The sequence below is a fragment of the Lepisma saccharinum genome, chromosome 26 (assembly GCF_977018435.1).
Source record: "Lepisma saccharinum chromosome 26, izLepSacc3.1, whole genome shotgun sequence".
In the NCBI taxonomy this organism is placed as follows: Eukaryota; Metazoa; Arthropoda; class Insecta; order Zygentoma; family Lepismatidae; genus Lepisma; species Lepisma saccharinum.
Genome location: NC_139254.1, coordinates 23,696,759 through 23,985,116, shown reverse-complemented (window position 1 = coordinate 23,985,116; position 288,358 = coordinate 23,696,759). Strand labels below are relative to the sequence as shown.

The following is a 288,358-nucleotide window of genomic DNA, read 5'->3' as shown; positions in this document are numbered from 1 at the left end:
ATTTAGTTTATTATACTTCGCGTTTTGTGCCTCTTGGCTAATTTGCGAAGATGGGGATGAGTGATGAAATTGATGAATGGACATTCACAAACAACCAAGCCCGACCGGGATTCGAACCCGGGACCCTTGGCATCGCAGCGCGATGTGCTAACCACTCGGCCACAGGGTCGGGCACATTAGCCGGAGTCACCTGCCCCCAAATGAGCCCCAAAACTTTTAAATTTGAAGAAATCCGTTACATCACACAAAACACCTTCCAGATGTTAGACAATGCTACAGGAACCTATTATCGTAAGTAGTTTCTTGTGTAAAAATGAAGAAATCTGTCCGGGGAATATCAGATAAGTACCGTGGTTTTAGCTTCAGTTCATGCATGCGTGTGGGGAGCTTTGTTATTTAATTCTAAGTAAAAAAAAAAAATAAACATCAATGTTAGTAGTAGGGTTTGTGGTATTATAAACCCGAGAAATGAAGAGCCCCCCTCAAGCAGATTTGGCTATACTTAAAACTAGCTCAACATGCCCATATGAGCTTTTTGCTCAAGTGTGGAACCCTGCCTAATCCAAGATTTTTGTAAAAATGCCCTCGGGAATTTTCTGTGAAATGAAGAGCCCCCTCAGATTGATTTGCCTACACTTATAAAAGGCACTTCTGTGAGATTGTTGTCTATAATTCTGTCAAAAATATGCTTCTCTTGATATTTTTTTTGGCCACACCTAAAACAGCCAAAAAGCCACACTCATACCCACCCACATACACACATATTTACTTCCAGTTTAAGTTCAATTGGGCACCAGGCTCAATTTGTATATCTAGTATTAAGATAATGTAATTCTTCTAGAATTGCTCCGTGACTCTCTCATTTTTTACATCATAAACATATGATTTTTCACCTATGAGAATAACACTACATATGGTGTCATCAGGTAATGCCTCATGGAATTCACAGATAATTTTAATGTTTGTCCTGTCATTAACCACAACTTGTTTTCTTTTTGAAGTGTTAATGACAAACATGGGCCTCTGTGCTTTGAATTCATCTGGTGTGTAATACATGTCAGTATTGCCAGTAGTGACCCTTTTGAATGCCGAAAATGCCTCATATAATTTGAGGAAATCATCCTTGGACATGTCTAAATTGTAATTTTTTCTAGGAAATACCTCATTTTTGCCATTTTTAAGATAAATGTTCTTGATGTTGCAGTTATCAAATTTACTTGAATTTTTTTCCTGATTATTGTGTCTTCCAGTCTGAAACAATACCACCACAAAATCCGGCATGTCATATTGTATACTGGAGAATGAATTTGTAGCATCAAACTCATAATAAGAACCAGATGCGGGCTTCTGTACACATTGATATGTATAAAATTGTAGAGGAATCTGTGGATTTTTTATTATATCAGCTTTGTATTTAAGAGCATAACTGGCTTCATACTCAACAACAGGGATTCTTAGCTCCATAGTCTGAATAATGCACTTGCCTTCATCAGGTATGGTATTAGGCAGAGCTTCCCCTGTAGAGTTTATTGCACTGTACCTCATCAAAGCATTATTATCATTTGCAGCTCTTCTAAATGTAATTCTTAACCCACCCTTCCACATAATATCTTTGTAATCTGAGAAGAATCCTGGCAACAGGCGCATCGGGAACAGCACAGTGTGGCTTTTAGATATAATTTTATCACCAGCCTCAAATCCACCTATTTTGTAGTAAGAAGCCTCGGTTTTGGATAATTTTAATGTGGCCAAAGCTGTGGAGGTAATGCCGGGATAATCTATTCTGTTTATAACAACACCATGCTTTCTGATCTCAATTTCAGAGAACAGATGTGGCACAAAATTGTCTACAAGTCTTATATTTGAATTTGCCGGATAATCTGTACCATCGAGCTTTACAACATCAAATTTGATGTATAGATCTGCTCTGTGAGGGTGTATAAATCCATCCCCTACATCAAGATCAACCTCAATCTCTGTGTTGGGTTGATTTAAATTTGCAAATGTCCTCCTGTTTGGAGGGAATGATTGAAGCTCATAACTCTCAATATTTTCCATTTTCTTCTTGTATGTATTTTTATTTAAATATTAATCTCTATGATAGCAGTTGTTGTGGCTCCAGCAAAATCAACTAATTCTTCTTTTTCATTAGTGACCATCAATTCAATATAATCTATTCTATTATGGCACACAGGAAAATATAATGTTGGGGATGGATTGTAGATGATGGGCTCCATAAATTCAGAATTAGGTTTGAATGTTGCAATGATGCCAGTTTGTTTGTGAGTACCTATGCTATTTGATTTGGTGATCATACCCTCGGCCACATTACAGTGAATATTCAGAGTCTCTATAGCTAAGAATTTAGGTATATTCATAGCAGTGTGTTTGATGCCTGGTTCAAGTTTTGTGTTGTTCTCAAAGCCTAACAGCTCTCCTATAGTACCCAGATCCACTGTTTCTGTAGCAGATACAATCTCTACTCTGTGAGTGACAGAATTTTGACTTAACACTACACCTCTGGGTAATTGAGCATTTAGAGTGGACAGATTATACTGCCCTGGAGTGATGACAATTTTTTGATCCCCTACTGCAATTTTGTTGTTGTGGTGTGTAATATTAGGGATCAAGTACATGCCGTAAAATGCTCTGAGAGCTATTGTTTTGGGATATACTATGTCATCATGCAATTTGAGTTTCAATATTGAATTTTGGCTGGTGAGATGAAATACCCCCATGATGTTTCAGATACCACAAGGCTTTTTGAAAATCTTCAATTGATGGTTTATTTATTTGAGACATATATCTAAGAACAGATAAACACAGATGTCCGCAATTAACATCTTTGAAGTTTTGAACACGGGTATTATTGTAATAAAGATTAGCTGATTTTAGATATTTTATTAAATTTTCAGGTGGAACACCTCCAAATGAATCAAACACAAATGCCTCATCTTTTAAATATTTAAGATAACAGATCCAGTGAGTGCCCTGATTTTTGTACTTATCCAAATTAACAATGCCACACTCTTTGTTGAGTGGTTGTTCTGGTAAAGAATCAGACATGTACACACCTCTAAAATGTTTGATGCCCAGTGGCTTGATTAAAGCTTCAATATCTTGGTTTGTAAGCGGCTCTTGTTTTTTTTAAACTTATTCATGGCTCTCTTAACACCTTTGCCTTGTTTCTCAATGGCCAGGTTATGGCGCCTCTGCTCATCTAATTCTGCCCTATTTTTTTTGCATCTATTACTGTTTTTGCTATGGCGGCTGATCCCCCGGCCAAGCTCCCCACAGCCCCGAGAGCAGCTAAGATGGCAGGGATGGTAAATATAAATCCCCCCCACATGTGATTTTTTTCTTGATTGCTGTAATTTTTTTAATTGGGGGGTACTAAGTAACAATTTCATACCATGGCCCTTTGCAAGACAAGAATTTTTTTTCTTGCGCTGCTTTTTGGTCGAAAGACTGTCAATAGTTTTAAGAGATTTGAGACCTGCATAAGGTATTTGATACATAACACCCTTGGCCTTCATTGTAGGTTTATTATATACATATTCACAACCCCCACCCCAATTTTTGTTTGGTGTTCATAGCTATGGTGGTTCCCAATGCTGCTATTTTTTCACTTAAAGAAGCATCTTTGCTTACAAATCTACCAAATGCAGCCTCTTCTAATTTCTTGTCTGCAACATGTCTCTTGTCAAGATCAGAATGTGTGTTGTATGCTATGTCATGGTCTCTACAAGCATCATCTAGGGGATTAACACCAGGATCACCTCTGTTCAATCTATGATCCAATTTTGTACCTGGACCACAATACTGATAGCCTGGAATATGTAATTCAAATGGCAGCTTGTTTATAATGTCATTAACAAGGCCCCGACCCTCAGAAATATTCCAAAATTTAGGTGGTAGAGTATTAATAATTTTTATAAGATATCCAATCCCCTTAGTGTCATTCACTATAAAATTAGACAATTTGGTGCTTATCATGTCCATAACTCCAACCTTTTCATTGTAAAAATTGTGGTTGCCAACATTTTCCTCCCCAGCTATCACCAATAACCTATCTACAAGTTTCCTGACATCATCAACCCACACAAATTCTTTGGGCAGGGTGTTGTATTGTTTGATTCCACTGCCAGTCTTAATTTGTGACCATATGGGCTGGATTAAATTATTGTGTTTTGCCCCACTGCTAGACTTGACTCTTTTTTGTGTGGGATCATTGTTCTGGTATAGAGCATCTGATTTTATTAATATTTCTTTGTAATATTCATAATCTTGATCTGTATAGCTGCCAGGTCTTTTCCTAGTCATCAGTTCCCACAATCCAGGTGTTCCGGGATACTTAACAAAAGCACCTTTTTCTCCAAGACGAGATTCTGAATATACAATTAGATCATCTCCCATAAATGTTACTCTGAAATTGCCAATTCTATGTATAATGCTACCATCCCGCTCTGTGTCAGCATATAAGCCAAAAACCTCATCTTTGTTGTCTTTAGGTGTGGTTAAATATTTTTGAGCAAGAAGACCCAATTCAATAGGATCCTGAGTAGCTTCAATTCTTCTAGGAGCAATAGGACTAGGTGTATGAATACTGGAAAGTGGGGTGAATGGATAATCTAATATGTTTCTTGCAGCTACAGGTACAAGCTCTGTGATCAAATTTTGATTTTGCTCTGTAACAGTTTTGATATTTTTACCTAATTCACCAATAGCATCAATTATGGGCTGTTCTGTTTGTTTGTGTTTTTCATAAATTCCTCGGTTCTCTGATTTCCATCCCTTAAATCTTTTTACAAGATAATCTCTTAACTTAAGATCATCAATGATTGTCGTTTTCATGGTTATTTATTTATGTCTAGAAAATTGTTGATTTTATTTCTGTATTTGCCACTATTGGGTGTTCTTGTCATATCAATTGTGACAAACCCATAACTGTCCTGGTTCCAGCACCTGCTGCAAAACTTGGAAAAATCATTGTAGCTCAGGTCCCCACCTACATATTCATCATGTATGTGTTTGAGGTTGGTATGGTCTTGATGAAACACACATATAAAATTGCTGTTGTCTCGGATCAGCTGCTTGGGTATTTTTGAAAAAGTCTGTGCCAGGTAGAAGCAATCAATGTTTTTGTGCCGGCCCTGTGTAAAAAAATTCCGAACCTTGTTTTGATTATCCAGTATAATGTCATCAAACACAACAACAGAATTATCGAGACAGTCGTGAAGTGGCTTAACATCTGCTTCAAAAGTGGCAATATCCAATCCATCATATAGCTTCATCAGCTGCTGATATTTTAATTGTTCCAAGCTCTTAGAGAAGATATACAAGTGCCTGTTTTTCCAGTCTAACCAGTTGGGTGCCAATAAAAAATTATCAACCATTAGTGTAGTTTTACCACAAGCAGATGGCCCAACAATAAGACACCTAATATTATCAGGTAACAATTTTCTATTTCTCTTATTCTGCTGTTCAGGTTCTGGCAGCCTTTTTATAACATCCCAGGTGTTCATATTATTATTTTGTTTGCATCGATCCAGCTGTGTTCTGGAAGTCCTAGCCATTTGACAAATAACTTGTTGCCTTTTCTGCGGATGATTTTTTCTATGAGATATGTGTCAGACTGTTTAGTTTTGCTGAGCTCTTCTTCATAGAACCTGCCTTTGAGAATTTCTCCTCGGTGGTCTTTTATTATATATGTGTTAAGGGTCCCAGGTTTAACTTGAACCACTGTAAATAATTCAGTGCTCCAGTTTCTTGTAAAGCCTCTTTTGAATAAGTGCTTATATTTGCTGATTCTTACTTGATCACCAATCTTGTATTTGGCTTTTCTTGTTGTTGGTTGATATTTAGGATAATAAACAGTGCTGATCAATTTTTGCTCATCAGATGAAGTAACTTCAGAGGGTTTCATGTTGATTGTGGAATGGACCGAGTTGTTATATTTATGTAGAAGTTCTGGAAGAATATTAATCCATTTATAATTACCTTGGAGGGTAAATTGTTTATACATAAGATTTTTTAAGGTTCTGTTGAATCTCTCTACAATTGAGGCTTTGAGATCACTGTAACTCGAATAATGTTGTATTGACTGGCTTTTAATAAATTGTTGGAACACTGAATTATAAAATTCTTTGCCATTATCTGTTTGCAAATATCGCGGTGATCTTCCATTTTGATTGATGATTGTCCTGATGGCTTCTGTAACACATTTTCCAGTCTTGGATTTGAGTGGCATAGCCCAGGCAAATTTTGAAAATGTGTCTATTACAGTGAGTAGATACTTGTAGCCCTTGTTGATTTTGTCTAAGTTTTTCAACTGTCCACTTGCTATTTCAATCAAGTCGCTTTGCCATAAATCATCTATGCCCTTTGTGACTACTGGCAGTCTCTTATAATTATGTCTGGCCTGTCTGTGTAATTCATCAACAATAATTTTTCTAGACATAATATGTAAACAAGAATATTGCAACTATGGGGTGTTCAGCAGCTGAGACTGCGGGATTTTCTAAATATAATTTGTCCCCTATTTGTATTTTAAATTCCAGAGAGTCATCATCTTCAACATATGCTGTTTCTAATGTATTGGGATCTGTAAAATCCTCCAATTCTACACTGGTGATTTTCACTTTGTTATCAGCATTTGTTATTGATAAGGTAGGGTAGTGGTGTGCCTGTGGCTGATGCCAATATTTGATCTTGATTGGTCTCAATGTGCCCCCAACAAAAAATTGGTAATAAAATTGTGCAGGGGACAGCATATATATTTTGCCTCCTGGTGTAAATGGTGAATCATATTCTTTGTTGGGGATGCTGTACAATTCAAGAATTACTGAATGTTTAGGATTTTCAATTATGCCTGTTATTTCCTTTTCTGCTGTGAGCAATCTGCTTGTTACAGATTCAAGGTGCTCATTGATGGTCCTAACAACATCATCATGGCCTGGCTTGATTTTTATGTCCACAACAAGTTTCTTGTATTGTTGCACAATTTCTTGTAGCTGGGTGGCAAAAACAGACAGGGCATTTGCTTGATTGGATTCCATGGTCCCTAGCTGTTGCTTGATATTGGCTACAATTTGTTGCAAATTTTCAACAACTGCCAATTTTGAATTTTGAGCAGTAAGATCATGGACCTGTCTTCTGATATCCTCAAACAGGGCATGCAGTTCATTAATATGTTGATTGGTTGGTAGAGTGGCCACTGTCTGAGTGAGATGTTTGATCTCTGCCTGGATATTCTTGATATCTTCTGATTTCAATATGCGATTCACAGCTCTCTTAATATTTTTAAGTTCCTGTGATGTAGGCAGATTTGATACTGTATTTTGCAAAAATTCAAGTGCCAATTTTACATTGTTTAATTCAGAAGCATCAGCCACATTTTGCATAGCATTTTGGAGCAGGGCTATATCTGCCTGAGAGGGTGTTGATTGTTGTAAAATTTCAAGTTTTGTTTGGATATCATCGATCAAGTGATGAAAATGAGATAGCTCAGATTCAGTATTGAGGTTTTCAAGCTTTGTGATGTGTTGCTGGACACTAACAAGGGTATCTACAATCCCGGGCAATCGGGATTCTAGTACATTTGCCAAATCATTTTGCACTGCTGTGTGTGTATATTGTACCTTCAAGATGGGTTATGGTACTTTGAATTTTTCCAAAATCTTCATATGTTTCAAGTTGCAGCTTAATATTTGCTACACTCCGAGTTATTGCATTCAAAGCATCAGAAGATGGCAAGTTGTTCATAAAATTTTCAAGTGTCTCAATTTTTTCTTTAACCTCGGCTATGGCTTTGTGCAGAGGATCCAGATTAGGTATCTGGAGTGACTGAATCTGTTCTCTTAGAGTGGAAATCACTAGATCAAAATCTTCTTGTGATTTTATGCTTTTGACAATTGTTTGGAGCTGTGCTTGGATATTATTTATCTGCTCTTCCAATTGTTGTTTCAATTGCTCAGGGTTGTTAGCCTGGGTCTTAAATTTGGCTTGAAGAGCTGCTATAGCCTCTTCTAAACTTTGAAAATTATCCAATGTGGCCAAATCAGTATATTTCTGAAGCAACAATTTGAGTTCAGAATCAATTTTAAGAAGAGGGTCCATGCATTGTGATTGCAAATTTGTAATTTCCAATTGAAGACTGGCATTGAGTGTAGTTTGTAAAGCTTGTAAATCACTTCTTAATTTCTTGACTCTGACATCAAGCATCAAAATCTCATCACTGTGATCTTCATGCCTTGTATGGCCAAATATATCATTAGGCATTTTTGTTTTAGTGGTTATTTATTATTGAATATCTAATTCTTAATTCTATAAAAAAGGGTATAAGCTTGTCATAAGATCCAGGGACTTCAATAGATAAGCAGTCACCAGCAGAAACAGTATAAACAGTGCCAGAAATCATGTTTGAGTGCTTAATTCTGTAAATATTTCTTCCTACTGAAATTTTAACATCACCCTCAGGGGTTGTAATAAATTGCAATTGCCCACCTACAGGTAATTGGTAATAATTTAAATTATTGTTAAATATGTACAATATTTTACCTGTTTCATCATCAACATCTGTAAGTATGCTGTTCAGATGAATAATTAACAAGCCACTGAGTTTAGATATGATATTAGAAGAGGGTTGTGGTGTTGGCAGCTCCATAATAGTCTGTTTTTTGAACCCAAATAAGTTCATAGGCATGTTTATTTATTTCAAATCATTCTCTGGAATTGGGCATTGATTGCCATTTTTCAAATCACAATGACCCCATGGTAAAGTATGAATGCCACATGATAAAATGCATCTCTTATCATCATGTGGGTCCAGAGCCACTTTTCTTACAACATTTGTAGTCAATAAGTGATCCACACTCTGAATTCTGGATTCTGATGTTCTGATTAAACTCTGGGATTTGAGGCAATTTTTATAATCTTCAAATTCAAGCTCTTTTTCAACAGTTACTCTGCCAATGCCCTTGGCCTTTTTGGCAACAACACCACTACGTGTTTCAAAACTGTACATCTTGGCCCTTAACCCAGCAAATACCACAATAACATCACCAAGTGTCTCATCTTTTAACTTGCCAGGCACCTTTTTGTTGTGGTGTTGAATCTTTGTATGTTCACTGGTATCAAAATATTCAAGCAATTCAGGCTGGGACATATCTTTATAAACATCTTCTGTTTTAATATCAAGAACAAAAACTATCCGTGTCCATGTACATCAATTTTACACTATCACCATAAAAAGGTTTCAGCACATCATAATACAATTTTAACATATGTAATTTGGCCAATTCCAATATCACAGCCCCTACATAAATAGGTTTATCAAACTTAATCTTTGTTTTTTTCATATTGAAAAGTGCCATATTTTCATCATAAATTCTTCTATAATTGAAATTAGGCTTTGCAATCAATTTTTTGCTCTGGCTGGGGTCAGTAATTATTTTAACATCGGTATGTTTTCTGACATTTTCAATAGTTTTGCCATATACAGAATTGACCATCAATTTAAACAAGGCCTTATCAAATTGGCTTTTTGCAGATGTTCGAAGCTCTGTGTTTGTATTAATATATGGCTTCAACCATTCTAAGTGCCTGAACCTCAAAACTTTTCCAATTTTGGTCACTTGAACACCATGATGCATCAGGAACTGGAGGTTTTTGTAATATATGACATAACCCTGTTTTGGCTCCAGAGTCATCATCAATTTCTTCTGTTTAGAGCCAGGTGAGCACTTAACCTCAGGAATTGGAGGCAGATCAGAAAATTTGTTGTGTAAATTATCTGGAATTGTCAGATCAACCTCTAAGAAGAGGCCATAGTCACTGTCATCAAAATCCTTAAGATCTTCAATATTAAAATCTTCAACCCATTCAAGCCCTGCATATGGCAGTTTATCCATCATGGCATAACTATACAGGCTGTTTGCATCTACATACAATATATAATTTGATGGCCGTGCTGGATCATAATCACGAATATCTTTGTTATTTGCTCTGGCATATCTCTGAGAACATTGCACCATGCCTCCTCTTATACATTGCTCCATAAACAGATACATGTCTTGATCTTGGATAAGATCCAATTGTATGTTAGTGTTTAAAAACATTGCATCCCATGCTAGGCCCGGGGCACTGTAAAAATACACTGGATCCAGTTCATAATTTTGCATGGAAGATTTTCTGAATGCCTGCAGTATATCAGCCAAGAGGGTCACATCAAGTTTTAAATATGCCATGTGATAATCACCAAATGTCTGGCATTTTAATTTGCTCCACATCAATTGGGCATGGTGATAATCTTCATCAGTGATTCCAGATCCTCTGATTTTGCTGTAAAACTCTTCTTGTGGTGGCAAAGAACACTCATCAAATTTAGAAAAATCTGTAACATAATCATATGGATATACACCCTTCCGCCTAATTAATTTCAGGTCCTGATTTGGAAACAAGGCACATGTGATTTTGAATTGATCATCAGATAATTGAGTGGCCAGTGTGGCCAGGCTAGCAGATAAAATTCTGTAGGAATCAAGAAATCTTATGTGAATAGGAACACCATTAACTTTAATTATTTTGCTAATAGCAATATACTTTTCATCATTTTCTGCTAAAATATTTAAATTCTGCTTGTCGAACCCCTCATATCTGATCAAATGATGGAAATCATAATTGGATGCTCCATGGCAAAATATTGGGACAAATTTTGGTCTCTTGATCTTAATATTACAGCTATTACACAGGGCTATTTTGAATTTACCATCTGTATGAGAATGGTGTTTCACCTTGATTTTTGTATCTGAAAATTCACAATCACATACCGGGCATTTTTCTGCATTGTTGAAATCTTCAATCTGTTTCTCTGTTAAAGGCAACATAGGTTTTGATTTTAATAAGATGTTAGATGCTATGTTATGGCACTCATTTTCTATTCTATGTGCAAATATTTTGATGGCATCTGCTCCAATGTATGAATCTTTTTTAGTAACAACACCATCCTGTACAATCACATAATAAAAGCTGGAAGGTTCATGTAGCTGGTATGGTGTAATTGAAGATTCTTCAGGATCTGGGCTACAGAATGCAAGAGGTTTGAGATTTGATTCAAAATCACAGACTATATATGCTGGGTGTTCCAACAAGGCTTCAAACTTTTTGAATTTTGCATTTTCACTTGGATTGGGCATCACCATATGAACAGGTTTATAGTTGCCACAGTATTTCAGATGCTCAATTAATTTGTTTTTAGCAATTTTTACATTCTCTTCCCGAACCCTATTTACCATTTTCCTGCCATCAAATACACTTAAACATCTTCTGCACAACTTGAATATTGTATTGGATTTGTCTAGTTGTGTTCTCACTAAAGCTTCAAGATTATGTATCAGAGTGTAATGATATGTGCCATCCCCTTCAATTAAGAGCAGATCAATCGGAACAGCAGAATCATCATCAAATGTACTGATTCTGAGAGGTTCTATCAAGCAATTGCCACGGCCAGTGGAACAAATAAATATATTAATAGATAATTGTTTTCCATTGATATTCCTGGCCTTTTTTTCAAATTTATCAATATTCTGAACAGACTTTGGATATTCTAAACCCTTCATTGCCTCATCAAAATCGTGCTCATGTTGTTTGTAATAAGTTATTCTCTCAGGATGCCTTGAAACTGGAAACAAAGCAGCTAATATACACCACAAAAAGCATTTCTGGTCGGTATTTTCTGTATTAACCACGGCTGTTTTGTTTTTAATATTGGCAGGTAATGGCAGATATGTAGATCCTTGTAATGGGCTGAATTCAGAAATATTAACATATAACTTGTGTGGAGATCCGCATAGGCTCCATCCAGACTCTTTTGCCGCAAATTCAGAGTGTTTAATATTCAATTGATCTATCAAACTGCTTATTTTTTTGTCTGAATTTGCATTTGAATATACCGGTACAGTTTCTGTTATGTGGGGCTGTGTAAATTTTGTGCCATTTGGTTTCTTATATTGTGTAAACAATTTGAGGGACAGCTTATAAGAGCCATTTTGTGCATTAAGAATTGCCTGCACATCAGGATTTATACTGTTCAAAAAATTCTCAATGCCACATCTTGGCTCTGATACAAACCGGTAATCTCTTAATTGGCCATTAAAACTGCTATGGATGGGTTCATAGCGTGGCTGCTTTGCAGGTCCAGCATTAACAGGTGCTTCATGCTTTCTTTTCAGACCAGAACAGTACCTTTATGTTTATATGTGAAATATTCCATGCTATATTTTCTATTGCATTTAGGACATATTTTAATGGGAGTTCTGCATTTGTCTGGGTTACAATTCCTTTGGTGTCTGGCCCAATTAGAGCTAAATATATTTTTATTGCATTGGTCACAATATTTTTGTTTTGGCATTTTTCTTGTTGTTTATTATATAAGATTTTCTGGGCTTCAATTCAAAACTTTATACTGAATAAAAAATATAAGTTGGGTTCAGCAGTGTGCTTTGTACATTTAGTGTATATACTTAATATTAATATTATTAATATTAATATTATTATTAATTTTTATCCTCGGTTTATTATATAATTTTTTTGGGTTTTAAATCAAAACTCTATGCTTATCTTATGACAGGTTGTAAAGCTAATAGCCTACAAGTGGAAAAAAAGAATAAATATTGATCCACACTGACCTAGCTCAAATACCTGCACGGACATGCATGTCTAGAATAGCAATGACCTAGCACTGTGTTATGTGTTGATTTTTTGTATAACAGGCTGGGACAGATATAAGCCTGAATCTAAATATAAGTGGATTACAACAAACAAGCTGGATGTAACAAATATCAGATTTTATATTGTTCAATATATCAGAAATTGAATAATAAGAAATGTTTTATATTAAACCAAACAGGCCTGTAAGTATGAGAAGCACTGTAACAACACATCTGTTCTCCTCAGCCACTCTCACAATACTGGCTGATGCAATTTTGTTTGCACGCAAAGCTTCAATACTCGGGAATTTCTGTAAGCACTGACGCAGAGGAGAATCACTTGAAACATGCAAAGCAAAAAATCAATACTACTGTGTCGGGAATTGTGCATATTAATCACTTTGATCTAAACAAACACTAACACAGAGGAGAATCACTTGAAACATGCAAACATATGATGTAAGAAATAAGAGGGTCACAGAGCAATTCTTCTAGAATTGCATTGTTTTAATATTAGATAAGCAAATTGAACCTGGTGCCCAATTGAACTTAAACCAGAAGTAAATATGTATGGGTAGGTATGGGTTTTTGGCTTAATTTCAGGTATATCCAAAACAATATCAAGAAGTGCATATTTTTAACAAGCTTATGGACAGAAATCTGGTTGATGCAACTTTTATAAGTGTAGGCAAATCAATCTGAGGGGGCTCTTCATTTCACAGAAAATTCCCGAGGGCATTTTTACAAAAATCTTGGATTAGGCAGAATTCCACACTTGAGCAAAAAAGCTCATATGGGCATGTTGAGCTAGTTTTAAGTATAGCCAAACCTGCTTGAGGGGGGCTCTTCATTTCTCGGGTTTATAATACCACAAACCCTACTACTAATGTTGTGTTTTGATGTGAAAAAATTGTACATGGAAAGTTCTTCTGATACACAGTGTAGCACACTATGTAGAAGTGTAGAATGGCTAGCCATGTGTGTGTGTTTGTTTAATTTTTATGTAAGCTTGAAAATGTTCTGGGAAACCAGACGAAACATTGCAGGAAAAATGAAAACCAATAAAAAATGTTGTTATATTATTATGCATAGACAATGCCTATTCATGTTGTGTGCATGTCTACAATGTGAAACACCATGAAATGGTGCAAAATAAGAGTTTTAAGTTTAATGGTGCACTACCAAATCCCATTAGGAGAGTTGTTTCTTCCACTGTGGGCTGTGAAGCCAGGAATTCTTCCTTACAATTCTCAACAAATACAGTGTCCGAAAAGTCACGCAACCCGGTGTTTACGACCGTATAACGGAATAGCGAAACGGAATGAGAAGAAACGCTTTCTGCCAAGAGAATGCCCTGTATATTGGGAAAATTTAGAGAGACAAACATATGTAAGAACATGCATGTTTTAATAACAAATAAGCAAAGTGTTGCCAAAGGCGAAAAAAAATATTTGCAAATCGTGTGTATTGATGCACAGAACTCATTGAGGTAAATTATTGCAACATTTCACAATACCAACGAACAATTTGGATGGCCATCTATTGAATTTGACAGAAAAATAACTTTGACGAAGTTTCAAAAACATTGCAGAAGGGAATAAATGGGCTGTTCCAAAAATCGATGTTTTCACAATATTACGCAGGACACTGGAAACACTGTTGGTGTCACGTGTCACTAACAGACGTGTTTCACCTCAGGCTATCACACTAAGGCACTTTTAACGACAAAGGAGAAAGTTGGTTATTCTCGAACATATGCAATAAATTACATACACCTTGCAACCTTGAAATGTGGGTACAGAAGAACGTGTATCAATTGTTATGTTTTCTGTGCCTTAGGTGGTTGCTGTTTGCTGCGAAGGGCATTCCAGATTGTGTCTACTTATGCTGATGTCGTGTGTGTGTTTTTAAAATGACATATTCTACACAGGAAAGAGTGTTTATTGTTGAAGAATATATCCGAACATCGTCATATTCTTGCGTAAGAGAAGCATTTAGGGATACCCACATTTCAGGGTTGCAAAGTGTATGTAATTTATTGCATATGTTCAAGAATAACCAACTTTCTCCTTTGTCGTTAAAAGTGCCTTAGTGTGATAGCCTGAGGTGAAACAAGTCTGTTAGTGACACGTGACACCAACAGTGTTGCCAGTGTCCTGCGTAATATTGTGAAAACATCGATTTTTGGAACAGCCCATTTATTCCCTTCTGCAATGTTTTTGAAACTTCGTCAAAGTTCTTTTTCTGTCAAATTCATTAGACGGCCATCCAAATTGTTCGTTGGTATTGTGAAATGTTGCAATAATTTACCTCAATGAGTTCTGTGCATCAATACACACGATTTGCAAATATTTTTTTTCCGCCTTTGGCAACACTTTGCTTATTTGTTATTAAAACATGCATGTTCTTACATATGTTTGTCTCTCTAAATTTTCCCAATATACAGGGCATTCTCTTGGCAGAAAGCGTTTCTTCTCATTCCGTTTCGCTATTCCGTTATACGGTCGTAAACATCGGGTTGCGTGACTTTTCGGACACTCTGTATAAGACATGATTGTTTGTTAATGTGTGTTCATTGCGTATTTCCGTATTTAACATTTATTGGTCACAGTCACAATACAGATAGGGAACATAAATGCATTGTAGTTTTATTTTTCTCACTTGATAATGATTTTCTGTCGCTTTTGGCTAATAGTGGTGATGAAGATGAAATGGTGATCACATGAAATAGATTAAGGAATACAAAGTAACTTCCATCTGCAGGCTAGATCTCGAACAAGGGAAGTTTGGTAACGAGGCTGTGATTTGACTGCTCACCACGCATAGCTACCTAGGTGGTAGGAAATATAAAGTACAAAGTATAAAATAGGATGAAGGTTTAAACAGCATTCCATTCATTCCATTCACCATAGCCATTGCCAGATAAACTGCCGCAAAGGATATATTTATTACACACATACCAGTTCTATTCGTTATCTGTTTTAACAGTGTGATATTCAGGTATTCAAGTCTGGTTTCAATTTCTAAATTAGGCATGCTCTTAATTTTGAATATTATGGTTAAATATATCATACCAAACTAACATTAGAACAAGAATGGTATTTTGTTTACAAACAATGTCATAAATTGTGCAAATAAAAAAGCAGTCATACAATTTATTTTTAGCTAGTTAAAAGATTATTATAAGTGTTACCATTGGAAAAACTAATCTATTTCCAAATATATACATAAAAGAACTACATTTGACAGATCTTATTAAATCCAGTCAATATTTTTAAATTAACAAAGACAAAAACTTTGATTTTCAATAAACTTCTGATTTAAACAGCAGTGGTGAACACTCCATATACCCAGGGTTAGTGTATGATATCCTGGTGTAATGGTTTGGTGTTTAACACATTGAGTGTGAAAACAATGATAATGTGTCATGAGATGAATAGGCTTGCTCCCGGAACAGCTGGGAGTCTCTCCTGGTCTCCTTGACAAAATTTATTATCTCTTAAAATGAGGAGATGTAGTATTATATTTTTTATTATATATTCATTATCATCTTTTTAATTTCATTTGGTATGCATTTGTCGAGTGAAGAAATTTGCTATTGCAAACCAAACAATTACACTTCAGAATATGTGATAACAGGTATGTGTTTCCAGGAGTTTGTTTGTGTGTCATCCATATGTGTTTGTGATGATCCCTTTATCGCTTTATCTCCACCTTCGTGATTAGCCAAAGTTGCAGATGAAAGTGACGTAAAATAAACAAAGTGAAACCAAATCAAGAAATAAAGTAAACTACAGGGGGTCATGTATGCGAAGTCCAATAAACCAGTTAAAGGGTTCTGTCTCATGTTCTTTGGGTGTGTTAATTAGGATGGTCATTTGTCAAGGGTGGATAAAATGTTAACATTTCAGCTGCTTTGGTGATTGTGTCTGTGTGTGTTTGAATTTTAGCATAAGTGTATATCTAACTTAAAATGCTAATTTTTGTCACCTTGAAATGTCTTACGTTCGCACGTTGATAAATATAACCCAATAAAATAATTAATTCCCCATACCCCTATTACTGTAGACTGTGGCCACGGTGGCTCAGTCGGTAACGTGTCTGACTACCATGCTAAAGGTCCCGGGTTCCATCCTCGGTCGGTTCAAATCCGGGAACTTTTCTAACGATGGAAGCGGCCCCCGGTGCCCACCCAGCGTCGAATAACATGGGTACCTGGGGGAAACCCTGGGGGGTAAAGGCGGTCAGGGGCATGATGCTGATCACATCACCCCCACTCACGACCAGATCAAGAAAGTGTGAGGCGTTACCCCCTATACGCCTTCATGGCATGGTGCTATGCACAGGGGAGCACTTTACCTTTTTACCCATACCCCTATTCCAATTCACACTACTAACAAAAATAAAAAACAACCAAAAATAAGTGCAACCTGATCTTATGCATAAAATGTACATCCACATCCAGATGTCTGTCCTGATGCCTCCAATCACCCGTATGATTTCCACCTTCAGTTCCAAAAGGGTTTGTGGTTTGTTGGCGTACACCTGTGATTTCACAAACCCTCATAAGAAGAAATCACAGGGTGTAAGATCACATGACCTTGCCGGCCATTCCTGGTCACCGTACAAAGAGATCACTTGTTGCGGGAATTTTTCATGAAGTTCCATATCGTAACCACAACAAAGGAGTCAAAACAATTGAGGCTACATTAATCTCCATAACAACAGATACCAACATTGGTAAGAACTGGTCAGCCAACCTCAAAACAAAACAATAGCACTCGATTCAAATTTGGCATCCTATACGGAACACCCTTTGTTACCTTCAAATTATTGTTGTATTGTTATTTAATTTCTCTTCTTGTGTCATTTTGGCTAATCATGATGAGGATAAGTGATTATTGGATGAAATTGATGAAGACACACCCACGAAAAACATCTATGAACAGGTTGGGACTCAAACCTGGGAATTTCAGTGACACTTTTGAAATGTGTCACCTAATATATTCAGCAATCGAATCTACTATAAATTGCCGTTCATTCCCATTCATAATAATTGTAATCATAGAAACAAAGATTGATGGAAAATAAGATAGAAAATATCTTGCCACTAGTGGTCCTCCTGAGTCTCCCTATCATCAGTGCTTGAAGTGGAAATTAATAGCTGGGCTGGTGGAATGCTTGGGAATAGAAGGGTGCTTGTATGAACCAACATGGAAACAATGCAATAGATGGAAATTTTTCCATGTTACCCACCACTTTGAGCACTTGTAACAATTATAGACACAAGTGATCCTGGATTAAATACACCCATGCAACAGTCTTGTTAGGTTGTAAATGAAAGTAGTGCAAATGCTCCTCTTTTGTATTGAGTTACAGAAACATGTGTTTTTCTTACTTAAGCATAATGCTTCAAATTTGAAACCAATGATGGATGCATACAAATCTAGAAAGTCCTTTACAATGCCGTGTCATGAACAGGGCTTAAAGTGAGCTGGAACTCCGTTCTGGTAAATCACTTTTGTGCCAGAACTCAGTTCCTGCCGGTCATCCATTTTATTTATTTACTACACTACAAAAGTCTGTCTATTGTTACATTATATTTTGCGAACAATAGATGAAGAGAAAGTTCTTGTACTAAATTTGTCTCTCGTCAGTAAGCAGTGTGGAAATTTTGGAAAAAATATTATAAATAGCAAGTGCTGTCTTTTATAATCCAAATGACAACTTAAATTTTCTGAAATAACAGATGTGATAGTTTGTGTTTATATTTACTTTGTATGCAATAATAATAATACAAATCACCATTATTATTGTCATCATTAGTAGTAGTACTCATGTTGATTCATTTGTTGTTGACATTCTGGCTATTGACTGAAACCACTTAAAGCACTGGTCATGAAGGTATGTCTACAAGCAGCAGTAGAAATCAGTGCATTAAAAGAGCAAGCAATTAAACAATACATAGGTTTGTAATACCAGCAAATTGTATTTGGCATGCTGTTTCTTCTATTCTGCACTGTGAAACCAGGGATGCTGACTTTCAAACCTGGACAAGGCATGCATGTTTCTTCTGGTTTGCAGTAGATGTACAAAATAAATATAGATACCAACTTTCTGTGTGTGTGTGTGTGTGTGTCAACCTTGCAGGCGAGAATATTCACGACTGGGAGATAATGTGCTTTGAGATGGGCACTATTGGCTTTTAGGTTACTGCCCTGTGGAAAAGGGCATTCAGGATGGCAAGGCATTGTTCCTTGTGATCGAAGCTACGGACGGGTATGGGGAATTTATTTAAAAAAGGTTGTACATCACATATTAACACCATAAAAACAACCAAGAGAAAGTTGGTTGGGACTTTGCATTGCTTGTTTTTTTAGGGATATTTTTTACACTGAAGCAACATGTGTCAATTGAGGATGAGACAATTCAATGGTGGCTTGTGCAGTGGATCAGTGTGAATTGTTGCTATTCATTCCAAGTGAAACATCATTTTAGTGTGAAGTCTCTCTTTAGTTTCCATATGTAGCAATGTTTCAGAAACTGGTTCTGCTCCCGTTTTCTGGGTAGTGTACTGTATTTGCTTCCATCTTGTCCCATGTAAGAGTGAGACAGAACCAGTCTCTGAAACATAGGCACATACAAACACTAAAGTCAGTGGTTACATGTAGAAACAATTCAACATGCCACTCCTGACCACTTGACTGGAACGTTTGGTGGTGAGATCATGAGTCAACTTAACTTTGCTTCATGAAGAGGCTAAATTAAGTCATGCGTAAATATATGAAGAATGTATAATGAAGTTTATTGGTCTGTAGAGTTTGTTATCTTTTGTTATCTCTTTTAAACTTTAGGTGGGAGTTTTTCAGTTAATGAACAAGTGTAAAAAATAAAATATAGCGAAGACAGCAGAACCACTTAAAGTATCACATTAAAATCAATTATTTTTATCCAAGATAAGAATCATTTCTAAGTTCAAATCGATGAAGCGGGATATTTGAATATTAACATTCATTACCTTTAGCATGCTTCTTTCCATGGTATTATTTGTTCACCAAATAGATTCTGTATAAGACTCCAGATCAGTTTTTTTATTCACAAACAAAAATTTATGAAATGCGAAGGTAATAAACCTCCAGTACTTGTGGACATTCTGAAATTATGTAGTTGCAGTTGCAAAATAGAAATCAACAGTGGCATGTCAGACACTCTGGAGAAACCATTCTCAAATCGTGGTATGCAAGGTAATGGTCACTGGTATGTTGAACAAGTAATAAAAATAAATAATTAACAAGCTATAACATGGATACATTTACAGGGTGGCTACTCTAGGAACATGATAAAATTCAATTCTAATTGCCAGTTTTCAAGACGAACTTTCAAAAAATTCAGGGGTATACAAGAAGATGTTTTCTCTATTTCAACGTTACGTATTAACTCCTCTCACCATCCACACAAATATATTAACAATACAAAGAGTCCGTGTGATTCAAACTTATCCAAAAAGTCTAATTCAATTAAATGGTTTATATACATTTAAAATAATTTACATTTGCTATTTCACATACTCAGACTTGAAATACATCTACAAACACAAGTCACAAATGTTACAAGATATAGTAACCTACCAGAAATTGTTAGTTGTATGAGAATTTCAAACTCGAATTACCTAATAAACTTAAAGATATCTTGCAATAATCTTTCGTCTGTCACGTAGGTCATTCTGCAAAGGACACTAACAAAGTAAATGGATTGAGAGAATTCTGTTCTATTTGCCATGCATATTTTTCCCCCTTCCTCGATATAGATAAATGGTGAAACTTGCCTCAGGGCATTTATAAATTAGTATAAATTGAATGGGATTTGGATTAATACAAATTACAATTTTTCACGTCTGCGGTGAAAAATTCAAGCAGAATTCATGCATAATTCCCGGAATTCACGGAGAGTAGCCACCCTGATTTAATACATAAAGTGAGCTTATATATATATATCAAGTTCTGTCTGTAACCTCTGCCACTTCTTGAACTTGCAATTTTACATATGCATAAATATATAAAGAAAAATTGAACTGTACTTTTATACCGGGACATGGTCTACTTTTAAAGGAAAAGCAGACTGAGTTCTCACATAACAATATTCAACCTAAAGAGGCAGAGATAATATTCAAGTTGTTGAAATATGACTGTTCTGTTTTAATCTATGATTTTGTGTTTTAAGTCCATTTATGCACAGTACGGCTAATTTGTACTGGACCTACAGTTTAAAGTGAGATCCGAACCACTATGTGCCTCCATCAGGTATCAAACCAGGGATCCTTTGATTACAAGGCAACGACGCTACCACTGTGCCATTGTGGAGGCCCTGTTTTAATCTAGTTCAAATGTTAAATTTGTTTACAATTATGTGGGAAATGCTATTTAATACATATTTATTTATTTACTGAGAAAATTTTCGATACAGCATGGATAGCCATTTTACACTGAAATTGTCAACAATTTAAAGAGCAAAATTAAGAATATCACAAAAATAATTGAGAAATTATCAAAAAATAAGTGACACTACTTGATTATTAACAAGCATGTCATGTGATGGAAGACTGAAAGGTATACCTAGTGTAGGTTTTTCTGTGTAAAATATATTTGCGATACGTCCTATGTACATAGGCACTCGAAAGTGGAATTCCTGAAGGTGTGTGTTGCAAGGAATTTTGCCATTGACAATTTTGTATAGATATTTGATGTCATTCTGCAAATGGTGCTGATAGGGAGTCTCTAAGTTTAAATACAAGAAGAGATGCAGTGTTGAAAGATTGTGTAATGAGGGAACCCTGTAACGAACTATAGCTACATAAAAGTGAATCAATTCAAAAGCTTGCGATTACTTCCATAAGACTTTTCTTTCCACTACTACTCGGTAGCACATGATGCTGAGATGTTAACGTATCATCATTACATATTTGGAGGAAGATGCCTGACATGATCGTCATTGCACATGAAGCAAAGGTGTAACAAAAATTATTCATTCTAAGAGCACTGTTCAATGTGCTTGTCCATATATGAACAAATTAGTTTGCTTAAAAACCCTCTACAAGTAATTACAAAGTATTAATACAAAAATTCTTCCACATATGTTTGTTTTAAAACACATTTTCTTTTTTAAATTTTGTTTTCTGTGAAGTGTACAAGCCCTATCATGATTAATTATTATTGATATTCTGATTTGGCTATTGAACAATATCATCTCAGTGGATAGGGATTTCATTACTTGATATTTGGGCACGCTATGTTGGAAACCATAATTATTTTTGTTTACATCTTCAAACAACTGATAACATGAAATAAATAATGTTTGTGTTTGCAAATGTCATACTTAGGACAAATAATAGATATGTGTGGCCACCCCGATGGCGCAGTTGTAGCGTCGTCGCCTTGTAATTAAGGGGTCCCAGGTTCGATACCCGGTGGAGGCACAAGTGGTTCGGATCCCGATTAGCCTTACTGTGCATAAAGTGGAATTAAAACACCAAATCAATCAATCAATAGATACGTGTAGTAATCAAATGGTCTCAGGTAAGATTCCTGCTAGGTACAGGGCCTCCCTGATGGTGCAGTGGTAGCGTCGCCACCTAAAGGGGTCCTGATTTCGATACCCGGTGGAGGCACATAGTGGTTCGGATTCCACTTTAAACTGTAGGTCCAGTCCCGATCTGATTAGCCTTACTGTGCATAAAGTGGACTTAAAGATCCAAAAAGGAACAGCAATTTCAGTGCCGATTAGAAGGGCTGACGTTTGAAAAAGACACTCGAGAGCTCTTAGGGCTGCTGGAAGTTTTTAATTAATACAAAGTAGTGAAATAAACAAATGGAAAGTGAAATCTTGAAAACATTCACGCTGAATTTTCGTATTTAATTATTTATTAGCGTTCAGGTTATATGTCTAACAGGCTGATCTTTCTCATATATTACCAAGAAAAGATTTTTAATTTACTAGCATCTTTGACATGCTCATTTTTTATTCATTTTGAATTTGTTGTTTTACATATAGCTATCACTTTCAAGGAGAAATATAAGTTAACAGATGCATGTGTAAGATTTCTCCTACAAATGAAACATACAACTTATGAGCTATGCTCACATTTGCATTTGATAGTTTTTATCCATTGTGTACAAATTCTGAATAAGAATTCACTAAATAAACTTCATTAAATTTTATGAACATTTTTATACAAGGTTTCTATAAATATTTTGAAGTCGCTGATTTTTAAAAATGTACCATCTCACGATTTACATTGAAACTTGTAATCAATTGATTTCATTTACATTGCAGGTGTCTTGGCATGGGAATTGCAAAATATTCAAATTTGCCAGAAGCAGGCATTATTCCAGTAATTTACAGTACTACTCATTGATAAAATATTCCAAGTATATTTATGTTGCTTTCTCGCAGATAGAACAATGAAACGCAAATCTGTAGTTGTGCACCCCCGTTGAGGTCGATAAATCAATTGATTGGAAAAGATCGATCAAAGATCAATTGATGACCAAGCAGTGTGGGCAAGCAAGGATGGGGTTTTTGAGTGATGACGTCATGAAATGGGTGTTGTTTATTTTGTGAGGTTGGATTTGATTGGTGTGACGTCATAAAATGGGTTGTGTTTATTTTGTGAAGAGTGTTTTGATTGGTGGAGGAGGAAAAGCGGCGGTTGGGGAATTGATAAGGTGGTTTCCTGTTGTTAATGAGGAGATTGATAAGTGTTTCCGGTCGGGAGTTGATTGACGGGGGGCGTTTCCGGTTTGAGTGCTTTGATGAGTCTTAAATTCCAGGAAGTAGGTGTAACGGTTTTGTGTCTGAATGGAACATGCCCGAACATGTTTTGGGCGTAGCCTTGTAGTTTGAAGTTTGTTTAACGGAAATGGTGACGTAGGGGGGAAAAGGTATAAATAGAAAGGATAGAGGAAAATAGTATCATGTGAGGATGGATGTAAGCGGTACACGTTTGTCTGATAATGGTGTGAATTTCTACGAGATCAGCTACGAGGAGTTCTGGGAACTTGTTCAGTCTTGCGGCGATCTGGACAGCGATCGAACGGCCCTGGATCGGTTGCTGAGTTATTTCCCGTTTATGTATGTAGCGATACCTGAATCTCCCTGGTGTGGATGTCACGTGGTCAACGGATCAGGAAAAAGAATTCACCGTCGCTGCGAGACTTTGAAGGAGATAGAAGAGAGGAAAAGAAGAGGTGACGAGAGAACAGGATTTCCGAGTCACGGATGTATCTGCGAACTACGTCGCAGGAAGGAAGAGTTGGGCGAAGCTTTGAAGAAGAGAGTGAAAGAGTGGCTTTCTTTGTTGGCAGACAGAAATTCCGTGTGGTGTTCTGGCTGTGATCGTCCATTGTTACTTAACTTAGAAGGTCATCCTTGTTTCCCTGTGGTTCCTCCCGAAGGTTTCGATTTTCGCAGACGGCTGTTCCCGACGATCCTGAGGATATTCTGGCTGAACCTTTATCGCCGATACCGAGGACCCCGTCACCTACAGTATCTGATTTTGAGAATATTCTGGCTGAACCTTCATACCCGATGCCAAGGACCCTGTCACCTACAGAACCCGAGTTAATTCGTTTTTACCTCGTATGAGAGTGCTTACTCACCACGATTGCTGGACTCGCACCGAGCCGTATGTTATCGATTACCTATCAGTGAATTCGAGATACAGAACATACAGAAAGTGGCCTATAGGATTATGCCAGACTCCGGAAGAATTAGTGACTGCAGGATTTTACTATTCAGGCTTTAGCGACAGGGTATTATGTTTTCATTATTCGTACGGACTTTGCGATTGGGCATCCAAAGATTGTCCTATTCTAGGACATTACATGTTGATACCGCAGTGTCCTTTCATACAGAGTGTTGCGGCGTTACATCGTAACTCCAAGAGCTGCAAGTATTGTGACAGTATAGAGACTGTTGAGGAAACATCCGATAAACCTAGTGTGGATTCCGTGACAGTGTGCAAAATATGTTTTGAGAATCCATGCAGTGTTGTAATTCTTCCGTGTCGACATTTTGTTTCCTGCGGATTCTGTGCTTCCCAATTGGAGAAGTGTGCCGTATGCCGGGGCAGCATTGAAGATACCTTAACTGTTTTCACCTGTTGAACAAAATGGAAGCTTGTTTTTTGGACGTTCAAGGTCTTCGCGGAGCAGGAGGAGAATTTGTGTGGAAAGAAGTGGGGATTTTAAAATTTCCTTTCGACAGCGCATTTGACTGTTTAGTGAAATCTCCATATGGTTTTCATTTGTTGAGTGAAAAGTATCGCCGGGTGAATTACTGGCTCCGTACCAACAAACACGGTCTGAACTGGGGAGATGGCTGGCTACCGTATTAGAAATTAGGAGACGTTTTATATTTTATGCTTGTGAATCAGGAAGTGTACGTCAAAGGTATGGAGAAAATAAAATGGTTGGAAAAATTACTTGGAGAAAAACGTATGGGTAAAATATCTGTGCGCAACATCGAAGAACTTGAATGTCCAAAATTGGATAGTGTGAAAAAGACTACAGGAAAATGCAGAGGACATAGTAAATGTGAGAACGTGAAAAAAAAGTGTGCAGTTGAAAATGTCTGGAAGATGTAGTTTCTATTGTAATAAGTACGAAAAATAAAATATTTTTTGAACATTTACAAATGTTTTATTTATAATTGTAGATATAGGTTAACAAAATGATTCGATTACAATGTGAAATATATTTACATATGGATATCGATAATGGTAATTTTACACAATACATAAAATTAACAATGGTTTATTTACAATATGAAATAAAATGGATAGTTTACAACAGCAAATATATAACAGATTTTATTTACAATACCAATGTGTGTCCAAGATTGTTCTCAAGATATATTTCAATCATCAGTTCGTTGTACCAAAGTACATAAAAATAGTTCAGTACATCAGGTACTTCTTTTTTCTGAAACCATAATGTTTTTTATACAATATACAAAAGCCTCCATTTCGGGTTGTAATTTATGATAACGTTCGTTCGTTAATTTTTGAAGAGGTCTAAAAAGATTACACATAAATAAATGTAGTTCAGAGGGTGTGAAAATAAAAGCATCCGGTGAATGATGCTGATACATCGAGATGCAACGTTTTCCGAAAAAATTTACACCACTAACAGTAATATTTCCAGTAACCAAATAATTGAATCGTCGACCAGTGTCGACGTAATTCAGTAAGTCTGATTTTAAAGCACACAGTTCTCTAATCTGTTTAGAATCGATGCGTACGGGTGATCTCCCCTGTTGCGAAAACTCCCACACCAAATTGAAAGGGGATTGCTTTTCGAATCCTATGGCTACGTACTTGTTTTGTTCCTTGTTCAGAAAATATGTGTTTTTGGAAGATAGAGATCTAAACATGCATCTACGTCATGTAGTTTAGGACACTCGATTTTGTCTGTGGAAAAACCAATTTCCCTACGTCTCTTTATGAAATCACAGTCCGTAGTCACATCCATTCCCTCGTCAGCCGTCTCGTTCTTGATAGTAACGGTTTCTAATTTAATGGGTTGCACACGTTTGCGAGGTTTACGTTTGGAAACATCATCCTGATGGGTCATGCGTGTCACAAGTTTGTCGTGTTTCTCCATTATAGAAACAGCAGGAGGTTCCATGGTGTGTTCACTAGAACTGTCTCGATGGCACTGAGAGAAAGATACGCAGCACACATTTTAAATAGATTTCTTCATGACACGAGCCCGGATCGTGTGGATAGAACAACACGTTTGTTCCCCTCTGGGACACAAGGAATGTGACATTTGAAGATCTGACGAAAACGGTGCAGGATATATCCATCTTTACTGATACCTGGTGGAAATGTCTGGATGAAATCCTTGGTTGTAACGTGACATGCTTTGTAATAAGCATACACGCAACAGTAATGACCGCATGTTGTGGCCAATATCCCCTGTAAGGGAATGTTGTTGTAAGTCCAGACCGAGGAATGACTGTTCAGGAAAGTTACGAATTCTTGATAGAAAGGATGAAATCCGTATGAATCGAAATACTCGGCCACATTGTTTTTGTCGAAATAGAAGGCCACCCAGTGTGTACCCCGGGAGTCGGACTTGTCAGTGTTTGCGATGATCAAGGCCGGGGTAGGAAACGTCCGAGGTAAAAGATCTCTCGGGTAAACACCGTAAAAAAGGTTTCTGGTGGAACAATTACGAGATAGAATCTGTCTGATCTGCGACGTGTTCATGCTGCTTATGTTTTCAATAATGTATAATAATGTGTCTGTCTTTGGTCATTTCTATGCTTCCAGGCCTGTTGTCAAGTAGTTCGGGAAACAATTGTATGTTCACAGGTTTTGAAGTTGTCACTTTCGAAGAAACACTACTATGCTTAATAGTACGGGTTACCACTTTGGTAGGTTTTTCCATCACAAGCAGTATAATGTTTACATCGGAGCTGTTTCGGTAACACTGTGAGTCAGAAACACAGGCACACATATTTATGGAAAATTCGGTCTCACTGATGGAGGATGACACTTCTATCTTTAGGTATATCTACTGCAGATTCAAATTCAGCATACAAAAGGCATGTTATATTTTCCGTCAGCTGAGGAGAAAACTGCATCTCGGCTCCGATGATGCCTTGTTCCTGGAGACTGGTGTGCGTGTCGTTTCCTGAAGAGTCAGGCGTTATGTCGTAAATCAGGAAAAATAATCCGTTCTCGAACATTTTCCGTGTGATCTGGTGTCCGTAATTGGCGTGGTGAATGCCTGTACCGGAAAATAGAGTTTGATAGGCACGTGTTATCAATCCGCTGTTTCCTCCTGTAGTGATCCGTAAAGGTTCGGAAGGTACGAGTTCTCCATTTTTCACAAGATGGAAAGAAGATAGGTTATAACTTCTAAAGTCGAACGGATTTTTCTTACTGTCTCCGAGAAAGCTGGCGGTGGATACCATAGCAAAAAGAACAACATTCGGAAAAGGACCTTGAAAAGCATTATCGATTGAAATCTGCTGCGTTCCGGCGACGTAAGAATAAGCTTTGATGACGCTTCTGGTGAATGGATAATGGGCAGGAGCGTAAGTGAGTGCTCTGTCTATGGCCAAACTGGTGGTAGGAGTAGGAATGATGTGATTTATTTCGAGAACAGCCTTTAAAATTTTTTATTCTGACTGTAGGTGATGTCTGGTCTCCCCAGATGTAAAAAGCGTCACGTCTATGCGTACTTCAACACCGTTGAGCAGGTATTTAGACTGGTGGAAGAAATCTATGTGAAGTTTTCCCATAAGGTCGACCACGGCTGTAACTTCCGTAGGATTTCCGGTCGTCGGAACATACTGGAAACATTTTTTTCTTGTGGTGAAACCTGTGTTGTCGGCAGTGATTTCATCTTGATGTTCAGGTGTGTCCAAATACCACAGGGCATTCGTGAGATGCGTGTTTGCGGCATCGCTTCCGTAATTGATAGCTGCTTCGAAGATTGCTTTATATGCGTAATTGTTATCGGCGGTTGTTACAGCAATGCCGTTGAGAGTCACTGTACATTGGAAAAAGAGTGAATGGAGAAGATAATTCACGACCCCGCAGTTTTTTGTGAGGGCATTTTCGGTTTCGGAAGCACTCATGGGACTTCCATCCTGTTTAACCATTTGCGTTTGCAGACGGAGATAGGCAGATGAAAGATCGAGAAAATCAGTTCCTGCCCCCGGTATGACAAACTGAATTATATTCTGATTATCGATGGAAGCGATAGGTTTGTAGGTGGCTGTGTACGTTTTTCCCACATTTTGCTGAATAGGGTTTTTCCGGAAGAGGTCGAACTGCGAGATCATGCACATGTTATCCTCCATCATTATCCAAAAATATCTTTCCCTGAGACCTTCTGTTTGATTTTTCTTTTACGTGTTTTGGATGTTTTCCTTCGTTTTTTGGATGCTCGTTTTTTACGGATCGTAGATGTTCTAATACGGGTGGCTGAACGTTTTAACATCAACTGAGCAATTCTTGTTGCAGGTTTCGTTCTTATACCAGAACCTACCAGAGAGTCGATTTTCCGTTGTGCTTTACTTTGAAGATTTTGACCTGCTTCACGTACCCGTTGACGAATAATAGTTTTCGGAGTTTGTTGGCTTGTTGCAATGTCGGTGATAATGTTAGCGCCTGTTTTTAAAGCTTCTCTTCCGATCGTCTTTGCACCGCTCCAGAGTAGAGGTTTCACCATTCTAAACAGTCCTGCGAAAAGTGACCCCAATCCTCTCCCTTTTTGATTTCTAGTTGAACGGTAGATGGGGCCAATTCCTCCACGGATTTGGTTACTGTAATATTCGGTCTGCGAATTCATGGTGATTCATTCGCTTTTCGACAAAGACTGAGAGAAATAGCGGTCTACTGTTTTTTAAAAGGACTTTACTTTTCTACGAAAATGTAAAACAGCGATTGTGGGTACGGACCCAGTTCTCAAAGGTAAGAAATTTCCTTTTCTATCCATGAGTAATTCTGGTTGAAAACGTCTGTCTGATAACGTAAAGGATCCGGTGTTGACTGTGATATTGCACATCTCGAAGACTTTGCGGAATACTGTTCTCCTGATCGTAACACCATATGATTTTTTTGACGGATCCTTCTACAAGATGAACGATGGAATCTACCATATTTGTCACAAAAGTAGTTTTTCCGCTTCCTGATGCTCCGCAAACCATCATGGTGAAAGGATGAGAAAGTTTAGGAATCATGCTGAAGAAACGTCTTACAGATTCTGAAGAAAAATGAAGATCTGTCAGTCTGCAAACACATTTTATATCAGCCCCACCAAGGGTTCGAACTCTGGACCGTTAGTCTGCGCAGTATCCGAAAGGAAACGATAAATGTTCATGGTCGAATCGTCGTTTCAACAATACTGGCTGAAACAGCTTTTTTCATTTGTACTGATGACTTGGAACTGTTTTGTTCTTCTGATTCTGAAAATATTTTCAACCATAACTTCAGGTTTCTCATTGTTTATCATGTCGCGCATGGTATCGAAATTAACCAATTCCGATGTGGAGGTATTCAATGTAATCCCTTTCACTTTACAGATATACTGTGCTTCGGAGAACGGTTTTGTTATTTTCATGCTGTAACTTTTCGGTCCCGTTGAAACAAACTGTTCACAAAAAGCATCGGTGCCGAAATCTGCCAATTCATCGGTGAGTTCTCCTAGTGCGTCACCTGTGTGGGGGTGGTATTCCATTTCAGGACTCTCTATGTAAATTATTGAATCTGTATCACAATAACATATCTATCACCCAACTTTTCTAGAAGTTCATACAGTTTCAGACGATTCATCCTCACCGCATGAAGGAACCCAAAAAAGTATATATAGATGCTACCACGCAACCTTACAGTTATTTGTATATTGATCTCTCACAGTCAACACCGGATCCTTTACGTTATCAGACAGACGTTTTCAACCAGAATTACTCATGGATAGAAAAGGAAATTTCTTACCTTTGAGAACTGGGTCCGTACCCACAATCGTAGAAAAGTAAAGTCCTTTTAAAAAACAGTAGACCGCTATTTCTCTCAGTCTTTGTCGAAAAGCGAATGAATCACCATGAATTCGCAGACCGAATATTACAGTAACCAAATCCGTGGAGGAATTGGCCCCATCTACCGTTCAACTAGAAATCAAAAAGGGAGAGGATTGGGGTCACTTTTCGCAGGACTGTTTAGAATGGTGAAACCTCTACTCTGGAGCGGTGCAAAGACGATCGGAAGAGAAGCTTTAAAAACAGGCGCTAACATTATCACCGACATTGCAACAAGCCAACAAACTCCGAAAACTATTATTCGTCAACGGGTACGTGAAGCAGGTCAAAATCTTCAAAGTAAAGCACAACGGAAAATCGACTCTCTGGTAGGTTCTGGTATAAGAACGAAACCTGCAACAAGAATTGCTCAGTTGATGTTAAAACGTTCAGCCACCCGTATTAGAACATCTACGATCCGTAAAAAACGAGCATCCAAAAAACGAAGGAAAACATCCAAAACACGTAAAAGAAAAATCAAACAGAAGGTCTCAGGGAAAGATATTTTTGGATAATGATGGAGGATAACATGTGCATGATCTCGCAGTTCGACCTCTTCCGGAAAAACCCTATTCAGCAAAATGTGGGAAAAACGTACACAGCCACCTACAAACCTATCGCTTCCATCGATAATCAGAATATAATTCAGTTTGTCATACCGGGGGCAGGAACTGATTTTCTCGATCTTTCATCTGCCTATCTCCGTCTGCAAACGCAAATGGTTAAACAGGATGGAAGTCCCATGAGTGCTTCCGAAACCGAAAATGCCCTCACAAAAAACTGCGGGGTCGTGAATTATCTTCTCCATTCACTCTTTTTCCAATGTACAGTGACTCTCAACGGCATTGCTGTAACAACCGCCGATAACAATTACGCATATAAAGCAATCTTCGAAGCAGCTATCAATTACGGAAGCGATGCCGCAAACACGCATCTCACGAATGCCCTGTGGTATTTGGACACACCTGAACATCAAGATGAAATCACTGCCGACAACACAGGTTTCACCACAAGAAAAAAATGTTTCCAGTATGTTCCGACGACCGGAAATCCTACGGAAGTTACAGCCGTGGTCGACCTTATGGGAAAACTTCACATAGATTTCTTCCACCAGTCTAAATACCTGCTCAACGGTGTTGAAGTACGCATAGACGTGACGCTTTTTACATCTGGGGAGACCAGACATCACCTACAGTCAGAATAAAAAATTTTAAAGGCTGTTCTCGAAATAAATCACATCATTCCTACTCCTACCACCAGTTTGGCCATAGACAGAGCACTCACTTACGCTCCTGCCCATTATCCATTCACCAGAAGCGTCATCAAAGCTTATTCTTACGTCGCCGGAACGCAGCAGATTTCAATCGATAATGCTTTTCAAGGTCCTTTTCCGAATGTTGTTCTTTTTGCTATGGTATCCACCGCCAGCTTTCTCGGAGACAGTAAGAAAAATCCGTTCGACTTTAGAAGTTATAACCTATCTTCTTTCCATCTTGTGAAAAATGGAGAACTCGTACCTTCCGAACCTTTACGGATCACTACAGGAGGAAACAGCGGATTGATAACACGTGCCTATCAAACTCTATTTTCCGGTACAGGCATTCACCACGCCAATTACGGACACCAGATCACACGGAAAATGTTCGAGAACGGATTATTTTTCCTGATTTACGACATAACGCCTGACTCTTCAGGAAACGACACGCACACCAGTCTCCAGGAACAAGGCATCATCGGAGCCGAGATGCAGTTTTCTCCTCAGCTGACGGAAAATATAACATGCCTTTTGTATGCTGAATTTGAATCTGCAGTAGATATACCTAAAGATAGAAGTGTCATCCTCCATCAGTGAGACCGAATTTTCCATAAATATGTGTGCCTGTGTTTCTGACTCACAGTGTTACCGAAACAGCTCCGATGTAAACATTATACTGCTTGTGATGGAAAAACCTACCAAAGTGGTAACCCGTACTATTAAGCATAGTAGTGTTTCTTCGAAAGTGACAACTTCAAAACCTGTGAACATACAATTGTTTCCCGAACTACTTGACAACAGGCCTGGAAGCATAGAAATGACCAAAGACAGACACATTATTATACATTATTGAAAACATAAGCAGCATGAACACGTCGCAGATCAGACAGATTCTATCTCGTAATTGTTCCACCAGAAACCTTTTTTACGGTGTTTACCCGAGAGATCTTTTACCTCGGACGTTTCCTACCCCGGCCTTGATCATCGCAAACACTGACAAGTCCGACTCCCGGGGTACACACTGGGTGGCCTTCTATTTCGACAAAAACAATGTGGCCGAGTATTTCGATTCATACGGATTTCATCCTTTCTATCAAGAATTCGTAACTTTCCTGAACAGTCATTCCTCGGTCTGGACTTACAACAACATTCCCTTACAGGGGATATTGGCCACAACATGCGGTCATTACTGTTGCGTGTATGCTTATTACAAAGCATGTCACGTTACAACCAAGGATTTCATCCAGACATTTCCACCAGGTATCAGTAAAGATGGATATATCCTGCACCGTTTTCGTCAGATCTTCAAATGTCACATTCCTTGTGTCCCAGAGGGGAACAAACGTGTTGTTCTATCCACACGATCCGGGCTCGTGTCATGAAGAAATCTATTTAAAATGTGTGCTGCGTATCTTTCTCTCAGTGCCATCGAGACAGTTCTAGTGAACACACCATGGAACCTCCTGCTGTTTCTATAATGGAGAAACACGACAAACTTGTGACACGCATGACCCATCAGGATGATGTTTCCAAACGTAAACCTCGCAAACGTGTGCAACCCATTAAATTAGAAACCGTTACTATCAAGAACGAGACGGCTGACGAGGGAATGGATGTGACTACGGACTGTGATTTCATAAAGAGACGTAGGGAAATTGGTTTTTCCACAGACAAAATCGAGTGTCCTAAACTACATGACGTAGATGCATGTTTAGATCTCTATCTTCCAAAAACACATATTTTCTGAACAAGGAACAAAACAAGTACGTAGCCATAGGATTGGAAAAGCAATCCCCTTTCAATTTGTTGTGGGAGTTTTCGCAACAGGGGAGATCATCCGTACGCATCGATTCTAAACAGATTAGAGAACTGTGTGCTTTAAAATCAGAAATCAAAATATAATTGTTTAGCATTTGTTATATAATCGGTGGTTATTTCAGCTGAACTTATTGGAAGGCAAGGAATTTGGCTCCTAGGGCTTTGAAGGGTTCCAAAAGATTTATGCACACAACTAATGATAATATCCATAAAATATTAATCAGAAACTGTACTTTTCGTTAATTGGATCTAACTTCTTGTTTGTTATTCAATAAACATTCAATTATTTTTCTATTTGACATTAAATTCCTTGCAAATCTTGGCGATCTTAACTACACCTAAGCTAGATAATGAATATATGCTTTTATATCTCTATTCTTTTACTATATTTTACCTATTCATGTAATAACAACAATACAATATTAATTAACTTACATATTTAATTAATATTTTAATTTAACTAAATATAATTATTATAATTATAATAATTTATTGTTATTATTATAATAATTTATTGTTATTATTATTGTAACACTTGGTTGGACCCTCGAAATGTATTTCTAGGTGCAGTAGTATGTGTGTTTATATACCTGGGCAGATCAGAAAGTAACGCACAATATTTATTTCCTACCCAGGTATTGCAGCCGGAATGCTGAAATTGCACGACGAGAGAGTTTGAAGTTTGCACCACAGAGGGTATTTTTTTTCCTGTGCAGCTCTAGCGAGAGAAGCCTGAACTACGAAACAAACATGGCGCGCATGTTACTGTCGTCCACGTGTGAAGAGCAGCGAAGTGTGGTTCGATTTTTGTGGGCCAAAGAGCATATACCCGAGTGAAATTCACAGGGACATGCGTGGCGTGTATGGGGACGACTGTCTGGACCGTAGCAATGTCTCCAGAGGGCCGTGTGAACCTTAGTGATTCGCCACGCTCCGGGCGGCCGGTAACAGCTTCAACTCCGCAGAATATCCGCGCCATTGAGGCAGCAATTGTCAACGACCGGCGTGTGCACCTGCGAACCTTATCGCATACGTTCAACATTTCCTATGGTGTAGTGTACGACATTGTTCATGACACGTTGAAATTCCGTGAAGTTAGTGCTCGCTGGTTGCCTAAGAACCTGACAGACCACCACAAGGGCCAGCGAATGATGACAAGCATGGATCACTTAACGCGTTACGCCGCAGAAGGGCATGACTTTCTGAAAGGAATCGTCACTGGTGATGAGTCGTGGGCGTACCACTACACGCCCGCAACCAAGCAGGCCTGTATGGAGTGGAAACATGCTGGTTCCCCAGTACGAAAAAAATTCAAAGTGACTCAATCTGCTAGGAAAGTGCTTGTGACAGTGTTCTGGGACATGTTTGGTGTGCTATTGGTGGACTTTGCTGAACACGGGACCACCGTGAATGCTGCAGCCTACATTAAAACTTTGGTTAAGTTGCGTCGTGCCCTTCGTGACAAACGCCGCAACATTCATGCTGATGGTGTCAAACTTCTTCATGACAATGCCCGTCCCCATGTTGCTGCTCCTGTTCGTGAGAAACTCACCGAATTTGGGTGGGAGGTGCTCCAGCATCCACCATACAGTCCGGACCTGGCACCGTCGGACTTTCATCTGTTTGGTCCCATGAAGAAATCCCTGGCCGGCCAACACTTTGCGACAGACGCGGAAGTGAAATGAGCAGTCCGCAGATGGCTATACTCCAACCAAACGGACTTCTACGAACAGGGCATATTGAAACTGGTACCACGATGTGAGAAATGTGTTGAGAAACTTGGTGACTATGTAGAAAAGTAGGTCAAAGATGTCAGTTCATTTGTGATTTGTTTGGTTTTTGTTACATATTAAATTTTTTGCGAAAAAAATTATTGTGCGTTACTTTCCGATCTGCCACGTATATGGGAGGCTGAATTTTGTACCCCCCCCCAAATGAAAAACGTTCCTGTGCCACTGGTGCAAATGAACTTGTCATGTGGAGATTATGTGTTTGAAATTACAAATAATGTCATATATATTTTCCTTCAATAATTATGTGAGGGTCTGGTGTACGTGTACGTGATCGGGAGGCCATGGAAACCTAAACTAACATTTGCATCTTTACTCCAGAGCGTTTAGTGAATGTTGACAACTGAGAAGTGTGTTTTAAGTCCACTTCATGATCAGATAGGCTAATCGGGATTTTACGTACGGTTTAATGCGGGTTCCCAACATCTGGGCTTTGTACTTTCTCTGGGAATTAAACCCGAGGTCACGTGATTTCAAGGCGACAGTGTGCGCAGTAGCCGTCTCACTCTGACGTGCAGAGTATTTAGTATTCAATTATTGTAGCATTGACACGGATTACAGCCGAAGAATTGAGCAGATGTCACTTGTCAAAACACAGTGACGTTGCGGCGGCGGCGGGCAGGGAGGAGGGAGTCTCTGGTTCCCGCAATGTTCTCTATGAGCTCCTGTAATATTGTATAATCCCAGAAATTCAACAAATAGTGTCGCTTGTGTGGGAAAAAATGATTTACGAAATAGACGTGGAACAATGACAATTCGAAGTATAAATGCTTTGAGGCGAGCACTGAACCATTCTTGCTTGCTTTGGCTGCCCGTGAACTTGAATATGTGTCAACTAACGGAGTTAGATGTAGGAGTCACAACACAAATAACTTCACGACTGAGTGTTCACTTTTATTTCTAAATATGTGGGCAGGTGGTCGTGTCGATTCTAAATAGCCAGTGATCAGAACGCTACATTTTAAAAGTAGCTTCGCTACAGCTACAGCTACTCTTCCAAAATGTAGCTTCGCTACAGCTACAGCTACATTTATCAAGAAGTAGCTCGCTACGCTACTCCTGTTCGCTACTCGCTACTTCTGCGCTACTTCTGCGCTACTTCTGCATAAAAAAAAACTTAAAAACAACCATGTGCACATTTAAAAAATCCCCTACTACTGGTAAATAGATTCTGTTATTTATTATCATGATTCCAGTCATTCGATAATTTTGATAGCAGTGTTACTTCAGTTACTTATATTTACTACAGTTTTTGAGAATACCATACCTATGCAAGTGGAATATCATTTCAAATTAAAATATGAATATTGCAATTAGGGTGTTACCCAAATTAATTATTACAATTATACACAAATGAAATTTGGTAGAATTACGTATTTATGTTCACATCAACATATTTTTCTTCAGAATAAATATTTCATTTTTTAATAGACTGATATGAAGGCAGCATTTTTAATGAAAAGAACCTGGGGCCCTTTGTTTACAAAAGGGCTCCAGGTTCGATACCCAACAGAGGCACATAGTGGCTCGGATCTAGTCTCGATCAGCTTATCTATGCATAAAATGGACAAAAAACTAGGAAAGACGCCAAGTTGGGAGGATGGGATCCTCCTGCTCCTCTATTCCCCACATTGCTCATCATTAATCATTCTTCCTCGTTCTCACAAAAGTGGCAGAAAGCGACTATAGATAAGAGAATAATTAAATAAACCATTCATCCTGATTGTCATGGTTGAGAAAAGTTGAAGAATAGATGATGAGGTAAACAGAAGAGGACAAATGGGTGGTGGACTATATCAAAGCGTTCAAATATTAATATGGAACAGGGATGTACGTATGAAATGCAAGAAGGTAATATATAACACATACTATGTGCCAATAATTACGTGACATAGAGAGACAAAAAAAAAAGATGCAGGCAGTGAGTAGAGTAGGTGTGCCGGTTCAACGCCCGAAAATGAGGCTCGGTGAGGCTCGCAGTGTTGCCAACACCTTACTGGAAAAAATCACCAAGGTTTTTCTTTCTTGGTCTAACCTAACCTAAAGCAAGGAGCTGGCAATCTTGCTTGAGGCTTTTCTCGCAGTGTTGCCAGCTCCTTACTTGAAAAAATCACCAAGGGTTTTTTTTGGGTCTAACCTAACCTAAAGCAAGGAGCTGGCAGCCTTGCTTGAGGCTTTTTTTTGTAGTGTTGCCAGCTCCTTACTCGAAAAAATCACCAAGGTTTTTTTTGGTCTAACCTAACCTAAAGCAAGGAGCTGGCAACCTTGCTTGAGGCTTTTCTCGCAGTGTGGCCAACACCTTACTTGAAAAAATCACCAAGGTTTTTTTGGTCTAATTTAACCTAAAGCAAGGAGCTGGCACTTGTGTGCTCGCAGTGTTGCCAACACTTTACTCGAAAAAATCACCAAGGTTTTTTTGGTCTAATCTAACCTAAAGCAAGGAGCTGACAACACTGCTTGAGGCTTGCCTTACAGTGCATAAAGCAGTGTTGCCAACCTACTGGTATTTTTGCCATAATTTTTTTACAAAAAAAAGAGAGAGAGGGGGAAAAGTTAAACAACCGACAATGTTGCTAATATTTACCTACAGCTTTTTTTACTTGGCAAGGGCTTAGCCATTTATATACTGGCGTAACATACATACACTGGGCAATAGAGCCGGCAACAAACACACACTGCTGTAAAAGAGAAAGAGATGGATGGATGGATGGCAACACAGTATGTGTGTGCGTGTGTGTGTATAATATGTAGCATTATTAACTAGAGTGTGTTGGCAACCCACCTGCAACTAAAAAAGATAGAGATACCAAAATTGCTGTAAGATGAAGAGAGAGAGACCTAGAGCTGGCAACAGTGGTGAGCGAATATGCATTATTTCCAAGTCCCGGGCGCCAATGTATATTGAGATTTTTGTAAACCTCTCTTGCGGAAACGATGTGCTGCACATGCATACGCGCGCGCGTGCTTATTTTTATTTCCGTATTGTGAGGCAAACAAACAAATAAATAATTGTTGTTTTTAGGATGCCTGGGCCCTACAACCTTGCCAGGGTGCGTGGTGCCCAACCAAAAAAAAAGTAAAAGGTTTTCTAATGGCTGCGGTTGTAGATAACCACACCTCTGTAGAGTTTCGCGTGTTTTTTTTCCCCAAACTTCCATGAAACCCTACAGAGGACCTCCGTAATGCATGCAACGTGTACTAACGACTCTAGTGTTATTTTGATGTTGTAATATTTTTGGATATAGAGTTTTATTGTGAGATATAGATAAAAATAATTATGTTTATTATAATATTTTTTTGATGAAGATGGAGAATGTATGTGTGTGTGTTACAAATAAAGTTGCATGCTTTTTTTTCTAGTGTGTGTGTATGTGTTTTTGATGTTCGACAGCATCTGAAACGATAAAAAAGAAAAAAATTTATTGTTAATTTTCTCGTGTAAAAAACAACAACAAATTTTTTTGTGCAAATTTTCTGATTGTCTCTTGTGCTATAGTGCAAAAAAAAGATATTGTAACTGATAACTGTTGAAATTGATATTGTAACTGATCTGAACTAGTGAAATTCGTATTGTGCTATTGTAACTGATTGTGCTAGTACAAAGAATTTCTTATTTGTGCAAGAAAAAATGTTAAAAACTTGTTAAAACTGCTCTGTGACCCTCTCGTTCTTCACGTCGTGGACGAAGGACTTCTCTGCAATCAGGATGACGCTGCACACGGTGTCCTCGGGCAAGGCTTCGTGGAACTCGCAGACGACCTTGATGTTGGTTCGATCGTTGACCACCACCTGCTTTCTCTTAGATGTGTTGATGACGAACATGGGTCTGCGGGTTTTGAATTCGCTGGGCGTGTAGTACATGTCCATGCTTCCCTCGGTCACGCGTTTGAAAGAGGTGTAAGCTTCGTAAAGTTTGAGGTAATCGTCTTTGGTCATGTCGAGGTTGTAATTCTCGCGCGGGAAGACTTCGTTGCGTCCATTCTTCAGATAAACGTTCTTGATTTTGCAGTCGTCGAACTTGCTGGAATCTTTTTCCTGGTTGTTATCGCGCCTGGTTTGAAAGAGCACTACGACGAAATCTGGCATGTCGAACTGTATGTTGTTGAACTGTGTTGTCACGTCGAATTCCATGTGACTTCCCGACGCCATCTTCTGCACGCACTGGTAACCGTGAAAGCGAATCGATACCTGCGGACTCTTCAAGATCTCCGCTTTGTACTTGAGGGCGTAGTTTGTTTCGTATTCCACGATCGGCATTCTCAATTCCATGCTCCGGATGATGCACTTGGCCGCTTCAGGTAATGTGTTGGCTATCGGCGTGCCGTCAGCGTTTAAGTTGGTGTATCGCATCAGTACGTCGTTGTCGTTGGCCGCTCTTCGAAACGTGACGCGCAATCCTCCCTTCCACATGATCTCCTTGTAGTCCGAGAAGAATCCCGGCAGCAGACGCATGGGAAAAAGCACCGTGTGACTTTTAGTCGATATTTTGGTCCCCGCTTCGAATCCTCCCGCCTGGTAGTATGCTGCGTCCGTTTTGGACAATTTCAATGTTCCCACTGCCGTCGACGTGATGCCTGGATAGTCTATTCTGTCTATGACGGTGTTGTGTTTCCTCACCTCCACCTGCGAGAACAGGTGAGGCACGAAGTTGTCCACGAGTATCAAATTTGCATTGGGCGGAAACGCGTCTCCGCTTTCCTTCTTCACCACGTCGAATTGAAGGTAGAGGTCCGCTCTGTGAGGATGAACAAACCCATCGCCTATGTCCACGTCGTATTCAATCTCCCTGTTCGCTTCGTTGAGATTGGCGAACGTGCGACGGTTGGGAGGGAAAGATTGCAATTCGTAACTTTCGATTTGCTCCATTTTCACTATGCGTGTTATTTATTATACGTTGATCTCCACGATGGCAGTGGTAGTTGCACCTGCGAAATCCACCACGTCTCCTTTCTCGTTTGTCACCACCAACTCTATGTCGTCTATGCGGTTGCGGCATACTGGAAAATAGATCGGCGAAGAGGGTGTGTAGATGATCGGTTCCATGAATTCGGAACTGGGTTTGAACGTAGCTATGATTCCCGTCTGCTTGTGACTTCCTAACAATCCGTCCGAGGATTTCGTGATCATGCCTTCCGCCACGTTGCAGTGAACGTTTAGAGTTTCGATGGCTAGAAATTTAGGAATATTGGTTGCCGTATGTTTGATGCCAGCTTCGAGTTTGGTGTCGTTCTCGAAACCTAAAAGTTCTCCCATGGTGCCCAGGTCCACGGTCTCCGTCGCCGACACGATTTCCACTCTGTGCGTGACCGAATTTTGAGAAAGGTACGTGCCTTTGGGTAACTGAGCTTGCAAAGTGGAAAGATTGTATTGGCCTGGCGTGACGACGATGTGTTCGCTTCCGACACTAATTTTATTATTGTGCTGCGTGACGTTAGGTATGAGGTACATGCCGTAGAATGCACGCAGAGCTACGGATTTAGGATAGACGATGTCGTCGTGCAGCGTGAGTTTCAAGATCGAAGATTCGCTCGTGAGATGGAACACGCCCATCGTGTTTAAGATTCCACAATGCTTTCTGAAAATGTTCCACCGACGGGTTATTTATTTTAGACATGTATGCGAGAACGGAAAGGCATAGGTGGCCGCAGTTAACATCGGTGAAACCCTGGATGCGTTTGTCATTGTAGTAGAGGTTGGCAACACTGAGATACTTCACCAACCTGGCAGGTGGTGTGCCACCGAACGAATCGAAAACAAATGCATTGTTATCGTCAATTTTGAGGTAGCATATCCAATGTGTACCAGGATTTTTGTAACTGTCCAGGTTGACCACGCCATACTCCTTTTTCTTCACAGCAGAGGGTAGAGAATCGGACATGAAAACACCCCTGAAGTTTTTTATTCCCAACAGTTCGATCAGAGATTCAATATCGAAGTTGGACAGGGCTTCTTCTTTTTTTTATATTTCTTCAAAGCATCGAGGTTGCTTTTTTGTTTTTTGGTTATACCTTTCCCCTTCTTCTCCATAGCCAGGTTGTGACGTTTCTGTTCTTCCAACTCGGCCTTGTTCTTCTTCGAGTCGATGACGGTTTTCGCGATGGCGGCATCTCCGCCGGCCAAACTTCCAACGGCCCCCAATGCTGCCAGGATGGCTGGGATGCTGAATATGAAACCTCCGATCTTTTGCTGTTTTCGCGAACGCTGCAAGCGTCTCAATTGAGGTGTGCTGAGAAGTAATTTCATTCCGTGTCCTTTCGTCAAGCAAGAACGTTTCTTCTCGCGTTGTTTCTTGGTGAGTAAACCATCGAGGGCACCTAGATTTTTCAGATTGGAGTATGGTATCTGGTACACGACACCTTTGGGCTTCATGTTGATGCTCTATATGTTATCTTCACGGTATGTTATTTATATATATGTTCTGAGATTTTTTTTGTTTTGTGTAATATTTTTCGGTATGTTATTTATATATAAATATTCTGAGATTTTTTTTGTTCCGTATAATTTTTTTCAAGAATATACTCCGCGCAGAACCGTTACACAAATTCTATTACGTGCTTTGTTTTCTTACCAAGAAGTTCCTTTGTACCCTTGTACACGATTTGAGTTTTGTTTTCGATTAAAATAACTAGCTTCTCGTCGGATAACATGTTAGCGTATCGATCTGGTAAAAATAGACTGTATTGTGCGTTGAGCAACAGACGCGCCTTGGGACCATACTGGGTAGAAACAATTGAACCGGAAGTTATCGTGTAAGGTTTGTCCACTTCCAATTCCTGAATTTTTACATATTCAACTGATGAATTTAGCATTTGTTTTAATGCTTGGGCGTCTAGTGATTGTTTACTCATTTTTTATAAGATGACAAACACAACTGGAGTTTTTTTTTTTTACGTAGTGTTATTTGTATACCGAAGAAATTTTTTTCACGTTTCGAGAATTTTTTTTATTTCTACACACCCCATCCAAATTTTTGTTTCGTGTTCATGGCGATGGTGGTGCCCAGTGCTGCAACTCTTTCTCCCAGCGAAGCGTCTCTGCTAACGAATCTTTCGAAAGCTGCGTGCTCTAACTTTCTGTCTGCTTCGTGACGTGCATCCAGATCGGTGCGAGTGGTGTTGTAGGCGATGTCGTGATCTTTGCATGCGGCGTCCAACGGATTCACACCCTTGTCTCCTCTCTCCAATCTTTTCTCGAGTTTGGTACCCGGTCCGCAGTACTGGTAGCCAGGTAAATGCATCTCGAAAGGTAACTTGTTGATGATGTCGTTCACGAGTCCTTTTCCTTCGGCCACGTTCCAGAATCTCGGAGGCAGCGTGTTGATAATTTTGATGAGGTAACCTATGCCCTTGTCATCGTTCACGATGAAGTTGGAAAGTTTTGTGCTGATCATGTCCACGATGCCAACCTTCTCGTTGTAGAAATTACGATTGCCTGCATTCTCCTCTCCTGCAATAACCAACAACCTGTCTATGAGCTTGCGCACGTCGTCCACCCACACAAACTCTTTGGGCAGGGTGTTGTAGAGTTTGACGCCGCTGCCTGTTTTCACCTGGTTCCAAATCGGTTTGATGAGATTCCTGTACTTCTCGCCGCTGCTCGATTTCACCCTATTCTGCGAGGCGTCGTTGTTCTGGTACAAGGCATCCGTCATGATCAAAATTTCCTTGTAACTCTGGTAATCTTCGTCGGTGTAATCTTTCGGCTGCTTTTTGGCAACGAGTTCCCACAGTCCCACCGTACCCGGATACCTGTTCCAACTATCCTTCTCGCCTAAATTAACTTTAATGTCGTTACCTTCGAAGGTCACCTTCGATTTTCCAATCTTCCAAACCACACCACCACCTTCGTTACTCTCCATGCTCGGATACAATCCGAACACTTCATCCTTGTCGAATTTCCCCGTGCTCAGGTAGTCTCGTGCCAAAGGTCCCAACTCGATCTTATCCAAAGACGACGGCGTGCTACCTATGGCTCGACGTCGTGCCGGTACGTCCTTCAGTTCGAACGGCGTCGAAGGAATGCTCGAAATGGGCGTGGGTACGGTGTAACTTTTAGCTGCAAGTGGTACGAGTTCGTTGATCAAATTTTTATTTTGTTCCGTGACGCCTTTAATTTCTTTACCTAGATCGCTGATGGCGTCGATCACAGGTTGATCTTGACGTTTCTTCTCTTCGTAGAATCCGCGATTCTCGGATTTCCAACCTTTGAAGCGTTTCGCGAGGTAATCGCGAAGCTTGAGATTTTCGTCTTCGATTTTTCGTTTCGTCATAATGTTATTTATACACGTCGTTTCTCACAACGTTGCAACGTTTAGAAAGTCGTTGATTTTGTTTCTGTATTTTCCGTCGTTGGGTTTCCTCGTCATGTCGATCGTCGCGAATCCGAAATCGTCACTGTTCCAACAGTGGGAGCAGCAGCGTTCTGAAAATTGATTGTAGTTCATGTCTCCGCCTACGTAGTCATCGTATGCGTGCTTGAGGTTGGTGTGATCTTGACGAAACAAACATATGAAATTAGCGTTGTCGCGTACTAACTGTTTTGGAATTTTGGAAAACGTTTGAGCTAGGTTAAATCAATCCATTCCTTTGTGACGACCCTGCGTGAAAAAGTTGCGAATTTCATTTTGATTTTCCAGGATAACATCGTCGAACACAACAACTGAATTTTTACGACAATCGTCGAGTGGTTTTATTTCCGAAGCGAACGTTGCAATGTCCAGACCTTCGTACAGTTTTAACAGTTGCTGGTATTTTGTTTGCTCCAAACTTTTCGAAAATACGTAGAGGTGCCTGTTCTTCCAATCTAACCAATTCGGTGCGAGGAGAAAATTGTCCACGAGTAGTGTTGTTTTCCCACACCCCGAAGGACCTACGATTAGACAGCGGATGCTGTTGGGAAGCAACTCACCGTTCTTTTTTTTTGATTGACTTTCCGAATCAGGTAGACGTTTCACCACGTTCCACGCACTCACAAGATCACTTCGTTCGCGTCGATCCAACTCTTTTCCGGAAGTCCCAGCCATTTGACAAACAGTTTGTCGCCTTTCCTACGCAATATTTTCTCGATGAGGTACGTGTCGGGATGTTTTGTTTTAGAGAGTTCCTCTTCGTAAAATCTTCCTTTCAAAATCTCGCCGCTACTATCTTTTATTATATACGTGTGTCGGTTTCCGGGTAAAACTCGAACCACCGTAAAAAGTTCCATGCTCCAATTTTTTGTGAACCCCTTCTCGAAGGTGCGTTTGAATTTGCTGATCCTCACCTGGTCTCCAATTTTGAATTTTGATTTCTTGGTAGTCGTGGGAGTGTACTTTGGACAGTAAACTGTAGAAATTAAACGCTGCTCGTCAGATTTCGTAACGTCAGCTGGCTTCATGCCTATCGTTCTGTGTACCGTATCATTATAGGTGTCGACGAGTTCCGGCAGTATGTCGACCCATTTGTAATTTCCTCGAAGCGTGAATCGTTTCCACATGTGTGTTTTCAAGGTTCGATTAAATCTTTCCACGATGCTGGCTTTGATGTGACTGAAGGTTGAATAATGTCGAATGCCATGTTTTTGAATAAACTTTTGGAATACGGCATTGTAAAATTCTTTACCGTTGTCTGTTTGCAAAAACCGAGGTCGTCTGCTGCTTTCGCGAAAAATTGTCTTGAATGCTTCCGTGACGCATGTCCCCGTTTTGGCTTTCAAAGGTAGAGCCCATGCGAATTTCGAAAACGTGTCTATGACGGTGAGGAGGTACTTGTTACCCTTGTTCAATTTATGCACATTTTTTAGATTGCCGCTACTCATCTCAACGAGGTCACTTTGCCAAAGGTCATCGATGCCCTTGGTTACCACCGCCAAACGTTCGTAGTTGCGGCGTGCAGGTTTATACAATTCTTCGACGATGGCTTGCCTAGACATTTTTTAGAGATTACGTTTGAAGAGAAGCACCAGCGTGATGGGATTCAAAGAAGGTGGCACCTCACCTGTGTTTTGAACGATCAACTTATCGCCGGCACTCACGTCAAAAACGGTAAGATCTTCGCCTTCGTGTATTTCATATATGTTACGCGTTTCGTTCCAACGTGCCAGAGGAATGTTTCCTGCTTTCTGGACACCACGATTCGATATCAAGGTCATGGTGGGAACGCTAGCTTTTCTACCGTGAGACCAGTACGAAAATTCATTTATCTGAATCGTGCCATCGAGGAAAAACTTGTAGTACGGATGATAAGGATGTAACATGTACAGTTTGTTACCTTCGACGAACGTGGAGATTCTCTGTTGATTGGGTACGCTGTTGATTTCGATGGCTTGCAGAGAATGCAGTTTAGCGAATTTAGTATCGACGCTAACGAGGTTGCTGTGAAGCTGTCCCAGTGTATTTTGTACGGGCAACAAATGTTCGACGATGGTATCCGTTACTGTAGAAAATGACGGTTTGATTGTCACTTCCACGTTCAACTGCTTGAAGTTTTCGTTGAGTTCTTGCAACTTGGCACCGAAAGAGGCCAGCGTCGATTCTTGCGTGGATTCCAGCACTCCAACTTGATCTCTGATGTTGACGACGATACTCTGAAGGTTCTCGACTTGATTCAATTTCGAACTTTTCTCGGTAAGATCGTTCACGATGCTTCGCATCTCGGTAAACTGCGTGTGAAGGTCGGCGACGCTCTGCCAAGTGGGCAGCGTCGACACCAGCGAAGCAAGTTCGTCTCGAATCTGTTCCACGTTCGCCGTTTCCGTTTCTAGTCGTTTCAGCATACGTGATATGCTCCTTTTCAAAGCGTGTAATTCTTTTGAGGTGGGGAGATTGGCCACCTTACTCTCGAGATCGCTCAATGAACTTTTGACGTCGCTCGAATCGGATAGTGCCGTCACCGCCGTTTTCAATTTTTCCAAATCTTCGCTCGAAGGTACGCTCGTCCGTAACGATTCCAAGTCACCCTGTATGTTGTCCAGTACGTGATGAAAATGAGCAAGGTTCGATTCGACGTTCAAATTTTCTAAATATTCGATCTTCTGCTGAGCCGTGCTCAACGTGTCTTGTATGCTCGTCAACGCGTTCGCTTCAGCGTGAATATTTTTAATTTCTTCGTTGATCAACTCCAGAGACGCCTGAAGCGTAGCGATGGTGGTTTGAATGTGTTCGAAATCTTGATAAGCCTCTAATTGAATTTTTATGTTCGTGACGCTTTTGCCGATGACCTGCAGTTCGTCTGACGATGGTAGGTTCGTCATGGTATCTTCCAAAGTCTGTAACTTGGATTTAATTTCTTCCAACGTGCTGGCAAATTCTTCTTGTAATTTGGAAACAACAACATGCAAGCGTTCTACATCAATATCTTTCACGACGGTTTGAAGTTCAGAGAAATTCTTTTCGATTGCCGAAGTTCGTTCTTCGATTTCGAGTTTCAATTTTTCCAAATCTTCATTTTTCGATTGAAATTGCTGCAATTTGAGCAAATCATTTTGAAGCTTATCCACGCTCAACTGTATATTTTGAATGTTGTCGTAAGAAGGTACGTCGACATAATTTTTTATGAGCGTTTTCAGTTCGGAATCGATTTTCAGAATGGGGTCGAGACATTGCGTTTGGAGCGTAGCGATCTCCGACTCTAAACTTTTGTTTAAGGTCTCCTGCAAAGCGATCAAATCACTCCTCAACTTTTTAATTCGGACGTCCAACATGAGAATCTCTTCTGCGTGGTCTACACGTTTGGTGTGGCCGAAAATGTCGTTAGGCATTTTGGTTACGGGTTATTTATTAAAGGATAGACGATTCGTAATTCTACGAAGAGAGGAATGAGTTTGTCGTAATCTCCTAGGAGTTCCATGTATAAACAATCTCCTGCAGAAACATCGTACGTAATGTTAGAAAGCATCTTGTCGTGCTTGATTCGAAAAATGTTCTTGCCGGTAGATATTTTGATTTCGCCTACGTTTTCCGGATTCACGGTGATTTGAAGTTTTCCATCGATCGGAATTTTGTAAAAATGTAAATTGTTGTTGAAGACGTAAAACATCTTGCCTACATCGTCATCCAATTTCGTCCAAATGCTGTTAAGGTGAACAATCAGTAGACCGTTGAGTTTAGTTAACATGGAAGGTAGAAATTCATGATCTGTCATCGCGCGGTGTACAGTCTCCATGTTGGTTTGTTTTCGGAAACCAAAAAGATTCATAGGTATGCTGGTTATTTAAGAATACGGTCAAAGTTTTTTTTGTAATGACAGTCAGTGTTTTTTTTTGTAATGACTAACAAAATAATTTTTTTGTTTTTTTTTTGTTTTGTTTTATGAATCTTCTGTTGAAGATGGGCATATGTTGCAGGTTTTGCTTTCTGCTAAGCGATAGTGCCCCCACGGCAGTGTGTGGATTCCGCATTGGAGAACGCACCTCTTGTCGTCGTTGGGATCCAGGGCAATCTTCCTCACTTTGTTGGTGGTCAACACATGGTCGACGCTCTGGATGCGCTGTTCTGCTCTTAGAACCGACGACCTGGTCTTGAGGCAATCCACGAAGTCCTTGAATGTGAGATGCTGCCGAACCACCTGTCTGCCGACACCCTTGGCCTTCTTGGTAACGCTGCCCTCGGCTTTGATGGTATAGGCCTTGGCGCGAAGACCTGCAAACTCAAGAATCACGTCTCCGTCCTTCTCATCTTTGAGTTTGCCAGGCATCTTCTTGTTACGGGCCAGGATACCGTACTGGTTCGGCTGGGGATAGCCCGAGGTGTCGAAGAGGTTAACCAAAAATGGAACTGTGGCTATATCCCCGTATGCGTCGGCTGAGCGAACGTGGTACACCAAGCTGTCCGTGTCCGTGTAGAGAAGCGAGATGTTGTGGCCGTAGTGTGGACGTAATATGTCGTAGTACGTCTCGAACATGTGGAGCTTGCTCAGATCCAGAACCGTCGCTCCAACATAGATGGGCTTGGTGAGTTTCACCACACCTTGCTTCATGTGAATCAGAGCCAACTGCTCGTTATAGATTGTTCGAGACTTGAACAATGGACTCGCGACAAGCTGGCGACATCGCTCTTTCCTCGTCACCAATTTTATGTCCACGCGATTCCGTACATTCTCCATGGTCTTGCCAAACACCGCATTATTCATAAGCTTGAAGAAATCCTTATCAAGCTCGGACGTGGCTGCGGTGCGGTGTTCAGTGTTGACTTCAATATATGGACGCAACCACGGAGAATGCTCGAACTTGAGGATGCGGTGAACTGCGTGGACCGCGACCCCTCGCTGCATCAACCACCGGAGATTCTGGTAGTGTAGGACGTAATTTTTCTTGGGTTCGAAATCCATGACGAGCTTCGTCTGGTTGGAATCGGGTGGACACTTGAACTCGGGTGCAGGGGGAAGATCGCAGAACAAATCCTGCAGCTTCTCGGAGAACTCAAGGTCCACCTCGGCGAAAAATCCGCATTCCGAATCGTCGAAGCTTTCGATGTCGAATTTGGAAGGATCGGCCCACTCGAACCCTCTAAAGGGGAGTGGCTGCATCATGGAGTGCCCGTACAAGTTATTCACGTCCGTGTGCATGATGTAACTCGTCGGTTGGGTGGAGTCGTAGCCAGTAGCCATGTGATGGTTGTTGGCGCGTGCGTGCCGTTGCGACACCTGGACCATTCCACCCCGCACGGCGCGTTCCACAAACAGCACCATGTCTACGTCCGAAAGAAGCTCCAGCTTGATTTTCGTCACTAGAAACATGGCTGACCGCGCCAGTCCGGGGAGACTATAGAAGTAGGCGGGATCCAGGTGGTAGATGTTCATAGCGGTTGCCCGGAACGTCTGGAACACGTCGGCGAGGAGCGGCACATCAAGTCTGAGGTAGGCGTCGTGGTAGTCTCCGAGAGTTCGACAACCCAGCTCGCGCCACATGGACTGGGCGTGATGATATTCTTCGTCGGTGATGTTCGAGCCTCGTAGTTGACTGTAGAACTTTGCCTGGGGAGGTAGCGACGTCTCCGCAAACTTGGTAGAGTCGGTGACGTATTCGTAGGGGTAGATCCCCTTACGCCTGAAGAGACCGGCGTCCAAGTTTGGAAAATTTGCAGAGGTAATAAGCATTTGTTCGTTGCTCAGCTTCCCTGCAAGAGCATCGAGGCTGGCCGGGAGGAACCTCAGGGAGTCGAGGAAGCGAAGCTCGATGCTCCTGCTTTTTGAGTTGGGGATCGGCACCCACTTGCTCACACTGATGTAACGCTCCTCGTTTTGTGCCAGGACATTGATTCTTGCATTGTCGTATCCAAGATGCTTGATCAGGTGGTGAAAGTCGTACCCCGAGCCATTGTGAAAAAACACAGGGATGAAGCGCGGGTCCCGGGCCAAGCGGTTGCAGTCGTTGCACCAAGGACCAACGTACCTACCGTTAAAGTTAACGTGGTGATGGACTTTATAGTTGTTGGCGGTGTACTCCTCGACGCAGACAGGGCAAGCGATGGCCTCATCGTGTCTACGTTGATTGTCATGAAACAGTGGGAGCATAGACTTGGGGGCCAACAGCACCTTCCCTATCTCGTTGGCCTCGACAACCATCCTCTCGAGGAAGTGTTTGGCTGCGTCGGGACCACGGTACACGTAGGGCTCGGGGTCAACATGTCGGTCTCGCCACACCACAACGTATGCGAAACTGGATGCCTCGTGGAGTTGGTAAGGGGTGGTGGAAGAAACTTCAGGATCGGGATCGCAAGTGGACAGGGGTTTGAGGAAGGCCTCGAAATCCGCGATGATGATAGCGGGGTGCTCCACCATGGCACTGTGCATGTGGAAACGCTCCACGGTGCCAGGTTCGGGCAAGTTTGCCACCCCTGGTTTGTTGGCATTGCAGTAGAGCTTGTGGTTAGCGAGCTTGTCGGCAGCGATGTTGGGACCTCTGATGCGCTGATAATCCTGCTGTTTTTGATTATCAAAAATAGACAAGCACCTGCGACAAACTTCTTTGTGGTGTTCGTGTTTGCTTGTTTGGCTCGAAACAAGCCGAGAAAGCGAGCGAATAAGGGTGTAATGGTGATGGGTCTCGTCCTTGATGAGCAGAAGGTGAATTTCTCGAGCATCATTGTCGTCTACGTCACTCACCCGGATGGGGTACACCACATTTTCGTCAGTGAGGCCATAAACGTTGATGGCCAACCGAGGGTTGTGTGTACGGGCCTCGAACTTGCGAATGTCCGAGACCTCCATCGGGTAGTCGATCCCAGCTATCACATCTTCCAGCTCTGGCTCGTAGGGTAGGTAGTGGTTAACTCGGTGTGGATGGTTTTTCCAGTGAACAGGGTGCAACGCTGCAAGCACACACCATATGAAGCACTTGGCGTCACTGTTTTGAATATTCAGAACAGCCTTCTTTGCCGCGATGGCAGATGGTAAGGGGACGTAGCTGGAGGCGGAGAGAGGCACAAACTTGGAAAGTTTGACGCGCAGTTCGTGACGCTCACCACACAGCGAACCCCCCGAGCCCTTAGCTTCATGTTCTTCTTGCTTTGCCAGCAGCTCCTCGACAAACTTGTTGTAGATAACCTCGAGGTTGTCGACATCCGCCAGATGCAGCGTTTTCGCCTTGGTGTTGTGGCAAAACCTGTAAATTTCACCAGACGGCTTCTTGTACCAGCAACGTAGCGATGCGTAGAATTTAGTGGAGGAATGCGTAGCCAGTGCATTACTAAAAATAGAAACTATCTCTGCTCGCTTCTCCTCTAAAAAGCTACAAACATCGCAAGAACCATCCGACAATTGGACGTAATCTTCTAATATTTCTCCGAAAGCAGACCGGTCTGCTTTCGGAGGTTTGACGCGTTTAGCGGGTGGTGCATTGATGGAGGCTGCTTCTGCCTTCCTCTTGGTGGAGGTCGAAGGTTGGGTCCCAGATGTATTTTTGCTTAGACAAGTAAGCTTATGCTTCTTGGCATACATAATTGTAATGTATTTATTGCATCCGGAACACAGTTCGGTGGCAGCCAAATGCTTGTCTGGTACGCAGGTGCGACAATGTCTTGCAAAATTTTTGCTTGATATAGTTTTTTTGCAAACAGGGCAACTTTTCATGGAGCGCATTTTTTCGGGGTATGTTTATTTATATATGGGTGGTGTTGCCTTCCTCAAATATATGCTTTAATCAACTCTATAAAAAAATAAAAAATATATATAAGAAAAATATAATTGTAGATAGAAAAAAACGCAATAAATATTGTATGCATGTGTAATTCTATTTAGTTTATTTTTGTTAGACACAAATTTTCTTCAGATTTTATTGCCCATTAGTATATTTTTCCACCAATCTAGTAGAGGTATGAAACTATGAAAATGTACTTGTTTATATATATTCTATTATTTTGGCTGATATAATAGCAAATATATATATATAGCTATTTTGAAATTCTAAAACTTTCAGGTATACTTATTTTTACATGCAAACATACATCATAAAAAAATTACACAATCGTATTTTTTTTCCATACACACATTTTTATTTTCAGAAAACAAAATTATTTTCAATCTTTATTTTTTTAAATCAGACGACTGCAAAATCAAGAACGTTTATCTGAAGAATGGACGCAACGAAGTCTTCCCGCGCGAGAATTACAACCTCGACATGACCAAAGACGATTACCTCAAACTTTACGAAGCTTACACCTCTTTCAAACGCGTGACCGAGGGAAGCATGGACATGTACTACACGCCCAGCGAATTCAAAACCCGCAGACCCATGTTCGTCATCAACACATCTAAGAGAAAGCAGGTGGTGGTCAACGATCGAACCAACATCAAGGTCGTCTGCGAGTTCCACGAAGCCTTGCCCGAGGACACCGTGTGCAGCGTCATCCTGATTGCAGAGAAGTCCTTCGTCCACGACGTGAAGAACGAGAGGGTCACAGAGCAGTTTTAACAAGTTTTTAACATTTTTTCTTGCACAAATAAGAAATTCTTTGTACTAGCACAATCAGTTACAATAGCACAATACGAATTTCACTAGTTCAGATCAGTTACAATATCAATTTCAACAGTTATCAGTTACAATATCTTTTTTTTGCACTATAGCACAAGAGACAATCAGAAAATTTGCACAAAAAAATTTGTTGTTGTTTTTTACACGAGAAAATTAACAATAAATTTTTTTCTTTTTTATCGTTTCAGATGCTGTCGAACATCAAAAACACATACACACACACTAGAAAAAAAAGCATGCAACTTTATTTGTAACACACACACATACATTCTCCATCTTCATCAAAAAAATATTATAATAAACATAATTATTTTTATCTATATCTCACAATAAAACTCTATATCCAAAAATATTACAACATCAAAATAACACTAGAGTCGTTAGTACACGTTGCATGCATTACGGAGGTCCTCTGTAGGGTTTCATGGAAGTTTGGGGAAAAAAAAAACACGTGAAACTCTACAGAGGTGTGGTTATCTACAACCGCAGCCATTAGAAAACCTTTTACTTTTTTTTGGTTGGGCACCACGCACCCTGGCAAGGTTGTAGGGGCCAGGCATCCTAAAAACAACAATTATTTATTTGTTTGTTTGCCTCACAATACGGAAATAAAAATAAGCACGCGCGCGCGTATGCATGTGCAGCACATCGTTTCCGGAAGAGAGGTTTACAAAAGTCTCAATATACATTGGCGCCCGGGACTTGGAAATAATGCATATTCGCTCACCACTGTTGCCAGCTCTAGGTCTCTCTCTCTTCATCTTACAGCAATTTTGGTATCTCTATATTTTTTAGTTGCAGGTGAGTTGCCAACACACTCTAGTTAATAATGCTACATATTATACACACACACGCACACACATACTGTGTTGCCATCCATCCATCCATCTCTTTCTCTTTTACAGCAGTGTGTGTTTGTTGCCGGCTCTATTGCCCAGTGTATGTATGTTACGCCAGTATATAAATTGGCTAAGCCCTTGCCAAGTAAAAAAAGCTGTAGGTAAATATTAGCAACATTGTCGGTTGTTTAACTTTTCCCCCTCTCTCTCTCTTTTTTTGTAAAAAAATTATGGCAAAAATACCAGTAGGTTGGCAACACTGCTTTATGCACTGTAAGGCAAGCCTCAAGCAGTGTTGTCAGCTCCTTGCTTTAGGTTAGATTAGACCAAAAAAACCTTGGTGATTTTTTCGAGTAAAGTGTTGGCAACACTGCGAGCACACAAGTGCCAGCTCCTTGCTTTAGGTTAAATTAGACCAAAAAAAACCTTGGTGATTTTTTCAAGTAAGGTGTTGGCCACACTGCGAGAAAAGCCTCAAGCAAGGTTGCCAGCTCCTTGCTTTAGGTTAGGTTAGACCAAAAAAAACCTTGGTGATTTTTTCGAGTAAGGAGCTGGCAACACTACAAAAAAAGCCTCAAGCAAGGCTGCCAGCTCCTTGCTTTAGGTTAGGTTAGACCCAAAAAAAAACCTTGGTGATTTTTTCAAGTAAGGAGCTGGCAACACTGCGAGAAAAGCCTCAAGCAAGATTGCCAGCTCCTTGCTTTAGGTTAGGTTAGACCAAGAAAGAAAAACCTTGGTGATTTTTTCGAGTAAGGTGTTGGCAACACTGCGAGCCTCACCGAGCCTCATTTTCGGGCGTTGAGCCGGCACACCTACTCTACTGCAGTGGATATGAAAATCTTAAGGAGTCTATGGGAGAAGACTAGAAGGGATAGAATAAGGAATGAGGAGATCCGACAGACAGTGGTCGTGGTGAAGCTTCAGGATAGGATAGATCAGGCACAGATGAGATGGTTCGGACACATGAAGAGGGTGGATGCAGAAAGACTACCAGTAAGAGCTTATAATGCACAAGGAGTGGGAATAAGGCCAAGGGGGAGAGCAAGATGTCGGTGGAAAGAGCAGATAGTGGAGAGTGTTAGGAGAAGAGGACAAGATTGGAACACCGTGGAAAGAGAGGAGTGATGGCAGACCAGGAAATAATGAGAGGCTTGACTTCTATGCCGACCGAGTCAGAGGCAGGAAACTGCGAAGGATGATGATGTCATGATTAGCAAAAGTTACAGAAAAGTGACGCAAAAGTTGGAAAAATACATACATTTGAAAACTCTGCAGGAAAGTCAATAACTCGTACATACTTTTTACAATATGATACAATGTATTGCAGAAACTGTCGTGTAAATCCGAGTGTTCTAAACGTATTGTAATTTTAAAACTTGTGAACAAATATTATCGCAATTATCAATGCTGTTAACGTACTGAGACATTTATTGCTGGCGCTATTCCTTTGTCAGTGCATGGGAAAATCCATCGCTCGTTTTTGCACTGCAAGTTGTGTTTTACACAGCAATTAATGACATTTTGGTGTCTCTTACACCATGGATATCCACAGGATTTGTTCCGGGGGTGATGCAAACGAGGCACTTTTTTCCAGCGGTGGAGCAAACGAAGCATGTTTCTCCCCAAAATAGCGATGCAGCTCAAAAAAAAAGTAGCTGTTAGATGGAATATATTCATATATGTCAGTTAGTTATCTGGATATCTGAATTTTTCAGATATTAATCTACAATCTAGATAATCTGTATTTCCATGTAATAAACTTTGTCTTTATGAACCTCCTGCAAAATTAAAGGTTATTGTTGATTTTTTCTGACGCTGTTGCCACATTCAAAATTCACCTCAAAATGCAGAGAGAAAATTAGCTCTAGCGAAAATTTCGCTACAGCTACAGGAATTTTGTAGCTTCGCTACAGCTACAACTACAATTTTCAAAATGTAGCGTCGCTACAGCTACAGCTACAAATTTTGTAGTTAGCAACAGTAGCGACGCTACAAGTAGCGCGCTACTTCTGACCACTGTAAATAACATATAACAAGACGATGTCTACGATATAATCAACGGCGTACTTGGTCAGACAGATGCACCCGGGCAACTTGACATGTGGCCCTCCTCCCAAATGCCACACGGTGATCGCAGATGGCCATACATTTAAACACAGTTTGCAGTCAACTTGTAGAGTGTAAATTGTTTACAGTAATGAATCCAGTAGGAAGATTCAGTTGCTTAGCCAGTCTGTCTCTTATTGTATACAAAAAACAGTCAACATTGGCAATTCATGAACATTTACCACTAATATTCATTTTACGTGTGGTATATTAAATGTAACTGCTCCTTAAATGTTTTCAAGGTGTCCCCAAGCCTTTTCATGTTCAAATAAGAGTTAAGATAAGTTTTCCTCATTGTCTTTTATGTGCTATAGCTGATTTTAGATAGTTTGCTATACTGTAACAAAACAGTTCGTTTATATTTTAACTGTTAAACACTACACGCATAGAGAACGACACTTTTCAAAATGATATTTTGGCACTTCCCTGCCCAACCACTGGTACGTTACGGACACTACCGGCTTGTAATGAATACATTGACTGTCAATGAAATCGTTACAAGCCGGCAGTGTCCGTGACGTACACAGGACTTCCCTTGTTCATACATTGTTCAATTCCATAAAGTGTCCTCTTGAATTTGTATATTTCGAATTTTTGTGCCGGTCCTGCATTCTCGAGAGATAAAAATGTTGCCATGACTTAAACCCCGACCCTCTTATCAGAGGCGCATCCACGAATTTTGGTCTGGGGGGAGGCAAGTACCAGGATAATACGTACCAATAATAATAATAAATATAATAACGATAATATAATAGCAACAACAATAATGACTATTATTATTAGTAGTAGTAGTAGTAGCAGTATGAACAACGTCATTATCCTCGTAAATTACGCTAACAAGGGGTAGAAGCCGGCGCTAAGACATTTGTGTTGTAACAAAGGATTCTAATTTTTTTTCCAAACATTGATTTCACATTAACTAATAATGGAAAACAAGCACACAAACTGTATTTTTGAATGGCAGAAAATGCATGACAAATGCATTTCGAATATAATTCTTTTTGAACATATAACGTGTATAACTTTCATGTACGTACGCATGTGTGTGTGCATGTGTGTATGTATAAGGGGAATAATATGTGTGTGTGTATGTGTGCGCGCGCCCGTATCTATAGGTTAGATTTCCATTCTTATATAGGGGTCCCGGGTTCGAATCCTGGCCTGGGCATGGATGTTTGTGAGTGTCCATCAATTTCATCATACTCATCCCCATCTTCGCAAATTAGCCAAATTTTTTTATTCTCCTGTAATTTTTATATTTTTTCTTTCTCTTTTCAATATTTCAATATTCCACATTGAAAAAATATCTGTAAACATGGTCAAGTGGAAGAAAAGGCTCCACAGCCTTAACTTCGCCATGTAAAAGAAGAAATAAATATATAAAATTATCCTATTATACATTATATATTTCCATTGTTGACGTTAGTATAGAGAGGGCTTACCTTAGTGCCTTATTAAAGATGTATCAAAAATGTGTGCGCATCGAAGGCGACTAGCTTGAATACCTCCTTTTATAAATCTGGTAAGTAAACAACTTTTTTAAAGTAATTGCGGAAACTGTTGTGCGCTTTCTTCATCGACACTCTAATATGCCGAGAAACGGCCGCGAGTGACTCGCTTGCCGATAGCGGCGGTCTTCACTTCAATGGATTGCATTGTACAACGATCAGTGGCATACATAAACCAATCTAAGTTCTTTATAAAGTTTACTTAAAATTTGGTTAAAAGTTTTAGTAATATATAATTAGCAATTTTCCATGTATTGAAATCTAATTATATAAATAAAAATATGTGAGAAAAATTTGTGGACCTGCGGCAACATGGACAATACGTCACTGAAGAGGATGCAAGAAAGACAATTTCGATTACATTTGTTTTCAAAATATCAAATAGCACCTACAATTGTAGTGAACAATTGGCATAGAAATTGGCATCATTCTTACAACCCCAAGAGAAATAATGCTTACTAATGCTTACATGGAAAAAAATACATCAGAATCATGTCAATAAACCTCATCATTCTTCAGAAGTTTTCTTTATTCAACAACATATACTTCATAAATAACTATATTACAATTTTTGCAATTGACATGCTATCAGTTGTGCTTTTGTCAATCTCCAACAAACTAACAAATCTTCTATATAAAACAGAGACATCTAATGGTAGGTTTGAAACTTATTGACTGCACAACAGCTCACACGGCTGAATTTTTCAAGGTATCCTGGCAAGAGAATGAATTCAACTTAAAAATGTTTGCATTATATCAGTGGCGTAGCAAGGGGTGGGCGACTGCCCGGGGTCTTACATCTGAAGGGACCTCGCGTCCCATGGGGTTGATACGAAAAATGTAATAATAGATCTGAGAAAAAGAGATTGAAAAGGGTATTTTTTGTGGGCAATAAAATTAAGACTTTTTGTTTTTATCTGGCTTTAAATTCTAGTTAAACCACAGATAAACATATTATATGTGGTTAAACGTTATAATTTGATTCAATACGTCAAATCAGGGGAGTAACATACAGGTGGGCGGGCCCTATGCCTAAGGGTTTCAAAAAATGTAAAAAATATAATTTTTGTCGTATTTCTTATGTGAAACATTTACGAAAAAATTCACGATAACTTTCTTGGACATTTTTACCCATTTTTTCATATATTGAATGAAAAGGACGTTGTCTTGCCTTTTCCTCTATATCTTGACTTTACACTCTCGATTTTAATATGTTAACAATAAACTATAAACAATAAGTAACACTGCAGGGGTGCCCACAGGGGTGGATTATGGAGCAGGCTGCGCCATCGAGATTTTTTTCCCCTTAAAATAAATAGAAATGAACATTTATATATTTTTCCAAAATATTTGAAAAAAATCTTACACCTTAAATGCACCATATTTAATCCATTAGTTGAAGAAAAAAGTATTTAAGGCTATTATTGTGGGCTGAGGAGATATCCAACTCTTACATATTAGGCCTTAATTGACACGTGGGTTTTGGAGGGGCGATTCTGAATTAAACGTTGGGGGGACAGTATCCAACTCTAGTTCTTAGAATATGTCGGGTATTTTAGTTAGAGGGAGGATTGAGCATTAAATTGGGGGGAGGGGGTATCCAATTCTTGTGTATTACTGTTGTCTTAGACTGTTGTGGAAATTCTGGTGCGGAAACTGAGAATTAATTTTTTGCAGGAGGCAATATCCACTCTTCAATATCAAAATTGGCATGGAAATTTTGGTGGTAAGATTGAGTTTTAAATTTAAAGGGGGGCAGAGGAAGCTCTTGATAAAGTGTTAAATCTTAGCTTGTCAAGAGATTTCTGTAGTGGAGAGAGAGTTCGAACATTAAATTTTGGAGACTGTATTTAGCGATATGGTATCCACACGTTTTCGACCCCGAACGTGCCAAAAGAGAAGCTGGAAAAGACTAAATATCTCGGGATCCTAAGAAAGTATTGACACCCTATTAAATCAATATTCTTGAAACCTGCAAAGAAATGGATGTAAACATTTTCTTCTCGCTTCGCTTTCGAGAATGCGTATTTGGCGCTTTACTGAGGTGAATGTGAAGTTTTATATCCTATAGCTGCATTACAAGACATATGGGTTATTCTTGATATTCATTAATAGCATCACTTCTTAAATTAAAATATAATGTTTAGTGTTGGTATACTGCTTAATTTTAAGCAGGTGGATCATTTGGAACAAATATATCGTATCCGCATTTCTAACTTCTTGTCACAGGAAAATTTTACTTGAACAAGTTAAACTTGGATTGAAGATAAAATCCACGTAATTATTGTTTTGGGATACTAAAATAATTATATTTACCCCAAGAAAACGGGGAAAGGGGGGTGAGTTCTTTGAAAGAGGAACCATATTATATTATCGCCCCGAGCTTAAGAATTTCTAGCTAGGGTTCTGTAATGTCTCGTGAAACAATAATTAAATCGGTCATACGGCTGGAGCATGTTATTTGGTTTGCCAAGGTTGAATTTTCTATCTTTATCTTAAGTTGTGTAACAATTTGTGCTAAATACTCAAATTGTGAGTTTTATAAACCCAACCACAAACACTATTTACATGCATATTTACATAATTTAATTTACTACATTTAACCAATCAATATGCTAGATTTAAGTTTTTTCGAAAATCGAATTAAAAAATATGGACATTTTAACATGGTATTTCATTTAAATAGACATAAATTATTACGTATTCATCCAAACTATTTTGGGGGATTATGATGAACGATTTTAGGTGTGGTCTTAAGTAGTGGGCACCCCTGTTTAGGGAGGAGGGGCAGATCAAGTATAGTGTTCAGTAAAGCTAAGAAAAAGTTACTTTCGGTAGACACGCTGTCGTAATTAAATACTTTGTCGGGATGACGATATGGTGTGATGGCGCAAATGAAATGATTTGGTGAGACGCATGATATGACTTGGGGGGGACGCATGACATGATTTTGGAGGCATACGCCATTGGCTTTGGGGGGGGGATTGACACCCCTGAGTAACAGAACACCTGAAAAAGCCATAAAGCAAGTGTGATCCATTTGAATTCTTGCGTTGTTCTTAACCCGGCATGGATAATATTGGCAGTTCTTCTTTCAGCTTCAGATTTCAGCTCCCGGAAGACAGATAAAGACATTTTTGAGGTGAATGAAATTACGGTATTAAATATCATTTTCGTCAGTAATTTATTATTATTTAAATATGATAATTTGCGGACGTATCCCTGAGGATTTTTAACCGATTCATATTCACATTTCAAATTTAAAGAACGGTAGGGGCCTCGCATTTTAATCTCGCTCAAAGCCTCGCGATATGTTGCTAACGCCACGGTGTATTATATTATATTCGAGGCACACATTTTTGGTAAATAAAAAATGCAAAATTTCGGTATAAAAACAGTCAATTTCGGGTTCAAAAGCGGTAAATAAAATAACATTTCGGTGTTATAGAGGCGAAATAACAGATCAAAAGCAGTATATAAAATGACATTTTGGTTTTAAAATTGTAAATATAAAATTGTGGATATAATCCAAAATTTGATTTAAAAACTGCACTTATTACAATAATAAATATAACCCTTCTTATAGCAGAGTATTAAGTTTCTTCCTGTATAAAGGGGTACACTCTTGTTTCTCAAATACTTACAGCAGAATTAATCAATTTTCCGTGAATTGCATAACTCACGGGATAATTCAAACTTTAGAAAGTGTCGCGTAATGAAATGAACTCTAAATTTCGTGTTTTAGAGCCTATTTCGCATTTTGCAGTTCATTTCGCATCATTTCATGACAAAACAAGGTAGGAAAATGTACCTCCTACCTTTCGGAAACATTAAAAATTAACTTTAGAATGTGTTATTTCACTGTCGTGTTTTTGTCAAAAATGAAATATGCATGCCCCCATATATTATAGTAGCTAATTACCCGGCGTTGCCCGAGTATTTATTTATCCCAATCTTGTATTAGACAGGAAAATAATGAATTCAAATTATAGTGTAAAACGTAACTAATTTTAAATGTGATCGTGAATGTCGTGTTAGCTTAGCGACTCGGAAAACTATGGATTCGACACTAATCTAGGTCATTTGTGGCATTTTATTTTTCACCCCCTTTCATCCCCCATGCCGATAGGTGATGAACTTTGAGTTAAACCGCATTGGGAGCGTCACGAAAACTATGGATTCCATTCGCAACATAACCTGAATGTTAGACAACCCGAGAAACACTATCGTTGTGCTGGATTGCATATAGTCACGGATGTCTGTTTGTGCGGAATTTAATATCGGTGGTTTTCGATGATTTTTCCATGTCACCCCTTCCCACCCCACCCCTAGGGGTGCCAGGGGTGTCTTACCCCCACAGTATTTATTTCCAGGTTGCAAGTGATACGTGTATCAAGTTTGGTTGAAATCGCTCCAGGCGTTCGAGAGTTATGCTGGAACAAACAAATACACACCCACACACATACATCAATTTTTATATACTTATATAATAATTAATAAATAATATAAATATAAATATAGAGATTATCTGCATCTAAACATTTCACTAAAGGAAACATGATTTGCTCGCTCGCATCACTATTGACGGTTAGGAGCAGTGGCGGTGATTAGGGTGTGCGCAGGAGGCAGTTGCCCTCCCACTCTTTGCCACCGCACTATGTCCTTGTATAACAAGAGGAAGTGTACTCTGTGTCGGCTATCTCTGGAGCAAGAAAACTAAAACAAGTCTCTGCGCAAGTAGCGACGCGAGTCGGCTCCACGAATGAACACGTGAGATGGAACGGGATTGCGTGGAGGGAGGGAAACCGACTGCAGTTACCAGCCTCCGCAGCAGCGTGTACTGCTTCGCTCTGCCCATTCGATTTCCCCCTTCTCTGCCGCTATGCACGTCCTTGCTTCAGAGATAACCGAGATAGAGTATAATCTGTCTTTGCACCCTACCGGTTTTGGCACCTAATCGCTGCTACTGATTAGGAGGGAATCAGGACAAGTCTTGCTTTCTCAAGAGCGCACTGAGAGGGAGACAGAAGGGAGGGGTAGGTATAAATTAACCCATTTTGTGCAAAAATGTCGCCTATTTATTTATAGAATCAACACACTATTACGTATGATTAAGACAAGACATTTAATAATCTAAAAACTGCTGAAATGTGACAAATAAAAATGCATTTATGATCTAAAAATGGTGAAAGGTGACACCAAAATTCTAAAAAATGACCAATAATTTTTGAATTTTCCCCTTATATTACTAGTTCTTTAACATATAATGAGTTATTTTTAGAGAATAATTCAGACAGTACAAAATGTTTGAAATTACTATAACTTGTTCAGGAAGGGAACTTCTTGACACCACTTGTAAGGAACACTCAGATTATTGTAAAAGTAGTAAATATATATATTCAATTTGAAATAAATTTTATCCTGTATTATTATAAAAATACAAATTGCAGCGGATTTTTTACACTAGATCTGAATGATTCCTTTTTCTGTGTTTCAAGTCAACTTTATGCACAGTACGGCTAATCGGGACTGGACCTACAGTTTAAAGTGGGATCCGAAATACTATGTGCCTCCACCGGGTATCGAAACCGGGACCCCTTGATTACAAGGCGACGACGCTACCTCTGCGCCATCGGGAGTAGGAACTATTGCCATAGGTCTACTTTGTTTCCTGGAAACGTTGTTTGCTTACGTCACGTGTGGTCAAGCATTAACAAGTAGAAATGCTCAATAATAAACAAAATCTCAAAACTGTAACAACCATTCAGAAAACATGCTCAAAATGACCTAAAATTGCAAATAATAATAATAATAATAAAAAATAAAAATACACCACCCCTCTGAAAATGCAAAAAATGTGCAAACCTATTGTCTCTATTTAACCAATTATTTCATGATACATATTTTTACATATTCAAGCACTCTTTCAACCTTTTTCTTTCTTTTTTTTTAAAAAAAGATGAAAAATCTAATCCCTTGCCCTACTTACGATAATCATTAAAATATATAATTTTCAGTTAGTTATTATTCCAAAATGAAATGTGTATGATAGCAGCGACAGCTGAATAACTCCTAGGCTACAACAATTGGACTGGTTCGAATAGTGGAGTGCAAAATTCGGAAAACTGTTCATAAATTAGCGCTTTCGTTTTCATATTACTAAATTCTCTTACATGTTGAGAAAAAGTTTCAAAATTCATACCTGTGTTTAACACTAACTGCCAGGGGCGTAGCAAAGGTTGGGACCAACCTTCTATCGAGTGTGTTCGAATATTGATAGGGGAAAATACAGCGTGATTCAAAAGTCCGGTACTATAAGAGGACTCTGTTATCAGTGCAGATAGCGAATAAGAAAAGCGGGGAAATTTGGTTATTTTTTTTTTCCAGTCTAATGCTCTATTTTTAACGTGGACTCGCCGTCGAGTCTGTACACTGTTACGAGCTTCAGTTCGCCTGTGTCAGTCACGACCTCGGCGCAAGTGCGCAAGCGCCAGTTAGGACGAGTCCATTGCCAAAACAGTGGTGTCGGTTGAAAGTGGAACGCACACGTGGAAGCAGGGGAAAATCGTCTCTGTTCCACTTCAAAAGCGACTTGTAATATCACACACAGAAAATTCGAGCGCTAATGAACAATAGAACGTGTACATGCGAGATACTGATATGAAATACACAGCGCAGTTTCATTCATCTTTCTACCTACCTCCCCTTTTCATGTTTGGATTCGTCCACTCGATCAGTTTATTAGTCGATCAGTAACTCGTATTGTGAAGCAATTTTGATTTAAATTACATTTCCATGTAATATCTTACATTCTACTTTACCGAGATCTTCAACGAGACGAGTATCTCGGTTTCGCCTCGATAAGTCTCGAATGGCCTAGTCTCGTTCTCGTCTCGATACCATCCCTACTTCTCTATCTGTTGAAACACAACATGTAACAATGGTAAAAACTCACCTAGACCTGTCAGAAGTCTTTATTCTGGCATTACCATCAGTAGTGGATTGTTGCAGGTGATTGTTGCAAAGAAACTGAGATAGTCATATGGAATAGTTTCCTGATCCTTCGGCTTGATCATCATAGGATCTACGGAAGACGAATGCTATAGTAGAATGTACGTGAGTAAAAGTTATTTGATAAATGTACGAGGGAAAGTCATTAAATAAAAGGAATTATATTGTAAAGTGCATGGAATAGCATACAAAAACGAAAAAGAAACTGTCTCGGGACACAAAATGGTTCCTTAGCAAAACTCATATATGGGGGATCGTAACGAACGAGCAATACAACATGGCCGCTCCACTATCGACTTGTACCGTGAAAGAACAAAAAACATTATTCATTTTTTGTGGTCTGAACGTGTGAAAGCTTCTAAAATCTACAGAAGAATGAAAATTCTGCATGGAGACAGTTGTTTAAGTCTTGGGAAAGTGTACAAATGAGTGGAATTATTTAAAAATGGGAGTGAACAACATCGAAGTGAGAGACAGTTATTGTGGCAACTTAGACTGTGGAACAGCAGATCGAGCAGCGAATCCGTGACTGCAGGAGAGTCACTATTGATGAAATTGCCTTAGAATTTAACAAGACTGGCGGCTCTGCGTACAATATTGTCCATGATGGCCTTGGATACAGGAAGGTGTATCGCAGACGATCCAAAGGCAGTTGCCCGATGAACCCAAGCGTGCACGAGTTGTCAGAAGGATTTGGACTGTTCTGCTCGTGAAGGAGATGCTTTTCTCGATCGAATTGTGGCAGGAGACGAATCCTGAGTGCACCACTATGAACCACAGAATAAGAGCAATCGATGCAATGGAAGCACCTCTCGTCTCCGGCCACGACAAAATTCTAGACGAAGATCTCCCTTGAGAAAGTCATGCTGACTGTCTTTTTGGATGTCAATGGTCCTATGATTGTGCACTTCCAGGAAAAGCAACACTGTGACTAGTGTTCATTACAGTGACATGTCAATGAACTAATTGAAGCCCGATAGAATCCAATAACAGGGGACTTCTCTCGAACGGAGCATTGTTACTTCACGACAACGCCCGTCCACATTACAGTGTACACTACATGTTCTGAGGTGTTGAAACATCCATCGTACTGTCAAGACTTGGCACCAACGGACTCTCCCTTGTTTTGACCTTTGATCGAACATTTTCAGGGGCAGAATTTTGCAAATGACATCGAGGTAATGGAGGTGAAACAAAGTTGACAGGCTAAGAAAAAAAGCCTTCCTTCTTTTTAGAGGGTATGCGAAACCTTGTAATCAGGTGAACCAAATTGTGTTGCGAAGCAGGGCGAAAAATAAGACACAAACAATTTTTGTAAGTACTCTTGTAAAAAGTTATTAATAAAATTCCTGTTATTTAATTACTTTCACTCGTACATTTGTATCACCTAAGTCTAGTAATTTTCTTGAATACCCAGTAGAGATACTAAAACTTTTTTCCGAATACCTTTCTACTGATTTTTTTGGATCAAATATTAGTTCACAGCGCTACAAAAGCGCCAATTGGATATGGTGAAATTATACAAAAGTGATGTAACTATCATCACCTAATCAAGTTCTGAGCAATAAATTAGAATATATATAGAGAGAGATACAGGTTGATACGTCATCCCTTTGCATAGGAATGGTATTTGGACGAGACGGGATAAGACCGGCAGACTTAGGTTAATTTTGGACGAAAGCATTTCCTTTAGCATTTTTGCTAGTATAAATGCTATGTAAAAGCTTCCAAAAATCTTATAGCAGATAGTACTTTACACGCTAGCATCTTGTGTAACTTTTCGGCTAGCTTTTGCGATTACAATGTATAACATATGCAGCATGAAAGGCACGTCGAGTTACGCCATCTATGCTGAGTGAGTGCACTGTGTGTTTACATTTGAAACAACTAAAATATTCTTCCATACGTGTACAGTAAACGTTGTTAAGTATGTATTTAAGCAGTGCCATTGTTTTGTACCTAATAACGTTTTATACGAAACGTTATTCCTCTCGGTTGAATAGTTATCGGCTTTTAAAAATGTGAAGTGATACATTGTTTACATCTCACGCGGCCGCCATTACAACTGCACTCGTGACCTAGAGGTCGCTTCTGATTGGTTACGCTACGAAAAATGATACGGACCGAGCCTATCCTTGAGAAATGCCATGAAATATGCCATGGCATCTGAAATGAAATAAGATTTTTCGCTTTAAGCGAAAGCATTTTTCTTAGCATTTTTCTAACATTTATGTTACGACCACAATGCTACCGTGTAAAGAGAGAAATGTTATGGCATTTCATATGCCATGGCATATTTCATGGCATTTCTCAATGATAGGCTCGGTCCGTATCATTTCTCGTAGCGTAACCAATCAGAAGCGACCTCTAGGTCACGAGTGCAGTTATAATGGCGGCCGCGTGGGATGTAAACAACGTTACACTTCACACTTTTAAAATACGATAACTATTCAACCGAGAGGAATATCGCTTCGTATTAAATGGTTTTAGGTAGAGAAGAATGGCGCTGATTAAATACATACTTTACAACGTTTACTGTACACGTACGGAAGAATATTTCAGCTTTTTTAATTGTAAACACTGTGCACACAACATTGACGATGTAACTCGACGTGCCTTTCGTGCTGTATGTATTGTGCATTGTAATTGAAACAGGTAACCATAAAATGCTTTCGTGTAAAGTACTATTTGTTATAAGATTTTTGGAAGCAGTTACATAGCATTTATGCTGGCAAAAATGTTAAAGGAAATGCTTTCGTCTAAAGGCGGCTTTACACGGTAGCATTTAGGTCATGGCATAAATGTTAAGAAAAATGCCAAGGAAAATGCTTTCGTCTAAAGCGGGCGTTATGCTTTGTAGGTCTCATTTGATTTTTAAACATGTATCTCGTTCTAGGGATGGTATCGAAGACGAGACTTGTCTGTGTCTTGGTCTTCCATTCGAGATATGTGGAGAAACTTCTAATTTGAATGTTGAAATTGGTAGCGTGAAAACTACACACAGAAAACTAAATGAATCATATCGATTGATGCACCATAATGCATCGATTGATGCACTAAAGTGTGTCTTATGGCTTCTTCAAAGAATCAGATTCACATTTGATGCATCTGGGGGCATTTTTGTAAATCGTGAAAGAAACATCAAAGTGCATCATTTCATTCAAGTGAGGATTTCTTTCAGTCGAGATGCACTTCAATGCATCAGTTGATGTTCCGTGATGCACCAGAATGCATCTTTTTGGATGATGCACTTAAACGTTTGGTCTGAGCTACAGAGTTTATGTAGCTCAAACGAAACGTTTCAGTGCATCATCGAAAAAGATGCATTCTGGTGCATCAAAATGCATCAACTGATGCATTGAAGTGCATCTCGACTGTAATATTTCCTCACTTGAATCAAATTATGCACTTTGGTGTTCCTTTCACGACACAAAAAATGCATCCACTGCATCAAATGTGAATCTGATTCTTTGAAGAAGCCACAAAACACACTTTAATGCATCAATTGATGCATTTTGGTGCAACAATCGATATGATGCATTTAGTTCCCTGAGTGTAGGATGAGGGCGAGGGTTGCCATGAAAGACAGTAGATTAAGGAGTCTGTTAGATATCTGTGTACCGTGGAGAAGTACAAAAAGACAAAGAACAGTTCAACAGCAAAGTGATAAACGTTTGTAAACGCCAATGTGTTTCAATTTCAATTTCAATTTTATGATTTGTAAGATAAGATTTATTTCATCCATGAATTTGCATTTACATGCTGTGATATCGGACATGTCAGTTTGTGCTTACAATATCATAAACAATGCAATATAACAATACAATGAAATATGTACAATTTATGGTTACAGTGAAGATGGAGTTTAGTAAAATGTGATCAAGTACTGCAATGGAAATGTTGCCAATTTGTGTTTGCAATACCAAGAGCGTTACAATACAATAATACAATGTCAATACAATGCATAGTCACTGTGGAATATAATAAAATATCATTGAGAATAACATAATGTAATGAGACACTGAAATGGAAATGTCACCTTAAACCAGTTACTGCACCATGTTTGGAAAAACTGCTCTGGTGTAGTTTATATGAATACACTAATTTGATTAAAGTATTGCTTGTATGTATTTGTACTCTGCATGATGTGCACGGTTTTAGCAGTTTGTACATTTTAATAGTAGTACATAGAGATGTATAGATAATGTGGTTTATGTTATATAATACTTATTTTTATTTTTAAGATCTGAGTTAGCGAAGGTTGTGAAAAAAATAAAAAAATATTATTGCATGCTTAGATATTCATCAATTGAGTAAAAGCAATGTTCCAGTAAGTATTGTCGCGTGCCAGTTTCGATGACACAATGAAAGTTGCAAGTAAGAAGTTTCCCGAGAGCGACGACAGATGGCAGCACGCCATATAAAGAGGATCAGAGCTCATTGTACAAACTTAGAGCGGAGAAGAGGGATTATATATATTATAGTAAATTGAGAAATATATAAAGGAAGAGTCGAAATACTATGGAAGAAGTAAATAGAATGTTGTATATAGTAAATTTAAAAGAATTAAGAATATAGCCGCATATGAAACGTTTAGGAAATTTATTAAGGGAGCAAATGAATTCAGAAATGTATCTCAATCTCTTTTTGATTTCTCTGGCGAGGAGAACGTCGCCATGTTTTGGTTGGTCCCCGGTGGCGCTGTTGTCAAATTAAACGCCCCGAAGCACTTTACGGTTGCGCTTCTTTATTAGTCGCACTGTGTCATTGGCAGCGCTTGTTATTAGCGATCCTGGTTATTCCCCTTTGGTCGTCAAATAGGAGGTGGCGCTATTGTCAGATTAGACGCCCCTAAAAATCCTCTATAGCTTTGGTTCAATTCTCTACAAGGAAGGCAGCATAATGATTTGTCTATATTATTGAGAAGAGATACGGTAAAGAGAAATATTTGCGATAAATGAGAGAAATGAGACCTTTTCCAGCAATAAAGAAGAATAGAAGAAATAAGAATTTGCTGTGGAAAGAATAAATAGAAGAATTTATCGAGAATATAAGAATATCTCGGCGGAATATAGAAGATAATAAGAATTGCTGCTGAAAGAAGAAAAAAGAATTGATATGAATAGAGGAAATAACAGCGATGAATAAAAGGGAATGACTATTTTTTGTAAGTAGAAACAAGAAGAAGCCATGCATATATTTTGTTCATAGAAGAAATTGATAACAAAAGTAGAAGAAGCCTTACGATATCAAAAGAAGAAGAAGCTTTTCCATATTAAAAGAAGAAGAAGCCTTTTAGAAGAAGAAGAAGCCTTTGCATAATAAAAGAAGAAGCTTTTTCCATATTAAAAGAAGAAGAAGCCTTTTAGAAGAAGAAGAAGCCTTTGAAAAGAAGAAGAAGCCGTTTCCATAATAAAAGAAGAAGCCTTTTCCATATTAAAAGAAGAAGAAGCCTTTTTGATAAAAGAAGAAGAAGCCTTTGCGATTATACATATATATATATATATATATATATATTTTCTCTGTAGTTTGTCAAGTTCTCAGAATATAGATCCGCATTTTACTATATCCTCTTGGCTATAAGCCTCCTCCATGGCGCAGTGGTAGCGTCATTGCCTTGTAATCAAGGGGTCCCGGGTTCGATACCCGGTGGAGACACAAGTGGTTCGGATCCCACTTTAAACTGTAGGTCCAGTCCCGATTAGCCTTACTGTGCATAAAGTGGACTTAAAACACCAACTCAAACCAAACCAAACCTCTTGGCTATAAAACGCTTTCTTATTTGGAATTCTAAAACAAAGAACCTATTCCCCTGAGATTAAGATATCTGTAGCCGTGGTAAATAACATGTAAGTACGTACCCACACGGGCGTAGCAGTATTTGATTAGTACTTTCTTAACAGCTTTGCAGGTTTCAATTGTTTTTTATGTGGTTAGGAAGATTGTTATACAAGAGAGTCCCTGCGTACTTAGGTCCTTTTTTAATGTAAAATTGTGTCGTGTACAGGTATTAGTAAATTAGTTTTATTTCTTGTGTTGTAATTGTGTATGTCATGGTGGCACCTAAAAATAAATGAAAAGTTAAATATGAGTTTTAGTGACTGGAGAACAAGATATGAAATCTTAATCTGCCCCAGTGCTCCAAGTGGAAATTCGTATCTGGGGTACGCTTTGCTCAGTTTGGGGAAAGGTGGAGGATGCTTGTATGGATCAACAAGGGTGGAGGGGGTGCTTATACAAATTATCGTAGTGTAGAGATGCTTTATGAGACTTTTCTTAACAGTGGGATAGCATCCCCTAAGTTCGCCTCACTTCGAGCACCCCGAGAAATAAACCTTCGGCAGTCTCGTCTCACATTGTAAATTTCTATCTTGTTCTCGATTTGTAAACATCCGCTTCGCTTTCGTCTCGAAATGCAAAGTACTAATAAACATAATTTTCAGCGTATCACGGAACGAACTTTCACAGCGTACATACGTTATCAAGATAAACCGCTTTTCATGACTTTTTCTGTCTCGTTTCGCCGCTGCGAGCCTTAAAAAAAAATTATCCTGAATATATGCAATCGCACAGTACAGGCTTTGCTAGTAAAGGATCGACATTTTAGTTACTGTAAACAAAATATACAACTTAACTCTTCATAATCAGGTGGACATCTGTTTGGTGTAAGTCGATTAGTGCATTTATCAGCTTCTCTTACGTGCAATGAACTAAAATGCGTTAAGTGCACGGGCGCACCGAAGGGGTTATGAGGGTCAAACCATGACCTCCGAGATGCATATACTTCGTGTATACTCCGTGATATTAAAACGACTGATGACGTCAAAGGATTAGTCGTGTGTTTTGGGAAAATACATGCATTTGAATGAGCGAGTGTTCGAAAAAGAGTTCCTGTAAATGTAATCGTATTTATTTCAGAGTAAGAATAATAATAATTATAATCGCAAATTAAACATAGTTATGTCCTGATCAGTTTCAAGTAAATTTAATGCGTTTATATGTAATACAACATTAGTTATATGTTAGTCAGGGTGGTATTTGTAGGGGGGATGGGGGGATTCCCTCCTCTGGGTACTTGTGTCCCCCCGCTGCTTGATAAATTTTATCCATGGGGGGAATATTATATGGAAATTTCTTAAATACCACACTGATGTTAGTGAAAGAAAAGTGTGTTCAGCCAGTGCGAAGTACGACATTTAAGAATATGTGTATGGTAATATTAATTATACGAACTTGTAACTACTAATTATATTCCTTTATTTAACATGAAAAAATGTTGATAGTTATTCATATGTCCGTTTTATTGCTCATACGTTGTCTGAAATTGTGTAGTTCAAAGTTCAAAAGTCACGTCTTAAACATCTTACTTACTTTCTAGTCACTTACATCTTCAAGCTATGTTCCGGTTTACAAGAATTATAATCTTGATGATATACATCACGTGAAAGAAATACAATGTACAGTGGGATCCATGAGTATTACCGTGCAAATTGTCCATGACCATTTTCATTAATTTTTCTCTTACATCCTATGTGTTTTTAAGCGATGGATTTTTATGTATGCTAGTGCAGAAGTTGTCGACAGCTTGTTTTGAGTTTTCTTTTAATTCTTGAAGCTCTTATTGGGTCAAATAAAGTGTACGAGCATGGTGATGGACAATTTGCAAGGTAATACTCATGGATCCCACTGTACATCAATAGAATTTTGCGACTTTGTTCATTTACAACATTTAACAAAGTGCATTATAAGAGTATAATATTTATTTTGCTGACTGAATCGTTCTTTCTTATTCATTCAGAACTATTATTTACTAATCCTGTGACGTCACGGAAGCTGGTTTGTGGCCCGTATATAAGTATCTCGGAGGCGCCAGTCAGACACCACCCTTGGGCTATCATGTTATATACCGGGTGTCCCATGTAACTTAACAAAGCGAGTAGCAGTGATTAGAACGCTACATTTTAAAAGTAGCTTCTCTACAGCTACCGCTACTCGTCCTAAAATGTACCTAGCTTCGCTACAGCTACAGCTACATTTACCAAAAAGTAGCTCGCTACGCTACTTCTGTTCGCTACTCGCTACTTTTTGCGCTACTTCTGCATAAAAAAACAACTTAAAAACAAATATGTGGATATTAAAAAATCACCTACTGAAGCTTCAGGACAGGATAGATCAGGCACAGATGCGATGGTTTGGACACATGAAGAAGATGGATGCAGAAAGACTACCAGTAAGTGCTTACAATGCACAAGGAGTGGGAATAAGGCCAAGGGAGAGACCAAGATGTCGGTGGAAAGAGCAGATAGTGGAGAGTGTTAGGAGAAGAGGACAAGATTGGAACACTGTGGAAAGAGAGGAGTGGTGGAAGATCAGAAAAAAATGGAGAGGCTTGACTTCTATGCCGACCCAGCCAGAGGCAGGAAACGGCGAAGGATGATGATGATGATGATGATATGATTAACAAAAGTTACAGAAAAGTGACGCAAAAGTAGGAAAAATACATAAATTTGAAACCTGTGTATATTAACTAAAGAAAATTGTCGTATGTGCAGGAAAGTCAATAACTCATACGTACTTTTTACAATATGATACAACATATTGAGGAAACTGTCGTGTAAACCCGAGTGTTCTAAACGTATTCTAATTTTAAAATTTGTGAACAAATATTATCACGAAAATAATTGTAATTCCAGAGACTCTATCATTCTTGTAACAATAATTTCTTGCTGGTTAGATCCTATATACTGACAATGATCAATGCTGGTAACGTACTGAGCCATTTATTGCTGGCACTATTCCTTTGTCAGTGCAGCGGAAAATCCATCGCTCGTTTTTGCACTGCAAGTTGTGTTTTACACAGCAATTAATGACATTTTCGTGTCTCTTACACCATGGATATCCACAGGATATGTTCCGGGGGTGATGCAAACGAGGCACTTTTTTCCAGCGGTGCAGCAAACGAGGCATCCCTAAAATAGCGATGTAACTCATAAAAACGTAGCTGCTAGCTGGAATATATTCATATATGTCAGTCAGTTATCTGTACAGTGGCGTACACAAGGGGGGGTTACCGGGTTTAACCCCCCCCTTGAGCTTTTGAAATATTATGGAAAATGCTGTAGAAAAAAATTAAAAATGGCTAATTTATCACAGTCAAAGGTCTGCGACAGTAATAATAATAATAATAATAATAATAATTTGAATTATTATTCCCATGCAGCATGAAGAAAAACAACATTCCGAACACAATCTAAGCGCCCGCAAAGTTCAATTTTGCATTTTTTTTTGCAAAAAATCGCGCAGTGACTTTCGCGAGAATTGTGAAAATTCCTTGCTTCGTCGCTGTGTGCCGACCATATTGCAAACGTTCTTCCCGGTACTGATTTCGCATCCCCTTGTGAACTCTCAAGTGATGCTGAGTCTACATCCACATCATTAAATAATATTGAAGTGCTTTGTGAATCACCTAAAGTAAAGATAAAGTGTTCCCCTGTGCTTAACACCACGCCATGAAGGCGTATAGGGGGTGTGGAAGTAACGCCCCACACTTTCTTGATCCGGTCGTATGTGGGGGTTATGTGATCAGCACCACGCCCCTGACCGCCTTTACCCCCCAGGGTTTCCCCCAGGTACCCATGTTATTCGACGCTGGGTGGGCGCCGGGGCCGCTTCCAACGTTAGAAAGGTTCCCGGATTTGAACCGGCCGGGAATCGAACCCGGGACCTTGAGCATGGTAGTCAGACGCGTTACCGTCTGTGAATCACCTAGAAGTGATAAATGTGTTGGAATGTCTATAAACGTACTTTTCAACGAAAACATAGACTCAGTGGAATTTAGCAACATTTATTCTCGCGCCTCATTATCATCCTGGGTGAGTTCCATAGATAAAGGTAATGTAAATTCCCCCGTGCATATAGCACCGTGCCATGAAGGCACATGTTGTGGTGTGGTGGGCCCCAAAGATTCTCGATCTCGAACTATTTTGCAGATGATGTGGTCAACACCATGCTCCGGCAGCCTTCATCGCCCAGGGTTGTTCTCAGGTACCCATTGCTATGAGGCTGGGTGCGGAGACAAGGCTGGATAAATTCCAACCAATTCCGAGAATCGAACCCGGATATCCCACGAAGTTGTCAAACTAGACCAGCGCGGCTCCTTGAATGAGTTTCATATTTCGATTATTTCAATAAATTTAATATATTTGCTTGTTTTTATGGATTTTCTTCACACTTAAAATGTCTCATTTATCATATACAAAAAAAAGTTGACTAGACAATTATTTTGTAACCAAGAAACAAAAGAAATGTAATTTTGTTCTATTTCTTTCATAAATAGCAGCTGCATTAGTAATAATTATAAATAGTAATTAAACTAATTAATTAATTATAAGAATTATTAATTAATTTATTATTAATTAATTAACGTATAATAAAACAATGGTAATGCGAATTTGGAGAAAGTTTTCGAAATAACACCCCCCTTGATGAAATCCTGCGTACGCTACTGTATCTGTATATCTGAATTATTCAGATACTAATTAAATAACATGCAGATATCTATTATCTACAATCTAGATAATCTGTATTTCCATATAATAGACTTTGTCTTTAGGAATATCCTGCAAAATTAAGGGTTATTGTCGATTATTTCTGACGCTGTTGCCACATTCAAAATTCACCTCAAAATGCTGAGAAAAGGTGTAGCTGTAGCGAAATTTTCGCTACAAATACAGGAATTTTGTAGCTTCGCTACAGCTACAACTACAATTTTCAAAATATAGCGTCGCTACAGCTACAGCTACAGCTACAAATTTAGTAGCTAGCTACTGTAGCGACGCTACAAGTAGCGCGCTACTTCTGACCACTGGCGAGTAGCTATATGAAAGTAAATAGTATTGTGGGCAGTAACGTGTCCTCTTGCCCCCCGCTTCAATGGTTGCATGCGGAATTACCGACATTGCTTGACAACGTAAACCTTGGAATTAAACCGCATGTACAATGGTCGTTGGATCGGTAGAGGCGGTCCGGTGCATTGGCCTGCCAGATCGCCAGACCTTACGTCGCCGGATTTCTTTTTGTGGGGATATCTGAAATATCGTGTTTATCAAGATGTGCCAACAACCCGCGCAGACATGATTGAACGAATAAGAAACGCTTGCGCACACATTTATGCAGGAACACTTCTGCGTTGTGTTCAATCATTTGAACAACGGATCAACAAATGCATTGATGTTCGAGGACATCATTTCGAGCATTGCATGGAATCATTGCATCTAGAACCCCGATGGTGAGAGCCGAGGAGACTCACCCAAAACAAGCACCCCGATGGTGAGAGGCGAACGGACAGCGCCATCTAGCTATCACGAATGGAACAAAATGTGACTTATTTTCGGACGTCGAATTCAAATCCCCAATAAAAAATAGGGATTCCCTTTTAACATTTCACGGTTGCCCCCTGTTACCCCCGGGGGGTGTCAGGGGGTCATTGTAACGTAGGTGACTTGCCCCCACAATACTATTTTACTTTCATATCGAACATTTTTTCGTTCGATGCATATTTCTCGCGATATTTCGATTTGTCGAGTTACATGGGACACCCTGAATAAGAAAGGACGATTCAGTCAGAAAAATAAATATTATACTCTTATAATGCACTTCGTTAAATGTTGTAAATGACCTATAATTGACTAATCCTGTGACGTCACGGAAGCTGGTATGTGACCCGTATATAAGTATCTCGGAGGCCCCGGTGAGACCCCCTTCCTTGGGCCATCATGTTATACTTTATATTGCAGAATTTCATAATGAAAAATTTTTCATGCTTATAGGAGTATCATTGATAAATGACAGGAATCACTGTTTGGAACGGCTCAGCAGCATTTATAAATCGTTGCACCTTTTGAAAGACTTTCAATTCATCCACCACCAAAGTTATTGCTTCAGAACAAGAAACATGTTTCTGGCAACTCTGTTTACCTAACTGCATACGACAATATATCCATAAATGAACACCTCGGCAAAACATGTTACATTATACATCATGATTTTTCAAAAATAAAAGTTACTGCCACCTTGAATCAAACCTGGGATCCATAATGACAGGGCAATATTGTTAACCATCCAGTACCACGACTGGCATACTGATATTTTTAATTTGGTTGAGAACAACCCCCCACCCCCACCCCATAGAAAATTCCTGGTTTCGCCTATGGTTAAGTGATCAGATAAAACTAAGACACGATAATTTGAAAGAAACTAAATTCACGTTCAACTGTGTCAATTGATGCCCACAAGGCAGTGGCAGCGATTGGGTTCCAAAACGGGGGCGGGGGGGGGGGCAAGGACAGTTTACTTCTTTCCCTTGGTAGATAAGGTTTAGCATAGTGCGGGAGCGAAAGGTGAAAAAAGTGGGGGAGGGGCACCTGCCCACCTCTAATCGTCGCCACTGACAGAAGAGCATCAATCTTGATTTGATGGATTTCGAGTTCTATGTGCGGTTTCGTCTCATTACGCGAATAGAGAAACCTGATCCGTTCTCGTCTAGTATCGAAATAATAGATATACAAATGTAAAAGAAATAAACAAACCAAAAATCTATAAATTATTATTTATAATCAGCTGGCCACACTCTTTGTTATGTTTTAAGTCAATAAAGCAAGCTTGATTCAGGTGAAAACTTAATACACCTTACACTTTAAACAAAATATCGAACGAAATTCTCTCAAAGTCTATTGGTAAGTTTCGGTTCCAATGTGATTTTACAGATTTCTGTACAGCGGCTTCGGGGCCGGCCGAACCCCCGGGGAACCACAACGGGGTGTTCTCCTTGAGAAGCACCAAAGCCTTAATTTTCATTATAGTATAAGTATGAATATTTGTTTCGAAAAGAATTGTTACAAACCAGACATTTCAAAATAACACGAGATGGGAAGAAAGTTGTTTCGAATAAGAAACATAGATGGCAGAACAAATGTAAAATAATATAAATAAATTGTTGGAGGGTAGATGTCGATAAAGTGAAAGTAGAAATAGGACAAAACAAATATGTAGAAAAGAAGACAACAATGTATAAACATGACAATGGATGGAAAGAAAAATCGAAGTGGTATTTATCATTCAACATGTTAAAGCGTATTGTCAGTTGTTAGGCACGCATAAGGAAGTATTCAACTCAATAAGCACAATTCAATAGAGCCTTTGTCATTCGTCAGATTCTAAGACGAATTTTCTGAATTTACTGATGCATAACATAATACCTTCATTGCAAAATTATGTAGCAATTCAAGTTAAGAGATTACTCTTATTTTCATGTCAAAATGTAGGTATTAAATTAAAATGCATACATACAATAAATGTATTCCTTAACAGTAATACCACAGTAATACTTCAAGTATTTAAGAATAAGGTTATTATTTTTCTTATTTAAAACAGTAAATATGTAACATGATCAAGGTTTTATTGGGAGTGAAAAGTTGCGGATGGCAGGGTGGAAAAGGGGGGGAGGGGAAATCCATCTCGCCCCGGGTGAAAATTAATCTTGAGCAGCCCATGTTTCTGATTCGTCTCAAGAATTCTTGAAGTGGTACGTCTCGCTTTCGCCTCGATTCTTAAATTGTGTTCTCGGTCTTGTCTTGAAAAATCAAAACGTGACACAGGCTTGCTTCGTATCCATATCATATCTAAATTAATATTTTCAAATTGTGTTAGCATATTCATTAGTTCCGTCTTTAGTATTCTATTATACTTATCTGAACGATAAGTACAATGGTCCTACACCGGCATACAATTTGAATTGAACCATTACCTTCTCAATCTGAAAGCCTCATGGCTTGCTCCGGTCACGTGACTAAGCGTCATCAACTGGAGACGAGATAGCCACCATGTTTGATTTGCTTCTTCGGAATCAATGTTGAACCTTTTTAGTGAATATGGAATTGTAATGCAAATTTACGAACTGTAATCGAATTTACATGACGTGTAAATATGCTTAAATGTGCAAGAGGTATGGTGTATAAGTGTTGTGTGCTCAATTGCATAGGCAATTATGATGGAAAAGGTAAGAGTAACGTTCACATTTCTGCAACATGTTGCTGAAAATGAGAAATGTTTAGGGCAATTCCATGTGATTCGGTCCCTACGAAAAGATACAAGTTAAGTAACAAAGGTTTTATACTCAAAAATAAATAAAAGTAATAGTTCATGATGTAAACATTTCATGTGTACAGAATTGGCATCTAATATACTCTTAAATGTGGTCATGTTTTATCTCTTGTCAACATTCTTATTTAGAAATATCAAATAATATACCCTGAATTACTACAAACGTTGGTTAACGTTAAGATTATTGTTTATGATTGCAAATTAATTGGTTTCAAGATATAGCCAACGTTTAAAATATTACGTTCGTGTCTACTAAAGCAATTTGTTAGTGTAAATTTTATGCAAGCATTCGATAAAATTTTCATATTATTTACACAAATTTTCAGTTTCAAAATGTTCTTAATGAAAGAAAGCTATACAACGGGGCAAAGTTGATACATGGGTACATTTACATTCTTATTTTATCCCGCTTTATGCTTCTTTATGCTAATCGGAAGATATGTTGTACATTCAAATACAAGGGTGCGATGTAACAAGAACTTCGATGAAATATTCGTGTGTAATACTATTCAAGAATATATTACTTATGTTTCAAATACAAATGTTTTCACACAGAAAGCTATGTTAATATGAACTACAAATGTGTTAAATTTTATAAAACTGTTTCATATGAACTGCTTTTTATTTTTTGTCTTTGTGAAGCTTCAATTATTAAATCAGTGATAATGTTTATTGTTTCATAATTTATTAACATTCTTCACGATGGTATTAACAGAATGTAAAAACATTGTAAGGAAATATTCCAAATGTTTATATCCCACGTAAACGCTAAGATCGAAATATTTGTCTGCTTTTTTTCAATGAAACTCTTAAGTTATTGTCACAGATCTTACTAACGACAATGAAAAGATTCAATTTGTTTATTATTTTTCGTTCAATAAAGTCAATAGGATCGAAATTACAATATGACAAATGATTTAGGTTTAATCTTTATTCACAGAAATGTAACATTGCCCTTCTACCAATTTGTTTTGCTTTTGCTGCAAGGATACAGAAATTAAGCTTTTGTATTGAGATTGTATAGCTAAGCAGAATATCTGCATTATCTGGTTGATTAATTTTGGGTAAAGTTAAAGACAATTTAATTGATTAGGCAACTTGGAAAGTTTACGGTCAACCTAACATGTTTTTTATTTTTATTTAATCAATTGATTTTTACATACAAAAGTTCATACAAAAGCGGTTACGAGTTTTACTATAGCTGACAAATATTCCCGATAATATTTTTCAAAGATATACAATGTTTAAATTTTTCCGCCAGGAAGTTTCTAACGGTTTTTAACTCTTTCTTTGTGCTATGGTAGGAATTTTTGTGGTGGCCTGAATGAAAATTTTGGTGTAAATATTCAATATTATACATTTTTCTTCTATATTCGTCGGGAGGGTAAATGTCAAAATTTAACTTCATAAAAGAAATAAATATACCTTAATTATCTACGGTAAAAAAGGGGTTTACAGCATTAAGACGATCGCCTCCAGATGATGACGTCTTGACTGAGCGCTGTGGCCTGAACCTCAAGATGGTCTTGATTGAACACTGTCTGTCTACACTTCTAATGTTACGATAACTAAAAGCAGGTTTTACACAAGAGGATTTTTCCTTGTATACTTTGAAGGGTGCAAAATGGTCATGTGCCGACCATTAAACTGTATACTGAAAGCAGGAACGTATCTAGAATTATATTTCGGGTAGGAAGGGGGGTCCGATCTAAGTGTCACATAAATAATAATAATGTTTAAATTAAAATAATTAGGTTATAATTATATTCAATATTAATTAAAATATGTGAATTTTTTAATACTGCATTTTTATTATTACATGATAATGTAAAAGATGCTATAAGAATATCATTTATTTATTATCTATCTTGCGTGTAATTAAGATTGCCAAATTTTGTATAGAAACAAGGTAAATTAATGTCAAATAGATAAAAAATTTAATATTTCTCGAATAATAATAATAAAAAGTATAACATTAGATCCAGTTAACGAAAAGTAAAGTTCCTCATTATTATTTTATGCATATTATCATAAGTAGTAGTGTGCTAATATTTTTTTTGGTACTGTCTTTCAAAGCAGTGTGATCCAAATAATAATAATAAATAAATAAATATAATAATAACCCATAGTACAATCGAGTACAGTATTAAGCTGAAAAGTAAATTTTCATTATTTTATTTGAGTACTTGGTAACTCTTGGTCCTTGACTGCAAGGACTGATTTACGGCACAAAAGTGAAGCCATTCTTTCGCTTAGTTAGTCCAGGTAAAAGAGAAAGAAAAGATGAGGCAGACGAATTTCTCTATGACGTCAAGCGTATTCTTGCCACTTATTATTTAATGAAACAAAAAGGTAAAGTTCCTCGTGCATATAGCACCGTTCCATGAAGGCACATTTAGGGGGTGTTGGAGTAGGGCCCCACACATTCTCGGCCATTTAGGAGGTGGTGTGATCAGCACCACATTCCGACCGCCTTTACCCTCCAGGGTTGCCCCCAGGTACCCATTGATTTTTGGCTGGGTAAGCCCCAGAGCCGCTTTATGCGGGGATAAGGCCGGAAAAATGTAGACCTTAGAGCGCTAACGGCAAACTAGATAATAATGGCAAAGATATATCTTGCACTTAGAAGGAAATACTTGCCCGTACAGAGGTAAGGGTAGAGAGTACATGGTGTAGACCCAATCCATGGTGTCAGCTTCGTGCCAGTCGATGGGATCTTTGCTGCAACGTTCCTTCCAGTAGTCCCTTACTAACACAGACATGCGTCCGTTCCACGCCTGGAATAAAAGTCAAATAGTGGTCAGTCCTGCAGTATTTACGGTTCTAAAAACTAGGCAGGCATGTGCAAAATCGAATCGAGATCATACCTAATATCCGAACTTCTCGTCTCCTTAGAGACTCAGTCAACTATACCGCGTTTGTTAGAACCTGTCCCGTTTCCCACGCTAGCGATCGCTCGACAGTTTCGGTGCCAATGAGAAACGAGGAAAAAGTCGTCTGCTGGGCAGCGAGGAGCGAATGGAAGCCAGAAGAGAGGAGCTTACGTAGACGCTGTTGCCACGTTGCGTATTTTAATTTGCTGCCTGGCTTTGGCTTTCCCCAGCACGGAGTTCACCCGGTCTGCAGCAGCAACGCCGGGTGGTTCATGCTAGAAAAGCCAGCGATCAGCTAGCGTGGGAAGCAGGACAGGTTGTAGCAAACGCGGTATAGTACTTGACAACTTCGCCAATATCGAAATTGCTCTGTTACGCGCAAGTGGGTGAACGCCTGACAGTAGTTGGCAATTTACTTTTTAAAATTAACTTATACTTCGCTTAAAGCGTAAAGAGTGGGGCTGACCAGGCAATGTTAATTGTAGATGGCAGCACGATAGTTATGTCCATGCGCTTCAGATGGAAGTAGAAACTTTTCAGACACCCAGTACCGAAGCTACAGGACGAGGCAAAATTAACGGACGAGTTTGGAAACTACATAATTTTTTTTCATATATACGTTTCTTCTTTTCAGCTTAATAAATTTGGGTACTTTTACAACATTTCAGTTTTTGCAATTAATACTCGAATTTCGGAACGAATAATTTCTTTTAGATTCATATAAATGCAGAACTTGACATAAAATTGCTACTATTTATAACCACAAAGGAGAATTTTCTGTGGCTGTGGAATGAGGAATATTCAAGATATTCGATATATAGGGGGATTAATTGCTAAAAAATACATATTTTTTATTTTACTTATTACTTGAAGGATCATTAGTTCCTACTTTATTTTTTATTAATCTTCCAAGTCATGAGAGAGCTGAATTTTTTCTATCATTAAACAATTTTAGAACTGGAACTTAATGATATTTCATAATCGGTCATATTCTCCCATACGTTATTTATTAACCTGTAAAGAAAATAACAAAAACTATTTATGAATTTATGAATTGAAAAATATCACAATAATGTATTTCACTGTAATGAAGAGGTTCATTACGGTACTTTTAAATTTCGAAATGATACGCACCTTCCTATTGTGGGATATCCAAGTATACTCCAAAGCATTTTCTTGGAGTAAACTTAACTTCTCTGCTTTCTTGAGGTATTTTTCTGACTCTGACGACCTGTGCCTTATTCGACAGTAGTATCCAGTCAAGTGCCAGAGCCTAGACGAATAAAAAATTCTGTCATTGCGAAATCTAATTCATTTGCAAAGTGTTCGGAAAATCCTCAGATTAACACGAACACAGATCATAGACGCAAGGTCTGAAAATCGCAGAGCCTGCACAAAACTTTTAAAGCGTGCGTGTCACTGCTCGCATAGCTAACACCACCTAGCGTTGAGATTGAAAGTGTTGGCCGTGAGCGTAAGCAAGAAGACAGTTCGAGCGTTAACCAGGTATGGCAGAGAGGGTGACGCCCTCCCATATCCCAGATACATCTTAGTTTCTTTCTTGTTACACGTGTCGATTAAGCATGTTTGATTAAACTTATTTTTTAGTTGGGTCTTTATAAGGTTTTCATTATTGCATTTTAATGATTTTTCCAAACTTGGTAGAAGATAATACCTAAGAACCTTATTCTGCGAACTCTCTAGGTCTGCGCAAAGATATAACAACAATAATAATAAGTCGTAATTCGTAATGCTACCTGTTATTATTGATCATATTATTGTTACTAATTTTAATCTTTTATCAACCTGGTCCTCTAAACAATTCCTGGCTAAGTCCAAGTAATTTTGTAGGCTAAAGGGTGGACGAAATGGTTGACTGAGTGAACTGGTTTATTGTATTTCGGTTCTCTGCCTTTTTGGCTAACCGCGAAGATGAGGATGGGTGATGATATGATGAAATTGATGAAGGGACATTCACAAAGAAGATACATGCCCAGGCCGGGATTTGAACCTGTAACCCTGACGTCGTAGCACCCTGTGCTAACCACTCAGCTTCTTTGGGATGGGCTCTGTTAAGATTATGTCTTTCTATCCCTTTGCTCATTTTATTTCCTTGATTTTCCTTTCTAATTTTCTATTTTTCGTTCACTCTATGTTCCTCTGTTTTTCATTTCACTATTTCTTTCTCCCTTTGTTCCTGTATTTTCCATTTTACTATTTCTATCTTTTCCATTCGCCCTTTGTTCCTGTATTTTCCATTTTACTATTTCTATCTTTCCCATTCACCCTTTGTTCCAGTATTTTCCATTTTACTATTTCTATCTTTCCCATTCACCCTTTGTTCCAGTATTTTCCATTTTACTATTTCTATCTTTCCCATTCACCCTTTGTTCCAGTATTTTCCATGTTACTATTTCTTTGTTCATGTATTCTCAATTTTTCTATTTATTTCTCACTTTCTCTCTCTTTATATATTTTCTCTCTTAGTTTTCCTCTTTTCCCATTTCTTATGTTTTCTATCCAATTTTTTTCAATTATAAGTAATTTGTTTTCTTCTTCCTTACACACTCTCTCATTGTTTCTAAATAATTTTATATGTAGGATATTTCTAGATTATATTATGGGGGAGATAAAACCGTCCTTACCCATCTGATTGCCCAGGTTGAATGGTTGCTGGGAGTGGTAATCCTTTTTCTCCCTTACCGACTCTTGATGGCCGAAGGGGAGTTTGTGCTGATCATAGCCTTCCTTTGTTCTATACTTATCGCAGGCTCAACTGGAGGTTGACCTGCATAGCTATGGCTGTCCACCAGTCGTCTTCGGGGATGTGTGCCGCTATGGGTGTCAAGAACCTCATTTGTAGGGGTAACATCGTTCTCTGGGAGCAGCGTTGCCAAGCGTACGTCTGTTTTGGTCAGTTGGTTTGTATTTGCGCTTTTTGTGTACTATTTTTCCGTTCTCATTCTCTACTTGCTAGCTTTATAGTACGTTTGGCAACATGCAGTGTATCCGATGTTCATTTGTCTTGTCCCGCTAGCAACGTTCGGTGCCATGTGACACGAAAATGCCCGATGTCAATCGAAGAGAATTCACTTCATTGCTGATGCGCTGTTTTCCAGCCGCCAGCTGGAATTGCGACCAATACAGCATTCTTGAAATCCTTCCTCCCCCTACTAAGATACTGGACAAGCCACTGCCGCTGCTGACAATTTACTTAACTATTTTTGAAGTGACTTACCTCGGTTTCCCAAAATTAGCTGATTTACTGCACGGTTTGATCTCTTGGATGAGCTTCTTCGCCTTCGCTAGGCTTAAAATGTACTCCTCGTAGTCCCCAGCGTCCAGGAGGAAGACAGCGTTCAAGAGGTGGCATTCAAGAACTTTCAACGCGAGCGTAACGCTGTTGAAAGTGCTCTCAACCTTCACCTCGTGTTTCCTGGCGTGGTTCTCCCAGACCGCGGCCTCGTTCCTATTGTCGTTTCTGGTGCACCAGAGCCACATGGCCGTCACCAGACGCTGCGTGGCGTCGGCGTCCATGTAGAACGCCCAAGAGCTCTTGAGATCTTCGCAGTACTTCTTGCAGATGTGGTAGTTCTCTAGAGCGAATCCCGTTTCGAGCAGCATCTCCAGGCAGAGCACATGGTACCAGACGGAGGCCGAGATATTGATCTCCTCCTCGGAGTACGACCGGAGTTCCACCAGCAGGTCGACAGCCTCGGACATCTTCTTCCTGAGTATCTGGTTCTGGATCAACCGCGGCGCGATGCACGTTCCTCTCTTCCTCGAGCTCAACCGTTGACTGAGCCGCAGTGCCGAGAACCCGACGATCATCGATGACGTCAGCTCTCCGCTCCTCAGCTTGATGTTGAACACCAAGTCGAAGATATCGATGACGGCCTGCAGGATCTCTTCCGTAACGTCGCAGATCGGGAGGTTGTGGCACAGACTCAGCGCCTCTTTCTCCATCCGCTTGAACTTCTCGACCTGCCCAAAGTGCTGGCAGATTTCCAGCACGTTTCGGTAGCAAGCGGACAACAGAACGACGTCGTCGTGGCTCCTCTTGGCCATCTCGAGACTCCTGGTGGCTGCCAGGTTGGCGAGCATCCACATACCCAACTGCTTGTACAGATCGCACAGCTTGCAGCAGCAGTACGCGGCTTCATCGTAAAACCTGATCTTATCCTCGTCCAGAGTCGACTTGCGGAATATGGCCGTAACGCTACTAACGGTGCTTCTCATCAAGAGACGTAATCCTGCCGAGAGCTCAGATTTTGGAAAATCCATACCAAATTCTTCAGCGGCTTCCCTGATGTTTTGAAGTGCTTCCTCGAAGTGGCCCAAGTTACCGAGTGCTTCGCCAATCATGCACTGGACCTTCGCCTGGGCATAACCTGGAATGCCTGTGGTGTCATCAATGCTAATATCTGAGTCGATGCTATGTCGTTTATTTGGGGCCTGCAATATGAAGCAAAAGTACAGTTTGTAACGTGTGAGCAATGTCCACACACCCGAACTTACGGGAGGCGGTTTCATGAAAATACTTCTGTTCTGTAAATACAAGTGTAAGTCAGTAAGTAGATCACAAACGTTTATTTAAAAAATAGTAAGTGAGATACTGACTTGATAACCGTTTTCCTTTTTCAACATAATCACCACCACCATCGCTTTATCAGTCCACAAAACCTGCTGCATAAACGTCTTTGGGCTTCTGTCCCAGCCACAGTCACACCTCACGTTCAACATCTTCATCATGAAAAACTAAATATGCTGACCAAGGCAGTAATTTATTTTATTAAAAAACATAAACTAAACGTAACGTTTCAACCTTCTAGCAAGGTCTTCTTCAGACTCTGTATCAAGTGCAAGTACTGGTACAAGTACAAGTACTGGTACAAGTACTTGATACAGAGTCTGAAGAAGACCTTGCTAGAAGGTTGAAACGTTACGTTTAGTTTATGTTTTTTAATAAAATAAATTACTGCCTTGGTCAGCATATTTAGTTTTTCATAATCATGGAAACAAGGCTTAATGGTGTTATAATCTTCATCATCTGTGAAATGCTTGCCGCAACAGTGCACACACTTTTCGGAAATTCAATGATCATGCATTCTGCTGCAGGCTTAACCATGAGAACACACTATTGCAGTTGCTATACTGTCAGCTCGAATAATCTCCTCCACCCGTACCATCTCCACGTACTGTCATCGAGCACGGTCGCTATTTTTGAAATGAGTTACCCATGCGTGTGTTTTCTACCTAGCGACTGCTAACTGAATATGATCAAGCTGGGTTGTGCTGCCACCTAATGAGACCTTAAGAAACTATTCACTACTAATTTCAGCTAACCCACATCAATTTGTGACCTATTTACTGACTTCCCCTCGTATAATCCTGCGACACACTAGCGTTGGGTGTTCTAACATCGGTAGACAGGAATTTTTGCGTACCTAAATTAGTTTATTCAGATAACACTTTAGACTTAGGAAATTATGTGGGCAATGTGTTCGCACGGTGAAAGAAGATCAGATTTTTTGGTTCCAAATAAGTGAGGATCTTATAGGACAGGTTTAACATGGTACAGCTCTCGCCAACACTCAGAGAACTAAATGCATCATATCGATTGATGCACTAAAGTGTGTCTTATGGCTTCTTCAAAGAATCAGATTCACATTTGATGCAGTGGGTGCATTTTTGTATGTCGTGAAAGAAACACCAAAGTGCATCATTTGGTTCAAGTGAGGATTTATTTAAGTCGAGACGCACTTCAATGCATCAGTTGATGCGTTTTGATACACCTTTATGCGTTTTGATGCAGCAGAATGCATCTTCTTTGATGATGCACTTAAACGTTTCGTCTGAGCTACATAAACTCTGTAGCTCAGGCCAAACGTTTGAGTGCATCATCCAAAAAGATGCAGGAAGGTGCATCAAGGAACATCAACCGATACATTGAAGTGCATTTCAGGTCACGGAAACACCCTGTATGTAATCCGTTGCTTTACTTGCACTCATATACCAGGAAGGTCGGGAAGAGCAGAGACATTTCATAAATATCCCACACCCTATCGTTAATCTTGCGGTTGGCAGAACAGAACAAAACAAAAAAAAAATGCCTTAATGGTAATGAGTAGGGCTCGGATAATTATGCATTTTTCATATTGTAACTAACACCGAGCATATACTGTATTTATTTTTCTTCTCCTCGCTTCTCTTCTCTTTTCTTTATATTTTCTCTGTCTTTCTTCTTTCAACAACTTCAAATAAGTTACAACTTCAAACAAGTTACAACTTCAAACAAGTTACAACTTCAAACAAGCATCAACATTATAGAAGACGTTAAAGAGACCCTCGCCCAGGTTGAGATCCTCTGTATGTACAGAAATTGGATGCAGTATTGAAAAAGAACAGTGTGTATGCAACAATAGTGAAAATTTGCAAAATTCTGCATTCAAATGGATAACGTGTGGATGATCTGGAACTTGATGTGTCTGACTTTGTTGCCTAAAATACAATCCACTTGTATCTTGCGAAGTGGAACGTGTGTTTTCTGAATATAAGACTATTCTAGCTGAAAACAGAAGGAATTTCAAGTTGGAAAATTTGAGACATCATGTTGTTATCAAATGCAATCATGATCTTGATCTGTAATGTATTGTGCTTCATTTAACGAAGAACCATATTAATTTTAAAAAATCTGTGTAGCAAACGAGCATTCAGAATAATGCATATTCATTGCCTGACATGCAATCTTTCATAGTTTGTAATATTCAACATTTATAAATTAAGCTGGTTTTTAAAGTGAATATTTAAGTGCATATTTTACACTTTTTAGTGCATATTTTGGGTTTTTTAGTGCATAAATATCCGAGCACTAGTAATGAGCCTTCCTTGATTGGTTCAAGGGTAAACACACCCTCTTTCTCCCCGCCTTGCCTCGAGGAGTGAACCATTGATCGAACGATGCAACTCTGATCAGGGTGCGATATATTCTTAAACGTGTGGCAAGATCTATAGTCAAGGGCTGAAGACCAGAGTTTTCACCTTCCGGAGGGCAGACCTCACCCTCACCATCCGGAAAACTTGTGAGGGTGAAGGTGAGAGAAGGCGAGGGCGTGTGAGGGCGAGGACACGTGAGGGTGAGGATGAGGGATGTTGATTTGAAATGAACACCTCTGAAGAAGACTGGAAGCCATTCCGGTACAGATTCTTGGACAGGTGTGAGGTGTGTCAAGGAAGGCAGTGAGGTGTGTTAGTAGTGGGATTGGTGGTATTATAAACCCGAGAAAGGAAGAGCTCCCCCCAAGCAGATTTGTTTACACTTAAAACAAGCTCAACATGTCCATATGAGCTTTTTTGCTCAAGTGTAGAACCCCCTCTAATCCAAGATTTTTGTAAAAAAACCCTCATGGATTCCATGAGAAAGGAAGAGCCCTCTTAGATTGATGAGGCCATACTCACAAAAGTGCCTTTTGTGAGATTGTTGTCCATAATTCTGTCAAAAATTGATATTTTTTTGGCCACACTTAAAACTAGGCCAGGACACATACACACCCACACCCACCTACACCCACCCACACACACACATTGACCTTGATCTTGACCTTGACCTTGACCTTGACCTTGACCTTGACCCCGACCTTGACCTTGACCCCGACCTTGACCTTGACCTTGACCTTGACCTTGACCTTGATCTTGACCTTGACCTTGACCTTGACCTTGACCTTGATCTTGACCTTGACCACACCCACCCACATACACACCCACCCACATACACACCCATACCCACCCTCATACACACCCACACCCACCCTCATATACACCCACACCCACATACATACACACCCACACACACCCACACCCACCCACACATATTTACTTCCGGTCTACTTGTGGCCTATTTCTGTATTGCATTATGCTGTGCAACATCCAATAAATTATTAGATACGTGTTGTTTTCTGATTGGTTGCTTATGATGTAATGTGATTATGTGTTATATTCTGATTGGCCTATTGTTTCAGATGTGTTGTTTTCTGATTGGTTGCTTATGACGTAATTTGATGATGTGTTATATTCTGATTGGCTTATTGTTTCAATGCGGTCCGTGCTTAGGGTATATAAAGAGATTTTGCATTGCATATCAGCCAGTATTGTAAGAGCTGTTGAAGAGTAAGGTTGTATTGTTCTAGTGCTGCTTATATTTTTTAATTGCAGATTTGTATAAATTGAATTACAAATTACACTGCTGAACCCAACTGATCCAGCATAGAGATTTGATTTGAACCCCAAGAAATTTTATATAAATACTAAAACTAAAAATATTAACACACACACACACACACACACACACACACACACACACACACACACACACACACACATACACACACACACACACACACACACACACACACACACACACGCACACACACACACACACACACACACATACACACAGTACAGTGCTGAACCCAACTGATCCAGTATAGAATTTTGAATTGAATCCCAGGAAATTGTATATAATAAACAACAACAAAAATTCCATAGCCATACACACACACATGCACTAGGTATACACACTAGGTATACAAAACACAGTGCTGAACCCAACTGATCCAGTATAGAATTTTGAATTGAAACCCAGGAAATTGTATATAATAAACAACAACAAAAATGCCGAATCAAAAATATTGTGACCAATGCAATAAGAATATATTTAGCTCTAATTGGGCCAGACACCGAAAGATTTGTAACCCAGGCAAATACAGAACTCCCACAAAAATATGCCCCAAATGCAATAGAAAATATAGCATGGAATATTTCACATATAAACATAAAAATACTTGCTCTGCACAGTCATCAACATTGCCCCCACAACCATCTGCATCTGGTCTGAAAAGGAAGCATGAAACACCTGTTAATGCTAGAGCAGCAAAACAGCCACGCTATGAACCCATCCATAGCAGTTTTAATGCCCAACTTAGGGATTATCGGTTTGTATCAGAGCCAAGATGTGGTATTGAGAATTTCTTGAACAGTATAAATCCTGATCTGCAGGCAATTCTAAATGCACAAAATGGCTCTTATAAGCTGTCCCTCAAATTGTTTACACAATATAAGAAACCAAATGGCACAAAATTTACACAGCCCCACATAACAGAAACTGTACCGGTATATTCAAATGCAAATTCAGACACAATAATAAGCAGGTTGATAGATCAATTGAACATTAAACACTCTGAATTTGCTGCAAAAGAGTCTGGATGGAGCCTATGTGGCTCTCCACACAGGCTCTATGTTAATATTTCTGAATTCAGCCCATTACAAGGATCTACATATCTGCCATTACCTGCAAATATTAAAAACAGAAGAGCCGTGGTTAATATTGAAAATACCGACCAGAAATGCTTTTTGTGGTGTATATTAGCTGCTTTGTATCCAGTTTCAAGGCATCCTGAGCGAATAAGTTATTATAAACAACATGAGCACGATTTTGATGAAGCAATGGAGGGTTTAGAATATCCAATGTCTGTACAGAATATTGATAAATTTGAGAAAAAGGCCCGGGATATCAATGGCAAACAATTATCTATTAATGTATATATTTGTTCCACTGGTCGTGATAATTGCTTGATAGATCCTCTCAGAATCAATGATGATAATTCTGCTGTTCCGATTAAACTGCTCTTAATTGAAGGGGATGACACACACCATTACACTCTGATACATAATCTTGAAGCTTTAGTCAGAACACAACTAGACAAATCTAATAGAATATTTAAGTTGTGCGGAAGATGTTTAAGTGAATTTGATGGCAGGAAAATGGTGAATGGGGTTCGTAAAGAGAGTGCAGAAATTGCTAAGAACAAATTAATTGAGCATCTCAAATACTGTGGGAACCATAAACCTGTTCATATGGTGATGCCCAATCCAAGTGAAAATTGCAAATTCAAAAAGTTTGAAGCCTTGTTGGAACACCCAGCATATATTGTCTGTGATTTTGAATCAAATCTCAAATCTCTTGCATTTTGTAGCCCAGATCCTGAAGAATCATCTATTACACCATACCAGCTACATGAACCTTCCAGCTTTTGTTATGTGATTGTACAGGATGGTGTTGTTACCAAAATAGATTCATACATGGGACCAGATGCCATCAAAATATTTGCACATAAAATAGAAAATGAGTGCCGTGACATAGCATCTAACATCTTATTAAAATCAAAACCCATGTTGCCTTTAACAGAGAAACAGATTGAAGATTTCAACAATGCAGAAAAATGCCCGGTATGTGGTTCTGAATTTTCAGATACAAATATCAAGGTGAAACACCATTCTCATACAGATGGTCGATATAAACAGGCCCTGTGTAATAGCTGTAATATTAAGATCAAGAGACCAAGATTTGTCCCCATATTTTGCCATGGAGCATCCAATTATGATTTCCATCATCTGATCAGATATGAGGGGTTTGAGAAGGAGAATTTAAATATTTTAGCTGAAAATGATGAGAAATATATATCTATTAGCAAAACAATTAAAGTTAATGGATTTTCTATTCACATAAGATTTCTTGATTCTTACAGATTTTTACCTGCTAGCCTGGATACACTGGCCACTCAATTACCTGATGGTGAATTCAAAATCACACGTGCAGTGTTTCCAAATCAGGATCCGAAATTAATTAGGCGGAAGGGTGTGTATCCATATGATTATGTTACAGATTTTTCTAAATTTGATGAGTGCTCCCTGCCTCCACAAGAAGAGTTTTACAGCAAAATCAGAGGATCTGGAATCACTGATGAAGATTATCACCGTGCCCAATTGGCGTGGAACAATTTAGAATGCCGGACATTTCGTGATTATCACATGGCATATTTGAAACTTGATGTGACCATCTCAGCAGATATAATGCAGACATTCAGAAAATCTTGTATGCAAAATTATGGACTGGACCCAATATATTTTTACAGTGCCCCGGGCCTAGCATGGTCTGCAATGTTTTTAAACACCAAAAAGCAATTGGATCTGATCCAAGATCAAGATATGTATCTGTTTATGGAGCAAGGTATAAGAGGAGGCATGGTACAATGTTCTCAGAGATATGCCAGAGCAAATAACAAATATATGCCTGATTATGATCCAGCACTGCCATCAAATTATATATTGTATGTGGATGCAAACAGCCTCTATGGTCACGCCATGATGCAAAAACTGCCATATGCAGGGCTTGAATGGGTCGAAGATTTCAATATTGAGGATCTTCAGGACTTTGATGACAGTGACTATGGCCTCTTCTTAGAGGTTGATCTGACAATTCCAGATGATTTACATAACAAATTTTCTGATCTGCCCCCAATTCCCGAGGTTCAGTGCTCACCTGGCTCTAAACAGAAGAAGCTCATGATGACACTGGAGCCAAAACAGGGTTGTGTCATATATTACAAGAACCTCCAGTTCCTGATGAAACATGGTGTTCAAGTGACCAAACTTGGAAAAGTTTTGAGGTTCAGGCACTCAAGATGGTTGAAACCATACATTGATACAAACACAAAGCTTCGAACATCTGCAAAGAGCGAATTTGATAAGACCTTGTTTAAATTAATGGTTAATTCAGTATATGGCAAAACAATTGAAAATGTCAGAAAACATACCGATGTTAAAATAATTACTGACCCCAGCCTGAGCAAAAAATTGGTTGCAAAGCCCAACTTCAATTACAGAAGAATTTATGATGAAGATATGGCACTTTTCAACATGAAAAAAACAAAGATTAAGTTTGATAAACCTATTTATGTAGGGGCTGCAATATTGGAATTGTCCAAATTACATATGTTAATATTGTATTATGATGTGTTGAAACCTTTTTATGGTGATAATGTAAAACTGATGTACATGGACACGGATAGTTTTATTCTTGATATTAAAACAGAAGATGTTTATCAAGATATGTCACAGCCTGAATTGTTTCAATATTTTGATACCAGTGAATTGCCAAGCCATTTGAATATTCAACCCCACAACAAAAAAGTGCCCGGCAAGTTAAAAGATGAGACACTTGGTGATGTTATTGTGGAATTTGCTGGGTTAAGTGCCAAGGTGTATAGTTTTAAAACATGTAGTGCTGTTGTCAAAAAAGCCAAGGGTATTGGCAAAGTAGCTGTGGAAAAAGAGCTCCAATTTGAGGATTATAAAAATTGCATCAAATCCCAGAGTTTAATCAGAACATCGGAATCCAGAATTCAGAGTGTGGATCACTTATTGACTTCAAATGTTGTAAGAAAAGTGGCTCTGGACTCACATGATGATAAGAGATGCATTTTATCATGTGGCATACATACTTTACCATGGGGTTATTGTGATTTGAAAAATGGGAATCAATGCCCAATTACAGAGCATGATTTGAAATAAATAAACATGCCTATGAACTTATTTGGGTTTAAAAAACAAGGTATTATGGATCTGCCAGCACCACAACCCTCTCCTGATATGCTGTCTAAACTGAGTGGTTTGTTAATTATTCATCTGAACAGCATACTTACAGATGTTGATGATAAAACAGGTAAAACATTGTACATATTTAACAATAATTTAAATTATTACCAATTACCTGTAGGTGGTCAATTACAATTTATTACAACCCCTGAGGGTGATGTCAAGATTTCAGTAGGGAGAAATATTTACAGAATTAAGCACTCAAACATGGTTTCTGGCACTGTTTATACTGTTTCTGCTGGTGACTGCTTATATATTGAAGTCCCTGGATCATATGATAAGCTTATACCCTTTTTTATAGAATTAAGAATCAGATACTCTATAATAAATAACTACTAAACAAAATGCCTAATGATATTTTTGGCCATACAAGACATGAAGATCACAGTGATGAGATTCTGATGCTTGATGTCAGAGTCAAGAAATTAAGAAGTGATTTACAAGCTTTACAAACCACACTCAATGCCAGTCTTCAATTAGAAATTACAAATTTGCAATCACAATGCATAGACCCTCTTCTTAAAATTGATTCTGAACTTAAATTGCTGCTTCAGAAATATACTGACCTGGCTACATTGGATAATTTTCAAAGTTTAGAAGAAGCTGTTGCAGCTCTTCAAGCCAAATTTAAGACCCAGGCTAACAACTCTGAGCAATTGAAACAGCAATTGGAAGAGCAAATAAATAATGTCCAGGCACAGCTCCAAACAATTGTCAAAAGCATAAAATCACAAGAAGATTTTGATCTAGTGATTTCCACTCTAAAGGAACAGATTCAGTCACTCCAAATACCTAATCTGGACCCTCTGAACAATGCCATAGCCGAGGTTAAAGAAAAAATTGAGACACTTGAAAATTTTATGAACAATTTGCCATCTTCTGATGCTTTAAATGCAATAACTCGGAGTGTGGCAAATATTAAGCTGCAACTTGAAACATATGAAGATTTTGGAAAAATTCAAAGTTCCATAACCCATCTTGAAGGTACAATAGCAGCAGTGCAAAGTGATTTGGCAAATGTACTTGAATCCCGATTGCCTGGGATTGTAGATACACTTGTCAGTGTCCAGCAACAAATCACAAAGCTTGAAAACCTCAACACTGAATCTGAACTATCTCATTTTCATCACTTGATAGATGATATCCAAACAAAACTTGAAATTTTACAACAATCAACACCCTCTCAGGCAGATATAGCCCTGCTCCAAAATGCTATGCAAAATGTGGCTGATGCTTCTGAATTACACAATGTGAAATTGGCACTTGAATTTTTGCAAAATACAGTGTCAAATTTGCCTACATCACAGGAACTTAAAAATATTAAGAGAGCAGTAAATAGGATATTGAAATCAGAAGATATCAAGAATATCCAAGCAGAGATCAAACATCTCACTCAGACAGTGGCCACTCTACCAACCAATCAACATATTAATGAACTGCATTCCCTGTTTGAGGATATCAGAAGACAGGTCCATGATCTTACAGCTCAAAATTCAAAATTGGCAGTTGTTGAAAATTTGCAACAAATTGTAGCTAATATCAAGCAACAGCTAGGGACAATGGAATCCAATCAAGCAAATGCTTTGTCTGTTTTTGCCACCCAGCTCCAAGAAATTGTGCAACAATACAAGAAACTTGCTGTGGACATAAGAATCAAGCCTGGGCACGATGAGATTGTTAGAACCATCAATGAGCATCTTGAATCTGTAACAAGCAGATTGCTCACAGCAGAAAAAGAAATAACAGGCATAATCGAGAATCCAAAACATTCAGTAATTCTTGAATTGTACAGCATCCCCAACAAAGAATATGATTCTCCATTTACACCAGGTGGCAAAATATATATGCTGTCCCCTGCACAATTTTATTACCAGTTTTTTGTTGGGGGCACATTGAGACCAATCAAGATCAAATATTGGCTACAGCCACAGGCACATCACTATCAATAACAAATGCTGATAACAAAGTGAAAATCACCAGTGTAGAATTAGAGGATTTTACAGATCCCAATACATTAGAAACATCCTATGTTGAAGATGATGGCACTCTGGAATTTAAAATACATATTGGAGACAAATTATATTTAGAAAATCCTGCAGTCTCAGCTGCTGAACACCCTATAGTTGCAATATTCTTGTTTACATATTATGTCTAGACAAATTATTGTTGATGAATTACACAGACAGGCCAGACATAATTTTAAGAGACTCCCAGTAGTCACAAAGGGCATAGATGATTTATGGCAAAGCGACTTGATTGAGTTAGCAAGTGGGCAGTTGAAAAACTTAGACAAAATCAACAAGGGCTACAAGTATCTACTCACTGTAATAGACACATTTTCAAAATTTGCCTGGGCTGTGCCACACAAATCCAAGACTGGGGCATGTGTTACAGAAGCTTTTAGGACAATCATCAATCAGAGTGGAAGATCCCCGCGCTATTTGCAAACAGATAATGGCAAAGAATTTTATAATTCAGTGTTTCAACAATTTATTAAAAGCCAGGCAATAAAACATTACTCGAGTTACAGTGATCTCAAAGCCTCAATTGTAGAGAGATTCAACAGAACCTTAAAAAATCTTATGTATAAACAATTTACACTGCAGGGTAATTATAAATGGGTTAATATTCTTCCAGAACTTCTACATAAATATAACAATTCTGTCCATTCCACAATCAACATGAAACCCTCTGAAGTAATAAGCTCATCTGATGAGCAAAAATTGATCAGCACTGTTTATTATCCTAAATATCGGCCAACAACAAGAAAGGTCAAATACAGGGTAGGGGATCAAGTAAGAATAAGCAAATATAAGCACTTATTCAAGAGAGGCTTTACAAGAAACTGGAGCAGTGAATTATTTACAGTGGTTCAAGTTAAACCCGGGACCCTTAACACATATATAATAAAGGATCACCGAGGAGAAATTCTCAAAGGCAGGTTCTATGAACAAGAGCTCAGCAAAACTAAACAGCCTGACACATATCTCATAGAAAAAATCATCCGCAAAAAAGGCAAAAAGTTACTTGTCAAATGGCTGGGTCATCCGGAAAACAGCTGGATCGATGCAGACAAAATAATAATATGAGCACCTGGGATGTTATAAAAAGGCTGCCAGAACCTGAACAACAGAATAAGAGAAATGGGAACTTGCTACCTGATAATATTAGATGTCTTATTGTTGGGCCATCTGCTTGTGGTAAAACTACACTAATGGTTGATAATTTTTTATTGGCACCCAACTGGTTAGACTGGAAAAACAGGCACTTGTATATCTTCTCTAAGAGCTTGGAACAATTAAAATATCAGCAGTTGATGAAGCTTTATGATGGATTGGATATTGCCACTTTTGAACCAGATGTTAAGCCACTTGATGAATGTCTCGATAATTCTGTTGTTGTGTTTGATGACATTATATTGGATAATCAAAACAAGGTTAGGAATTTCTTTACACAGGGCCGACACAAAAACATTGATTGCTTCTACCTGGCACAGACTTTTTCAAAAATACCCAAGCAGCTGATCCGAGACAACAGCAATTTTATATGTGTGTTTCATCAAGATCATACCAACCTCAAACACATACATAATGAATATGTAGGTGGGGACTTGAGCTACAATGATTTTTCCAAATTTTGCAGCAAGTGCTGGAACCAGGACAGTTATGGGTTTGTCACAATTGATATGACAAGAACACCCAATAGTGGCAAATACAGAAATAAAATCAACAATTTTCTAGACGTTGAAACATTTTCTAGACGTTGAGACGTATATAAATAAACATGAAAAGGCCAATCATTGATGATCTTAAGTTAAGAGATTATCTTGTAAAAAGATTTAAGGGATGGAAATCAGAGAACCGTGGAATTTATGAAAAACACAAACAAACAGAACAGCCTGTAATTGATGCTATTAATAATTTAGGTAAGAATATCAAAACTGTTACAGAGCAGAATCAAAATTTGCTCACAGAGCTTGTACCTGTAGCTGCAAGGAACATATTAGATTATCCATTCACCCCACTTTCCAGTATTCATACACCTAGTCCTCCTCGAAGAATTGAGGCTAGTCAGGATCCTATTGAATTGGGTCTTCTTGCTCAAAAATATTTAACCACACCTAAAGACAATAAAGATGAGGTGTTTGGCTTATATGCTGACACAGAGCTTGATGGCAGCATTATTCATAGAATTGGCAATTTCAGAGTAACATTTATGGGAGATGATATAATTGTATATTCAGAATCTCGTCTCGGAGAAAAAGGTGCTTTTGTTAAGTACACCGGAACACCTGGATTGTGGGAACTGATGACTAGGAAAAGACCTGGCAGCTATACAGATCAAGATTATGAGGATTACAAAGAAATATTAATAAAATCAGATGCTCTATACCAGAACAATGATCCCACACAAAAAAGAGTCAAGTCGAGCAGTGGAGCAAAATACAACAACTTAATCAAGCCCATATGGTCACAGATCAAGACAGGTAGTGGGATCAAACAATACAACACCCTGCCCAAAGAATTTGTGTGGGTTGATGATGTCAGGAAACTTGTAGATAGGCTATTGGTGATAGCTGGGGAGGAAAATGCTGGGAACCACAATTTTTACAATGAAAAGGTTGGAATTATGGACATGATAAGCACAAAATTGTCTAATTTTATAGTGAATGATCCTAAGGGCATTGGATATCTCATAAAAATTATTAATACTCTACCACCTAAATTTTGGAATATTTCTGAGGGTCGGGGCCTTGTTAATGACATTATAAACAAGTTGCCATTTGAACTGCATATTCCAGGCTATCAGTATTGTGGTCCAGGCACAAAATTGGATCATAGATTAAACAGAGGTGATCCTGGTGTTAATCCCTTAGATGCTGCTTGTAGAGACCATGATATTGCATACAACACACATTCTGATCTTGACAAGAGACATGTTGCAGACAAGAAATTAGAAGAGGCTGCATTTGGTAGATTTGTAAGCAAAGATGCATCTTTGAGTGAAAAAATAGCAGCATTGGGAACCACCATAGCTATGAGCACCAAACAAAAACTGGGGTGGGGGCTGTGAATATGTATATAATAAACCTACAATGAAGGCCAAGGGTGTTATGTATCAAATACCTTATGCAGGTCTCAAATCTCTTAAAACTATTGACAGTCTTTTGACCAAAAAGCAGCGCAAGAAAAAAAATTCTTGTATTGCAAAGGGGCATGGTATGAAATTGTTGCTTAGTACCCCCCAATTAAAAAAATTACAGCAATCAAGAAAAAAATCACATGTGGGGGGATTTATATTTACCATCCCTGCCATCTTAGCTGCTCTCGGGGCTGTTGGGAGCTTGGCCGGGGGATCAGCTGCCATAGCAAAAACAGTAATAGATGCCAAGAAAAATAAGGCAGAATTAGATGAGCAGAGGCGCCATAACCTGGCCATTGAGAAACAAGGCAAAGGTGTTAAGAGAGCCATGAATAAGTTTAAAAGAAACAAGAGCCGCTTACAAACCAAGATATTGAAGCTTTAATCAAGCCACTGGGCATCAAACATTTTAGATGTGTGTACATGTCTGATTCTTTACCGGAACAACCACTCAACAAAGAGTGTGGCATTGTTAATTTGGATGAGTACAAAAATCAGGGCACTCACTGGATTTGCTATCTTAAATATTTAAAAGATGAGGCATTTGTGTTTGATTCATTTGGAGGTGTTCCACCTGAAAATTTAATAAAATATCTAAATTCAGCTAATCTTTATTACAATAATGCCCGTGTTCAAAACTTCAAAGATGTTAATTGCGGACATTTGTGTTTATCTGTTCTTAGATACATGTCTCAAATAAATAAACCATCAATTGAAGATTTTCAAAAAGCCTTGTGGTATTTAAAACATCATGGGGGTATTCCATCTCACCAGCCAAAATTCAATATTAAAACTCAAATTGCATGATGACATAGTGTATCCCAAAACAATAGCTCTCAGAGCATTTTATGGCATGTACCTGATCCCCAATATTACACACCACAACAACAAAATTGCAGTAGGGGATGAAAAAATTCTCATCACTCCAGGGCAATATAATCTGTCCACTCTAAATGCTCAATTACCCAGAGGTATAGTTTTAAGTCAAAATTCTGTCACTCACAGAGTAGAGATTGTATCTGCCACAGAAACAGTGGATCTGGGTACTATAGGAGAGCTGTTGGGATTTGAGAACAACACAAAACTTGAACCAGGCATCAAACACACTGCTATGAATATACCTAAATTCTTGGCCATAGAGACTCTGAATATACACTGTAATATAGCAGAGGGTATGATCACCAAATCAAATGGCATAGGCACTCACAAACAAACAGGCATCATTGCAACATTCAAGCCTAATTCTGAATTTATGGAGCCAATAATCTACAATCCATCCCCAACATTATATTTTCCTGTGTGCCATAATAGAATAGATTATATTGAATTGATGGTCACTAATGAAAAAGAAGAATTAGTTGATTTTGCTGGAGCCACAACAACTGCAATCATAGAGATTAACATTTAAATAAAAATACATACAATGGAAAATATTGAGAGTTATGAGCTACAATCATTCCCTCCAAACAGGAGGACATTTGCAAATTTAAATCAACCCAACACAGAGATTGAGGTTGATCTTGATGTAGGGGATGGATTTATACACCCCCACAGAGCAGATCTATACATCAAATTTGATGTTGTAAAACTCGATGGTACAGATTATCCGGCAAATTCAAATATAAGATTGGTAGATAATTTTGTGCCTCATCTATTCTCTGAAATTGAGATCAGAAAACATGGCGTTGTTATAAACAGAGTGGATTATCCCGGCATTACCTCCACAGCTTTGGCCACATTAAAATTATCCAAAACCGAGGCTTCATATTACAAAATAGGAGGATTCGAGGCTGGTGATAAGATATTATCTAAGAACCACACAGTGCTGTTCCCCATGCGCCTGTTGCCAGGATTCTTCTCAGATTTCAAAGATATTATGTGGAAGGGTGGGTTAAGAATCACATTTAGAAGAGCTGCAAATGATAACAATGCTTTGATGAGGTACAGTGCAATAAACCCTACAGGAGAAGCTCTGCCTAATACCTTACCAGATGCAGGCAAATGCATTATTCAGACTATGGAGCTAAGAATCCCTGTTGTTGAATATGAGGCCAGTTATGCTCTTAAATACAAAGCTGATATAATAAAAAATCCACAGATTCCTCTGCAATTTTATACGTATCAATGCGTACAAAAGCCCGCATCTGGTACATATTATGAGTTTGATGCTACAAATTCATTCTCCAGCATACAATATGACATGCCTGATTTTGTGGTGGTATTGTTTCAGACTGGAAGACACAATAATCAGGAAAAAAATTCAAGCAAATTTGATAACTGCAACATCAAGAACATATATCTTAAAAATGGCAGAAATGAGGTATTTCCTAGAGAAAATTACAATTTAGACATGTCCAAGAATGATTTCCTCAAATTATATGAGGCTTTTTCGGCTTTCAAGAGGGTCACTACAGGCAATACTGACATGTATTACACACCAGATGAATTCAAGGCACAGAGACCTATGTTTGTAATTAACACTTCAAAAAGAAAACAGGTTGTGGTGAGTGACAGAACAAACATTAAAATTATCTGTGAATTTCATGAGGCTTTACCTGATGACACCATATGTAGTGTTATTCTCATAGGAGAAAAATCATATGTTTATGATGTAAGAAATGAGAGAGTCACGGAGCAATTCTAGAGGGTCTCTGCGGCAAACCGGAAGTAAACCGGAAGTGGACCGGAAGTAGACCGGAAGTGAACCGGAAGTAAACCGGAAGTGGACCGGAAGTAAACCGGAAGTGGACCGGAAGTAAACCGGAAGTAAACCGGAAGTGGACCGGAAGTAGACCGGAAGTAGACCGGAAGTGGACCGGAAGTAAATATGTGTGTGTGGGTGGGTGTAGGTGGGTGTGGGTGTGTATGTGTCCTGGCCTAGTTTTAAGTGTGGCCAAAAAAATATCAATTTTTGACAGAATTATGGACAACAATCTCACAAAAGGCACTTTTGTGAGTATGGCCTCATCAATCTAAGAGGGCTCTTCCTTTCTCATGGAATCCATGAGGGTTTTTTTACAAAAATCTTGGATTAGAGGGGGTTCTACACTTGAGCAAAAAAGCTCATATGGACATGTTGAGCTTGTTTTAAGTGTAAACAAATCTGCTTGGGGGGAGCTCTTCCTTTCTCGGGTTTATAATACCACCAATCCCACTACTTGTGTTGTGCCTGCGACTTCAATAGTCTTATCCTTCGACCCAATATCTTCTTTGAACACTGAACTTCCGATCCTTGGGAGAAGGCATCTTAAGCCTCCGGAAACTTTCCAGATTGTTATCGAACGCGACAAAACTCATTGTTGTTTCAAGTTTTCACCAGTTAGCACATCATTCGTATTTCTTACATGCAGGCTACAGGACGATCCAAAAAAATCTTTAAACCTGAATTTGATCGGTAAATCGTAAGAGACTTCTCCTCCTGAGTTTTCCTAGTACATATAATTTTATAGTTAGTACAGATCCATAGATATATTCACTTCTTAACATTACTTGTCAACACCCTATATATATATATATATATATATATATATATAGTAATTTACGGACAGTAGAGTGGATTGGAATAGCTGGTGTGTCTGTAGGAGGTTACTATACGAAAAAAAAAAAGAAAAGGTCTCTCTATGGCGGAATGCAACTTAATGAAAAATTGGAAGTTTAAAAAGTTGTACACAAACTTTCATCACCAATACATACATGTTGAAATAAATAGTAAATCTCCATAATTTGTGATCTTATTTTGTAGTGATTTAGTTGGTGTTCAACAGGAAAAGCTGAATGCTTGACTAAGTCTTAAATTAATAAGATATGGGCATATCAAGATGAATAAGTTCATTAATAAGTTATAGTACTACCTAACCTAACATTATCTAACAAACCTTTTTTCATTAAACACCAACATTCAAGTCTAATATTTAAAGGATTTATCACCAGTAAAAGAATAATAGTTTTCAATTTTAAGTGAAAACTAAAATACATACCTTTTCTTTTACCAAATTGAAAGCTTCCTGCAAAAGCAGAAGAGCTTGCGTGTTTTCTCCTCGTTTAATAGACAAGTAGCCACTATCCATGAGGTACAATATGAGTTTTCCAAATAACCCTGGAACAGAAAAATAAAAGTTATTTCATTTACAGAATGAACAGCATAGTTCTGACAAATTCAATAAAATTGTTTATTTTCTTAAATGGCAGTTAAGTTCTTTACAAAAATGGTTTGACAGGACCCTGTGGACCATACTAGAATGCAGACAGAGTTGTCCTTATCTATACAATGCACTTATTTATCTACACAACCGACAATACTTATCAAATGTTCAAAGTGGTCTTAATGTTTTATTTGTTTATTTAACAAATAATTCCAAGTATAAAACTAAGCCATTTTATATTGGAATGGTATAACATAATAAGATAACAACGCCAAGTAAAATTTCATATCGAAAACGTGATTTACAAATTCTTACACAATAACTTTATAAATAGTAGTTGACTTATTTGTATTTCGTATAAGTGTAATTTGGAAGTGTGATAATAGAATGAAAATATATCACTTCTGCGATAAGTAATATCAAATTTGAGAGTTTATTAATCATTTTCACACCGAAATGCCACTTTACATACGCTTTTGAACTCGAAATATTCGCGGTTTTTATACCTAAAATTTTGTTCTTTTATTCATCATAAGTATGTGCTCCTATGCTTTACATAATCGGACATCTACCACTGGTATGTCTATGAATTAGCCTTACTGTGCACAAAATGGACTTAAAACACCAAATCAACCAATCAACCAAACCAATACATCTTATATTTAATTTCCTAGAGTCTTGAGCGAGACGAGATTTTCCTTCTCAGAGATGTCGCTACAGGGTGACAGGAAGTGATAGAAAAATAAAAAATCAGATAATGAAAGGCAGGAAAAGATCTAGAAACAGAGAGAGAGAGAGAGAAGAAATAAAGGAAGACAGAAGAAGAAAGAGCAACAGAAAGAAACTACTGAAAAAGGAGAGAGAATGCGAGGAAGAAAGGAAGATAGAAAAGACAGAAGGAAAGAAAGGAAAAGAGGCAACAAGAAGAAGATAGGAAAAGACTTAGAAACAGAAAGAGAGAAAGGAATTAATAAAGAAAAAGAGAAAACCAGAGTAAGAAAGGAAGATGGGAAAACAGAGGAACAGGGAGAAAGAAAAGAAGAAAGAGAGAGAACCAGAGGAAGAAAGGAAGATGGGAAAACAGAGGAACAGGGAGGAAGAGAAGAAGAAAGAGAGAGAACCAGAGGAAGAAGAAGGAAGATAAAGATAGAGAAACAGAGAGAAAGAAATGAAGAAAGAGAGAAAATGAAGATAGCATGAGGGAGAGTCAGAGAGAGGAAGAAATGAAGAAAGAAATCGAGAACAATGAATAGAAAGAGTGAAATAGAGGAAGGAAGAGAGAAAAGACAAGTAGTCATTGATGACGTAACTGGCTTTAGCTTCCCCTTTAGGAACTAAGTAGCCCTATGTAGAAGAATCTCACCCAACTGTCTAATTATCCTCGAAATTACGCAAAATTTGAACTTACGTTTGGTTGATTTGGAGTTTTAAGTCCACTTTATGCACATTGAGGCTAATTGGGACTGGACCTACAGTTTAAAGTGGGATGCAAAGCACTATGTGCCTTCACCGGGTATCGAACCCGGGACCCCTTGATTACAATTGAACTCAATTTATAATTTGCACTAATTTTGCGCTAACAAACTGGACCTTGCGATTACATAACATGTATTTTAATATTCTGATGTAATTCTTGAATATGTTAAAGCAAAATTCTTGGTAAATGGATGCATATAATTGGAGAATACCTTTCACTAATATTGATCAATATATTGAACAGCATTAAATTATTACTATTTTCAAATATCGGTATCGGAGGGAATCGGTAACAGCATTGGTTCAAAGTGGTATCGGCTCAGCCCAAGTGACGATAGCTATGATGAAGGGACACTCACAAACAGGGTTGGCATGTTTTAAAGAAAAGTGTTTTAAGCAACTTGTTTTAAACGTTTAAAACACACGCCTTTTTTCACAAATGTTTAAATCGTTGAAAACAAAATGTTTTAAACATGTTTTTTTCAGACTTGTTTAAAACACATTTTAATACTTCCTGTTTACTAGTTTGTGGTTATTTGATTTTTTTGTAACTATGGCTCTTCATTGAATGCGTGTCCAAGGGCGCAATCACAGGGGGCCAGGGGGACATTGCCCACCCAACCTTGGATGGAAATGAGTTATAGGGTGGGCAAGGGGGGCAAACATTGACGGCCAAGTGTACCTGCAGGGGGCAATTACCGCCCACAACTTCAAATTTTATGCAAATAAAAATACTTTTCGTAAAATTTTCTTGCTCGCTTCGCTCGCAATGCCTCCTCATCTTAGTCTTATCAACTTCAGAACCGTAGATGGGGGCGGCGGGAAACGATCTAAATGGAAATAAGTTGTAAAATTGATTGATTTGTGGTTTTAAGTCCACTTTACGCATAGAAAGGCTAATCGGGACTAGACCTACAGTTTAAAGTAGGATCTGAACCACTGTACCATGTGCCTCCACCGGTTATCGAACCTGGAACCCCTTGATTACAAGCTGACAATGTTACCATTACACCATCGGGGAGGCACAAAAGTTGTAAAAGAGAGAATGCATTGGCGTCTCGTAAAGTTATTTGATTTCAGCCTGCAAAAAAAATGGATCCAAAAATTTTCTTGCTCGCTTCGCTCGCATTCTTTCTTTCTTCTCTGTAATGCTTTGTAAATTATCAGACAGAGAAATAAGACTTGTCTTAATTGATTTTGTTTTAAATGCATTAACAATTGTTTTGAGGAAAGGGAGCGTTCACATTTCAGAGACAATTTATGTAATTTTTGCTGTTGGTTTATTTGATTTGATTTGATTTAGTTTATTTTACTTCGCGTTTTGTGCCTCTTGGCTAATTTGCGAAGATGGGGATGAGTGATGAAATGATGAAATTGATGAATGGACATTCACAAACAACCAAGCCCGACCGGGATTCGAACCCGGGACCCTTGGCGTCGCAGCGCGATGTGCTAACCACTCGGCCACAGGGTCGGGCACTGTTGGTTTATTGTGAGATGGATGAATTGGTTGTGTAATGAATTTAAATAATATAACTTGTATGTAATATGTATTAAATAAATTTTGAATAGGTACGTACACAATTTAGTGTTCAAGTCGCTTCATATGTGAAGCATATATTGTGCACCAAATTTATACATGTTAATGTAAGAAAGAATTATATTTGAAATGCATTTATCAAGAATTTTCTCTCTTTCAAAAATAGTTTATGTGCTTGTTTTCCATTATTAATGTGAAATTGAATGTGTTGAAAAGATAATTCAAATCGTTTATTCGAACACAAATGCTTTAGCACCAACTTCTACCCCCTTTTTGCATAATTTACGAGGATAATAACGTCTTTGATACTACCACTACTACTAATAATAATGTTGGTCCTGGGTTCGAATCCCGGCTTGGGCATGGATGTTTGTAAGTGTCCATTCATCAATTTCATCATATCATCAGTCATCCCCATCTTCGCAAATTAGCCAAAAGTGGCACAATAAGCGAAGTAAAATAAAGCATAACAATAATAATAATAATAATAATAATGTTGGTCCCGGGTTCGAATTCCGGTGTCCATTCATCAATTTCATTATATCATCATCACTCATCCCCTTCTTCGCAATTAGCCAAAAGTGGCACAATAAGCGAAGTAAAATAAAGCATATCAATAATAATAATAATAATAATAATAATGTTATAATAACATTATTATGATTAAAATTATTATCATTAGCATTATTATTATTATTATTATTATTGGCATGTTTATCCTGGCACTTGCCCCCCCCCCCAGACAAAAATTCGTGGTTACGCCTCTGTGCGTGTCATTCTGTTTATTGTGCATATAAATCTGTTCAGTGGCTGAAAATGTATATTGGATTTACAAAGAAACATAGAGTGATGAATGAATACCCGTGGGTCACGTTTAAAACACCAAGCCATGTTATTTTTTTACATGTGTTTAATATATTTTAAAAATTGAATACTACATGGAAGAAACAGTTTTGTTTCTCACTTAATGCATTGCAAAATGTGCACATTGTTGTTAATGTCAATATTTAGTTGCAATCACGGTAAAATGTCGCATTAAAAGAGTAACAAAAAAGAAGAGTAGCTACCACGTTGACTCACTGGGACCTGGCAACTGTGGATTAGTTGAAGTTTCTCGAACAGTCTACATGCAAGATTTACATTTAAGAGTAACATAAATGTGTATTTTAAGAAGTTAGTCAAGCGTTTACTTATAATAAGAACACAGTTTAGCCATGGATGATTAACAAATTTCTTATTAACCATTATTCTTAGAAAATAAGTCTTTTTGGCATTATGTTTCAAACGTGTTATTTGTTTAAAACATGTTTTTTTCGGTTCTTGTTTAAAACACTGTTTGAAACAGGTATAAAACCCATCCATCCAACAGATTTCTTGTTATTAACCATTATCCTTAGAAAATAAGTCTTCTTGGCATTATGTTTCAAACGAGTTATTTGTTCAAAACATGTTTATTTTCGGTTCTTGTTTAAAACACTGTTTGAAACAGGTATAAAACAAAAAAACTGCTTGTTTTGTTTCTTTTTAAAAAAATGCCAATCCTGCTCACAAAGAACACCCATGTTTAGGCCGGGATTCGAACCCGGGATCCCTGGCGTGCTAACCACTCCGCCACGAAGGCAGGCTAAAAAGATACATTAAGCTAACAAACCTGCCGCCCTGGTATGCTCGACGAGCTGGTAATGCTTCAGGGCCTTAAGGGCGTTGCACTCGCAGCCCCGGAAGTTGAACTTTAGCAAATCTTGGGGCGGATACAGCTCGCAGTGCGAACAGTTCGGATCCACCGCTTGGCTCTTCCTGCTCACCTCAGAACCCACCCTAGTCCTCATGCGTCTGTCTGGTACCCTGGGGTCTGAAGATATCCTCTTTACCTGCAACCAATCAACAGACAGAGAAAGTGAGGAGTTTGTGATTTGGAGATCTGCAGGGTGTCTCGGAGCCTTGGGTGGGTTCGAGGCCTGGGGCACACAATGTACGCGGGGCATATAACCAAAATTTTTCAGAGGTCTGGAAAAATCAGTTTTTTTCCTTAGTCTGAAGTACAGGTATCCTATATGACTGCAATTTAATACAATTATTTTTTATATATTTTTATGATTATCTAAGAGTCATAAGCAGAATATACTGAAGCTTAAAACCAAGAATTGTGAGAGACTAATAACTAGAGAGCGGAAGTTGAAGAAATGTCATATTTTTTCTGACATCTCGGACACTTCGTCTAGAACCCAAAAAAGGTAATTTTAAAGTACATTTTTTTGCATTATTTGCCAATTTTCATGTCTTGTGCCATTTTTCCAGATTTTTGGCATTTTCCCGTCATTTTTCGCAATATTCGGTGAATTGTTTCGTCCGGCTTAACGAGGTTTTACTGTATTATAGTTAATAGTATTGGATGATTAAAAATTGCCACTCTGGTAGATACTGAACACTCCCAGTTTGTAATTAAATATAATGAACGTCGGACTAGTGCCACTTCGGAAATGAAAATAAATACTAATTGAAGGGCTCGAGGGTAAAACATGTTAAGTGACATTTTGGTTATTAGAAGCTATACTGTAGATAAATTGTTTTCGTGTTGTGTTTACCAATTTCAGAAGCGTTCGATGAGTCCAACTCAAGTTGTATGGCATGACACGCGAAAATAGAAAGACTACTCTGTTTACGTTAGAACTCAATGAGAACCGAAATATCACTTACCACGTTTTACCCCCGAGCCCTCCGATTAATATTTATTTTCATTTCCGAAGTGCCATTAGTCCGACGTTCATTATATTTAATTACAAACTGGGAGTGTTCAGTATCTACCAGAGTGGCAATTTTTAATCATCCAATACTATTAACTATAATACAGTAAAACCTCGTTAAGCCGGACTAATGAGGAGGCTAAGTTGACCGGGATTAACGAAAGTCCAGATTAACTGAAATAACCTAAAGGAACAGTAGAAAGTGCATTAAAACTCCGTTGATAGCAACAAAACACGTTTATTATGGTGTATTTAAAGGGTATTGGCCTAAATACGCTACCTAGGTATACAGTACAAAGTCTGCGGGAAACATACTTTCATCAGTGGTTGGCTGCCTTTTCTTTGGGAAGTTCTCTTGTTGACTTCTAGCCGCATTTAAAACCTTGCATTCTGCTTTTTCTTTTTTGGCCTCTTGCCTGTCCGGATAAAGCGAAGTCCGGCTTACCGGAGTCCGGATTAACGAGGTTTTACTGTACTGCATATTAACTATTTTTGGTTGAAATAATGAACACAATATACAAAACAGTAATTTCGCATGTATTATTATATCGATGCGAAACTTGGTCCCTTACATTGAAAGAGGAACATAATTTGAGAATATTTGAAAACAAAATCCTTAGGAAAATATTTGGACCTAAAAGATATGAGGAGACAGGTGAGTGGAGAAGGTTACATAATTTAGAAGTACATAATTTGTATTCATGTCCAGATATTATTAGAATAATTAAATCAAGAAGACTTAGGTGGGCAGGCCATGTGGCACGAATGGGAGAGGAAAGAGGAGTTTACAGGATTCTTGTTGGGATACCTGATGGTAAGAGACCTGTAGGAAGGCCAAGACGAAGATGGAGGGACAACGTTGAGATGGACCTAAAGGAAATCGGTAGGGATGGAAAAGAGTATATAAATCTTGCTCAAGATAGGGAAAGATGGAAGGCCTGTGTTGCTGCAGCCATGAACCTTCGGGTTTAAGAAGGCTACAGAGTTAGTTAGTTTATAATGAACACAATTTTTATGTGGTACTTTGTTTAGGATATGATTTCAGTCCGTAATGATACTGATATTGGATATTCCTAAATGTGTCAAACAATCAAGAATGACCAAATTAGTTGTTTAATTGTAAGCAACAGTATCCTATAAACTCGTAATAAATCGCAAACAAAGAATTATTTTGATCTGCTGCGGGGTCTCGGGCGTGTGCCCAGAAGTATAGTGAATTCCTTCATTTCAGCTACGGCAGATGTTGAATGAGGACGACTTTGGCAGACGCATAGAATTCTGTCAATGAGAACTGGATATGTGCGATGGGACACTCCCACTTCAATTACCGTTTTGCGACGAGACCAATTTTTATTTCAGGCGAGATTCATCAACGGCGGTTGACGGTCTGGCGTGGAATGTGGAAGAATCGGATTGTTGGTCCATTTTTTCTCGGAGTAACCTCAACAGCATTGCGCTGCCGAGTATCCAGTTTGATTCCAACATGACGGCGCACCGACTCATCAATCTACTATTGTGACCTGACACCATTTGCCCTTTATCTCCGGACCGGAGGCACTTAAAAGCCACGGCTTGTGCTGACAAGATATTTGATCAACGGAACTTGACACACAGAATCGGGCACACTTGTAGCATATTCGATACTACCTTCATCAACCATGTGGTAATAATTTCTTCTTATTTCTTTGTTTCTTGATCTCTTTTCCCACCTTTTGTTTCTCTATATTTTTCATCTCTTCATGTTTATGGAGAAAGGAAAAAGGAGAGAGAAAGAGAGAGAGAGAGAGAGAGAGAAAAGAGGCGCTCTGCCTTTCTTATCTCCTCTTTTCTCTCCCGCCCTGAAATTTGGCGTCGCTCATTTCAAGTTACAAGAAAAAGCAGAGATTTCATTTTTAACGTTAATAACAGAAATAAAATTCAGTTAATTAGTATTCAAACAGATTTACTAACTAGAAATTGTGTTACGTAGAAATTTGTTTAGCGAAAAATGCAGGCTCGACCAGGACTCGAATCCGGGTCTCTGGCATACCGTGCTATTGCTCTACCACTTTTTTTTTTTTTTTCTTTTTACAATTTTTCTTTCATACAGTAATTTTACAGGTTTTGGATCACAATACTTCTTTTAACATTCCATAAGCACCTTTAAAAAATGTGCAAATAATATTTTTCTTTTATCTTGAGACACTTTATGATATTCTAGTTTAACATATATTAAAAATTGATCATGAAAATCTATACCTTTATATATGCAGACAAACAATATATAATTGCCAACCAACCATTGTACACTACGCAATTTAGTACATGGAAAATACGAAAACGTGGGTAACATTATGTTATGCACCGTAAACGCATTGGGATGGGTGCGACAAATTTTTCCTAATAACACATAAATATTTCCATGTTTCACGTGTCCGTATGCATTCACTTAGCCAGTGTGAAATCGAACCATTTTGTTTACACCTACCACATAGTGGGTCTTGTAACAGTTTTAATTTATGTAATTTCTCTTCCGTCACCACTATATCCTGTACCACACAGTACCACGCAGATTTTACCAAAGGCGATAAATGTGGTGCTTGAACATTGTTCCATATTTTGTGCCAGGGATGGGTTGGTTGATTAATCATTATCTTACAGCGAGGGAGTGTTGCCAAACAACGTGACTTGTATAATTGAGATACTTTTGGTATTTCAAGAGGGTTCGCTGAAAGTAGTATATAACAAATTTCTAGCACTGATTCTTGTAAATATTTATAATGCGGTGGCACCGTTGCTATAGCGATCGGAGACTGCAATGGTATGGTGTCCAAAATCTGCTTAAGTATCACACCCGTTAAACTGTCTGGGAAGTTTACTAACATTGACATATCTGCTTGTACGCGGAGCGCTTGGCTTTTTAAATCCACGTAAGTCAAGCCAAGCCCCCCGCACCGTACCGGCAGACATACATTCTCGTGACTCACCCGCAACATTTGGTGTGCCCAAACAAACCAGTTTATCGCACTCCTTATCTGTACAAAATCCAATTTCCTCATCGGAAGCACTCATGCCACAAACCAGAGCTTTGAACTCGCATAAATATTTACAAAAGCTACCCTGGCAACCAAGCTAATGGCACGAAGTTTGTTGTGTTTAAGGATACTTTTCAGGCCAGCAATACATATTGAATAATTTTGAGCAATCATTTCTTGTAAAGAGTGGGTAAAAATTATTCCAAGTATTTTCAATGCATTTACTTTTTGAATTTTATCGTTTTGATACGAGTGGTTTGTAGCATCTAAGTCCATCCAATGAGTTTTATTATAGTTAAGCTTTAGGCCAGCCACCGAGCTGTACTTTTCTATCACATTTTCAAGTATTTCCATATCTGTCGGCAAATTCACAAACACCGTGACATCATCAGCATAACCTAATAATTTTATCGTTGTTGAGTGAATATTTAACCCCTGCAATTGCATTTCAAGTACTTTTAAAAATGGCATTAACGCTACACAAAAACTTATCATAGACATGGGATCACCTTGTCTGACACCCTTTTGTATAGGAAATGTCTTAGTTAAGAACCCATTGATTTTTACACACGATTTGGCATCAGTATATAAACTCTTAATCGCATTTACAAATTTTGGACTACAACCCATCCTTAAAAATACAGCATATAAAAATTCGTGCTGTACAGTATCAAAAGCATTTTGAAAATCCAATGCCACTATACCATGGTGACCTTGAATGGTCGTATGTCTATAACTAGTTATGACATCACGAATTGTCTGTAAAACAGTAAAGATCGATCTATTATTACCATAACAGTATTGATGGACACCGATCATTCTTTCCATATAAGGCAAAAGACGACGAAGTAAACATTTTGCAAAAATTTTATAATCCGTGCACAACAAAGATATAGGTCTATAGTGTTTTACTACCGTAGGATTAGGAACTTTGGGAACCAGGACGATTACACCTGTATTGCTCGTCCTTCCCAAGCAGTGTTGATTATATACTGCATTTATCCAGTCTGTCACAATATTACCTACAAGTGACCAAAATCTTTTATAAAATTCTATTGGAATACCATCTATTCCTGGCGATGAGTTATTCTTCATTCCTAGAATCGCTTCGTACACCTCAGCAGCTGTAAAGGTATTTTCAATCCGCAAGTTGTCATCAACAGAAAAAATTTCCGGAACTTGTTGTAAAAATATTTGTTCCTGAGCTGGATCATAACTTGTTCCTTGAAATCTAGAGTGATATGCGCGGTAAAAGATTTCCTTTATGTCAGTCACATTACTATGTTCCGAATTATCTTCGTCTATTATCTTATGAATCGTTTGGCTTTTTCCCCGATTACGTTCATGTAGAACATGACTAATATTGGCCAATTCAAAAGTGTCAAAAGGTAAAAGTTTACTACGTATTTTGCACCCACTTCTTTTTTGCGCGTGTAATTGCAACAATATTGCCTGTACTTGTTTAATGTTCTGTTGCACTTTTCCCCCTCTTACCCCTTCATCAGTTAGCTCTCTCAACACTTTATAATAAAAATTGTATTTATTATTCCAATCCTGGTTCCGTTCCCTACTATATTGTCTACAAAATCGTGTGATAGCTGGCTTTAGATATTCATCCCACCACTTAATTATATTTATTTGTTTCGCTCTTAATCGTTCCCAATACTTCCATTTCTCTTGGAATTTGTCAGCAAAAAGTGAATCATCAAATAACGATATATTCATTTTCCAATATCCATACCCATATTGTATATTTGGCAGTTGCATATTTACCGCCATTATAATTGCACTATGATCTGAGAAGCAAGTTGGCACCATATTAACATTAGTGATATTAGGGATAATTGATGGTGAAACATAAAATCTATCTAACCTTGAAGCACACCCATCCTTTACATATGTGAAGCCTGCACTTGTTGGATGCAAAGTGTCCCATGCATCTTTCCATTGAAACCCAGTTACCAACTGTTGCAGCGCATTGGATGTATTAAATCCAGGGCGCTGGTCTTTTGGCAACAAAACACAATTAAAATCGCCTCCACAAATAATATGTTGCTTATTACCTTGAAGTTCCGTCGCTACTTCAGTTGCGAAAAATTCATTGCGTTGCTGCCTTTGATTACTACCAGAAGGCGCATACAGATTACATATCCACAGGTTTTCCACTTGTACAGTTGTAATTCTACCACTCGGATGGTATTCTACATTTAATACAGGTATATTGTCTCGAACTAGTACAGCTGTTCCTTGCGCTGAATATGTGGAATTATTATAGACAATATAACTAGAGGGTAACTCATAATTAGTTATTGCTACTTCTTGAATGAGAGCAATATCGATAGCGGACTGAATTAGAAAGTCCCCCAATGCACTTTGTTTTGTTTTGTTTTGTAGTTTGTTTATGTTTATACTAGCAAGTCTAATGGTGGTAAGCATCACTATGGATATGTAAACACTTGCTTTTACAATACTGTTAAATATATACATTGTTTTACTGTTTTTAAGTCTACCTTACACACCAAGATTCTTAATGTTGGTGTTCATCACAACAAAATCAATATTATAACTTACCAAGAATACAGCATGTCGCACCTCATCCTGAAAAAACATATCGTACCACACCAAAACACACCATATACTAACGCGAAAAACTAACCAGCACCTATTTATCATATTGAAAAATTCTAATTTTTCTCACTTTCAGTTGCGAAAACATTCGTATTTGGATTACTCTGGGATCTTGTGATACGTGCCGGGGATGGATACGGAGAAGGTCGATCGTCAGGTTTTTTTTCAGAAAGTGAAGTCACCTCATTCTTTGCCTGACCTTTCTTCCTTTTGTGTTTGCCCACCTGTTTCTTACTTATGTTTGAATTGGAACAATCGGGGATGTTTTGAGGCAATGGGTTCTGTAATTGCTCTGTACTGGATAGGTTCATAGCACCAGTCGGATCAAACACCATACAAGAACTATCACTTCCGTTCAGCTGCAAAGAGGAGGGAACCTTCTCCGCGTTTGTCTCGGTATTATCAGACATCAGACTTGAACCCATTTCACTATCTTCAACTTCCTTTATCCACGAAGAACTACTCGTCGTGAATTTCTCATCCTGCCGGATTTCGGAGATATTTTCCTCTTGTGGCGAATTTGTTAGTACACACACTGGTTCATCCTTATGTATCACTGGCTCTTTCGGCACGTCTCCTATCGTGGTGTGAACTGAAGATTGTAATTCAGTCGGTCGAAATTCCATTGTGTCCTCCGCAAGGGGCAGCTGGATCGGAGAGCGAAGCACACTTTGTGCATAAGTCACTGTTGAATGGGAAACACTGTCAGAAATCGTTGCGGGAGGGCTAGCTCCCCCAACTACTGAACGGGTATATGAACGTCTTTTCGGGCACATTATAGCTGTATGGGACACTTCCCCACACAGTCGACAAGTAGGCTGTTGACCCGGATAAGTTGTCCAATAACGAATACCTAGAATTGTCACATAAGACGGTATTGGTTTCTTGAGTGACATTTCAACTAGCTTCCTCCCAGTACGAACAGGGTATATATGTTCACCTGAATAAACTTCATCATAGATAGATTTGATTTCACCATAGGATATCAACACAGCCCGAATCGCGTCGTCCGAAAGTTCCATAGGCACTACATGTAATCGAACCAGCACAGTGTTTTTATCCGCCCAGTCAATTTTCACGTCATGAGAACCCTCTTCGTCACTATATTTCAGAGAGGCACCGCATTTAGCTATTAACTGTTCACCCAGAACTCGCGAAATCAGTTTAACATACACACTTTTCCGAAAGTAATCTATCTCAATACTTAGCACTTGATCAGGGGTCAATAACAGCTTGTCACTAATGAAACGATGAATATTCATAGATGCCGGTACACGAGATACAGTCGTAAAACACAATTTCAAAGTATTCACTCGCTTAGTTTCCATAGTGCGTCACAATCTATTCGATTTCTCGCGTCAAGCTACCGTGGCCGAGCACCAGTCCACGCAACACACAGGAGCTCACAAGCGATGTTGCTCCTTCGAAGGCTGACCTTCGACTTACCACTGATATACCGCGACGGCTGGCCTCGCCTGAATTTTTGGCTGTCGCTGTTTTACCTGCGTGTTAAAATCAGGCGAGGCCAGGCCGGCTCGGTAGCTCAGTGGTAGTCGACCTCCGTGACGAAGTGGTTAGCAGAGCGCGCTACAACGCCAGGGGTTCCGGGTTCGAGTCCCGGGTAAGGCATGGGAATTTGTTGATTGTCTGTCCTGAAAAAGTCCTGAAATAGAAATGTGAATGAAATGATATGAGTGAATGTGATGGGGGAAGCTTCCGCTTAGGGGGCTTTCCTTTAATTAAAAAAAAAAAGTGGTAGAGCAATAGCACGGTATGCCAAAGACCCGGGTTCGAGTCCTGGTCGAGCCTGCATTTTTCGCTAAACAAATTTCTACGTAGTACATCTCCTCTGTGTGCCTAATCTTCAATAAGAATTGTGTTAGATCGAAAAAATACAGGAGCCAAGTTATGTTTCTATTTTAAAATTTATTTTATAATTTAATCCAGAGAATAAACAGTTCCAGTTTCCAAAATTCCATAAATTATGTGAGAGGTCCCGCTGACTTTTAAAGCTTTTTCTTGAACGAGGTATGTTAATAACAAAAATAAAATAACATGCACTTCAGTGTAGTAATTGTATGAAATGTAAAATAAATAATGAAAATAAGTTGTTATGTGCTGGATATTCACTCATCTGATAGATCGAGTAGGAGAGTGACTGATTCTCCCTCCCCAACTCTTCAAGGTTATAGCAATAATAATAATAATTTGGAATAATATTTTTATTTGTTTGCAAAAGTTATTATTGTATAATAATTGTTATTATTCTTAATTGTTTTTATTATTATTATTTCTACTATTCAAGTTTTATCAATGGCCTGACCGCCCCTACAAAAATTTCAGGTGACGCGACGGTCATGGCAAATAGTGCTAACTATACTCTGTCCCTGGAATCTATGGAGCTAGCGAACGAACACAAGTCTCTGCGCAAGTACTGACTTGAGACGGCTCGACCAATGAACACGTGAGAGGGAACGGGAATGCGTGGATGGGGAAGGCGACTGCAGCTACAAGCTGTTTGCAGCAGCGTGCACTGCTTCGCTCCGCCCACTCGCTTTATCTCCAGAGATGCCCGGGATAGAGTATAGCTTCCATTGTTTGTCTACTCACCAAGGGAAAGACAAAAGCTGTAATTCGATTGTCTATTTCGCTGACGCAATAGTTGCACTTGTAGTTGGTCGTCTCGATGACGTTCACCACCCGCGTGTGGAGGTCCTTCTTCTGGTTGTCTGTGAGGAGGTTGTAGGTAGTATCCTTCACGCTGAGCGAGCGGAACTGCAGCGCTTCGCAGAAAGCGTATTTCGGGAGCGTCTTCCCTGGAATTAGAGGAAATAATGCTTCATTTTGCACTCAATTTTTCGTTATAATGATTCTTTTTTGTTTTCGTATTCTGTTGGAATACTAATTAACTGTATTGTATTGGTGCTATGGACTATAACAATAATAAGCATCTTGATTTAAAAAAAATGAACGATAACAATTTCAACAATGGAGAAATTTATAATGGAATGCCTACTATTCCGATTTAATGATACGCATGGTACAGAAAACACAAAATTTTTGAAAAAAACATAGAATAACACTGTAGTACTCATTATTAGAGGCATGCATATTTCGTTTATGACGAAAACACGAAATGTGAAATAACACATTCTAATGTTAAATTTTCATGTTTCTGAAAGGTGTGAGGTGCATTTTCCTAACCTGTTTTGTCACGAAATAATGCAAAATGAACTGCAAAATGCGAAATAGACTCTTAAACACGAAATTTACTGTTTATATACCAACGCGACACTTTCTGAAGTCTGAAATATCCTGCGAGTTATGCAATTCACGGAAAATTGATTAATTCTGCTGTAAATATTTGAGAAGCAAAAATGGACTCCTTTATACAGGAATGAACTTAATATTCTGATAATGATTCAATGTGCTATTAGAAGGGATATGTTTATTTTGTGTAATAGTGCAGTTTTTAAATCGAATTTGGGATTATATTCACATTTTTAAAACCAAAATGTCATTTTATATGCCCCTTTTTCACCGCTATAACAGCGAAATTTCATTTTATTTACCGCTTTTGAACCCGAAATTGACTCTGTTTTTATACCGAAATTTTGCTTTTTTTTATTTACCAAAAATATGTGCCTCTACTCATTATTTTCTTTCTTGAAAAATAGAAATTTCCATAAGTGAAATCAAATTTTTTAAAAAAATATAACTGAATTTGAAAATTTTGGCTATTGGGTACCTTGTATTTTTCTATCCTGCCTATGCCTTCCCCTTTCTCACACTTAAAATATATTTTTGTCGATTCTATTCTTATTGATCATTTATTTTCTTTCCTCCCGCGGTATTCTGTTTGTTATTCGCAATCTCTCTCTCTCCCCATTTCTCTCTACCTTCCACTTCCTCTGTCTTTCTTTTTTCTGCACTGTTGAACACCGGAATAAGCGCGAAAGGAACAACCCCGAAACGGATTTATCGCGAGACCAAAATTCAACACCGGAATAAGAGCGAAAGGAATAACAGCGAAAAGGATTAAGCGCGAAACCAAAATTTAAGGGGAGAGAGGGACAATTTCCCCTGTGTCCTTCACTCTTCGGCAGCTGCCGATCACTGTTGCCAGGCTCGCTCTTTTAGAGCCGGACCTGGCTCTTTCGTGCACTCGTTTGGCTGTGAACTATGGCACCCGCCCCCTGCTCCACTATGAAGCCATCCATCACTGTCTCTAGCTTACATAGACAACTTCTGTCATAAGTATACATTTTGCACGTGACGTGATATTGTTATATTGGCTGCGTCGCTCTACCCCCTCTTACATCCCCAGCTACTTTTCTCTATAGAGCCTTGGCTGACGTGAAGAGAACGTAATATTGTTATCCGGGAATACTTTATTTTCTATTTCATACGACCATCGCTGGATTATTGATGTGGGTGATGCCGTCGGATCTAGACGGTGAAAACTAAGAAAAAATTTGCCATCACTTTAAAGCTAACCGTAATAACAGCGCCCCCTCACCCACACCTCCACTCATTTGCCATCTAAAATTACCCCAGCAGGCACTTTATCCAGTTTCGTAAATCGAGCTCGTTCAAACTTTTTACTCTGTTTACGGTGAAATTTAGCTCTTTTATGTGCATCAGGTTTGGCAACACTGCCAAGATGGCCGTAGGAGGCAATTAGAAATACATTGCTCTTATGGAAGTATTATTTTAGTTGTTCTCTTGGGGATATGAAACTTTCGATGGCATTGAAAAATATATCAACGAAAAAAGGACAGACTGAAGTAGTAATTGGCAGGTGGAAATGTCGAAACTTCCATTTGATTAGCCGTAACTTTAATATAAAGTTGATTCCCCATAAGGAATACATGGGATTCCGAAAATTCTTATTCATCATATTTTTCAAATATCGTAACTAGCTTAATAATCAACTTTAAAAAAAAGACTTTCACTTGCAACATGGCGACATACTCATACTCTATTGGACACCAGCTTTTTTTCTCAGTAGTATTGCCCATTCGGACGATATTCGCGATTGTTCTGGAGACCCGTTGAGGCGATTTCGTCAAAAGTGAATAAAGAGAAACCACTCTTGATTGAATCTATAATAGCAGAACTGCTCACCTTGCATCGAGATCTCCTCGCAGTAACAACTGGCAGACTCCGTTTCCTGTCCCGAGTGAAGACTTCCTGATGCACAGCACCACACTTTCAGGTCAAACAACTTCTGCACGGCTGCAAAGAAAATAGACATTGTTACTGACAACGGTGGATTTACCTGCGAAGCAGGAAAGAGACGTCTGTACCTAAAGGTATTCACAAGCAATATGTTCGTTATAACTGAAACCCGCTTAATTTAATAACTATTCAGTATTTCCACTGATTCTGTTCCAACAAATTAACTGACTTTTCCCCGGATCAATTTCCAGATGCAAATCTATAACCAAATCTCTTCACCATATTAGTGTATTTTACATTGCAAAGCACGTCATTGCAGAGTCACTCGTGATGCAATCTGAGCCCCAGGCCATGTGATTCTTCTTTTTCTGAATTACCTTCTTGCCGTTAAGCCTGTGGTTCTTCAATCTATTTCTTGGCCCAAGGATAGTTTTCGCATTTCTGGCATTGTTTTTCCTTTCTTTCTTCCAATCCTTTCCATACGCTCTTCTCCAGTCTAACCTGTAGCATCTGTTTAGGCTTACATCTTCCTCCATTCTAGCAACATGTCCGAATAATTGCAGTACCTTCCTCTATGCTGCCTCCAATAATGATTCTTCTTGTATATCTGATCCTCTTTTTTTCTATTTTTCTTCGTAGGTATATCATCTCGGCCGGGCCCGCACCCAGGATTCTTTTGAAGGAGGGGCCAGATCCTAAAATGTCTTCATATACATGTTTGTGTGTAAAATATGTTATGGTTGAAATGTTTTTAATAAGTGTTACATTTTATTTAATTCTTGCTTTCTTTAATAATGACCATTAAGATATCATACTTATATTAGTCTTGCATTCATGAATTATCTTTATTTTGTATATGTTGCTACAAGACCTGTAGCCAGGATTTTTTTAAAGAGGGGAGGGGTGACAAAGAGAAGATCAGAGAATCTGTGAGGTTCATTGAATTAGGTTATTTTGCGTTGCTTTTCTGCAAATTTTCTCTAATCGCGACGATGAGGATGATATTAACATGAAGACACAAAGAACAACTATGTCCAGGCTGGAACCCCTTTCGTCGTAGCACGCTGTGCTAACCACTCTGCCACGGAGGCCCGCTGAAGTTTCGTGATTTTTGTTGTGTAGAGAGGCAAGCTTCAGAAATCTGCAATGTGCAACATTTGATAAGTTGCTGTTTTAAGTCCACTTTGTGCACAGTAAGGCTAATCGGGACTGGACCTACAGTTTAAAGTGGGATCCGAACCACTTGTGCCTCCACCAGGTATCGAACCCGGGACCCCTTGATTACAAGGCAATGACGCTACCACTGCGCCATGGGGGAGGCCCGCAACATTTGATAATTTTCGCTTTGCAACCATTGATGTAAGGCTGCCGAACGTCCCGATTCATCCCTGTTCCGAGTTTTTTTTCTAACTGCAGTTGTGATGATGAACGAAGTCGTCAACGATTTGATTTGCAGGACAAAGAAAATTACAAATTGGTTATTTTCATTGTTTTTTATAGCTTCACATTTTAATATGTGATAGTTCGAGGGGGGCATGGCCCGCATGGCCCCTCCCCTGGGTACGGGCCTGATCTCGGCCGTTTTGAACCTATTTCCTCTGCTTTGTTACTATTGTCAAACTTTCTATTCAATACGGTAATGTGGAAGTACAGGGAGTCTTAAAAGAATGTTATTTTTCTTTGATCATACGTATATTTTGCGAATTAGTGTGTTGCTGACTTTATAGTACAGCTTGTTTACCTTCTGTACTCTCTGCATCTATTTTTCCATCTGATGCTTTACACTATATTTGTATCTCTTTACTTGTTCCAGTAGTTTCGCTTTCCTGTGCTATGTTAAGGGTACATCTTCCATTTTCTTTGTCATTACCATATCTTTACTCTTGTCCACATTAATTCTCATTCATTTATCTTCTATTGCATCTGCCCATTCGATCACTAGCTGTGTAGCTTCCTTCTCTTCCTGGCCGTGGCGTACACTGGGTTAAACACCTGGGCTATCGCACCATATCATAGTGCTCGAATGGACAAAAATTTGCTGGTGGGTATGTTTTTTTTAGCTCATTTAGGGTGGGGGGTTGAAGTGATGTGAGATTGTGATTAAACATTTATATCTCATAAATAAAATATGGAAATGTACACTATGTCAGTAAAGAAATAATTTCATTCTTATTTGCATAAATAAGAGGCCTATATTGTGAAATATTTATGTAGGCCTACCTACCTATTTTCACGATTTGAAGTTCGGGGCCTCCTTGTTGGCGTAGTGGTAACGTCGTTCCCTTGAAACCAAGAGGTTCCATGTTCGATACATGGTGGTTCGGATACCAATTTAACTGTAGGTTCGATCCCCATGAGCTTATCTGTACATAAAGTCGACATAAAAGAAAAATCCACAACGATTTGGAGCTTATCGCCATACGTAAGCCGAATAGACAGCTAACTTGTTAATTATGTCCCTCATTTCACAGCACGTATCATTCAGAAAAATACAATCCATTCACTACTGTATTCACACGCTGCCTCTAAATAAATTACACGCACCAAGAAGCCCTTAAAGACGACTCGATCCGATCTAGAATAGAACTGGTCCTTGTCCTTGTCATTTCGGTAATTTTTAGATGCACTCATAAACCATTTCCGGTCAGCCAACAATTGTCTCCTCCCCACTGTAACTCGAGTTGTTTTAAGGTCAACGACCTCTTTTTCAACTCGTCTGCAAGCGTTCAATGATGTTCTTGCTTCTGTCATATGACACCCTTACCCCTTGCCTGCGATAATTTGGCTTCAAAATTCCCCGTTCCTGGTTTGCAACATTGATCGGGTGATCATTGGTAGATCGGTCACCCCCTGGAGAGCTGCCCGCCAACCGCCTCGCGAATTAAAAGAAAGTGGGCAAGGTTTCCAACTCCTAAGGAATCAAGGTGGCAACTTCTAAGAAATCAGGTTCATCTTATTGATATGAACAATTTTATGCACATTACTGATATATATATTTTTCTGTGTTTTGGACAGTGAGTCTGGGCTTTGCAGATAGCCTAGATAGCCCTGAATATACGCCCCTGCTGGCTACCAAGGTAATTTCATCAACATATACAAGCGACTGTACATGAACCGGCCACATCCTTCTGTTTCCTACTTTATATCTCCCACTTCTTAGCTTACCTTGTTTAATGACCTGGCCCATAATTATAATAAACAGAAGTGGATCGAGACTGTCTCCTTGTTGTACTCCCTCATCTATCTTGAATTAATTTGAACTTTCCCTGAAAGTCAAACTTTTCTTTTCACTTTCTTCTATACACTTTTTATTCTCTGTATACTGAAGTAGATCTTCCAATTCTTGCAAGTGATTCCCATGGTCCTTCATGCCTTCAGATCTATGAAGGCTACATATGCTTCTTTCCCTACTTAGTGGCTCTTCAATTACCTGTCACAGTGTATATCGGCCTCGGTCTTTCAAATGCAATCTGTTCTTCTTCTATACGACGCACGGTTTTAGAAGCGATATCGGGCGGAGTTACGGAGAGCGTGTCCTTGGCGACCAACCAATAGCAGGAGTGCAACGTTGTACAGTTAGGTTTGCGCGCAAGAAGTTCTTTATAAAACTCGCCACTTTAAGGTTCATCATTGCATGGGACACGACATTATGAACCTGACTGTCCAAGTCCCATGCATTTCCGTCGCCTACAGCCGGAGATATCGTTTCTCGAAGAAACAAGGGAAACAGCGCGTCTCTACACACACACACACAATGACCCTTCGTTTTCCTTCAGTGTTCCGTCTTTTTTTTTTTATTTGCCACCGTGTTGACCCCGCTGAGTTGTGTTTTGGTAAAACTATGGGTGTCAAATTCGGCTGAATATTAACAATGGCCCTTCATTGTCGTGGGCGTTTACGAACATTGCGAGTCTGAGTCACTTTCAGTTCAGCGTTTTCGTAACAAGGGCTGTGTAAGATAATTGCACTCGTACGCCACGAAGAACAGTTGTGAGACGATTCAAAATGGCCCTTATTGATTGATTAAATCTTGGTTTATTTTATCGCTTTTCTGCTACCTTTGGCTAATCGCAAAGATGAGGATGGATGATGATATGATGAAATTGATGAAGGGACACTTACAAACACCTATGCCCGGGCCGGGAATCGAACCCGGGACCCCTGGCGTCGTAGCGCGCTGTGAAGTCCAGCACTTATGTTCTATAGTTATGCAATCGTGTGTGTTCCGTGAGTGTTACTAAATAATTTCGTGCCGGCCCCCATGGTGGAGTGGTTAGCATATCGCGCTACGACGCCAGGGATCCCGGGTTCAAATCCCGGCCTGGACATGGATTTTGTGAATGTCCATCCATGAATTTCATCATATCATCACTCATTCCCATCTTCGCAATTAGCCAAAAGTGACAGAAAAGTTAAATAAAGTAAATCAAATCAAATTAATAACGTCGCTCTCGAAACCTATTACAAGTAGTACAGGCACCAAGAGTAAAATATTACGTTCTCAAGACAGAAATCTAGTGTATTCTTGCTTCAAGGAATTGGTGTCGGAAGAAGTGCGTGCTTGAAACAGTGTTTCCTCCGAGTCGAGAACTTACGGCTAAAGCGTGTGGTGTCTGTGTGCATACTGTGTTGCGTATTAAAAAATAGCGTAACGTATCTACCACAGAAATCGGTGAACCCCTATTCAAATCTTCTGGGAAACATGCCAGAAAACAGAAACGAGAGTGATGATGATGGTCTTGCAGTTCCTCTATAATAAATACCTTCAAACTTCTTTCAGGTACGAGTTTCTCTTATATGCTGCAGTGATATGATATAATAATATTTTGAATTCCTTACTATATATTTCATTGTACTCAAATATCACGTGCATCCATTATATATAAAAAGCTGAATATTGAACACGGCGAATTCTCTACGTTTCCTTTCCGCTAGCAGTTGGTTTGGCAGCAGCGCGACAGCACTGGCTGCGTATTGGCTGAACTCATGTTCCTTCTAAAAGCGTACGCCGTATAGTTTGTTTTCCACTTCTTTTCGTAGTTTCATTTCCAGGATTCTTGTATGAACTTTCGTTGCTACCGAGGACAGGTACACACTTGGTTGTACTAACTTTGTTATAGATTGGAACAATTATATTTTCCCCTCCACTCTCTGCTGTTATTCCTCCAGGCTTCATTACATATTATCACATGCGTGACCTCATTTCCTCCACACTTTATCAGTTCTTGAGACACTTCTGCTTTGTCCCGCTCTATCTTCCCTATTGTAAGTTCCACTTCAGTTCTATGCCATTTTCGTCTTGGTACTCACCCTGTTCACCTTGATCAGTTTCTATCGCTCCACTCTCTTTGTTTCGTTTGAACATTTCTTCATAGTGTTACCTCTATATACTACACTTCCTACTCTCTTACCATATTACCATTTCTTACTCTATAGTCATGTGATTCAGTAGAGAATATTTCAGCGTCTGCGAGGCCCGAAGAGGATGAAATAAAGGAGATAATCGACTGAGAAATATAATGGGCTTCGGCAGAGATGGACAGTAACCCGCAATTTAAAAAATTGGACAGCGAGATCCTTGCATGACGGTTGTTCCGAATTTGAGACCTGGTCTGGGCTCAAGCGCTCAAATTTTGAAAGTTAAGCACTTTCAATATGAGAGCGTTCCAAATTTTGAGACTCTTTGAAATTGTTTAATAACAATTCTACTCCATCTGTAGCCAAGAGCTTGACTTTTAATATTTTAATTTTGCAATATAAGGGAAGTGAACAATAGAAGCTATTTTTTCATGTATTATGCATTATTCTTAGCACTACTATTTAAAGACGGTGGGAGATTGCCCATGTATTTGAATAGGAGGACAGTTTCTTGCTGTTCAACTACAGTGCTGCCATCTGTAATTAGCTTTGCCTGAACTGCCCCATTGCGTTCATTCACTTACCCTTTGCTGTGACCAGTTCCTGATGGTTGGTAAGCATAGCGATCAGGGCCCTCCTCGGGAACGATTCCCCAAGAACAGCTCCACATTTCAGCACTATTTGCTCATACGGTTCCAGTTGGTCCACTGCTGTCATCTGAATACCTGTAAGAAATTATATACAGGGCGTTGCAGTACAGTTCGGGCTTAAAGGGAACACCATTGTGAGCAGCTTTTCTAAATAACACTTTACTCACTGAGACCATATTTCGACTCAACGGGTCTACGAAAACTGCATGTATGTGTAACCACGTGTTACGATTGATGGTGTCGTTGTCATTTACAATTTAAAGGAAACTACACCGTGTAGTGGGAGTGGAAGAGGGGTGCGTGTGAAAATATATCTGAGGATAAATAGTTCGTAAGGCGCAATAATTTTTATCAACAAGTGCAGAAATCCAATAAGGCGAATTTCTTTTTCAAAATGGCGGGTGTCTGACTGCCACGGGGGCGGTCCCTGTTCGATTCCCGGAATGGGTGATTTCGCGTGGGTGATTTTTCAAGCAATGTCCCTTCATGACGTGACTCTGGGGTTCACCCAATCTCCAATAAAAGTTGTTACCCTGGGACAACCCTAGGATAATGGCTAAAGGCCGCCTGAGCGTGGTGCTGATCACATGAACAATTGCTAAAAACGGTTCGGCCCTGTGTTTTGTTTTTTGTGCAAATGTAAGGAGAATGGTCAGAGACAGGCTGAAAATGAATGCAACCTTTCTGAAATAGAGTTTAATCAGCTTGACAGTTGAAAAAAAATGGTGATAAACAGGAAGAGAAAAAATATAGGAAAGAAATAATGAGAAATGGAGAATGAGACTAAAATAGGCGCGAAATGAAGGAAGCTCAAGAGAAAAGAGATTTAATATTCCACACCAAGAACAGTAAAAAATGTGAGCTAATTTCAAAGATGGCGGATTTCGATGATTATTCTGTTTGTGAAAACGACACGCAGTCAATGTCAAATAATTCCTACTTCCAAGTAACATAATTTTATATTAAAGATGCTGGTCATTTTCTAAGATGTTGCGCTGCTTCGTGGAACGTAATAATACTTGCCATCTACTCCCTGCGGCGTGCTAACACTCTTCGCATCAAATGTAGGATTGAAAATGCATACGGGGAACGATGGTTGGGATTTGGCCGTGGAACTCCCAGCCTGCAATTAGAATACATACATATATATACACTTATGTATATATTAGAGCTCAGCCGATACCACTTTGAACCGATACCGATGCCGATACTGTTACCGATACCCACCGATACCGATATTTGAAAATTGCAATAATTAAAACCTGTTCAAAATGTTGATCAATATTGGTGTGTAAATATTCTTCTCCAATTACATGCATCCATTTACCAAGAAATTTGCTTTAGAATATTCAAGAACTACATCAGAATATTAAAATGGATGTTATGTAATGACACAATGCAGTTTTTCGTGCAAATTGTTGCAAAATAAAAAGAAAGTTTGAATTTTGCATAATTGCCAGGGTAATTGGACTCTGGAAAAGTGTCGCGCGATATTTTCGCTGACCCTGTGAAATACCAATACGCCGGAAAAGTACCGACTGGTATCGGTAGATGAATTCGAACCGGTACTTTCCGGTACCGATACCGATACATCGGCTGAGCTCTAGTATATACACACACAAAGTCATGGGCGTAACTTGGGACATAACTTTTGGTGGGGGGGGGAGAAATCGAACTTGGGGTTTAACTGTGGGTGGAAGAGGCAGAATCAAACTTGAAACTTAACTTTGGGGGGGAGAATAAAACTTGGGACTTAACTTTTTGGGGGGCAGAATCAAACTTGAAACTTAACTTGAGAGGGGGCAGAATCAATCTTGGAACTTAACTTGGGGGGCGCGAATCAAACTTGGAACTTAACTGGGGGGCAGAATCAAGCTTGGAAGTTAACTCTGGGGGGCAGAATCAAGCTTGGAACTTAACTTGGGGGGCAGAAAGAAGCTTGGAACTTAACTTGTGGGGGCAGAATGAAACTTGGAACTTATCTTTTGGGCGGCAAAATCAAACTTGGGACTTAACTTGGTGGGGGGCAGAATCAAACTAGAGATGACTTTGAGGTGGAGGGAGCAGTATCAAACTTGGAACTTAACTCTGAGGGACAGAATGAACTTGGAACTTACCTTTGGGGGCATAATTAAACTTGGCACTTAGCTTGGGGGCGGGCAGAATTAATATGTTTTCCATCCCATAACTATTTTGCTGAATAGCTTACATTTGCACAATCATAAAAAAATACACTCCAGGTCCCAAGAGGTTAACAAAAGTATCATTAACTTTTAAATTTAGTAACCTGAAAATTTTGGGAGGCAACTGCCCCCCCTTGCCCCCGCCAAGTTACGCCTATGCACAAAGTCATTCTCGAATTAAGAAAACTCGTATCTTTAAAACTATAACAGATTGAAAGATGAATATAGTGGCGTTACGTAGCCCGACTAATCGAGGGTTTTTTTTTGCGTGTGATTACCCCTGGCGCTGCAATAATCTGTTTTAACATGGCGTCAATGGAAGAGAAAGCGCGGTGTGTTTCTGTGGTGCCGGGGGAAAGTCAACCGCCGGTGACAGTGCAAAGACTGTTCAGAATGGAGTATGGACGAGCATCGGTATGCAATGTGTAAGTAGATTGACAGCGATGGGAACATGCCCAGAAGAGGCCTGCTGTGAGTAAAAGTCTTGTGGACACAGGGTGCACTTCTTTTCAACGCAGTCTTCGGATTGAAATGTTGTTTTAAGACCACCTTATGCACAGAAAGGCTAATCGGGACGGGACCTACAGTTTTAAGTGGGATACAAACCACTATGTGCCTCTACCAGATATCGAATCCGGGACCCCTTGTTTACAAGGCGATGACGCTACCACTATGCCATCAGGGCCAGTCAACTTGTCAAGGCTCAAGGGAACTTAAACTTCCTCAATGCACAGTGATTAAAATTATGCAGAAACGATTATTGCTAGCAACGGTCATGGCACGTGTGCATTGTGCATGAAAAACGTGTCATATAAAACGTTTTTCAATAACAATAACAATTGAATAGTTTTCGACAATATTGAATGAATTTACCTTGTTATTAAACAATTTGAAAGCAAAATAGATTTTTTTTAAAAATCGCTACTATGTAAAGCTATGGTTTGTTGATGAAAATGTTCACCTTCGTCTTGTTCCCGGGTGCGCCAGTGTTGCCACATTTATAACTTCCCTACCTTGCTTCGTGTCAAAGAAATCATCAATATTTTATATTACGTTTCTGCTTTCACTGTGTTTCTCCCATTCACTATGATACGAAAACTTGGCGCTGAATAAAAGTGCCGACGATGTGATGAAGAACGCAGCATATTTTGGCAACGCAGGTGCAGGGTTACGGCAAGCAGCTGATTGCATCGCCCACGCTCGATTACGGTTCAAAATTCGAAGACAGCGCCAGGGGCTTTGACGTTTCAAGAAAAGAGAAACGGTTTAAGAAAGAGGAGAGATGAAAGAAGTGGTAGATAATTAAAGGGGATAAAATAAACAAGATAGAGAGAGACGGAGGGATGAAAAAGCAACAGAAGGAGGACACAGTAAAGAAGGAAAAGAGAAAAGAGAAGTACAGAAATGAGCGCCAAGGTGAGATAGAGAGAATGAGAATGTAGAAGCGAGATACATAGACAGAAGTAAGTAAGAAAGAAGCAAGATATAAAGAAAGAATGATAGTGAAGCAATGAAGGAGAGAGGGAGAGAGAGACTGAGACAGAAAGAGAGAGAGAGAGAGAGAGAGAGAGAGAGAAGAAAAGCGAGAGGGAAAGAGAGAAATAAAAAGAGAAGGAAGAGATATAGCATCATAAGATCAATAGAGGACAGAGAGAGAGAGAGAGAGAGAGAGAGAGAGAGAGAGAGAGAGAGAGAGAGAGAGAGAGAGAGAGAGAGAGAATAAAAGTAAAATTGTGACAGAAAATGAGAGGAAAAACATAAAAAGAAATAGTTAAGTAGAAGGAAGTAGACACGAACAAAGATATACTAAAAATATGAAAAACTCAATATGCTGACCAAGGCAGTAATTTATTTCTTTATAAAACATAAACTAAACGTAACGTTTCAACCTTCTAGCAAGGTCTTCTTCAGACCCTGCACCAAGTACAAATGCAACAAGATACAAAAACAGTACGATATATATATATATATATATATATATATATATATATATATATATATATATATATACACACACAAACATTACTCCCGTCCAGAAGACACAATGAACTGGAATGGGGGACTGAAGTTAAACAAAGACTGGAAGAAGGTGTTAGAAAGAGTGGAAAGGACAGGACCGAAGGAGGAGAGAAGAAGGAAGAAGAATGAAGGAAAAAGAGCGTGAGATAAAGAGTCCAACCTCATTCTAGATGGAAGTAAATATGTTTAGCCTTTTAGGTGAAAGTACAGTTGACAAGGGAAAGCCACCTGCTAGAATGTTCCAGAACAACTTTCTAATAGTCTGGAGGGGAGCAATGTTTGTGTATAAATATATCGTCCTGTTTTGGTATCTTGTAACATTTGTAATTGGTGCAGAGTCTGAAGAAGACCTTGCTAGAAGGTTGAAACGTTACGTTTAGTTTATGTTTTATAATTAAAAAAAATACTGCCTTGGTCAGCATATTGAGTTTTTCATATCATGGAAACAAGGCTTAATAGTGTTATAACTAAAACTATGAAAAGAAAAAATTGTTGTGAAAGCCCCCTAAAACGGCAATAAAACCTATACACCCGTCCATAACGAAAAATAAAAATGAAATTTGGAAATGGAAATCTGAAAGTGCATAATGAAAAATTACATCCTAGCTGTTGATATAATTAGTGCACATCGAGATAATTAGAAAGTAAAATTTTGTTAATAAGAAACTTTAAAAAAAAACAATAATAATGCAATTGCTAACCGATATATCCTTATGAATGATACGAATAAGCGAGTTATCATTAATATTACAGGTATATACATTTTACTAACCTTAGACAAAAAGATTGTTCCCTTCCGCTATTTACCTATACGTATATGGGCTTTACCTGTGGTTGGGTAGGGGGGGGGGGTCTGAGAGTGCTTTTCTCTCCCCAAAGTCTCTCCCCATTCATCCAGTTGCACCACTTCTATTCACAAAGCCATAATTTTCACAAACAATATACAGGGTGGTCCAAAAGTAGGTTCACAGTTGCTAAGTAGGTTTAGTATTCTTTGAAATACCTTCTCTTTCACCACACCCCAGAAAAATAAACCCTTAAGTGTAATGTCTGGGAATGGTGGGGGCCACTCAATGCTACCACTCAATGTAAAATACAAAAGAGAGGCTGCCAACTTACTTTTGCACCACCCTGTATATATACATACGCGCGGTCACGAACACCTCTGGGTCGTAACGGCTGGTACAATCCAGAAGCGTCCGCGAGTATACATACAGGGGGTAACTAAAATGTACGTCACCTTGGGAGCTTCGTATGTGGGGACGAGGAACCCCTGCGACGATTTCATGCTCGTGCTGTGCTTGTAGTTCGGGCAGAGGATGCGGAGGACGACGGACATGCTATCGTCGATGGGGGTGCTGCGGGTAAGGTACCTCTGCTCGGGGAAGGTGAGCGTCGCGTTCTTCGCCTCTGCGTGGTTGAAAGGAACGATCCTCAGGCTCTCCTTCTGCAGGAGGTTGGCCAGAAGAGCCTCGCACCACCCGGGGATCCCTTGGCACTTCTGCACCAGAATCCTGCAAAGTATACACCTCTTATTTCGCCACACAATTTAAAACCAGGGGTGAGAAGTCTTTAGATCAGAGTTGTTAAAGATCCAGTAATTTTAAATACATTTATTTCCGGTCCAGAAGAGTAACTCGGCAACCGTAAATGGGTTTTCGACCGTAAAGAACCTTCTTATCTGTAAAGTATTTCAGTTCGGTCCATGAACTCAATCTCCGTCTGAATTTAAATTCGGTTCAGGAACCTTTTTTCCGTCTGAATTTAAATTCGGTTCAGAAACCTTTTTTCCGTCTGAATTTAAATATGGTCCAGGGACCATTTCTCCGAATGAATTTAAATACGGTTCAGGAACCATTTTACCGTCTGAATTTAAATTCGGTTCAGGAACCTTTTTTCCGTCTGAATTTAAATTCGGTTCAGAAACCTTTTTTCCGTCTGAATTTAAATATGGTCCTTGGACCATTTCTCCGAATGAATTTAAATACGGTTCAGGAACCATTTTACCGTCTGAATTTAAATTCGGTTCAGGAACCTCTTTTCCGTCTGAATTTAAATACGGTTCAGGAACCTTTCTTCCGTCTGAATTTAAATTCGGTTCAGGAACCTCTTTTCCGTCTGAATTTAAATTCGGTTCAGGAACCTTTCTTCCGTCTGAATTTAAATTCGGTTCAGGAACCTTTTTTTCCGTCTGAATTTAAATTCGGTTCAGGAACCTCTTTTCCGTCTGAATTTAAATTCGGTTCAGGAACCTCTTTTCCGTCTCAATTTAAATTCGGTTCAGGAACCTCTTTTCCGTCTGAATTTAAATTCGGTTCAGGAACCTTTTTTTCCGTCTGAATTTAAATATGGTTCAGGAACCTCTTTTCCGTCTGAATTTAAATATGGTTCAGGAACCTTTCTTCCGTCTGAATTTAAATTCGGTTCAGGAACCTCTTTTCCGTCTGAATTTAAATTCGGTTCAGGAACCTTTCTTCCGTCTGAATTTAAATTCGGTTCAGGAACCTTTTTTTCCGTCTGAATTTAAATTCGGTTCAGGAACCTCTTTTCCGTCTGAATTTAAATTCGGTTCAGGAACCTCTTTTCCGTCTCAATTTAAATTCGGTTCAGGAACCTCTTTTCCGTCTGAATTTAAATTCGGTTCAGGAACCTTTTTTTCCGTCTGAATTTAAATTCGGTTCAGGAACCTCTTTTCCGTCTGAATTTAAATTCGGTTCAGGAACCTCTTTTCCGTCTCAATTTAAATTCGGTTCAGGAACCTCTTTTCCGTCTGAATTTAAATTCGGTTCAGGAACCTCTTTTCCGTCTCAATTTAAATTCGGTTCAGGAACCTCTTTTCCGTCTGAATTTAAATTCGGTTCAGGAACCTCTTCTCCGAATGAATTTAAATACGGTCGAGGAACTTTTTTTCCGGATCAATTTAAATACGGTCCAGATACCTTATTTGAAGGGAACAAACAATACGCAACTTGGACCAAATTTAGATTGTGTGAGAAAAAGTTCCTTTAACAACCCTGCTATATATGATTAATAAAGTCAATCGAATTTAAAAGTTCATGTCACTCACAAGTTTCGTTAACAATTTTTATGAATAAATATAAATACATACAATACACACACTAATAAATAAATAAATAAATATAAATACCAGAATAACAAAACCCATCAGACCCTTGACCCTCTGTACTCCCTCGAGAAAGTGAAATATTTTGCATGGTTTATGAAGATTTTTATTTACGAACGTTTTCAGTTGTTTTAGCTCGCTGAAATGTGCTAGTGTGAAGTAAAGCTCCGAGGTTTAGCCAATGGCAGAGCTTGCTTTAGTCACATGATAATGCAGGTCTACTTGACGACATTACATGAGCCATGCTACAGTATATGTTTATAAGAAACCAACATGAACTGCGTGTTATAGCTGTAATGTGTTATTTCAGCACTTTTAGAAGTTACAGTAAAATCTAGAAAATTCTACCGTTAAAATTCAACTTTATGCATGTCATTTTACAAAAACGGAAAGCAACCGCTTTTCAAAGTTTAACGCAGGTTATGTTCACTTTGTGCTGTGGCCAGAACAAAGCCCACTTTAGAAGAAAGCATTTCCTTTAGCATTTTTGCTAGCATAAGATGCTACGTAAATGCTTCCAAAAATCTCAGCAGATAGTACCGGGTGGCCAGAATTAAAGTTACCCAACTCAGAGCCCTCTGGAGCCTGTTTGAGGCATCGTAGAACTCTGAAATCTGGTGAATCCACTATGCAGACCATGGGGAAGAGGATGGCGATATATATAAAAAATAGTTCAATTTTCCGCCACCAGGTTGAAATGTGGCGCTGTACTTCCATGACGGGTTGTAATACTGACGTAAACTGCTCCAATTGGTTATGGATTTGCCTTTACCTTGCAATCTTGCAATAAACGAGAGATTATTTTCTCGCAACTTCCAGCCACTAACAAATGTCTTTTAATTAATAACTCAGCTAAATCACTTAACGTGAGTGCTGAACAAAAGTTCGGAAGTGATCACCATTCCTTTAAATGAGAAAGAACGTTTATTGCTGGTGAAGTTGTTTTATCAGAACGGTAGTAATAGCCGCACTGTGAGGTTATCGTCATGCGAAAGGACTTCGAAAGGGGCCCATGACGACGCATGGGTTAAGAAAGATGATGAAGAAATTTCTACATTACTACAGCGCCATATTTCAACCTGGTGGCGGAAAATTGAACTCCTTTTTTATCGACATCCTCTTCCACATGGTCTGCATAGTGGATGCCCCAAATGTCTACGATGCCTCAAACAGGCTACAGAGGGCTCTGAGTTGGGTAACTTTAATTCTGGCCACCCGGTAGTTTACACGGAAGCATTTCATGTAAAATTTCGGTAACCTTTTGCGAATATAATGTATAGCCTAATAATATACAGCACGAAAGGCACGTCGAGTTACACTACATGTGAGTTCGCGTTGTTTGCAATTGAAACAACTAAGATATTCTTTCATACGTGTACAGTAAACCATGTATTTAAGCAGTGCCATTGATTTGTAACCCAACACCGTTTCATATGAAACGTTATTCCTCTCGGTTGAATAGTTATCGTATTTTAAAGATGTGAAGTGATACATGTTTACATCTCACTCGGCCGCCATGACATCTGCACTCGTGACCTACAGGTCGCTTCTGATTGGCTATGCTACGACAAATGGTACGGAAATAGGTCTGATTTTCTCCTTGAGAAATGTTATGAAATATGCCATGGCATCTGAGATACCATAAGATTTCTCACTTTACACGGTAACATTTTGGTCATGGCATAAAATGTTAAGAAAAATGCTAAGGAAAATGGTTTCGTCTAAAGAGTGCCTAGGAAGTGAACATCTAATCGATAACCACTTCATATTAAACACAGATGCACACTCATACCATTAAGACATGAAAGAAAACAATTTAAATTTGAATTTATACACTTTCTGAAAATGTGTTATGGAGTGGGTGAAATGGACAGGAAAAGTGAGAAATGAATCAGTGCTAGATAGAGTTTTGATAAAGGAGATCAATGCTGGACATAATCATGAAGAGAAAAAAAAATGATTGGCCGACTGGATGAGAAGAAACTGTATCCTAAGAGTGATGCTATTGAAGGAATGGTCGAGGGAAAGAAGATCCGGGGAAGAAGAAGATTTCAAATGATTGACATCAATCAAAATACGCTGTTACAAAGCGAAGATCTGAAGATCGAACAGCATGGAGGTTGCAAGGAAAGGTCTGCCCTTGGGCAGAAAACAATGAATGAATGAATCTTGCATAAAGATAGTGATTCTGATATCTCTGACACGATGCCCATTTAAAATACACAATATTACACTTAGTCTAGAACCCAAAAAGGTAATTTTGAAGTGCATGTTTTTGCATTTTTTGCCAATTTTCAGGTTTTAGGTCATTTTCCTCAATTTTCGGCATTTTCCCGTCATTTTTCGCAATATTTGGTGTATTTTTTCGTCATATTTTGTCACTTCTTTAATTTTGAGTATTTTCACCAAGGTGAACATAGGCCTATATATATCTCGCAGGATTGCAATTTACGAGCTTTTTTATTAAATTGTTTTAAAAGTATTCTGTTGTTTCCATTGGGAATCCTCATTCCATATTTTAATTGAATGTGCATGTGCTATATCATATGGAGCCTTTTTTTTAAAAGTAAGATTGCATTTTGTTTAATTTCCTTTTCATTTCAGTTTTTAACCTGAAACTAACAAATTTAATGGTCATTTTTTGCATTATTTACGTCATTTTCCCTATTTTTAGGACATTCTATAGGTCAGATACCTATATTTCTTAGGTCATCAACTTCCGTTCCATAGTGATTATAAACTGCAATTATGTGCATAAATATATCTTTATATACTACACATTATATTAATTGTAGATAACTGTTGGATGGCAGCGAAAATTGATGACCACAGACCGTCATTTCTCCATTCAACATTTTGCATTGCAACAAATGCACATCGCAGATTTTCCCATATACACTATCTACCAAAAAGTAATTGGGCACGTGTACAAAATGGTTGTCTGGTGGTGCGAACCCTGTTAGAACCTCGTGGAGACACCTCTTGCTGCTATAACAGCAGCCACTCTGTCAGGCATGCTCTCGACTAGTTTGTGGAGGACGTCCATTGGATTGTGTCGCCATTCCACTTGCAAGATCTCACTCAGTTGGACAATGGAATTTGGCCGCATCTCCCGAGACCTCACCCGCCAGTCCAATGCCTCCCAAAGGTGTTCTATGGGATTGAGATGAGGACTCTGTGCAAGCCAGACCAATCGGTGAACATTGTTGTCGGCATACCACTGCATAGTAGCCTCCGAAACATGCCACCTAGCATTGTCATCCTGGAAGTAACAGGGGTCCATTCCGTAAAAAACGCCACATGGTTGGGAGCATCTCATTGTCTAGTATTGTACAGTATGGCTGTGAGTTCATTGTGCCACGAACAACCACCAGTGGTCCCACTAAATGGTACTAAATGATTCAAATTAGTTACTAAATTAACCACCATCATAGGTGCCCAATTACTTTTTGGTAGATAGTGTATATTGAACGAAAAAAGCACTACATATGCTGACCAAGGCAGTCTATATTTCACTAAGAAACACTTAAAAACGTTACGTTTCAAGTCTGAAGAAGACTCTGATAGAATCGGGGCGGGGCCTATAGATGTCAGAAGTAACTCAAGAACTGACGTCGAATATTTCGTCAAAAAATGTTTCGGTAATGAAAGTTTAATAAACAGAAAACCGAATTAAAAAACACAAGGAATCTTTTTGGGTTTAATCTCCAAGCTTTCACCTCACATCTGCCGTCATCGCCGAGTAGCTCTGACGTCATTCTCGCGTCGCCAGGCTGATTGTTGTGCTGTCGTATTCGGCTTTATATAACTTGGGTCAATCAGCGACAAGTGGCGGTTTGCCCGGATCGAGGGCGCTAGCGGATGGAAGCTAGGCAAATTTTGAAATCAGAAAAGCAAAATTTGGAAATTCCTCTGTCCGTTGCTTCCGACACGACATCGACACGTTTACCTTACAGAACGAAAGGCTTGGAAATTCTGAATAAAACGAGCCCTCATTTGCATGTTTCGTGTTCTTACAACGTTTCTAACAAAACATTTTCCAACATGTTACTTCTTGCTTCAAATGAGGCGCGTCCTTGGGGGATTTCCACTCGTGACGAACATTTCGTCTACCGGCAGGAAAGGGTTAAGTGTTTCTTACTGAAATATAGACTGCCTTGGTCAACAGATGTAGTGATTTTTTTCTATATTGAAAACAAGGCTTAATCATGTTCAAATTGGACTTACCCTTCTAGATCCGTGGGAATTCCCCTGACGTCGAGGATCTGGCAGGCGAGGGGTGCGATCAGGGTCTCGGGGAGGCCATCCAGATGATGCCAGAGAACGCGGCCTTCCTTGAACAGCGTCGAGGAGAATTTTTGATGCTTGGCAGGGTTCAACTTGGAGGAGTTCACGAACGCCACCAGGAACACGAAGGTCTCGTTGAGGACCAGGGACAGGATTTCGCAAGAGAGGAGGTCCATGAAGTGAGCGTCGTCCACAACCATCACGAACACGTCGTTGTTCCCCGCCTGAAAGAAGAGATCTTGTAAACAAAATTTCCTCTTACCAAGCACCTCCTTTGTTGATTGATTTGTTGTTTTAAGTCCACTTTATGCACAATAAGGCTAATCGGGACTGGACCTACAGTTTAAAGTGGGACCCGAACCAGCATGGGCCTCCACCGGATACCCCTTGACTACAAGGTGACGACGCTACCACTGCGCCATCGGGGAGGCCTTCACCTCCTTTATTGTTGCAGGCTAGGCATGGACGACATTGGAAATTTCATATCGCGATACATTGTCACAGACGATACGATATATTTTCCGCTTTGTGATATCGGCAATATATCGCTAAAATATCGTGACGATATATCGTGTCATTCTAAAGAATGATGGGATCTGAACCAGTTAATTGATGGGGTGATGTAAACTACTCATCATTCATCCTCTTGATGAGACCACTCGTCATTGACATGACCAGTTATCGCTTGGTATCGTTGATATCGCCTGCAGGTCTCCAGAACTTAACTCAAAATTCGTTGTCATAAAGTACAGTCACCGGCAATAAAACTGGGACAGCTAACTCATGACTTGGAAGTTGAAGACCTATAAATTGCCAAAAAAAGACCTATAAAAAGACATTAAAATGTTAAAAAAGGATCTAAAAACGGAAAAAAAGACGTATTAATGTGATCCAAATTAATTAATAACTTCAGTTGTAATTGCATATTTAATGAATAAAAAAATACAAAATTCTGGTGGTATGGAACACACAGTGCTAAAAAATTGAAAGCTTCAAAACAAGAGAACGTTGCCACTTACAGAGCGACCTTCCAGACAAGTTACGATTAAAGGACCTTGTACCGTACCTTCTTCAGTAGTCCAAAAATGTTTTCTCTCGTTTCAGGGATAGTTCAAATATATTTATTTATTTATTTTTATTTCTTTACTACAGAAAGGATGTTTAAGAGGTGATGAACTGATGATGATTCGAATTGAGAATGGGCAGTAAAAACTTAGTCGAAAGAAGGTGAAGTTGCAAAGAAAAAAGCCGTTAAGACCTAAAAAAAAGGCTAAAAAAGGACCAATAAGGCAAAAAACGCTGAAACAGGCAAAAAAGGACAAATAAAACCCACCTTTTCTGGCCTACAATGACCCAAAATGAACATATATTATGTTGGGCCTCGTCTTCAGACACTAGAAAAAAAAAAGGATTTTCCTCAACTTCCGAGCCCTGCTCATGACATTCGCTTCCTTGCAAGGCGTTATGTGTGTTGCCAGTAGTGTAAGTTGATTGTTTCTAAGTAATACTTAGTAGGTATGCATTTGTAGCCTCTGTTTTTTACCAATCGAATATCACTTTTTGACATATTTTGACAATTTTTTGTCGATGATTTAGCGTTTAGCGATGTTTTAGTAAAATTTCCCTTTTTTCCCACTCATACTTGGTAGGTGTGCATTTGTATCCTTTTTTTTATCAATTGAATATCAGTTTTTGACATATTTTGATAATTTTTTGTCGATGTTTTAGCGTTTAGCGATGTTTTAGTAAAATTTCCCTTTTTTCCCCACCTCACACTTGTAGGTATATCACGATCTTACGTGATATAACTTAACCTATCCTTTTTTTTTATTACGTGCTAAACTACACGAGAGCCTCTACGTGCTTTGACCTACTTTACTAGTAGTGCAGGTGCCCGGGTTCTAAGCCCGAAAGTGGAGCTCGGAGTGGGGTTCGGTGGAGCTCGACTTAATGGTTTTCTCTTGTAAGGCATAAGCTCCATTTTCTCGCAGTGTTGCCAACACCTCACTCGATCACGATCTTACGTGATATAACTTAACCTATCTTACGATTTTTTTTACGATCTTCAGTGATATAACTTAACCTATCATTTTTTTTTATTTGCACACCGAACTGTAGTAGACCCAAATGGAGAGAGTTCACCAACCGAAAGTGGGGCTCGGTGGGGCTCGACTTAATGGTTTGCTCTTGTAAGACACAAACCTTATTTTCTCGCAGTGTTGCCAACATCTTACTCGATCACGATCTTACGTGATATAACTTAACCTATCTTACGATTTTTTTTTTACGATCTTCAGTGACCTATCATATTTTTTTTTATTTGCAGCATCGACATCGGACGACGATCTAAACCAGGCGCGGCATTTTTTACACACTCTGTAGTTCGTGATGGGTTGCAACGAGGAAGGTTCGGTGCCTACGAGTATAACTTTCAAATCCGAAGAAATGAGCGTCAGGGTTGTGTTGGTCAGCGTCTGCAGGAAACACATCGTGTGGCAAAATTCGCAGCACGAGTCCGGTACGTCGCAGCAGGAGAATTCGATGCGAATGCCCGGGATGAAATGGAGCAAGCAGCACGCTTCGTTCTCCTGCTGGTCGATCTGGTCGAGGATCAAGCTGAATCCCAACTTTGGAGAAACGACCGCTTTCACGGTGTTGTTGTTTGCCTCGGTTCCGAATTGCCTGGTTCCGAAATTGCGATCTTTCATGTGAAAGTAAGAAAAAAGCGTTCGCACGACGTCGACCCACGGCGAGGGGATCTTTACCCAGTTCACGCGCTCGATGCGCTCCCGAACGAACGCGGAATCCTTCTTGGGGAAATAGCGTTCTTTGCTCGCGTCCAGGTTGAGAGAATCGATGTACGTGGCCCAAGACCACACGTGCTGGTGGTGCTGCTGCTGATCTCCGCCACCCTCTACAATCTGGTGGAAACGAAAATTATCGGGCAGGATCGTCCGTTCGAAGGTTTTGTACTGAGTCGATATCCTCTTTTCCGTCCTCAGGAGGCGCAGAAATTGAGTTTTGAACGCGTCAGTTTCGGTTACGTCCTGGTACAAATCTTTCAGGACGTTCAACTTGTTTTCCAGAACCGTATAGTGCAACACCAGATAATTGATGTTGCAGTGTATGATGAAAAAAGTCGGGATGATGCAGCAGAATCGATAGATCAGACCCCAGCCGAGAAAGTAATGCGTGTGGAAACGATGCTGGATCGTCCACGTGAATTCGTTGAGAATGTGGCCGTCGCAGACGGTGTTCGGAAAAATCGTTCGCAAGTACCTGCCGGATCCTTTCCGAAAACCTTCTCGAAAACGTGACGCCAAGCCAGAGCGTTGATGCAGTCGCTCTTGAAACTGGCCAACGGGGCGGACAGATCGAGCTTCCTCCCCAGATCGAATTGAGTCGCGTGCCTTTCCACGAACTTCAAGTAAGCCTTCGCCGTGGGCCACACGATGCTCGTGACGATCTGTTCCACCGAGTCGGTGGTGCGATATCCCGTGTTGAAGTATTCGCCCCATGCTTTCTTCAAGATTGTGAGTAAAACATTTCTCTCTCGCACGTCTATGGCGGTCCTCAACCCTTTGAATTGCACCTCGTCGCTGTCGGCCAGCTGCACGACGTATTTTTTCTTGGTCAGCGCGAAAAAGTTTTTCAGCACGAATTCGACCTTCACCCGCAGTTCGGGAACCAACCGCTCGTGCAGGTGATCGATCAGGTTAGCCTGATGACGTTTGCCCATGAGAATGAAAAGCGAATCCGTGTCCATGTACATCATGCGCGGACGCGGGTTCGAGGGGAAATTTTCAACCACGTCGCGCGATTTCAATAAGATGGTTCGCGATAGAAAAGTAACTAGAGAAGCGCAAGCGGGATTCTTCGAAACGAACGAGCCCCAGGTTTTCCCGTACGGCCTTCGAACGTAAAATTGGTTCACGTGAGATCGAATTTCTTCCGGAATATCTTTCAGCTCGTACATCTGACCATACATGCTGTTCATCATCAACTTCGCCGTGTTCTGTTTCGCGTCCATTTCGAGCAGTTTGCCCGGCGGCAAGGTCGTCGTCTCGCAATTCTTGGCTTCCTTGATGTTTTTACGCAACGCCATGATCTTGCTAATGCACGTGGCGCGTTGAGCGTGTCCGGCGAGAAATACACGTGCGAGATCCGCTTCCGTGCAGCCGGTTGGGGATTCGTGCTGCCGCGATAAACATCGACTTCCGTACCCGGTGGAACGGACGTTTGTCGGTGTGGAATTCACGCCCTTCAACGTGAACTTGGAGTGGCGAGAGCCCCACTGCGACCATGTGACGCTCGGGTAGAGGGACGTATGTGAACCCCGAGAAAATTCTATATAAAATAACATATCTGGAAATTATATTCACAGTATAGATTGAATTTTGAGTTTTGTAATCACCCCCAAAGAAAATTCTATATAAAATAACATACCTGAAATTATATTCACAGTATAGATTGAATTTTTTGAGTTTTGTAATCACCCCCAAGAAATTCTATATAAAATAACATACCTGAAAATTGTATTCACAGTATAGATTGAATTCTTGAGTTTTTTGTATTCACACCCAAGAAATTCTATATAAAATAACATACCTGAAAATTATATTCACAGTATAGATTGAATTCTTGAGTTTTGTAATCACCCCCAAGAAATTCTATATAAAATAACATACCTGAAAATTGTATCGATAGACTTTTTGATTTCTGTGATTTTGGAGAAATCATAATGGCATCCACCACCAGTTTCAATCGTAAAAATGATAAAACTGAATGTGTTACTTGTGGGAAGCTAATCTCAAGGAACAATTTATCGGTACACAGGGCAAGATGTAGCGAAACAGGTTCGAGAATTAATCGTTCGTTACCTTCTAAGTCTTGTGCTCGATGCGGAAAGATGATCAGCATTCCAAATTTAAGTAAACACCTGAAAATTTGCAAACCATTGACCGGACAAGCATCGAAAAGGAAAATCGATAATTCAGAAACGGAAGCTTCCACTTCCAAACAAGTTAAATTATCGGATGAACGAAAACAATTAGATCTGCATTCAACCGTCATATTCAGGATTTCTCTTTTTCTTCGGAACCAGGCTGCGACATTCTTAGTTTCTTGCGTGAAACGAAAACATCCGTGATAAATATTCTAAAAAATAAATTGGAAAATAATTCTATAAAAGTATACGTTGATCTATTTTCCGAATACGAAAAAGTCGATGGTACAACAAGTATTTTTTATCATCGTACAAAAAACCAGGCTCTTCATTTGGCGGATGTCGGTAATTTGGACGGATTTTATTCTGATCTTTCAAATGAACTGGTTAAGAAACACGACGATTTCGAGGCTAAAGGGTCGGGATGGTCTCTGTGTGGAAATCCTCACACGTTAACCGTTTACGTGAACCAATTCTCGCCTCTTCGTGCATCCAGCTACGTTCCTCTTCCAGTGGATATTAAAAATAAAAAAGCTGTGCTGAATATTCAAAATATAGATGATAAATGTTTTCTTTGGTGTGTGTTGGCGGAACTTCACCCGATTCATTGGTCAAATAATCCAGAACAGGTTTATCATTACAAGCAGCATGAACCTGAACTGGAAAATGCAATGACTGGCATCGAATACCCGGTGACCATTTCTGATATATCAAAATTCGAAACACGAGCACGAGATGCAGAAGGAAAACGCTTAATCATCAACGTGTATTCCTATACGTTGGATAAACATGTCGTGCATCCCGTCAGGATAAGCGATGTTGACGATGACGATGCTCGTGTGATTAATCTTCTTCTAATTTCAAACGACAGTGTTCACCATTACTGTCTCATTCGTTCACTATCACGTTTGGTCAGAAGTCAAACTACCAAGTATGCAAACAACATCGAAGTTTGCCCGAGATGCCTAACCACGTTCGACGATCGACAACGAGTCGATTATCGAAAATACACTGGACGTCAGATTGCTATCGATAAACTTGCCGAACATAAAATATATTGCGGCAACAACAGACCGGTTCGAATGTTGATGCCCGAAAAGAACGAAGTGGAAGAATTCAGGATGCACAAGGCGTTGTTGGAACATCCGGCCATCATCGTTGCTGATTTCGAGGCGTTCCTCAAACCACTCTCGTACTGCGATCCGGATCCCGAAGTTTCTTCCACCACACCTTACCAGCTACACGAACCAAACAGTTTCGGTTACGTTGTCGTGCGACAGGATAAAATAGATGAACCGTACGTATACCGAGGACCCGATGCAATCGAACGCTTCTTCGAAAAGATGGTCGAGGAGGTTGGGAAAATTGGATGCATGCTGCGAACATCGAAACCGATGCTTCCGTTATCTGCTATCGAACTTCAAAATTACTACGACACTGTCAAGTGTCCCGTGTGCGATAACCACTTCACGGACGACAATCGTAAAGTGTTTCACCATTCGCATACGGACGGTCGCTTCATAAGCGGAATCTGTAATGCATGCAACCTCAAAATCCAAAAACCAAAATTCGTACCCATATTCTTTCACAATGGCTCTAATTACGACTTTCATCCCTTAATCAGGAAACTCGGATACGACGCTCAAAAAATAGATATTCTTGCTCAAAACGAAGAACGATACATCTCTATAAGTAAGAAAGTTATGATTCCTGAGACTAAAAATACCATCGAGATGAGGTTTCTGGATTCGTACAGATTTCTGTCTGCCAGCCTGGACGCTCTTGCCGGCAAACTTTTAGACGAACAATTCAAAATTACAAAAGCTAGTTTTCCCAACGTAGACATAGAACTCGTTAGACGTAAAGGGATTTATCCTTACGAATATGTTAGTGATAATTCTAAATTTAACGACGACGCTCTCCCACCTCCAAGAGAATTTTACAGCAGACTCAGAGATAAAGGAATCACGGACGAAGAATACCAACACGCGCAACTCATGTGGAAGAAATTAGAATGTAGGACACTCGGAGACTACCACGATGCCTACTTAAAATTAGACGTAACGATACTCGCGGATGTTTTTCAAGCGTTCAGGAAAACGGCAACGAATATTTATAAATTAGATCCAGCGTATTTCTACAGCCTACCGGGATTAGCGTGGTCGGCAATGTTATTCCAGACAAAGGTCAAGCTGGAACTGATATCGGACGTGGACATGTTACTTTTCATCGAGAGGGGGATTCGGGGCGGGATGGTACAATGTGTGCAGAGATATGCAAAAGCCAACAACGTGCACATGAAAGAAGATTACGATTCAAATCGAGCATCGAATTACATCTTCTACGCCGACGTTAATAATCTCTATGGACATGCCATGGTACAGAAACTTCCTTACGGGGGATTCGAATGGGCATCAATAGACGTAGAAAATTTCGACGATAGTGAGCATGGCTTCTTCGCAGAGGTGGATATCGAATTCCCCGACCATTTACACGATCTGTTCAGCGATTTACCACCGGCATCCGAGTTCAAATCTTCGCCTCATTCTAATCAATGCAAGCTTTTATTGACTCTAGAGGGGAAAAAGAGATACGTTGTTCATTACTCGAATCTCCGATTCTTGATCGGGAAGGGTGTTAAGGTAGCGAAGATTAGAAGAGTCCTCAGGTTTAAACATTCAGAGTGGCTCAAACCGTACATTGAAACAAACACGCAACATAGGACGGTTGCCACTTCCGATTTAGACAAAGATTTTTTTAAATTGATGAATAACGCGGTGTATGGCAAGACGATGGAAAACGTGCGGAATCATGTAGACGTGAAATTGGTTTCAGATAAAAATAAATGCATGAAGTGGGTGGCCGATCCTAGATTCAAGTCGAGAAAAATTTACAATGAGAATTTGGCACTTTTCAATCTAGATATAAAATTGATGAAATTCAGAAAACCAATTTACGTTGGCGCAACGGTTCTCGACTTGTCGAAACTTTACATGTTCGAATTTCATTACGACGTGATGAAACCCTTCTTCAATGATAAGATGTCACTTTTGTACACGGACACCGACAGCTTCATTTACAGCATACAAACACCTAACCTCTATGAAGACATAAAAAATCCTTCCATGCTTGAGTATTTCGATACTTCTGCATATCCTCAACCCAACAGATTTGGGATTCATTCCCTCAACAAGAAAGTCCTAGGTAAACTGAAAGATGAATGTAACGGTGATATTATTGTCGAGTTCGCGGGTTTGCGTTCGAAAATGTATGCCGTGAGAACAGAAAGTAGCGTCACGAAGAAAGCAAAAGGTGTGTGCAAGAATACGGTGGAGAACAAACTCACATTCCACGATTACATCGATTGCCTTTACTCACAATCGACGATACTAAGTATAGAACAAAGAATCCAAAGTGTAGACCACGTGATTACAACAAACAAAGTTAGGAAAGTAGCATTAGATCCGCATGACGATAAAAGATGTATTTTGTCTTGTGGAATCCACACGTTGCCTTGGGGGCACTATCGTTTAGAAATTAGTAAAAATTGTAGGCAATGCAAATGAAAAAAATAAACTTAAACTGTCTCACATACACAATAAGTAACTAGCAAGGACAATGAATCTCTTTGGTTTCCGAAAGCAAACAATGGAGACTGTACACCGCACGACGACAGATCTACCTTCCGTGTTAACTAAACTCAACGGTCTACTGATTATTCACCTCAACAGTATTTGGACGAAATTGGATGATGATGTGGGCAAGATTTTTTACGTCTTTAATAACAATTTACATTTCTACGAAATTCCGATCGACGGGAAACTTCGGATCACCGTGAATCCCGAGAACGTAGGCGAAATCAAAATATCTACCGGCAAGAACATTTTTCGAATGAAGCACGACAAGATGCTTTCTAACATAACGTACGATGTTTCAGCAGGAGATTGTCTATACGTGGAACTCCTCGGAGATTACGACAAACTCGTTCCTCTCTTCGTAGAATTACGAATCGTCTATCCTATTATAAATAACCGTTAACCAAAATGCCTAACGACATTTTCGGCAACACCAAGCGTGTAGACCACGCAGAAGAGATTCTCATGTTGGACGTTCGAGTTAAAAAGTTGAGGAGCGATTTGATTGCTTTGCATGAGACCTTAAACAAAAGTTTAGAGTCGGAGATCGCTACGCTCCAAACGCAATGTCTCGACCCCATTCTGAAAATCGATTCCGAACTGAAAACGCTCATAAAAAATTATGTCGACGTACCTTCTTACGACAACGTTCAAAATATACAGTTGAGCGTGGATTCGCTTCAAAATGATTTGGCCAAATTACAGCAATTTCAATCGAAAAATGAAGATTTGGAAAAATTGAAACTCGAAATCGAAGAACGAACTTCCGCAATCGAAAATAATTTCTCTGAACTTCAAACCGTCGTGAGGGATATCGATGCAGAACGCTTGCACGTCGTCGTTTCCAAATTACAAGAAGAATTCACCAGCACGTTGGAAGAAATTAAATCCAAGTTACAAACTTTGGAAGATACCATGACGAACCTACCATCGTCAGACGAACTGCAGGTCATCGGTAAAAGCGTTGCGAACATAAAAATTCAATTGGAGGCGTATCAAGATTTCGAACACATTCAAACCACCATCGCTACGCTTCAGGCGTCTCTGGAGTTGATCAACGAAGAAATTAAAAATATTAGAGTTCAAGCAAGTGCGTTGACGAGCATTCAGGACACGTTAAGCACGGTTCGGCAGAAGATCGAATATTTAGAAAATTTAACGTCGAATCCAATCTTGCTCATTTTCATCACGTCCTCGACAACATACAGGGTGACCTGGAATCGTTACGGACGAGCGTGCCTTCGAGCGAAGATTTGGAAAAATTGAAAACGGCGGTGACGGCACTATCCGATTCGAGTGACATCAAAAGTTCATTGAGCGATCTCGAGAGTAGGATGGCCAATCTCCCCACCTCCAAAGAATTACACGCTTTGAAAAGGAATTATCTCGAATGCTGAAACGACTGGAAACGGAAACGGCAAACGTGGAACAGATTCGAGACGAAATTACTTCGCTGGTGTCGACGTTGCCCACTTCGCAGAGCGTCACGGATCTTCACACGCAGTTTACAGATGCGAAGCATCGTGAACGATCTTACCGAGAAAAGCTCGAAATTGAATCAAGTCGAGAACCTTCAGAACATTGTCGTCAACATCAGAGATCAAGTTGGAGTGCTGGAATCCACGCAGGAATCGACGCTGGCCTCTTTCGGTGCCAAGTTGCAAGAACTCAACGAAAACTACAAGCAGTTGAACGTGGAAGTGAAAATCAAACCGTCATTTTCTGCCGTAACGGATACCATAGTCGAGCATTTGCTGCCCATCGAAAATAAACTCGGACACGTTCACAGTAATCTGCTCGGCGTCGACACTAAATTCGCCAAATTGTTCACCTTGCAAGCCATCGAAATCAACAGCGTACCCAATCAACAGAGAATTTCCACATTCGTCGAAGGTAACAAACTGTACATGTTACATCCTTATCATCCGTACTACAAGTTTCTCCTCGATGGCACGATTCAGATAAACGAATTTTCGTACTGGTCTCACGGCAGAAAAGCTAGCGTTCCCACCATGACGTTGATATCGAATCGTGGTGTCCAGAAAGCAGGAAACATTCCTCTGGCACGTTGGAACGAAACGCGCAACATATATGAAATACACGAAGACGAAGATCTTACCGTTTTCGACGTGAGTGCCGGCGATAAGCTGATCATTGAAAACACGAGCGAGGTGCCACCCTCTTTGAATCCCATCACGCTCGTGCTTCTCTTCAAACGTAATCTCTAAGAAAAAAAAATGTCTAGGCAAGCCATCGTCCAAGAATTGCATAAACCTGCACGCCGCAACTACGAACGTTTAGCGGTGGTAACCAAGGGCATCGACGACCTCTGGGAAAGCGACCTCGTTGAGATGAGTAGCGGCAAGTTAAAAAACGTACATAAATTGAACAAGGGCAACAAGTACCTTCTCACCGTCATAGACACATTTTCGAAATTCGCATGGGCTCTACCTTTGAAGGCGAAAACAGGAACATGCGTCACGGAAGCATTCAAGGCAATTTTTCGCGAAAGCGGCGGCAGACGACCTCGGTTTGTGCACACGGACAAAGGGAAGGAATTCTACAATACCGTATTCCAAAAGTTTATTCGGAAACACGACGTTCGACATTACTCGACCTTCAGTGACGTCAAAGCCAGCATCGTGGAAAGATTCAATCGCACTCTGAAATCGCGCATGTGGTCACGCTTCACGCTTCAGGGAAGCTACAAGTGGGTCACCATTCTTCCGGAACTCGTTAACGACTATAATCACACGGTGCACAGAACGATAGGCATGAAGCCAGCTGACGTTACCAAGTCCGACGAGCAACGTTTAATTTCTAGCGTTTACTGTCCAAAGTACACACCCACGACAAAAAAAGCTAAATACGAAATTGGAGACCAGGTGAGGGTCAGCAAATTGAAGCGAACGTTCGACAGGGGTTTCACACGAAACTGGAGCACGGAACTTTTTACTGTGGTTCGAGTTTTACCCGGGAACCGTCACACGTATATAATAAAGGACAGTGGCGGTGAAATTTTATTGGGGCGCTTCTACGAGGAGGAACTCTCGTAAACTAAATACCCCGACACGTACCTTATCGAAAAAGTTTTGCGTAAGAGAGGCGACAAACTTTTGGTGAAATGGCTGGGACTTCCGGAAACGAGTTGGATCGATTCGAACGAAGTGATTCTATGAGTGCGTGGAATGTCGTGAAGCGTCTACCTGATTCGGAAAATCAAACGAAGAAAAGGAACGGCGAATTGCTCCCCGACAGCATACGATGTCTGATCGTAGGACCTTCGGGGTGCGGAAAGACGACACTGCTTATTGATAATTTTATCCTCTCACCCAATTGGTTAGACTGGGAAAACAGACACCTCTACGTATTTTCGAAAAGTCTCGAACAACCGAAATACCAGCAACTTATGAAACTGTACGAGGGACTGGGCATTGCAACTTTCGCATCCGAAATCATTCCACTGGACGATTGTCTCGAGAATTCCGTTGTGGTGTTCGACGACATGATCCTGGAAAATCAAAACGAGATTCGTAATTTTTTCACTCGAGGACGTCACAAAGGATTGGATTGTTTCTACCTGGCACAAACTTTTTCCAAGGTTCCGAAACAACTGCTACGCGATAATGCTAATTTCATTTGCTTGTTTCGACAAGACCACACCAATTTAAAACACGCACACGATGATTACGTAGGGGCTGACATAAATTACAATCTATTTTCTAAATTCTGCTCCCACTGTTGGAACAGTGACGATTTCGGATTCGTGACCATTGACATGACTCGAAAAGCAAACCATGGAAAGTATAGGAATAAAATAAACGTTTATCTAGACGTCTCAAAGGCTAACAAGAGGACAATTTCAGATTTGCAACAAGAAGAAAAAAATCCAAAAAAAATCAAAAATCGAGAATCTAAAAAATAAAATTTGAAAAAACGTTTTTTTTTTCAAACGTCTGACAAGCATATATAAATAACCATTACAACAAAAAAGTGTGTTAGAAAAAGTGGATAGTCTCAAGCGGGTGACAGCAAGAAAACTACGAGAACCGAACGTATAGGCTAAGAATTCGACGTTTCAAAAACGTTTCAACGTATATAGAAAAATGTCAAAACGTCAATTTCAAGAAGACGAAAATCTCAAGTTGCGGGAATATCTAGTGAAGCGATTCAAAGGTTGGAAATCCGAGAATCGCGGATCCTACGAAGAGAAGAAACGTCAGGATCAACCTGTCATCGACGCCATCAGCGGTCTAGGTAAAGAAATTAAAAGTGTCACGGAACAAAATAAAAATTTGATCAACGAACTCGTACCACTCGCAGCTAAAAGTTACGCTGTACCCACGCCCATTTCGAGCATTCCTTCGACACCGTTTGAACTGAAGGAAGTACCACGACGTCGAGCCATAGGTAGCACGTTTTCGGATAAGATCGAGTTGGGACCTTTGGCACGAGACTACCTGAGCACGGGGAAGTTCGACAAGGATGAAGTGTTCGGATTGTATCCGAGCATGGAGAGCAACGAAGGAGGCGGTGTGGTGTGGAAGATTGGAAAATCGAAGGTGACCTTCGAAGGCAACGACATTAAAGTAAATTTAGGCGATAAGGATAGTTGGACCAGGTATCCGGGTACGGTGGGACTGTGGGAACTCGTTGCCAAAAAGCAGCCGAAAGATTACACCGACGAAGATTACCAGAGTTACAAGGAAATTTTGATCATGACGGATGCCTTGTACTAGAACAACGATGCCTCGCAGAATAGGGTGAAATCGAGCAGCGGTGAGAAGTACAGGAATCTCATCAAACCGATTTGGAACCAGGTCAAAACAGGCAGCGGCGTCAAACGCTACAACACGTTACCCAAAAAATTCGTTTGGGTGGACGACGTGAGGAAGCTCGTGGACCGATTGTTGGTGATAGCCGGCGAAGAGAATGCAGGCAATCGTAATTTCTACAACGAGAAGGTTGGCATCGTGGACATGATCAGCACGAAACTTTCCAACTTCATCGTGAACGACGACAAGGGTATAGGTTACCTGATCAAAATCATCAACACGCTGCCTCCGAGATTCTGGAACGTGGCCGAAGGAAAGGGACTCGTGAAGGACATCATCAACAAGTTACCTTTCGAGATGCATCTACCTGGCTACCAGTACTGCGGACCGGGTACCAAACTCGAGAAAAGATTGGAGAGAAGAGACAAGGGTGTGAATCCGTTGGACGCCGCATGCAAAGATCACGACATCGCCTACAACACCACGGAGACGGATCTGGATGCACGTCACGAAGCAGACAAGAAATTGGAGCATGCAGCTTTCGAAAGATTCGTCAGCAGAGACGCTTCGTTGGGTGAAAGAGTTGCAGCACTGGGCACCACCATCGCCATGAACACGAAACAAAAATTTGGGTGGGGTGTATAAATAACATACAGTAAAAAAAACAACATGGCTTGCATAACTGATTTGCCGCACGAACTGCTTAGAAAAATATTCAAGCACGCAGTAAACGGAGATGTTAATAAACGTGTAATCATAGCAAAAACGACGCCGGATTTTCGCATCCCTTGTGAAATGGCTGTCAAGGACCGTCTTCAGGAGATCAGTGGCATGAGCTGCGGTGATCTCGACACTCTTCTTTCGGCTGCAGGGGAAAAATTAAACGATAGGTTGGATGAATTGCACGAGGCGAGGCAGGGAAGAAGACGATACACGGATGATTGGCGCAAATCTAAGCAGGAGACGGAAGATATAATAACCCACATCATCGCGTTTTCCGAAGCACGGACTTTCTTCCTCTGTTAAAAATAATAATAATATATATACGTGTCAAAACTTGATATATATAAATAACACACATCGTGAAAAAAAAATAATCTTCGGTATATATAAATAACACACATTGTAAAAAAAAAAAAATTAAATTTCTCTAACACCCTGAAATTTTTTCTCTTCGATATGAGTGAAAAAAAAATGACTGATCTCCAAGCATTAAAACAAATGCTAAATTTGTCAGTCGAGTATGTAAAAATTCAGGAATTGGAAGTCGGCAAACCTTACACGATAACTTCCGGTTCAATCGTTTCTACCCAGTATGGTCCCAAGGTGCGTCTGTTGCTCGACGGACAATACAGTCTATTTTTACCAGATCGATACGCTAACATGTTATCCGACGAGAAGCTAGCTATTTTAATCGAGAACAAAACTCGAATCGTGTACAAGGGGACAAAGGAACTTCTTGGTAAGAAAACAAAGCACGTAATAGAATTTGTGTAACGGGGCTGCGCGGAGTATATATAAAATAACATACCTTGAAAAAAAAATTACACGAAACAAAAAGAAAATCCTCAGAACATTTATATATAAATAACATACCTTGAAAAAAAATTACACGAGAGAGGGAAACAAAAAAATCTCAGAACATTTATATATATAAATAACATACCGTGAAAAAAAAATATATAGAGCATCAACATGAAGCCCAAGGGTGTCGTGTACCAGATACCATACTCCAATCTGAAAAATCTAGGTGCCCTCGATGGGTTACTCACCAAGAAACAACGCGAGAAGAAACGTTCTTGCTTGACGAAAGGACACGGAATGAAATTACTTCTCAGCACTCCACAATTGAGACGCTTGCAGCGTTCGCGGAAACAGCAAAAGATCGGAGGTTTCATATTCAGCATCCCGGCCATCCTGGCAGCATTGGGGGCCGTTGGAAGTTTGGCTGGGGGTAGCGCCGCCATCGCGAAAACCCTCATCGACTCGAAGAAGAACAAGGCGGAATTGGAAGAACAGAAACGTCACAACCTGGCCATGGAGAAGAAAGGGGGGAAGGGCGTGATGAGGAAGTTTAAAAAAAAGAAACAGCAGCACTCACCAACCGAGATATTGAATCTCTGATCGAACCGTTACAAATCAAACACTTCAGAGGCGTTTTCAAGTACGACTCGTTACCTTCAACCGTTAAAAGAAGAGAATGTGGAGTAGTCAACTTGGACAGTCAAGAAAATCCAGGCACGCATTGGATATGTTACCACAAAAACGACAATAACAAAGCATTCGTTTTCGATTCTTTCGGAGGTGTTCCACCAACAAATTTATTTCATTATCTGAAAACGAACAAAACCTCTATATACTACAACGACGAACGCATTCAAAATTTCGGAGACGTGAACTGCAGTCATCTCTGCTTCTCTCTGCTCGCGTTTTTCTCTAAAATAAATAAGCCTACGATCGAAGATTTCCAGAAAGCACTGTGGAACCTGAAACAGCATCACCAGGATGGGCGTCTTCCATCTCACGAGCGAATCTTCGATCTTGAAACTCACGCTGCACGACGACATCGTCTATCCTAAATCCGTAGCTCTGCGTGCATTCTACAGCATGTACCTCATACCTAACGTCACGCAGCACAACAACAAAATTAGCATCGGAAGCGAACATATCGTCGTCACGCCAGGTCAATACAATCTTTCCACTTTGCAAGCTCAATTACCCAAAGGCACGTACCTTTCTAAAAATTCGGTCACGCACAGAGTGGAAATCGTATCCGCGACGGAGACCGTGGACCTGGGCACCTTAGGAGAACTTTTAGGTTTCGAGAACGACACCAAACTCGAAGCTGGCATCAAGCACACGGCAGCAAACATTCCTAAATTCTTGGCCATTGAAACGTTGAACGTTCACTGCAACGTAGCGGAAGGCATGATCACGAAATCTTCGGACGGGGGGTTACTGGGAAGTCACAAGCAGACGGGAATCATAGCCACGTTCAAACCCAGTTCCGAATTCATGGAACCGATCATCTACACACCCTCTTCGCCGATCTATTTTCCAGTATGTCGCAACCGCATAGACGACATAGAGTTGGTGGTCACGAACGAGAAAGGAGAGGTGTTGGATTTCGCAGGTGCAACGACCACTGCCATCGTGGAGATCAACGTATAATAAATAACACGCATAGTGAAAATGGAGCAAATCGAAAGTTACGAGTTGCAATCTTTCCCTCCCAACCGTCGCACGTTCGCAAATTTGAACGAAGCGAACCGGGAGATCGAATACGACGTGGACGTAGGCGACGGGTTCGTTCATCCTCACAGAGCGGACCTCTACCTTCAATTCGACGTGGTGAAGAAAGAAAGCGGAGACGCGTTTCCCGCAGCAGCAAATTTGATACTCGTGGAAGTAGTGGGATTGGTGATATAACCAGCTCAAGAAAGGAAGAGCTCCCCTCAAGCAGAATTGTCTACACTTAAACCTAGCTCAACATGCCCATATGAGCTTTTTGCTCAAGTGTGGAACCCCCTCTAATCCAAGATTTTTGTAAAAAAGCCCTCTCAGAAAGGAAGAGACCCCTCAGATTGATGTGCCTATACTTACAAAAGGCATTTCTGTGAGATTGTTGTCCATAAACTTGTCAAAAATATGCCCCTCTTGATATTTTTTTTTGCCCACACTTAAAACTAGGCCACGACACACACACATACACCCACACCCACCCACACCCACCCACACACACATATTTACTTCCGGTCCACTTCCGGTCCACTTCCGGTCCACTTCCGGTCCACTTCCGGTTTACTTCCGGTCCACTTCCGGTCCACTTCCGGTCCACTTCCGGTCCACTTGTGGCCAAGTTGTGGCCTATTTCTGGTTTATTTATATTGCATCATGCTGTGCAACAAATTATTATCCAGTATGGAGTTTTGATTTGACCCCCAAGAAATTTTATATAAATACCAAAGCCAAAAATATTAACACACACACACATATACACACACATATACACACACAAAGCACAGTGCTGAACCCAACTGATATTTTTATCCAGTATAGAATTTTGAATTGAAGCCCAGGAAATATATATAATAAACCATCAACAAAAATACCGAATCAAAAATATTGTAATCAATGCAATAAGAATATATCCAGCCCCAATTGGGATAGGCACCAAAATCCAGATAAAAGCAGAATAGTCACAAAAATATGCCCAAAATGCCATAGAGAATATAGCATGCAATACTTCACATATAAACATACAGATACTTCTTCTGCACAGTCATCACAAAATTGATTGGAAATATTTGTGTGATTGCCCTGTATAACTTAGATTGCAAAACCATATTTTGTAATTTTCTAGACCAGAAGCTAGACCCTGTGCACCAGAAACAGGCTCTCCACAAATTATGTAAGCATTATGGAGCACACAATATATTTTACAATTTTGAGAATCCCAATTTAAATTCTGGAACAAGAGATTTGGATTTGATGTATCTGGAAATATCTCTTTTTTCAAAAAATGTTTGCATCTTGAATCAACATGCAAACAATATTACATGTTAGGCTGGGCTATCTCAACAGCAGAGGCATGCAGCTTAGTGGTTTCCCGCACTCACATTCTGTAAATATATTCTATGATTTTATTATCCTATTAAAGCACCCAATGCTGCAATTTTTAAATTTTTGCTGAAGAAGATACATGATAACCTCATTTGTGTTTATTATTTGAGAATTGTATGCATCAAAAGATTGCAGGTGATGATTGAAATCTGCACTACTATACAACATCCCACTGTATGTTGTAACAAATTCTGACCTATGGAACCTGTCCAGATATAGCTGCAAAGATCTGAAATATTTCTAATTTGAGCTCTGATTAAGAAGGATCTCAAAATCATAGCATCCTCTTAGCTTTGTATAATTTGTGAACCAGTGCTCTTAATAGGAAAAATTGCTGTAATAATAGAAAGCAACAATTCTTCTATAGGTATTATACACATTACACTCAAACCCCCTAATCATTCTTAGGTTAATATATTGTGTGTTGTCAAGTGCCCACTGTTTCATTGTTGATGGCAAACACATTATGCTCTGACAGTGTTGAGAATCTAATTCTGAAACCCTCAATAAGAGATTCAGATCTAATACATCTTGCAATGCCTCTTCTCTCAAAGAATGACATGGTGCATGCATAATATATCTAAGATCTATATGCACAGTTGCAATTTTTACACACAACAGTTTTCATAGAATAATCAGCACTACAATTTTTAGATTTTTGATCCAACAGATACATCATAATCTTATTCAAATCAATAATACCTCTATTGTGGAAATTTCCTGTGCGGACAAAATCTGACCCTCTATACACCATGCCTGTGTTTGTAGTTATAAAATCAAATGCATCAAAATGTTAATTTATAACAGGCAATAGGTGGTGTAGATTCAGGCCAGGTTGCAGCTTCATATAAGTATTGTACAGTTGTAGGTGTGATTTTCCAAGCTGTGTTATATTCTGAAATATTACTACCATCTGCATGTCTTGGGCAATCCATATGCACTTAAACTAATTCATGCACTTGGCCTAATGTGATTCATCAGGTTGAAAGTATTCACTTGGCCTAATGGGATTGCACTGGGATTCTTGCATGCCGTATAAAATTAATTTATTGATGTTTCTGAGCAGTTTCACAGGGATTGTACCTATTCTATGAGCTTATAATTTTATGCATGGGAAAATATTTATACACTTGTAAGCAGTTGAACTCTGAGGTATAACCTGCCTGCTGTATAATTTAGGTCTATATGTTTACACCACTGTACAGTTGTTGAAAATTTCTAATAATCAAATATACAACAGCCAGAAGATCTGAGTACACACAAAACATAGAGAATTGTACATGTAAAACATCTGCATCTTCAAAAACATGTACAACAGCCAGGAGAGTTCAAATCTCAACCCCCCGTGCCTGTCACATGCATTATTTTTTAGTTATTCAAGTTTGTAGGTATAATTATAGGTTTTTTGAAAAAATTATAGAGACACAAAACATAGAGAATTGTACATGTATAACATCTGAAAAGATTCCAGGTCTCCATCACCTATAGTTTCTGAGATAATCAAATTTGAAAAAAAATATCGATTTTTTTGAAAGTTTTAGTATGTTGTTCAGTGGTGCCTAACAAACATATATTTGCTTGTTAGAGCCCCCTTACATGCATAGTTCTCAAAATATTAACAACTTTGTTAATATTGGACTTTCTGAAAAATTCTATTTATAGAACAGACATAAATTGGACATTTGCAGCTTAAATATTGCATTTATCAGGAAAATTATAGAGACAAAAAATGTAGAGAATCATGCATAGAATCCCCCTGAAAAAGTTTCAAGTCTCTAGGCCCTATAGTTTTTGAGAAATCACAAAATCAAAAAAATTATCGATTTTTTCAAAAAACTTCTAAACAGCATCCAGAATTGAAATAAACAACCCCCATGCTCCTATCTTGAAAAATAGGCAAGTTATTCAAGATCTAGAGAACAACAAGATATTTTGAAAAATTTATAGAGATCAAAAAGTTGCATCTTGAAATGCCCATGAGAAATCACCAAGCCCCATGTCTCTAGCGTTCATGGTTCCAGAGATAATCAAAATTCAAAAAATTATCGATTTTTTCAAAATTTGAGTATGTTGTACTGTGAGCCATGCCGGGTCATCCCATCGGCCCAGAATGAAATTATTTGTATATGGGCACCTGTGTTAATTCTGAAATTAAAACTGTAGGCCCTAACTGAGTCTCTGGATTGAACATGTGTCAGCAGGCAGGTTATAATATTTTAAGACAGAACTGAGAGTAGAGTATCATGTTTCTGGATTGAACATGTCTCAACATTATTACACAGCAGGCAGGTTATAATATTTTAAGACAGAACTGAGAGTATCATGTCTCTGGATTGAACATGTCTCAACATTATTACACAGCAGGCAGGTTATAATATTTTAAGACAGAACTGAGAGTATCATGTCTCTGGATTGAACATGTCTCAAGATTATTACACAGCAGGCAGGTTATAATATTAGAGAGTATCATGTCTCTGGATTGAACATGGATAAATATTATTACACAGCAGGCAGGTTATAATATTAAAACTATAGGCCCGGACCGAGAGTATTATGTTTCTGGATTGAACATGTGTAAACATTATTACACAGCAGGCAGGTTATAATATTTTAGAACAAAACTGTTTCTGGATTGAACATGTTTCAACATTATTACACAGCAGGCAGGTTATAATATTAAAACTATAGGCCCTAACCGAGAGTATCGTGTTTCTGGATTGAACATGTCTCAATATTATTACACAGCAGGCAGGTTATAATATTTTAAGACAGAACTGTTTCTGGATTGAACATGCATCAACATTATTACTCAGCAGGCAGGTTATAATATTTTAAGACAGAACTGTTTCTGGATTGAACATGCATCAACATTATTACTCAGCAGGCAGGTTATAATATTTTAAAACAAAGCTGAGAGTATCATGTCTCTGGATTGAACATGTCTCTGGACTGAACATGCATCAATATTATTACTCAGCAGGCAGGTTATAATATTTTAAGACAGAGCTGAGAGTATCATGTCTCTGGATTGAACAGGGGTAAACATTATTACACATCAGGCAGGTTATAATATTTTAAACAGAGCTGAGAGTATCATGTTTCTAGATTGAACGTGCATCAACATTATTACACAGCAGGCAGGTTATAATATTTTAAGACATTGAACATGCATCAATATTATTACTCAGCAGGCAGGTTATAAAAACAAAGCTGAGAGTATCACGTCTCTGGATTGACATTATTACTCAGCAGGCAGGTTATAAAAACAAAGCTGAGAGTATCATGTCTCTGGATTGAACATGTCTCAACATTATTACTTAGCAGGCAGGTTATAATATTTTAAGACAGAGCTGAGAGTATCATGTCTCTGGATTGAACATGGGTAAACATTATTACACAGCAGGCAGGTTATAATATTTTAAGACAGAGCTGAGACATGTCTCTGGATTGAATACGTCTCAACATTATTACTCAGCAGGCAGGTTATAATATTTTAAGACAGAACTGAGAATATCATGTCTCTGGATTGAACATGTCTCAACATTATTACTCAGCAGGCATGTGGTTATAATATTTTAAGACAGAACTGAGAGTATCATGTCTCTGGATTGAACATGGGTAAACATTATTACTCAGCAGGCAGGTTATAATATTTTAGGCCCGAGTATTAGGGATTTACACAGCAGGCAGGTTATAATATTTTAGAACAGAACTGAGAATATTATGTTAGGATTTAACATGTGTAAATATTATTACACAGCAGGCAGGTTATAATATTTTCGAGTATTAGGGATTTACACATCAGGCAGGTTATAATGTTTTAGAACAGAACTGAGAATATCATGTTGGGGGATTGAACATGTTACACAGCAGGTAGGTTATAGTACAACAGGCAGGTTAAAAACTGTAGGGCTGCATTGTTTTAGGATGGGCAGTGTTGCATGGCCATGCTTATTACACAACAGGCAGTTATGCCCGAACATGTGTAAAATTACACAGCAGGCAGGTTATGTTAAGAAGTGGCAGTGCTGTACAGCAAGCAGGTTGTGGGACAGCACTGTTTCAGGGCAGTTAGTTTATATTGTTTTGCATGGCCATGCTTATTACACAGCAGGCAGGTTATATTATTTAGATCTTAAATCAATCTGAGCAGTTTCAAATTGTACTGGCAAAACTGCTTAAGAAATATCAGTATTATAACTATTAGATATTATATATCTCTGTAAGTTTTCAATCAAATAATTCTGACTGTATATTGCCTGTACAATTGCATGCACAGGAAATATTGAACTTGTGACAGAGTTCAGGGTATTGAGATTGTATAGATTAATGCACAGAATTCCTAACCCAGTGGCATTGAATATTTGCATGCACAGGAAACATTGAACTTGTGACAGAGTTCAGGGCATTGAGATTGTATAGATTAATGCACAGAATTCCCAACACAGTGGCACTGAATACTGCATGCACAGGAAACATTGAACTTGTGACAGAGTTCAGGGCATTCAGATTGTATAGATTAATGCACAGAATTCCTAACCCAGTGGCATTGAACTTGTGACAGAGTTTAGGGCATTGGGATTGTGGAGATTAAAGAATCTTTGAGCATAGGCAATGCCTGGAATGGATTGTCAAGGTTGTGTTCAGTGAAAGAGCAATGTCCTGAAAATATAAACCTATATAAAGCAGATACAGCACAGGCATTGTTCTATTCTCATGTCAACCGGTGAGTACACACTTTGGCCCAAGTCTCATCCTATTAGGCCTGAGCACCTGCTCAACACAGGGCTGGGATACACAAATTTCAGTGATTTGGTGAAATGCAGCTTCTGTGGGTTCCAGTACAGCAATTGGAACCCCACTTGCATCCCGGCCAAGATACACTATGAGGTCTCACCTGATTGTGAACTTGCAAGGTACGGGCTTGTGTTGTATCAAAACAGAAACATTGCTGCATATTAGATGTGCAGCATGTCTCAGCTCTGTCTTAAAATATTATAACCTGCCTGCTGAGTAATAATGTTGAGACATGTTCAATCCAGAGACATGATACTCTCAGCTTTGTTTTTTATAACCTGCCTGCTGAGTAATAATGTCAATCCAGAGACGTGATACTCTCAGCTTTGTTTTTATAACCTGCCTGCTGAGTAATAATATTGATGCATGTTCAATGTCTTAAAATATTATAACCTGCCTGCTGTGTAATAATGTTGATGCACGTTCAATCTAGAAACATGATACTCTCAGCTCTGTTTAAAATATTATAACCTGCCTGATGTGTAATAATGTTTACCCCTGTTCAATCCAGAGACATGATACTCTCAGCTCTGTCTTAAAATATTATAACCTGCCTGCTGAGTAATAATATTGATGCATGTTCAGTCCAGAGACATGTTCAATCCAGAGACATGATACTCTCAGCTTTGTTTTAAAATATTATAACCTGCCTGCTGAGTAATAATGTTGATGCATGTTCAATCCAGAAACAGTTCTGTCTTAAAATATTATAACCTGCCTGCTGAGTAATAATGTTGATGCATGTTCAATCCAGAAACAGTTCTGTCTTAAAATATTATAACCTGCCTGCTGTGTAATAATATTGAGACATGTTCAATCCAGAAACACGATACTCTCGGTTAGGGCCTATAGTTTTAATATTATAACCTGCCTGCTGTGTAATAATGTTGAAACATGTTCAATCCAGAAACAGTTTTGTTCTAAAATATTATAACCTGCCTGCTGTGTAATAATGTTTACACATGTTCAATCCAGAAACATAATACTCTCGGTCCGGGCCTATAGTTTTAATATTATAACCTGCCTGCTGTGTAATAATATTTATCCATGTTCAATCCAGAGACATGATACTCTCTAATATTATAACCTGCCTGCTGTGTAATAATGTTGAGACATGTTCAATCCAGAGACATGATACTCTCAGTTCTGTCTTAAAATATTATAACCTGCCTGCTGTGTAATAATGTTGAGACATGTTCAATCCAGAGACATGATACTCTCAGTTCTGTCTTAAAATATTATAACTTGCCTGCTGTGTAATAATGTTGAGACATGTTCAATCCAGAAACATGATACTCTACTCTCAGTTCTGTCTTAAAATATTATAACCTGCCTGCTGACACATGTTCAATCCAGAGACTCAGTTAGGGCCTACAGTTTTAATTTCAGAATTAACACAGGTGCCCATATACAAATAATTTCATTCTGGGCCGATGGGATGACCCGGCATGGCTCACAGTACAACATACTCAAATTTTGAAAAAATCGATAATTTTTTGAATTTTGATTATCTCTGGAACCATGAACGCTAGAGACATGGGGCTTGGTGATTTCTCATGGGCATTTCAAGATGCAACTTTTTGATCTCTATAAATTTTTCAAAATATCTTGTTGTTCTCTAGATCTTGAATAACTTGCCTATTTTTCAAGATAGGAGCATGGGGGTTGTTTATTTCAATTCTGGATGCTGTTTAGAAGTTTTTTGAAAAAATCGATAATTTTTTTGATTTTGTGATTTCTCAAAAACTATAGGGCCTAGAGACTTGAAACTTTTTCAGGGGGATTCTATGCATGATTCTCTACATTTTTTGTCTCTATAATTTTCCTGATAAATGCAATATTTAAGCTGCAAATGTCCAATTTATGTCTGTTCTATAAATAGAATTTTTCAGAAAGTCCAATATTAACAAAGTTGTTAATATTTTGAGAACTATGCATGTAAGGGGGCTCTAACAAGCAAATATATGTTTGTTAGGCACCACTGAACAACATACTAAAACTTTCAAAAAAATCGATATTTTTTTTCAAATTTGATTATCTCAGAAACTATAGGTGATGGAGACCTGGAATCTTTTCAGATGTTATACATGTACAATTCTCTATGTTTTGTGTCTCTATAATTTTTTCAAAAAACCTATAATTATACCTACAAACTTGAATAACTAAAAAATAATGCATGTGACAGGCACGGGGGGTTGAGATTTGAACTCTCCTGGCTGTTGTACATGTTTTTGAAGATGCAGATGTTTTACATGTACAATTCTCTATGTTTTGTGTGTACTCAGATCTTCTGGCTGTTGTATATTTGATTATTAGAAATTTTCAACAACTGTACAGTGGTGTAAACATATAGACCTAAATTATACAGCAGGCAGGTTATACCTCAGAGTTCAACTGCTTACAAGTGTATAAATATTTTCCCATGTATAAAATTATAAGCTCATAGAATAGGTACAATCCCTGTGAAACTGCTCAGAAACATCAATAAATTAATTTTATACGGCATGCAAGAATCCCAGTGCAATCCCATTAGGCCAAGTGAATACTTTCAACCTGATGAATCACATTAGGCCAAGTGCATGAATTAGTTTAAGTGCATATGGATTGCCCAAGACATGCAGATGGTAGTAATATTTCAGAATATAACACAGCTTGGAAAATCACACCTACAACTGTACAATACTTATATGAAGCTGCAACCTGGCCTGAATCTACACCACCTATTGCCTGTTATAAATTAACATTTTGATGCATTTGATTTTATAACTACAAACACAGGCATGGTGTATAGAGGGTCAGATTTTGTCCGCACAGGAAATTTCCACAATAGAGGTATTATTGATTTGAATAAGATTATGATGTATCTGTTGGATCAAAAATCTAAAAATTGTAGTGCTGATTATTCTATGAAAACTGTTGTGTGTAAAAATTGCAACTGTGCATATAGATCTTAGATATATTATGCATGCACCATGTCATTCTTTGAGAGAAGAGGCATTGCAAGATGTATTAGATCTGAATCTCTTATTGAGGGTTTCAGAATTAGATTCTCAACACTGTCAGAGCATAATGTGTTTGCCATCAACAATGAAACAGTGGGCACTTGACAACACACAATATCTTAACCTAAGAATGATTAGGGGGTTTGAGTGTAATGTGTATAATACCTATAGAAGAATTGTTGCTTTCTATTATTACAGCAATTTTTCCTATTAAGAGCACTGGTTCACAAATTATACAAAGCTAAGAGGATGCTATGATTTTGAGATCCTTCTTAATCAGAGCTCAAATTAGAAATATTTCAGATCTTTGCAGCTATATCTGGACAGGTTCCATAGGTCAGAATTTGTTACAACATACAGTGGGATGTTGTATAGTAGTGCAGATTTCAATCATCACCTGCAATCTTTTGATGCATACAATTCTCAAATAATAAACACAAATGAGGTTATCATGTATCTTCTTCAGCAAAAATTTAAAAATTGCAGCATTGGGTGCTTTAATAGGATAATAAAATCATAGAATATATTTACAGAATGTGAGTGCGGGAAACCACTAAGCTGCATGCCTCTGCTGTTGAGATAGCCCAGCCTAACATGTAATATTGTTTGCATGTTGATTCAAGATGCAAACATTTTTTGAAAAAAGAGATATTTCCAGATACATCAAATCCAAATCTCTTGTTCCAGAATTTAAATTGGGATTCTCAAAATTGTAAAATATATTGTGTGCTCCATAATGCTTACATAATTTGTGGAGAGCCTGTTTCTGGTGCACAGGGTCTAGCTTCTGGTCTAGAAAATTACAAAATATGGTCTTGCAATCTAAGTTATACAGGGCAATCACACAAATATTTCCAATCAATTTTGTGATGACTGTGCAGAAGAAGTATCTGTATGTTTATATGTGAAGTATTGCATGCTATATTCTCTATGGCATTTTGGGCATATTTTTGTGACTATTCTGCTTTTATCTGGATTTTGGTGCCTATCCCAATTGGGGCTGGATATATTCTTATTGCATTGATTACAATATTTTTGATTCGGTATTTTTGTTGATGGTTTATTATATATATTTCCTGGGCTTCAATTCAAAATTCTATACTGGATAAAAATATCAGTTGGGTTCAGCACTGTGCTTTGTGTGTGTATATGTGTGTGTATATGTGTGTGTGTGTTAATATTTTTGGCTTTGGTATTTATATAAAATTTCTTGGGGGTCAAATCAAAACTCCATACTGGATAATAATTTGTTGCACAGCATGATGCAATATAAATAAACCAGAAATAGGCCACAACTTGGCCACAAGTGGACCGGAAGTGGACCGGAAGTGGACCGGAAGTGGACCGGAAGTAAACCGGAAGTGGACCGGAAGTGGACCGGAAGTGGACCGGAAGTGGACCGGAAGTAAATATGTGTGTGTGGGTGGGTGTGGGTGGGTGTGGGTGGGTGTGGGTGTATGTGTGTGTGTCGTGGCCTAGTTTTAAGTGTGGGCAAAAAAAAATATCAAGAGGAGCATATTTTTGACAAGTTTATGGACAACAATCTCACAGAAGTGCCTTTTGTAAGTATAGGTACATCAATCTGAGGGGTCTCTTCCTTTCTGAGAGGGCATTTTTAAAAAAATCTTGGATTAGAGGGGGTTCCACACTAGAGCAAAAAGCTCATATGGGCATGTTGAGCTAGGTTTAAGTGTAGGTAAATCTGCTTGAGGGGAGCTCTTCCTTTCTTGAGCTGGTTATATCACCAATCCCACTACTCGTGGACAACTTCGTGCCTCGCCTGTTCTCGCAGGTGGAGGTGAGGAAACACAACACTGTCATCGACAGAATCGATTATCCAGGCATCACGTCGACGGCAGTGGGAACGTTGAAATTATCCAAAACGGACGCAGCATACTATCAGGCGGGAGGATTCGAAGCGGGGACCAAAATATCGACGAGAAGTCACACGGTGCTCTTTCCCATGCGTCTGCTTCCGGGATTCTTCTCGGACTACAAGGAGATCATGTGGAAGGGAGGACTGCGCGTCACATTTCGAAGAGCGGCCAACGACAACGACGCACTGATGCGATACACCAACTTGAACGCCGACGGCACGCCGATAGCCAACACTTTACCCGAAGCGGCGAAATGCGTCATCCGGAGCATGGAATTGAGAATGCCGGTTGTGGAATACGAAACGAACTACGCCCTCAAGTACAAAGCGGAGATCTTGAAAAGTCCGCAGGTACCGATTCACTTTCACGGTTACCAGTGCGTGCAGAAGTTGGCGTCGGGAAGTCACATGGAATTCGACGTCACGACTCAGTTCAACAACATACAGTTCGACATGCCAGATTTTGTCGTAGTGCTCTTTCAGACCGGGAGGGACAACAATCAGGAAAAAGATTCCAGCAAGTTCGACGACTGCAAGATCAAGAACGTTTATCTGAAGAATGGAAGGAATGAAGTGTTCCCGCGTGAAAATTACAACCTCGACATGACCAAAGATGATTACCTCAAACTTTACGAAGCTTACACGGCTTACAAACGCGTGACCGAAGGAAGCGTGGACATGTACTACACGCCCAGCGAATTCAAAACCCACAGGCCCATGTCCGTCATCAACACGACGAAACGGAAGCAGGTCGTGGTCAACGATCGAACCAACATCAAGATCGTTTGCGAGTTCCACGACGCGCTGCCTGCCGATACTCTATGCAGCGTCATCCTGGTCGCCGAGAAGTCCTTCGCGTACGACGTGAAGAACGAGAGGGTCACAGAGCAGTTTTAAAAAAAATCCTAAAAAAATTGCCACATACTAAAAAAAAATCAACAAGGTTATATAAAATATAATGTAAGTTAGTTCGGTGTGCAAATAAAAAAAAATATGATTGGTCACTGAAGATCGTAAAAAAAAATCGTAAGATAGGTTAAGTTATATCACGTAAGATCGTGATCGAGTAAGATGTTGGCAACACTGCGAGAAAATAAGGTTTGTGTCTTACAAGAGCAAACCATTAAGTCGAGCCCCACCGAGCCCCACTTTCGGTTGGTGAACTCTCTCCATTTGGGTCTACTACAGTTCGGTGTGCAAATAAAAAAAAATGATAGGTTAAGTTATATCACTGAAGATCGTAAAAAAAATCGTAAGATAGGTTAAGTTATATCACGTAAGATCGTGATCGAGTGAGGTGTTGGCAACACTGCGAGAAAATGGAGCTTATGCCTTACAAGAGAAAACCATTAAGTCGAGCTCCACCGAACCCCACTCCGAGCTCCACTTTCGGGCTTAGAACCCGGGCACCTGCACTACTAGTAAAGTAGGTCAAAGCACGTAGAGGCTCTCGTGTAGTTTAGCACGTAATAAAAAAAAGGATAGGTTAAGTTATATCACGTAAGATCGTGATATACCTACAAGTGTGAGGTGGGAAAAAAAAGGGAAATTTTACTAAAACATCGCTAAACGCTAAAACATCGACAAAAAATTATCAAAATATGTCAAAAACTGATATTCAATTGATAAAAAAAAGGATACAAATGCACACCTACCAAGTATGAGTGGGAAAAAAGGGAAATTTTACTAAAACATCGCTAAACGCTAAATCATCGACAAAAAATTGTCAAAATATGTCAAAAAGTGATATTCGATTGGTAAAAAACAGAGGCTACAAATGCATACCTACTAAGTATTACTTAGAAACAATCAACTTACACTACTGTTGCCTAACCCTACGGCGATAGGTGGGTTTTAATAGCAAGTTTTCAATGGCAATCCAAAAACCAAATCAATGAAAATAAATAAAGATAAGACAAAAACTATGAGAATAGCCAAAGAAGAGAAACCATGCATAATAGAACTGGAACAAGTTAAGCGTTTTAAATACCTCGGAATCACCATCAACAGCAATGGAAGAATAGATGGAGAATTAAATACAAGAATACAAAACACAAACAAACTATATTATGCTATCAATCAGAGGTTTCTAGGAAAGAAAGAAATCAACCAGAAAACAAAAATGGCAATATACAGGGTGAGGCAGTCAAACGGGAAGATTTAAAAAAAATCACACAAAAAAGAGAGAGCTGTACATGACTGGAAATTACTAGTGTACCTGAAAAAAATTGATTTTTTAAATATGGTGTCAGTAAGATGCCATCCTTGGTGTTGCACACATTGTCGGAGTCTCAGAGTAAATCCGCCCATGACGTTGCGTAGCATCTCCAACGAAATGTTGTGGATCTCTTGCCGAATTCGCTCCTTCAAATCAACCCTGGTTCTTGGAGGATTGTCCTTGACTACTTTGGATTTGAGGTAACCCCATAGAAAAAAGTCAGGAGGCACCAAGTCAGGTGAACGGGCAGATAATGGAATATCGCCGAATCTGCTCATGAGACGACCAGGAAATGCGAGTCTAAGTCCATACATAGACACTTGCAGTATGGCTAGTTGCATCATCTTCCTGGAAGAGTGTTTCTTCATCTGTTTTTACAGCAAACGCACGCTGCACACTCGACCAACGCTCCATAGCTACTGAAGCTTCTGGCTGTCTAAATGGTCAAGATCAAGCCCCCCGCTCTCATAACCCCCAACCACGCCCTCCAGCCATTCCTGAAACCTTCCCGTTTGACTGCCTCACCCTGTATAAATCAACATACGGCATGCGCCAAAATATACAGTACTAAAACTCGCGCATCTCGGACAGGTGGTTGCGTTTGTAGACGGGTCATAGCTCCAGCTGCACGTGTTCGCAGTAGTGAAAAGGAAGTTGTGTTGTGCAGTTGTTGTTGGAAATGGGTCTCTCGATGGAGGAAAAAGTTCATAGTTGAGCATTATTTCCGCTCATAGGGAAGCGGTCGTGAAGGTGGACCGAGTTTGAAAAAGGTGACTGGTCTATATGCAACCCAAATGACAATCGTCCACTCCACATGCCCTAACCTAACCTAACCTTAGGTTTCCTGACAGTTATGCAACCCAAAAGGCACGATTGTTGTTTGGGTTGCATATAGACCAGTCACTATATTGTAACATGTCATACTTTTGTTCATCTTTTCATTTCAGTACTGTATATTTTGGCGCATACTGTACTTACCAACTATGCTATATGGGAGCGAAGCGTGGGTATTGACAAGTAGGCAGATACAGCAGATACAGACAGCGGAAATGAATCATTTTAGAAGAGTGGTTGGAAAAATAAGAAGACATAGAATTAGGAATCAAACGATCAGGATAACGCTAAATTCAAAACCAGTGGAACAAAATGTCATCGAGGCACAACTGAGATGGTTTGGCCATGTTAATGGAATGAAGGATGGAAGAATACCAAAGGAAATATGGGAGGCAAGATCAAGAGGAATAGGAAAGAAGAGGCCTCAAGGAAGACCACGGCAAACATGGAACAAGAACATTGAGAGGACCTTGACCAGAAGAGGCATTAAATGGGATGAAGCAAGGAAGATAGCAATGGATCGTAACCCTAATTTTAGTTATTTTATTATTTCATGATTTTCATTATTAAATTTTTGAACTTTGTAAGTCTTTCGGGGGGGAGCCCGGACCCCCTGGACTCCTCCTAAATACGTCCTTGATCCGAAGCTTTCTTGTTCTCCTACTTTTCTTGGCTCACACCGCTTTTAACCCCTTCCCTGTGATATTTTCTGACAAAATGGCTTCCCGTTCTGTGCATTTTTTCTGAGTTTGCGTAGTAATATTTTTAAGTAGCTGCTGCTTCAGCACAATTCATCCCAGTATCATGGTTCATACGTCTTTCTCTTCAGAATAGAACAGGCTTTCAAATAGTACCACGCACATGTGTACAGTGGTGGAAAAAAGTTCTTCCCCATAAGACTTTGATGGCAGTAAATAATGCCGGAAGGGTAGGCAACACACATTCCACCATTAGGTGATCGGGTGATTCTGTCTGTCTCAAGAGCAACTCGTCTTTCATGCAAAAGCCAACAGGCACAGGAAATGTAGGAAAGTCACGTGACTTGTCAGGTGGAATGTTGTTCGTCAGAAAATCGCCTTTTCTCAAGCCAGGTCGCAGAACCGACAAGAGCTAAACGTTATATCTCCGAAAATGATTCCCCTAAAAACGTTGAACGAAACGGTAAAACAATTCTTGCCTTAATTACTGTATGTGCCGCAGTAGCACAGTCGTTAGGGTGTTTTATTACCATGCGAGAGATCTGGGTTCGATCCCCGACGGGGGATAATCGGGATTTTGTCCACCTGTTCAAGCTGCTTCGGGGCCCACCCAACGTCGTATAAAGTGGATACCTGGAGGAAACTCTGGGGAAGGGGGGGGGGGAAGGCGGCCAGGGGCGTGGTTCTGATCACATCATTCCCACCTTCGGCCTGATGAAGAAAGCGTGGGACCCTAACTCCACACCCCCTATACGCCTTCATGGCTTGTTGCAAAGCACAAGGTAGGACTTTGCTTTTTAATTTACTATACATCCCAATTTTGTCGTAACAAAACTTCCCAATCTCTACGTGGGCTTTCTTCCAAGTTCCGTAGGGATGTGAATAGGCTCCAATATTTCTTGACACAATTCATGCATGTTATATTTCCTTATAAGAACAACAGCCGATATATTTTGTGTGCGTGTGTGTAGGGGAAGGGGGTATAATCCAAACATGTGAGGTGATCCTTTTCCCACTACCCACTCCATTCTCAGAAATAAATCGCAATTCCACACACTGAAAATGAAGCACTTTCTACGTCTTAGCATGCAAATATCTACATAGTAGCAAAGTAATGTGTGGAAAGAGAAAAATTAACGATTTGTAATGGCACTCTGGAAATTTTTTAGTTTATTTTTTTTTCAATTTGAACTGACATTCATAACATTCATTAACAATCCCAATGCCAAAAGAATAGCTTAGTCATTCTGCTACTTTCAATTCTTCATTATCGTAGTCACCGTAACTCTCTCTCTCTCTCTCTCTCTCTCTCTCTCTCTCTCTCTCTCTCTCTCATCCTTCCCGATGGCGCTGTAGTAGAGGAGTCGCCTTGTAATCAAGGAGTCCCCGGTTCGATACCCGGTTGAGACACAGTGGTTAGGATCCCAATTTAAACTGTAGACACAGTCTCGATTAGTCTTTGTGTGCATAAAGTGGACTTAAAATACCAAATGAAAATAAAAATCAAAATCACCGTAACTCTCTACAAAGCCAGAGGATCCATTTTTCAAACCTGTTGAGGCATAGATGTAGCATTGCATTCGTATCATTACCCATCATCATCGTCGCGATTTTCGCAAGAGGTAAAAATGCGACACAAAATAACCCAAACAGAAGCTTGGAATCAATCTGAATATCGGTTACGTTGGATACGTGGTAGAATTGTTTTAATGATTGATTGATTTGGTGTTTTTAAGTCCATTTTATGCAGAGTAAGCCTAATCGGGACTGGACCTACAGTTTAAAGTGGGATCCGAACCACTTGTGCTTCCACCGGGTATCAAACCCGGGACTCCTTGATTACAAGGCGACGACGCTACCACTGCGCCATCGGAGAGGCCCAGAGAATTGTTTTAAAATTCACTTCCTGTGAGACCATTTGTATAATACATACCATTGTGGCGAACAATAAGTAGTTTCACGTTCACCACGCTCTTCGGTTGTTTAGAAATCGTAAGGAAGAAAGATCTCGAAATTTCCGCTTTCACATGTCAATGAAACTTTAAAATAAGTTCAGTGTAGGTCACAAAAGAGATTTACATATTGTTATGATATCTTTTAAACACCACGAAATCTAATTATAATAGAATACGATACTACTCCTTACGTTCCTTTAAATGTTCACCATTAGTCTGGCGAAAAAAAGTAACGAAGATTTCCGTGTTTCCTTGAGGAAAGATAACGCGCCTGCTTGTAAGAAGCAAGCACTAACTACTTCGATCAGCGACCTTCACTGCCAGAGTGACTCACAGCAGGCCTGCGCTCGTTCCAGTGTGCGTATAAAACAGGTATTTAATTTCGTTCCTTACAATCCACAGTTATATCAAGCTAACATTCTAATATTTTCGTAAAATATGTAGTAAACAAGTTGTATACATTATGGTCTTCCAGAGTGTTGTTGCCTGCTATTTACACGCGGGAGATGGGGGTGTTGTAAACATTTCTGAACCCAAAGATCGAGCACGAAGGAAAAGTTGTGTAATCATTGGAGGTAATAACAAGGTAATAGAAGTTGAAGGAAATGCTGGAATAAATTATATCAGAAATTGAGAAAAAACACTTCTCATCACACATAGGGCTATCAGATCACTCTTCAGCTCAAAGTAGGACAAAATGTCTCAAAATGTTGAACACGATCGTATTTGCAGTAAATATAATAGGTTACTAGGACATCATAACATATAACGAGAATATGACACATCTTCAGCTGAAAAATTAATGTTGAAGTGAACGGTTGAGTTCAAAATTCCTCAACTGCTAATTAATAGCACGGCTGTATGTGATTTCAACTTGTGTAAGTAGTGGGATTGGTGATATAACCAGCTCAAGAAAGGAAGAGCTCCCCTCAAGCAGATTTACCTACACTTAAACCTAGCTCAACATGCCCATATGAGCTTTTTGCTCAAGTGTGGAACCCCCTCTAATCCAAGATTTTTGTAAAAATGCCCTCTCAGAAAGGAAGAGCCCCCTCAGATTGATGTGCCTATACTTACAAAAGGTACTTCTGTGAGATTGTTGTCCATAATCCTGTCAAAAATATGCTCCTCTTGATATTTTTTTTGCCCACACTTAAAACTAGGCCACGACACACACACATACACCTACACCCACCCACACCCACCCACACACACATATTTACTTCCGGTCTACTTCCGGTCCACTTCCGGTCCACTTCCGGTCCACTTCCGGTCCACTTGTGGCCAAGTTGTGGCCTATTTCTGGTTTATTTATATTGCATCATGCTGTGCAACAAATTATTATCCAGTATGGAGTTTTGATTTGACCCCCAAGAAATTTTATATAAATACCAAAGCCAGAAATATTAACACACATACACACATACACACACACATACACACACAAAGCACAGTGCTGAACCCAACTGATATTTTTATCCAGTATAGAATTTTGAATTGAAGCCCAGGAAATATATATAATAAACCATCAACAAAAATGCCGAATCAAAAATATTGTAATCAATGCAATAAGAATATATCCAGCCCCAATTGGGATAGGCACCAAAAGATTTGTAACCCAGACAAATGCAGAGCTCCCACAAAAATTTGCCCCAAATGCCATAGAAAATATAACATGCAATACTTCACATATACACATAAAGATACTTGTTCTGTACAGTCATCAACATTGCCCCCACAACCATCTACATCTGGTCTGAAAAGAAAGCATGAAGCACCTGTTAATGCTGGACCTGCAAAGCAGCCACGCTATGAACCCATCCATAGCAGTTTTAAAGCCCAACTTAGGGATTATCGGTTTGTATCAGAGCCAAGATGTGGTATTGAGAATTTCTTGAACAGTATAAATCCTGATCTGCAGGCAATTCTAAATGCACAAAATGGCTCTTATAAGCTCTCCCTCAAATTATTTACACAATATAAGAAACCAAATGGCACAAAATTTACACAGCCCCACATAACAGAAACTGTACCGGTATATTCAAATGCAAATTCAGACACAATAATAAACAGTTTAATAGATCAATTGAATATTAAGCACTCTGAATTTGAGGCAAAAGAGTCTGGATGGAGCCTATGCGGCTCTTCACACAAGTTATATGTTAATATTTCTGAATTCAGCCCATTACAAGGATCTACATATCTGCCATTACCTGATAATATTAAAAACAAACAAGCCGTGGTTAATATTGAAAATAATGATGAGAAATGCTTTTTGTGGTGTATTTTAGCTGCTTTGTATCCAGTTTCAAGAAATTCTCAGAGAATAAGCTATTACAAACAACATGAACATGATTTTGACGATGCAATGGAGGGTTTAGAATATCCAATGTCTGTACAGAATATTGATAAATTTGAAAAAAGAGCCAGGGATATGAATGGTAAACAATTATCTATTAATGTATTTATTTGCTCCACTGGCAATTGCTTGATAGATCCTCTCAGAATCAGTGCATTTGATGATGATTCTGCTGTTCCGATTGATCTGCTCTTAATTGAAGGGGATGGCACAAATCATTACACTCTGATACATAATCTTGAAGCTTTATTCAGAACACAACTAGACAAATCTAATAGAATATTCAAGTTGTGCAGAAGATGTTTAACTGTACTTGATGGTAGAAAAATGGTGAATGGGGTTCGGGAAGAGAGTGCAGAAATTGCCAAAAACAAGTTAATTGAGCATCTGAAATATTGTGGCAATCATAAACCTGTTCGTATGGTGATGCCAATGCCAAGTGAAAATGCAAAATTCAATAAGTTTGAAGCCTTGTTGGAACACCCAGCATATATTGTCTGTGATTTTGAATCAAACCTCAAACCTCTTGCATCCTGCAATCCAGATCCTGAAGAATCTTCAATTACACCATACCAGCTACATGAACCTTCCAGCTTTTATTATGTGGTTGTACAGGATGGTGTTGTTAGTAAAGAATATTCATACATGGGACCAGATGCCATCAAAATATTTGCACATAGAATAGAAAATGAGTGCCGTGACATAGCATCTAACATCTTATTAAAATCAAAACCCATGTTGCCTTTAACAGAGAAACAGATTGAAGATTTCAACAAAGCAGAAAAATGCCCGGTATGTGATTCTGAATTTTCAGATACAAATATCAAGGTGAAACACCATTCTCATACAGATGGTAAATTCTTAATGGCCCTGTGTAATAGCTGTAATATTAAGATCAAGAGACCAAAATTTGTCCCCATATTTTGCCATGGAGCATCCAATTATGATTTTCATCATTTGATCAGGTACGAGGGGTTTGACAAGCAGAATTTAAATATTTTAGCTGAAAATGATGAGAAATATATATCTATTAGCAAAACAATTAAAGTTAATGGTGTTCCTATTCACATGAGATTTCTTGATTCTTACAGAATTTTATCTGCTAGCCTGGCTACACTGGCCACTCAATTATCTGATGATCAATTCAAAATCACACGTGCCTTGTTTCCAAATCAGGATCTGAAATTAATTAGGCGGAAGGGTGTATATCCATATGATTATGTTACAGATTTTTCCAAATTTGATGAGTGTTCTCTGCCACCACAAGAAGAGTTTTACAGCAAAATCAGAGGATCTGGAATCAGTGATGATGATTATCACCATGCCCAATTGGTGTGGAACAATTTAAAATGCCGGACATTTCGTGATTATCACATGGCATATTTGAAACTTGATGTGACCATCTTAGCAGATATAATGCAGGCATTCAGAAAATCATCAATGCAAAATTATGGACTGGACCCAGTGTATTTTTACAGTGCCCCGGGCCTAGCATGGGCTGCAATGTTTTTCAACACTAAAAAGCAATTGGATCTGATCCAAGATCAAGATATGTATCTGTTTATGGAGCAAGGTATAAGAGGAGGCATGGTGCAATGTTCTCAGAGATATGCCAGAGCAAATAACAAGCATATGCCTGATTATGATCCAGCACAGCCATCAAATTATATAGTGTATGTGGATGCAAATAGTCTCTATGGTTCCGCTATGATGGATAAATTGCCATATGCAGGGCTTGAATGGGTCGATTTCAATATTGAAGATCTTCAGAACTTTGATGACAGAGAACATGGCCTATTCTTAGAGGTTGATATGATAATTCCTGATGATTTGCACAACAAATTTTCTGATCTACCCCCAATTCCTGAGGTTCAGTGCTCACCTGGCTCTAAACAGAAGAAGCTCATGATGACACTGGAGTCAAAACAAGGCTATGTCACATATTACAAAAACCTCCAGTTCCTGATGAAACATGGTGTCCAAGTGACTAAAGTTAGAAAAGTTTTGAGGTTCAGGCACTCAGAATGGTTGAAACCATACATTGATACAAATACAGAGCTTCGAACATCTGCAAAGAGCGAATTTGATAAGACCTTGTTTAAATTGATGGTTAATTCTGTATATGGCAAAACAATTGAAAATGTCAGAAAACATACCGATGTTAAAATAATTACTGACCCCAGCCTGAGCAAAAAATTGGTTGCAAAGCCTAATTTCAATTACAGAAGAATTTATGATGAAAATATGGCACTTTTCAACATGAAAAAAACAAAGATTAAGTTTGATAAACCTATTTATGTAGGGGCTGCAATATTGGAATTGTCCAAATTACATATGTTAATATTGTATTATGATGTGTTCAAACCTTTTTATGGTGATAGAGTAAAATTGATGTACATGGACACGGATAGTTTTGTTCTTGATATTCAAACAGAAGATGTTTATCAAGATATGACTCAGCCTGAATTGTTTCAATACTTTGATACCAGTGAACATAAAGAGATTCAACACCACCACAACAAAAAAGTGCCTGGCAAGTTAAAAGATGAGACACTTGGTGATGTTATTGTGGAATTTGCTGGGTTAAGTGCCAAGATGTACAGTTTTAAAACATGTGATGCTGTTGTCAAAAAAGCCAAGGGTATTGGCAGAGTGACTGTGGAAAAAGAGCTCCAATTTGAAGATTATAAAAATTGCCTCAAATCATGTAGCACAATCAAAACATCAGAATCCAGAATTCAGAGTGTGGATCACTTATTGACTTCAAATGTTGTAAGAAAAGTGGCTCTGGACCCACATGATGATAAGAGATGCATTTTATCATGTGGCATACATACTCTACCATGGGGGCATTGTGATTTGAAAAATGGGAATCAATGCACAAGCACAGAGCATGATTTGAAATAAATAAACATGCCTATGAACTTATTTGGGTTCAAAAAACAGGCTATTATGGACCTGCCAACACCCCAACCCTCTTCTGATATGCTGTCTAAACTGAGTGGCTTGTTAATTATTCATCTGAACAGCATATTTACAGATGTTGATGATGAGACAGGCAAAACATTGTACATATTTAACAATAATTTAAATCATTACCAATTACCTGTAGGTGGGCAATTGCAATTTATTACAACCCCTGAGGGTGATGTTAAAATTTCAGTAGGGAGAAATATTTACAGAATTAAGCACTCAAACATGGTTTCTGGCACTGTTTATACTGTTTCTGCTGGTGACTGCTTATATATTGAAGTCCCGGGATCTTATGACAAGCTTATACCCTTTTTTATAGAATTAAGAATCAGATACTCTATAATAAATAACTACTAAATCAAAATGCCTAATGATATATTTGACCACACAAGACATGAAGATCACAGTGATGAGATTTTGATGCTTGATGTCAGGGTCAAGAAATTAAGAAGTGATTTACAAGCTTTACAAACCACACTCAATGCCAGTCTTCAATTAGAAATTACAAATTTGCAATCACAATGCATGGACCCTCTTCTTAAAATTGATTCTGAACTTAAATTATTGCTTCAGAAATATACTGACCTGGCGACATTGGATAATTTTCAAAGTTTGGAAGAAGCTGTAGCAGCTCTTCAAGCCAAATTTAAGACCCAGGCTAACAACTCTGAGCAATTGAAACAGCAATTGGAAGAGCAGATAAATAATGTCCAGACACAGCTCCAAACAATTGTCAAAAGCATAAAATCACAAGAAGATTTTGATCTAGTGATTTCCACTCTAAAAGAACAGATTCAGTCACTCCAAATACCTAATCTGGACCCTCTGCACAATGCCATAGCCGAGGTTAAAGAAAAAATTGAGACACTTGAAAATTTTATGAACAACTTGCCATCTTCTGATGCTTTAAATGCAATAACTCGGAGTGTGGCAAATATTAAGCTGCAACTTGAAACATATGAAGATTTTGGAAAAATTCAAAGTTCCATAACCCATCTTGAAGGTACAATAGCAGCAGTGCAAAGTGATTTGGCAAATGTACTAGAATCCAGATTGCCTGGGATTGTAGATACCCTTGTCAGTGTCCAGCAACAAATCACAAAGCTTGAAAACCTCAACACTGAATCTGAACTGTCTCATTTTCATCACTTGATAGATGATATCCAAACAAAGCTTGAAATTTTACAACAATCCACACCCTCTCAGGCAGATATAGCCCTGCTCCAAGATGCTATGCAAAATGTGGCCGATGCATCTGAATTAAACAATGTAAAATTGGCACTTGAATTTTTACAAAATACAGTATCAAATCTTCCTACATCACAGGAACTTAAAAATATTAAGAGAGCAGTGAATAGGATATTGAAATCAGAAGATATAAAGAATATCCAGGCAGAGATCAAACATCTCACACAGACAGTGGCCACTCTACCAACAAATCAACATATAAATGAACTGCATGCCTTGTTTGAGGATATCAGAAGGCAGGTCCATGATCTTACAGCTCAAAATTCAAAATTGGCAATTGTTGAAAATTTGCAACAAATTGTAGCTAATATCAAGCAACAGCTAGGGACCATGGAATCCAATCAAGCAAATGCTCTGTCTGTTTTTGCCACCCAGCTACAAGAAATTGTGCAACAATACAAGAAACTTGCTGTGGACATAAGAATCAAGCCGGGGCACGATGAGATTGTTAGGACCATCAATGAGCACCTTGAATCTGTAACAAGCAGATTGCTCACAGCAGAAAAGGAAATAACAGCATAATCGAGAATCCAAAACATTCAGTAATTCTTGAATTGTACAGCATCCCCAACAAAGAATATGATTCTCCATTTACACCAGGAGGCAAAATATATATGCTGTCCCCTGCACAATTTTATTACCAATTTTTTGTTGGGGGCACATTGAGACCAATCAAGATCAAATATTGGCTTCAACCACAGGCACACCACTACCCCACCTTATCAATAACAAATGCTGATAACAAAGTGAAAATCACCAGTGTAGAATTGGAGGATTTTACAGATCCCAATACATTAGAAACAGCCTATGCTGAAGATGATGGCTCTTTGGAATTTAAAATACAAATTGGAGACAAATTATATTTAGAAAATCCTGCAGTCTCAGCTGCTGAACACCCCATAGTTGCAATATTCTTGTTTACATATTATGTCTAGACAAATTATTGTTGATGAATTACACAGACAGGCCCGACATAATTTTAAGAGACTCCCAGTAGTCACAAAGGGCATAGATGATTTATGGCAAAGCGACTTGATTGAAATGGCAAGTGGGCAGTTGAAAAACTTAGACAAAATCAACAAGGGCCACAAGTATTTACTCACTGTAATAGACACATTTTCAAAATTTGCCTGGGCTGTGCCACTCAAATCCAAGACTGGAAAATGTGTTACAGAAGCTTTGAGGACAATCATCAATCAGAGTGGAAGATCCCCGCGCTATTTGCAAACAGATAATGGCAAAGAATTTTATAATTCAGTGTTTCAACAATTTATTAAAAGCCAGGCAATAAAACATTATTCGAGTTACAGTGACCTCAAAGCCTCAATTGTAGAGAGATTCAACAGAACCTTAAAAAATCTTATGTATAAACAATTTACCCTCCAAGGTAATTATAAATGGATTAATATTCTTCCAGAACTTCTACATAAATATAACAACTCGGTCCATTCCACAATCAACATGAAACCCTCTGAAGTAACTTCATCTGATGAGCAAAAATTGATCAGCACTGTTTATTATCCTAAATATCAGCCAACAACAAGAAAGGCCAAATACAAGATTGGGGATCAAGTAAGAATAAGCAAATATAAGCACTTATTCAAAAGAGGCTTTACAAGAAACTGGAGCAGTGAATTATTTACAGTGGTTCAAGTTAAACCTGGGACCCTTAACACATATATAATAAAAGACCATCGAGGAGAAATTCTCAAAGGCAGGTTCTATGAAGAAGAGCTCAGCAAAACTAAACAGCCTGACACATATCTCATAGAAAAAATCATCCGCAGAAAAGGCAACAAGTTACTTGTCAAATGGCTAGGACTCCCAGAACACAGCTGGATCGATGCAAACAAAGTGATAATATGAGCACCTGGGATGTTATAAAGAGGCTGCCAGAACCTGAACAACAGAATAAGAGAAATGGCAAATTGCTGCCTGAAAATATTAGGTGTCTTATTGTTGGGCCATCTGCTTGTGGTAAAACTACGCTAATGGTTGATAATTTTTTATTGGCACCCAACTGGTTAGACTGGAAAAACAGGCACTTGTATGTTTTTTCTAAGAGCTTGGAACAATTAAAATATCAGCAGCTGATGAAGCTATATGATGGATTGGATATTGCCACTTTTGAACCAGATGTTAAGCCACTTCATGAATGTCTCGATAATTCTGTTGTTGTGTTTGATGATGTTATATTGGATAATCAAAACAAGGTTAGAAATTTCTTTACACAGGGCCGGCACAAAAACATTGATTGCTTCTACCTGGCACAGACTTTTTCAAAAATACCCAAGCAACTGATCCGAGACAACAGCAATTTTATATGTGTGTTTCATCAAGACCATACCAACCTCAAACACATACATGATGAATATGTAGGTGGGGACTTGAGCTACAATGATTTTTCTAAGTTTTGCAGCAGGTGCTGGAACCAGGACAGTTATGGGTTTGTCACAATTGATATGACAAGAACACCCAATAGTGGCAAATACAGAAATAAAATCAACAATTTTCTAGACATTGAAATATAAATAAATAACCATGAAAAGGCCAATAATTGATGATCTTAAGTTAAGAGATTATCTTGTAAAAAGATTTAAAGGATGGAAATCAGAGAACCGGGGAATTTATGAAAAACACAAACAAACAGAACAGCCTGTAATTGATGCTATTAATAATTTAGGTAAGAATATCAAAACTGTTACAGAGCAAAATCAAAATTTGCTCACAGAGCTTGTACCTGTAGCTGCTAGGAACATATTAGATTATCCATTCACCCCACTTTCAAGTATTCATACACCTAGTCCTATTGCTCCTAGAAGAATTGAGGCTAGTCAAGAACCTATTGAATTGGGTCTTCTTGCTCAAAAATATTTAACCACACCTAAAGACAATAAAGATGAGGTGTTTGGCTTATATGCTGACACAGAGCTTGATGGTAGCATCATACACAGAATTGGCAATTTCAGAGTAACATTTATGGGAGATGATATCATTGTATATTCAGAATCTCGACTTGGAGAAAAAGGTGCTTTTGTTAAGTACTCCGGAACACCTGGATTGTGGGAACTGATGACTAGGAAAAGGCCTGGCAGCTATACAGATCAGGATTATGAGGATTACAAAGAAATATTAATAAAATCAGATGCTCTATACCAGAACAATGATCCCACACAAAAAAGAGTCAAGTCTAGCAGTGGGGCAAAATACAATAATTTAATCAAGCCCATATGGTCTCAGATCAAGACTGGCAGTGGAATCAAACAATACAACACCCTGCCTAAAGAATTTGTGTGGGTTGATGATGTCAGGAAACTTGTAGATAGGCTATTGGTAATAGCTGGGGAGGAAAATGCTGGGAACCACAATTTTTACAATGAAAAGGTTGGAATTATGGACATGATAAGCACAAAATTGTCTAATTTTATAGTGAATGACACTAAGGGGATTGGATATCTGATAAAAATTATTAATACTCTACCCCCCAAATTTTGGAATATTTCTGAGGGTCGGGGCTTGGTTAATGACATTATAAACAAACTGCCATTTGAATTACATATTCCAGGCTATCAGTATTGTGGTCCAGGCACAAAACTGGATCATAGATTAAACAGAGGTGATCCTGGTGTTAATCCTTTAGATGCTGCTTGTAGAGACCATGACATAGCATACAACACACATTCTGATCTTGACAAGAGACATGTTGCAGACAAGAAATTAGAAGAGGCTGCATTTGGCAGATTTGTAAGCAAAGATGCTTCTTTGAGTGAAAAAATAGCAGCATTGGGAACCACCATAGCTATGAGCACCAAACAAAAACTGGGGTGGGGGTTGTAAATATGTATATAATAAACCTACAATGAAGGCCAAGGGTGTTATGTATCAAATACCTTATGCAGGTCTTAAATCTCTTAAAACTATTGACAGTCTTTTGACCAAGAAGCAGCGCAAGAAAAAAAATTCTTGTATTGCAAAGGGGCATGGTATGAAATTGTTGCTTAGTACCCCCCAATTAAAAAAATTACAGCAATCAAGAAAAAAATCACATGTGGGGGGATTTATATTTACCATCCCTGCCATCTTAGCTGCCCTCGGGGCTGTTGGGAGCTTGGCTGGGGGTTCAGCTGCAATAGCAAAAACAGTAATAGATGCCAAGAAGAATAGGGCAGAATTAGATGAGCAGAAGCGCCATAACCTGGCAATGGAGAAAAAAGGCAAAGGTGTTAAGAGAGCCATGAATAAGTTTAAAAAAAACAAGAGCCGCTTACAAACCAAGATATTGAAGCTTTAATCAAGCCATTGGGCATCAAACATTTTAGAGGTGTGTACATGTCTGATTCTTTACCAGAACAACCACTCAACAAAGAGTGTGGCATTGTTAATTTGGATGAGTACAAAAATCAGGGCACTCACTGGATCTGTTATCTTAAATATTTAAACAATGAGGCATTTGTGTTTGATTCATTTGGAGGTGCTCCACCTGAAAATTTAATAAAATATCTAAATTCATCTAATCTTTATTACAATAATGCCCGTGTTCAAAACTTCAGAGATGTTAATTGTGGACATTTGTGTTTATCTGTTCTTAGATATATGTCTCAAATAAATAAACCATCAATTGAAGATTTTCAAAAAGCCTTGTGGTATTTAAAACATCATGGGGGTATTCCATCTCACCAGCCAAAATTCAATATTGAAACTCAAATTGCATGATGACATTGTATATCCCAAAACAATAGCTCTCAGAGCATTTTACGGCATGTACCTGATCCCTAATATTACACACCACAACAACACAATTGCAGTTGGGGATGAAAAAATTGTCATCACTCCAGGACAGTATAATCTCTCCACTCTAAATGCTCAATTACCCAGAGGTGTAGTGTTAAGTCAAAATTCTGTCACTCACAGAGTAGAAATTGTATCTGCTACAGAAACAGTGGATCTGGGTACTATTGGAGAGCTGTTGGGATTTGAGAACAACACAAAACTTGAACCAGGCATCAAACACACTGCTATGAATATACCTAAATTCTTAGCCATAGAGACTCTAAATATTCACTGTAATGTGGCTGAGGGTATGATCACCAAATCAAATGGCATAGGCACTCACAAACAAACTGGGATCATTGCAACATTCAAACCTAATTCTGAATTTATGGAGCCCATCATCTACAATCCATCCCCAACATTATATTTTCCTGTATGTCATAATAGAATAGATTATATTGAATTGATGGTCACTAATGAAAAAGAAGAATTAGTTGATTTTGCTGGAGCCACAACAACTGCAATCATAGAGATTAACATTTAAATAAAAATACATACAATGGAAAATATTGAGAGTTATGAGCTACAATCATTCCCCCCAAACAGGAGGACATTTGCAAATTTAAATCAACCCAACACAGAGATAGAGGTTGATCTTGATGTAGGGGATGGCTTTATACACCCCCACAGAGCAGATTTATACATCAAATTTGATGTTGTAAAGCTCGATGGAACAGATTATCCGGCAAATTCAAATATAAGATTGGTAGACAATTTTGTGCCGCATCTATTCTCTGAAATTGAGATCAGAAAGCATGGTGTTGTTATAAACAGAATAGATTATCCCGGCATTACCTCCACAGCTTTGGCCACATTGAAATTATCCAAAACCGAGGCTTCATACTACAAAATAGGTGGATTTGAGGCTGGTGATAAGATATTATCTAAGAACCACACAGTGCTGTTCCCTATGCGCCTATTGCCAGGATTCTTCTCAGATTACAAAGAAATTATGTGGAAGGGTGGGTTAAGAATTACATTTAGAAGAGCTGCAAATGATAATAATGCTTTGATGAGGTACAGTGCAATAAACCCTACAGGAGAAGCTCTGCCTAATACCTTACCAGATGCAGGCAAATGCATTATTCAGACTATGGAGTTAAGAATCCCTGTTGTTGAATATGAGGCCAGTTATGCTCTTAAATACAAAGCTGATATAATAAAAAATCCACAGGTTCCTCTGCAATTTTATACATATCAATGTGTACAGAAGCCCGCAACTGGTTCTTATTATGAGTTTGATGCCACAAATTCATTCTCCAGTATTCAATATGACATGCCTGATTTTGTAATAGTACTGTTTCAGACTGGAAGACACAATAATCAGGAAAAAAATTCAAGCAAATTTGATAACTGCAACATCAAGAACATATATCTTAAAAATGGCAGAAATGAGGTATTTCCTAGAGAAAATTATAATTTAGACATGTCCAAGAATGATTTCCTCAAATTATATGAGGCATTTACATCCTTCAAAAGAGTTACTACAGGCAATACTGACATGTACTACACACCAGATGAATTCAAGGCACAGAGACCCATGTTTGTAATCAATGCTTCAAAAAGGAAACAAGTTGTGGTGAATGACAGAACAAATATTAAAATTATCTGTGAATTCCATGAGGCATTACCTGATGACACCATATGTAGTGTTATTCTCATAGGAGAAAAATCATATGTTTATGATGTAAGAAATGAGAGAGTCACGGAGCAATTCTAGAGGAGCTCTGCATATTGCATTGTTTTAATATTAGATATGCAAGTTGAGGCTGGGGTCCAATTAAACTTAAATTGGAAGTAAATATGTGTGTATATGAGTGTGTATGTGTGTGTATGTGTGTGTGTCTTGGCCTAGTTTTAAGTGTGGCCAAAAAAATATCAAGAAGAGCATATTTTTGACAAGTTTATGGACAACAATCTCACAGAAGTGCCTTTTGTAAGTATAGGCACATCAATCTGAGGGGTCTCTTCCTTTCTGAGAGGGCTTTTTTACAAAAATCTTGGATTAGAGGGGGTTCCACACTTGAGCAAAAAGCTCATATGGGCATGTTGAGCTAGGTTTAAGTGTAGACAATTCTGCTTGAGGGGAGCTCTTCCTTTCTTGAGCTGGTTATATCACCAATCCCACTACTTGTGTATGTAAGACAGAACGTTTTTCGTCGATATGGGGTCAGGAAGCGAAAACAATCCATGAATTCGGGAAGGAAAAAAAAATCACAATTTCGTAAACAAAGTCTGGAAGTTCTTGTTTATTAATATGTAAAAAAACTACTATACACTGGGAAAAAACAGAATTGTGTGCCTTATTTCTTCAATAAGGAGAAAAATTACTTGTTACTTCGAACAAATTACCGACACTTATATCGATAAAACTTCACAAAGTAAGCACTTTTATATATATATCCGGACGTTTCCGGATCTAGAAAATCGGAAAGTAATTTCTGAGCTGGGATTGTAATTGTTTTTTCCGAACATCAAGTAGCGAACATCAAGTAGCAACCATTACTTCTCCAAGGAACCACGTTATCTCAGACTCCCCTCAGATTTTCTGTTTCTCCATCTAATTTGATGTTACGTGATGCCCAAAATACGTATAAGACATTTGAGATTTCTTTCAAATTCCTTCCGGAGGCCAGACATAACTGTAAAATGTAGGACACGTCCGGAAATAAGAATGATTCTTATAAGTCTTTTTATTTTATTATTTAGCGTCGTTTTTCTTTCACCTCTTGCTAATCGAGACGACGAGGATGAGTGATATGATGAAATTGATGAAGGGGCACTCACAAAGAACACCCATACGCACGACGGGATTCGAACCCAGGACATCAGACATCGTAACGCACTGTGGTAACCACTCAGTCACGGACGGAATTCTTATAGCCCTAATCGTTCCTCAAGCATTTTTCCTATCTTTACCTACACACGAAACATAAAGAACAATCAAAATAAACAGGTGCCAGTTCACACTAACCGTAAAAAAACATATGCATGTGAAAATGCAAAATAATATTTATTTTTAGGTAGTTGTGATTTATTATTGTATATTAAAAAAATATATTAGTGATAAAATGACGGAAGTAGAGGAACATCTCCAATGAAACACTCATGCCTTATGGATATTTGTATTTCTCGCCAAACAAGGTTCCGAGTTCGAGTTCCGACCAAAATGGGTTCATTGTGTATGTTCGTTCATGTCTTTAATGTAATCATAAATCGTCGTCATGAATAATATAACTTCAGAGGAAGAAAACTGAGGTAATTACTAATAAAAACAATAACAAAACAAATTTGATCTTAAAGCCCTGGCTTTGAGCTACATATTCCATCACGGGGATGATAGGCGTGCGCCCAGAGGGCCAGGGGGAGGGCAAATGCCACCCTAATCATGGACGTCTGCAGATTTTTTCCACGAAGAGAGAAGCAAGGTATTTTTCCATGGGGCATATTACCCCGATAATAGTGTTGCATTATCGCATTCCTGCATCCTCATTATAATAATTAATGTAAATTATTATGACTGAAATCAAATTATACATGTGAAAACGTACTTTTTGGTTGACATTCATTTTCTAAGGGAAAGATGTGGCAATCCTTGCCTCCCTTCCAGACATCTATGCCCCTATATTATTATATTTTCACCTAGAAATTTAGGATAGATGAATCCTATCGCCGTTATTAAATTATATTATACTCTTAAAGAAAATTAAGTATTTTCAAGCCGATGAAAGTTCAAAGCAACTACGGGGGAAGGGGGTGCAGTGGCGAAACCACACCCTCCCACAACCTTGAACGGAAATCAATTTTAGGGGGGCAAACATTGAAGTAAAGGAAAGGAAGAGTAGCAGAATCTAAGAGTGGCAGGACAAAAGGATACTCAAGATGGATTTTGTTTTCACGTCTTTCTTGCATTATTTCTTCCAGACTGCCAAGAGCACCTGGGGGGGGGGAGGGGAGGGACAGAGCTGCAATTGCCCCCTTGATTTCAAATTTTATACAAATATAAATACCTTTCGTAAAATGTTCTTGCTCGCCTCGCTCGCAATGTCTGCTTTTCTTGCAGTCTAGTCAAGTTCAGAGCCGTAGCTAGGGGTCGACGGGAGTTAACCCTGGACGCCAAACGAACTAAATGAAAAAAAATTGTAAAAGAGAATAATACGGCGCTCCGTGAATATTTTTCCCCATATTAAATCGACATTGTTTTCATTTTGCAAAAAATTGGTTCTGAAAATTTATTGGTCGCTTCGCTCGCAATTTGTTTTCTGTAATGCATTTTAAATTACCGAGGAGAGAAGTACTGCTGCTAAAGTGCATTAACAATTGTTTGGAGGAAAAGGAACGCGCAGATTTGAGACAATTTATATGATTTTTACTGTTGGTATATATGTATACATATATGTGTGTGTGTGTGTGTGTGTTGTATATATATATATATATATATATATATATATATATATATATATATATATATATATGTATGTATGTATTTATATGTGTGTGTGGGGCGGGGGGAGGGGTGTATATATAAACACATCCATCAATGCAATAAAATTTAAACAAGTGAGATGAAATTACGTTATTCTTTTCCGGCCTGAACTATCATCAAGGCTACCCCCCCCCAATCAGAGGGTCTGCGCACGCCTATGACGGGGACTGACACTTTACGTAGGTGTAGACACGCTTCGTACAATTTGATGATATCGCGATTACGTAATGGATGTGCAGCCACTTAACTAAACCCCCCCAAATTCACATTTTATTACTAAATTCTAAATTAGCATAATATCACATAGTTTACCTATTCATAATATGCGCCGCTTTGGTGCACTTTGTGGATTGTGCATTAATCAACATCAGGTTAATCGCGGCAAGCAAAGTGGAGGGAAAATGACAATGAAACACAACGAGGGGGCCCTTGGTTCCCGATTAATGAAACTTTGTCTACATGCAACTGAGTCGCTGCGTGAAATCGCTGAAAATGTCATTTATTAATTTCTTAATTTTGCTTATTTTATATTGCTTTTCTAGCACTTGGCGTCAACAAAGGCGATGAGGATGATTAATGAAGTTATGAAATGGATGATAGGACATGATGATCCATGTCTTACACAAAATTCTAAGTTGGGACTAATGGACATCGATTCGTCTTATCATTTGTGAAGTAGTTGTTTTTAACTCCAATCTTTTCAAGGACTTCTGGGGTGACAGCATGTGTGTTGCGCGATGATGATTCGACGAAAACCACCATTTCAGTTAACTTTCATGACAATGACTCTAATATCAGTAAAGAGAACATTTTCTTACGAATAGCTGTTGTTAAGAAACCAATTCCTGAAACCTTTTCTTGTGGTCTCACGGCACCCAGCTGTTGTTTGTTATGGCTGGGCTTGGGGGTATGACTCACGCTGCTGTCAATACTCAATCATTCCCGAGAATCCAGGTCCGCCAGGCAAACCCAAGCGACAATTTGTTATTTGGGTTGCATAGACAACAGGCTTTAAGATGTTACGATATCGTAGGTCTCGTTGCCCAAGAACTATTTTCCATGACTGTACATCATGTATGAAGAAAGGGAAATCGGGGATAATTCGGGAAATTTCCCTCCGAAAAATTCCTTTTGGTAAATTTGGGGCCCTCTGGACCGGCCCTGGATATACCGATTATGATCTACCTTGAAGAATACTATGGTCTATATGTAATGCGTCCGCCAAGTTTCATTGCAATATCTTTAATAGGTATGTGGGATGAGCGGAAAAAATATTTCGCATTCCTCTTTGACAATACTATTAGATACTATTAGAAACTCACAAACTCAAAAACCAAAAATAAATCTCCAAAAGTTCAAATAACGCAACACCAAAAAAAAAAAAAAAAAATGCACATAAAGCAACTGACTAAACGCGGCACACAAACGAACTCACGTTTGCACTTCGTCAGCATAACACAAGAACAGTTTACTTTCCTCAGAACTTCTTCTTCTTTGTCGACACTGAAAATCGTGACTAAATAAAAGGTCGTTGTTTCTTCAATAGCAAAACATGTGTTTCACCAACAAAAAATGTATTATTCCGTTCAACACAGGTTACTTCAGTCAGAGATGTTCGTGGGCGTAATATTACGCCCAACACAGAATAAGCTATAGTGACCAAGGGCGTAATATTACGCCGAAAACAGGGAAGGGGCGATTTCTAGCCAAAGGTGCCGAATACTGATTTCGTTACCTTTGTTCTTGTTCCAAACACAGTAATCTGGCAACAATTGAGTTAAATGCTAGAATAACAACAATACTGTGCTCAAATAAGGCTTCCCATGGTAACTAATAGAGTGACCAAGACATGTATACAGTGATTTTCAGGGATCTATATTTTGTGGCAAGATTTTATACTTCCGCGCTTATTCTTCTTTTAAAGGTGAGCCAACTAAGTTCTATAGGCGTTACGAACCCATATGAAAAAGCATGATAATAATTCAGTCCTATGTTCAATTCCCGAATAAGCGAATTTCAATATTTTCTTTCTGCCCATGTTATTACGTTGTTCGATTTAGTTCATAGTAAGGTAAGGTGTCTTCATCTGGGTTGGGTTGATTTATAGTAATGATGATGATGATGATGATGATGATGATAAAAAAAGTAGTTTAAGTGCTGAGCACAGTATACAGCCTAATACAGCACTAAGTCTAGTGAAATTTACAGGATAAAATATGCACGATGTAGAATAATATATTGAGGGTAACATTACATTTCAAGTTAATGTTTTCTGTAAGATCTTCTACTATACGCAGGGGGGGGGATTTGCCACTACCCTATCCAGGGGCCGCAAGAGCAGGGGGAAGGGGGCCCAAAATGAGTTGCTTAATGGGTAGAAGTATCAAAGAACATAGACTATAAAAATTCCTTAATATTGTGAAAATATCAAAATAAAACATTTCAAATTCTTTTACTTGCTTGTTTCATGACAGAAAGTAGAAGGAAGAAGTTTCTATATCTTATACAGGGTGTTTCCGTGACCTTGTTCCAAACTTGTAGGGTGGATGGAGACTGACCCGAGTACCAACATGAGATAAGGAATCCATGTCCGGAAATGCACGATCAAAACGTTATGACAAAACTATTTGAGGCTTCCTATGTCAGTGGAATAAGACAAGTGAAAGATGCGGCTTGCAGATTTAAAACGGACGTTACTACAGTGTACCGTAGCACTCTATGACGAAAACGTTACAGTAGGTGTTGAAAATGGCGGCGCCCAGCGTCGAAAGAAGCTCCGTCGTATCCGCTCTGGAGTCGTTCTGACGATATAGCGTAAAGAAACAACGTTCAAGCACGTTGCGAACCTTAAAAGGTTCTGTGATCGAACCAGGAGCCCTTAGATGGATGTAAAATCTTACCATTGGGGGGAAACGGTAGCTCGCAAGCTCTCGCTTGGCAGCATCTTCCATTTGCGGAGGTACCTAAATAAACTTAATTTACACAACCTTTTAAATCAATGGCAACGCACATGTATTTGGGTTAAAATGACCTAAAGACTGCAAAGGCAAGGTTGGCTTGAGAGAAAGGCATATTACCTGTCTCCTTCTCGAAGAGAAGATCAAACGAGTTTCACCCACTCGCAGATGTTAGTCTCTTAAATTGTCTCTTAACTTCTCAGCACTTCATTCCCAAACAAACTTTAAAACTGACGTTCACTTTCCATAATCAAGCTCGACTTTCTTTCAAAATCAAACTCCCTGACGTCTCCCCAAACCCAAACATCACACTCCTCTCTCCAAAACTCAAAACGCACCCACTGTCCCTCTACTTCCTTCAAACCCCCAAACCGACTGTCCCGTTCAAGATCCAACTTGCATCCTCCGCAAACTAAATTCCTCCCACTTTTTCCATCTCTAACTAACTAACTCTCTAGCCTTCTTAAACCCGAAGGTTCATGGCTGCAGCAAGACAGGCCTTCCATCTGTCCCTATCTTGAGCAAGATCTGTATACTATTTTCCACCCCTACCGATTTCCTTTAGGTCTATCTGAACGTTGTCCCTCCATCTTCGTACCCCACTTTTATCTGCAATAACTGGCAAATGCTTTGGGCTGAAGTTAACACATTCCTTAATGCTTCCTGCCTGGCTACCTAGCTAAGCGTAACTCGAGAATTAAAATGAGAGAGACGTTACGAAAGTAAGGTTCTTGTCAACAGGTCAACCTCACTCAAACGATTGACGATTGGGTGCTGAGCCGAGGGACACCCTTTGCATCCTCTCCTGGCAACTATCCTTGCTGCCTGTGATATCGTCTGAATGACTACGGGGATGTTACAGCTATCGTGCCTGCATCAATGCTTGGGGCCGCCATTTTGAACAACTACTGTAACGTATTCGTCGTAGGGTGCTACGGTACACTGTAGTAACGTCCGTATTAAATCTACAAGCCGCATCTTTCACTTGTCATATTCCACTGACATATGAAGCCCCCAAGTAGTTTTGTCTCATAACGTTTTAATGGAGCATTTCCGGACCGAGGTAAGGAACTTGGGTCAGTCTCCATCCACCCTACAAGTTTGGAACAAGGTCACGGAGACACCCTGTGTATAATCTGTGGTGACTATTTAAAACTATTCGTGAGAGACATTTAACAGTGCTTTTACCATCAAATGCAAGTGGAGAGCAGTTGTTCAGTGTCCTAAAAAGAATTAGAACTGCCTTCAGAAATTCAGCGTCAGGTAGCAGACTTTCTAATTTGGCATCACAGCGAATGCTGATGTCCTGCAACAAATTGACTTTGAGTCTCTCATTCATCCGTTTGCAGCCATGAAAGTCAGAGGGAAACAGTTTTAGGTTAATTTTCTTGTGTTAAATTTAAGTGCAATGTTTTATCAAAGTTTCATAATTTTTAACCAGATGTGTCTATATTTTAAAGTTTAAAGTGTTATTAATACAGAGCAATCAATTAGTCGAAGTGAAGTACCATGATAACAAAACTGCCAATAATAATAATAATGTCGGGAGGGTCAAAAACAAAGGATAGACTAGGGACTCAAATTTTATAAACCCCCCTGACTACACATATAAAAATTTAAACAATGCTGAGCACATCAATGGTCAGATACACTATCACATCCAATGTCTACAATTTATTACATATCGTCATTTAAATTATCTATTAATCCACTACAATTCTTAGTATTTACTAAAATAAAGGAAATTTGTCTAGTGCTATACTTGAAAACCTTATAAGCTCTAAAGCTCTCATGATATGGTGGTTTCTTGGTGATAGCATATTATGTATGTACAAACTCACTTATTTTCTTACTTCTTCTTAAGTGCAATGTTCGTAATTTAATTGTTACATTTTGCATTTTTTTGTTTTCATGCACAATAATCTGATAAATAATTTCTTACCTGATTCTATTTTTTCTATAGGCTACGATATTTTGCTGCTCAATGATAATATGGATTCCTCGAGGAAATGGATAACGCTAGATTATTATGAGTTTTAATTTGCACTCGAGCAGCTGCCAGACAGAGAATAAGCTATATTGGATGCAGATTATTTCGAGAAGTTGTAAAATGTTTGCAACGTTTATGGAGGAAAGGGGGGCGTTGACAGGGTGACAAAAAATCGTTGTTCTCGGTAAGATAAAGGTTTCAAATTCCAGGTAGATCAAGTATGACAACTACAAGAATGAGATAGAACCAACATATTATTACAACAATACTTTTAATGTTAAGATAAATAATAGGGTTAATTTACTGTTTATTTCAGCTCCTCTGTTGCCTGGTGTTCAGGAAATCCGGCGTTTGATTGATTGATTTGTTGTTTTAAGTCCACTTTATGCACAGAAAGACTAACCGGGACTGGACCTACAGTTCAAAGTGGAATCCGAACCACTATGTGCCTCCACCGGGTATCTAAAGCGGAACCCCTTGATTACAAGGCGGCGACGTTACCACTGCGCCATCGGGGAGGCCAATCCGGTGTTTGACTCTCCGTAGTAGCCAATTGAGCATTTTCTCGGATGAAAAAAAAAAACAGACTGGCCATCATGTGCGTTGTAATTTACGCTAATCTGTTGCAATATATGCAACATAAAAATACACCCCCCCCACACACACACATATATATATATATATATATATATATATATATATATATATATATATACGTATACAGTGCGTCCAATTGCTTGCGACGCCGCGAGAGCGGGAGAAGTGTGGCGGGCGGCGCTAGCGGAGATATCGACATTTTCAACCAGTAACGTCCCTCTTATTTTTATGGACATATCTTTAGCATGCAATATTTATATTAATATTGCAAAACGAGCATTAACCTGTGTTATAAGAGTTGTTCAAAGGGAGGTTCGCCTACATTCACACATTCCTGGCATCGTTCGATGATATTTTGCTTAGGGTTTCTAAAATTTAACGATCCATTTCTCGTAATGTAAGGACAAGACGTCTAACCGTCTCTACCTTGATGTGAAACTCCAGGGAATTTCTCTGCAAATTGCCTACACACGACCCGACACAAGTCTGTTTTCACGTGTCATGCATATTTTTTTTGTTCTAACGTGAACTATGCGGCTGGCATTTCAATCGCCTCACTTACACACAACACACACACACTGCAATTACACAAAGAAGTAGCAAGGCAAGTAACCAAAAATCACACTCCTTCACACAGTACTAAATTAACACGATCTTGGTTCAAGGTCTGTTCCTCACTCTATTCGCAGCTCTGTCCAAGGCACCTGTAGTCGCGAATGAAAGATCAACTCAAGCTCGGAACTTTCAGATTGCAAACAATGCTCACGAAAACCATTGACTTTTAACGGTATATTCATTGAATTGCTGTTTTAAGTCCACTTTATGCACAGTAAGGCTAATCGGGACTGGACCTACAGTTTAAAGTGGGATCCGAAGCACTATGTGCCTCCACCGGGAGTCGAACCCAGGACCTCTTGATTACAAGGCAGCGACGCTACCACTGCGCCATCGGGAGAGGCCCTTTTAACGGTTTAGTCTGCAACGTAATCTTGATACAGTGTTGCACATTCGAAACCTCCAAACGATTCCGAGCGAAGCAAAATGCTTTCGAGGGTAAACTTAAGTGGGACATTACTGGTCGAAAATGTCGACATCTCCGCTAGCGCCGCCCGCCACACTTCTCCCGATCTCTCGGCCTCGCAAGGAATTGTACGCACGGTATTTATCTTTTACTTTATGGAATAAATGAAACGTAACCTTCTTTGTTTTGTAAAGCACTTAAATATTATGTTATTTAGCGTTGCTTTTCTGTCGATTTTGCTTAATTTCGACAATGAGGATGAGCGATGATTAGATGAAATTGATGAAGGGATGCTCGAAAAGAACACTCACGCCCAGGCCGGGACTCGAATCCAGCAAGATCGGCCACCGATCATTCCGAGAGAGCCTGAATGCCTAATGCGTGTACTTTCTTATTGGTAATAACTTTCGTTTCTACATAAAATCATTCAGAGAAGAGGTGTGTGCAAATAGCATAGAAATAGTCTTGCATATTCTCTGTTTTCTAAAAAATATGGACGATGAAAATAGCTATGTTAAAAGGTTGTTGTAGAAAAATGTGTAGACCTACGGTACAAATATCTTTCCTACAAATTTAGATGATAAGCATAGTTATGTAAAAAGAATAATTACTCAATGCAAGAGATGTTACCAACGTTTATTCACGATGGTTATTTTTGTTATTTCCTTACCAGGTACGATAGCCGGTCGACCTTGTACCTGCGCAAAAAATATCACCACATATAATATATGTCTTCACTCATAATGTTTTTATCTCTGCAACTTTCTTTATAAATCTTTTTCAATAGAATAGTTGTAAAAAACTAAGAATTTTACAGTTAATTTTTGTTTTTACAAATTACTGAAGAGTTTACATTACAAAATTTAGTACAATATATTTATCGAAAATACTTTACAAATGTTTTTACCGTAGCTTAAGGAAGAAAAATAATGATTTGTAAAGATAAACATAATAACAATTCTGCCATCTTTTGGCGAATATTAAACTAAATTTGTAAACGTAATGCTATTGAATTGCGTTTTTGTAGAGACTTTTTCTCTTTTGTAATGAAAGCTCATGTCACTAGAATGATGACATATTTTCACAAGAAAAATAGGCCTGTTTCACATACGTCACAAACTGTTGCATTGTGGGATCAAGCAGCTATGATGCAGTAAACAAGCGGGTGGGCAGGAGTTTTCAACCATGTTTACCATGGTACAGTGGGATCCACGAGTATTACCGTGGAAATTGTCCATGACTATCTTCATTAATTTTTCTCTTACATCCTACAGTGTATGTGTTTTTAAGTGATGAATTTTTATGTATTGTTTTACTCTCCCGGAAATTTGATAAACTAGGTTCCACAATCGCGTAACAGATTGACGAAAGTACCGAACACATCTTTGAAATAGTTAACCAACCTTTATGCAACATCCTAATGTTAATTCTCATTATTCCACCAGGCGAGGTAGAGAGCAGACGTGTCTAGCGAGCGCTCCCCGAACATTCGTCAAGTAGAGTAGAATCAACACGTGGAATTTATTTTCTACAGACAGGTGAATACATTAATAGCAGAGCGACAAGCTCTGTATGCAGTGAAGTTAAGTGAACGTATGTAATTTCTCAGACATGCCGGTCAAAAGGTTAAACACTTTGCAATTTTCTTTAGCAAGAGTGCAGCAAAGGCCGACCACGCTTGCTATGCATGAATGGCTGAGAGATGTAGTGAAATTGGGCGTTGCGGATGTTTTGAGTATTGAAGTAGACTTCGTAAAACACCAAGTGTTTGTTAAAGTAAGTTCCGAGCAAATCTGCAAGGAAGTAATAGCACGTAGTACGGGAACCTTCGTATTCTCAGACGACATGGGAGAATATGAAATTCCAGTCCACAGAGCAGACAAACCTGTTACTACCGTTCGTATTCATCTAGTTCCCATGGAATTATCAGAAAGTGTTATAACAACTTCAATGTCTAAATATGGAATAGTACAAACAGTACGAGATGAAGTGTATTCTACTACCCTCCCCTATCCAGTAAGAACAGGCAGGAAGATAGTCCGTATCATTCTACAAAAACCGGTGCCTTCTTATATTATGATAAATGACGAGCGTTATTGGACTACGTATGAAGGGCAACCCAAACTCTGTTTTCGATGTGAAGCGCAGCATCACTTACAGCATGAGTGCCAGCATAGGGTGGCAAGATCGACACGTACTACAGGATATGAAGCAGCCGTGGAAAATACACTCCCCAGTTCTTCCCACCCTCATACGGCACCAACTGTTCAAGACCAGAATACCAGAACCATTTTACCAGTACCGGCATATCGACAGGCCACTCCAGATGACCACAAGGAACAACAGGAGCATATGGTAGTCTCTGAAGACAACGAACCAGTACTACAATTCCAAAAAACCCTCAGTTAAATCCGCAAGAAGATAATGCAAGTGATGGTAACAAGGAAAGTGTGCACGAAAGTGCAAGTGAAAGTGTAAGTGGGAATGAATCTAATAGTTCCAACTTCTCTATTCGAAATTCCGAATCAAAACTCCCAAATCCCTACAAGTTCGATGTTCGCAGATGCAGAATTTCCAGAACCTACCCTCAAAAAACCCCGCTCACGATCCGCCAGGAAAGCGAGGGAAACTGCTACAGACCATATGACATTACGTCCGAAGGAACAAAAAAAGGATGACGGGGTAAGTACAAGGCCAAGAGTGAATATCCTATTCAACCGACCCCATTTTTAGGGGAAGAAGAAAAAAGTTTAGAACTAAAAGGGTCAGGGACAGACAAACCAAGTGATACAGTAATGCGTTCCGTTCTTGATTCATGTAGTGACGACGAGATATGAGTGATTCTGCCCAGCGTCAAAAGTGAAACAATTGCAAAGCGTAAAGTATTAACAATTAATGTATTGCTTAAATAAGATCCTCACATCCATAATGTACACATTCACATTAGCAACGATTAACCTTATATTATAAAGTCAGAACAAACTATTGGCGTTAAATGATTTTTTGACACAGTCAGATATTGATATAACCATCCTACAAGAGGTAGGCATTGACAATTTTTCATGTCTCGCTAGGTACAATGTTCATAATAATTTCACCGCCACATATCAAGGCACAGCAATAGCGGTGCATCAAATAATTGATTTGCATAATGTTACCCTCCACCCATCAGGAAGACTAATAGTGCAGAATTAGGATCTTTGTTTTTATGCAATGTATATGCGCCTTCAGGAAGTCACAATAAGCATGAACGAGAACATTTTTTTTTCTACAATCCAAAATCCAGAATTAACATCACATACATTAAATGCGTTAGTGGCAGGTGACTTCAATTCCGTCCTAGATAGGCAAGATCAACAACTTGGTTATAATTTTTCAAGGGCACTCTTTGAATTAACAAAAGGATTACAGTTACAAGATGTATGGAGTTGTAAACATAGACACCAACCAGGATTTACACATTTTACAGCTCAAAGTTCTTCACGCCTTGACCGATTTTATATTGCGAAGGGGTATAATAAAAAATTACATAGTGTAAGTGTGTTTCCCGTCTGCTTCAGTGATCATAATGCCTTAATTCTAAAAATAAAATTGGAACAAAACAAATCATGTATGGGCAGAGGATACTGGATGCTAAATTGTTCAGTATTGGCGGATAAAAATTATGAACAGCTAATCAAAGACACTTGGCTAGAGCTAGTTAGGCGTAGATCACCCATTAAGACCCCAACAGAATGGTGGGAATTCATTGTAAAACCAAAATTTCGTTATATTAGTAAAATGTATAGTATAGAAAAAAGTAGAGATCTTAAGAACATGTATAATTTTTATTATGCTGTGTTACACGATTTACAAAGACTAGCATTACAGGGTAATGGAAATATGCCTTACATTAACGAGATGAAATCAAAATTACTTTCTATACACCGAAAAACGAGAATCATTGTAAAAATTAAAAGCAAAATGTTACCCCTGGATAATGATGAAGAGGCAAATTTATATCATATTTTACAAGAACATAGACAAGTAAAAAGTCACCTAATAACAGAGATAACAGATGACACAGGAGAGATTACAACTAATACCAGATTAATTCAGAGTACATTTTTAAAATATTATTTAAAATTAATGGGTCAAGCTCATACTCCCTTAGAATCCGATTGAGACTTTACGAATCAGGTAACAGAAAGATTAACTGAAGAAGAACAAAAGGAAATTAGTAAACCCTTTACGAACACCGAAGTAAGAAATGCAGTTTTCAAAGCGGCCAGAAATAAATCAACGGCAGAGGATGGCCTGCCCTCAGAATTTTATCAAACCTTTTGGAACCTCTTTGGGGATGCTTTTACGCAATGGGTCAATGATGTATTACAGAGTGGGAAATTAGGGTCCTCAAGTCGAACAGGAATAGTGTTTTTTTGTTCCAAAAAAAAAACGAAACCCAAAGTGGTTACTGACTACCGCCCGATTACAATTCTAAATAGCGATATTAAGATTATTAGCAGATGCATCAACATCCGCCTAATTCCTTACATGAATAAATTAATAGGGGACACACAATATGCATGTAATCCTTAAAGAACAATTCATCATTTATTACAAAATATGCGTGATGTAATTATTACAACACAAAATCAGCAAGCTAACAAAGCAATTTGATCAGTGGATTTCTCACAGGCTTATGACAGAGTAGGTCATAAATATACGTACAGTGTTTTAAAGGCTTTAGGTTTCGGAGATACCTTAATGAAATGGATACACATTTTGTATGGAAACACTCAGTTAAAACGTAAAATTAATGGGGGGTCTTACAAAACAATTTCAAATGAAACGAGGTGTATTACAAGGAAGTCCCCTTAGTAGTGCATTATATGTATTAAAACTGGTCCCCTTATTTAACAGATTAAAAGAAAGGATAGAAGGCATTTCTGTTATGTCAAAAACTATTCAAGTCAGTAGTTATATGGATGACATTACGATATTGTTAAATAGCGAAAGGGACTTGGAGAATGCACAAAATATCTTGAAATATTTCGAAAATGTATCGGGTGCAAAGCTAAATTTAAACAAAACGTTTTTGTTACCCTTGAGAGTCAACAATTTGTTAAGTAATAACACTAGTGTACGTGTAGCACAGAAAGTGAAAATACTAGGTATACATTTTTATACAAATATTAGAGACACTATTGAACATAATAGTCGGTTAGTGACCGAAAAAGTGATATATACTTTACGTGCAAATCAACTCCGGTATCTTTGTTTGAAATCGCGAGTGAGATACGTAAACATCTACGCTTTATCGAAGCCTTGGTATCTATCCAAGTTATTGATCTTGTCAGCGAAGCAAAAAGCTAGGGTGAAGCAACAGGTTGTCAAATTTCTCTGGCATGACTCGGTGTTCCGTGTGGCCATGAGCGAGCTATATCTCCCGGAAAAGAGGGGAGGTATGAATTTAAAGAGCGTGGGGATACAATCCAGAGCTTTATTTATTCAAAGCGGTCTTTCAGCGATATATTCTCCAATTGACTCCACCACGCAACAAATAATAATTGCACTGCTAAAAGATGTACCACTAACAGCACCAATGGATATAAAAATTATCCCAAGAGAACTAATGTTTTATACCGATATTGCTATTCATACATTTTATAGAACCGTGCAAAATACTTATGACAGTCCTTCTGTCACACAGATTTACAGAGAGCAACTTAATGTAAATATAACAAATGTTCCAATTGAAAGAGAAAATCCAAAATGTAATTGGAAGCAAATCTGGAATAATGTAACGGCGACACATCTAACGAACAAGGCATTATCTATATGGTACAAAGTGATCCAACAAGTAATTGTAACGGCAGATAGATGTCATAAATATGACTTCAGCAATTCACAAAATTGTTATAATTGTCATGTTCTAGATTCGATCACCCATAAGATAACAGAATGTAAGAAAGCAGCCACAGCTTGGTCAAAATTAAGAACAATGCTGAGTAGAATTTATCGTACTTCACCAAACCAAGTATCAGCAAAATACATTATCTTGCCAGAGTTTCATTTGTTTCCAAGTACAAAGCAAAAATCTGTTCAGTGGTTAATAGCACATTACCTAATGTTTTTATTTCCTGTGCGAAAAAATTATAATTACTTGGATTTTGGACTAACTCTAAAACAAGAATATGAAAAAATGTCTCAAGATTATAGAAAATTACATTATGCCAACTTTTTAAATGTATGTTTGAATAACATAACTGTAAGAATTGTAAAGATTTACTGTAATTGTTTGATCTAAAATGAAAAAAAGAGTGGTTAGCACATCGCGCTACGACGCTAGAGGACCCGGGTTTGCATCCTGACCTGATGAGTGTCCATTCATCAATTTCATCATATCATCCCTCATTCCCATCTTCGCAAATTAGCCAAATCACATCACACACACATCATTATTCCACCAATCAATCACCAAATAACCTAGTTGAAATCTTAACTTAATCTTATTTATTTGTGCCTTACAGCGTAGCATATTGCTAGGCCTATCTTTTGTTTTCTTTTTATTCTTGTAACAAATTGTAATTAGTACAACGTGAACAGCTAACAATCAGTGACGGCGCCAGCCTGAAATAAGTGGGGGGGGGCTACAGATTTCGGAGTCAAATTCTCGGGGAGTTAAGTATACTGAATAAAAGGTATTTACTTAATACTTTACTATGGTATAATTTTACCGGTGACATATTTTACAGTCAGAACCAAAGATAAATCACTGAGATAAATCATATAGAAAATAACTTTTAGGCACGAATCTTTTATATCAAATAAAATGCAACAATTATATTGTTTTCTTTTCCTAAGCCATTATTTAATGGAAAAATATCACAGACTTACTATTCATATGAACCGAACACTACAAGATACGCCATAAAACTACACTCACTATACAGTCCACTTAGGAGGTGCCACTCTCAAGAGAAAAATATTTTCACTACAAATTCAATTCCAAAGGACACAAATACATTGGCATAAAAGTAATGAATATAATTGCAACTCTTGCACTGGGCATTTTGATAAGAGAATGTAACTGCTGAAGATTATAATATTATTTCAGAATATATTATGAATAAATAGTGATCAGAATTGGATCAGTAGTTTTAGATGAGCTTCAAAGATTGATTCTCTTGCACAGAATCAAATTCGGTCACTAGGACGGTACTGGAGAAATTATTTTTCTAGCCTCACAAATGATAATTAATTAACATGTAGGACAAGGACTGCGAGCAAAAAAATTGCCCAAGCTGATTTTTGCACTGTATTGATTACTTGATGGATTTGTATTAAAGTCCACCATGTACACAGTGGTGTAGTGGTAACGCCGTAGCCTTGTAATCAAGGTGTCCCAGGTAGAGGCACATAGTGGTCCAGTCCCAATTAGCCTATCTGTGCATAAAAGTGGACTTAAAACGAAACTAAAACAAGCTAATCTGGACGAGAGCTTCTAGTGAAATGTTACATCCGCCGAGGATATCAAGGCAGCAGTATCGCTAGACTATCAGTCTGGGGGCTCAATTTTAATCTTCCACTTCTTAGCATTTAAGAATTAGTTTGTGTACTCTTTGAGTCTTTAACATCGTATTTCTTCCTCTCGAATATTTTCAGCGATAAAGATAGATATAACAATGGACCCAATGAATGAATCGATAACACTCATGCAATCATCGTTACTCGAATGAGGAACTAAGAAACAGAAAAGACACAAAGCTCTTCTTTAGATTTTGAACGTCGTCCTACTTATAAAAATTCATTTGTTACGCCTGTTAGACCTATTTCGAAATACAGTGAATCGATTTATAGAGGCTAATAATTGTACACATTTAGCTGCATATGTCAACAATCAAAGAACAATCCCACAGCCACTGAATGCTAGCCCCCCTGTAGCGCCGTCCCTGCTAACAAAGCCTCCACCACGTAACGCAGCTTACATCACGTAATGCAATGTTACTTCTGCGTTTGGGATCGAACCAAGACCTTTAGCTTGAGTTGGGCAGTGTAGTTATTTATGATTCATCTTTCAGATGGTTATCACTCGTTTGGCCTAAATGTGATAAATGCAAGAGGTTACTTTAAAGGAATGGCGATAGAAATTAACTTAAGTAAGATTTGGGTTTTTGTACTCTCCATGACTGAACAGATACGGATTGTTTTAGAAAAGGATATTACTTGCCTTACAAATAGATGACGATTATTCACACACTTGTCCTCTCAAATGTCTCTTGTCTGACCTCCATGTCAGACATCAATCTCATCGCACACCATTGTCCAATATAATCGTTCTCCACTCGCTTCTCTCTCACAACCCGCAGTCCTTACTCTCTCTCGTATTCTCCCCAACTGATCTCACTCCCTGTCAATTCCAACACTCCAAGCCTCCTCGTCTCCCAAGCCAATAACCTCACGTTTGCCTCATTGCTTATTCCGCATTCCTATCTCTGTTTCCTACTATGCTAAGAATGACATAAGACTTGTCATTTCTATCCAATACCTTGGGTACGATACGGTATGCTGGTGCAGAAGTTGTCAACAGCTTGTTGTGAGTTTTCTTTTAATTTTTAAACATCTTATTCGGTCAAATAAAGTGCACTAACATGGTGATGGATAATTTGCACGGTATCATGGATCCCAGTATTCGGTTGTTATTACAGAAGCTCACGTTTATCCTTGTGAAAGAAGGTGCGCTTGACGGCAAGAGATGTGCAAGGACTCGATATTTGTTCATCAGAAGGCACCGTCTCTGGTTGGCTAGAATAAATCGTGCCAACATTACAATGGAGTTACCCTACCAAGCGGTGTCCATTCACAGCGCAGAACGGTAATTTTGACAAAATCCTGTTTCCCTGCTGACTGCTTGTTGCCCAAAGAGGAAGGGGGAATTGGTGGGTCTTATTGGCTATTTTACCTTCGTAAGTAAACGCGGCAAGAGAGAGGTCACTGCCATAAAGGTGGTCCCGCGCCGGTTATAAGGGGGGCGGGACTGTAGTGAACAAAGCAAACATCACGTTCGGGTTAAAAGGTAAATTTTATGAAGAATATAGAAATTGCCGGAAATTTGAAGTTGTCGAACTTCTGTTTCTGTTATATTTACACGCCTGCATTAGTGTTTTATGTCTATTGTATATAATGAATATATACAATAAATAAGAATTGTTGCGGTATGGAGCAGTGGTAGCGTCGTCGACTTGTAATCAAGGGGTCCCGGGTTCGATACCTGGTGGAGGCACATAGTGGTCCGTGTAGGTCCAGTCCCGATTAGCCTTTCTGTGCATAAAGTGGACTTAAAACACCAAATCAATCAATCAATCAATGTTGCGGTAAACCAGGTAAAATTTTCAGAATACGCCACTGACTTACACTAGGTTAATCATGACGAGGGAACTGATTTATATGTAGTGAAAATGTTCTAAATATGTAAATACATATTTATTTATTTTCACCAAAATATGGAGTTATATATGGACTTAAAATTGCAAAAAATTACCTTTTTAATAACATAAGACACTACACGAGTTACATAAAATACAGTACGCTTTACATGGACATTAATTGTAAAACAACACAAAATATGTTTTCATTTTCTGTTTCCGAAACAATGAATAACAAAATTTTGTTGTAAGTGAAGGAACATGAATTTCCCTTCTGTTGTCTCGTTAGATGGATTTATATTGACTAATACTGTGTTCAATATCGCTAGAAGTGTTGGGAGTGTATTTCAAATTTGTCAGTTTTTCGTAAGAAATTCACCAAACTCTTTCGGAAAGAGAGGGACATGTTTCACGAAATGTTCTGAAATATGGAAATAACATGTAAAAAATAACTAAAATACAGGGTGTTTAAAAAAGAATCACGCGATTTCAAAAGACTATATATTTTTTTAATTATCAAACCAGGAACATGGAACTGCTTTTATAATACACAACTATACATACATTTTTACGTAAAACATGTTCATAAGTGCTCATTGTGACCCCCTTTGGACGCTCGACATGTAAAATATGAGCCAAAACCTAATATATGTAAAAATATGGAAACCAAAATTACATTTTTCCAGTCTACTTGCATGATGCGCAAAGATAATACAAAATATAACTTATTTCAGCTTCATACATAAATATGTAAATCCGTTCCCTGATCATGACCATGAGGATTAAGCGTAAAGAAATATCTATGTTTACCCAGGTTCCGAATTTTCTACATTAGCTTTTGACATTTCTTACCAACTTTGAGAATTGTTTAATGCTGCTTATGTTACTAGGGACGTTCAATATATAAGTTTCCCTGTGCTATAAAATATTGTATAAAGCTTGCCTTTAAAAAGAAGCACATGGTTGACAAGCGCCATCCTTCGTCTACAAGGAACAACAATCGATTCGTTATCAGACGTGAAGGCGCATGCGCTCAAGGGCGAAAAGTAAATGCTTGTTCGGAAAACGCGGGCTCGCTTCATAAGGAGTTCAGAAGCATGGATGCTAAGGGCGTTCTGCTTATGGACTTTTTGTAACGAGGAAGAACAGTTAATGCTGACCGTTATTATCAAACATTGGATAAACTGGAAAACGCAATTCGACATAAGCGACCAGGTCTCCTGAGTAGTTGTATTTACAATAGGATGAGCGCACTTATAGCGTAGAAAAGAAGAGGTTATTTGATTGAACAATCCGATTTGCCTACACTTAAAACAATGCCAAGAGGGGCTTATACCCCAATTCTTCAAGTGTGATATGCTCTTAATTTTAAGAATTCTGAATTCTAGTGTAGAAAAAGAAGAAGCCTCAACAGCCCGATTTGCCTATACTTAAAACAATGCCAAGAGGGGCTTATACCCCAATTCTTCAAGTGTGATATGCTCTTAATTTTAAGAATTCTGAATTCTAGTGTAGAAAAAGAAGAAGCCTCAACAGCCCGATTTGCCTACACTTAAAACAATGCCAAGTTCCCATAAGATTTTATTGTTTACAGTGTGTTTTTCTGTCAAAATCCCAGGAATCTTGAATTCTAGTGTAGAAATGGTGAGCCCCCCTCAGATTGATTCCGCCATGTGTACAAAGGCTGAATCTCTCAGTTTGTTGTCTATAAGCTTGTCAAAAATATGCCCCCTTGACATTGTATTGGCTATACTTGAAATTAAGCGAAAAATATTTATATTTTCATGCAAGCAAAACTTCCCGATCAATACAATAGGACAAGAGCGGGCATGCATAATTAATTGCTTGCATGTTCTTTCTAATCTTTTGATCAGTCCCATGTCCTGGCCAGCAATAAATCATGCACGCCTGGGAGATTATATCTGCTGGCATGCAAGACATATAATCTACACTGTGCTCTTTCATCTTTCAGAGAAAATTGCCATGCCAGCAGATATAATCTCCAATTTACTGGAAGAGCACAGTGTAGATTATATGTCTTGCATGCCCGAGCCAATTCAAGTTTTGCCTTCTTCTGATAATATATACCGAGAGAGAATTACAAGAATATTCATTGCATATTTCAAAGTCCCACTGCAATAGGCAGAAGTGCTGTAGACATAGTTCCATGGCTTATATGTTTTATAATAAAAAGGCCCCCAGGTTTCAAACCTGGTAGAGTGTGTGTGGGGCCTCCCTGACGGCAAAATGTTGGTATTATTGCCTTGTAATTAAGAGGCTTCTGTGTTTGAGTCGGCCCTCTAGAATTGCTCTGTGACTCTCTCATTTCTTACATCATAAACATATGATTTTTCACCTATAAGAATAACACTACATATGGTGTCATCGGGGAGTGTATTGTGGAATTCACAGATAATTTTAATGTTTGTCCTGTCATTAACCACAACTTGTTTCCTTTTTGAAGTGTTGATGACAAACATGGGCCACTGTGCTTTGAATTCATCTGGTGTGTAATACATGTCAGTATTGCCAGTAGTGACTCTTTTGTATGATGAAAATGCCTCATATAATTTAAGAAAATCATCCTTGGACATGTCTAAATTATAATTTTCTCTAGGAAATACCTCATTTCTGCCATTTTTAAGATATATGTTCTTGATGTTGCAGTTATCAAATTTACTAATTTTTTTCCTGATTATTGTGTCTTCCAGTCTGAAACAGTACCACCACAAAATCCGGCATGTCATATTGTATACTGGAGAATGAATTTGTAGCATCAAACTCATAATAGGTACCAGATGCAGGCTTCTGTACACATTGATATGTATAAAATTGTAAAGGAATTTGTGGATTTTTTTAGAATATCTGCTTTGTATTTAAGAGCATAACTGGCCTCATATTCAACAACCGGGATTCTTAGCTCCATAGTCTGAATAATGCATTTGCCTGCATCTGGTAGAGTATTAGGCAGAGCTTCCCCTGTAGAGTTTAATGTACTGTACCTCATCAAAGCATTATTATCATTGGCAGCTCTTCTAAATGTGATTCTTAAACCACCCTTCCACATAATATCTTTGTAATCTGAGAAGAATCCTGGCAACAGGCGCATGGGGAACAGCACTGTGTGGCTCTTGGATAATATTTTATCACCAGCCTCAAATCCACCTATTTTGTAGTAAGAAGCCTCGGTTTTGGATAATTTTAGTGTGGCCAAAGCTGTGGAGGTAATGCCGGGATAATCTACTCTGTTTATAACAACACCATGCTTTCTGATCTCAATTTCAGAGAACAGATGCAGCACAAAATTGTCCACCAATCTTATATTTGAATTTGCCGGATAATCTGTACCATCGAGTTTTACAACATCAAATTTGATGTATAGATCTGCTCTGTGGGGGTGTATAAAGCCATCCCCTACATCAAGATCAACCTCAATCTCTGTGTTGGGTTGATTTAAATTTGCAAATGTCCTCCTGTTTGGGGGGAATGATTGTAGCTCATAACTCTCAATATTTTCCATTTTTATCTTGTATGTATTTTTATTTAAATATTAATTTCTATGATAGCAGTTGTTGTGGCTCCAGCAAAATCAACTAATTCTTCTTTTTCATTAGTGACCATCAACTCAATGTAATCTATTCTATTATGACACACAGGAAAATATAATGTTGGGGATGGATTGTAGATGATGGGCTCCATAAATTCAGAATTAGGTTTGAATGTTGCAATGATGCCGGTTTGTTTGTGAGTGCCTATGCCATTTGATTTGGTGATCATACCCTCGGCCACATTGCAGTGAATATTTAGAGTCTCTATGGCTAAGTATTTAGGTATATTAATAGCAGTGTGTTTGATGGCTGGTTCAAGTTTTGTGTTGTTCTCAAAGCCTAACAGCTCTCCTATAGTACCCAGATCCACTGTTTCTGTAGCAGATACAATCTCTACTCTGTGAGTGACAGAATTTTGAGTTAATACTATACCTCTGGGTAATTGAGCATTTAGAGTGGATAGATTATATTGCCCTAGAGTGATGACAATTTTTTGATCACCAACTGCAATTGTGTTGTTGTGGTGTGTAATATTAGGGATCAAGTACATGCCATAAAATGCTCTGAGAGCTATTGTTTTGGGATACACTATATCATCATGTAATTTGAGTTTCAATATTGAATTTTGGCTGGTGAGATGGAATACCCCCATGATGTTTCAGATACCACAGGGCTTTTTGAAAATTTTCAATTGATGGTTTATTTATTTGAGACATATATCTAAGAACAGATAAACACAAATGTCCACAATTAACATCTTTGAAATTTTGAACACGGGCATTATTGTAATAAAAATTAGTTGATTTTAGATATTTTACTAAATTTTCAGGTGGAACACCTCCAAATGAATCAAACACAAATGCCTCATCTTTTAAATATTTAAGATAACAGATCCAGTGAGTGCCCTGATTTTTGTACTTATCCAAATTAACAATGCCACACTCTTTGTTGAGTGGTTGCTCTGGCAAAGAATCAGACATGTACACACCTCTAAAATTTTTGATGCCCAGTGGCTTGATTAAAGCTTCAATATCTTGGTTTGTAAGCGGCTCTTGTTTTTTTAAACTTATTCATGGCTCTCTTAACACCTTTGCCTTGTTTCTCCATGGCCAGGTTATGGCGCCTCTGCTCATCTAATTCTGCCCTATTCTTCTTGGCATCTATTACTGTTTTTGCTATGGCGGCTGATCCCCCGGCCAAGCTCCCCACAGCACCAAGTGCTGCTAAGATGTCAGGGATAGTAAATATAAATCCCCCCACATGTGATTTTTTTCTTGATTGCTGTAATTTTTTTAATTGAGGGGTACTAAGTAACAATTTCATACCATGGCCCTTTGCAAGACAAGAGCTTTTTTCTTGCGCTGCTTTTTGGTTAAAAGGCTATCAATAGTTTTAAGAGATTTAAGACCTGCATAAGGTATCTGATACATAACACCCTTGGCCTTCATTGTAGGATTATTATACACATATTCACAACCCCCACCCCAATTTTTGTTTGGTGTTCATAGCTATGGTGGTTCCCAATGCTGCTATTCTCTCACTTAAAGAAGCATCTTTGCTTACAAATCTACCAAATGCAGCCTCTTCTAATTTCTTGTCTGCAACATGTCTCTTGTCAAGATCAGAATGTGTGTTGTATGCTATGTCATGGTCTCTACAAGCAGCATCTAGGGGATTAACACCAGGATCACCTCTGTTTAATCTATGGTCCAATTTTGTACCGGGACCACAATACTGATAGCCTGGAATGTGTAGTTCAAATGGCAGCTTGTTTATAATGTCATTAACCAGCCCCCGACCCTCAGAGATATTCCAAAATTTAGGTGGTAGAGTATTAATAATTTTTATAAGATATCCAATCCCCTTAGTGTCATTCACTATAAAATTAGACAATTTTGTGCTTATCATGTCCATAATTCCAACTTTTTCATTGTAAAAATTGTGGTTGCCAGCATTTTCCTCCCCAGCTATGACCAGCAACCTATCTACAAGTTTCCTGACATCATCAACCCAGACAAATTCTTTGGGCAGGGTGTTGTATTGTTTGATTCCACTGCCAGTCTTGATTTGTGACCATATGGGCTTGATTAAATTGTTGTATTTTGCTCCACTGCTAGACTTGACTCTTTTTTGTGTGGGATCATTGTTCTGATATAGAGCATCTGATTTTATTAATATTTCTTTGTAATACTCATAATCTTGATCTGTATAGCTGCCAGGTCTCTTCCTAGTCATCAGTTCCCACAATCCAGGTGTGCCGGGATACTTAACAAAAGCACCTTTTTCTCCAAGATGAGATTCTGAATATACAATCAGATCATCTCCCATAAATGTTACTCTGAAATTTCCAATTCTATGTATGATGCTACCATCACGCTCTGTGTCAGCATATAAGCCAAAGACCTCATCTTTGTTGTCTTTAGGTGTGCTTAAATATTTTTGAGCAAGAAGACCCAATTCAATAGGATCCAGACTAGCTTCAATTCTTCGAGGAGCAACAGGACTAGGTGTATGAATACTGGAAAGTGGGGTGAATGGATAATCTAATATGTTTCTTGCAGCTACAAGTACAAGCTCTGTGATCAAATTTTGATTTTGCTCTGTAACAGTTTTGATATTTTTACCTAATTCAACAATAGCATCAATAATAGGCTGTTCTGTGCGCTTGTGTTGCTCATAAAAACCTCGGTTCTCTGATTTCCATCCCTTAAATCTTTTTACAAGATAATCTCTTAATTTAAGATCATCAATGATTGGCCTTTTCATGGTTATTTATTTATGTTTCAATGTCTAGAAAATTGTTGATTTTATTTCTATATTTACCACTATCGGGTTTTCTTGTCATATCAATTGTGACAAACCCATAACTGTCCTGGTTCCAGCACTTACTGCAAATCTTGGAAAAATCATTGTAGCTCAAGTCCCCACCTACATATTCATCATGTATGTGTTTGAGGTTGGTATGATCTTGATGAAACACACATATAAAATTGCTGTTGTCTCGGATCAGCTGCTTGGGTATTTTTGAAAAAGTCTGTGCCAGGTAGAAGCAATCAATGTTTTTGTGCCGGCCCTGTGTAAAGAAATTTCTAACCTTGTTTTGATTATCCAGTATAATGTCATCAAATACAACAACAGAATTATCGAGACATTCATCAAGTGGCTTAACATCTGGTTGAAAAGTGGCTATATCCAGTCCATCATATAGCTTCATCAGCTGCTGATATTTTAATTGTTCCAAGCTCTTAGAGAAGACATACAAGTGCCTGTTTTTCCAGTCTAACCAGTTGGGTGCCAATAAAAAATTATCAATCATTAGTGTAGTTTTACCACAAGCAGATGGCCCAACAATAAGACACCTAATATTATCAGGCAGCAATTTTCCATTTTTCTTATTCTGCTGTTCAGGTTCTGGCAGCCTTTTTATAACATCCCAGGTGTTCATATTATCACTTTGTTTGCATCGATCCAGCTGTGTTCTGGGAGTCCTAGCCATTTGACAAGTAACTTGTTGCCTTTTCTGCGGATGATTTTTTCTATGAGATATGTGTCAGGCTGTTTAGTTTTGCTGAGCTCTTCTTCATAAAACCTGCCTTTGAGAATTTCTCCTCGGTGGTCTTTTATTATACAGGGTGGCGCACGATATGATCCACCATTTGTTTTTTATTTTTTTCATTTCTTAGATGAGGAATGACGTCAAGTGTGCCAACAGTAGTTGCAGTAGTCATTGGAAATATCGTGTGATGAAAACTGAAGTGTAGTGCATCCACCTGTCCCCAGGGGGCTAGAGTATGCAACATGGCGGACAAAGGAAGACTTACGACGGAACAGCGATCAGCAACTGTGCTATTTTTCGCCGAAACAAAGAGCATTGTGTGGACTCAGAGGCGCTTTCGTGCACATTTCCAAACTCGGTGGTCCCCCTCGAGTAAAACGGTACACAAACTGCATGAAAAGTTTCTAGTGGAATAAACAGTACTGGAATCAAAGCGTGATCGTCGTAAACCTGTGCGTTCGCCTGAGAATATTGAAGCCGTCCGCGTCGCTGTGCAGAAAAATCCTGGCAAATCGACCAGAAAAGCAGCAACACAACTTGGGATATCAAGACGTTCTGTTCAATGGATTCTTAAAAGTGATCTCCACATGTATCCGTACAAGATTACAGTGGTGCAAAAACTCACAAATGAACAGAAACAGAAGAGATTGACCTTCGCTAATTGGGCCGAGGGTAACAATGCAACACTGTACAGCGTGTGGTTTTCTGACGAGGCGCACTTCCATTTGGATGGTGTGGTTAACAAACAAAATGTGGGCTTTTGGCCAGCTGAGAATCCACGAGTGCTTCATGAAAAAGTTAGCAATGCACCGAAGGTTACGGTCTGGGCCGCTATCTCCGTAGGGTAATTGGAAATATTAGTGTTCGCTTGACTGAGGTTAAAAGTCAAAACGGTGGCCAGATTGAACATGTATTGCAGTAGTACGTTTTTCCAAAGTGTAACCTTTGTGTCATTTATGTTTCACTGAGAGATTCTTTATAATATAGTTTTTATTCAACAACAAAATGGTGGATCATTTCGTGCGCCACCCTGTATATGTGTTAAGGGTCCCAGGTTTAACTTGAACCACTGTAAATAATTCAGTGCTCCAGTTTCTTGTAAAGCCTCTTTTGAATAAGTGCTTATATTTGCTGATTCTTACTTGATCACCCACCCTGTATTTGGCTTTTCTTGTTGTTGGCTGGTATCTAGGATAATAAACAGTCCTGATCAATTTTTGCTCATCAGATGAAGTTACTTCAGAGGGTTTCATGTTGATTGTGGAATGGACAGAGTTGTTATATTTATGTAGAAGTTCTGGAAGAATATTAATCCATTTATAATTAGCTTGAAGTGTAAATTGTTTATACATAAGATTTTTTAGGGTTTTGTTGAATCTCTCTACAATTGAGGCCTTGAGATCACTGTAACTCGAGTAATGTTGTATTGCCTGGCTTTTAATAAATTGTTGGAACACTGAATTATAAAATTCTTTGCCATTATCTGTTTGCAAATAGCGCGGTGATCTTCCACTCTGATTGATGATTGTCCTGAAGGCTTCTGTAACACATTTTCCAGTCTTGCCATCTCAATCAAGTCGCTCTGCCATAAATCATCTATGCCTTTTGTGACTACTGGCAGTCTCTTATAATTATGTCTGGCTTGTCTGTGTAATTCATCAACAATAATTTGTCTAGACATAATATGTAAACAAGAATATTGCAACTATAGGGTGTTCAGCAGCTGATACTACAGGATTTTCTAAATATAATTTGTCCCCTATTTGTATTTTAAATTCCAGAGAGCCATCATCTTCAGCATAGGCTGTTTCTAATGTATTGGGATCTGTAAAATCCTCTAATTCTACACGGGTGATTTTTGCTTTGTTATCAGCATTTGTTATTGATAAGGTAGGGTAGTGGTGTGCCTGTGGTTGTAGCCAATATTTGATCTTGATTGGTCTAAGTGTGCCCCCAACAAAAAACTGGTAATAAAATTGTGCAGGGGACAGCATATATATTTTGCCTCCTGGTGTAAATGGTGAATCATATTCTTTGTTGGGGATGCTGTACAATTCAAGAATTACTGTATGTTTTGGATTCTCGATTATGCCTGTTATTTCTTTTTCTGCTGTAAGCAATCTGCTTGTTACAGATTCAAGGTGATCATTGATGGTCCTAACAACATCATCATGGCCTGGTTTGATTTTTATGTCCACAACAAGTTTCTTGTATTGTTGCACAATTTCTTGTAGCTGGGTGGCAAAAACAGACAAAGCATTTGCTTGATTGGATTCCTCGGTCCCTAGCTGTTGCTTGATATTGGCTACAATTTGCTGTAAATTTTCAACAACTGCCAATTTTGAATTTTGAGCAGTAAGATCATGGACCTGTCTTCTGATATCCTCAAACAGGGCATGCAGTTCATTAATATGTTGATTGGTTGGTAGAGTGGCCACTGTCTGAGTAAGTTGTTTGATCTCTGTCTGGATATTACTGATATCTTCTGATTTCAATATGCGATTCACAGCTCTCTTAATATTTTTAAGTTCCTGTGATGTAGGAAGATTTGATACAGTATTTTGCAAAAATTCAAGTGCCAATTTTACATTGTTTAATTCAGAAGCATCAGCCACACCACGCATAGCATCTTGGAGCAGGGCTATATCTGCCTGAGTGGGTGTTGATTGTTGTAAAATTTCAAGCTTTGTTTGGATATCATCAATCAAATGATGAAAATGAGATAACTCAGATTCAGTGTTGAGGTTTTCAAGCTTTGTGATCTGTTGCTGGACACTAACAAGAGTATCTACAATCCCAGGCAATCGGGATTCTAGAGTTTCTTGTACATTTGCCAAATCACTTTGCACTGCTGCTATTGTACCCTCAAGATGGGTTATGGTACTTTGAATTTTTCCAAAATCTTCATATGTTTCAAGTTGCAGCTTGATGTTGGCAACACTCCGAGTTATTGCACTCAAAGCATCAGAAGATGGCAAGTTGTTCATAAAATTTTCAAGTGTCTCAATTTTTTCTTTAACCTCGGCTATGGCATTGTTCAGAGGGTCCAGATTAGGTATCTCCAGTGACTGAATCTGTTCTTTTAGAGTGAAAATCACTAGATCAAAATCTTCTTGTGATTTTATGCTTTTGACAATTGTTTGGAGCTGTGCCTGGACATTATTAATATGTTCTTCTAATTGTTGTTTCAATTGTTCAGAGTTGTTAGCCTGGGTCTTAAATTTGGCTTGAAGAGCTGCTACAGCTTCTTCTAAACTTTGAAAATTATCCAATGTGGCCAAATCAGTATATTTCTGAAGCAATAATTTGAGTTCAGAATCAATTTTAAGAAGAGGGTCCATGCATTGTGATTGCAAATTTGTAATTTCTAGTTGAAAACTGGCATTGAGTGTGGTTTGTAAAGCTTGTAAATCACTTCTTAATTTCTTGACTCTGACATCAAGCATCAGAATCTCATCACTGTGATCTTCATGTCTTGTATGGCCAAATATATCATTAGGCATTTTTGTTTTAGTGGTTATTTATTATTGAATATCTAATTCTTAATTCTATAAAAAAAGGTATAAGCTTGTCATAGGATCCAGGGACCTCAATATATAAGCAGTCACCAGCAGAAACAGTATAGACAGTGCCAGAAATCATGTTTGAGTGCTTAATTCTATAAATATTTCTCCCTACTGAAATTTTAACATCACCCTCAGGGGTTGTAATAAATTGTAACTGACCACCTACAGGTAATTGGTAGTGATTTAAATTATTGTTAAATATGTACAATGTTTTACCTGTTTCATCATCAACATCTGTAAGTATGCTGTTCAGATGAATAATTAACAAAGCACTTTGTTTAGATATTATATCAGAAGAGGGTTGTGGTGTTGGCAGCTCCATAATAGCCTGTTTTTTGAACCCAAATAAGTTCATAGTCATGTTTATTTATTTCAAATCATGCTCTGTAATTGGGCATTGATTCCCACTTTTCAGATAACAATGACCCCATGGTAGAGTATGTATGCCACATGACAAAATACATCTCTTATCATCATGTGGGTCCAGAGCCACTTTTCTTACAATATTTGTAGTCAAGAAGTGACCCACACTCTGAATTCTGCATTCTGATGTTCTGATTAAACTCTGGGATTTGAGGCAATTTTTGTAATCTTCAAATTCAAGCTCTTGGTCTACAGTTACTCTGCCAATGCCCTTGGCCTTTTTGGCAACAACACCGCTACATGTTTCAAAGCTGTACATCTTGGCTCTTAACCCAGCAAATGCCACAATAACATCACCAAGTGTCTCATCTTTTAACTTGCCAGGCACCTTTTTGTTGTGGGGTTGAATTCTTGTATGTTCACTGCTATCAAAATATTCAAGCAATTCAGGCTGTGACATATCTTGATAAACATCTTCTGTCTGAATATCAAGAACAAAACTATCTGTGTCCATGTACATCAATTTTACACGATCCTTATAAAAAGGCTTCAACACATCATAATACAATTTTAACATGTGTAATTTGGCCAATTCCAATATCACAGCCCCTACATAAATAGGCTTATCAAACTTAATCTTTGTTTTTTTCATATTAAAAAGTGCCATATTTTCATCATAAATTCTTCTGTAGTTGAAATTAGGCTTTGCAATCAATTTTTTGCTCAGGCTGGGGTCAGTAATTATTTTAACATCGGTATGTTTTCTGACATTTTCTATTGTTTTGCCATACACAGAATTGACCATCAATTTAAACAAAGATTTATCAAATTGGCTCATTGCAGATGTTCGAAGCTCTGTGTTTGTATCAATATATGGCTTCAACCATCTTGAGTGCCTGAACCTCAAAACTTTGCCAACTTTGGTCACTTGAACACCATGATTCATTAGGAACTGGAGGTTTTTGTAATATATGACATAACCCTGTTTTGGCTCCAGTGTCATCATCAATTTCTTCTGTTTAGAGCCAGGTGAGCACTTAACCTCAGGAATTGGGGGCAGATCAGAAAATGTGTTGTGTAAATCATCAGGAATTGTCAGATCAACCTCTAAGAATAGGCCATAGTCACTGTCATCAAAATCCTTAAGATCTTCAATATTGAAATCTTCAACCCACTCAAGCCCTGCATATGGCAGTTTATCCATCATAGCATAACCATAGAGGCTGTTGGCATCTACATACAGTATATAATTTGATGGCAGTGCTGGATCATAATCAGGAATATATTTGTTATTTGCTCTGGCATATCTCTGAGAGCATTGCACCATGCCTCCTCTTATACATTGCTCCATAAACAGATACATGTCCTGATCCTGGATCAGATCCAATTGCATTTTAGTGTTTAAAAACATTGCAGACCTGGTGCACTGTAAAAATACATTGGATCCAGCTTATAATTTTGCATGGAAGATTTTCTAAATGCCTGAAGTATATCAGCTAAGAGAGTGACATCAAGTTTTAAATATGCCATGTGATAATCACCAAATGTCTGGCATTTTAAATTGTTCCACATCAACTGGGCATGGTGATAATCATCATCAGTGATTCCAGATCCTCTGATTTTGCTGTAAAACTCTTGTTGTGGTGGCAGAGAACACTCATCAAATTTAGAAAAATCTGTAACATAATCATATGGATATACACCCTTCCGCCTAATTAATTTCAGGTCCTGATTTGGAAACAAAGCACATGTGATTTTGAATTGATCATCAGATAATTGAGTGGCCAGTGTAGCCAGGCTAGCAGATAAAATTCTGTAGGAATCAAGAAATCTTAAGTGAATAGGAACACCATTAACTTTAATTAGATATATATTTTTCATCATTTTCTGCTAAAATATTTAAATTCTCCTTGTCAAACCCCTCGTATCTGATCAAATAATGGAAATCATAATTGGATGTTCCATGGCAAAATATGGGGACAAATTTTGGTCTCTGGATCTTAATATTACAGCTATTACACAGGGCCATTAAGAATTTACCATCTGTATGAGAATGGTGATGTACCTTGATATTTGTATCTGAAAATTCAGAATCACATACCGGGCATTTTTCTGCATTGTTGAAATCTTCAATCTGTTTCTCTGTTAAAGGCAACATAGGTTTTGATTTTAATAAGATATTAGATGCTATGTCATGGCACTCATTTTCTATTCTATGTGCAAATTCTTTGATGGCATCTGCTCCCATGTATGAATCTTTTTTACTAACAACACCATCCTGTACAACAACATAATAAAAACTAGAAGGTTCATGTAACTGGTATGGTGTAATTGAAGGTTCATCAGGATCTGGACTACAGAATGCAAGAGGTTTAAGATTTGATTCAAAATCACAGACTATATATGCTGGGTGTTCCAACAAGGCCTCAAACTTTTTGAATTTGGCATTTTCACTTGGCATTGGCATCACCATATGAACAGGTTTATGGTTGCCACAGTATTTTAAATGTTCAATTAACTTGTTTTTAGCAATTTCTGCATTCACTTCCCGAACCCCATTCACCATTTTTTGACCATCAAATACAGTTAAACATCTTCGGCACAACTTGAATATTGTCTTAGATTTGTCTAATTGTTTTCTGACTAAAGCTTCAAGACTGTGTATCAGAGTGTAATGATATGTGCCATCCCCTTCAATTAAGAGCAGATCAATCGGAACAGCAGAATCATCATCAAATGTACTGATTCTGAGAGGTGCTATCAAGCAATTGTCACGGCCAGTGGAACAAATAAATACATTAATAGATAATTGTTTACCATTGATATCCCGGGCCTTTTTTTCAAATTTATCAATATTCTGAACAGACATTGGATATTCTAAGCCCTTCATTGCCTCATCAAAATCGTGCTCATGTTGTTTATAATAAGTTATTCTCTGAGGATCCCTTAAAACTGGATACAAAGCAGCTAAAATAGACCACAAAAAGCATTTCTCATCATTATTTTTTATGTTAACCACGGCTTTTTTGTTTTTAATATTGGCAGGTAATGGCAAATATGTAGATCCTTGTAATGGGCTGAATTCAGAAATATTAACATATAACTTGTGTGGAGATCCGCATAGGCTCCATCCTGACTCTTTTGCTGCAAATTCAGAGTGTTTAATATTCAATTGATCTATCAAACTGCTTATTATTTTGTCTGAATTTGTATTTGAATATACAGGTACAGTTTCTGTTATGTGGGGCTGTGTAAATTTTGTGCCATTTGGTTTCTTATATTGTGTAAACAATTTGAGGGACAGCTTATAAGAGCCATTTTGTGCATTTAGAATTGCCTGCACATCAGGATTTTTACTGTTCAAAAAATTCTTAATACCACATCTTGGCTCTGATTCAAACCGGTAATCCCTAAGTTGGCCATTAAAACTGCTATGGATAGGTGCATATCGTGGCTGCTTTGCAGGTCCAGCATTAACAGGTGCTTCATGCTTCCTTTTCAGACCAGATGTAGATGGTTGTGGGGGCAATGTTGATGACTGTATATAAGAATTACACATATGCCATTTGTAATATGCCTTGCTTAATATTTTATGGCATCTTGGACACATTTTTGTGGCCTTTCTGCATTTCTTAGAGTCACAAATATGCCGGTGCCTAGACCAATTAGAACTAGATATATTTTTATTACACTGATTGCAATATTTTTGATTTGGCATTTTTGTTGTTTATTTATATAAAATTTCCTGGTCCAAAAAAACAGAACTATGCCAAAACAATTATAACAGCAGTTAGTGGCTGAGCTGGTGCTTTTATACCCAGACAACAGCAGTAACTAGGCTCTGGTGATCCCCAATATAAAATAATTTTGCTCTATTATGCTGTTGTACAACACACTTTACCAGGTTTCAGATCTGGGTGCTATCAGTTGTATATCAACTAGCAGTAATTATTCTCAAAAACTCACGTGTGGAGATATTATTTTGCCACATGTATTTCAATCTTACACATTTTATCAGGACTCAAACCCGAGCCTCTTGTTTACAAGGCAACAATATTAACATTTTGCAATCAGGGGAGGCTTCACATTTTATCAGAACTCAAACCCAGAAGCCTCTTGATTGCAAGGCAATAAAAACCATGGGGCTATGCACCACACTCTACTAGGTCTCAGAACCCAGAAGCTATGAGCTTTATATCAATGTACACATGGCGGAATCAATCTGAGGGGGGCTAAACATTTCTACACTAGAATTCAAGATTCCTGGGATTTTGACAGAAAAACACACTGTAAACAATAAAATCTTATGGGAACTTGGCATTGTTTTAAGTGTAGGCAAATCGGGCTGTTGAGGCTTCTTCTTTTTCTACACTAGAATTCAGAATTCTTAAAATTAAGAGCATATCACACTTGAAGAATTGGGGTATAAGCCCCTCTTGGCATTGTTTTAAGTATAGGCAAATCGGGCTGTTGAGGCTTCTTCTTTTTCTACACTAGAATTCAGAATTCTTAAAATTAAGAGCATATCACACTTGAAGAATTGGGGTATAAGCCCCTCTTGGCATTGTTTTAAGTGTAGGCAAATCGGATTGTTCAATCAAATAACCTCTTCTTTTCTACGCTATAAGTGCGCTCATCCTATTGTAAATACAACTACTCTCCTGTCAGCTGGTGTCATTCTTCTTGACGATAACGCTCGCCCCCACTCAGCAGTGCAAACACAACACAAAATTGAAGAATTGGGGTGGGAACGGCTGGCCCACCCTCCATACAGCCCCGATTTAGCGCCGAGTGATTTCCATCTTTCTCCGGAGTTAAAGTCTGAATTGCAAGGTTACCGTTTCGAAACAGATGAAGAAGTGAAGCGGAATGTGAGAATAGTGCTCAATAGCCAGAGCCCTGATTTTCTTGCAAAGGGTATGGACAAATTGGTGCAACGGTGGGACAAATGCATGAATCTCTATGGGGATTATATGGAGAAGTGAGGAAGAATTCTCCTACACATGTATGTATAGTTTTCTAATGTATCTTAAAAATAAAAATTTTTACAGCATACGGAAACTTATATATTGAACGACCCACGTATGTTGGTTCTCCGGTGCAAGGCTGTAAGGTGCAAATAGCCTTGTGCCCCTCTCCAACTACAAAAAAATGAGCCCCTTACTGACGTTGACGACGTTGTGGGGCTTTTCAACTAAGAGCTACCTGCAGCAACAACGCCTGAAACTCAGCGGTGTTTTCATTATCCACTTCCGCACACACAAGAAATTTTCAACCGATTCCCATAAAATTGTTTACAAACATCGAATTGATGGTTTTTTCGATGCAGTCGCGGATCCAAGGGGAGGGCGATGCCATATATTTTCCTCATTAAGGAGTTCTAAAGCCATCCTAAAGCATAGGCCCATTTTTTTTATATAACCGTACAACTAATATAGATTCGGTAAGGAAGAAATTTTCCGATATAAAAGATTGTTGCATTACATATCCCTTATTTTGTGTCATTCTCGAGTTACACTGACCCAAGTAACCAGGCAGGAAACAGTAAGAAATGTGTAAACCTCAGCCAAAGCATTTGCCAGTTATTGCAGGAAAAAGTGGGGTGAGATGAAAAGGAAAAGTGGGAGGAGTTTAGCTTGAGAGAAAAAGGCAAGTTGCATCTTGATCGAGAGAGTCGGTTTGGGGATTCTGAAGTAAGGAGGGAGAGGGAGTTGCGTTTGGAGTTTGGAGAGAGAAGAGGGGGATTTGGATTTGGGGAAACGACAGGAGTTTTGATTTCAAAGTCAGTCGAGCTGGATTATGGAAAGTGAACGTGAATTTTAGAAATTTGTTTGGGAGTGAAGTGCTGAGACGCTGAGAGACAATTTATGAGACTAACATCAGAAAGTGAGTAAGAGTGTATTTGGAGACTCTTTGATCTACACTTCAAGAACGAGACAGGTAATATGCTCTTCTCATGCCAACCTTGCCTTTGCAGTCTTTAGGTAATTATAACCAAATACAAATGAGTTTCCATTCTTTTAAAGGTTCTGTAGGTTAAGTTAATTAGGTACCTCCCACAGTTAGCAGATGCAGCGAAGCGAGTCCTTCCGAGCTTCCAGCTTCCCCCCGGTGTTAAGAGTTACAGTTATCTAAGGACTCCTGGTTCGATCCCTCAACCTTTAAGGTTCACAACGCCCAGTAAAAGGGTGTTACAATACGGTTGTATTCACTAGAACTTGTGATCCTTATAATTTTGTTACGATTGAAGGTATATAAGTAAATAATAGAAAATAAAAGGTCTCCGTCATGTTCAAACTTCTGCGTACAGATGGCGTCATCTCACATCGAGTACCCTAATCGACCAACCTGTATGTATCTACCTGGGTTATATTTAACCGGAGATTTGGCAACATGGCCCTCGGTTGCCATGACAAACGGTGCTGCCATCTGTTATCGAAAAGTTACCACAAAATCGGCTTTAGTTCCCCCTTAACTCATTAACTCATTAAAAATAATACAAGTATGTTACATTTAAAGATTCGTAGTTTTCATTTCTGATTTGTAAAGAACGTTTAGCATATTTAAGAATATTTCAGTCATGCCTGTGTCTCAAGAACATCTTTAAAAATGTACTTTTGCTACTATTTTGGGAAACAGAAAATTCCAGCAGTGTGTTACCAGAATATAAGTCGACAAGTAAAAGAAGAAAAAAGGTTAATAATAATAATAAGTAAAGTAAATATTACAGTGCGCAGTGTGTACTCAGTGGTCGAATACAGAACGTCATGTACCGACATCTAATTTCACTGTGACCCTCCCAAGGAAGTATCTAGGGGCTACTTCATCACTTAAAAATCTTCAATGGGAACAAGGATCGAGTAATACCTGGTATTTCTTCCTTCTTACCCTTATCTCTGCCAAGTGTACATTTCTCCGTCGCCTATAATAACTTAACTTTGGTGTATTTTTTATATACAGTAAAACCTCGTTAATCCGGACTAATGGGGGATAAATTGACCGGTTTAACGAAAGTCCGGATTAACTGAAATAACCTAAAAGAACAGTAGAAAGTGCATTAAAACTCCGTTTATATTAACAAAACACGTTCATTATGGTGTATTTAAAGAATATGCTGAGGGTATTCCTGTGTCAATGCGGCTTCTTCCCGAAAGTCTGTGGGAAAGAGAATTTCATGAGTGGTTGACTGCCTTTTCTTTGGGAAGTTCTCCCATGGACGTTTGATGTATGTCCGTTACGGAGCAATATGACGAATGCGATTGCTGACTTCTAGCTACTTTTAAAACCTTACATTCTGCTATTTTTTTAGTCTTTTGCCTGTCCGGATTAAGCGAAGTTCGGCTTATCGGGCTCCGGATTAACCAGGTTTTACTGTTTATAAAAAATGGTTTTGAATGGCGCCCTATGCTTCAGCCTCCATAGCCTACCCTCGCTATGGGCTTGTTTATGACATCTGTAACAATAAAGTATACCCATTTTGCCTAACATCCGGTCTGTTGAGACGAATTGTCATTCTCATTAAGCTTGTTGCCATGCAGTGTGCGCATGCGCAGTATGCGTCCGAGTTGAGTCGTGAGACGACGTACAGGTGTTGCACGCCTTGTCATATTCGTGTACATTTGTGAGGAACTCTTCATTATATTTAGTGTTATTTACATGCTTCATATTATTAAAGTTTAAGTTAATCTACATATATGTTTCATTGTGCCAGAGTGAATATACACGAGGCAACACACCCAGGAACTAGGAAGCTATTTCACGGTCTAGTAATTACTTTAACCAAGGTTGGAGTAACAACCTTGGTTAAACGATGCTTCGTCTTTCCCCTATGAAACTGAAAACAAAATCATTACACATTCGGAACCGTTACAGGGATCAATTATACTGTAAGTGTACACCTACCGTTTTGAAGAGCACCTTCAGCAAATTCGCCACGCTTGTCTTCCTCTCCTCCATACTCTGGCCAATGTACTCCTTGGTCATTGGGAAGTTCAGGTTTAATATGTCGTTCAGGTAGCACAGCTTTCCCGCCGTTTCGCCGCTGGGGATTACACTGAGAAGCAAGTTCTCCTGTTGCTGCTTCGAAGTGGCCGGGTCGATGTTGAACGTGTTCTGTAGGATGCTCTTGATCGTGGAGAACGTATCGTTGGTCAGCGAACGCTTCAGCAGGACGCTGCTCGTCTTTATCCCCGCCTTCCTGGTCTCCGCGGCGATGACGTCGAACAGCCGCGTTTTCCCACTTCGAGACCCGCCCTCGTACACGAGCGTCGTGTTGATAGTCGAAGGGTGCGCTTTGCCTGCGTTGACCTGCCGGAGCGTTTTGAGGGTCTTGGCGTACAGTTTCATTTCTTTGTCCCTGTTCAGAAGAGGGAACGAGGCCAGTCTTGATCCGGTGTCGCTGTAACAAAAGAAAGTGGACCATTACAGCTCGGTGAAGCACAGGTCTTTGGCCTGGTCAATAACGGAGAGTCAACAAAATTTATGTTGGGGGGGGGGGAGCACCGCGAGGAGGAGAGGGGACTTTTGGGATTTTGCACTACTAGTATAGTGGAACCACAAGGGAAGAAACCTGCGCAGAACCTCATCGCGCTGGCGGGTGGGAAAGAGGACAGGGGGGAAGGAGCCTTCGGCGCGGCCAATGTCAGTGTTGCCAGACCCATTGATTTCTCGGGAGAATTCCTTAATAAACTATTGCTATGGCACCTCCAACGGCCTGCTCAAAAACACGTTTCCTGCTCATCTTACTTGAACATGGAGGGGAGAGATAGAGTGGAACTCCACCAAGCCATGAAAAGAACTGTGACATTATGCCAAACGATACTCAATTGTGCTAGGACATTATTATTATTTTATTACAATTACTACATTACTATTTTTAGATGGTTGTATTTTATCCCACCCGAAAATCTTTTTCTATTTTAGTTATTTTATGGATGAACGAAAAACTGATGAAATGGATGAAGTGACACAGACACAGTGAAACGTCCTTGCCTTACGAGGTAGAAACACTGACTTCGTAGCGTGGGCAAATTATTTTATACATGTGTGTTTGTGTGTGTATGTATGTATATATATATATATATATATATATATATATATTATATAATGTATATATATTAAATGCAGCAACATAGAGGCAGCATAACTGACGAATAAAGCATGTGAGTGTTAATAACAAGACATTTGCTAGAGAGCGAAGCGGCATAGTTCAATCACAAAGGAAATAATGCACCCCCTTCCCCGTAGTTGCTTGGAACTTAAAAATACTTAATTTTTTATCCTTAATATACTATTCTATACTTAAATACTTAATTCTCTACAAAATTGTATAGCGGCGTGGACGTCCAGAAGGAAGTGCAAGTATGGTCGCCACCCCCTCCCCTTCTGAAAATTAATGTTAACATAAAAGTACCTATTATTTCAGATGCATGAGTTGATTTCAGTCGCAGTAATTTGCATCCACTATTATAATAGGGATGTATGAACGTGATAATTTCAAACTCAAGTGGCGTTTTCTGAGAGGGCAACATTCTCCCCCTCCCCTACTCGCGGGAGTACGGTGCACAGGAGTCGTGTGTCTGCGCAGGTTGTTTTGCTCGTGGTTCCACTATACTAGTAGTGTTCTAACAACTGACCAAAATTCAGATTTTACGGAATTATTCCCGACATGGAACCTTTATTGACTGGGCTATAAGTACACCATCTGGTGGCTTCTTTCGAAAGTACATTCCATACACTTTCAAACGTATATCTTAGATTTTTCGTGTTATGCCCTGTTCACGAGAAAAAAGACTGTTGCAATGACTTATGACTTAACCCACGTATAAGAATGGGAAAACATTAGCTAATACTTACATTTCTCCCTCGGTGTACTCGTAGATCGGCCCAACCTGGTCGAATCCTTTGAGCTGCTTGTGCTCTTGCAAGATGAATCTTTCGTACGACAGCTGGGAATTGATGCAGGTTTGGTGGTCGCACGTCACCTTCCCTTCGTAGGCCACCATCAAGCGGGCTGCCTTGTTCACGGAGCCTCCGATCACAGAGTACTCCTTCCGGTGCACGTGACCCACAACTCCACAGTATACCATACCTGCAAGGAAAGCACACATAAGAGCCGTCTAAATATCTTGTAAGAATACATTATACCATCCATGCAAAGGTTAGTTTATAACCAGGACATTTAAGAATCAACGGCAAATGCTTATGGTCAACACTAATGTCAGACCGCCAGGCGGAAGCTCCGCGTTCCATGAGTAATGGGTGTGGGAATTTTTCCAACAATGATCCTGCATGAAAAAGCTCTGGGGTTAACTCAGCCTCTAATAAATGGGTGTCCTGGGAGGGATGAAGGAGGGCGGAGCGCGATGCTGACCACATCCACATTCCACCACGGCATGTTGCAATGCGCTAGAAGTATAGCCTGACAAGTTAAGTCCCGATATGCGCAGATCGCTGCGGAGCACTTCCTATTACGTCATCCTCCCCACCACTCTTCTAGAATAGAATAGAATTTATTTCCAGAATGAGCCTTTACAGCTATACATACCATACAAGTGAGAAATTTTCGTGCACTTTCCCTACACCCTTCCTCCATTTAGTCTGCTTCCACCTTCACACTGCTTGGGAGTTCACAAACACTATTTCATTTCAAATCTTTCCCTATACTTGCACTGTTAGCTGAGTGATTCCTAAGTTTTCTCAAATTTATTTATTAATTTATTTATTTAGTAACCCTCCCCCCTTTCACACATGTTCGCTATCCCACTTAGCTTCTTTGCTCTCTTTACCCAGGCGTAATGTAGGAAAGTTCCCAGGTTCCTTATTTGCGCCTCCCCCCTCTCGGTCTCTCCCTCCTAATAACGCTTGTCATTATATTCTCAATGTTATCTTCATTTATTTCCCTGATATATTTTTGTCTTTCCTCCCCTGTTTTTGCACTGGAGGAGAATGTGAAATTTCGTCTCGTCTTCGCCGCATAACGGGCATTCTACGCTCCCGTCCTCCCGTTTAAGTTTAACTTGTGCCCATCCCCCAGTCTGAACCAGGCCAATCCTGACCTTTCTTTTGCCCCACACAAATCTACGTAGTTCCTCCTTCCCCATTCCCGATCCGTATCCACTATTTTCGCCGATGTTAACGATATTTTTGCGTCGCATTCTGCCAAAATTTTCTGTTTGGTAATATCTTGCAGTCTGGCACGTATGGCCCCTAGCATCTGCATATCAATTCTCCCCTCTATTCCCTCTTCCCACACCCATCCTAGCCCTATACTGTATAATTCCGTCTTTATTTTTGCTACCCATTGCCTCCCATTACCCCCCCCCCCTTATCTGTGATTGTACACAGAGTTTCTTCAAATTTCCCCCCTCCATGGTGATCAGTTTTGCCCAGTATTTAATGCTCCTCATTTTGGCATCCACTTCCTCTCTTAATTTTCCCATTTCCCTAAGTGCCCCACATGTTGCCGTACCCCTCCCTACTCCTAGCCCTTGTTTTAGGAATCTAGACTGTACGACGTTTACGGTTTCCCCTCCCTCCCAGACCCATAGTTCGATGCCATAGGACAGTGTTGCCTTAACTGTGGCCTCGTAGACCCCCTCCAGAATTTTGATTGGAATATTTGGTACTTTGTATTTTATTTTTCTTGTTTTTTCTAACGCAAAAATTGCTTTACATTTATTCCTGTGTACGTGCCTTGCACACCTACCCGTTATTGTCATCACCATGCCTAAATAATCGTACTGTTTCACTCTATCGACACTTGTCTCTCCGTATTTCCATTGTTCATCCTTCCCAAATACGTACCCGTTCTTAAATACCATTATTTTGGTCTTCTTCATATTTACTCGCATGGCCCATTTCCCGCAATATCCGTGTAACGTGTCTAGACCGTTCTGTAGACATGCTGTTGTGTTCGAAATCAGTACCACGTCGTCTGCGTACAACAAAAGCGGTACCTTTACGTCGGATATTGTCACCACTCTTCTACGTACTGGTCTGGCCTTGAGACTACGGGTGGTGCCAACTCAGCAAAATTAACCTAAAACAAATATGACAAACTATTTTTACTGCGTAGATTGTCGGTGCAGGGTCATATTAGTTTATCAGTGGTTCATTAGTAGGTGGAATGGGCGATTCTGGCTGGGTCCTTTGACCTACTTTTTATTTTATGATGTTTTATGCACTAAACTAACCTACAATGAGAGAAAAATGAACAGAAAAAGCTCTGGCATCACTTTTTAAGCTATTTTTTATCCTATTTCAAATTTTGCTCTTATGCTACCTCGTCCTTTGACCTACTTTTGAAATGACTTACGATATTTTTCTATAAGGAGGCTGTCTCCTCTTACTGTAAGCTCCCTCAGTGTAATCTACTACGACCTGCTAATAGGCTTCTGCTCTCAGCGTAATCTGTTTTATGCACTAAACTAACCTACAATGAGAGAAAAATGGACAGAAAAAGCTCTGGCATTATTTTTTAAGCTATTTTTTATCCTATTTCAAAATGTTGCTCTTATGCTAACTCATCCTTTGACCTACTTTTTATTTTACGATGTTTTACGCACTAAACTAACCTACAATGAGAGAAAAATGAACAGAAAAAGCTCTGGCATCACTTTTTAAACTATTTTTTATCCCATTTCAAATGTTGCTTTTATGCTAACTCATCCTTTGACCTACTTTTTATTTTATGATGTTTTATGCACTAAACTAACCTACAATGAGAGAAAAATGAACAGAAAAAGCTCTGGCATCACTTTTTAAACTATTTTTTATCCCATTTCAAATGTTGCTCTTATGCTAACTCATCCTTTGATCTATTTTTTATTTTATGATGTTTTATGCACTAAACTAACCTACAATGAGAGAAAAATGAACAGAAAAAGCTCTGACATCACTTTTTAAACTATTTTTTTATCCCATTTCAAATGTTACTCTTATGCTAACTCATCCTTTGATCTATTTTTTATTTTACGATGTTTTATGCACTAAACTAACCTACAATGAGAGAAAAATGAACAGAAAAAGCTCTGGCATCACTTTTTAAGCTATTTTTTACCTCCTGCAAATCTTGCTCTTATGCTAACTCGTCCTTTGACCTACTTTTGAAATGACTTATGACATTTTCCCATAAGGCTGCCTCCTCTTACTGTAAGGTCCCCCTCAGTGTAATCTAGTACAACCTGCTAATAGGCTTCTGGTCTCAGCGTAATCTGTTTTTTATGCACTAAAGTAACCTACAATGAGAGAAAAATGGAGAGAAGAAGCTCTAGTATCACTTTTTAAGCTATTTTTTTACCTCCTGCTCTTATGCTAACATCGCCCTTTGACCTACTTTTGAAATGACTTACGATATTTTCCTATAAGGCTGCTGTCTCCTTTTATCAGCGTAATCTACCACGACCTTGCTCTCAGCGTAATCTGCCACGATGTTTTGTTTTTTAAAACTCATGTGTGATCTTCTACAATGTGTGTGTGTGTGATAATCAAAATTACTTTTGTTAAGGAAATCCCTGGCCCCCAAAAAAAGAAAATATCCCGCCAGGGGTGCGTGGTGCCCAACACAGTTCTAATGGCCATGGCTATCAAAGCCATGCCTCTGTAGAGTTTCATGTGTTTTTTTTCTCAAAAATCCTATGGGACACCTCTGTTTATCAAAAATTCGAGATATTTGCAATTTAACGCAGGACTTGGAAAATTTTCGATTGATGAAAAAAATTGGTTCCATGACGACCTATGTTTATTTTGGTATGGGAGGACAGAGGACACCGAGACTCGACCGACGCACTAAACCCGACCTCTCTACGACTATTTGTTCAAAAGTTACGAGTGATCAAAGTTTTTGGGAGGGGGTGGGCTAACTTCTTACCCCTTGACCCCAGGACCACCAAAAACTTGGTATACGTATTCTACATCTCCAAAATCGACAGGGGGCATCTAACGATGCCGTATGGGGGTGTTTTTCGATATATTTTTTCGATAACTCTTACCATTTTCGAGATATTTGCAATATAAGATTTTTTTAACGCTGGACTTAGAAAATTTTCGGAATATTTTTTTTTTGTTCCATGACGACCTATGTTTATTTTGGTATGGGAGGACAGAGAACACCTAGACGATGCTAACGCAAGAAATCCCAGCTCTCTATGATCATCCTTTCGAAAGTTACGAGCGATGAAAAAAATATTTTGGCAATTGGCCCACCCTTGACCCACGACCTCTAAAAAAACTTTGTACATGTACTCTGCATCACCAATATTGACAAAAGGGTCAACGGGGAGGATTTTTGCACTATCTCTCTCTCTCACTGTTTTTTTTTTTCCAGACATTTGAAATTTAACGCAGGACTTGGAAAATTTTTCGACAGATGGGGGTCAAATTTGGTTCCATGACAACCTATGTTTATTTTGTTAGAAGATCAAAAAAGACACCAAGACTCGACCAACGCACTAAACCCGACCTTTCTATGACTATTTGTTCAAAAGTTACGAGTGATCAAAATTTTGGAGGGTGGGCTAACTTCTTACCCCTTGACCCCAGGACCACCAAAACTTGGTACACGTATTCTACACCTCCAAAATCGACAGGGGGGGTAGCTTCGCTACCGGGATGGGGGTGTTTTTTGATATATTTTTTCGATAACTCTTACCATTTTCGAGATATTTGCAATTTAAGATATTTTTAACGCTGTGGACTTAGAAAATTTTCGATTGATGAAAAAAAAAATGGTTCCATGACGACCTATGTTTATTTTGGTATGGGAGGACAGAGGACACCGAGACCCGACCGACACACTAAACCTGACCTCTCTACGCGTACTCTACGTCACCAAAAAAAAATCTCCCCTTGTCGATAAGTCGTCATGTTGTAATCAAAGGGGCCTCGGGTTCGATACCTACTGGATTCCGATTCTACTTTAAACTGTACGCCCAGTCCCCCGATTAACCTATCTGTGCATAGAGTAAACTTAAAAAGTCGGTCAATTATATTGTCGCGATTAAGGATTAAAAAAAAGAGGGGTGGGTGAAGTCAGATTCAAAGAGAATGCCATGTGATCACTTTGATTTAATAGCTCCGTCTAGTTCGCTGCACTTTTTGACTGCACTCATGCGTCTAGTTGGTTACATGGTGCAACCTACCTCGTTGATTTTGGGTGTCATGTAGTGTATTTGGTGTCTGCACCACGTCCTGGAGAGGTGTAATATGTAGTGTGGTGTATGACCACGTGGTGAGTAGTGGTTAACTAATCAAATGAACGTTTAAAGCAGCAGACAGGTATTTGTTGAATCTTCTGAACTTGAACACCGCTATTCGTCTACTTGGTTGAACGTTATTTCCTTTCACCAGCCTGACACCGGGATACACCTGCACTGCATCTAGTGTCAAAGAAGTGCAGCGTACTAGACGAGGATATTAAATTGCTCTGTTGTAAATGAGATGCATGATGTTCTCTCGTAAGTTGTTAATATGAATTGATGTTACTGTGAAGAAACTGAAGGCAGAATAACGCCAACGCTATCTGGACTCGTTTAGTTAATTTAAGATAGTCGTGACAAACGTAAACGGGCTGTGCAGGACTTGGAATTTTTTTTTCGATTGATGAAAATTTTGGTTTAATGATGACCTATACTAAATTTTTGGTATGGGAGGACAGAGGATACCGAGACTCGACCAACACACTAAACCCCAGACCTCTCTACGGCTACATGTTTGGAAGTTACGAGTGATTAAAAGTTTCGGGAGGGTGTGTGCAAACACCCCTTACCCTTGAACTCAGGACCACCAAACTTTGGCATACATACGCTACATCCCCAAAATCGACAAGGGGTGGTGTTTGGGGAGATTTTTCGATTTATTTTCGCGCAATCTCTCACCGTTTTCGAGTTATTTGTAATTTTTAACGTTGGACTTGGAAAATTTTTGACAGAGGGGTGGGGGGGGGGTTCAACCATGATAACCTATGTTTATTTTGTTAGGAGCCAATGCTAACGCATGTCTCTACGATGATCCTATCGAAAAAAAAATTGACAATTGGCCCACCGTTGACCTCCAAATTTCGTACACGTACTCTACATCACCAAAATCGACAAGGGGGTCGACCCCTATCTTCTGCACAACTCTGACGTGTACGTCCTGTTTCGCGAAGAGTCGACAACCTTCCACAGCTGTTTGTATTATATTACATCAGATATTATATTGCATGAGTGAGTTGGCTGTGTGTATAAAGACTAGTTTCAGACATGGACGCGAATAAAACGCCATGATAATTAGCTGCTGTCCAAAGTTATTGCATAACTTAAAATATTTATATATAAAAAAAGGATATTTATTGCACTGTGCTTTCTAGCGAAGGTATTATTGTAAACGATATTGTTTGTAAATGTGGAAAGTTAGAAGCTCAGTCCCCGGCCTATCAATGATAAAAAATTTCATCACGGACAGCAACCAAAAAGGGCGTGCACGTCACAAAAGCATTGTCATATGGACTGACGATTATTATTTTAAAAAAAAACAAAAAAAAACAGACCTAGTTACGATGGGTTATAACCTGTACTGTCTTGCAATTGTTTTTGCTTATTTCAATGTCAGCGAGCGTGATATGAAACATGCATGCGAAGAAGGGAGGGAGACCATAACAAAATAATTCACACTTGGATTTCAATACTTTCGCTAGTCACGTTTCACCTCCTATCTAGAAGGATACTGGATGCTACTTTTTTGAAGATGGCTAAAAGCGAGGGAAGGAGAGAAATGTTACTTTTTACTTTTTTGCCTGTGTGTGACGAAAATAGTTTTACATGCATACGGCTGTATCGTGATCTGCTTGAATCATCATCACGTCTGTGAGTTTTCAGTATTGCTGAATATATTTACATATCAACCAACGGTTATGAATTGCGTAGAAATTGGCTTTGTTAACGGTCCAGTGGCGAAGTTGGAAACAGAGAGCGGTCACATCAGACAGGTGCTCCTGGTATCTAAAGAAATGTCCCCTCTTACAGAAAAAAAATGGAGTGTTAGAAAGGAAAGATGTTATACCCGAATGAACGGGGAGTCTCGAGCATCTTCCAATCCTCATCTTCGCGTTCAGCTAACGAGGAAAAAAAGAAACTTTACATATGGGGGACGCAACAGCTGCTGTACGGTATTGTCCATGGATGTTAAAACTTTTGTTTTTTTCTGAATAGACGGACATATCAGTGTTGCAATCTCCAAATGAGACCGGAGCTTATTATTATTATTATTATTTTTGGACAAGGGGATCAGATCAATGCATGGACTAAAACTTTTCTTCACATCAAAATAAAACAGAGGATTTTTTACTCCACTGCTTACTTATTATTGTAAAGAATGGGGTGCCGTGTCTTATTGTATAGTCTTCCAACAGCACACCTCGGGGCGTAAATTTCTGTTTCTTCATGTATGCAAAATGCACTTAACTTCTGTTGTGAAGCGAATGGAGAGTTTGTTTTGCTGCTGTGATTAAATACTAAACCAAAAATCTTATTACATAACTTTGAAGTATATTTGTTAATACGATCTATATTATATCATCGCTATAGGTGGTCCATATTATGCGCAGGAGAATTTTTAAAAAATGTCTTGTTTCTCGAACCTGTGATCTGTAGATTTGCTTTTGCTGGCAACAGAAACAGAAAATGGCACCATGTTATTCTATACTGATACAGGTGTACTGCAATCATAACAATTTTCTAGTAACAAAACAACAACTATGTCGGAAAGAAATGTTGGGGGACTTGTCTGTGTGGGGTCTTATTAACTACTTCACATCTGTACCCGCACAACTCATCGACTAAAAGGCAACAATGTTAGGAAGTGTGTGCATGGTCCCAAAAATACAAATTTAAAATCACTAATGAGACATGAACTCCCTTCACTGGTGTGTATTTGAATATGCGAAAATGAGGTACTTTGAATAACCACAAAAAAGCTTGCAACGGTATAGAGAAGGGTCACAACTTCAAACTTTAGACGATTTTCGTTAATCTGCAAAGGCCCAGGGCGTACGGTAAATTGATTTTATTGAAAAGTATGCAGAAGCAGTGTTGGAAGCAGTTTGAAGACTGAAACGATTATGGAAGGACACTTATTATAATGTTAATATTTCAGTATAATGTTTTCAGAATTGCTTTTCGATAATGTTCGGTATTTAATTTAATCAATTGTTAGACAAAACACACATTCGAATTCAAGGACGGAAAATATGAACAGCGAATGAATGCTTTAGAGTAGATGTGATATTTAAAGGAGGTGATCATTTTTTTTTTTACTTTCTCAATTCAAACAAAAATTTATGAATATTATTATTATTGAATGGTTGGTTAGGTGCTCGGTTTACCTTGTTCCTCCGAACGAAAGATGGAATGTATACAAGCCTGTGCCTCCTAAGTTTATCGCGGCTATGAGGATGAATCGCGAAATGAAACGAACTGGAAACTTTCAATATATATATTTTTTATAACATGCTTCACTAAGGAGGTCAAATGACAAGTTGGATTGCTATCCTTTTTATAACTTGTTAATTTTATTACGAACGAAGACAGAATGCATGGCACTTAATGCTGTAATGTTATTGATTAGATCATCGTTTATCTTGTCCGCATCGATTAATCTCCTTATGTTCTTCTTCTTCGTCTTCTCGTCGCGTCCATCTCTCCTGTTACCACAATCGAGACTTCTAGATTATCATTTCTTCCCCCTGCAATTTTAGAAATGTAATTTTTCATGATCATCCAGCGAACGCCGGAGACATTTCAGCAAAATGTCGATTATTCAATGGATGTTGTAAGGTTCCATGTTTGTTTGTTTTTTTCACTATCTCTTGTTTGGTCAATTTTGAATTTGGGAGTTATTTTTTTTTATTTTGCCTTTCGCGACATGTTCGACTATTCGTGACAATACGTTTCAACCTTTCTGTATAAACGTTGAAACGTTTCAACGAACGTTCGTTGAAAATAAATCGAAAAATCTCCCCACACACCACCCCTTGTCGATTTTGGGGATGTAGCGTATGTATGCCAAAGTTTGGTGGTCCTGAGTTCAAGGGTAAGGGGTGTTTGCACACACCCTCCCGAAACTTTTAATCACTCGTAACTTCCAAACATGTAGCCGTAGAGAGGTCTGGGGTTTAGTGTGTTGGTCGAGTCTCGGTATCCTCTGTCCTCCCATACCAAAAATTTAGTATAGGTCATCATAAAACCAAAATTTTCATCAATCGAAAAAAAAATTCCAAGTCCTGCACAGCCCGTTTACGTTTGTCGCGACTATCTTAAATTAACTAAACGAGTCCAGATAGCGTTGGCGTTATGCTGCCTTCAGTTTCTTCACAGTAACATCAATTCATATTAACAACTTACGAGAGAACATCATGCATCTCATTTACAACAGAGCAATTTAATATCCTCGTCCAGTACGCTGCACTTCTTTGACACTAGATGCAGTGCAGGTGTATCCCGGTGTCAGGCTGGTGAAAGGAAATAACGTTCAACCAAGTAGACGAATAGCGGTGTTCAAGTTCAGAAGATTCAACAAATACCTGTCTGCTGCTTTAAACGTTCATTTGATTAGTTAACCACTACTCACCACGTGGTCATACACCACACTACATATTACACCTCTCCAGGACGTGGTGCAGACACCAAATACACTACATGACACCCAAAATCAACGAGGTAGGTTGCACCATGTAACCAACTAGACGCATGAGTGCAGTCAAAAAGTGCAGCGAACTAGACGGAGCTATTAAATCAAAGTGATCACGTGGCATTCTCTTTGAATCTGACTTCACCCACCCCTCTTTTTTTTAATCCTTAATCGCGACAATATAATTGACCGACTTTTTAAGTTTACTCTATGCACAGATAGGTTAATCGGGGGACTGGGCGTACAGTTTAAAGTAGAAGCGGAATCCAGTAGGTATCGAACCCGAGGCCCCTTTGATTACAACATGACGACTTATCGACAAGGGGAGATTTTTTTTTGGTGACGTAGAGTACGCGTAGAGAGGTCCTCGGTGTCCTCTGTCCTCCCATACCAAAATAAACATAGGTCGTCATGGAACCATTTTTTTTTTCATCAATCGAAAATTTTCTAAGTCCACAGCGTTAAAAATATCTTAAATTGCAAATATCTCGAAAATGGTAAGAGTTATCGAAAAAATATATCAAAAAACACCCCCATCCCGGTAGCGAAGCTACCCCCCTGTCGATTTTGGAGGTGTAGAATACGTGTACCAAGTTTTGGTGGTCCTGGGGTCAAGGGGTAAGAAGTTAGCCCACCCTCCAAAATTTTGATCACTCGTAACTTTTGAACAAATAGTCATAGAAAGGTCGGGTTTAGTGCGTTGGTCGAGTCTTGGTGTCTTTTTTGATCTTCTAACAAAATAAACATAGGTTGTCATGGAACCAAATTTGACCCCCATCTGTCGAAAAATTTTCCAAGTCCTGCGTTAAATTTCAAATGTCTGGGAAAAAAAACAGTGAGAGAGAGAGATAGTGCAAAAATCCTCCCCGTTGACCCTTTTGTCGATATTGGTGATGCAGAGTACGTGTACAAAGTTTTTTTAGAGGTCGTGGGTCAAGGGTGGGCCAATTGCCAAAATATTTTTTTCATCGCTCGTAACTTTCGAAAGGATGATCATAGAGAGCTGGGATTTCTTGCGTTAGCATCGTCTAGGTGTTCTCTGTCCTCCCATACCAAAATAAACATAGGTCGTCATGGAACAAAAAAAAAATATTCCGAAAATTTTCTAAGTCCAGCGTTAAAAAAATCTTATATTGCAAATATCTCGAAAATGGTAAGAGTTATCGAAAAAATATATCGAAAAACACCCCCATACGGCATCGTTAGATGCCCCCTGTCGATTTTGGAGATGTAGAATACGTATACCAAGTTTTTGGTGGTCCTGGGGTCAAGGGGTAAGAAGTTAGCCCACCCCCTCCCAAAAACTTTGATCACTCGTAACTTTTGAACAAATAGTCGTAGAGAGGTCGGGTTTAGTGCGTCGGTCGAGTCTCGGTGTCCTCTGTCCTCCCATACCAAAATAAACATAGGTCGTCATGGAACCAATTTTTTTCATCAATCGAAAATTTTCCAAGTCCTGCGTTAAATTGCAAATATCTCGAATTTTTGATAAACAGAGGTGTCCCATAGGATTTTTGAGAAAAAAAAACACATGAAACTCTACAGAGGCATGGCTTTGATAGCCGTGGCCATTAGAACTGTGTTGGGCACCACGCACCCCTGGCGGGATATTTTCTTTTTTTGGGGGCCAGGGATTTCCTTAACAAAAATAATTTTGATTATCACACACACACACATTGTAGAAGATCACACATGAGTTTTAAAAAACAAAACATCGTGGCAGATTACGCTGAGAGCAAGGTCGTGGTAGATTACGCTGATAAAAGGAGACAGCAGCCTTATAGGAAAATATCGTAAGTGATTTCAAAAGTAGGTCAAAGGGCGATGTTAGCATAAGAGCAGGAGGTAAAAAAATAGCTTAAAAAGTGATACTAGAGCTTCTTCTCTCCATTTTTCTCTCATTGTAGGTTAGTTTAGTGCATAAAAAACAGATTACGCTGAGACCAGAAGCCTATTAGCAGGTTGTACTAGATTACACTGAGGGGGACCTTACAGTAAGAGGAGGCAGCCTTATGGGAAAATGTCATAAGTCATTTCAAAAGTAGGTCAAAGGACGAGTTAGCATAAGAGCAAGATTTGCAGGAGGTAAAAAATAGCTTAAAAAGTGATGCCAGAGCTTTTTCTGTTCATTTTTCTCTCATTGTAGGTTAGTTTAGTGCATAAAACATCGTAAAATAAAAAATAGATCAAAGGATGAGTTAGCATAAGAGTAACATTTGAAATGGGATAAAAAAATAGTTTAAAAAGTGATGTCAGAGCTTTTTCTGTTCATTTTTCTCTCATTGTAGGTTAGTTTAGTGCATAAATCATCATAAAATAAAAAATAGATCAAAGGATGAGTTAGCATAAGAGCAACATTTGAAATGGGATAAAAAATAGTTTAAAAAGTGATGCCAGAGCTTTTTCTGTTCATTTTTCTCTCATTGTAGGTTAGTTTAGTGCATAAAACATCATAAAATAAAAAGTAGGTCAAAGGATGAGTTAGCATAAAAGCAACATTTGAAATGGGATAAAAAATAGTTTAAAAAGTGATGCCAGAGCTTTTTCTGTTCATTTTTCTCTCATTGTAGGTTAGTTTAGTGCGTAAAACATCGTAAAATAAAAAGTAGGTCAAAGGATGAGTTAGCATAAGAGCAACATTTTGAAATAGGATAAAAAATAGCTTAAAAAATAATGCCAGAGCTTTTTCTGTCCATTTTTCTCTCATTGTAGGTTAGTTTAGTGCATAAAACAGATTACGCTGAGAGCAGAAGCCTATTAGCAGGTCGTAGTAGATTACACTGAGGGAGCTTACAGTAAGAGGAGACAGCCTCCTTATAGAAAAATATCGTAAGTCATTTCAAAAGTAGGTCAAAGGACGAGGTAGCATAAGAGCAAAATTTGAAATAGGATAAAAAATAGCTTAAAAAGTGATGCCAGAGCTTTTTCTGTTCATTTTTCTCTCATTGTAGGTTAGTTTAGTGCATAAAACATCATAAAATAAAAAGTAGGTCAAAGGACCCAGCCAGAATCGCCCATTCCACCTACTTTCATTTGATTTAATCCGGTCTTTGAAAATGCGTGCGGTGCGCGGATCGTAAACTGTAGTATTACGCACATGCGTTAACGTTTATAAAGAAGAGAAACTACTGGGCGAATGACTTGATTTTCTGAATGCGACATCGAGCAGTTGACTGTTTTTTTTAAAAAAGCCGAGTGGGGTTGGGGGTTCTTTTGTTTATCTTACAACAATCACAACGAGAAGGCAATCTGATAACACGCTTGCCTGTGTTCTTTTTTAAAGCACTGAAATGGTGCTCTTTACTCTTGGCTGCATATTTTTGAAATGCAAAAATCAAATCATGCCGGATCCAAAAAAATCCACAATCTGCTCTGGAAAGCCCCTTAGAGGACAGGCCAGATACATTGTTTATAATGTTGCAAAATATTTGCGAAATCAGAAGGAGTTACATAAACATAAGTATAATGTTGTCGAGTCCACAAGCGCCGCCACGGGAGTATCTAAATGGATGGTTTCTCAAGTTTTAAAATAATTTGATTAGATTGATTTCTTGTAAGTCAACTTTATGCACAGTAAGGCTAATCGGGACTGGACGTACAGTTTAAAGTGGGATCCGAACCACTATGTGCCTCCACCGGGAATCGAACCCAGGATCCCTTGATTACAGGGCGACGACGCTACCACTGCGCCATCGGGGAGTTCAAGTTTTAATAGAAGGAAAAGAGTCGTTGGCGAAATGTGATCTAAAGTTCTGTACTCCGACAGGTAGAAAACAGCCCAGGAAAAAGCGAATACAAATTTCGTTGAAAATCCTCAGATCATTCCCCTCCCTCCAGGTTGCAACACTGCGAACCAACGTCGCTCCGAAAAGTGGAGTGGGGAAATGTGGTGTGAGCTGCGCAACAGCTATTTGCAGTGTCTTGTTTTTAAACTTGTCAAGTTATAGCTTTACCGTTTACCCTTAACAACATCATATTTCATTCTGTTTATACCTTTTTTTAGAAAGACTTGTGAAAGGTGCCCAAACGATGAGGAATTGGCGATTAAAACTTTCAATATCAACAAGTATAGCTTTTATTATTAATATACTAAACACCTTTTCAACTGGCGGCTGGAAAGCGACGAAGCATGACCGGTCCAACTTTGTTCGACTTACATCGTTTACTTTCGCGTCTATAGGTGCCGAACGCCGCTCGCCAAATCAAAAGAGCGGGAATCTGAGACACCCTCATATTGCCATATCTACCGCGGATGCATGGTTTGCTACCTCTCCCGGTTGAAAATGCAGGGGTTGTTGAAAAACCCTGTTACGAGTGGAACTTCACAAGCTGGGGAGAAAAGAAGACTCACCCCCTCGAAGACGATTGAAAGATGGAAATAGCTTCCAAGGTCGCCCCCAGTTGAGCTGACGGCCAGTGTAGTTGTAGAGGAAGATTATTTCCGCAACATCTTTGGCTGTTTTGCATTTGAAACTTCGGAACGAGTCACAACTCTCGAAGCAGCCAATCAACCAAGCGAGCCGCTGACGTCATCTCAACCCAGAATCTATCGCTAAGCCCCTTGCTCAGGTTCTACACGCCCACTAGGCTCGCTAGACAGACTCGCTCAGTCTGCTGGAGATGTTCCGAAAGTAATTGGACTCTACTCGGAAAACAAACCTGTGGTAACTCCAGCGGAAGCGCTCTTGACACCGAACACCAGAATGAGATTCTTGAGGATCTTGTAGGCGCACTGCAGGGCGTTCTTGCTCTCCACCTGGCTCTTGTACCCTCGAAGCCCGAACACAACGAGGAACATCAGGTCCTTGTCAAACATGGACAGCTTGTTGACGCACCCTCTGCATTTACCAGCTATGCTAAAGAAAGACATTATTATCAGAATTGTGGTTACATACTGGCTTCACATCGCATTTATTTAATCGCTTCTAACGGTGGCTAGTCGAGTGCTGAAAAGAGCATTTCGCTCGATCGTCAAATAGTTCGCACGGATGACGCTAGATAGACTACGGAATTGGGAACTTCTTTGCTGGAGCGAATAACGCTCGAAAATGCAAAACGAGCGGTATACGCTCGAAGCCCGGTAGTACACATATAACAGCAATTTGTCTGTGGTAGTGAAAGACGCAGTGATTGATTGATTTGATTTATTTTATTTCGCGTATTGTGTCTCTTAGCTAATTTGCGAAGATGGGGATGAGTGATGAAATGATGAAACTGATGAATGGACATTAACAAACAACAAAGCCCGAGCGGGATTCGAACCCGGGACCCTTGGCGTCCCAGCGCGATGTGCTAACTACTCGGCCACAGGGTCCGGCAAAGACACAGTGAAATTGAAACTTAACTAAGCATAGTAATTATCTCCATGTTAAAATGTAGTACAGTCTATCTTACCAATACAGTGATATATGAAAATGAATACATGATTTTGGGCTGAAACTGCCGTAACGGGTATTTTAGATATATTTGTGTACGATTGTATTGTCATATTAGAATGATATTTCATTGTGAAAGCTCGAACGGGGAGACTTGAATGAGTACGAGCGAGCGAAAGTCGTTGCTTGCAGTACTCTAGTGGCACACCTTTATCTATACAACCAGTAATATAGAAATCACAATTCAAACAATTTAAAATAAGTAGTTACGAAAGCACAACAGAGCCGGTTACGTAAAATTAACTGTACAGACGGTTGCGTCCTAATTGCGAACAGTGCCTAAATCATCCTAATTGCAAAGACATAAATGTGAGGAAATACGAGGTGTGGCAATAAAGAAACCGGACACATGTCCAAACCCTTTAATGAAAAAAGTCACAATTGAAATGTTGTCCCCTTCAATGTAGTTCCCTTCACGATCCCTACACCGCTCCATGCAAATTTTCCACTGTTGGAAGCAGTGTTACGGGTCATCTTGTGTTATGCTGTTTAAGAATTGCTTCGCTTTTGCTTTCACCTGATCCACGGACTCGACCCTGGTTCCTTTGAGCGCAGACTTGACCTTTGTGAAGAGAAAAAAGTCGCACGAGGCCAGATCCGGCGAGTACAGTGGATATTCCAACACTGGGATGTTGTGTTTTACCAATAACGTCTTCACAGATAGCGCGTTGTCAATTTCCACGCTGTCCTGATGAAGAATCCATGAGCCATTCTTCCATATGTCCGATCTCCTTCTTCGCACCCGTTCACGAAGGGTCCCCTAAAGATTCTTAAAATACAACTGATTGACAGTCTGACCTTCAGGCACCCAATCAACGACCTTCTCGATATTGACTTGAGTTTTCGAAGAGCAAGGGCCGCCTGATCGTGGATCGTCCCCGACACCTTCCCTACCCGCTTTAAACTTCTTAAACTACTCGAAAACTCGTGTTCGAAATCAACACTGATCCCCACAAGTTTTCTTTCAACTAATTGTAAGTTTCCGTGGCGGATTTCCCAAGTTTTGTGACATTAACACGTTGTTCACTTAGCATGATTCCGACGGAGCTCTCACACACGATCCTCTTCTAACAATGGTCACAGCAAGACTAACCGCCGCGCGTGCGTGAAACCTTGTGTGCGGGTAGAGGAGAACCCCCAAGTCAATGTCCTGCCCTTCTCTTCGTCATCGGCGTGACTTGAACTGAGAAATAAAATCAGTTCGGTTTATTATTGCCACACCTCGTACTTCCATGTCCTAATTGCGAACACATAAATATGAGGAAATACTTCCATGCCCTAATTGCGAACACATGTAACTGAAAAACCTGTTTTCAAAAACTAATAAGGGTAGTGACTCAGAGAGAGAGTTGGTTTGACTAGCAACAATAGCCAACCTCATTGACTTATCATGATGGATGATTTGTTTTTCTTTTTTGACGAAAAAGTAGCTAGGAGCACTGACAGGTATGAGGCGATTGATGGTATTCATAAATTTTGAGTTTGAATTTGAATTTGAAATTAATAATTACATTATTAAATGACGAAGCTCTTATCAGTTAAGAAGTGTGCAGAATGTAGTGATTATATAAAATAGGCCACACTTATATTATTAAATTATTTATACTTTATCTATGTTCCAACAAGGCTCTGACCAGTCCATGAAAAAAATTGTTAAAAAGACATAGCAAGTGGAAGAAAAGCTTGTAGGTCCAAAGGCGGAAATTGTGTTCGCAATTAGGACACTTTTCTCTTCTCATCAACTATGGAAGAAGATAAATACTATACAAGAAAGACAACAGAAGAAGTAAGAAAACGGGCAGGGGAGAATTGGAAGAGAAAGAAAAAGAGAGAAGGTTTGGAATAAGGAGTATGGGGAAGACCACAGAAAAGATATGCAAAGTGCTTAGGAAACGGAAATTAAAACTTACAGGAAGGGAGGGAGAAGCATCTTAGGAATAGCGAGAAATGCAAACAAGAAAAAGGAAAACAGAGAAGAGGAAGAGGAAGGGATTATCTACGAAGTGAAATGTAAAGAATGTCAGAGTGTGTACATAGGAAAAACGAAAAAAAGGCTGAAAGACAGGTTAAAACAACATAGGGATGATGTACGACTTAAGAGAGAGAGAGAAATGCGATATTTAAACACACGAGAGAAACAGGACATGACATGGAGTGGGATGAGGCTAAGCAGATAGGAAGGGAGAAGAGAATGCTAGTGAGAAAATGGAAGGAAGCCAAGGAAATAGAGAAGAAAGGTGAAGAAGACATAATGAACTGGAATGGGGGACTGAAGATAAACAAAGAATGGAAGAAGGTGTTAGAAAGAGTGGAAAGGACAAGAGAGAAAGAGGAGAGGAGAAGGAAGAAAAATGAAGGAAAAAGAGCGTGAGATAAAAAGTCCAACCACATAATTCAAAGGCCTGCACAAGACCTGGAGCAGACCCGTTCGCGAGACATCGCTCCTGAAATGCCATGCAACCTGCGCAACATCCTCGCTTGAGCAGCTTGTATGTCCACCTGCCCAGATCGTTCCTGGCAGGCATTGTAGACCCGCCGGGTACCCGCAATCTTACGATACCTAGTAGGTCTCAGTTCGTTCTTTCCATCAACTGCAGACCCCTCCCTCTGCATGACGTAGTTGCTTCGAGTAGAAACGGCGCCGGACCCACACCGTTCTGCAGTGTTGCCAACTGCACTAGATTTTCACTACTTAAAAAAGGGAACTCAAAGCTTCGTAAGCCACATCACCAATGAAATTAGATTTACGAATGTTGCTACCCCCCCCCCCCACACACACACACACACATTGAAATAGGTTTTCCGTGGCACAGGATCCATAAGTATATGTCGTAAATAACCAATATACGTATATATAGTGATATAGGGCAGGACTGAAACATGTCACGTTCGACGCTGAGGTCGCGAGTCGAACAACACACTGTTCTACTGCGAACACCAGAACCGTAGCCAGCCAGCCAGGGGCATTGCCGTTACCCTCGTTTGGGGGGGGGGCAAGTACTTGGATAAACGTAACAACAACAACAATCACAATAATAGTAATAAAGTAGCATGAAAGGCATTATTATCCTCATAAATCACGCAAAAAGGGGGTAGAAGTCGGTTCTCACGCATTTGTGTTGAAACAGAGGATTAGAAATATTTTTTTTCAACACGTCAATTTCACATTAACTAATAATGGAAAACAAGCACACAAACTATTTTTGAAAGAAAGAAAGTGCATGATAAATGCATTCCGAATGTACATACATATGGCATGTAAAATTTCCATCTACAATATTTTCTTTTCACATGGAGCGACGTATTACATAATTAATTCATCCAACTCGTAACAAACCAACATTAATAGCAAATAATATCACGGGCCGCCATAGCATTCTCTGTTTTAAAACTTTTCTCACTTAGATCGTTCGGCGCTCAGGGCCGACTCCCGCTACCCCTTTGCTACGGCATTGAACTTGATGAGACTTGTACTTTAATGTTTGACCCCCACCCTGACCCCTCCGCTAGACAATTTCCGTCCAAGGTTGTGAGCAATGCACCCTGCCCCCTCTGGTTGCGCCACTGCGTGCTTGGTTAAGGCACCACGCAATGAAAAACAATTAGTTTTCAGTGAGGAGATTTTTGTTTGCTCGATCATTCATTTAGATAAATGAAACTGTAATATTGCGTGCATTTCCTGGCAATAAGATAAAAACTGCTTACGCTGAACTGAAATCGCTAAGTGTATAAATTCTCCTTGGAAAAGAAGCTCCTCCTAGGACTTCGTAGGATTTAGTAGCTACGTAAGTAGGCAACACTGGCTGCAGCCGTCCACGTGGTGATGAAACACCTGGAGCGACACGCTGCCGGAGGGCTGTTTCCTTCCAGCAGGTTTTGCAGGTGCCCGGGTCTTGTTGAATGCCCAGGTACCTTGTAAGCGCAGAGCGCCTTGAAGACCAAGAACCCGGGTAAAGACGCAAGTCGACTCGTTGCCGTGGGCAGGCAAGCAGGTAAACCTGTTATCGCGTGCAAGCGGGCAGTGGGTAGGTAAAAGGCAGGCTATGCTGGCCTCTAACCACATTCTATATGAAAGTAATTATATTTAGCCTTTTAGGTGAAAGTACAGTTGGCAAATGAAAGCCACCTGCTAGAAAGTTCATACAACTTTCTAATAGTCTGGAGGGAGTAATGTTTGTGTATATATAATGCCCTTTTTGTGTGTCTTGTTACTTTTGTACTTGATACAGAGTTTGATGAAGATCTTGCTAGAAGGTTGAAACGTTACGTTTAGTTTATGTTTTTAATAAAAAAACAAATTACTGCCTTGGTCAGCATATTTAGTTTTTCATAATCATGGAAACAAGGCTTAATGGTGTTATAACAGATGGCACTCATGAGGCAAAACTAGTCTTTTCCCCATAAAACACTAGAATATTTTATGTTAGTTTTTTTCCCTAGGTGAGAAATTGTTCGAATTTGGAAAGAAAGGCATGAAAAGTTCTCCTCACACATCAGCAACTGATACGCAGTATAATTTTGTTTTACTTCCACGGCGCCCTTTGCTAAGTTATCACCTTTCGCCATGTTGTTTACATAGATTACGTCATCTACGTGTATAAAATAGTCTGCGTGTAGAATGTAGACTATCGTTGTTTACGCGTAGACGCACGTCACCACACTGCCCTTCGAGGTTAATCCTTAGGCAGGAAGTGTTCGTAATTAGGACGGCATCGTACAGACAGTACAGCCACTTTTCTACGGAGTCCAAATTCCCTGTTGCACCAGCGCTGGGGAGGGGCAGCTCGGGAGCTCGCCCGACGCCTTGCGGTTCAGAAGGCTCCCGCGCCAGATAAAAAAAATAAAAAAATGTACGGTTTATTACGACTTTATATGCTTCCATTTAAGCAAATAATATGATTTTCGTAACTTCATGGATTGTTTTGACATATACGTATTTAAAAGTATCCAAAATTAATGAAATCATATTCTAAGTACTACATAAAAATCGTCTTCAAATATTTGAATAACATGCATTATGCAACTTTGCTGTACGTTGTACCCGAAGGACCATATCAGGCCCACTGTAGCATCTGACCAAGGTAGATTGGTTTAAATCAGGTGACTTTTTGAAAAAAATCACTTTAAATAAATAATTTATGGAATAATGTACATAAGGAATTTGTAGCTATCGGAATTGCTTTTGCTGAAAGTACATTAATGTCGTAAACATTTGATGATGTTTATTAGGCTCTAAGAAAGGAAAAGATAGGAAACAATATATATGTACTGATGGGGTGAAGCTCGTACAAAAGGAAATGTAATGTGTAAATTGAAAACACACTTAAATTTATCTTGATTTAAAATTAAATGACTTTTATTGCAAAAATAGCAAACATTTTGTGTAGAATAATATACAAAATACTAAACATGTTAAAACGTAAATAGTGTAATTATCATTAAACTGTAAATAAACATGGCAGCTGATAATTTGAAAACTATCATCAAAAACTGCCAAAATTCAGTTATAAAAAGACTGTAAAGAATATATTAATTACATAGATCATCCAGAATATTTTATTTTCACTGGAAGAAAAGTTACTAAAATTATTATAGTTTCATTAACACAATCAACAAAACATTTCCACAATAGGTTCATGTGTACAGTATCAGAAAAATGTATATTTACTGTTCAAATATTTTACAGTGCCGTTTACCAGAAAAGAAATCTTTCCATAAATAACATATACCGTATATGTATGGTGCCAAAAACCACACAAGCAATTTTAAGCGTGATTTTTAAAAATAAAAAATCGATTAAAATAAAAAAAATCATCGAAAATAATTTATTTAATAAAAATCATGATTTATATCCACCCTGCTTCTTACCGCATGGCCCTTCGGATATATATCCGTATGAAAATTTGCTTACCTGCAGATTAGGCTGTAGCAGTCATCGACCACTTTGACCAAGTCATCAGGAGTTCGTTCCTCGCACAGGACATTCACAAAGACCGTGACAATCTGCCTCATTTCAGTTAAGTAATCAAGGGACTGGTCATGTTGCACCTGCAATGAAATACCTGTATTTTAATCAGTAGCCTACGCAGGATTTTATCAAGGGGGTGGGTTATTTCTAAAACTTTCTTCAAATTCAAACTACCGTTGTTTTACAGTATTATACTTTAATTAAGTAATAATACTCATAATTAATTAATAATACTTATAATTAATTAATTAGCTGAATTACTACTAATACCACTACTACTATGAAAGCAATTGAACGAAATTACTTTCTAGTCATTCGATTTTTATCAAATTCTGGGAGCATTTTTTTCTTTCTTTGTTACGAAATAATTGTCTGCTCAATGAGGTGGGACATTTTAAGTGCGAAGAAAATCCACAAAAACAAGAAAATATATTAAAATAAATTGAAATAATCAAAGTATGGTATTCATCCAAGGAGCTGCGGTGGTCTGGTCGGTAGAGTGTCTGACAGCCATGTGGGAGATCCGGGTTGCAGACCCTACCGAAATTTTGATAAAATTAGAATTTTCAAACAAAAATCCGTTAAGAACTTTAAAGAATCAAAATGTGTAAATGCGAAAACTCTTATAAAGTGAGTCCCGATTACCATTTTTGTCTTTGAATACAATTTTAAAAGACTGAAAAGCTCCAAAAATACGAAATATTTTATTATGCATCCTGCCCTTCAAAACGAAGCCATGTACTATCCACATTTACCATTCCAGCCCCTCCCGAAAAAAAACTCCTGCGTACGCCAGTGTATTGAATATCGTTGCAACTGAGATACAAAACAACTTTTTTCTCTTTTAAATCATAGTTGCCCTCATATTTCATTTTCAAGAATTCGTGTTTATTTTAAAGGCATTCACTCTGAAAGACGCGTGTGTTTGGAATGCTGTGCTTTTCTCCGTGCTGCGTCGAAATAATAATTCAAATTATTATTATTAGTAGTAGTAGATTAGTAGTAATAGTAATTGTATTGTCAGATACCTTTGACTGTGATAAATTGACCATTTTGAATTTTTTCCACAGCATTTTTCATAATATTTTACAAGCTTAAGGGGGGGGTTTAAACCCCGTAACCCTCCCCTTGCGAACGCCAATGATTTTAATATTGATAATAATAATAAATTTAGCACTTGTTCCATTATCGTATGAAACAAAAAGAGAATGAGAGAAAGAAGAGAGTCTTTGAGAAACATAAATTAAGAAGAAATTAAAACAGAAAGTAGAGGAGATAACATTTATTTATTTATTTATTTATTGCCTTCTACAGAGAAATTTCTCCAATTAAACAAGGCTTACACCTCACATGGAAGGCTTACACACAACTTTGTAACACACTGAATTGTTTTGTCTTTAAAATTTGTATCCACCATAAAACATAAACGAAATAATAGGAGTAGGGGTAGCGTCGTCGCTTTGTAATCAAGGGGTACCGGGTTCGATACCCGGTGGAGGCACATACTGGTTCGGATTCCACTTTAAACTGTAGGTTCAGTCCCGATTAACCTTACTGTGCACAAAGTGGACTTTAAAACACCAACTCAAAATAAACGAAATAAGATATCAAAGTTCTGCCTTTCTTTTGTGCATGTAAGAGCAACTTGTAGAGTTTTATTTGTATACAAAAAATGTTACAGACACTGCACAGCGACGATAAACCAAAACGTTTCGACTTTTTGGGCTATTGTTTTAGGCTAATCGGACCTTTAGTTTAAAGTGGTATCCGAAGCACTACATGCCTCCACCGAGAGACAAACTCTGGGCCCTTTGATTACAAGGCGACGACGTTAAGGTTTCGATTTTGCTGTTGACATGACACACACACAGATTGATTATGAGGAAGACCTTTCACTTCTACGTCGATAACATCGGACATTTTAGCTTATTTATGTACACATTCATGTTTTTGGTTACAAATAGGGTTCGGAAGTTGATGACCTAAAAAATCTCAAAAGATGATCTATAGAATGGCCTTAAAATTATTTAAAAATGACCTCAAGCTCTTGAAATGAAAGCTTGATTTTTCTTTTCATAAATTAGAAAGGACTAGTTGAATAATTTGATAAAATCTGTTGTTTGGTGGTTGAAACTATCAAAGCAAAGGGGGAAAGAACAAGTACTAGTTTGGCTGCCTTAGCTGAGACCATGGACGGAAGTGCGCATGCGTCAACTGGACGTGTTCATTGGCAAAATAGGGGTGACGGCACTTTGGTCAGGAAGCGGGTTCCATTAAAATGGTCTGCCACTGCTGTGGAAACAACAATGAAGTTTTAAACGTAGTAACATCGCCGCCAAAATACGCAGAGGTCTTTACGAATTTTGAAAGGGTACAGAATGAAAAAAATAGCCATCCATATACTATATAAGCAAACAGAATATATCAGAAAAGTATTCATCACGTCACAGTAGTAGATAAACTTGTTTGTAAACCAGCAACTTTTTTTTGGATCATTCAATTAAATTCATCTCCTTAGTAAATATTACAAATGTGCTAATTAACGGTAATCAGGATAGTAATCACCAACAATAGTATTATTGAACATAGTAAAATGTAGTAACTGAATAGTTTGTGGGATTGTGTATTATATCGAGGCCGAGGGCGTTTTGTAGAATGTGCAATAGGGACCAAAGCGTCACAGTTTTCTTTGTTCCACTTCGAAACTGCTTGTTACGAATTAAGAGACATTACAAACACAACACAACAAGCAGTAATAAATACAACAACCGAACCCATACAACCAAAATGCCACAGGGTGGTGGGGTGAGTGTTCTACCTGCTTCCCCTCTCGCGTTTGGAATCATACTTTCCAGCTAGTTTCGTTTTCCTTGGCCGGACTTTACACACAGAAAACTAAATCCATCATATCGATTGATGCACCAGAATGCATCAATTGATCCACTAAAGTGTGTTTTATGGCTTCTTCATAGAATAAGATTCACATATGATGCATTTGGGTGCATTTTTGTATCTCGTGAAAGAAACACCAAAGTGCACAATTTGAATCAAGTGAGGATTTATTTCAGTCGAGATGCACTTCAATGCATCAGTTGATGTTCCTTGATGCACCTTCCTGCATCTTTTTGGAGGATGCACTTAAAGGTTTGGTCTGAGCTACAGAGTTTATGTAGCTCAGACGAAACGTTTAAATCCATCATCAAAGAAGATGCGTTCTGGTGCATCAAAATGCATCAAGGTGCATCAAAACGCATTGAAGGGCATCTCGACTGAAATAAATCCTCACTTGAATCAAATGATGCACTTTGGCGTTTCTTTCATGACATACAAAATGCACCCAAATGCATCAAATGTGAATCTGTTTCTTTGAAGAAACCATAAAATACACTTTAGTGCATCAATCGATGCATTCTGGTGCATCAATCGATATGATGCATTTAGTTCTCTGAGTGTACTTCAAGGCTATTTAAAACACTCTGCAAGGCTTTTCTGTGCAAGTCATTCATCTCCTTTCAGAGTGGATCTTGCACGATACAGTAGTCGGTCAACATCTGAAAATACAGTTGTATTTCTTGTGCAGCACATGATATTTTTTTTTTATGTTGTAACTAATTTTACTTTAAAATCACCGATTAGAGCGATAGTGGTGGCTAACAAGGGAAACTGAAAGTAGGCTTCACCCAAAATATTTCAAGTTTGCTGGAAGAGAACTAAATTTAACTAACTAACTAACTAACTAACCAACTCTCTAGCCTTCCTAAACCCGAAGGTTCATGGCTGCAGCAACACAGGCCTTCCATCTGTCCCTATCTTGAGCAAGATCTATATACTCTTTTCCATCCCTACCGATTTCCTACGTTGTCCCTCCAGCTTCGTCTTGGCCTTCCTACAGGTCTCTTACCATCAGGTTTCCCATCATGAATCCTGTAAACTCCTCTTTCCTCTCCCATTCGTGCCACATGGCCTGCCCACCTAAGTCTTCTTGATTTAATCACTCTAATAATATCTGGACATGATTGGATATTATGTAGTTCCAAATTATGTAACCTTCTCCACTCACCTGTCTCCTCATCCCTTTTAGGTCCAAATATTTTCCTAAGGATCTTATTTTCAAATACTCTCAATTTATGTTCCTCTTTCAATGTAAGGGACCAAGTTTCACACTAATATAATACTACAGGCAATATAACTGTTTTGTATATTTTAGATTTTCGTTTCTTAGATATTAAACGAGAAGACAAAAGTTTATGAAGAGAGAAGTAACATACATTTCCTGAATTAAGCTTACTCATTAAACTAAATTTACAACAATTAATTCCACAAAATCCATTACCAAAGATTTCATTTAAAAATAAGATTGTGCTTTTGCATTGACCATATTTACGACTAATGACGTACTTGCTAAAAGGACCACGTTAGGGAATTTAAATGTTTAGGTTTTACTAGCAAATGCATTTAAAATTCATGAAACAACTGGGAAGGAGAAAAACTTCCAAAAATTATAAAAAATACAATGGCAATACTGAAAAATGACCTAGAAACCAAAAAAGACAGGAAAATGCAAAATAAAAACAATGTATTCTGGTTCTAAGTGAAGTGAAACGGACTACAATCAGGTTTAGAATTTTCTTCAAAGCCCAGAAAGAAATATGATTCGTCATCAACTTCTTAGCCTTAATTATCACTAGAGTTGACGAGCTATATCTTTGCGGGTGCCTTGGCTACTCCGCGGAGAGTGTGAGAGAGATACGTTTATGCAGTTGCCACCTAATCGCCCTTTGGGTGGTCGACAGCAAGGACAGAACGCAAGGATAATGACGCGCAGCCGGTAGCTCCTCCCCCTTGCTACTGCGCAGCCGTTCTTGGGCAGGGTTCACCCGCAAAGATACAGCTCGTCAACTCTAGTCCTTGGATTTTAGGTTTTTATTTTAACCTATTTTTTTTCCTTTACAGGTATGTAAGAAATAAATAAGTTATGTCAGCGTTTCTTTAAAAAAAACGCAACAACTGATGAAGTTTTATAGTGTCTAAAAAAACTATTTCGCTTGTTAGAACCTACTTTAGGTCTATGCGCCTAAATCAAGCTTTTTTTTTTGTTTTTATATGTTTTTAAAGGTTTTACAGGATTCTTATGCCGCACAGAGGCATTTCCTTTGTTTGGTCACGAAAAAATTCAAAGACGAACGTGTCTGAAATGTACTCTGTCCATTTCCTTTCCTCCAAGTCCATGGTGATTTTTCAAAGCTCTAAACAAAGCAAAATGTCTGGTGCCACTGTTACCGGTACAATTCAAAGTTGTCTGATCTGTGTGTTCTTGCTCACTTTCGCGTCACTTCGGTGCTTTGTGGCAAACTAACATTTCAGCATTGAAGTTTGCACCACTCACTATGTTTTTGTTGAAAGATTATTTTCCGCATATATGATGATCCTCACAGATAAAATTGCGGAGTTTGACTGTGGATAACATAAAAAAGGATTGTTGCCTAACTATACGGCGAGGAGTGGATTTTAATAGAAAATTTCTAATGGTAAGTTCTGCCATCGCCTTAGGGTTAGGCAACACACATAACATTATGCAAGATAGTGCGTATTTCAGGATACAGGTGTCCCATTTTCATTGCCGGTGACTATACCTAATCAGCATTTTTCAGGAATTTTGAACTATTTTAAGTTTTTTTTAACCTACTTCAAGATTTTTCGAGCCTAACGTATGATTTTAGAACCTATTTTAGGGTTTTTCGAACCCATTTTAGAAACCTAAAAATCCTAGGTCTACTTATCACAGAGTAAAAAAAATGTTTGTTTCGAGTTATTAACAAAATGGTCAAAATTACCAAATTTGGTATTAAAAAGCTTAACCAAACGTGTTTCTATAAATCAAAGGAATCCGGGTTTTTTTGGTGTGTGTGTGTGTACGTAAAAATCCTGATCTTAATGGTAATTGGGTGAAATTCATTAAGGTGCTCTCACAACACAATACCCATGCGGGAATGAACCAGGGAACTTTCTTGCCGCCAAGGTGGCGGAAGGAATCAGAACAGGAAGAGAGCATGAGCTTACCTGCTGCACCACCGGAGGAATGATGAAAGGGACCAGAAGCTGGCCGTTGCAATTTTTGGCGAACTCCACCACACTTGGGCGAACTGAAAGGAAGATGAAACAGTTTGTACAGTCAGACGCCGTTATATTCCCACATTTCATAGCTAGGGACGAGTCAAGTGGTATGCAAAGCAAGAGCGCACTTAGAAGGCGGTTTCAAGGTGTACTGATCTCCCACGAAAATATTAAGTGGCAAAATCCGAAATGTATGCAGGGTGTTCATCCTAAAAGTATACCTACCGTCAACAAAATGGCAAATATTTTATAATTATTAGTTGTCAGTGTCGTTAATTTTTGCTACATTGTTTACTGATAGTATCTTTGCGGCTTAAGTGAGGGCATTTACGTTTTTGTTGTTTTTTGGGGCGGGGAGGCCTCTAATTCCAGGTATCAAACTTATCTAGAGTAAAGTATTGTGATAAATGCAGTCATAGAAATTATTATTATTGCTGTTATTATTATTACTACTACCACTATTACTACTTATTATATATTATTATTATTTACATACATTTATAACTTTCATATTCTGTATATCTACAGGGTGAGCCAAGAATCTCATTAGCCCCTATGTATTTTGCGACGGGGGAAGGTTATGGATCTGAAGTAAATAGAGTATGATACGAGAAGAGACATCTTAGCTGAGGACAACAGACAACAATTTAGTCCAGAATGTTTGTGTGGATACCCATCATTTTCATAACAGAGAATTATGCGCCTCCAGGTACGGTGTTTAATTCTACGCAGAATTGTGCGAGTGATCGCGGCAAATGCATGCCGAACGGATTCTTTCAGATCGTTAGTTGTGTGGTAACGCGTTCCGGCAACTTGCTGTTTGATATAACCCCACAATGCATTATCACACGATGAAAGATCGGGACTTCTGGGAGGCCAGTTCAGAGGTGCTGGTAACTGTGGAGAACCACATCCAATACATCTCTTACGAAACACTTCATTAAGATATTCTCGCACGGCAATCGAATAATGGGCTGGTGCTCCATCTTGCTGGAACAGACGCGATCGATAAGTCCTTCGGCTTGCAGTTGAGGGACAAACTAGTCTCGTAACATGGTGAGACACATACGGGGTAATGGGACATTTGGGTCACCCTGTACATATTTTCATCACTGTATACTTAACATATTAATTCATGTAGGACAAGAAGCTATTTTTTATAGTTATATATTAGGCTGATAGCTTAAATGTAACCCTACTTCAATAAATAATAATAATAATAATAATAGTTGCTGTAACTTACGGCCTGTAAGTCACAAAAAAACAATATTTTTTGTTGTAAAATATCGCTACAATTTCAGCATTCGAATTACATTCACTCTTTCCAGAAATCTCAGGGAGGGGCAAGTATCCCCCGAGGACGCCCTTGACTATATGACTCCACCGGGTATCGAACGCGGGACCTCTTGATTACAAGGCAACAACGTTACCAGTACACCATCGGGGAGGTCCCCTACTTCAATTATGTTTACATACAGAGGTTGTTCGCTTTATATCGGACCATTTTTGACGGGAACTCACCTTAAGAGATACCGCGCCGCCACCACCGATCATGTTCTATTGGACCCTCAGCATTGTGGACTATCGCAGTTTCCATTGCAGTTTCCTGCGGCGCCGGAGAGGCATGGGAATTCTGTCCCACTCCTCCCTGCAAGCTTTCCATAGACCATCCAGGGTGCACGGGCGGCGATGTTGAAGACGTCGTTTCAACAGTCCAAATGCGCAAAAATCCATTGGACTGGCATCTGGGCTTTTCACAGGAATGTCTTCAAACGGAATGACACGAATTCCTAATTCCTCTGCCCTTTCCTGATAAAAAACGTAGTGATGTTCTGGCGGTATGACTCGAAGCCTTGTCCATATGGATCATTTCATACAATTTTGGGATGTCTCTCCGATAGATAGGTGTCAGAATGGAGTCTTGGAAGTATCTGGCATTCACCTTCACGTTTCTGTCCACCTTTCCCTGCACTGACAAACAAAGTTGCTGCGGCCCTTAGCACTACGGGTGACACTTTGCTTGCAGCCCTTCTCCTGGTGGTTTTCGTGGGTGAATGTTTCGCAAGGAGAGCCTGTTGTGTGTAACGGGCCACAATAGCTTTCGCAGTAGTCACCCCGAGTGTTAACCCATTCTCCCGACACTGTTTCACAATGCGTACGTATGAAAACTTAGCATGGAAAAGGGCCATTACGTAACCCCCCCAATACCGGTTGATTTTCGGCGCCATTTGATAACATTTACTACCAACACTCACGAACCTACAAGGTCAGACACAACACTGCTCCCGCCAGCAGACCCATAGTTCGAGCATGATACGCCAGGCGGCAGCACCGAATCGAAAATGGTCGGATATAAAGCGAACAACCTTACTGTATTATAAGGGTTGGGTTTTTTGTTATTAGCGATAAACTCAAAATGTAACGGAGAGATGCAGCAAATAGTATATGCACGTTTTATCACAAATGTGACTGATTTACGGCTGTAATTTTGTCGCGAATTTTTGCGAATATTGATCGTTTCTGCGAACATCTTTATTTTTACGATAAAAAATACAAATTTCTTTATAAGAAATATATTCGATTTGAAGATGTTTGGCTGCAAAGGAATGAAAAATAATTTGGAAAGGCACAGTAACCCGAAAGTCTATTATTTTTATGTGCAGGTGACTGGGTTTTCCTGATCCTTTGGAACATTCCATTTATTTAGAAATACATTCGTTTTTAGCTGCAAGAGTAATAGAAGGCATGAACTTCTATTTATTCTCTTGGGCTTCCCTTTCGCATTTCTACCGATGATTATCAGGGGAGGAAGAATCTTCGAAAGTAACTGGAACCAGGCAAATGCCACAGAAGTCTCAAACAGGATTTTTCTCCCACCCATCATTCGCCTCTCAGAACAAATTAGCTAATTATGTATTCAATGATAAATCTGAGGCCAGTGTAACTGACATGGAAGCATTAAAATCAAGAGGTGATGCATTTAAAGAATTTGTTGATATATGTATGAAGTCATTGTGGTCACCTCTTTCAAACAGTGAACGGTTTTTTTCACAGTACACTCTTGTAGTGTCAGATATGAGAAGAAGTATAAAGGAGCAAAATGTTGTCACTTGTTGTATGTTGATGTTTCATGAATGAAAATAAATGAGAGACAGATTGTTTTGTACACTCCACTTTTTCTAAAATATAAATATAACTGAGTAAGGCTGATTTTCAGAAGGTGAAATTTATTATTTACTATGTTTAAGCTTATTTTCCCATAAATGTTACAAATATTATGCCATGTATAAAATCATTCATTGATTTAGTTTAGTATGTATAAGTACATGGCATTAAAAATTACCACGAAATTTTCACGAAATTACTGCCATTTTTTTAACTATAAACACGATATTTTTCACGAAATTTTTGAAAAATTAATACCAAAAAAACCCGGCAGTGCATATTATCAATATGCACCTTGCCGAACCTAATTGAAATGTTCTTCATGGTTGGCACAGCCCTGAAACGAACTCACCTGCAACTAGAGACTTGGTGAGGAGTGCCGTGAAGCCAGCGGTAGCCCGGGTCACCTTCCTCATCTCGCTCGATTGCTTCGCGATGCCGGTCATCTTCTTGGTGGTCTGTCGCCGAGCATTGACGCGAGCTGAAAACGAGAAGATCAACTCGTTAGATTGCCTCGTCTCACAAGTATGTACAGTCAACAGCAATAAAGATGGGACTTATCGCCGTAAAGTTAGACAACACACACAACGCCGTAGAGGGAAGCGAGCATTTCAGGATCTAAAGGGTGGGTGAGAAGTAACTAGGCATTGAAAATTTGCTGTAGTTTTTGTTGTAATGATAGAATCACTACAAGATACTTTTTTTATTTGCTTCGTGTGTGTTCAATGTTATTCTTTTTTGGTGACAGCTATACTTCTTCTTTATGCAGTTTCCAATGTAACCTGCTGTACACTCAGAGAACTAAATGCATCATATCGATTGATGCACCACAATGCATCGATTGATGCACTAAAATGTGTTGTATGGCTTCTTCAAAGAATCAGATTCGCATTTGATGCATTTGGGTGCATCAAGTGAGGATTTATTTCAGTCGAGATGCACTTCAATGCATCAGTTGATGCGTTTTGATGCACCTTGATGCGTTTTGATGCACGAGAATGCATCTTCTTTTATGATGCACTTAAACGTTCCGTCTGAGCTACATAAACTCACTTCAATCAAATGCTGCACTTTGATGTTTCTTCCACGAGATACAAAAATGCACCCAAATGCATCAAATGTGAATGTGATTCTTTGAAGAAGCCTAAGAGACACTTTAGTGCATCAATCGATGCATTCTGGTGCATCAATCGATACGATGCATTTAGTTTTCTGTGTGTAGGGCTGACCTACGTGACGGTGAAAGCCAGCTTGCAGAAGGCGGTTAGTTTCAAAATTTTGTCCTTCAAAAAAGAGGGGGGTTGAAATGTCCACTTTACTGGCTTTTTTTGGGAATCGCCTATATAAAGGAACCGATTGAGTAGCGGGGGTTGACATTTCTTACGAGTTTTTTGGGCAATAGGGGAGACCTTTGGAAGGTTCTCTCGGTGCATGTAGAGTGGCTCGTCAAGTCATATGGCTAGCGGTCACAAATCAACCATTTGCTTTCATCAAAATATATAGATAAGTCCACGTATTTTTTTTTATTCGTTTGGTGACAAGCCAAGGCTTAGTTTTCGGTGGAGATTTGTATTATTCTTAGAGACACGTCGTATCCGAGGGAATTAAGAGACACGTTTAATTTCAAGTATATGTCTATCCGTTGGTAAAAAGCCAAGTACCTTGTTGCGCGAAATTATTAGTTTAAATATGTAGATTCGACACTGTCAAGGGTCCGGCATTTATTTAATCTGGGATTAAAGGGACTGTGACAGGGTGGCAAAGAATCATCACACTTTTGTTTTATATATTTTCCAGAGTAGCACATAATTAGTTGTATTTTCAATCAAGTTTCGTCTCTTTTTGCGAGGCAATTTTCAGTATAAACAAGAAGGGGAGGGAATTAGAAAAACATGTTATGTATGCTAGTGACAAGCTAGATACATTTTTGAACTAGTCCAGCGTACGTAACTCTCTTATATTTATATTTCAGAAAAAATATTTCAGTGTTTCAATTAAAGAGGATCAAGCCTTTTTTTATGTGGGGGTTATTTCTTATGTAATTCTTTGTAAATATTAAATCAACGAAATAAATAGTATTTTTATATATTTCTAAACTGAACGTCTGAGCTATCATTCAAGGATAAACGAACTGAGTTTTTCCCTAATATCCATGGTAAAGAATATGGTAGTTATTCAATGTCTTTAATTCGATTGAACCGAATTGTTAGTTTTTAAAGTGTAATGCATCTTGTTTGCCTGGGGAAGTAACGAAAGCAAGTAACAGGTCGAGCCAAGGCAAGTTACTCTCCCAGAGGAGCAGGTAGAGCATTACATTGTAATATTTAAGTAATCTCAATTAAATTTTCTGTGCATATACATTATGGTATATGATTACATAGATGCCAGATTAGAATTCAACGTAGGCGCCGTCGGTTCATCAACTTCCTCCAGGGATGGAATCCACGATCTTCTCCAGGAATTCCTTCGGGACGTTTGTGATAACATCCCGAATCCGAAACCGTGCGTCCAATTGTCTTGTACCCTTCCTCCTTTGCATTTCTACCCTTCACTGTGCGCCACCACCAATAACTGAATTCCACACCTCGTAGCGTGCCGCAATCTGCGCTCGCTGCTGAACGGCCAAGTGCATGGCCAACGTACGGCAAAGATAATGACATTACCATATTGTGAAATTCGCATGCACAATTGTAATCCTATTTCACGTCTATGAACAGAAAGTTTAATTGAGATTGTTTAAATATTACAAAAACTACAGCAAATTCGCAATGCCTCGTTACTTCTCACCCACCCACCCAACCATTTATTGCCGGTCACTGAACGTACAGTTAAGGACAGCGTTGATATACTTTACGTTTTGTGCTAATTTGCGAAGATGGGGATGAGTGATGATGTGATGAAATTGATGAATGTACACTCACAAACATCCAGGCCAAGATTCGAACCCGGGGCACCTGGCGTTGTAGCGCGATGTGCTAACCTCTCCGCCACGGGGGCCGGCAAGGACAGCGTCGAGACGAGAGTAAGAAAGTATAAGAAACATCCTATTTCTATATGAAACTAATATGCGGAGCCGTTTTCATTTTCACCACGATGTAAGAGCGAGAAAACTTGCACGAACAACCACAGACTACAATGGAGAACCCAGAAATTAAAAAAGAAAGTTCTACAAAAATATTTGGAATCTGAGTTTGGCGTTTTGCTTTATAATATATTGGGCAGGGGTTCCCAAATGTTTTCTTTTCGCGCCGCCCTTTTGTGTTTCAAGATATTTCCACGGCGCCCAAGTCAGCATGTAGGCCTGCCTATCTAACACTTGCAACGCTCATTTCGTAATGTTAGGTTGCTTGCCTATGTTTAAAAATTATCACATGTTTCAAATTCAGACACATTTTATGCGTAAAAAGTACTAAATAAGCACGCATTTGAAATAAGTGTCATTTCAGTGAAAATATTCGAACATTTCTCGGCGCCCCTGCACTCAGAGAACTAAATGCATCATATCGATTGATGCACCAGAATGCATCGATTGATGCACTAAAATGTATTTATGACTTCTTAAAAGAATCAGATTCACATTTGATGCATTTGTGTGCATTTTTGTATGTCGTGAAAGAAACACGAAAGTGCATCATTTGATTCAAGTGAGGATTTTTTTCAGTCGAGATGCACTTCAAAGCACCAGTTGATGTTCCTTGATGCACCTTGATGCGTTTTGATGCACCAGAATGCATCATCCCAAAAGATGCAGGAAGATGCATTTAGTTTTGTGTGTGTGTGTAGGAAAGCCACGGCGTCTCGGAGCACACTTTGGGAATCACTGATATAGAGTGTTATTAAAATGGCGTCCGAGGACATCTTATCAACTTATTTAGAATATACAGTAAGGCAAGAAGCCTAAACTGTCTTTTAATGACTACAACAGAACTTGCATAGTATTATAGAAATACCCACACTGTTAGATCTCACCGTAAAATTGACACATCCTATCCTTAAAATTTAACAATCTACCCCCTGTGCAGACGCATTCAAATCGTCGCCTTTCAGTGCTGTAGCTTGAGTGAGAACTAAGCATGGCGTCTATACGGAATATTAAAATATACACACTCTCATACATGTTCCACAGTACAGCATTGAGGCATTAAGAAAAATTTCACATTTAAATATTTTATCATACATAATGATGATGAACTGGAGTTGTGTGCATTATTTTTTATCTTTAAAAACTGGATCGTTAAAATAATATTTATTACGGTAAACTTTTTACGGTAGTTGGATGGCAACGGAAATTGACGTTTTTAGACAGCAATTTCTCCTATTTTTTTAGCGTGTAATTGAGCCTTTAGGACTTGAAGTTTATATCCAAGGATTTTGGTTGTCATTATTATTTAGAATAATATTTTTAATTTAAAATATTATGATTTTTGTTGAATGTGGTGGTATGAGTGTAACGTATCGTTGCAGTTACGCCACTGTAACATCCATCTTCATCGTTAGTACATGGGTTAAGTCATAAGTCATGGCAACTATTTTTTTCCTCGTGAACAAGCGACAACACAAAAAATCTAAGATATACGTTTGAAAGTGTATGGAATGTACTTTCGAAATAAGCCACCAGATGAAGTCTGGATGCAGGAGACTCTCGTAGGGAAGAGGCAGAACACATGACATTGGACAGAAGTGTCTTATTTTGGCAGTTGACACACTGCCCCGTATGAAGGCCTCCACCCACCTCGCCACTGTTTGATAGGGCATGACATGCACACCCAGTGTTTCCCGTAGCTCTGTATACCGTTCCCGTGCATTTCTGTCATGGAGAACTGCTATTTTAATGTACGAATGTTGCTTTTGCTTCATGACCTCCATTTTCGAACGCTGTCACTCACCGACTGAATTTGAGTGCATGTTTACTACACCACCGTTGTTTACATACACCATCTGGTGGCTTCTTTCGAATGTACATTCCATACACTTTGAAATGTATATCTTAGATTTTTCGTGCTGTCGCCTGTTTTCGAGAGCAAAAAATAGTTCCCATGACTTATGACTTAACCTCGTACTGTATTAACCTAGAAAGATGGAAAGAGTTCGTTAAATCTGCTTTATAATCTGACAGGCTAATAGGAACTCAACCTACTGTAGAAAAGAACGTAAAGCAATAACAAAATCTCAACATTATGTGTTAAACTGTGGTGTACAGGATAATTTTTTGTTGACTTGTGTGTTTCGACATTAAAAAGCAAGTTTTATCAAGATACTATTCTTTAAAATTCCCCAGTATAGTACAACGTTATACCAGAACATAGACTTACTCTCTGATTTGCTAGTTCCTACTTCTTCCGCTAGAGGCCCTGGCATTAAAAAGCAAGTTTTATCAATATACTATTATTTTAAATTCCCCAGTACAGTACAACGTTATACCAGAACACAGACTTACTCTGATTTGCTAGTTCCTGGTTCTTCCGCTGGAGGCGCTGGCATTAAAAAGCAAGTTTAATCAAGATACTATTATTTTAAATTCCCCAGTACAGTACAACGTTATACCAGAACACAGACTTACTCTCTGATTTGCTAGTTCCTGGTTCTTCCGCTGGAGACGCTGGCTTCGTGACTATGTTGAGTATCTGTGGAAGGGAACGAGGAAAATACCTAGTTACACTCATTAACTTTGCGTAGAAAAATATACGAGGTAAATTTGATAGCACTTATTCCCTTAGAATTCTTTTTAACACTTGCACTCTGTTTGCGGACTTTCTTAAGTCCAGACCATCTTATCGCACGACCATGAAAACAGGCCGCTGGGCAGAATTGCGCTGGTGCCACATATGGGAAAAACAAACGTGAGCGGGACAAAAGTCTCTGTTTCCCGCGCACTGTGTGGCAACGTCAACCGGGCTGCGTTGCCTAGTTGGAGCGTCAGACCGACCTCTCTCCGGGGCACTGTTTTATCATCCCTGACCTTTCGAGCAAATACTGTCAGTTTGTATCACATGGCTTACAAAGACCAACTCTACAACGAGATCTTTCATTCTCTTAAACCTCAGAACACACGGGGTTGTGCTCCGACGTGGCAACAGCGCGAACTTCCGCCAGCCGCATAATTTCATGGCATTGCGTTTAGAATTGAAAGTTTCTGAAAACTGGAAAGTCATCCTCCAGTATATGCTCTTTCGAAACTTTTTGTAATATTCCACCTGTTTTCTTTTAAAGCTTTTTTGTGATTTTCGAAAATTAAGTGCCTAGCTTTAGAAACGACTCCCAGAGTTTGCGTTACAAATTAATTTCAATTACTAAAGTCAAGTTTTTGTTTCATATATAGCTGCAATGTTACTAGTTATCTGGGAATAGTTATGATGTTTATAACCGTGGCTGTTTTGCCTGCACACAGATTTCATAATAGACAAAATAGGCGTTCGCCATTTCAGTAAGTGCTAGACGATTTTAACTTTTGACAAATTCCAGTTTCGTGCACATAATAATGAAGATTCAGTTGAATGTAGTGAAGATCGTGATGTACAGTATGTTTCTAATGAAAAACGAGTGGTTACAGAAACAACTGATGGTGATAATGATACGACGAAGTTTTCGGTGTATTAGTGGTATAAAGCTAAATGAGTTTCCAACTAGGTACAGTGTTTTTCTTGTATGTACGCATTGCTTGCATTGTAGTATTATTTTCCTGTAGTTTACGGTTATTACAAGTATAAGAAAACAGTTTTTCGTTGTGACGTTTCAGGAGAACACACGCTCCTTTCATCAGACATTTATTTTCATTTTGACTAAAGATACAGTTATAACAATGGTTAGTATTTTTTTTAAAAAAAGAATCCGTTATATAATGGATGTTGTCAATGTTACATTTTTGTAATATAGCAACTTAACTGTGAAAAGGAGCAGTCTGTTTAATTTTTATTTCAGATCTTTTAAAATTATGAATCACAAATATCATCAGGTAATTCAAATTTATCATTGTTTCACAAAGTCTCTTGATATTTTCTGTTACATCAAATTTTAAAGATGGTGGCTTACTCCATTTGTGAAAAAGAAAACTCCATACTGGATCTATGTTACCATTTTCATTATTTAATTTATTATTGCGTGGAACAAACAACAAGGAAAATGGCAATAAGATAGCACGAACACGATTTGGACATTATAAATCGAAACCCAAGAACAGGTTTGTCAGCTCACATCATCGAAGAGAAGCATTTGATTAAAAAGAGAAGGGTTTTAAAAAGATTAACGGGAAACATAGAGTTGAATGTCTGGGAAGCTTCCTTCATTGCAGAAGAACACTGGAATAAATTAAATAATGAAAATGGTAACATAGATCCAGTATGGAGTTTTCTTTTTCACAAATGGAGTAAGCCACCATCTTTAAAATTTAATGTATTAATAACAGAAAACATCAAGAGACTTTGTGAAAACAATGATGAATTTGAATTACCTGATGATATTTGGGATTCATAATTTAAAAAGATCTGAAATAAAAATTAAACAGACTGCTTCTTTTCACAGTTAAGTTGCTATATTACAACAATGTAACATTGACAACACCCATTATATAACGGATTATTTTTATTTAAAAAATTACTAACCATTGTTATAACTGTATCTTTAGTCAAAATGAAAATAAATGTCTGATGAAAGGAGCGTGTGTTCTCCTGAAACGTCACAAAGAAAAACTGTTTTCTTATACTTGTAATAACCGTAAACTACAGGAAAATAATAGGTACAGTGTGTTCCCGCTTAAATATCTACTATGTATAGGAGTCATTACGAGCAACAACTTTTCTCAATAACGTTCCTCTGACGACCCGTTCCGATGCTACGAAACCTCGAATCACGGAATTTTTATCCTGCACGTATGCAACTACGTCGCACATTTTCACAGTCGCCAGTGTTACTATTACGATAAACAAAATGTGAGGCCTTGGAACTGTATGTCTGAATTAGTCTCAGGGTGAAGTAATTGTGAAATAAATCTTGAAGCTTTCCTGGCGACGAATGAACATATTCTGTCGGGTTATCGACGGAGTGAGTTCTGAAAAGGTTTCCGAACTTTATATGGATATGAGATACTTGGTTAACGTGCGGGGACTCGTTGAGAAATGTAACTCTAGGTAAGTGTCTGCCCCTCCCCCCACTGGTGAACGCCTGCTGCTTTCTACTGCGTTTATCCTTAAAGGTAGGTTACGTTACCTTGACGTGCTTCTTGTCTGGTTTTAGGTTGTAATTGTAGCGCTTCTTGTCACACAGCTTCCAGGCGTTGGGCGTCAACACCACGTCTCCCGACACGCAGGACATCTCAGCCTCCTTCACCTCCAGAATGGTAGGACCGAGCAAGATGAAATCCAGGTTCTCGTCGTTCCCCACAATTGCGAAGGTGATGCTGCCGAAAGCGATCGCTATTTTCACTGCAATGGAAACATATCGTTGTAATAAAATGACAAATACGAGGCCTGTTCATTAAAAGAAACGGAACTTTTGAAATATCCCGCCAATATATCGATACTAAAGCCTGTTCGGCGAAAGAACAAACTTCAAAAGCCAGGGAGGGTCAGATGAACCGATGAACCAATCGGGTTCCCGTGGTATTCTGCGTTGCCAAATTTTTCGTTCCGAGTAGTTTTTGAAACAGGTGGCCAAGCGAATGTGTCTCTTGATTCCCTCCCTGAAATGCAAGCGACTGTTGCATGATGACAGCAAAAGGTGTCGACTGGACAAAAGTCAGGCGTGTAGCAACACCGCTTCCTCCCGCCCCACCTTGAAACTCCCACAACTGGAGGCGAAAAGTCTGGGTTTCCTGCAGTTTATTCTTTGGCCGGTCTTACTTTAGCTATTCCGCTTAGTGGCGCCGCGTGGTGGGAAGCTCTAGAAAATCGTTCCATTTCAGTGCTGCCAGGTCTACTGATATCGCAGAAGATTTCCTGTTTTTCAGCACGATCTACTTGGATTGATTGATTGATTGTTAATTAGAAGGAAATAACATTACCCAGTTAACTGAACGCGTAAAGAGAAAGTATTGTAGGTCATATATTTCCCAAGTTTGTGACAGTTTCTCCTGAGAAAATAAAATTTCAAGTCCATCTCTTTCTTTCTGTAATCATTGTTAATATAAATAAACGTAGAACTACTTCCATTTCATTAATTTAAATTAAAAAGAGAGGTACATATTATTACATAAGATGAGTTATATTAAATTAAATTATAATTAGAAACAATATCACGAAAATTTCCCCCACAAATAACTATTCTCACTCTCCCATATTATAGAACACAATTTTTTCCCCTCTAAAATCTGCTAATGCTATCATCTTATAATCAAAGGGTCCTGGTGGAGTTACATTGGACATTGGTTCGGATTCTTTTTTAAAGATCCAATCCCGGTTAGTTTATCTGACCACAAACTGAACCGAAAACTAACCATTGTAATTGTCTTGATGTGAATCATATACACACATATTATGAAACTATTTTTTTTAATATCTAGAAATATCTGCACATTATATTTCCAAAGTTACATCTTATATGCTTACAGCATATTCTCTGCCCCTCCCAGGTAAAATGTCTATATCCGCCAATGCCTACGGGGATAGGTTAGGCACAGGCACGTATCTAGAAATATATTTCGGGGGGGGGTTTCCGAACCAAGTGTCTCAGAAATAATAGTAATAATATTAAAATTGAAATAATTAAATGATAATTAAATTAAATATTAACTAAAACATGTACATTTATCAAAATTGAATTTTTATTATTATATAAATACGTACAAAGATGATATGAGAATATAGATGTAACAGCACATATTTCATATCTAGCTTGCGTGTACTTAAGATCGCCAAAATTTGTGTAAAAACAAGGAAATTAATGTCAAATAGATAAAGAATTGAATATTTATTTAAATAATAATACGTGTAAAGAATATTAGGCTAAAATCTTCTTTCGTACTGTCTTTCAAAACAGTATAATCCCAACATAATAACCTTTGCCTTCCAAAATAGAAATAAATAACCATCAATTAAAGTATAACAAAAGCTAAAAAGTATATTTTCATTATTTTTATTTTAGTATGTGGTAAATGTTTCGGGGGGCGGACCCACTGGACCCCTCCCCCCATAATACGACCTTGGTTAGGCAGGTAAGGTTTGGCGCTATTAACCAGCATACCCAAGATTTTCGAAACGAGAACGGTTAGCTAAAGTTTTCTCATTAGTCCATCCTCATTTTGCCATTTTTTCCGGTCTTTGACGATCTTTTCTTTTAGGACTACTGGGCCAATGGGGGGACCGCCACCATCTCCCCCTTCCTTGGACACGCCACTGCTAACATGTATCAACCAATTTACTAAAGCTGTCGCTATCCGCTCGTGAAATGTATTGTAGTAGTTCTACAGAAACTCAACAGGTGGCAGAGCAGTTAATAGTTCCTCAAAGCCTTCTGAAGTTGATATTTGGTTACATTTCTAAAGAGTTCAGCAGAAATTTTGAGAGAAGATAGTCTAAGGATATTTTTGAGGCAAACAGAGACTGAGGAAAAGTAAGAGTGGCTGTAATTTCAACCCTTGCGAATAATTTCAAGGGTAACATATTGAAAATTTTCCTTCCAAGTAGTCATGTGCTGGTAGAGAGGTAATTGTTGTTTGGAGAATATTGGCAGAAGGGAGATTGGGCGGTAATTGCTAATTTTGTGTTTGTCCCCTGAATTAAATACTGGGGTCACGAGGGCACAGCATGTGTAAAAATACGGTACTGTGGTGATGAGATCAATTTGAGCTGAGAAACGAGTTGGTCACAGGGACGGCGACAGGGGTGGGCGAGCGCCCACCCAATCAAATTCACTAAGTACATATACTTAGGGATATTTGAATGTTGCAATAAATAAGTGTATTCTGGTGTTCATTACAAGTATATTTTACTCATGAATATTATCTATACTAGAAATGTTCACATATCATCATCGCATGAAAAGCTGTCTTAACTTTGTCATTAGAAAGCAAAAGGAATTACTAGAGATCTTGAAACAAGAAAACTGTGACCAATTGAATACTTCTATGATTAGAAGCAGGTAATGGGCTTAGGAGGCGCAGGGTATGGTCAAGATGAGATCAGGATTTAGGGTGAACTTGAGGTCTGCAGATCCGGGCCTTCACTGGGGAAAAACTGCTTTGAAAAGTACCACATAAAGAAAAAATTCGGTACTTCGGATGTGATGAAAAAATGTAGAAATACGTAGCTTGGCGAAAAGTTATAACTGAAACTGTGGAGGGGATTGGGGTGGGGTCTTGGTGTTGGAAGCTCCGGGTCCTCACATATATAAATCCCGGCCTGCGTATGATTAAAATAATCTCTAAATAAACAAATAAAAACCTCAGCGTAGCTTCCTCCAGCAACACAATAAATTATTTCGACTTTTTAATTAGGTCTACATTGAAATATTAATTATTATTTATTTGTTCAGCACAGGGTACATTTCCCAATTATGTTGAATATAATATACTGTCAATAAATAACAAGAGAGAAGAGAAAAAAAAAGAATAAATGAAAGTATAAGCTTCCTTGTACACAATATTTACATCAATTTATGAGCTTATTGTTGTGATTATCTTTTTTTCAGCACACTACGTGAGTCTGTGAACAAATCGAAGTCTACAGTTTTTAATAGTTCATTCAGCGTGTCCTGCATGCGCACTGCAGGTAAAAACCTATGCATGTTGACCCTTGACCTCTCCGTGTAGAATAATTTTCGGCTTCTTGCACTGTGTCGGCCTACATTAAAGTTTATACTTTCTAACAGTGCAGAACACTCACAGCCGTGATTAATCAGTTTCTGTAAATAAAAAAAATGACATCAGTGGAGACTCTTCTGTTGAACAAAGTTTCCAGACCGAAATGCTTGCATAAAGATGTATAGTTCTTTTTGTGATATTCAATGTTCACCTTGAAGAACAGCCATTTCACAAACTGCCTTTGGACGCTCTCCACTTCCTCTTGCCATGTTTTGTACTGTGGATTCCATATGGGACTGCAGTATTCCAGTACTGGACGAACGAGTGCGACGTATATTTTGACAACCGTAGGCACAGAAAAATAAAACACAAAATTTATTCTAATGAAACCAACTAGCGTTATACACCTTTTCACCAAGGCTTGATAATGCGTGTTGAACGACAGGTCAGATGTGAAGTGGACACCGAGGTCAACGACAACTCTCGTACGCCTCACCGTCGAGCTGACAATTTTATACTCGTGTGTAATGGTTGTTGTTTTTTTTTGTTGGTGAATGGCATTACGTTGCACTGATTCACATTTATGATCATTCCCGTCTGTTTTACCAGTTTTCGAAGGAGTTTAGGCCTTCCTGTAGCGTGTGACAGTCATTCAATGAGCTGATTGGATAGTACAGTTTCATATCGTCTGCGTACATTAGAATATTGACTTTTTGCAGGTGGCTCAAAATATCGTTGACGAACAGAAGGAAAAGGTACGTACCTAAATTGGATCCCTGGGGGACTCCCGACGAAACTCTTCTCTCGGCCGAGGCGAACCCGTTTAGTACAACTGCTTGTGTGCTATCAGAATGATAGCTTGCTAGTAACTTGTGCAAGTTACCAGAGACTCCAACACTAAGTAGTTTCTGGAGAAGGATGGAGTGGTGTATTCTTTCGAATGCTTTGTTGAGGTCTGTGTAGATTACGTCCAACTGTCCTTTGTTGTTTATACAGTCTGCTATGCTTGTGTTATCACTGCTAAGTTCGTGTTTGTGGATCTGCCCTGCACGAAACCGTGCTGCTGAGGGGCTATAACAGTTCTTAGATTCCATCTGACGTTATTGGAAATGAGCGAGTCTAATACTTTGGAGAATATTGTCAGAAGGGAGATTGGGCGGTAATTGCTAATTTTGAGTTTGTATCCTGATTTAAAAACTGGGGTCACGAGAGCTTTTTCCATCGGCGGGGGAAGAAACCTGTTTCCAGGATTTTATTGTAGAGGATTACTAACGGGGGAAGGAGTTCATTTGCACAAGCAGAGATGAAGTGTGAGGGATTTGCCTTTTTGTACGCCCTTAAGCTTTGATGTAATGTAATAATTACACTCGCGATCCCCGAAATGACGTATCATTCATACCCCGGCACGGGGACAGACGTCATTATGAATACGGGAAACCGGTCGTGACTTTTACTTACGGTCCAGGTTTTTTAGTTAGGTACTGAAACGGTCGTTTATTGTCGTAGTAGATTCGAACAATAATAACACACTAATAGCATTATACCAGATACCTGAAAAACATCAAATAATAACACTGACGAACGGTAAAAATATGAATATATTGTATCAACAAAAAAATATTGGAATCAACAAACTGTTTACATCACCTCCTCAATCACTCTCTCTCTCTCTCTCATTTTCTCTCTCTCATTCTTACTTCTGAGGAATTTCAAATGGGAATATACATACAATATCATGGATCTAATCAACATACCATTTCCTTCTTGTTTGAACCTTTACGTGAATTTAGGTCATTAGTCTACCCGCTCCTGTGCTCCTTTAAATCAAATATGCGCCAGCCCTCGGAAAGCAGTTATATAAAACAATTGGGTCGGCGTAGTTAAACCTTTCGTTCGAATGTACGTACGCATCAAGTCGTAAACACGACATTTACCAAGTTTCTCGGACGGGGGTAATACACATAAGCCTCTCTCGTCCATTGAGAACAAATACACCATTACATAGTGATGTGAAACTTAATCGCCTCCAGCTGCCGGAATACACAAATCAATCGTAGGCGCGAGCAAAAATTACAACAAAAACCACAATGCAATAAAGAATACTACACTCGCACGACCTTGCAATATAAAATACGCTTTCCACAAATAAAAAAGACTAATCGGTCAACTATTCACAAGTTAAATGACGCGACGGAGCGGTCGGTTACACAAAAATGGAGCACACTTTGACAATTTACACGAAGAATTAACGTTATCGAATGGAGCTTTTAACTCTGAATGCAGACAATCAAATTATTACATGTCAACATGAAATTACCTTTTATATAACATTACTCAAAAATATCAGACACGGAAGTTAGGTTCGGGGTTCCTGAGTCACTTTGCAAATCAGTGAGACTTCGGCTTTTACGGTACGGCGTTTATACAAACAAGACATGCTTACATGGACATAGACCATCAGAAGAATACTCTACCGGACTCTGCTACATCGTGGGATCGTTCATCTTTCCTGGATGCGGGAATTTGCACAAGGTTCCTTTGCGGCGAAAATGTTCTTCGAGGTCGAACGCGGCGAAGGATGATTGCGACGATATTGGGCACTTTCATGGAACGTTGCGTGTCTCTCTTCTCACTAGCGTCGGCTGTACGTTCTCACTCGTCGGTCCGGAATCTCTCTTGTGTGTCGGGCATCAATCAGACATCGTCCTGGAATCATCTCTCTCTCTCTCTCTCTCTCTCTCTCTCTCTCTCTCTCTCTCTCTCTTTGGGCTTCTGTTGGACGTCGAACTGGAACCGTCCTTCTGGGCATCGGGCAATGGTTGGCTTCGCGGCGCTGCGCGTTGGTCGTTGGTCGTGGCGCTGGCTGGCTTCACCGGATGGTGGCGGTGCATCGTTGCAGTCGTCGTGGAAGGCCTACCTTCTCTATCTTCTTAGCCGCCCATTTTTATGGTAGTCCACGCTTGGTAAAAACAAACCACCGCGTAATGCTTCACCAAATAAAGCGCACACCGGTAAACTCTGTATCGGCAACTCGCTCACGGTACGTAAGAAAAACAAAGTACAAGGAGACAAAACAATAGTCACGCGAGAGTGTAGCGCGGAGATGCTCTCTCTACAAAATCCGGGTAAAACTGTGTGGTGAACTCGAAGTCCTGCAGATTTATACCAGATTCAAAATTGTCCGTTGAAAACACGTTAGAGTGGCTTGGCTTGGCTTGGGTCTCCGAAGAGATGGAAATGACCTCTGTCCATTGTCTCGAAATGCGGTCCCAAGGCGTGTCCTCGGTTCTTGCTAGCTTGGGCTCCAGCTGATTATCCTGGTCATCCGTGAAAAGTAGTTTTGGCCTCCCGCGGCGACTCCTCGGTCGGTCCCGACGAAAATAAATCCATCCTTTCTCCGTGACGACCCGCTTTGGTGCAAATATGCCACGTACTTTGCCGTATTGACAGTTCGGCTGTCACTCAGAAAAAACCCTCTCCCAACTCCCGACGTCTGGCTCGGATACAAATTTTTCCACAAAATAAACCAAACCTTACACTTTACATTTAAACATAATATGAATCAATAAACAAAAATGATTAATATCGAACGGTGTTTTTTCACATGTCACTGGATACCGCGACAGTAATTTCCCCACTTGTTAGTGTGAGTTGCGATATCGCGAGCAGATTGTTAATTTCCAGTGTGTTATCTAGCAGCTGGCGTTGCTCGGGAGAATGAAAGCTAGAAATATTCCACAAGTGTATTTCTTTATTTAATTACAATTTTTATATTTATATTTTACATACCTGTCATTTTCAAATATCTACATGGTATACAAAATAACAACTTTGTATTTTAATTTCCAGGGTGTAGTTTTTGTTACAACAAACAAAAGATAAGCAATTACTTTTAATTTCAAATATACTGTACTAAGAACAATATCGGAAACAGACATAAATTAGTGTAGTTGTGAGTGTTCAATGCTTTTTCTCTCTCGAGAGATCATTAACAAATCTACATCAATACGCACAATAGAAGTAAAACAAGAATGCTAAACAATAATAACTGAAATCTAATTGATTTATATTAACATAAAGCAAAAACTAAATAAAACTTACACATAATAAAACCACTTTAACTAATTCATAACTTATTAACATCTTTAAAAAGTTAGTAAAGGAAGTAGTTTGCTACTTTGAAATATAGTATATACTTTGATATAGCCTATATAAAAAAATAACAAATTTATTTATTTTTTGTAATTAATAATAATATATTTTTAATTTAGTATTTTCTTTACTTTTCATAACATTATAAATATGTATAACGTATAATTTATATGTATGTTTGTGGAGGTTTGAAGATTAAGATCTTTCTCCTCCCGCCCCACCAATCTTAAATGATTTCGCACCCTGCTGTTACCCCTTCAAAACTGTTGTAGTATATTGACACGTTCTGTTAATTGACTGATTCGTTTCGCTCATTTTATTTCGCTTTTCTGCCACTTTTGGCTAATCGCGAAAATGAGAATGAGTCTGGTGTGATGAAGGGACACTCACAAAGAGCACTCATGCCCAGGCGAACCAGGAACTTTGGGCAAGCGCACTGTGCTAACCACTCCGCCACGGAAGTGAGCTGACACGTTCTTCGAAGTACCGTTCGTACCTAAAACCGCAACGCTCTAGTATCCGGCGCGAAGACTGCCTTTCTGGCAGTGACCCTCTGTTGCCGCGTTTACCTACGAAGGAACTTACGGTCAAACAGTCAATTAGACCAACTGCTGGCCCCCTGTTTGGGCAACAAGCGGCAACCTTTGAAACTCTCCTCCACGAAGTAGCCAGCAGGGATACAAGATTTTGTCAAAATAACCGTTCTGCGCTGTGAATGGACATAGGTTGGTACTGCTGCGGGAGAATAATGCGTATTAAGACACACTTGTACTAAGCGTGTGAACCTCGAATGGTTCGGGGATCGAACCTTTCGCCCTTTAGATGAATGATTCTTCTATTGGGGGTTAGCTGTAGCCTGGAAGCTCTCGCTTGGCTGCATCTGCTAACTGCGGGAGGTACCTAAATAAACTTAAACTCACAGAACCCTTTAAAGAATGGCAACTCTTAATGACCTTAAGTCTGCAAAGCAAGGATGGCAGTAGAAAAGCATATTACCTGTCTCTCTCTTGAAGCGTGGATCGAAGAGTTTCTAGATTAACTCTCACTCGCTTGCTGAAGTTCGCCTCTTGAATTGTCTCTCAGCTTCGCAACACTTCACTCCCAAACAAGTTTCTAAAACTCACATTCACTGTTCATAATCCAGCCTGAATCTCCCTCAAAATGAAACTCACTCTCCTCTCTCCAAAACTCAAGAACCCTCTTTTCTTACTCCCGAACAACTTTCCTGTTCTCTTCCTTTCCTAACCACAAGACCAACTGTCTCGAGCAAGATGCACCCTGATCAAAACTCCTCCCCTTTTTCTCTCTCATCCCATTTTCCTCTGCAAATACTGGCGAATGCTTTTCGATGAGCTGGCGCTGAAGTTAACACATTCCTTATATTTCCTGCCAGGCTACCTAGCTAAACCTAACTCGAATAAGAAAACGAGGGATATGTAACGAATGTGACATGTTGCATGCAATAACTTGAAAAATACTGAAATATCTTAAAATGGATTTCATCGTTCCATTTTTCAGAAAATTTCACATGACTTGGATATGTCACGTGGTCCTATTACCATGTCAAAATTTACAGCAGCCAGTGACGTTATCTTTGGGCAAAATGAGTCTCTCTCTCTCTGCCAGCCGAGAAACCCAGGGCACCAACGACTAAGGTCAAGGGCTGAACCACCGAAGAACAAGCACCATTCTTCCAGACACCTTCTTCGATGATCAACTGGCAGCACGGGGCAAAGCCTACGGTGGACGTATTTATGGAGGTGGGGGAGTCCGGACCATCCCCAGAAAGACTTTCCGAATACTAAAATTGAATAATGAAAATATAATTGTTGTATAATCGAGGGATATTTATTTCCGCCTAACTTACTGGAAGGCAAGGATTAAGATTGGGCTCATATTGCTTGAATGACAGCACCAAAGAAGATTTATGCAGACGAGTAGCGTAACCTGGTTATGGAAACCTACACCAACGACTGGAGGTTCGTCGTGCTGACCACACGTCACCCCGTAGCTGATTGGATGATCTCCCACCTCGTGGGAGTGAGGCCGGCAGTCGGTAGGTAGCCCCTGACCCTCACGGCCTGTTGCGCTACAGATTATAATAATGTTATTTAGGGCTGAGCCGATACCGATGCCGATGTATCGGTACCGGAAAGTATCGGTTGATATTCATCTACCGACACTTTTACGGTATTTTGGTCTTTCACAAAGTCTAATTATCCTGGAAATCATGCAAAGTTCAAACTGTCTGTTTATTTTGCACCAATTTTTGCACGAAAAACTATATTTTGTGATTACATAATATCTATTTTAATATCCTGATATAATTCTTAAACATTCTAAAACAAATTTCTTGGTAAATTGATACATATAATTGCAGAAGAATATTTACATACCAATATTGATCAATGTCTTGAACAAATTTTAATTTTTGCAATTTCCAAGTATCGGATCGCTAATAGTATCGGCATCGGTATCGGTAATAGTATCGGAATGGGTATCGGTAATAGTATCGGTATTGGTAGTGTTATTGGTATCGGTAATGGTATCGGTAATAGTATCGGTATCGATAATAGCATCGGCATTGGTATTGGTAATAGTATCGGCGTCGGTATCGGTAATGGTATTGGTATTGGTAATATTATCGGTATCGGTAATAGCATCGGCATCGGTATCGGTAATAGTATTGGTATTGATAGTGTTATAGGTATCGGTAATAGTATCGATATCGGTAATAGTATCGGTATCGGTAGTAGTATCGGTATCGGTAATAGTATCGATATCGGTATCGGTAATAGTATTGGTATCGGTAATAGTATTGGTATCGGTGATAGTATCGGTATCGGTGATAGTATCGGTATTGGTAGTGTTATCGGTATCGGTAATGCTACCGGTAATACAGAGTGTCCGAAAAGTCACGCAACCCGGTGTTTACGACCGTATAACGGAATAGCGAAACGGAATGAGAAGAAACGCTTTCTGCCAAGAGAATGCCCTGTATATTGGGAAAATTTAGAGAGACAAACATATGTAAGAACATGCATGATTTAATAACAAATAAGCAAAGTGTTGCCAAAGGCGGAAAAAAAATATTTGCAAATCGTGTGTATTGATGCACAGAACTCATTGAGGTAAATTATTGCAACATTTCACAATACCAACGAACAATTTGGATGGCCATCTAATGAATTTGACAGAAAAAGAACTTTGACGAAGTTTCAAAAACATTGCAGAAGGGAATAAATGGGCTGTTCCAAAAATCGATGTTTTCACAATATTACGAGGGACACTGGCAACACTGTTGATGTCACGTGTCACTAACAGACGTGTTTCACCTCAGGCCATCACACTAAGGCACTTTTAACGACAAAGGAGAAAGTTGGTTATTCTCGAACATATGCAATAAATTACATACACCTTGCAACCCTGATAGGTGGGTACAGAAGAACGTGTATCAATTGTTATGTTTTCTGTGCCTTAGGTGGTTGCTGATTGCCGCGAACGGCATTCCAGATTGTGTCTACTTATGCTGACTTCGTGTGTGTGTTTTTAAAATGCCATATTCTACAGAGGAAAGAGTGTTTATTGTTGAAGAATATATCCGAACATCGTCATATTCTTGCGTAAGAGAAGCATTTAGGGATACCCACATTTCAGGGTTGCAAGGTGTATGTAATTTATTGCATATGTTCGAGAATAACCAACTTTCTCCTTTGTCGTTAAAAGTGCCTTAGTGTGATAGCCTGAGGTGAAACACGTCTGTTAGTGACACGTAACACCAACAGTGTTGCCAGTGTCCCTCGTAATATTGTGAAAACATCGATTTTTGGAACAGCCCATTTAGTCCCTTGTGCAATGTTTTTGAAACTTCGTCAAAGTTCTTTTTCTGTCAAATTCATTAGATGGCCATCCAAATTGTTCGTTGGTATTGTGAAATGTTGCAATAATTTACCTCAGTGAGTTCTGTGCATCAATATACACGATTTGCAAATATTTTTTTTCCGCCTTTGGCAACACTTTGCTTATTTGTTATTAAAACATGCATGTTCTTACATATGTTTGTCTCTCTAAATTTTCCCAATATACAGGGCATTCTCTTGGCAGAAAGCGTTTCTTCTCATTCCGTTTCGCTATTCCGTTATACGGTCGTAAACACCGGGTTGCGTGACTTTTCGGACACTCTGTAGTATCGATACCGGTATTCGTAATGGTATTGGTATCGGTAATAGTATCGGTATCGGTAATAGTATCGGCATCGGTTCAAAGTGGTATCGGCTCAGCCCTAATGTTATTACTACTACTTACGGTAATATGCATAACATATTAACCAGGAGCTTTACTTTTCATCAACTGGATCTAATATCCTTTTTTGTTATTCAATAAATATTCAATTCTATATCATTTTGACTTGAATTTCCTGACCAGTACAGTTGCTTTTATACAAATTTGACGATATTAACTGCATGTAAGCTAGATAATGAATACGTGCTGTTATATCTACATTTATGCAGTCCTTTTTACCTATCCATGTAATAATAACAATACAATATTAATTAATTTACGTACTATTATTATCATTGTTATTTTTACTATTATTATTATTTCCTACATTTATATATTAACTCATAACGACTCCATTGCTTCAGAAGCCAGAATTCCGCAACAATAGCCTGTATATAAAGAGAAAAAAGAGATACCTTTCAAAGTAATGTCCACATCTGTCTCAAAGCTCCCATACGCTTCTTGGATACACAGGCAAGTATCTATGACATTATGTAGCATCTTCAAGTCGTCATTTTTCTTCCAGATGGCAAGGAAAGCATCACCTGTAACAGTAAGCGCATCTACGAAATAACGGGTTTTGTAAATTAGTCAGGGGCGGTTCATCTTTCGGTTCACGGGGGCACGTGAACACCAAGAAAGACATCAGGCCACGTCAGTTTTCCATAGCTTCGAACTAGTCAGATTACATGAATATTCTGATTACACTTTGGTCGTGCTCTTGCGTAAGTCGTATCCTAAAACACTAGCAAGAAGACCAGACCGGCGAAAGTGGGGGGACAAGGTGGGGCGCGCCCAAGAATTGGAGAAGTTCAATTTTTTTTTACTAGCCCAATGATATTAAAATTTTAATAGTTATTATCACTGCCTTTAATTTTACATACTTATATATTTATTTATTACATATTGCGATTACATAAATGTACTTATTTATATTACGGTCAAACGGTAAATAGCTTGCTAAACATTTGAATGTACATTTTTGACTTAGTGAATATGTTAATTCTGTTGGCATTCGAAGCTGTGGTGATTCAGTAGGTACTGCGTTTGAGAGCCTCGCAGGAGACCCAACGAGGTCGAGTGTGATGCAGCTGGCATCATTATGACTGAGAACGAGAACGTGTGCAGCTCTACAGCCATACCTCACTTATGTAGCCATGGCACCGTGCAATAGGTTTATCTTTACACATTACACTAGACAACAAGAAATTCGACATTCTTCACTTTCATTAATTTGGACTGGGGTGAAATAACTACAATGCAATGCAATACAGCCGCGGATCCACGTGGATCTAGACTAAATTTTTACATATATTTTATTTAATATGTATTTGATTTGTACCTCAGTATTGTATATGTAAGCTATTTTATATTTAATTGGTGTAAAACATTATGAATGTTTTGTAAATATTGTTATACCGAATGTCAAGCTATTATTTGCTCCTAATTCTGTATTGAGGTCCTCTGATAACAATCTACATTTCAAACCGAAATTAAATAACTACCGTAATGCCTTATTTATATTTTGAAATTTTCTGGAGACATGTTTCTTGAGAAAAGATCCTTGTTTCTTCGTTTCCTTCTTTTTTCATCGTACCATTACATCGTTACGTTTATCACGACAACGGAAAGTATAATAATGATGGAAGGAAATAATAAACATCCTTTACTTACGCAGAATTCGAACCCATTCTCTTCATTCTGTGCACCTTAATCCATCCCTATAGACCACGGAGTAATGCTATATGTTGTTTATGTACTAGCAGTGATGTGCGTCTACGCGTAAACAATGATAGTCTACATTCTACACGTAGACTATTTTATACACGTAGATTACGTAATCTATGTAAACAACATGGCGAAAAATGATAACTTAGCAAAGGGCGCCATGGAATTTAAACAAAATTATACTGCGTATCAGTTGCTGATGTGTGAGGAGAACTTTTCATACTCTTTCTTCCAAATTCGAACAATTTCTCACCTAAGAAGGAACCTAATATAAGAAATATTCTAGTGTTTTATGGGGAAAAGACCACTCTTGGCTCATGACTGCCATCTGTTGTTTTTCTTGCATACTATTTAACTTCTTCCATAGTTGATAATAGAAGAGAACAGAAATTTTGTTGTAAATAGGATTGTTTTCATTTCGTTAGGAACCAATATAGTTGAAAATGTCACTTTCCCTTCATGAAACATTTGAAAATCAATTTTAATGCACTTTAGATTGTCTACGTAGTCTATGTAAACTACAACCCAACGTAATCTATGCGTAGATTACGTGTAGACAACGCATGTAGACGTAAACGTATAGTCTACTGCACATCACTGTGTACTAGGTCATTCAAATATGACCGGGACTGATTTTTTTTTCAAACAACCTGCCATGCGCAGCAGTTGTGCGTCCTTGGGAGAATAGAGCCACACAACCCCCACCCTTCCTCCCGCGCAGGTTAGAACATGCTCAGTCGCAGTGTTGCCAGGTCTACTGATTTCGCAGGAATTTCCTGATTTTCAGTACAATCTACTGATCTGACAAGTTTCATGAAAATGTGGAAATCTCCTGATCTCTTGCTTCCTTATATATTTATAATGAACAATTATTTAAAAAATCAAAAGTTGAAGTTAAACGTTACATATTCAGCTGGTGGAATGCAAAGACCCATGAATATTCCGTAGAGAGAGGTGGGGGAGGAGGGTCATACGGCTCGATGACATTGGGATAGACGCGCGGTTTCTTGAGCCCTTTGTGCGATTGGGATGTGAACTCCAGGACGGGTGTCCTATCTTTCTCCATCTGGTGTAGTTTTTGTCAAAGGATAGGCAATTGGAAACTGGTTGCAACTAAATACCAATGTTGCCACCCACACCTGCGAACAAGTGTTCAGGTATATGGTATTGTTTAGTATTGAAAATGCTAGAAACAGGTTCAGGTTTTTAACTCGGATAGAAAAAGGGAATCCACATTAGGAATGCAGGCAAACATTATGGTTACACAAGCTCTCAGTAAACTGTTAATTGCTTGATTTTTTTTTACTTCGCATTTCTGCTACTTTTGGCTAATCGTGAAGACAAGGACGAATGATGATACGATGAAATTGATGAAGGGACGGACAACCATCTCCAGGCCGGTATTCGATCCCGGGACCCCTGGTGTCGCTGCGCTGTTGTAACCACTCAGCCACGGAGGTCGGCTTAGTAAACTGTTGTTGCAGGCTTATAGGTCACAGTTTTATTTTTTCCTACTCATCTCTTAACTTAGAAAGAACAGTTCGTGTTTTTATAGCGTTCTGTTTTTTTTTTCTTTTTTAAGTTATTTCTACAATTGGTCTTTATACACAATCAATACTGTGGCGGTAGAAATTTCCTTTCCCGATTTTATAAAAGAGGTATAAAGCTGATTTAATTAATATTTACTTTGTCTGTAGGGACTGAGGGAAAAAATGAAGATAGAAAATCTCCAACTTGTCTGATACTGGGTTCCGGATTCGAATGAACATGGGTGATCTTTGCGAGTATCCCTTCATCAATTCCACATCTTCACGATTAGCCAAAAGTGGCCGATGCGAAGTAAAATAAACCAAATCTATCTATCTGTCTAATACTGGTTGGTTACCTTCCGTTATCGAAAAAAAAGTTTTATTTCAAGGATATGTCGGTGGGTCAGTCATGATAACCCTTCTCCATTAGGTATTAATGCGAGTATGCTTGAATGTGTTGTTAAAAAAGTAGGTGTAGTCTTTCTTACATCCTATAAACTTAGGCTAGTTTTAAATAAAGGCAAGCTTAGGTGCTAGCAGGCAGTGTATCATCGAATGCGTAGTGGCTGAAACTTTAGTCTCAGTAAACACAAAAATCACGAAATGTTTTCATAAACTTTTAAACGCCAAGTACATAAATCCACGCATAGTCACATGCATTTATTTATTTTACGAATATTTCTGAGAGATGAACAGAAAATAGAGGTAATATCAGTGTTTTTTGCAATATGTAGGGACAGTGCTGGCAATTAGCGGTCAATGGGGCCAGTTGTTCTTCACCTTTGCCAGGCACTATGGCCTCTTAATGCTAAACAGTGTCTACCAAAACCAATTGTCCTTGCACCTCCCCCCTCTCAATTTTGGCACCCGGTCGTCGCCACTGGTAGGGGGAAACTATACCTTTACCTTAGGTGAATTAAGGGCGTGGGGTTATCGTACCCCTTGAAGTGGAAATTCATTATAAAATTTATATTAACATGAGAGTAATAATTTTATCTTTTGACATCTAAAATTAATAATTAATGTTCAATAAAGATAGTGGAAAGCTTTTTACACTCTACCCCCCCCAGAACGTTGTTACTACGCTATTATTATTAGTTCTTCTGATTTTTCTAGCAGATCTCCTGGTTTTTCAGGGGACGATCTCCCGATTCTTTAAAATCTGACCTGGCAGCACTGCTCAGTCGTGTCTTAGTGTTGCTAGAGTGATGAGCGAACAGAATGTGCCGCGGAGCGTGGAACAACGCATTGTGATCAAATTTCTCGTTGGAGAAAACGTCCAGCCATCTGAAATTTTGCAAAGACTCAAACAACAGTATGGGGAAGAGTGTCTCTCACGAACCCATGTGTTTGAGTGGTGTAATTACTTCAGAGAGGGAAGAGAGCGCGTGGAGAATGAACCGCATGATCGTCGATTCTCCCAGACCCAAGAAAGCGCGGAGGACCCGTTCGGTAGGAAAAGTGACGGCAACGTTTTTTTGGGACTGGCAGGGGGGTTATCCATGTAGACTTTCTTACAGATGCCAGAACAGTCACTGCAGCTTATCATTCAGAACTCCTGACAAAAGAAGTGAAGGAAAAGATCCGATCCAAGCGGAAGAGAGGTGGAAAGCGGGTAGCCTTCTTTCAAGACAATGCACGGCCTCATACAGCCAAAACAACTATGGCAACTCTCAGCAAATTGAAATGGGACCTTCTGCCACACCCGCCATACAGTCCTGATTTGGCCCCAAGTGATTTCTAACTCATTGGAGGGCTTAAATCAGACTTGGAAACCGTGCTGGTTGCGGATAACGACACCGTCATCGGAAGTTCGGGAGTGGATACGCAGCCAACCGAAAAACTTTTATGAAAAGGGCATTAAGATGCTTCCAGAACGTTGGGAAAAATGTATGAACTCTGGAGGGGAGTACTTTGAAGGGTGACATGTGGAAATAAGTATTTGACAATAAAGGATTTGGTAAAAAAAAAAAAAAAAAAAAAAAAAAAAACAGTCCCGGCCATATTTGAATGACCAAGTAACTATTTATCTATTGAATAGAATTGACTTTCTGCGAGAATCGCCCCTCCCAAGGACCATTCCTGGATCCGCCAACTGATACACTAATTACTGTTAATAATAATATGAAAGTATCACGCCCCCATCAAGAAAATAAGAATAGATTTCCTTGAAAATGTGTACTACCTGACTGTACATCTAAACCCAGCAATAAATGCTCCCCACTAATTGGACTTACTATTTTTTATTGGTTCTAGGGCGGACAAAATAATTCCTCGCGTTTTTTTTTTTTGTATATGAATGCTAAGGCTCTCTCTCTCTCTCTCTCTCTCTCTCTCGGTCTTTCTCTTATCTCTCGCAGTCTATGCTTCTCACTCCTTACTATGTTTCCATTCTCTCTGTTCTTACTTTAGATCTCGCCACCGAAGTTCCCGGGTTCAAATCCCGGTGTGAGCATGGGATAGTATTCATCAGTTTCGCCAGTTTCATCGGGTGCAACTCATCCTCATCGTCGCGGTGAGCCAACAGCAGTGATGTACGTCTACGCGTAAACAACGATAGTCTACATCCTACACGTAGACTACTACATACACATAGATTACGTAATCTATGTAAACAACATAGCGAAAGGTGATAACTTAGCAAAGGGCGCCGTGGAATTAAAATAAAATTATGCTGCGTATCAGTTGGTAATGTGTGAGGAGAACTTTTCATACTCTTCCTTCCAAATTAGAACAATATCTCACCTAGGAAGAAACCTAATATAGGAAATATTGTAGTGTTTTATGGGAAAAAGACCACTTTTACCTCACGACTGCCATCTGTTGTTGTTTTTGCATACTATTATCTTCCTCCATAGTTGATAATAGAAGAGAAGAGAAATTTGTTGTAAATAGGATTCTTTTTATTCCGTTAGGAACAAGTATAGTTGAAAATTTCACTTTCCTTTCATGAAAGCCTCGAAAATTAATTTCAATGCATTTTAGATTGTCTACGTAGTCTATGTAAACTACAATCCAATGTAATCTATACGTAGATTATGTGTAGACAACGCATGTAGACGTAAACTTATAGTCTACGGCACATCACTGGCCAGCAGTGAAAGAAGAGGGACGTAAAATAAAAATACAAATTATTCTTCTAATTTCTTTTGTTCTATTTCCTAGTTTGCTTCACTTGCCACCTGTAATCTTATATTGAACTTTCTCTTCTCATCTCGTTCTTATTTCTTTCTCTCTCTTTCCTCTCTATCTTCCTTTCTCTCCCTCTCTCTCCACTGTCTTTCGTTCTCCTTCTCTCTATTTTTATCTACGTTCCACTCTCCCTCTCTCTTCCCCTTTATCGTGCTTTCATTCTCTCTCTCTCTATCTCTGTCTTCCTTTCCTTTTTTTCTGACCCTCTCTCCATGTTACACTTTCTCTCTCCATATATATAACTTTCTTTCTTCCTTTGTCTACGCCTATCTTTTGCCTTCCACTTGGGGGGATTTATAAATTTGGAGCCCTAGGCTATTCTTTGCTTTTTGGCCCTGCCGACATTATAATTACTAGGGCCCGGGACTTTATGTTATAACATATTTTTCAATTAGCTTCGGATCTATTATTACTGTGAGATATTTACATATCTGATGAAAATCAGCCGAAATAGACAAACTTGACAAAGCATATTTTGACCACCAATTTCGCGTTTTTACAACATATTTCTTCAATTTTGTTGTAATAAGACATATTTCTGTTGAATTTCGTAATTCTCTTGCACATAATCAGTTACTTCATAATGTTTTTATTCGTAGCTTTAGTACAACGGATAGTTCATATTGTCGATGGAAGGATATATAAATTACGGAGGAAGAAAGGTGCCGTCTTTTCTTAGTACAGAACAATATAATACCCCACTTTTTTATCCCGCCGATAATTGATAGCCATGCAAACATTATTGAGGCAAATTGTTCTCTCTAGTTGTTGCACGGGAAGTAAAGAAGTTTCGTTCTAATTTCTGTGCCTTTTTCGCTTTTCACAAAAATCAGTCAAAAGTAAAAATAACATTAGGTACATTACAGCCCCTACTCTACTCTATCGGGTATGGGAGAAATTCGAGAGTACTGTTGTGCATATTTTTGGCTTTACTGGGAATATTTCTGAATTTTCTGACATATTTGTAATTTTTCATGACATATTTTCCAATTTATATGACATAATTACATACATATTTTACAGTTTTATAGCACATAAAGTCCCGGGCCCTTAAAGTGGCCGCGGTGGCTCAATCGGTAACGCGTCTGACTACCATGCTAAATGTCCCGGGTTCGATCCCCGGCCGGTTCAAATCCGGGAACTTTTCTAACGGTAGAAGCGGCTCCGGCGCCCACCCAGCGTCGAATAACATGGGTACCTGGGGGAAACCCTGGTGGGTAAAGGCGGACAGTGGGGGTGATGCTGATCACATCACCCCCACTCACGACCGGATCAAGAAAGTTTGAGGCGTTACTCCCACACCCCCTATACGCCTTCAAGGCGTGGTGCTATGCACAGGGGAACACTTTACCTTTTACCTTTTTACCTTACCATTATCAGTTTTGATATAATGGTGCTTCACTTCCACTAAGTGCATGCTCTGTATTAGTACTTGTAAACATTATAATATACGCACTTAACAAAAGAACACTCACCTAAAACTATAACCGACACTACATTACGGTAGCCACACTGGCCGCGAACTGAGAAACAAGGATGTTGATTTCAGCCGTCAATAGCCCTCTACTTGACTTTCAAGTGCCACCATTCAAAATGTTTACGAGATACAATTGTTTACATTCGAGAACATATGTGATCTCGCGCGGCTTTCTTTGTAGTCTGCCATACAGACTTGCATTCCGGTTAAAATGCAGTACAGGAAGTCTGGCTATAATGTAAGAAGTTATTTAAACGGTAGAAACCCCTACGTTGTACCTTCTTTAATGAAATTAGGAAATAAAAGGGCTCGACATGCTTTACTTTACATAATATTATGGAATATTCAATAGTCGATGGCTTTTGCCTCTTCTATCCTTTCAGAGCCTAGGCTATAGCCTGAGATAGCCTAGTGGTAAATCCCTGCTTCTTTCCCCTCTCTTTCCTTCCTCTGTGCCCCATATTTCTCTCTCTCTCTCTCTCTCTCTCTCTCTTTCTCTTTCCTTTGTCTTTCTTCCTCTGATCCCATGTGCGCCCGCAGGGGACACTTGCCCCCCCCTAATACTTCTGGAAAGAGTTAATGTAATTTGAATGCTGTGTAGAGATATTTTATAACAAAAAAAAAGTATTGTTTTCTGTGACTTACAGGCCGTAAGTTACAGCACCTATTATTATTATTGTTACAAATAGGGTTACATTTAAGCTTACAGTCTATTTCAAACTGATTATCTAACTATAAAAAACAGCTTTTTGTTCTACATGAATTAATGTTAAGTATACAGTTATGCAAATTGTATATAGATATACAGAATATGGAAATTACAAATGTATGTAATTTTAAAAAACATAAGTAGTAGTACTAGTAATATATAATACATAATAATAGCAACAAAAATAAAAACAATAATATCAGTAATAATTATAATAATAATAAAGTTTCTGGGCTGCCTCCCCCTGAAAAAAATCCTGCGGGCGCCGTTGTCTTCCCCTATCTCTTTATATTACATTCTCTTTCTAGCTCTCTCTCTCCCTCCCTACCCTTTCTTTTCTCTCTCTCTCTCTCTCCCCCTTTGTTGCTTTGTATTTCTATCTTTTGCTCTCTCCCTCTCTCTTCTGTTGTTTCTATTTTTTCTTTGTGCACGCGCGTGCGCACTCCCCTAATAACCCCTACCAGAAAGGGAAGAGGTTTAATTTTTCACACTACTGCATAAAATAACCATTTGTACGCATGCTCCTTCAAAACTGGCAAGAAATGACGCACGACAACACAACGACAAACGTGCATACGTAAAAGTGACATTGGGGAACTACTCACCGGAAAAATTCATGACGTCACCACCATTGTTGAGGATTTCCTCCACCAGGGAACCAATGTAAGTATTCAATGTCACAGACAGCTTGTACGTTCCTCCTTTACCAGTCATACTATACTTTTCTGTCAAGTTTGTAAATCCTGGAAGAAATGAACACATATTTTTAAACCAAAAGTCATGGAATAACTTTTATGGGGGATAATGTTATCAGTAGGCCTATGTGCTGAATTTAAAATGTAAATTATTACTATAATCAAATCAACCATGTATTATTATTTTCTCAAATATTTTAGGACTGATTTACATTAAATAAAATTCTGCACAATGTTTATAAACCTTGTAGCTGTACGTCATTTTTGTTACGAAACGTTTTTAATGATTTGGTGCTGCCATCTATGGAAAGAAATATAAGCTTGATACTTATAGCGTTGAAGTTCATTTGTCAGTCGAGTATATCAATACTGTATCTATAAATTTGGACGTCCTGGAGGAGGGGGGGCTAAGGAGGCCACACCTAGGCTAGCTTTAAAGAATAAAATTCCGGGACATTTCTTTACAACCTTCAAACCCTTTACATTAAAATGTTCTGAATATCAGCTGTTATCTGTTTGTGGTACTGCTACTGTGAATGCAAAATTGAATCTACAAAATAAACTCCGTGGCACAACAGCCCTCGAAGGCTTTTTCATTGGGTGTGACGCGTGGTCAGCGCACCGGGTCCGATCGCTGTCGTTTTCTGGCTTCCGTGACCGGAGCAGCTACTTCTTCTTTTCAAGTAGCTTCCCAATTTTCCCCACGACGCTGGGTCAACGCCGAAATTTTGGGGGCTCCCACCGGGAATCGAACCCGGACCGCTCGCACCAAAGGCGAGAGCGCCAACCACTTGATCAAAATAATCTAGCAACCACAATTTGTAATTAAACAAAACGAAATCGATATACAGACTTCTCTAAAACGCACTTATTCCCACTGTAACATACTACGAACTATGATACTGAAGCAAAATTATGTAGAGGGAAAGAAATAATTCTCGAGACTTTTACGCTACAATGCCTATGTTTTCAATTTCTACAGTTCGTGTGTAGATGCTTTGACATAACGATGTGTTTCAACTTTCTGTTTCTTCCTCCTGACACTTACTTAAACAATGACTAATTTGTCACGAGTCTTCAAAATAATATTGTGGACAGGGGCGTAACTAGAAGGAAAATTTGCGGGTGGGGGTCCAGCCAGGGGTTGCCATGCCCCAAGGCTAATGACACTTCCCCCTCTATAATAGTACGAGGATAGTTATCTCGTTTTGTGTGTTTGGTGTATTTTTTTTATTCAGGAAATCGTAATTTCAGAATTGAATGTCTATTGACACTTTTCAGAAGAAGTTTGAAATTTTTGGCCACACTCTTCATCTGAAATCTCTGGAAGTCTCTGAAGCAGTTCTGTGACGTACTTCTCTTGGGTAAGAAAGAGCAGAGGCTAAATTGTGATGAGGACTCTAAATACTTTGATAACTGCACATTGAAACTGAAAACCTTTTCACATATAAGGAGTACAATTAAGAAAGTCCGTTTTTCAACTGCGGCTAAAAGATCACTTGCTTGGAATGGTTCAATCGGACAGGTCCACTTAACTGACGAGGTTTAAGAAATTTAACAGAAACATACAGTAAATCATGTTTTTCTAGAAATCGAGTTTCACACGCTGACAATAGTTCATCCTTACTGTCTGGTACATAATTGTATTTACGAGGTTTATTTTTTAATTAGGGGCCGTTTTGTGCTCACGTTGGCAACACTGCGTGCTTGGCGTTTTGCGCATGTGCGTTAGATACTGACATGCCTTGCACGTAAACAGACGCCACTTGTACGTTGTGAAACGCTTGGTGTGGTTGTGGTGGACAATGGAAGTGGTGCAGGTGATTGAAAATCCCGCCAGGTGTGAGATACGATCAGTGATCAGGTTTTTGACCGCGAGAAATGTGAAATGTGCGTAGGAAGTTTGAGGACTGGTTTGAGAAGGGCCTGTGTGAGACCAAGGGACCTACAAGACCTTAGTCAGCGAATCACCAATGTGATACAGTCCGTGCCTGTCGCTATGTGTCACAGAGTAATCGAGAGCACGATTGAACGGATGCATGAGTGCATCGAGAACGGTGGCGCCCAGGTTCAAGGTGTTCACTGATTGAATGATGGAACTGAGCCAAGTCAAACATAACGTCCAACATAATAACTCAACCTCCCATATAAGTGGTAACATCTTTTTTGAACCACCCTGTATTTGCAGTGTATTTATGCTAAGAGAACCAAACCTAACAGACCTAACCTAACAACGTAGGCATTCCTCGTATGACGTCAGAACGCAAGGTTGTCCTCGCGTTGTGCGATAAGGGAGACCCCTGTTGGTCAGTCCGGCCCTGTGTCCTCCACTCAAGACATGTTGCCGTTTCTCCCTCCCGGAGTCGGTTGAGGTTGTTTGTTTTATTTGATTCTGCACAAAATTTCCCCCAACTGTTTTACATAGTAATTTGTGGCACAAACACTTGTCAACGCTGAAAATAGCTCCAAGCTACGTTCCCCAAACCCACTCTTGGAAGAGACCAGACCGACCTCCGCGACTATTATAGCGCGATAGCGGGATCCCGAGTTCGAATCTTGACCTGGACACAGGTGTTATATGTGCACGTCCCTTCATCAGTATCATCACGTCATCACTCATCCTCATCTTCGCGATCAGTCAAAAGTGGCAGAAAACATAAGTAAAATAAACCAAGTAAATCAATCAGTCAACGTGTTTACATATGCCTTTTGGATGTAATAATGATAATAATAATAATAATAATAATAATAATAATAATAAACACCATTGTTTGAGATTTGTTTTAAGTCCACTTTTATGCACAGGTAGGCTAATTGGGACTGAATCTATAGTTTAAAGTGGGATCCGAACCACTATGTGCCTCCACCTAGTATCGAACCCGGGACCTCTTAATTACAATGCGACGACGTTACGCTACGTCATCTGTGAGGCCTCTAAACATCATTGTTATTTTAATACAGGATGTTTCCGAACTCTCTTGACATTTTCCTTATATCACAAATGAATGGTTTTCAGGATGGGATAAAATACACTCTTGTTTTCTAGCAAGATGATGCACCACCCAATTTTGACAGAATCGTTTGGGACTACTCGGCTGACACCTCCCCCGATAGGTGTATCGGCCGTGGCTCATCAAGATTTTGGGCGGCTCGTTCTTCAGACCTGACTCCCATGGCCTTTTTTGACATGGTCTCATTAAGTCTAGGGTGTACCAAGCAAAGATCAACAACATAGAGCAACTGACACAGTGAATATCTGCAGCAACAGGGAGATGTTGAAGCATCTGTTACGGTATACGCAAGAGAGGTGGGTGCGATCCCTAGACTTACAGGGCCACCGCATTGAAATGTACTGAGTTTGTCTTACTGTCAATCTTGTCAATAGAATGCTTTTTTTATTAAAATGTCAAGAGACTTTTGAATCACCCTGTATGTATAAGTAAATAGTAGTAGTAGTAGTAGTAGTCGTCGTATCTATTCTTGTGTCATTCTGGCTATTGACTGGGATTCCGCTGCTCCAAGCGACAGCAGTTGCCGATCCGGACACGCCAAATAACTTGACTCGCTCACGCCATCTACCGGTAGAGATTGGAAGCATCGAGCATGAGGCGACCCGTTAACTCACCAGACACGTCGGAGAAGACGAGCGCTCCCTCGAAGTGCCACGTCTGCTTCGTCTTCATGCTGATATGGCTGAGGATCTCGTCCGGGACGAAAGTGGCTAGGGTCATGGCCTGCTTGAAGCCCACGATGCTCGTGATCTCCTTCCGGGGCTGGTTTCCGGAGGTGCTGATGCCCGAATCGGAGCTGTCGTGCAACTCGGAGAGAGTCGACGTGAAGGTTATGTTGCTTGTCCTTCGCTTCATGCTCTCAATCGGCGCCTGCAATGAGAAAGAGATGCAGAACTCGGTTTGAAACTTATCACTAAATTGAAGACCCCGGTGCAAGAAACAGACAGCTCCAAATTCTAAAAGTTTTCACGAGACACGAAAAACTGAATAAAATAATGAAATGTCGAAGAAGTAAAGGGTATCCACGTGCAATAGCTAGAAGCAACAGTAACATACACATTGAAGTGTGCGGTCACGATAGCAACTGCTGCACGCCGCCGAGTGGCCGAACACTGAACTATAGCCGCTGCAAGAACCAGACTGCTCCAGGAGCTGTCTGTATTGATGCGCCGGCAGAAACACCCAGACAAATCCTTTTCCATTCTTACTACGCAACAAATCTGTGGACTGTGGAGCTGTCTGATTCTTACACCAGCAGATAGAGTATTTTTTTTCATGATAAATTACAGCAAAAAACAATTTTGACCAAAAAGTGGAGCTGTCTGGTTCTTGTACCGGAGTCTTCAATTTCGCAAAATGTTCCATGTAGTGTTGCCCACGAGACGAGACTTTGGCCTGTCTCGTCTCGTGGAAATGCTGTGAAATGCTGTCTCGTCTCGAAAATAGCCGTTTGTCAAAGGGACACATGATCAATCTCGTCTCGTCTCGAATTTTTAAAAGTCTGTCCCGTCTCGTCCCGTGGGCAACACTAGTTCCATGCTATTTACGGTCATGGGCGTCCGGAAGGGGGGGCAAGGGGGGCCGTGGCCCCCCCTGGAAAATGAAAGTCAACCAAAAATTATATATTTGTCACATATAATTTCATTTCAGCCACAATTATATGTCTTAATTATTGCATGAATATGATAAATTCAAATTTAAGCAATGTTTTTTGAGGGAACAACACTATTATTGGGGAATATTTATCTTGTTTGCCCCCCCTGGAAAAAATACCTTCCTTGCCCCTCCCTGGAAAAATCCTGCGGACGTCCATGTTTATGGTATTTCAAATGTTAAACAAAAACTAATTTCTCAGCTGCGAAAGTCAAGACGATGCATTTTTATTGAAAATATGTCAGTTTCAGTTACCCATTTTCAAAATGAGGTGAATTACAGTTGTCCATTTTGAAAATAAACAGGCCCGAATTTCGGGGGTTCTGAGGGAGATTATAGCACGCCAATTTCCTACAATATTTGGGGGGGGGCAAAACTAAGTAAAGCGTAAATACTAGGGCTCAGCAGATACCGATGGCGATGTATCGGTATCGGAAAGAACCGGTTGGATTTTCCGGCATTTTGGTTTTCACGGAGTCCGCAAAAATGCTGCGCGACACTTTCGCGGATCCTGAAAATTATGCAAAATTGAAATTTTACTTTTATTTTGCACGGATTTTACACGAAAAACTGTACTTTGTGAATACGTCATATATATTTTAATATTCTGATGTAATTCTTGAATATTTTAAAGCAAATTCCTTGGTAAAGTATTTCAATATAATTGGAGAAGAATATTTACACACCAATATTCATCAATATTTAATTATTACAATTTTCAAGTATCGGTATCGGTAAGGATATCGGTATCGGCTCAGCCCCAATAAATATCGATTCATTTCGGTTTTCCGGGAAGTTGAGGGACGGGCGGTAGTTTTTTCAATATTAAGAACCTAAGGATAAACACACTTGAGTTAATCTTTGTAAATTCGGGATGGTCACATTTCCCAGTTTGGGAAGAAAATGAAGATATATCGAGAAAAGTATACCAAATTTCAAGTCGCTAAGGGGAGTTTTCGTACCGAAGGGACATGCGAGACATGTAATTTATAAACCAACCTTCAGAAATAA

At 39.0% G+C, this 288,358-nt stretch overlaps 2 protein-coding genes across 2 annotated transcripts; both read right to left on the bottom strand.

The window, feature by feature from the left end:
- Positions 1–63,538: 63,538 nt before the first annotated feature.
- LOC145979595 (adenylate cyclase type 10-like) lies at positions 63,539–118,915 on the bottom strand. Its single transcript, XM_083112561.1, has 8 exons — positions 118,909–118,915; positions 116,392–116,597; positions 107,047–107,266; positions 102,215–102,333; positions 83,842–85,058; positions 81,738–81,876; positions 80,377–80,507; positions 63,539–63,643 (listed from the first exon to the last, which is right to left on the bottom strand). The coding sequence occupies exons 1-8, from the start codon at positions 118,913–118,915 to the stop codon at positions 63,598–63,600; spliced, it is 2,085 nt and encodes a 694-aa protein (XP_082968687.1). The 3' UTR covers positions 63,539–63,597.
- Positions 118,916–125,952: 7,037 nt separating this feature from the next.
- Positions 125,953–286,522, bottom strand: LOC145979594 (adenylate cyclase type 10-like). Its single transcript, XM_083112560.1, has 14 exons — positions 286,309–286,522; positions 282,594–282,731; positions 273,770–273,898; positions 261,392–261,606; positions 258,750–258,813; positions 253,542–253,670; positions 249,971–250,053; positions 243,854–243,990; positions 237,167–237,363; positions 222,698–222,932; positions 220,745–221,240; positions 136,524–136,807; positions 130,413–130,686; positions 125,953–126,093 (listed from the first exon to the last, which is right to left on the bottom strand). Exons 1-14 carry the CDS (start codon positions 286,412–286,414, stop codon positions 125,953–125,955), a joined length of 2,628 nt encoding a protein of 875 aa, XP_082968686.1. The 5' UTR covers positions 286,415–286,522.
- Positions 286,523–288,358: the final 1,836 nt, after the last annotated feature.

Excerpts from the sequence above, each read along its gene's own strand:
- LOC145979594 (XM_083112560.1), bottom strand. The coding sequence starts at position 286,414 with ATGACCCTAGCCACTTTCGTCCCGGACGAGATCCTCAGCCATATCAGC. Across the intron at positions 250,054-253,541 it reads CACCAAGTCTCTAGTTGCAG|TTCGCCCAAGTGTGGTGGAG; the intron begins GTGAGTTCGTTT and ends TCTTCCTTTCAG. Across the intron at positions 126,094-130,412 it reads CCACATACGAAGCTCCCAAG|GCTGGGAGTTCCACGGCCAA; the intron begins GTGACGTACATT and ends TTCTAATTGCAG.
- LOC145979595 (XM_083112561.1), bottom strand. Across the intron at positions 102,334-107,046 it reads CGAGCATACCAGGGCGGCAG|GGTTATTTGGAAAACTCATA; the intron begins GTTTGTTAGCTT and ends TTTCTGTTCCAG. Across the intron at positions 85,059-102,214 it reads TCAATTTGGTAAAAGAAAAG|GCCCCAAATAAACGACATAG; the intron begins GTATGTATTTTA and ends TTCATATTGCAG.